The 216,977-nt window shown below is 44.6% G+C and overlaps 3 protein-coding genes and 1 pseudogene across 9 annotated transcripts; 2 read left to right on the top strand and 2 right to left on the bottom strand.

Annotated features, from left to right (window-relative positions):
- Positions 1-10,268: 10,268 nt before the first annotated feature.
- Positions 10,269-70,739, bottom strand: ASPG (asparaginase). 3 transcript variants are annotated; one of them, XM_028750382.2, is made up of 16 exons: positions 70,597-70,739; positions 59,883-60,012; positions 58,190-58,301; positions 51,493-51,618; positions 49,293-49,376; positions 48,026-48,152; positions 38,709-38,824; positions 37,504-37,689; positions 33,692-33,802; positions 31,779-31,898; positions 31,006-31,101; positions 29,425-29,588; positions 22,565-22,651; positions 15,623-15,722; positions 13,183-13,243; positions 10,269-11,799 (listed from the first exon to the last, which is right to left on the bottom strand). In XM_028750382.2, the coding sequence occupies exons 1-15, from the start codon at positions 70,640-70,642 to the stop codon at positions 13,187-13,189; spliced, it is 1,662 nt and encodes a 553-aa protein (XP_028606215.2). In that variant the 5' UTR covers positions 70,643-70,739; the 3' UTR covers positions 10,269-11,799; positions 13,183-13,186. The 3 variants fall into 3 exon arrangements, with proteins under 3 accessions (XP_028606215.2, XP_028606122.2, XP_077779745.1); XM_028750289.2 differs by having other exon boundaries at positions 70,402-70,676; XM_077923619.1 differs by lacking the exon at positions 51,493-51,618 and having other exon boundaries at positions 70,402-70,678.
- A 20,295-nt stretch (positions 70,740-91,034) lies between these two features.
- TDRD9 (tudor domain containing 9) lies at positions 91,035-191,825 on the bottom strand. 3 transcript variants are annotated; one of them, XM_077923581.1, is made up of 36 exons: positions 191,463-191,823; positions 168,514-168,614; positions 160,812-160,912; positions 158,140-158,361; positions 157,517-157,639; positions 156,044-156,124; positions 152,537-152,704; positions 143,913-144,016; positions 138,289-138,359; positions 137,120-137,174; positions 135,446-135,530; positions 134,606-134,663; positions 126,166-126,270; positions 124,560-124,657; positions 121,953-122,084; positions 120,033-120,192; positions 119,515-119,578; positions 118,824-118,887; positions 117,637-117,681; positions 115,586-115,639; positions 111,701-111,817; positions 111,027-111,134; positions 107,093-107,193; positions 106,189-106,362; positions 104,819-104,930; positions 103,943-104,155; positions 102,914-103,003; positions 102,470-102,730; positions 101,017-101,172; positions 100,123-100,193; positions 97,094-97,203; positions 96,828-96,924; positions 95,438-95,576; positions 94,821-94,939; positions 93,123-93,195; positions 91,035-92,407 (listed from the first exon to the last, which is right to left on the bottom strand). In XM_077923581.1, exons 1-36 carry the CDS (start codon positions 191,615-191,617, stop codon positions 92,306-92,308), a joined length of 4,089 nt encoding a protein of 1,362 aa, XP_077779707.1. In that variant the 5' UTR covers positions 191,618-191,823; the 3' UTR covers positions 91,035-92,305. The 3 variants fall into 3 exon arrangements, with proteins under 3 accessions (XP_077779707.1, XP_077779714.1, XP_077779721.1); XM_077923588.1 differs by lacking the exon at positions 191,463-191,823 and adding an exon at positions 173,615-173,773; XM_077923595.1 differs by lacking the exon at positions 115,586-115,639 and having other exon boundaries at positions 191,463-191,825.
- RD3L (RD3 like) lies at positions 182,900-186,717 on the top strand. 3 transcript variants are annotated; one of them, XM_077923636.1, is made up of 4 exons: positions 182,900-183,428; positions 183,552-183,668; positions 184,298-184,604; positions 185,743-186,717. In XM_077923636.1, the coding sequence occupies exons 3-4, from the start codon at positions 184,306-184,308 to the stop codon at positions 186,038-186,040; spliced, it is 597 nt and encodes a 198-aa protein (XP_077779762.1). In that variant the 5' UTR covers positions 182,900-183,428; positions 183,552-183,668; positions 184,298-184,305; the 3' UTR covers positions 186,041-186,717. The 3 variants fall into 3 exon arrangements, with proteins under 3 accessions (XP_077779762.1, XP_028606329.1, XP_077779768.1); XM_077923642.1 differs by having other exon boundaries at positions 183,297-183,428; positions 183,552-183,660; XM_028750496.2 differs by having other exon boundaries at positions 182,900-183,668.
- Positions 191,826-215,125: 23,300 nt separating the features above from the next.
- LOC114584835 (multifunctional methyltransferase subunit TRM112-like protein pseudogene) lies at positions 215,126-215,740 on the top strand (annotated as a pseudogene).
- Positions 215,741-216,977: the final 1,237 nt, after the last annotated feature.

Raw genomic sequence — 216,977 nt, forward strand, 5'->3', positions numbered from 1 at the left:
TACCTTGAAATGACTGTTCCTTCCTTCCTTCCTTCCTTCCTTCCTTCCTTCCTTCCTTCCTTCCTTCCTTCCTTCATTTTAATGTATATGGTTAGTTGCTGGCATCTGTCTGTCTCAGGAGAACATGGAGGAATGCACCTTTGGGGGTGAGGTCAAGCTGTTGCAGAATTGCAGCATCTGCTGTGGCTGTAGAGGCCAACACAGAAGAGACATGTTTTGTTGCAGCTGGGGCAGGTGAAGGTGTCTGGTTGTGCTGCTGCAGACTCACCATAGCGTTTCTCCTCTCTGGCATCCTCACAGCGGTCATTCCTCCTCTGGTCACTGCTGCGGATGCACAACATGATTGTCTGTCTCCATTCACTGCGGTCACCTGCAAAGGATTCCCATGTGGCGGGCTTGACGTTGCCAGCCTTCATGTCACATAGAGCATGTCTTTGGGGATCCTGCCATCTTCCGTTCTGTGGACATGGCCAAGCCAGCACAGTCACTGAGACAGGAATCTGTATACCATGCTGTAAACACAACTTCTTGGGCAGTTAACCTAAAGATTACACAGGATGGCCTGTTGTGATCTTTAGCAAATCTTTCAGCAGAGTTTCAGACACCCTGCAGCATATTTTCTGGGCCTTGGAACAGTTGCTACAGAGATCTGTGTGCTGCAGATAGGCAGTAGCAAGAAAAACGCATGACATGTCCCAGGGAATTGCCCCTGTAGGAAATTCTCTGTAGGGAAACAGTATCGGGTGATGAGTAATGGCTTTTCCCAAAGCCTTTGCTAATCCCGTAAGCAAGCATACCTTGACTAACTGGCCTGTTTCCTAAACCCTGAGCAATGAGACTACTTTGACTATTTCCCCCACCCACCCACCCGCTGGCCTCCTTCCAGTTCTGAGGAGACTCTGCCTATCATAGCTCTCAAACCTAAACAAGACTCCTAGTCAAATGACATCTGCATAGATACATAGGGAGGGAGAAGCATGTTCCCATTCTAGACGAATTCCTGTGGACCTGTGAGGAGGGACTGTAGCTCATTCGCATCTTTCACATGCAAAAAGTCCCAGATTCGGTCACTGGCATCTCCAGTCAAAACGCACAGCTAGAAGGTGGTGGGGAAAGACCTTTTTCTCCCTGAGATCCTACAAAGTTGACGTTAGTCACAGTCAACAACACTGGGCATCAATGGGCAAAAGTCACAAGGCAGGTTTCCATGTTTCTAAGTTCTACTCAAGTCAAGAGCCTGGCAAGATTGTGCAAAGATGACCTACATGTATATAAAATTTTCATGTTAGCTCACCATATAAAACCCTTTGGTCCTGCTGGATCAGGCCAAAAGCCCATCTAGTCTAGCATCCTCTTCCCACAGTGGCCAACCAGTTGCCTATGGGAGGTCTTGTGCTCCACAGCAACTGGTATTCAAAGGCACACTGCCTTTGAAAGTAGAGGCAGATCATGGCCATTGTGAGTAGTAGCCACCGAGCTACACACACACATACACACACACACACACACACACACACACACACACACACACGGTCTTGTTCCCGCTCAGTTACCTACAGCTCAAACCCCATGAGCATACAAGTGAAAGATCTTTTCCTGTTATTGGTACAGCGAAAGAAAAAGGAAATATTAACGGCGGCTTTTTCTTGTAACAATGCATCTCAATAGAGGCTCCTATAGTGAAGCTTTAGGAAATATGCACGTTGTGTCAAATTTAAAAACTACTTGATTAATTATGTTAAAAAAGCAGTGGTTTACTCAATCCAAAGTTCTTTTAATCAGTCAATTGTCCTACTGTTAGTCCTGATCTGGATGGATGTGTGTATTTGTCAACCAATAGGCCAGAAGTGTCTGCCCTGAAAGCACCAATTACCTGTTGAGTTGGGAAGAACAGTCAAGTTATCAGTCCTAGCCAGTATTAGCCTATAAAAGGAAAAATGGATTACTCTATGATTATTGATTTTGCCTAAATAATATTGATTTATATTGATAATTTGATATTTTAAGCGCTATATTGTTCTTATTTTAATGGAATTTAGAAACTTACGGTTTGAGATGTAATTGATTTAAACGTAATTTAATTTATTAATTTTTATCTTGTTATACCTGCTTTACTGTATGATGTACTGAATATGGGCCTATGGCCGTAATAAACTATCTATCTTATCAGTCCTAGCAAAGAAAAGACACTAACTTTCTGTTTCATCCCTGACTGCCAGGGACTTGTGGACTCGGCCACTGCAATCCAGCTATCTTATTGGAGGAAAGAACTGCTGATCTGCTCTCTGCTATGCCGCAGTGCCACCACTGCAGATGGACAGTGGTGGTGTTGCAGCTGCCAAGCTACCCTTAGGGTTCCAACTGGCCCCAAGATGCTGCTGACTGTGGCATGGACATGTATAATCACAACATGCTGGGCTGCCCTGTCTCCAGACCACTAACAAAACCTCAACAGGTTGTTTACATCTGGATTTGCTATAGGCTGCCATTGTGGTGCTAAACGCGTCTAACCGATCGTGATGCAAACATGTCATGCTTACTTTTGCCAGTATAATCCTTTTTGACAAGAGAGCAATTATTGCTGCTGAACATTGGCATTGTCAGTAACCTATTTTTGTGCTCTTAAATCCCTTTATTATAGCCTCCAACTTAGTTACAAAGTTGAGCTTCAACAATAACTTCAGCAGCCCCAGTGGAGTACTGTATATATTGTAAATTGATGTAAATTGGTACCATGGAAAGAGCTAGATGCCTGAAATCTATTTTTCCTAGTGCTGTGAACCTGCCCTAGTATTGGTTAGACAGGCTTTTTAGCAAAGGTATTGATTTGATTTTTGTTGAGAGTAAGACTGTCCAGCAATTAAAAGATATTAAAAAGTTTTCATATACATTCATCTTCTCTGAAGCCTTATTAGGCAGATGGTACCAATGCCTCCTGTCTCCCTTCTGTTTGCCATCCTTTTATAGTGAGTTGTGTACATTTTCTTCTGCTATATGCAGTAAAATCTAGTAAAGTAGAGCACTTGAGAGAGTCAGATTTCGCACAGCAGTGGACATTGAGTCTTTTCACCCTCCCTTCCTTCCCCCCAAATAGGCACAGGAATTGAGTTGGCGTTGGAACTTCAACCAAACAATTGTGACAGTCCTGTACATACCAAGTTTTATTATAAGATCCCAACAGTTAAAGAAGGTATCACAACACATTGTGTTTCACCTCTTGATTGCTCCTTTGGAAAATGCTCAAGGGTGTCAAGTATTCCGAAGATCAATGCTCCTAATTTAGCAATGGCCCCAGCTATTAGGAAGATGCTAGGAGGAACATCAACAGGAGCAGAAATGTGCCATCAAAGCTAGCCTACAGCTCTTAGACACAGTGGAGAACACTGCCTTGTTGCATTTGTCTAAATAAGAACCACTTGCCAGTTGAGTTGGCTCTTGTACATGGAATAGGAGGGAGGAATTCCTTGTCTTTTGACCCAGATGTCTTTTTCATTGTGATTTTAATTTTTTTAATAAAATAAATAAATTTCACAAAACATATATGCATCTCAAATTATAAAAGCATTGGAATAAACAGGCCCACTCCCCTGATCCACCAAACTCTTCTTATGTCTTTACATCCTTATTCCATGCAGAAAGATTGCAGGTAGAACAGACACATGTAGACTTTCAGGGCAATGTGCTTGATCCCAGTTCCCTTTATTCTTTTTGCCTCTATGTCTTCAGGCTCAATTCCTGAAAAGGGCTGTAAGGTAACAAACCAAGAAGTCTCCTCTTTAGTTGGGTGCACAAGAGGAGGAAGGGGTGGGCTCCATGGGCACGACGTAGGGCTCAAGCTGGCATGATTTTCAATACCTACATCTAAACCCAGCCACCGTGCTAGAAGCACACAGGGCAAACTAGTGAGCAGGCAAGAGTAAACCCAAGGCCTTACTTTTCTTGGCCAACTAAACCTTCCCCTAGAGATGGAGGAGAAATTCAATCCAATATGCCTTTAAAGTTGAATCTATCAAATGTTCACCTTCCAAAACAGTAAGGTAAAGGTAAAGGTAAAGGGACCCCTGACCATTAGGTCCAGTCGTGACTCTGGGGTTGCAGCGCTCATCTCACTTTATTGGCCGAGGGAGCGAGCGAACAGCATGTGGCCAGCATGACTAAGCCGCTTCTGGCGAACCAGAGCAGAGCACGGAAATGCCGTTTACCTTCCCGCTGGAGCAGTACCTATTTATCTACTTGCACTTTGCCGTGCTTTCGAACTGCTAGGTTGGCAGGAGCGGGGACCGAGCAACGGGATGAACCGCCGACCTTCTGATCAGCAAGTCCTAGGCTCTGTGGTTTAACCCACGGCGCCACCCACGTCCAAAACAGTATGTGAACCCAAATAGAGCTATCTTTCAGAATCTGTGCTTTGATTAATTCTGCAAAACAGTTCTCCAGCCAGTGTTTACAAAAATGTATAAATTTGGTGAAAGTGTGCATTAAAAATGAAGATATTGGTGAACATAACTTACAAAAATGCATATATTAGGAGGAATTGCTTGCAGACCTGCATATAAAAATGTGTTTTATGAGAAAGTTGCACCAAAATGCTGATTAACTTTCATGAGGGGGTTTTTTTAATGGCAAATTGCTGCAAAATGTGGGCAACTGAATTTAATATTGGAAAAATGAGTAACAGAGATTTTAAAAATGACAGCTTCTTCCATCCTTACCTTCCTGTGCCCGTGCCCCCCCCCCCCCGCCACTGCCCCAAATACCATTTACTACTGGCAACATTTTACAACAAAAATCAATTTATTGTGGGGACAGTGCCTCCAGTTTGAAATCTGGCATAGTCAAAAACCACAACTCAGAAGATTGTGTCTACGCAGCTTTTATTGGCATAGCTCTCCTTTCTCACTAATCCAGACTTTAACAAACCTGGTACCCTCTGAATGCCGTCAGTTCCAGACAAGCTGGTCTAATCTTTCCAAACCCTACACAGGTATCACTTTGCCATTTAAGTTCCAGTGCTCATGGCCAAGCAATCTTTAAATGCATCACAAAGGCAAAATGAAAATGAATCACTTGGCGATCTCCTGGATTGCTTCCTTTGCAAGTTGCAACTCACCCCAGAGTTTTCTGCGTAGGACGGATAGTGCATTTTGCAAGACGTGTTTTGCAGAATTATCACACCACGTCCACGGGCTTTGCCCATTGGTTGCAGCAGAAGACTCTTCATTTACCACACATTATCATTGGCAGAAGCTGTGCCAAGCCACGGGCGGGCAGTGCATCATGTAGCATCATCAGAGTCGCTCAAGTTCCGTGGCTTGAACAGGCTTACTCATCTTCTTGGAATCAATAATGCCTTTTAAAACAACATACTCAAGTTGGTATTCGGCTCATAAATATGCCTTGAAAGATCTTCAACAACCAGCCCAGGAAGAAGCTCTTTGACTATAACAACAGTCAGGAGAAACAGCAGTTCCCATCCCCAATTCTCTTATTCTAGGGCACGTATGATTCCTCAGAGGCACTTCTGTTTTTGTCCAGCTCACTTATTGTATGCACTGGCTATTGTTATAAGCAATTAAATGAACCTACATACCAAGTCCCTTTGATTTTTAAAAAATGGGGGGGGGGGGTGGATGACTGATCTAGGTTGGTAGCATTCTATAGTTGTTGCGAAACTTCAAGAAGGAACGATGAGAACTGTTTCCTGCATCGTATTCAGGCACAGCGAATTACCACATTTTTTGCTCTATAAGACTCACTTTTTCCCTCCTAAAAAGTAAGGGGAAATGTGTGTGCGTCTTACGGAGCGAATGCAGGCTGTGCAGCTATCCCAAAAGCCAGAACAGCAAGAAGGATTGCTGCTTTCACTGCACAGCGATCCCTCTTGCTGTTCTGGCTTCTGAGATTCAGAATATTTTTTTCCTTGTTTTCTAGGTGCGTCTTGTGGTCTGGTGCGTCTTATAGAGCGAAAAATACGGTAACTCTGCACTGTCTCCTTAAGGGCATCACAACCTCCAGACTTTCCCCTTCTCTCTCTGTTTCTCTCTAGTTTTGGAGATGCCCTGCCGAAGGCCTGTGTTTGGAACCCTGCCAGCAAAATTGTATATAAGCCTTGTGAAACAAACTGGTTAGCAGCCCTGAATCCAGTTGTCCCTCTTTTGAAACACGCTGGCTGTGATCCAGCTGCCTCCCAAAACAACCCTGCTGATCCTGTTGTTTGGAGGGAAAGCAGGTGAACCAAACCCAGCGGTCACCCTGCTTTACCTCTTTGAATAGCCAGTCAGCTAAATCCAAGCTTTTTAGAAACATATGCGCATTCCTGACTATTAGATTGGGCTATGGCTGTTAATGCCCATGTTCCACTGCCACCGTTGGAGGCAAAAATTGCTTCTGAATTTTCGGCTCTGCCCTCGCTGGTCATGGAAGGATCCTTTTAAAAAGTCCCATATGACCAGAGAATTTGCGCCTGTCCATTGGGGGATATAGGAAGCCCTGAACGCATATTTTTTAGATGTCCCTTTTACGATCAGACACGTAGAGAACCCCTTGACCCCCTGCTGGAGAGGCTTGCTGACCTCCCAGTAAAGCAAAAATTCGATCTTCTGTTAGGCAAAGACCACAAGATGACCCAGACTGTCGTCAGATTCTGTGCACAGATCTGTAGGCGCAGACCACCCCCCGATTCAACCTAGTTTGTTCAGAAAATTCCCAAACCCAGATCCACAGGCGACTTTGGGTCATTTCTCTGAGGTAGTCTATTTTAAAGTTTTTATGAGTTTATATGCGTATCACACTTTTAAACTTAAAATCCATTGTTGTACAGTGGTACCTCAGGTTACATACGCTTCAGGTTACATACGCTTCAGGTTACACACTCCACTAACCCAGAAATAGTGCTTCAGGTTAAGAACTTTGCTTCAGGATAAGAACAGAAATTGTGCTCTGGCGGCGCGGCAGCAGCAGGAGGCCCCATTAGCTAAAGTGGTGCTTCAGTTTAAGAACCATTTCAGGTTAAGTACGGACCTCCGGAACGAATTAACCTGAGGTACCACTGTATATTGTTTTAAATGTTTGTTTTGCTATTGGGATTGTAGTTCCATTTGTATTTCTCAGGCTGGTCTCTGACCGTAATAAATTTCATGCTCATGCTTCTGAATGTGAGTTGCTGGAAACTGCAGTGAGAGAGAGAGTGCTTTTGCTCTCAGGACCAGGTTGCAGGTTTCCTGCTGGCATCTGGTTGGCCACTGTGTAAACAGGATGCCTGACTAGATGGGGCCACTGGCCTGATCCAGCAGGTTTGTCTTTTGCTCTTAATGATACATACAGCTCCCGCTTATACGTGCAATTCCAGACCTAGCCAGGTTTGCGCAATTTAGTAGTGATTTCTTGCAATTCAGCAGGGAGGGCACCAAATCCTGTAGCCCCCAGATTTGGTGCTTGGTTTTATCTGTCCCATAACATTTATAAAAGGTAAAGGGAACCCTGGCCATTAGGTCCAGTCATGACCGACTCTGGGGTTGTGGCACTCATCTCGTTTACAGCTTCCAGGTCATGTGGCCAGCATGACTAAGCCACTTCTGGCGAACCAGAGCAGCGCACGGAAACACTGTTTACCTTCCTGCCAGAGCAGTACCTATTTATCTACTTGCACTTTGATGTGCTTTCGAACTGCTAGGTGGGCAGGAGCAGGGACCGAGCAATGGGAGCTCACCCCGTCGCAGGGATTCGAACCGCCGACCTTCTGATCGGCAAGTCCTAGGCTCTGTGGTTTAACCCACAGTGCCACCCGCGTCCCATAACATTTATACTTGGTGGTAAAAACAAAACAATAAACCCCACCAAATTTTAAAGCAGTTTACAAAAGATAAAACAGTAAAACCAAGAAAAATTCACAACCTGACTTTAAAAATTACAAAATACGAAAACAGATTAAAGATCACCTCAAATTTCTAAGCATCTGGGCAGGCATGTCTAAACAGGAATGATTTTAGCAGGTGCCAAAAACAAGTACAATGAAGGTACCTGATTGCTCTCAAAAGGCAAGCTCCACCGACTGAAGTAGATGATTTTGGAAGTCTGTTTAGGCAGTTTGATTTTTTCACTATACGGATATTGAGTTTGATTTACCATTAACTCAGCTTATAGGGAGATCTTATATAAAAAGCAGAAAAGGTAACAACCCAAAGGTATTGCAAGTCTGCAGTGTGTGGGGTGTTGGGGTCAGCACAGGTGCACATCTGCTGATAACCCAGGCATGTCCAACAACGGCATGGGACATTCATAGAATCACAGAACTGGAGGGCACCCCGAGGATCATCTAGTCCAACCCCCTGCAGTGCAGGAATCTTTCACCCAACGTGGAGCTCGAACCCACAACCTTGAGATTAAGAGTCTCATGCTCTACCACCTGAGCTATCTCATGCAGGCATTGTCTGCAGTCACTCGCCTGCACAAAGAGCAATGTGTTGAGAAACAAAATGTCGGAGATGATGAAGGCAAGCACATGGACACAGTTTAGGTCTCAGCAAGCGAACTTAAACACACACCCCATAATTAAGGCAGCACACATACGTTCTGTTTACGTTGTCATTTTCATTTATAAGCTGTCACCATCACAGCCAGCTTAAATTGGGTCCTGGAAGACACTTTCCGAGTTGGCTTCCTTTTGATGTTTATTTCTATCATTATTTTAGGGTCTCATTAGCTTAATCCACTGCGTAAACCACGGTTAACCTGCTTGCCTTTAATTTACTCTCTTTGCGCCAGGGCTAACTACTTTAATGGATGTTGAAAATGTGACCGATCAGGCTTGGGGCGAAGTTGCTCCTATAGCTGTCCGTCAGCTCATATCCTGGGCTGGATCAGCCATGTGTGGTTTGGAGGTCAAACTATATGTTCCAAACGTGTTTTTCCACAGTGCAACCCCAAACAGCCCAGGGGATGAGCCAAGCCTGTGCATAAGCAGAATTTAGGATAAAACCGGTTATGTAATTCTCACCTGTGGATGTGTTGCCAAGGGGCTTGAAGGGAAGCACATGGCCAATCCAGATTGCTGTTAGACTCTAGTTAATAGTTTCAGTCACCCAAAGCTCTTGGATCATCATTTCAGTTTAGGAGGAGGGTGGAGGAGACAGATGGAAGCAACATTCTCAGCAAGGTTTTAGCCTCTCTTTCCATACATGCAAGATTAAATTGCAAAGAGGAAAAGGAGGCAATACAAAACACTTTGAGAGCATCTGTTGCGGTGATTTTCTTCTTTATATCACATAATAACTACGGCAATGTTAACACAGGCCAGCCAATCTTTTTAAGCAAAAGGATTTGTGGCTTTGGCATGCCTCCTTCCCTACTGCTTAGGTCCAAGTTGATGCTTGTTAAGTATAACAACTCTGTATGTAGAAAGTTAGAAATAGGAGTGCTTTAGAGGAATTCTCTGCACTGGTGAACTGGCTTAAATCACTGTTTTTGTATACCCCACAAGTAAGGCACTTCAGACATCTGGGGACTCTGCTCTTAACACGGGGCAATTTCTAAACCCTCAGGATGACGGTGAAGTTGCCGTTTATATCCAAGATGCTCAAGAGTTCTGACAAAAGGACTGAGCATGCACTGACTTCAAAGTCATAGATCACCCCCCCCCCAACACTCACTGTTTTGCAAGAGGGATTCAAGGGCATACCAGAAATTAAAGTTTCTTCAATTAAAGGGTTCTCACACAACAAATCCGTTTTTAAAAATGGACCTTTTGCAGTTAGGAAAGTGATGAGGGGAGAAGTGTGAGGTAACAATTGACAGTAATGTAGTAGGCTCCCAGTTATCAGGGAAATTCACTTGGCACCAACTCTTGTCATTTTTTGAGGGACAGACCAAAACATTTTTATTTTCCCAGGCATTTGGGAAATATTAATAATCCAGCCAAGTTTTTAGTGGCTGCTTCTGGTGTGGATTCTTACGTAAGTTGGGGGGGGGATATTCTAGGTTATGCTTTTATGAGTATTTTATTATATAATTTTGTGTTTTCCTTTTCTTGGACTTGATTGTGGGCTCCTGGTCTTCCTGATCACTGTTGGAAACGGGATACTGGGCTAGATGAAGTCCATTCAATCAGGACTTGTCTTAAGTGTAATAAGCTGGCACCTGGGGTGATGGTATTGTTCACCAGCAGAATACCATTGATGGCTGCCATTCTTGTTAACTGACCAGATCAATAAATCATCCTCCTCCTCACTGCCCCACTAAAAAAAAACCACAAGCACTTAGTGCTGAGCTAATATATTTTAGAGATTTTATTGAAAGGCACAGCAAAGAGATCACGATTATTTCCACAGTAACTCCCCACTATTACACAGTGGTGGGGGAGGTCTAATGTGCTGGCAGCAGAAACAAGGATGCACGAAGTCACCCTGAAAAGTATCACAAATCTTATCAAAAGCGATTAAGCTGTTCTCAAAATACCTACATGTATTTTCTTCCCTGAAAGGTAATGGTAAAGGGACCCCTGACTATTAGGTCCAGTCGTGGCCGACTCTAGGGTTGCAGCGCTCATCTTGCTTTACTGGCCGAGGGAGCCGGCATACAGCTTCCGGGTCATGTGGCCAGCATGACTAAGCAGCTTCTGGCGAACCAGAGCAGATCACAGAAACGCCGTTTACCTTCCCGCCAGAGTGGTACCTATTTATCTACTTGCACTTGCTTTCAAACTGCTAGGTTGGCAGGAACTGGGACTGAGCAATGGGAGCTTACCCCGTCGCAGGGATTCAAACCACCGACCTTCTGATCAGAAAGTCTGATCAGTTGGAGTGTATTCTCATCTCCAAACAGGAGTCCTCAGGCTTAGGGGCCAGCTGGCCATACTCCCAGGTTTTCTGTTTTTCTCCTCCAACCAACACTCAATATCCTGTTGTGACTGAGCGCATTCTGGGGCTGTGCATTACATTCCTGCCTACTCTGCAACCTGTACACCCCCATCACTGGTGTCAGAGGCAGTATACCCATGGCATTAGCCACAATCCATATCTATCCTGTCATTTCTTGTGAAATACTATATTTTGAGAGGGCTGCCTCTCTAGATTTTAAAGACTTTCCCCCCTTCTGGAAGCCCCACAATTCTCTCAAGCAATCTGATGTGTGTATGCCCCCCCCCCCCCCACTTAATTTGAGAGGAAAGCTAATACCAGGTTTCTAATGCAGTATGCAGCAAATCAGAAGATTGGTTTTAAAAATGATGTTTCTTTCTGAAATTTCCGATTATCTCATCTTTTGAAAAACGGTAGCCCCCGCTGAAATGTGAAACTTGATTTCTGTGTCTAGATTTCTGCCGCTGAGCTATAGTGAGACACAGTAGCTCTGCAACAGAGCACTTTGCTTTGCTTGCAGAAGGTCTCAGGTCCAATAGTCAGCAACTGAAGTTAAAATAATATCTGATAGCAAGTCTGGGCAAGATTTCTGCCTGGTACCCTGCAAAGCTGTGTCTATTCATCGCAGACGATGCCACCACTGAATCCATGGCCTGACTTGCTATAAGGCAATTTCATATGTGGTTTGAGAACAGCATTTGTTTCATCATCACACATTCCTTCTTGAAAACACAAATTGATTCAATAGGCTAGTATGAGCACCGAGTCTGAAGTATTGCAATGTCCTTCGCTAAGCATTAGTTTATTCTTTTTTAAAAAAATAAAAAAATAGACTCTCTTTACTAAAAACAGTGAGCATAAGCTTGCATTCTTCAATTGTTATCTGTGTTGCTTGCAGCGATGTGTGCCTTTCCTCCCCATCTTGCCTCAGGGAAGCTCCAAGTATCTAAAGAAAATCAGGAAAATATATTAGATAAATAGGTAGGTAGGTAGGTAGGTAGATAACTGTCTGAATGAAGTGGTTGACATTTCCTCTTTACAATGACAGCCACCCAAAATTACCCATTGCGCTCCAGAGTTCTACCCTATCAATATCTTCTCAAACTGTATATAAAATCCTCTATTGCATTTGCAGTTCTTCCAAATTTTGTATCACATGCATATTTGACAAGTGTACTCTCCACTTTCTCACTGGCCAGTCATAAAAATAATTAAATAATGGTCAGAAGACATGAACCTCTGTGGGATTGACCTTTCTGTTTAATACTGCTCAACTGAATATTGTTATTCCTTTAAGATACATTTTATACATAAAATGTGGCTTTCTTGTTTTAAGCTTTTAAAAATGCAGCTATTAATTTGAAACACAAGCGATCTGCCCTTGTAACATGTGGGTGAGCAGGGAAGGGAGGCTGGGCTGCAGAATGACAGAAATCCAGTGCAAAAAATGAGCTGACAACTTTGTTGCTTCAGCAGACAGCCAACAGAATGATGTAATCCATTTATAAAGCACCATAGCGAGTCAGGATCATTGCCCATAGGTGTTTGCATACTGTTGAATATACAGAGATAAGTAGCAGAAATCATTTCAACATGCCCGTGAAGCAAGGAGAAACTTGCTTCACAGTATGGAGCCATGTTTCAAATAACTTAAGACATGGCCTGAAATTTCAAGGAGGAGGATTTCACAGCCTTCCTTGAGGAAAAGCCACCCTGGGGCGGTTTCATATACTCCAGAGCAGAACACCCCATTTGTCTCCAAGAGGGAGTCTTGGCCAATCCAGCCTCCATGGCAAGCTTACCAGCATGATACTCTTGAATCAAACCACCAGTCCCATTTGCACTTTACATAATCGGGTGGCTGGGGAAACTCAGCCAGATGGGCGGGGTATAAATAATAAATTATTATTATTATTATTATTATTATTATTATTATTATTATTATTATTATTATCGGGGGGTGTATACCACAACCTTAGGTGTACATGTGATGCAGCCTTTACAGACTAGTGCACATAAGGATTGTCCTCCCAAACGGGCAGTGCTGTTAGTTTTGATGGCAATGATCTATTTTCCAAATCCTGAGATCCCCCAAATTGGTGCTTTCAAAGTTGACTGTATTTAGCCATCTGCTTAGTGAGCATGCAAGACACCTTAGCCCACCAAGTAATGATAAAACAGATGGATATATGCTGCTATGAACTCAAACCAGACAACTGTGGTCCCAACTCAGTCCATTTCCCAAACCAAACATTCCTCATGGAGCGAATGACCCACATGCACACCGCCAAACATTGGTGGTGGTTGTTTCTCAAAGCGTAAGCCTTACCAAATTAGGCCTCCAGCTGACATAAAAACTCCATGACTTTCATACGATTTGCAGCTCTTGCCTACAAGAAAAGGTTGTGATAGTAGTAAGTGCTGCTATGCCATCTGCACATAGGTGCTCATACACATGCACAAATCACACAGAGGCACCTAAACATGCTGCTCCCATATGCATCGTCTATATGCTTCACACTTCAGTGAAAAGCCTCTGTTTCAGATCTCTTCAACACCTGAGGTCAAACTGGAATCTACTAACAGGGCCTTTTTAGGGGTGGCATATTCCAGTCCCAAGAAAAGTTCACCAGGATTGGCCAATTGGAAAGTTTAGGAAAATAATAGAAATCTTTTCCTTTCATCGGGTTTACAGTGATAGGTTGGATGATTTCCAGAGTGCTGAAGATGGCTTGAAAAAGAGATCAGTGGTTTAGAAGATGGATCGCTAGAAACAGGTCTCTTTCGTTTTGAGCCTAGAAATCAAGTGGTTTTAATTTCTGCTGTTTTCCTTGCTTTCTATTAACTTTTATGGTTGTTTATCCATTAAGAGACTTTATGTGTATTTTATTGCATACTATGTAATTTTTAAATGGTGTACTAGGGAGTTCTTTCAGCTGAGTTGGCAGACTAGAAGTTCAAAAAACAGATAGCTAAATAAATAACTATACTGTACCACACAAACTCAATTGAGATTTTTCATTCCATTAAAGCTATGAGTAGACAGTAGCTTTCTCCCTAGCCTACTGTCTATGTGATTTAGCACCAATCTAGAAGTATTAGAATCAGAGGGCTTTCCCCTGCGCACAAAAGCTGAGCAGGTACTTGCACAAAACCCTGAGCAATCACCCAATTGCACACTTTCTTTCTTGCTGGCCCTGTTATTTCCCTAGAGGCCCTGCCATTTCGAAACATCAGCATAGGCACTGGAGAATGCCCTTGTGGTTCTGTTTACACCAGGGATGAAGAACCTCTGGAATGCAGGCCAATCTTGGCCTGCCAGGGAGTCCATTTGGCACATGATATCATTTCCCCCAGACCACACTCACCCACCAACAGCAGCTGACATCAGCTGATGGGTGGGAGGGCAGGGTTTAATCCTGCCTTGGCTATGCAATCCTGTTCCCAAGGAAGCAGGATTTTATCCTCACTCATCTGCTCACCATTAAAAGGCTGTGCAAAAGCACCCTTTGAAGAAGCTTGCTCAGGGGAGCTACCTCAAAGAAGAAGAAGAAGAAGAAGAAGAAGAAGAGGAGGAGGAGGAGGAGTTTGGATTTGATACCCCGCCTTTCACTCCCTTTAAGGAGTCTCAAAGCGGCTAACATTCTCCTTTCCCTTCCTCCCCCACAACAAACACTCTGTGAGGTGAGTGGGGCTGAGAGACTTCAAAGAAGTGTGACTAGCCCAAGGTCACCCAGCAGCTGCCTGTGGAGGAGCGGAGACGCGAACCCGGTTCACCAGATTACGAGTCTACCGCTCTTAACCACTACACCACACTGACTCTCAGTCAGCAAAGCAACTGGAGAGCATCAGCCTAGAAAGCATGGGTCCAAGCAGTTTTCCCCCTTGCCTCGCTCTTTTCCAAGGGAGAACTCACTCTTTAGCAATGCATTGGAATAAATAGCAATTTGGTGAAAACCTGAATTGCCATTTGTTCCAAACAAGTGCTAAAGAGCATTTTCCCCCAGGGAAGAGCAGCAGGACAAGAGGAAGTGTTTATAAGCCCTTAGAGCAGTGCCTGGAATGAACTAGTTCAGATTAATTAATTCATTGAATTAGTTCAAAATCTTTGAGATACATCAGGAACTAGAGGAGGAAACTCATGAAGTCTTTTCCAGATCTTTCCCCTCCCCCTTCATCTCTGCTGTCAGGAACTTAATGGGGGAAGCAGGGAGACTTGGAAAAGGCTTTGAGCAAACAGGAGCTCATGAGCTGTCTTAAAGGTTTTGCAAAAGCCTCTGTGGTGTAGTGGTTAAGAGCGGTAGTCTCGTAATCTGGGGAACCGGGTTCGCGTCTCCGCTCCTCCACGTGCAGCTGCTGAGTGACCTTGGGCCAGTCACACTTCTTTGAAGTCTCTCAGCCCCACTCACCTCACAGAGTGTTTGTTGTGGGGGAGGAAGGGAAAGGAGAATGTTTGCCGCTTTGAGACTCCTTTGGGGGTAGTGATAAGGCGGGATATTAAATCCAAACTCTTCTTCTTCTTACTTTGGGCTGCAGCTGCCATGAGCCATGAGTGTTGTATTCAAAAGCACCTGTAGGACACTGGATTGGGGAAGGCTGACCTAGGCCTTCCAGACCCTCCTGCTCCTGCAGCTCCACTGAATCCTGTGCAAAGCCATTTCAGAAATGTTGTATTTGATGCAGGGCTCTTAGAACCGAAGAGGTGTTTGATTTAACATACATATTGAACAGGACGTCCATCTGACATATTACAGTAATCACACACTTACCATGGCATATGGAGTGCTCCCATCATAACCAGGATGGTTGAGATCCACACCAGCCAGATGCCAGGCCAGCAGTCCTTCAACATCTCCATTAAAAGCAAGACTGGCATGGGGAGAGGGAAGAATATATATTTTATCTTCCATGTTCAAAGCAGTACAATTTGCTTTCCAAATTTAAAACAGATTCAAACATGTGTTGCTGCCAAGGCTTTCAAACCAAACGACTTGTGAAGGAATGGGGACTGTTGTTCTGCAGACGGGCCTAGCGATCTCAAACACAGGATCCTCTCTATCCACAACTCCGTTGGAGGTAGCTTATCACCAAGGGGGCAAATAATATTTTTCAATAAGTTCAGCACCAGAAACAACAGTTAATTACAAATTTTAAATCTGAATTTAGACTGCAATTCTAAATATACTTTGCAGTCTAGTTTGACCCACAGGCAGGAGGTTCCTCACGCCTGCTTTTAAATCCATATCGTTTACATTTGAGAAAACATGCTTAGGACTGAGACATTAATGTGAAATGACAAAGATGTTTTGATTTGGAGAAGTATAAAAAGTATCTGCAATCTCACTCTTAGAACAAAAGTTTCCACGATGAATTTATGGCAACATCATCCAACATGATTCTGCCTGATAAACAGTTCTATATAGCTTGAAGTTACAAACATGAGTTTGACCAAACTGCAGGAGGCAGTGGAAGACAGGAGTGCCTGGCGTGCTCTGGTCCATGGGGTCACAAAGAGTTGGACACGACTAAACGACTAAACAACAACAATAGCTTGAAAGCTTGCCACTACCGGTATTTTGTGACTTTGAGGTCGGCTCCTTGTGAACCAACATGGCTACCTTTGCTTTACATAGCATCAGTTTCCCACTCCAAAATGGAGTAGGGAAACTGATTTGAGATCCAGCTTTCTGTTCCCAGGACCCATTAACAATTCTTAATACATTTAGCCCCAAAAATATTGACCTAGAAACTCATTCAAACCTCTACAGCAGGCCTGGGGAACCTGTGGCCCTCCAGATGTTGCTTAAATGCAACTACAATCCTCCCTAACCATTGGTCATGCTTGCTAGGGCTGATGGCATCCAATTCTGTGCACTGGCAACAATGTACCTCCAAAAAGGATGACAAACAAAAGGCTGGGAATGGCTGCCAGAAGAAGCAGGACAAGGTTACAAAAGCTCCAAACAGCTGAGCTAGCAACACTGTTGATGAATCAGGCGCATAAATGAATAGGAGTGTACAGGAAGAAGCTTTCAACAGGCCAGTTTCACCCAGTGGGTGTGCCCATGACCAAAGGGGAAAAGGCACAGGCAGTTTCATATTTCACAACAACACAAGATTCAGCTCATGACATGCTGTTTAAGTGGGATAGACAGCATTCAAATTGCTTCATTTTCATTTTTAAAAAGGACTTTAGAATTCACTGCCTGAACGCAGCATAACAGCAAATGTGCTACAAAAGCATGTTAACTTTAATTTCATGAAAGGTGGAAAGTAGGAGTTAGCAGCTCGAAGGCCTTTCTCTTCCGCAGACAAACCTGGCCTTTTGAGGGATGCCAGCCTAGAGGGCAAAAGAGGTGTCAATAAGACCAGCTGGATCAGGCCAAGGGCCAAAGACCAATCTAGTGCCCACATACACATTTTTAACAAATTCTATTTCAATTTTTTTTATTCTTTGTGTCATTTTTTTTAAATAAAGGCTTTTGCCCACTACAGAGATAGAGATACTGTACTTACATTTAAATGGGATATTGCCCTCCCTGATGTCTACCAAATGAAGACATCGCAATTAAAAAGAATGGAATTGATTGGCGCTGGCCATTTATTTAGCCAAACTACTCTCTTCGCGATTCATATATTGGGTTAATTATGCTCCTTGCATGGGAAAATTGCCTTTTAAGATTCCAGTCCTTTCCTTCATTATGAGTCAGGAGATTAAGCAAAACTCTTTCATCAGCTGCATCGCTAATCGTGTCTTTTCCACCATCTTAGATATACACAAGATTAGTAATACGTTGAAAGTTTCATAAGTGCGCCTAATGAATAAGTCTTCAGCTGGATTTCATGTATTAAAATAAAGACTTGTTACTAAAACAACGCTAAGTAAAACATTGAGAATGTAGTTTATGAAGCTGGGTTCATACATAAGCCTAAGATCCTCTTATAGCAAGGAGCAATATTTTTGGCAAAACAAAAACAATTCTTTTAGCTCTGGTTGAGTTCAGGGGGCATACCAGCAAACTGATAGTGGCATGAATGGTAAGCCCCTTTAAGATGCAACTTGATAAAAAGCTGTTGGGGGTTAGGAAGGCACTTTTTCTTGGCCACATTCAAAAGACAATTTGGTGTTCTTAACCTGCTTCCCATGCTTCCATTTGCGCCTGTAAGGAAAGCATGGGCACATCAGTTGCAAAGGGACAGAAAAAATACCAAAAATTGCAACCAAATACGGAAAAGTAATTTCGTTGTCCCCGAGAGGGGGCAATGACAATAAAGATATTATTATTATTATTATTATTATTATTATTATTATTATTATTATTATTATTATTAAAAGGGTGAGCCCCATCAGTGAAAGCCTGTGCAACGACTTCCACTTCCACAACAGAGCTTTCCCCTTTCCTCCGCTAGCACACCCCCCAAAAAAAAAATTGGTTCAGGGGAGTGTTGGGAGAACCCCCCAGAAGTGTGTGGAAAGAGGAGAGCAAGAATAATTCCTTCTGGCAAGTTGAAATGCTTGTCCTGATGGAACGATCAACAGAGCAGGATGTTGAAGTCCTCTCAAAAGCTTGGAGCTGTACTCAACTTAAGTTCTACTCAGCGTAGACCCACTGGAGTTAATTAACCTAAGTTAATCATATCCACTAACTTCAGTGGATTTTCACTGAGTATGGTTAGTCAGGGGTTGCCTCTGCTTGCCGTTGGCTCTGAACTTCTGCCTTCCACCCCACCAGTTCCCAATGAGCACCAGCCACCAGCACCACTGCTAGCATCTCTGCAGTGTAATTCATAAAGCTGAATGTTCAATAGACTCCTTAAAAACTTCATCCTTCTCCATTTCATTCTGATCACTATGATCAGCCTTGGCAAGGCAAGGCAAAGCAAGGCAGACAGGCATTGTCAGCAGTCACCCCCTCCAGTTGTGAAACTATCTCCCAAAACTGGAAAGGCTCTTGGGGCATAAGCTAAAGGGAGTCCCAGCTAACAAAACGTCAAGGCAAGTTAAGCAGATGTTCAAGGAGAGGGTAAGTGAAACCAATTTATTTAATTAAAACACTAATAAAGACATAGGAGCCAGATTTTGTAAGAAATTGTAGCTCAGTGGCTAAATTCTAGGGGTAGGAAGCCTGTAGAAGCCTAGTTAGTGTTCAGTACTACACCAAAGAGAAGGGGGCGACAGAGGACGAGATGGTTGGATAGTGTTTTCGAGGTTACCAGCATGAGTTTGACCAAACTGCGGGAGGTAGTGGAGGACAGAGGTGCCTGGCGTGCTCTGGTCCATGGGGTCACGAAGAGTCGGACACGACTAAACGACTAAACAACAACAACAACAACAACTACACCAAAAGCAAGAGTGAGTGATTTATATCATCAAGCCTCTTGGCGGTTGGAGGGATGGGAATCTCTCACATCTGTCTCTAGTCTAAGAATACCAAATGAATAAAAGTAATTCAAAAGGCCACACACAAATGACACAACCCAAATCGAGATTCAATATGACCTTAACAGATTGGAAAACTGGGCGCAAACTAACAAAATGTATTTCAATAGGGACAAATGCAAGGTTCTGCACTTAGGCAAGAAGAACCAGCTGCACAAATATAAGATGCAGGACACCTTGGCTTACTAGCAGTACATGTGAAAAGAATCTGGGGGTCTTGGAGGACCACAAGCTTAACATGAGTCAACAGTGCGATGCAGCAGCAAAAAAAAAAAAAAGTTTAATGCTATTCTAGGCTGCATCAACAGAAGTATAGTGTCCAGATCAAGGAAAGTCATAGTACCACTCTATTCTGCCTTCCTTAGATCACACCTGGAATACTGTGTCCAATTCTGGGCACCACAATTTAAGAAGCTGGAACGTGTGCAGAGGAGGGCAACCAAGACTGGAACCAACAGACTGGAAACCAAGCCTTATGAGGAACAGTAGAAGGAGCTGTGGATATTTAGCCTGGATAAGAAGAGACTAAGAGGAGGAGATATATAATAGCCATCTTCAAGAAGGGCCGTCACATGAATCAAGCTTGTTTTCTCATGATCTGGAGAGTAGGACTCAAACCAATGGTTTCAAGTTACAAGAAAGAAGATTCCAGTTAAACACCAGGAAGAGCTTTTTGATAGTAAGAGCAATTCGGCAGAGGAATGGACTACCTCAGGAAGTGGTAGACTTGGTGTTTCATTGTAAGTCTTTAAGCAGAGGTTGGATGGCCATCTGTCTTGAATGCTTTAGATAAGATTCCTATATTTCAGAGGGTTGGACTAGATGACTCCCTTCCAATTATGATTCTATGAAATATTGTGTTGGCATCCATCTTTCTCCAAAATGTACATCGTAAGACATGACTATGCAACTTGTGACCTGCAAAGCCTAACACAGCCTTCAACAAGAAGAAGAAGAAGAGGAGTTTGGATTTGATATCCCGCTTTATCACTATCCAAAGGAGTCTCAAAGTGGCTAACATTCTCCTTTCCCTTCCTCCCCCACAACAAACACTCTGTGAGGCGAGTGGGGCTGAGAGACTTCAAAGAAGTGTGACTAGCCCAAGGTCATCCAGCAGCTGCATGTGGAGGAGCGGAGACGCGAACCCGGTTCACCAGATTACGAGTCTACCGCTCTTAACCACTACACCACACTGGCTCTCAAGCCTAGTATGAGCATCAAGGGCTAAAAAAATTGGTGGGGGCAGGGGTTCTGCCCATCTAATAATGCAAAATTGAATGGGTTGTCAAGCACCTTGCAAACCACAATACATGACAGGTGATGTGGTAGGTTGCAAGCTGCACAAGCCCATCCTAAGAGGCAAAGGCGCCTCTTCTCATCTCCCCACCACCACTGCCGCCCTGAAACTGTTGTATATCCTTTTACCTGAACTCCTCACAAGGAGCATATTAAGCCTCTGTGGGAGATTGAGATGTTTATAGCTGAAAAGTGTCACCCAGATAGTGAAGAGATTATGCTTCTCTGTTGGTGAAGAGCCTTGATAAGCAGGGTAGTGATTTCGAGTGAGAGGAAGATAATTCTGCCTCAAGCACATTCAAGGATACGGTTCCTATTAGCTGGCCTGGCCATGCCTCTTTATGCAGTCTCCGTAACCGCTGGGACAGATGACAGATTAAGATCATAAAAACCCCACTCCATATTTTATTTCTCCAGAAGGATAATCAGGTATTAGAGGCATGGTCAAAGTTCTGTCAGAATCATAATTTTTCCCGACAGCTGTGATCAGAATTGAACAGCATTTTAGCCTGGAGATGGGCTATGATAACAGGCTTGAAGGAAAGCATCCTTGGATTTCATTAACTGGCATTTTGATATATAGGAGGGGGGAGCAGAGATAGAAAGAAAAGGGGAATTTGGTTGCTTCTTTCCCCCTCCCTCCAACAGCCCCTTGCATTTCCCCCCCTTTGGGGCAGCAAGCAAATATGAAAGGGTCAAGGCTCACCTCATTTTTTACCAGTTACAGTAACAGAGATGTCGATCAAACATAATCTCTGGTCAAATAAGAACTTTCAGAGTCATTTTTAGAATGGATTGGTATATTTGTGTTATATATTTTTCTGTGCTATGAAACCTGGTTAGTCAACAAAGAGCTCCAAAAATCCACTCCAATCTTTAAAAATAGTTAATTTTTAAAAGAAGCCGTGGAGAAACAACAAAATATATGAACTGAAAAACCAGTCAGGGCTAACAAAACACCTTGGTACAAAATTGCATCATACGTGGATTTTTTTTTCCTGGTTGTTCTTGAAAGTCTCAAAGCATTTTGCTGTTCTGTATGGCCAACCAGTTTAACAAGTCCTTCAGAGGGCAGAAGAAGCTAAGAGTAGGGTCAATTTATTTGTGAAAAAAACATAAGGGGAGTGGATTAACTGCCTCCTTTAATAATCCTGGCAGGTGTAAAATTTGGCATAGCAGATTCCAAGCCTGATTCTAATTAACTGTGGCTTATATACAATATTTTCACTCCCCCTTCCTCTCAATCTTTCAGTCAATCACAAAATGAGGAGAGTTTGGTTAACACTTACTTCCCTTTAATTGCCAGAATCCTAGAATGAACTTTTGACCCTCATGTGCACAACGTCTGGTACAAAATTTCCTAAACAAAACATCTACCCTTGAACTTTTAACTTTCCTGCGAACATTTGACACTCCAATGCTTGAGAGCCTTAAAAGTAAAACAGCAACCATTTTGCAAACCAAATTTTACGACAAATACCAAACTGGAAATGGTTGAAATTTGTATTCCCTTACAAAACAGTTTTAATAGTTATCCAACTATCCACTGCCACCTTTATACAATGGTGAACAAAGTCCTGGTTTACATACCTGTCATTCTCTTGATGACTACAGTAGTAAGCAATGACATGGCATGTATTGTGTGAATGGGCAATCACAGATATAAAATCTGTAGTGGTTAGAATGCAGGACTAGGACCTGCCAGACCAGAGTTTGAATCTCGAATCAGCCTTGACGCTCATGGGGTGACCTTGGGCCAGTCAGTGCCTCTCAACCTAGCCCTACCTCACAGGGTTGGTTGTGGGGATATAAATGTAATAAATAAAGAACTTTCAAATCACTTCATTCAGCTGCTGGCCATCAAATGTACAGTAAATGAGTGTGGACAAATCAAGTGATGTCATTCCATGTGTCAACTAGTTTATAGAGACAGTGCAATGTCACCTGAAGACATTTAAAAATGACTTTTTCATACCTGCAGAGTTCTGTTCCAACATTCACGAGCTCTTGGCTTGAAAGGTGAGCTCCTGTTGTGCGTAGCAAGCAGATCACATCATGGTGCCTTTAAGAAAGTGGACGAACTTATTTTTAACCACACCAGTACCTTAATAGAAATATCTGTAGCATGCTAACATGGAAACAACTCTTTGATAAACTGGATCTAAGAGCCATTTCCCATATTGATTTTTCTCTTCAGAAGGGGACCTGTAAGTCACACTGATGACAAATAACATGATGTAGGAAAGATTTGTATCAATGCCTACTTGTCAATCAAACTCAGTGCAACATGCCCATCATTCAGTCGTAAGTAAACACAAACTGTGCCAAATCTTCTCCAAGTGTAATATTTAGCTGTATCAAGTGTTAAATTCCAAACACTCTGTCTACAGCAGAGGGTGGCCCTGGAAAACTCATAGATCAAGATGGAGATAGCTATCCCTTCACGAAATTCTTCCCAGTCTGTGAGCCAAGTGGGCATTTTCAGGGAGTAAAAGAAGAAGAAAGGGAAACTCTCTTTGCTACAACACTCCTAGTTGGCATATGGCTGCACCAACACTCAGATTTGAGGGCCAGTGGTCTTAAACATGGGACACACAGAGTTGACCATAACTTAATTCCCTTTTTCATGGTTCCCTATCAATCAAAACAGCCCTTTGCTCAGTGGAGCAGCCATGTAGAGATTTGGTGGAGGCTGTGCTAGAACAGGATCATCGTCAGCAATGGCTGTGCCCAGTACACAAGATGGGCCCAACTCCCTGGGGAAAGAGAACAAGGGATCCTCTTGCACAATGACTGTGTTATATCCTATGCCTGTGTGTAAGCACATTACAATATCACATTCAGACTTTTCAAGAGGCAAAAAGGCTTTATACTACCCTGATGCCTAACCAAGCAATTCAGAAGTAGCATGTAGGATCTGTGAGCTGGTAACTGCTCCCTATTGTTTACTTCAAGGGAAATGACACATACAAACTTGCATAAGGGCTGGCAGATATGACCAAGATAGTACATTATCACATATGAAGAATAAGACTTTCCAAAAAGTCTTTTTCTTCTTCTTTTCTTTTTGCTTCTGTCGATAAGTGGAAAATAAATATTAAATCATACTACCAAGCAATTTCTCTTCTCTGAAAGAAATGATTTCGCAATACTTCATTCCATGAGATATATTATTAACTGCTACTGCAATTATAGACCTCATTCATTTGCTCGTTATCTTAAATATTTCATCACAAGGGTTCTTGAGACACAGCAACATCATCAAGTACATTTTTCTCCCTTTCAGGTAGCAACAAGTGCTGTGTTCCACAATGCAACATAACCCAAGCAGCTCTGAGCTGCAGGGTTATACATACATACATACATACATACATACATACATACATACATATTATTCCCCATCCAACTAAAAGATAAACACCGAAACAGACTAAAAATCACATAACTTTAAGAACAAAAAGTCAAAGAGAACAAAACTGTCCTAGTCTGGCATTGAAAAGCTAATAACATAAGCACTAGGCAGAACTCCTTGGGGAGATTATTAGAGGAGGTGGGGGCTACCACTAAAAAGACCTATCCCCTTGCTGGCACACTCTGCACTTCTCTTGGAGAAAGTAAGAAAGAAGTGTTTCAGATGACAATCATAAAGGCAAGGCAGGTTCTAATGTAAGGAGCTAACCTTGGTTGTATTGTGGTCCTGAGCTACATCAGGCTTCATAAGCCAAAATGAACACTATGAATTGAAACTGAAAACAAATGGCAGCCAATTAGCATTTATGACATAAATGCTAGGAGCCTTTTTAAAATTATGGGGCTTATTCTTTTCTTTTACTTAATCTTTTACAGCTGTAGTCCCCTTTTTTTCCTAAATTAAGATTAAGTAAAAGAAAAGAATAAGGGAAAAATTTGATAAAACCAAGTGTTAGGATTTGCTGAAATAATTTTGGAAAAGGGGAGGTATGGGGAAGTCGGCGAAGTAAGGTTTAAGAAAAAAGGGATATGAAATTATACATGTTTGTTCGTGTGCTTGTTTGTTTGTATTGTGTACTGTTTGTGTTTATAAAAACTGTGAAAAACCAATAAAAATTTTATAAAATTATGGGGCTTATTTAACCCACCCCACTGATTTAACTCAGACTTAAGCGCAGTTAGCTTGTTCTGGATCAAAATTTCCCAGCCTCAACTTTTCAGCTGTGATATGAGATTGCAAGTGACTGGTCTGGAAACTCCTAAGCTTATGCCAATGGCGAATACTCTGGCTTAGTGCCTGAATGGGAGGTTGGAGGAAACAACTCTGAGAAGAGTGAGAGATAATAAATAAAGACTGGGCTACCTATGCGCATATGGAACTGCTTTATACCAAATCAGACCATCGGCCTATCAAGCCCACTACTGTCGACTTTCAAGCAGCAGCTTTCCAAGGTTTCTGGCAGAGGTCTCTCTCAGTCTTACTATCTGTAATCAGAGGCAGTATGCTCCGGAATAACACTTTCTGAAAACTGGGGGGGAGAGTGCACACAGGTCTTGCTTGTGGGATTCCCATGGCCACTGTGAGAACAGGATGCTGAACTAGATGGACCACATACCTGGTGCTGCGGGCTCTACTTATGTTCTAACTGGAGATGCCAGGGATTGAACCAGGAACCACTCTACTAAATAATAATAATAATAATAATAATAATAATAATAATAATAATAATAAATTTTATTTATACCCTGCCCTCCCCAGCCAAGGCCAGGCTCAGGGCGGCTAACAACCAATAATAAAAAAAGTTGAATGAATACAACTTAAAAACAAGATTAAAATACAACATTAAAACATTAAAATGCAGCCTCATCACAGGAGGAGAAAGGAAAAAGAGGGGGAGGGAATCAAATTGGCTCCAAGCCAAAGGCCAGGTGGAACAACTCTGTCTTACAGGCCCTGCGGAAAGAAATCAGATCCTGCAGGGCCCTGGTCTCATGAGACAGAGCGTTCCACCAGGCCAGAGCCAGTGTTGAAAAGGCCCTGGCTCTGGTTGAGGCTAATCTGACTTCCTTAGGCCCCGGGACCTCTAGGGTGTTGCTATTTATGGACCTTAAGGTCCTCTGTGGGGCATACCGGGAGAGGCGGTCCCATAGGTATGAGGGTCCTAGGCCGTGAAGGGCTTTAAATGTCAAAAGCAGCACCTTGAACCTGACCCTGTACTCCACCGGGAGCCAGTGCAGCTGGAAAAGCACTGGGTGAATATGCTCCCATGGCAGAGACCCCGTGAGGAGCCTCGCTGCAGCATTCTGTACCCGCTGGAGTTTCTGGGACAGCTTCAAGGGCAGCCCCGCGTAGAGCGAATTACAGTAGTCAAGCCTGGAGGTGACCGTCGCATGGATCACTGTGGCCAGGTCGGGGCGGGAAAGTTAAGGGACCAACTGCTTGATGCGGCGAAGGTGGAAAGCACTCTATACTCGCTAAACATGATTCTAGTTATTGTGGTATGATCAGAATCGGAGGGCATAAGACTTCCTAAGACCAACATCTTTTAATCCAGCAAATGCTTTTAAATGGTTTTTCATGGCCCCACCTGCACTGGGCCTGAAGAATCTGAGTGACGCATTACAGAGATTGGGGGGGGGGGGTGTCACAAGCACATTTCCCACCTACCACTTAAAGAAATGCAGCTGCTATAACCCACTCCAAAACCTGAATGGCTTCATTCCTTTGGCTCCTTGGTTCTCCTGCAAAAGCATTGAACTGACCTATCACGCCCCAGACAGAACAAACTTCAAAAGGTGGACGCACCACATAACATATCAGAGTCTTTGAGGACTAGGATTGTAAAGAGCCAGGACAAGATAGGGCTCTCATTCCTCAGTTGGAAATCTGGAAAGATTGCAACACTGCATGTCCCATGCCTGTGCATGCTGCCTCTTACGCATAACCCCACACCCCATAATATGTATCAGGTATAAACTTAGTTCCCACAATCTTTCCACTTTTTTCATTTGTTGTGAGGAAATGGTTTGTGGAAAATTATATGTGTGTGTGTGTGTGTGTGTGTGTGTGTGTGTGTGTGTGTGTGTGTGATGCAATAGCACACATTTGCAAGCCTGCACTGTACCATGCATACATTGTTCCAACATTTCAAACTTTGTGAACTGGCCTTTGGCATTATATACTGTTAAATATCTTCTTCTGAATTGGTTTCACTGCCATGCTTCCAGTTGGATGCAGTTGTTCCTAAACTGCTGTCAGATCTCATCAGGACACTGGGAAATTGTTTGTGGGAAAATGCACTTACTTCATTCCACGGGACTGTTTATGTAAATACTTCAAGATATGCTTCAGAACTGATTGCTCTAGGGCTTCAGAGAGTAAATACTTTGAGAGCAACTTTGTAGTTATCACTACAGCTATATGGATGGTGTCATATTAGAGGCAAAGAATACCTACAGTGCCTTGGAGAAAAGCAGTATCTCGGACATTACAATATAGCCAGGGCTTATTTTTTTTTATCTAACTGGCTCCATATCATGTTTGGAATATTTACATATAAGCGGGTATTGCTTCAGGAGAGAGAGCTGGATTGCAATAACCACCAAGTTTCTTTCTCCAGTATTGCATACTGCACCTCCAGTTATATGTACTTGTATTGGTAAATGTTAAAATATTATGAAAGCTTGATTTCCCCTTTTTTGTACAATTAATTCCACAATCTATTTCCAACTGCAAAAGTAGCACCTAACTGATTCTATAGGTTTTCAACCATCCAATTCCACCTTAAGCTTAGCAGTAAAGTTTGCTGGCAGAGTAGGCCTGAAGTTATCATTACAGTCTCTGCAAACTGACAAATGATTCAGGTCCTTCTCCCAACCTGACAGCAGCATAAGCTTGAACTAAAACCCGGCTTCATTCTCTTCCAACCTGCCTTTCAGCAGCTTTAAAAAGATCAAGAGTCCCCAGTAGGAGTTTCTTATGGGAGTGGTAAAGCTTAAGAATTTGAATAACAAACTTATGTGAAATTCCTCAGGCAGTGACTGGGTGTGGTTTAACCACACACACACACACACACACACACAGAGAGAGAGAGAGAGAGAGAGAGAGAGAGAGAGAGAGAGAGAGAGCTGTTTGCAGGAATATTTTGTATGGACAAGGGCCATCTCTGTTCAGCAGTAAGTCTGTTTAACTTGCTCCTAGAGAATTTTAAGAGATTCTTGGCAAATTTTCCTGTATCTGAACAGCTTGGCTAGCTAACAAGATTGTCATAACACCTATTAAGAAAGCATGCCAACTGACTTTGGTTGCAATTCTATACATCCTATTACCTGGGTGTATAGGACTGAATTCAAAGGTACTTGCTTCATAGGTTGTATAGGTTTGCACTGTTAATGACCCATCTGCAATGCAAAATACATGTCAAGAGTGTGGAGACCTGGCCAGAAGAACTACTATGGCACCAAAGACTGCTTAAAGGACTCTTAAGGAGAAAAGTTTGCTTCCTATGAATGCTGTAGTTATGCAGAATATGCAACTGATAATAAATAGCTACATTTTAGGCTAGCAAGCTTATGAGTGAGTTTTTAGATTTCCTCCAAACACTTTGCATATCTGTGTAGCAAGTAAAGTTTGCAAATATGTAGTTATTTCTCATAACTGATTCTCATAGATGTGTGTATCTGCAGAATTTTAAACTTCTTGGCAAGAATTAGGAGAAGGAGAATAAAATGCATAGGATATACTAGAGAAAGGATTGGGGAACAGATTCTGGGGGACATGGAAAGGGACAGAAGATGAGCAGAGTGCAGCGAGCCACTCAAAGCCCCCAAGAGAGGTCCTATATTTAAAGATACTACTTGCATTTTTCTAAAATATTTCCAGGAAAGCCTGAAAGAGGCATCTTGAAAGAAGAGAATAACTGTAGTCTGCATATGATACTAAATAGTAAATACCACACATATAAACATTTTTATATACGTTCAACATATTTTCAGGAACATAGTAGTATTTTTAACCCTGACAGACGTTCAGCAAAAGAGATATTTAGCCTACTCAATGGTCAGAGGTTTTCCTCCAACCAAGAACAGATTTGGATGTTCCAAGGTTGTCAAGTGCAACAGGAAGTACTTCACACTTCCTGTTCGTTCACAACACTGTCCCATTGGACGTGCTTCTATCTTTATTTCCTGAGATATAAGCATGTTCCAGGTGCAAGGACACCCTATGCATCCCCAGGACAGGGCAGATACAAAAAATTATTCTGGAAAAGGCAGTGCTACAGAGGAAGGGGAAGTGTGAGGCACTTCTTCTTCCTGTTCACAACACCCACAGGTACAGGTCTACTCGGGCAAAGTAATCTAAACTGCTTGCTGCTGCAGCTGCAGCTGCTCAACAAAAGAGTTACTGCCACATCTGCAGCCTGACCAGCCACAGCAGCTGCAGAGGGAAGCAGATTGGGCCTGATGCCTGTGCCAACGTCAGCCTCCAATCCCAATGCCAGCCGCTGCCAGCTGTGAGGGCAGCTGGATCCCAGGCTGGCTCATCCCCAATCCACCCTTGGGATGGCCCATTTCTGGGCTTTGGGGGTTTTCTGATTGCCAGTGCTTTTTTTCTGGGGGGGTACGCAGGGGTGAATCTAATGGGAGAAGAAACTAAAATATTTTTTTAAAAAAATTGCTTCTTTTCTAGCACGGTGAATCGTCAGTTCCACTGAATAGCATGGTGAATCGTCAGTTCCGTTGCTACCCCCGATGGCGGCCTCATTTCCTGTCATGGTGTTTCCTAAATCTCAGATGGAATGAGAGTACCCCTAAACATTTTTTTAAGAAAAAAAGCACTGTAAATTGCACTTAAGAAATAAATACCTGAACTTTATGGCATTCAGCAGTGGAGTAGCTCCAAATCGGTCTTTAGCGTAGACAGTTGCCCCAGACTTCAGCAGATGTTTGACTATCTCCAAATTACCTTCACAAGATGCAACGTGAAGAGGTGTGCGACCATCATAATCCTCGGAGCTCAAGTTGCCACCCTGTGACAAGTTTATTTAAAGGAGTGTATTTAAATAATAATAATTCATCCATCTAACGAAGGTCTCAGCAACATGCCCAGTTTATCATTTCCCAGTTTCCCAGTTTCTCAGCCAAGAAACTGGCTTTCTTACTATTTTTAATATGAACTCTTGAATTAATGGAGAACACTCTCTTGAGGCTTCTTTCTGTGGGCCAATCCAGGACAGCTGAGGCACACAGCCATGATCAGGTTGAAAAGCCCCCATCAGGGACCTTATAACGGGGATGGCTAACCTTTTCAGTATGAGAGCCACATTGACCCATCATCAACCCTTCAGAGGCTGCAGTGTAAAAATGGCTGTGGCTGCATTTTGAGGGTCTTGGGAGAATCACAAAAGCTTTCGGCATCACAGAGTTATGGCAGGTGACCCACAGGAATGGCAAAAAAACCCTATTTTTTAATTAATTGTTTTTAACAGGCAAATTTGGGCAGGGAGTGGTAGCCACACACAAAAACCATTGGCACCACAGTACTTATTGGAGAAGTCAGTAAAGGGGGGGGGCAGGATTCAACTAAATAGTCTCATCAGTAGAAGCCCTGCACAAGGAATTCCATTCACCCAACAGGGCAACAGCCCCTTCCTCTCCCTGTGCTTCCCACCCCCCATTGGCTTGGGGAGATCAAGAGAAGCCACTGAACAGCAGCAGGGGAAGAGGAAATCATTCCATCTTGCAACTCAAAATGCTTGCCCAATCAGAAGTATGTGATGTTGAATTCCTTCCAGTTAGTTAAAAAAACTGGGATGGTATTCAACTACCTTTTACTCAGAACAGATCCAATGAAATCAATGGATCTAACTTTAATTTCAATGGACTTCCTTTAAGTAAAAGTTGAATACCACCCTTACGTTATTATTAAAAATAAATAAATGGACAAATTTTGGGAGGCACGAAAACATATAGCACCACAGTATCAGACCTACAGGAGCAGTCAGTATAAGAATATAATTCATTTGTCATGTTTAGTGAAGAAGGTATTATGCAGGCTTAGGCTGCACACCTAAGGGCATGTAAGCCTCATTGATTGGTACAGGACCTGCTTCTGAACAAATAAACAAAGGACTAGACTTTTTTTTAAAAAAAAAAACAAACCACAATCCTGATATCATAAGCGATGGTTGCTTCCCCTCTGGAAATACAAAGGCCAGCAGTCATTCTGTTCTGACTCTAGCTCTAATCTACAGTAATTGTTTTTCCCTGCTGAAAGACTACCCTGGGTTTTTAATTTTCCCCTCGTAACTACAGAGCCTGAATGCCATAGAGTTATATACGCACCCACAACAAAAATGCATTTGAGATGACCATCGCCTGTGAGGCTTTCTCCTGTTCAGGGTGCAAATGATCATATGAAATACACTATAAAAAAGAGGGTCTTACCATATTCTGTAAGGCTTTTAGGGCATCGATGTCACCATTTTTTGCCGCTGCGCAAGCCAAAGGAGGAGTCAAAGCATCTCTAACAGCTGCTAGCTCCTGAGAAATTAAAATAGCCTAGTTTAACACACATCCACACATTTCCCATAATCCCATCCCACCGTGCCTGGATATAATAGCATGGCTTGCTTGTGTGAAGTTATCTACAGATGCTTGTTCTGCATGGACCTTGTGAAGCGCGTCTGCTCTTCAGTTCTGATACAAAACAATCCAGGGTTTATGAATTGTTGAGGGAAGGGGGCTGAAGTTGCTTTAAAGTGCTTTGTGCTCCCAGGAAATTTATCGTACAAACTGCATAAATGTCCAGCATTCTATACTCAACAATCCCCTTTGCTGTCTTTTTTTAAAATAAAGAACATAAGAAGAGTCATGCTGGAGCAGGTCAAAGGCTCTCTAGCCCAGCATCTTGCCCAAATGCCTATGGGAAGCCTGCAAGCCGGACATACGGGCAATAGTATTCTTCCCACTTGTGATTCCCCAAAACACTATTTAGAACCACCCTGCATCCAACAATGAAGGCAGAGCACAGTCATCATGACAAGTAGCCAATGACAGCCTTAACATCCTCCATTACTTGGTCAAAACCTCTTTTAAAGAAGTATTTCTTTCTTCTGTCTGTCCTGTAGCTGGCAACAATCAGCTTTATTAGATGGTCCCAGGTGCTACTTATTATGCAATGGGTTTTTTGCTTTAACAGGTGTCATTTGAGCAAGTACCTCCTTGCAGCTGATAAACAGGTATTTTGCAATCTCTTGAATAAACTTGCTATCTTTGAGGGTGATCTGGGTTCCAATGGGCACAACAGTCATCTCTCCTCTCAGATTCTCCTTCACCATCTTAAGGGGGGAAAAGAAGGAAGTGAGCAGGTTGGGAACCAAGTCAGAGGTGAATGCGTGTGCGTCTTTGGTTTGGAGGGGAAGGACTGTAGCAGCAGGTCCTGCTCCCAACCTCTACACCTTTGGTTGTCCATCTGCATAACTGACAGTCTTCACCTTAAATAATTTTCCAGTGTAGAAGACAGGCTGGTAATTAAAAAGATCTCAGATATAGTAAAAGTGAAACAAAGACATAATGTATGCAACTTTAACCGTGAGCCCGGTTTAATGTGACATGAGAACCAGGTCCTTGGATCATGTAAAAATAACTTCAAAATGCTGGATTCTTTTCTAAAATGTTTGAAGTGGGATTGGAAAACCTCTAGAAAGTACAGTGGTACCTCGGGTTAAGTACTTAATTTGTTCCGGAGGTCCGTTCTTAACCTGAAACTGTGCTTAACCTGAAGCACCACTTTAGCTAATGGGGCCTGCTGCTGCCGCCGTGCCGCTGGAGCCCGATTTCTGTTCTTATCCTGAAGCAAAGTTCTTAACCTGAAGCACTATTTCTGGGTTAGCGGAGTGTGTAACCTGAAGCGTATGTAACCCGAGGTACCACTGTAAGTCCTTCCTGCTGCCTTAGGAGGTCTCTACATATATATACTAGCATGTGATATGTAAGTCCCTTCAGCCAAACCAACACTATGCACACAAAAACACAGAGGTTTTGTTACAATACCCCATAAGGCCGTGGGACTTCAATTACCCAGCCTAGAAGTCATATTAGAGATTGGATACTGTGAAGTTGGGAAAGGGTATGAGCAGTTGTTGAAGATCCCCAAAGAATCCATGTATTTGATTAGGCTGCTGAGGATGAACTGTTTGAGACCCCCTAGTCCTCCCCTCACAGAACTACAATTTTCTGGGATATTTGGGAGAGGAGAGGGCAGAAAAAAGTTCTGATGCTATGCAAGAGAAGAGCTTCCAGAAATTAAAAAAATAATTGAAGAACTGTAGCACTTGTGTGCACATAAATGATTTCATTGAATTGTGGCCTAGCTCTTCTGCAATGTAGAATTGCTTCATAATTACAGAGAAAAAGAGAGAGTCTGGGAATATAGATGACTGTGATAACTATCTGGAAACATGGCTGTGCAAAGTTAAAGAAAGGAGTGTTGTGGGAAGGAAGGCTGCCCTCAACTTTAGCATTGTTTAGGCATGTCTTAAAAAGAAAAGTAGTGAAAGAAAACACTGTAGGTGTGGGAGCGTTCCACTGATCTTTTCCATGGGAGGTGAGACTCTGATTTGCTGTACAGGGGCATTCCCCCATATGGCAGAACAACAAGCAGTTTCTCTCCCTCCCCTCGCCATGAACCAGATGTGATGGTTCTTCAGCTGCAGTTCGGTCCCCGGTTATTGTGACGTATAAAAATAAGCAAGCAGGGCACAAACTATTTATATATGTTTAATTTTTGCAGTTTCATCTTTTGCAGTTTCATGTAGACAGCAGTCCTTTGAACCTAGTTGGGATGGAGTGGGAAGTTTGTGGGCTCTGACCAAAAGAAACACCCCTCTTAACCAGAGGTTGGATGGCCATCTGTCAGGGATGCTCTAGCTGAGATTCCTGCATTGCAGAGAGTTGGACTACATGATCCTTGAGGTCCCTTTCCAACTCAACAATACTAGGATTAACCAGACCAAAGGCCCACCTAATCCAGGCCTATGTGTGTCAAGGGGAAGGAAAGCTCAGAAAGCCACAACTTGAGAAAAGGACTACTAGACTTTTTTAAAAAAATCAGAAGTCAAAGATATTTTACCTCTCTCTTCTCGGCCAAGGTACCAGGTTTGCTCAGGACATAGGCCAGCTTGGTAAGAGCAGCTTCGGGTGTCATATCTCCTCCTGGAATTACACCTGCGTCCATAAGGGTCTGTAGTCAATGAAGAAAAGGTGGTTTGATGAGTGTGCTGTTTTGTAAGGTATGCATATTGAAAAATGGTATCCACTAGTACAGGGAAGGGTACCCAGTTTCCCTTTACTCTCTATACCTCTGCATCATATCCCATAATTCTGATGTGTCCAGTTTCACCACCGGAAGCAGAATGGGAACATGAAATGGCAACCTGCTGCTGCTGCTGCTGCCGCCGCCACCGCTGCCTCCCTTACCTGGGTTGCGTGGCAGTGCCCGGTGAGATATTGCAATTTTCTGCTTAGGGTTGGGGGGACCAGGAGCAGAGGGTCGCAGTGGTATGCGCAAAGCAAGTCACCAGAGTCTTGTCTGAGTAGAAGTGCTTTCTGCTGGTGTAAAACCACAACTGCATACATCCCGTAATTATTCTAATAATTATCTGTTATTATTTACAAAGTGCTGAGTGCTGCAAGTATATGAGGTTCTCAGAGGTAAAATCTGTTACTGCAAGTCAGATAATTTAATCTTTTTGTTCCTTTTATATTAGATTGTAATGCTGCCTTGGTGGATAATAAAGTGCTTTGTTTGTGGTCACTGATACTATCTTGCTCCCATAAGAATAAATGAAAGCTTGTTGGATCCAGCAGCTGGTATTCAGAAATCATTAACTGCCTCCAACTGTGAACGTAGACCCTCCAGATGTTTTGGGACTACAACTCCCATCATCCCTCGTTAACAGGACCAGTGGTCAGGGATGATGGGAATTGTAGTCCCAAAAACATCTGGAGGGCCGAGTTTGGCCATGCCTGAGGTAGAGCATAGGCATCATGGCCATTAACGGTCCTCTCCTCCCTGAATTTGTCTAATCTTCTTTTAAAGCCATCCAAGTTAGCTCACAGAATCACATGTTTATTGTTTTCAGTGCTAAATGTACAAGAGTTCTTACATTCATCAAATAAGGGGATCCAAGTTAATTCTAATTCTTTCTTGAACGGTTACCTGTCTTAGCCACAAACCTAGTATGTTTTAAATTAAAAACATACCTAAAAATAGTGGGAATGTGAAAAATGTTTATATCGCACAGGTGTAATTGTCAGGTAGCTCACATTGGCTGTTGCTCTTTGTTTAATGTAAACCCAATGGTAAAACTGGGCTGACTGCTGTAATGTGTGAACTGGTCCTCTGCATGTTCCTCAGTAGTTGATACCCGTATCTGGAACAGGCATGCTCTGGTACAGAGTCCAGAACTGAGTTTCTTGAGCTGCCACAGACATCCTGGGGAGCTCTGAAAGCAAGCCTCTTCACCTGTAATCTCCAGAGTACACATATTAGATTAGATCAGTGTGTTTGCAGTTGCTCCCATAGGCCAGTTTCACATTTCCAGAGGGAACGACTTCAAACTGCACTGAAGACATCTCTTTAACAGTTCTTACATTATTTCTTTTTTCATTATTGCAGTGGCAGATTCAACAATTTTCCTAGAGCAAACCTCTTAGCTAAAACATTTCTAGGAAAGCCAAGCCAGTTTAAAAAATATCAAGCAGTTCAGCAGTATAATATGATGAAATAATAATTACCAATATGTGCACATTAACCAGGCCTTTTAATTAAGTGGGAAAGGGAAACAACAGGTCTAGCTTTGTACTTGGCACTGAAAGCGGTAGATTGCAAGCCTAACTTACAAGTAGTAGACTGGGGGAAGGGCTTGGTTAACTTTGGGGCAAAACAGAAAACAAAACAGCATTAAAAATAGCAATAAAAAACTCCAATGCCAGACATGACCCAGCCCACTTGGCACCACCACTTAAAATTTGATTTATCTCTAACTCATCTAATCATATCAAGGTGGGGCTTTTAATTCTGCCACCCACTTTGAACCTTTGGGAAATATCCCATCGAGATTTGCTCAGTTTACTATCAAGTCCTTGGGAGGGGCAAGTATCTAAAGATGTGTGTGGGGATTTCTTAGCCATCTTCATATTGAAAACCTCTGATTCATTCATCACTCTGGTGGTCCCCAGTTCCAGGCACACACACCCTTCAAAATGACACAACCATAATCAGATAGAGACACCATCATCTTGTATATGCTAGGCATATAACTACCAAATGTATCCAGAAGTTGTCAACATAGAAAAAGCTGGGAAATATCCATTACAACTGATCTTGCATCTAGGAGTGACACAGGAATGAAAAGTCTTGATGAGGGCTTGGACAGATAAAAAATTTAAAAATAAAAATAAAAAGTAAAGGTTTTGAGTCTAGCCAGTACTCTGCCATTCCATACTGGAAAAGCAGCAGATTTTCTGAATCAATGATCCCCACGGGTTTTACTAAAGGGAACCTTCCTACTTTCCTGCGCAGTCTTGTCCTTGTTTGGGATTTCAAGGCAGGGTGGACACACCAGAGCATCTAGTGAGAAACTATCAAAGTAACCACAATATATCATATAAGTGTGATCACTGGGAGGAAGTATGGAGAGAGTGAAGGCAGGGGGATGAATGAATATCCGACAAGGCTCAAAAGTTCTTTTATCTATGATATATTATGGTATGGAAAGTGGTTTGTCTGTTTGTTTTTCCATCTGTTCTCTATAGGTTTCTTCACCTCTCGGTGTATCATTGCCAAACCCTGAGGTGGGGAAGTAGTCATCATCAACATTTTGAGGCAGGCCGCCATTTTGAATCAAAATGGCAGAGTGAAACATGACTTTGGTGTGACTTTGTCCATTTTGGGACATAGGTTTGGCCACGTCTTGAGTTATCATTGCCAAAACTCAGCACAAGGGTTCCTGAGTTAGGGGCAGTAGACTTCATCACTGTTTGGACACCGTGTGCCATTTTGAATCAAGATGGCAGTCCAAAACATCACTTTTGCAGGACTTTGCCCATTTGGAGGCATAGGTTTGGTTGCCTCTTAAGATATTGTTGCCAAACTCGGCATGAGGGTTCCCAAGGTGGCAGCAGCAACCTCTGCCAATGCTTGGTTGCCAGGTGCCACTTTGAATCAAGATGACAAATCAAAACAGGACTGAGGTAGGGGAGCTTTGCAAAAGTCCACCAAGGAAATTCATGTGAGAGACAGTTTGATCCAAGATGTCTACACCAGCTTTTGAGTTCTGCCCTAGAACCTATTCGGTTCTTTCCAGTAACATTGGCTGCTCTAGTGGTGGTGACATGGACTGCTGGCGCAAGTCTTCTTTTGGGTGGGGATTGGGAGAGACTAATTGACCAATGGTGTCTCCTGACCAAAGTTCTTTAGTTCCTACTAATTCTATCAATATATCTCATACCTTTATGTCACAGTACTGAGATCTAAAGGCCAACACACAAACACCACAATATAAAGGCCACCCACCAGCCTCCATACAGATTGCTCTGCATAACCCAGAGGACAAAATGCCACAAGTAAGACAACAGGTGCACTGAAGAAAGCCAAATGGTATAAAAAAATACCACAAACAGCAGCCACTGCCTCCACCCCCTCTCACCTGCCAAAAACTTCATTTTTAATCTTACCTGGATGAACATTCCTTCCCAACCCAAAATTGAGCTACCCTGAATGCAATGGCATAGCTCAAAACAGCCTTCCCCAAGTTGGATCACAACTCCCATCAGTCACAGTGAGCAAGCCAATGGTCAGGGATGATGGGAGTTGCAGTCCGAGCATTTGGAGGGCACCAGTTTGGGGAAAGCTGATTTAAAGAATAGAATATGTCTCACCTTTCCTGTTTCATAGACTAAAGAAACACTTCCTCGCAGACACTGGGTGCAATTCAGAATCACCACACCACGCTCGGTTGCTTTCTGCAACTCTTCCAGCAAAGCAGGGCAATTATTGGGGGCATTCCCACTCCCATAGGTCTCAAGCACAATCCCTTTTATTGGGCTTTGAAGAAACCCCTTCACCTGCACGAAAGAAAAATATATATACAGCTCAAAAGTATTTACCTAGATTGAAATATGGTCTTTTCTACACAATACTATCTTTTTTAATGCAAGGAAAGATTGATCAAATGTTTTAAATATGGAGTTCAGATTCTTATTAGGTTGACTGCTGGCATGCTGTACAAACTTTGATTATTTTCATGGCCCATCCAAAATGTATGGATAATCACAAGTCCTCATAAGCAAAAGTGCTATATAAATAGGTTTGAGAGTGAGGTGTTCAAAACATTTACAAAACAGCTTCGCTGTATACATAGACATAACTGTAGGGGGTACAGGGTGGGGACAAGTAATGTCAGTATATACTATAGGCAGTACAACAGCAAGATGGATAGACAGTGGTTGGTTATACAGGGGATGGACAACTTGATTAGCACAGGGAGCCAAAATGGGGGGGGGGGGGGCAGAAGGATGCAAGTAACCTGTCCATTCTAATTATGCAGAATCATAGCACTTCATCCAGCTTTCAACTTTCCCTCTACAATTCTTCTCCAACGAACTCTGCCTCCTCTCACATTTGGATCTCACACCCACATTTCTAAGATAAAGACAGGTTTGGAACTCCACAAATGAACCGCCTCTGCTACTTCTCCCCTGCAAATTGCCCCTTCCCGATCTCAACAGCCTGAAAATGATCAAAATGATGCACGCCCCCACTTCTCAAACATGCAACATTCAAAAGCATAACAAGAGATTGGGTTTTTTAAAATCTTTGATTGCATTCTCCAAAGGCGCCATAGAATACTTTTGGACATGACAGTATTCTATGATGCTTCTTTCTCACATCCGAACACGTATTGTGGGATTGTTGACTACATGCAACCAGCTCTGAGAAAAGCAGTGGCACAGCGGCCTTGTGGGAGTGGCTCAGCAATGCCATCGCCTTTTCTTATTGCTCATTATATGCAATCAACACTCCTACACATGAGTGTCATCATAGCTTTTCTTCTCATTATGCTCTCAGACGGAGGAAAGCTGACCGCTTCAGCAGTGATCCCCGGGAAGATTCTCAGTAGGCCAACATGTTGATCAAAGTTCATTTTGTGGATTACAAATTTCTTGGTAGTGTTGGCCCTCCAAACGGTCTCCCAGTTAACTGTGAAAAGAAAAACAAATATATTATTTGAGAGAGAGAGAAAGTGTTTGTTCTTTCCAATCCCAGTTCAAAATCTACCCCTTATAGGAAGCCTTTCGCATAATCTTCTTACAGTTCAATCCAATGGAGAATTAAGGGTCATATCTAATGCTGTGATTCTGCTAGTGTGGCAGACCTCAACTTCAGCAACAGAACTTCCCCTCCTCTTTTCTCCCCTGCAGCCCCCTGGCACACCCTCAAAATCTGCTCTAGAGGATTGGGAGATCTGAACAAGACAACACATTTCCTGCACAGGCCCTGCTTATCACAACCCAATCTACAAAACAAGTAAGCCAAATGTAAGAACGGCCTTGCTGGATGCACAGGCAAGGGAGGCGCCTTCTCAAAGCCCACTAAGCACTTCCCCAACTTTGGGAAGGAAGCATGAGGGCTCTGACAGGGTCTGAGATTCCTCCTTCCCAAAGACAGGCAAACACTGACCAGGCTTTGGGAAGCAGGTGGAAGGGCTCTAGAACCCAGCCAGAGCCTCACACCTCCTTCCCAAAGCCTGGCTTAAGCCAGCACCACAAGAGCTGGGGGGAGGGTGACAAATGTTGGCCTTGTACAGGGTGGTATATTACCAAGGTCTGTCCCTGAGACCAGAGACCCATCGCGTCTAACATCCTGTTCTCGCAGTGGCCATCCAGGACGTGGGTACAACAGTAGTCTCCTCATTTGTGATTCCCAGCAATTGGTATACAGAGGCGCAATGCCGCCAAATAACCCCCTACCTGTACAGTGGTGCCTCGCAAGACGAAAAGAATCCGTTCCGCGATTCTCTTCGTCTTGCAGTTTTTTCGTCTTGCGAAGCAAGCCCATTAGCGGATTAGCGGATTAGCGCTATTAGCGGCTTAGCGGGCCAAGCGGATCAGCTGATTAGCGGTTTAGCGGATCAGCTGATAAGCGGCTTAGCGATCAGCTGTTAAGCGGCATAGCGGATCAGCTGATAAGCGGCTTAGCGATCAGCTGTTAAGCGGCTTAGCGGATCAGCTGTTAAGCGGCTTAGCGGCTTAGCGGATCAGCTGATAAGCGGCTTAGCGGCTTGGGGAAAAGGGGGGGGGAACCCTGCAGGAACACGCAAGACAGTTTCGTCTTGAAAAGCAAGCCCATAGGAAATTCGTTTTGCGAAGCACCTCCAAAACGGAAAACCCTTTCGTCTAGCGGGTTTTCCATCTTGCGAGGCATTCGTCTTGCGGGGCACCACTGTACTATAATTCCCCAAAGTACTCCAAACTATCAGGATTGAAGTTTCTTAACACTTTGTAGCAGCACAACATGAAGAAGTTCTTGTTTAGAAGAAGCATTCCAATATTGTAATTCAAGATTCTTTTAATGTGTACCTTGGGGGGACTCTGCAAAGCCACTTTGCTAGGCATCAGCAACATGACACATATTTCACATGTCTTTTTAAAAGACAGATGTTGTTACTCTTACCACTAATCATCTCCAGAGTTTATAATGCAGTTACTAGTGATTAAATAAAATGGCAATGATTCAATTAAGTGTGATTATACATTGGAAGCCAGATGCCAGCTGCTTAACTAATAGTCACTCTTGAGTTCCCATTACTAAATGCCAAACAGTCATTATTAATTCTGGAAAAGCTCACCATCTCTGCCTAGCAGACAATGGTGTGTGTAAATAATCTCAAAAGACTGGCAGAGAGTTGCATTGGATAATATGTATAAACACACCCAACCCACACATGGTATCCATATCTATTTTCCAAACTTTTTTTGTAAGAAGCAAAATTCCTGGCTAAAGAAGAGTCTGGGCAAACAGGAGTTTGCATGACAACCTACACCTACGGAAACACACTCTTCTACTTGGTAATTAAAGGTGCAAGAAAGCTCTGTCCTCTTTTGGATCTGACTCCCATGACAAGTATTGAAAATGCCAAGCAGACCTTGAGGCCTTACATATTGTGCTCCCCATCAGCACAAAATGGACTTTGGCTGTGCCATAGTTTTTGAAACAGTGAACTGAAGTAGACACAACTTGTGTGATGGTATCAAAAGGGAAAGAAAAGAACCTCTGTGTTGATCAAACTGGGTTAGATGAAACTTCCACCAAAAAACAAAAGGAGAATATAGAGGAAGCTCTATACTCCTAAATATTGATTTTTGCATGCCACTCTGAGAGCCTTTTCAGCTACTAGGAGGGGTATTAATATCATCCATAAACAACCAAACAAAACTAGGACCCTCTCAAGTACGCATATTCCATCACATACACAATTGGATAGCAGCTATGATTATAAGAATCCATTGAAAGAATGATAATATCACAAAGATTTCGTCAGGAAGCTTCAACAGACACACTTCTTCTAGTCCTTTTGCCTCTGCAAACCTCACTCCTCTGCTCTTCCCATCACGTGTCCAGACTGAGCTGCACAACCAGCAGCCACCGCAAAACTCTTCTTTCCCTACACAATAAGCACCACACAGCAGAACACCACTTTTTGTCAGATAAGAGTTCAGCAGGGTGTTGTTGTTTTTAAGCCAAAAGATAAGCAATCTTATGTCATAAAAATGTCACAGCACCCAAGTCATCTTTTTTGCAGCAACTGAAGATTAGTTTGTTTTCAACCCCAATCAATTTCCCCCTCGCAGTCTGGCATCAGCTACCCCAGAAGGACTTATTTTCTGAGTGGATGTTGTTGCAGAAGAGTTATTGCCAAGTTTTCCTTCAAAATATGTCCTACCTAGTTTGGAAGTTGTATGTGTTTTTTAATACAGCGTCTGAGATGATGTACGTTGGCACTGATCCTCACAGAGAGGCAGCCAAGATTAAAAGAGATCATTCAAAGAGGGCAATCGGTTATCTTATTAGAATTCAGTCTGTCCACTGAATCCAAAGCTGGTGGATAGGAGTCTAATGAAGCAGATGCCATAGCACCAGGGCAGCCGTGGAAATGGAAACAGTGGGATCCTTCCCCTGGGTCTGAACAGCCAAGTTCCACAGTACCTTGCCAGTACAATTGCATGGGCAGCATACCAGTCTGAAGCCCATGAAATGCTCTTATTCAGGTCAGAGGGTTGGCTGTTTGAGGGACTCTAATCTTCCAAAAAGGGTCAGTACCTAGGAGAGGTGGACTGCAGACAAAAAGGCTCAAAAGGCCTCAGTTCACTTTCAACACTTGTGGAGAAAGTTGCTCACTTGGAGCTCTCTGTGGTTTTGCAACAACTGAACTGCCTTCCTCCATGGGCTCCTGTACATGAGTAGAACAGATCACCAGAAGGAGAGGGAGGAAGAGAGGGGGGTGGCTGGTCCTGCTGTAGCCTTCTGAAGAAGTATATGTAGGATTAAACGACAAGCTTACACACTGTGAGCTATGAATGAGATTAAATAAACTCAGGTTACTTCCAGGGAAACATACATAAAGTAGGGGATGCAAGTCTCAGTATAAAAATGTTTTGATGTATAGGTAGCCAAACTTACCATCCAGTCTTCCACAATCTAGTGCCCTCCAGAAGTTTTGGACTACAGGTCCAATCAGCCACAATCAGCATGGCCAATGGGAGATGAAGTCCCAGACATTTGGAGGGCACCAAATTAGAAAAGGCTGACTTACACAATGCTGAGCTGGACCAGCCTGACTTGGCGTAAGGCAGTTTCCTATGTTCCAACTAAAACCAACAGGTTAGGCATCCTTAAAAGGTAAAGGTAAAGGTACCCCTGCCCGTACGGGCCAGTCTTGCCAGACTCTAGGGTTGTGCGCCCATCTCACTCAAGAGGCCGGGGGCCAGCGCTGTCCGGAGACACTTCCGGGTCACGTGGCCAGCATGACGAAGCTGATCTGGCGAGCCAGAGCCGCACACGGAAACGCCGTTTACCTTCCCGCCAGTAAGCGGTCCCTATTTATCTACTTGCACCCGGGGGTGCTTTCGAACTGCTAGGTTGGCAGGCGCTGGGACCGAACAACGGGAGCGCACCCCGCCGCGGGGATTCGAACTGCCGACCTTTCGATCAGCAAGCCCTAGGCTCTGAGGCTTTTACCCACAGCGCCACCTGCGTCCCTAGGCATCCTTAGAATAACACTAAAAGACATATTGACAGAATTTACCATATTTTTCGCCCCATAGGGCGCACCGGCCCATAGGGTGCACCTAGTTTTTTTTTGGGGGGGGAATAAAGAAAAAAAATTATTTTCCCCCCCCAGGCGCGGGGCTGGGGCGGGGGAAGCCCGAGCTTCCCCAGCCCCCAGAACAGGCTGCTCTCCGCAAGCCGTGGGAGCCCTCCCGCGGCTTGCGGAGAGCTACCCGAAGCCCGGGCACGACTGCTCAGTGCGCCCAGGCTTCGGGATGCAGGCAGCTCTCTGCAAGCCATGGGAGCCCGGCGGGAACTCCCGCGGACTCCCAAGGCTTGTGGATAGCTTCCTGAAGCCTGGAGAGCGAGAGGGGTCGGTGCACACCGACCCCTCTCGCTCTCCAGGCTTCAGCGAAAGCCTGCATTTGCCCCATAGGTTGCACACACATTTCCCCTTCATTTTTGGAGGGGGAAAAGTGCGTCCTATAGGGCAAAAAATACGGTAGCTTCTCTGTCAACCTCATCTGTATCCCATCAAGCCTCCCTCTCTTCTCTTTCTGCCATAGTATTGCAAAGAAACTGAAGGCTAGGGTACTGATAGTCACAAAAAACAACAGGTGCAAAATATTGGCAGTGATGCTAGAAAGCATTTTTTAAATTTAATTTTTTGGAGGGGGGTTGTCACCTTTTGCCAGTGGTGCTGTGCCTCAAACAGCACAGGCTGACATGCAATAATTAAGTTGGCACTGATCTGATCTAGAAACAGGGAAAGCTTAGTCAATTTCATTTCTTCATGCCGGGCTGACATTAAATGCACAGACAAACCTATTTGGCTGAGGAGATGTAAGGAAGAAAAGTTACCCAACTGATTTCAGAATTGTTAAAACGCTTTAGAGAATCACAATGTGAGCACATTAGGAAACTGTCTCCTGGGACAAAGAAGAGTTCCGAGATATTCTAAAAAGTGGAAACATGTGTTGTAAGGATTCCATAGGAGCAGCACCAATGGTCGTCCTCTTCCACCGAGCACGCAGCTTTGGGAGGGACGCACATGGAGCGGTGAGGGAGGAAGGGGACACCCGCCTAGCCAGCCAGATCAACCGAACCAACCCTGGCGATCAATGGGGTGACAGATGTCGCAGCCAAATTGCCCTCACATCCTGGATGAGGCCAATGGCCCATCTACTCCAGTATCCTGTTCTCACAGTGGTCAACCAGATCTCCATGGGAAGCCTAAAATCAATATCTGAATGTGATTGCATTTTCCCCACTTGTGATTCCCAGGAAAATGGTATTCAAAACTACAATGTCCCTGAAAGTGAAGATAGAACATAACCATGATGTCTAGTGGCTGCTGATGGCCTTTATTGCCTTATTGTTATCCAGGAAAGCTAATTGTTTCAAAACCATCAGCAGTGAGGAACAAGCCTATCTGTTGATGTCATAGATACCATATACCCATTTAGCATGTGAAATGCCACTCAGAATATTGCAAACAAGCCCTGCTCTCTTTGTTGCACATAGTAAAGACAACACTGTTGAAATGTAGGGGAGATTTAACTAATCCAAGCACATTATGGAGAGCAGTAGAACTCTGGTTAGGCAACTTGCAGGAGTCACGCTACAATACAGGTTTGAACTCATTCACTTCACGGAGTGCAGTAGCTCTGAGAAGAGACACCTCCCTAAGGAGTGAGGGGGGTGCCTGGATTCAGTGTTATGAAATCAAACCAGAAATGCAACTTTCAATGAGTTCCGACCTCCAGACAGATGCTTTCTTCTCACCTCTTCTTTTCTAGGCTAAAAGTAAGCCAGACCCCATTACATAGATTGGTGAAGTATTCATTTTGAATACAGGGAGGTGGCCAAGAAGTGGAGAGCCACAAAGAGTCTATGGGTGGATGTTCTTGAAGCAAAGAAAGGCACAGTTCAGGCGCGCGAGCGCGCACACACACACACACACTGCCCTCTTCTCATGGCACTAATTTTCTGCAAGATAATTGATTCAATTTTTGTAAAAGAGAGATATGTAAAACTCTGCCACCTAGATACTCATGACAAGAATAAACATGCCTGCATTTATAGCGAGTGGGGTAGTAATGCAAATAGCCTTCATCTAAACATACCAAGAAGGGACGTGAGTGGTGCTGTGGGTTAAACCACAGAGCCTAGGACTTGCCAATCGGAAGGTCGGCGGTTCGAATCCCCGCGACGGGGTGAGCTCCCGTTGCTCGGTCCCTGCTCCTGCCAACCTAGCAGTTCGAAAGCACGTCAAAGTGCAAGTAGATAAATAGGGACCGCTCCGGCGGGAAGGTAAACAGCGTTTCCATGTGCTGCTCTGGTTCACCAGAAGCGACTTAGTCATGCTGGCCACGTGACCCGGAAGCTGCCTGCAGACAAACGGCGGCTCCCTCGGCCTATAGAGCAAGATGAGCGCACAACCCCAGAGTCGGTCACGACTGGACCTAATGGTCAGGGGTCCCTTTACCTTTACCTAAACATACCAAAGAGTGGCTTGATCTTTCTGGAAATGCATGGCTTGCTTAGGACCACTTCACACATTTTTTAAGTGTGGCCCTAAGTTGTTTTATGTATACTTTTAAAAGTTAACGTTGCAATTGAAAGGAACATGTGTTATCATTGAAATGGAATTCCAATGGCAAACCCAGGTTTGCTGTCATGTGGAAAATAAAATTTAGCATTGCCAGATAATCACAGTGATAGCATTGGTCCCTCCTTACACAGAATTCTATAGCTAGAGACAGGGCTTCTAGGCCAGACTTCACCAACTTGCTCTTGTTGTTTGGGTCTTGTTCCTCACTCTCTCTCAGCCTTAGTTCCCTCTCAGTGAAACAGGAACAGTCCGGCTGCCATACACCCATATTTTCCTGGATAAAACAGGGATTTAAAAGGCGGAATTGATGTCCTGGTTTTTGAAATACAGCAACCCTGGGAACAGGAGCGTTGGAAGCTGCTTTATACAGAGTCAGGTGACTGGTCCTCCCAGTCAGTTCTTAAGCAAGGGCCTTTCATGCACCTTGCTCCCTGATCCTTTCAACTGAAGATAGCAGGGACTAAACTTGTGACCTTCTGCATGTGAAACATGTGGCCTTTCACTGAGTTATAGACCCTCCCAGTGGCCAGTCGTACAGAGTGAGGATTAATTCCATGAAGGCAGTAAAGAATTCTGCAAGAGTCCAATTTTAAAGAAAAGCCACTCATATATTATGAATCAAAATAACATTTAAATATAGTGGGTTGTATCCAACAAAACGTTGCATCCATGCAAAGATTTCTGCTTATGCACTGGAACTTCCCTTCCCTCTTCTCCTCTTGTGCTTCCCCCCCCCCAAAAAAAAAACCAGAAATCTGTTCTGGGCATTCCCCCAACCCTCTAGAGCAGATTTGGAGGGGAGTGCAGGAAAAAGGAAGGAAAATCCATTTTCCAGAAGAAGACCTTGCACGAATGTGATGCAACCCAGTACTAGTCTGCTCAGTGGAGGCTGAGCTCTGTCACAAATGATGCAGATCAAGCAGTTCCACTAACTGTAAGGCAGAATTCTACACTGACTGGCAGCAGCTCCCCAGGGTTTGCAGCTAGGCTCTCTCCCAGTTGCATCTGGGATTTAACATGGGACCTTCTGCATGGAAAGCAGATACCCTAGCACTGAGCTACAGCCCTTACCCATCATTCAGCCAGACGTTGACAGACTGAGCAGAACTCGCCTCCATAAATTCCAACAACATATTCCTATTTGTTTTTACCCAGCAGTCTTCACAGTCTGCAATACTGGCCTCATTGTACATCTCCACTTCCTCTTCATCTTATAATTGCTGGAAGTGAAACAGCACCACCCTCACCTATCTGTCTGTCTGGCACCTGCCATCCTAGACTGACTGTGGGAACAGAAAGTTAGACTTTTGGAAACAAGTGTATGTATGTAGCATGCCTAGTTCAGCAACAACTCTCCCAGGAGGATCACAGCACCAAAGTATTTGTGCTTGATAACTTCTCCTGAAACAACATTTACCTTGTCACCTGGGGCAGCAATTTTCTATCTAGGGCCATTCATTCTTTGCACTAATCCCTGACTAAATTCAGTTCCAACAGAAATAGAGCTTGTAATAACCTACCCCACACCCACCCTAATTATTATTCAAATTTACTTATTTTGACTAAGTGAGCTCAAATGCCATATTTTAAGCCTGAATTTGAAATCTGTTTTTTTTTTTTATTAAATATTGACAGTTTTGCAGAAGTCAGAATTGTGTGGCAGTAAAGAAGTGTGGATAACAGAGAGGAGAAATAAAAAAGGTAGTAACAAAGAGATACAAATAAAATGCTACCCCCTAAGCCCACTGCAGAGAGTTTGAGGGCTAAAAACTTGTTTTCTTTTTTAACATTCATTCATTCATTCGTCACACAAATTTGTATACCATGTATCAGCCTGAAGTCATCAAAGCAATGTGCATGTTAAAAATTCAATAAAATTCAAAACGTAGAAATCCTAAAATTAAAATAAAACCATTCCTACAAAGTCTAAAAACAATAAAACAATTTATATAGATGTAGGGGAAACCTCAGGGAAAGTCTTCTTAAACAAAAACGTCTTCAGTAGGCACCTAAACATCACAGTGCTGGAGTCCTGCTTAATTTCAGCTGGTAATTGTTCCAGAGGGCTGGAGCTGCATCACCAAAACCCTGGTTTCTAGTACAAACTAAGTGCACCTATAGAGCATGTATTATTTTCAGCATCTGAGCAGCACAGGTGCCAGGTAGAGATATATGGGGCATGGCAGTCCCTTGGGTAAATTGGTTCCAAGTTGTCAAACGCTTTAGGTTTTAAAAAATAAAGCTAAAATCCTCAGAAATAAAGCTGGCCAGAATCAAGCTGATCCAGAAAAACAGCAACATGACTCCACATGATTTTGTGTGATAGTATCCAAAGAAGAAGTGGTATGGAACCTATCATTAAAGTATACAAGCAATGGTGCGGCCAGAGTCCATGAACAAAAATGGCCACATGTATAAAGATGCTTAAACGTCTTGACCTAGTACTGCAACAGGTCAGGAAAGGGTTACAGATGGGATAATTATACAGCTGGAAGGACTGAAATCACAGCATGGCTTACTTATAATATCCACCTCAGCAGTTGCAAGTGAAGGCAGGTTAGGTGAGGAAAAGGCATTGAAGCTCTCTGCATCCACCTTAGTAACCCGGTTTCCCCTGTACAGTTTATTATGAAAGTACAGGCACACCTACAAGGACGAGGAAAGGAACATGTCAGTATACAAACCTTGTAATTAAAAGATCCAACAGATTTTTATTTTTTTTTAATGCCTGACTCTTTCTTTAAATATAATGAGAATGACTTAGGAGAGAGTTATAAATACAATGAAAATTATGTAGGAGAGGTTTATATCTCTTGTGCTTTCAAAAAGTGCCACCTCTTGTCACTTAAGTGTTTGGGGTTTCAGACTATTGGAACTAAATATAAGCTAACAGCTTGTGGCATTTCCATCCAAGAGCAGGTTTGGCAGCTCTCACGGTTTGCCAAGAACCTCTCAAGTTGAGACCCAGTGACTAGGATGTTAAAAAGTGAGGGTTGAAAGGGACTCTTACCATAAGACGTGCGCTGCTCTTGAGTACACTGTGGGTATATAAATAGCTTCAGAAGCTTTAGAATGGTTGGGAAAGCACGTATTATTTCTAGAGAGGCAGACAGGAGCGTAGGCCCCCTTGCAGTTTGTACCACTGGGGGCATCCAGCATAGCACACACACACTCCAATGAAAAAGCACTTTCCCCTAAGCAACACTTTCCTCTAGCAAGTTGGTTGCTGCCGATTTTATGCTTCTGTGATGGTGGTTCTCTATATTACTAATGCTTTTGGGGGGGGGAATTAGTAAGCAATATTTCTTTAATAACTGATGTCAAATCGAAATAGGATGCTATTTCCTTTTTAAAAATAATTGCGAGGTATATAATCATTTTTTAAAAATCAGTTGGGCACCTGCTAATTTCAAGTTAATGGAATGGTATATGTACAAAACAGAATATGTAAAGAGGAGAATGTATTACTATAATAGGGACCTTCTGGGTTGTGCAAAAAAACCACAACCCTATCTTTAGTATCCTAAATTAAAGGAGGTGTTATTTTATGTTTGGGAATGTATGATTTTATAACCTCAAATACCATTTGTTGTTGTTTTATAAAGTTCCCCTATCAAGAAGATAAACTGAAAATTACACTTCTCTTTCAGTTTGTACACTGACTGCAATATCTGAATTTCTGCAAAATCTGAAATGTCAGTGAAAGGACTGGGCTGATAATCATCAAGGATAGAGAGGCATGCAGGACAAGCAGAGGTAAGGCTAGCAGCAAGAAGGTGACCGGACCTCAGGGATTACAAATTGTCCAGCAAAGAGCAGTGACCCCAGCAGATTGGCTCTACCGTCATTTCTCAGTTCGTATATGGGTACCTAGAAAGAAAGAGAGAGAATAAGAAATGACTGCTGTTGAAAACACACACAGCGGCAGCAGCAAGATAGGGGGTTGGAGGAGACTCCGGATATGTAATACAAGCAAGTGTAAATCCATGAATAATTAATGCAACGTTCTCTTATCAGATGATTTATTGGAACGTGGACGTATTTCTCCATCATTCTAAACTATGGCAGATGGTGGAATTTCTCCAGTTGAATTTAAAATATATTCTCCCCAACCCTCATAAAGTTATCCTTTAATTTTGCATATTCTTTATGCTGGCAGGGAGAGGAGGGAGAGTGGAGATTTCAACTTGGAAGAAATATCACTTGCCAATTACGACACACCCTCCCTCCCCCAGTAGACAACCTACGGCCTTGCATATTATTTGGAAACCTCAGCTAGTGCAAAATGTGGCAGCCAGCTGCCCGATGGGGCTGGTTCACCGACAGCCCATTATCCTGGGACAACCGTGGATTCTCCTTTGGCAGGTGACTAAGGGCAAAACTGCCAGTGGCAAGAGAGATCTATAATCAGACCTTCCTTTGCTTTGGTTCCCCCCCCCCCCGGCCTTTACTGTACTTCAAAACATGCACAGTAGACTGCTAATGTCACCACGCCACTAATGCTGATGTAAGAGGAGCCTAATTGTTCCCTTCAACACCCCATTTCCCCACCCAAAATCACCCCCTCCAAAACTGCTATTAGCCCCACTGAAGGAAAGACGCTTGCTATCTATACTGTATTTCTCTTCCCCCACCCCCCAAAGCAAGGCTACTAAATAGTGATGATGATAATAATAATAATAATAATAATAATAATAATAATAATAATAATAATAATAATTTATTATTTATACCCCGCCCATCTGGCTGGGTTTCCCCAGCCACTCTGGGTGGCTTCCAATAAAACACTAAAATACAATAACCTATTAAACATTAAAAGCTTCCCTAAACAGGGCTGCCTTCCGATGTCTTCTAAAAGTTTGGTAGTTATTTTTCTCTTTGACATCTGGTGGGAGGGCGTTCCACAGGGCGGGTGCCACTACCAAGAAGGCCCTCTGCCTGGTTCCCTGTAACTTGGCTTCTCGCAGTGAGGGAACCGCCAGAAGGCCCTCGGTGCTGGACCTCAGTGTCCGGGCAGAATGATGGAGGTGGAGACGCTCCTTCAGGTATACTGGACTGAGGCTGTTTAGGGCTTTAAAGGTCAACACCAACACTTTGAATTGTGCTCGGAAACGTACTGGGAGCCACTGTAGTTCTTTCAAGACCGGTGTTATATGGTCTCGGCGGCCGCTCCCAGTCTAGCTGCTGCTTTCTGGATTAGTTGTAGTTTCCGGGTCACCTTCAAAGGTAACCCCACATAGAGCGCATTGCAGTAGTCCATGCGAGAAATAACTAAAGCATGCACCACTCTGGCGAGACAGTCTGCGGGCAGGTAGGGTCTCAGCCTGCGTACCAGATGGAGCTGGTAAACAGCTGCCCTGGACACAGAATTGACCTGCGCCTCCATGGACAGCTGTGAGTCCAGAATGACTCCCAGGCTGCGCACCTGGTCCTTCAGGGGCACAGTTACCCCATTCAGGACCAGGGAGTCCTCCACACCTGCCCGTCTCCTGTCCCCAAAAAACAGTACTTCTGTCTTGTCAGGATTAAACCTCAATCTGTTAGCTGCCATCCATCCTCCAACCACCTCCAGACACTCCAGACCCTAGTGGTTTTAGGGTAGGACAGCGGTGGATTATGTCCAGTGGACCTGGAGCCAGTGCTAATGACTGGCTAACCTAACTAATTCCAGTTTTCTCCCCATCCTCCTCTACAAAGGCAACACTGAGACCCTGGAGGAGGAAGCTGACAGCCAGTGCCCTGGACAGGTTGTAGGGAAGGAGGCAGGCAGGTGGGGGCTGACTGAGGGCAGAATAAGGTTGGTGGGGCTGTGCCCCATTTCCCCCAGTGGAACAGCCTTGTGTCCCCTATCTGTGAAATAAGACACATTAAGCACATACCTCCCAAGGCTGCTATGTGTAAAATGAGACACCCACCTTGTACATGTCAGCTTAACTTTGACACAAGACAGAGCCCACCCTGCTCAGTTTTCAAGGAAGCAGCTTACCTGAGATCCCGTCAGAACAATGGTTTTACCCAGGTTCTCACACATGAAAGACAATGCTGAGGCTGTATAGGCCATTGTGTCTGTGCCGTGAAGGATCACAAAGCCATCATACTTTTCATAGTATATCTGTTGATAGAGAACAAATTTCTCACATTAAGAAGATAAATTTTAAAAATGGGCAGGAATGATAGTCTGGGGAGAGTACAACAACGTGAATTTTTAAAGGGGAAAAAACTACACCAAATAAGTTGATTTTTTAGTATAGTACTATTTTCCTCTAACATGCTGTTAAATAATTTTCAAATGACCAAATGCATTCTAGGTGCCAGCATTCAAATATTGAAGCAACATACAGCGGAGGCAGGGGGAACAACTATTACTTACATTTTAATTTTTATTTGGAAAGCTGTTTTAATATTATTGTATAAGTGTATATACTGTATTTTTCTGTGTATCAGATGCCCCCATGTATAAGACACCCCCTATTTTGGGGGACTCCAGAATAAGAAAATGGGTGAGATTGGCCAGAGTTGCTCAGCTTTTTTTAGGGGGGATTGCCAAAAAACGCTGATCTGCCTAACCTACCACTCTGCCACTCACACGCATAGCAAAAGCCACCTATCGTCTCTCCCCTCACCTATCATCTGTCCCCTTGCCCAGTTGCCGCAGCGAAAGCCAATCAACACCAGCCCTTGCCGCAGCCACCAATAACACGCACAATAGCCGCTGACCGTTGGCTCGCGGCAGCAACCAATCCCACTCCCCCCCCCCAATGCACTATCCGTGTATAAGACGACCCCCATTTTTAAACATATTTTTAAAATAAAATAACCTTGTCTTGTACATGGAAAAGTACGGTATATGTGTGTGGGCACATGAAATGTTTTGTAAATCACCTTTAAAAAGGTAAAGGTACCCCTGCCCGTACGGGCCAGTCGTGTCCGACTCTAGGGTTGTGCGCTCATCTCACTTAAGAGGTCGGGAGCCAGCGCTGTCCGGAGACACTTCCGGGTCACGTGGCCAGCGTGACGAAGCTGCTCTGGCGAGCCAGCACCAGCGCAGCACACGGAAACGCTGTTTACCTTCCCGCTATAAAGCGGTACATATTTATCTACTTGCACTTAGGGGTGCTTTCGAACTGCTAGGTGGGCAGGAGCTGGGACCGAAAGACGGGAGCTCACCCCGCCACGGGGATTCGAACCGCCGACCATACGATCGGCAAGTCCTAGGCACTGAGGTTTTACCCACAGCGCCACCCGCGTCCCTTTAAAGGTGGTATAAAAATAATCACCTTTAAAGGTGGTATAAAAATAAATTTCCTCTCATCATGATAAACCATGGTTTGTTGTGACATACAAACACTGCCATTGTGAGACAATTCTGCTTTGGTTTTTTAAGTGTACATTTAGCCAGAAGAACAAACCAGACTTATTAAGATTTATGTATATATACCACCTCTCCTCGGAGATACTCAAGGTGACGTGCCTAGGGAGGGATTCAACATTGCACTAAGCTAATCTATTCCATCAGGGCAAGCATTTCTGTTTGCCAGATGGAACAATCACCCCTCTCTTCCCTCCACATGCCGTTTTGGGGGTTATCTTGGACCTCTCCTGAGCCAATTTCTGGACGCGCAGGGTAGAAAGAAGTCCCATTGCTCAAGCAGAATGCCTTGTGCTGGGGTTCCACTGCTGGGACTCATTAGTAGAATCCCACCCGTAATTCTGTCCTCCCCATTTCATTCTCACAACAACCTTGCAAGGTAGGTTAGGCTGGGAGACAGTGACTGGCCCAAGGTTACCCAGTGAACTTCATGGTCTCACAGGTCCTAGTCCAACAATCTAAGCACTACACTACACGGTCTTATATTACCGAGGAGGCAGGCTGTGTGCCTAACAACACACAAAACAAAACAAAACACTGTACCAATGGAGCCATATTTATTTGTTTATTCCTATCTCGCATTTGAATGTTTCCTTCCAGAGAAGCTCTGACTTGAACATAATTAATTGTTAAAGAATACAGCCAACAGAAAATGAAGTTCTTTCAGTAGCTAATTATGAGAAAATTCAAAGACCTGTTCTTCAGTGTATACATATTAATGATGTGTCCTTAACCAGAGGAAGACTGCTAATTAAGAAAAGCTTAGCAGTTGCTTTAAAACAGGAATGTTAACATATGCAAATGAGTCATATGGTCTGATTTCTTTGTCGCCTCTTTTAGTTGGGGATTATACCATTTACGGGAACAGATTAAGCAAACTGGGGCCATTGTAATAGTACATATGAGAAGGAAGCCCCAGCATCCAGTCTCAAGAGAGGCAAATCACTAATGTAAGGCTGCCCTCTTCTGTCCAAAAGATGGCAAGGAGCTGTATACAGTGGTACCTCAGTTTAAGAACAGTCCGGTGTAAGAATGATTTGGTTTACAACTCCACAAAAGCGGAAATAGTGTCTTGGTTTGAGAATGGTCATAAATCTGACATCAGGAATCGCAAGACAGAGAAGCCAGTAGGAGATCACTTCCACCTCCCAGGACATTCAATACAGGACCTCAAAGCAGCTGTCTTATTACAAAAGAATTTCAGAAATAGACTTGAAAGAAAAGTTGTTGAATTACAACTTATCACTAAACTGAAAACTATGGAGAGACCTGGTCTTAATGGAGATATTGGATTCCTGTCTCATTACATATGCTAATAATCTGCATACTATCCCTTGCTTTTTCCTTAGGACTAATTGCAGTCGTTAACAGTCCTCAACAGGTTTACCATACTCATTTAGTCAATCACCCATCGCCTACTACCCTCCTGAGAAAAACCCCACCCTCCCACTATATATAAGGGTCTGGTGACTTCTGTTTCAGTGTATCTGAAGAAGTGTGTATGCACACGAAAGCTTATACCCAAACTTAGTTGGTCTCTAAGGCAGTGTTTCCCAACCGGTGTTCCGCGGCACACTAGTGTGCCGCGAGACGTTGCCTGGTGTGCCGCGGGAAAAATTAAAAAATTTGAAAGATATCCAGAGAGGCGGCCTTCAGGCAAGTTTTAATTTTAATTTTCCTTCTCCCACTTAATGCCCCACGCTCGCCCGAGCAGCTTGCAGTCCTCGGTAACCACGGCGACCCGAGGGAGGGGAGGGAACAGGGAAGTCGAGGGCGGCGGCGAGCCGCGATGACGTCAGTGGGCCGCGCCGCCTCGCCCTGGCACGGTGTGAGAGCCCCGGCTAGTGGCGCGAGCTTCGGAATAAGTGGGATCCGCGTGCGCGAGACCGAGATCGCGGGTAAGGAGCTCAGCCCTGGGCAGGAGGAAGCGGGGCTGCGCGTGCGGGCCACATCCCCACAGAGAGCGAGCCTCCCCCGGCCCACCACTCCGGGCAGGTCCACTCGCATGAGGGGGCGGCGATGGCGACGGCTGGCAGCTTGCCTGCAATGCCATCCCTCGAGCAGGCGAGGAGCCCGGAGGCTACCAGATGTGAGTCCTCTTTCCCACCCTGCTCGGGAGTCCAGAGCACTTGGTCGCATTCAGGATCTAGAGTGGGGAAGCGGGGCTTCTGTCTGGGCTGGACACATTGGGCTGCCTGTGCCGCTCGACCTGCGGGGAGAAATCAGGGTGGGAGTCACGACCGTGAGGCAGGGCTGCCAAGTGTGGCAGAAGAGGACACGGCCGTCGCACCTGTCCTTAGGTAGGAGCTTCTTCCGTGTCGACCTGCTGCCCTAAAGTCTTGGCTTTTTTCTTGGCTTTTTGGCGGTTGGCACAGAAGGAAGGCAAGGGGGAGGGGAAAAAATTGAAACTTACACTTTCGTGCGTCCCTCCCGGCGTGACGCTGCGCGCTGACGTCACGGGGCTGTAATGGTGGTGTGCCTCGAGATTTTTTTCATGAAACAAGTGTGCCTTTGCCCAAAAAAGGTTGGGAAACACTGCTCTAAGGTGCTACTGGACAATTTTTTAAATATTTATATACATATATGGTTTGGCGGGTGGCGGGTGGCGCTGTGGGTTAAACCACAGAGCCTAGGGCTTGCCGATCAGAAGGTCGGCGGTTTGAATCCCCGTGACGGAGTGAGCTCCCGTTGCTCGGTCCCTGCTCCTGCCAACCTAGCAGTTTGAAAGCACGTCAAAGTGCAAGTAGATAAATAGGTACCGCTCTGGCGGGAAGGTAAATGGCATTTCCGTGCACTGCTCTGGTTCGCCAGAAGTGGCTTAGTCATGCTGGCCACATGACCCGGAAGCTGCACGCCGGCTCCCTCAGCCAATAAAGCGAGATGAGCGCCGCAACCCCAGAGTCAGCCATGACTGGACCTAATGGTCAGGGGTCCCTTTACCTTTACCTAAGAACAGAATCCAAAAAGCAGAAGGGCTCCAGTGGCCGGAGGCCTCATTAGGGAAAGTGCGCCTCGGTTTAAGAGCGGTTTTGGTTTAAAAACAGACTTCCGGAATGGATTAAGTTCATAAACCGAGGTACCACTGTATATTCATTCTTATATAAACGGCCTCAGTCCTGTATACCTGAAGGAGCGTCTCCACCCCCATCATTCAGCCCAGACACTGAGATCCAGCGCCGAGGGCCTTCTGGCAGTTCCCTCATTGCGAGAAGTGAGGTTACAGGGAACCAGACAGAGGGCCTTCTCGGTAGTGGTGCCCGCCCTGTGGAACGCCCTCCCTTCAGATGTCAAAGAGATAAACAACTACCTGACATTCAGAAGACATCTTAAGGCAGCCCTGTTCAGGGAGGTTTTTAATGTGTGACATTTTAGTGTATTTTTGGTCTCTGTGGAAGCCGCCCAGAATGGCTGGGGAAACCCAGCCAGATGGGTGGGGTACAAATAATAAATTATTATTATTATTATTATTATTATTATTATGATGATGAAATGTATAGACTCTCATCATTCGTGACCATTGTCCCTGACCTTAAGCCATGCTTGCTAGGGCGGAGCACAGTTGTGGTGCAGTAATATCTGGAAGACATTATGTTCACTTTCCCCGATTTAGCAGATTGAAAATTCCAGGGCAGTTTCCCCCAGACTTATGAAGAATATATGAAGTTGCCTTATACCTAGTCAGGTACATGGCTTATCTAGCCCAGAACTGCCCACTCATCGCAGAGCTTTTAGGCATAATCACAAAAATGCAATGCAAGTCAATACTTCTGTATATAGAGAGCTGCCATATACCATTGAGTCAGACCACTAGATGCATCTCACCCAATACTGTCTACTCTAACAAACAGCAACTCGTTATAGATAGGTGGCTGTGTTGGTCTGCCATAGTCAAAACAAAACAAAACAAAAATTCCTTCCAGTAGCACCTTAAAGACCAACTAAGTTAGTTCTTGGTATGAGCTTTCGTGTGCATGCACACTTCTTCAGATAGCAACTCTTGAAGGTCTTCAGCATAAAGCTGTCTTGCTGCTACAGGTCCTTTGATTAGAGATGTCAGGAACTGAACCCTAGACTTTATGCATGGGAAGCCTGTGCTTTACCAATGAGCTATGAGTCCTCCATTTCTCATCCCACTGAAGTGCTTAAAAAAATCAATTATGTTCCTTAATAACTCAAGGCCAAAATATGTTGTGCTCCAGAAAAGTCTAACTGGCATTACCATGCATAAACCTTGCAGTGCTCAAAGCTGCATTATGCCTCCACCTTGTGGTCAATCGGATTTTAACTGGAAGTTGAAATGGCAAGATAAAGAACGGTGATGTGCTGCAAGAAACACAAACCAGAACTATGCAAAAGAAAACTGATTGCATTAAAGTTACATCAGACTTTTCCATGGACAATCCTGTGAGCAGGATCCTAGATTCCAGTTAGATCCTGTTTACAGATTAATCCTGGAAACTTTGGGTAAAAACAAAACTCTGGATTATGTAGGGACTTTTGCTGTTGCTCTAGCAACGTGGTCATGACATTGCTTCAGAAAGCCATCCCTTGAGGAGCAAATCTTATGTTGCAATAAGCTTTAAAGGTATGCATATACAGTGGTACCTCGGGTTAAGTACTTAATTCGTTCCGGAGGTCCGTACTTAACCTGAAACTGTTCTTAACCTGAAGCACCACTTTAGCTAATGGGGCCTCCTGCTGCTGCCGCGCCGCCGGAGCACAATTTCTGTTCTCATCCTGAAGCAAAGATCTTAACCTGAAGCACTATTTCTGGGTTAGCGGAGTCTGTAACCTGAAGCGTATGTAACCCGAGGTACCACTGCATTTTTAAAGAGGGGTGAAATGGAAACAGCATGTTATTGTGAATATTAAAAAAAAACTATTCATGTGCTTCATTTGCTGGTCAGCGATGAAGATTGGTAAAGAACAGCATGTGTTGAAACATCCTGCCAGTTACCCTATGGATACTGAAAGTGGTTTCGTTTTGTCAGCATGTAAACTATTCTAGGCTGTTGGAATCACAATGTGAAAGACAATGGTTGTTTCCAAATAGTGCTAAGTAACTCCCTGCATGAGGACTTCTGCATATGGCATGTGACTCCCCTCCCACTCTCCCCATGTGCTCCCCTAGATATGTTCTGAGGGTTCTCCCAACCCTTCGGATCAGATCTGGAGATAATGTGGGATGAACCCAGGGGAGGGGAGAAGACCCGTTATGAAAGCGAAAGTTGTTCTGCTTACAAAATTTATTTAGTTGGCTATGGCTCAATATTTTTTCTGTGACCAACAGCATTACAAGATTAATCCAAAATACCTCCAGGAGACTGCCAATCTTGTCCCATTCAGCTGGCGTCATGTTTGAAGAATCAAGCAGTGGAGAAAGTTCCAGGATGGTGTAGATAATTCTTTTATTTTGTCTAGAAATGCTGTCAAAGAAAAAAAAACTTTTTATGAAATGAACTATTTTAGTTGCAGCCCCTTTTCCACTGGAAACCTGAACATTGGGCTGTGCATGGTAAGAAAGCCTACAAGGGGATATTGTTGCTATCTGAGGAAGTTCACTCTGTGACACAACTTGAACTTCATAAACTTCTCTTCCTATCTCATCTGCTATTCTATTGAAGAAATCTTAGCCAGTTGAAATACAGTGGTGCCTCGCAAGACGAAAAGAATCCGTTCCGCGATTCTCTTCGTCTAGCGGTTTTTCGTCTTACGAAGCAACCCCATTAGTGGCTAAGAGGATTAGCGCTATTAGCGATTTAGCGGCTTAGCGGCTAAGCTGTTAAAAGGCTATTAATGGCTTAGCGGCTTTGAAAAAGGGGGGGGAGCGGGGGGGAAATGGCGAGACTCGCAAGACATTTTCGTCTTGCGAAGCAAGCCCATAGGGAAATTTGTCTTGCGAAGCGCCTCCGAAACGGAAAACCCTTTCGTCTAGCTGGTTTTTTGTCTTGCTAGGCATTCGTCTTGCAGGGCACCACTGTATTGGACAATTAAATCTGCATCCAGTTACATGGACCTTCTTTTGTTCTTATGCATGTAAAAAAAAACAAGAGTTTTAAAATCAAAAGTAACCTTTGTTCAAGATGATATACGCACAATACAGCAGGTACCATCTTAGAAAAAGTATTCCTTCATGAGGAAGACAGAAAAAGGAATACCTCTTCTAACACAATCTGCCAACCACTTTTTTCTTCTTTTTTTGTAAATACAGTGGTACCTCGGGTTACATACGCTTCAGGTTAGAGACTCCGCTAACCCAGAAATATTACCTTGGGTTAAGAACTTTGCTTCAGGATGAGAACAAAAATTGTGCTCTGGCGGCGCAGCGGTAGCAGGAGGCCCCATTAGCTAAAGTGGTGCTTCAGATTAAGAACAGTTTCAGGTTAAGAACGGACCTCTGGAATGAATTAATTACTTAACCCGAGGTATCACTGTAATTGTATTAATTACTACTCCTCTCAGAGGTATGCTGTTATAAAAAAGATAATCATATTCCCAAGGTACTTCTCTAATGAACAGCAAATCTGCTGTCCGTTAGAGAAAGTTACCTGCTGAACTGAAGGTTGGTTAGTAAACTTTCTTTGAATTTTCTGAATGTCTGATATGAGCCAATGCAGCGAGTAAGATCGGATTTTTGTAAGCCACAGCTGCAGATTAATGAGAAAAGCTCTCGGATCCAGGAGAATTAATCAGTACACAGTACAATCAAAATATGGACCAAGTAAAAGTGTGGATGAGCCTCAGTCAACCCACTGGCTTCTTAGATTTCATCACCCAAACAGTTTCAAACATACAGTATCTCCAACCATGAAGGTTTGAAATTTGCCTTGAAAAGAAATGAAATCTGAGGTGTTCAGGAATCTGATTTCTGGCGCATGTCACATCCTATGCTACTTCTGTGCAGCGGCTTATACAAAGCCCTAACAATCAGGTAAAAAGCTAAAAGCACATGCTACTACACAGGAAGATTCAGAATTCTAAGGAAACTCTTCTTTCCTAATACTCACGGAAGCACCAAGGTGTCATCTCCGAGGTGAAGGCGGGAATACAGATTAGTTTCCTCGGCATATGCTGCATCGTGAAGAATTGGGATCTTCTTCAGGGCCCCTGCTAGCATGTTAGCCTCAGGAGCAAGGCCTGAGAAAACAGGAGGAAGAAAAGAAAAATGTGAATAAAACAAAATGTTCGTTAATTTCTTATCTGACAGTTGAACCTCCTTATCATCTGCTCAAGGTATATAAGAAAACTGGTTTAAATTCTACAAATACAGCATAGGCTTCTGATATTTATTTATTTATTTGCTTTCTTATTTATTTAATGGCATTTTACACCATCTCTCCAAAACATGTATGAAACTATTTTGGGGGGGGGGGGGATATACGATGAATTAAAAAAGATGATGGGGATAACTTTTACTAAAAAACCAGAGGCATTTCTATTAAGTATTTTAGATAAAGAGATCCCAAAAAATCTAAGAGAGGTATTTTTGTATGCAACCACAGCGGCTCGTATACTTGGGGCCAAGGGATGGAAAGATGACGAGGCTCCAAAAAGAACAGATTGGCAAATCAAATTACAGGAATTGGTGGAGACGGCTCAACTGACTAGGAAACTCAGAGGAAACTCAAAGCAGAAATTAGCGAGGAAATGGGATGTTTATAAAAAAATATGTTCAAAAATACAATAATAGTTTTGACTCCGTGCTAGTGAAGGAAGGTGAGGACAGGTGAGCCCACCTAGGCCCAAAGTCACCCCCACCAAAGCAGGCTCAAAGCTTCTCAAAGCTTTTCAAAATCATTTTCTCAGCAGCTAAGCATCAGAAACATTCCGCTCTGCTGTAACAAAGGTAGAGAACAGTCCGTTGTTTTTCAGGCCTTTCTCATGCCTTCTGGCCTTGCTAAAGAACCACATTGCAACTTGCTTTCTGTCCGGGAACCATGCCAAAGCACAAGAATGAAACAACTGGAACACACTGAAACCCCCTCACCCCCTTTCCTGCCAAGAGTCCACCATAGTCCCAAGACAGCTTTCTGTACATGCTCAGGGGAACACATCATGGGGCAGGACTCCTGAGGGAGGAGAAAGGAGGAGGGAACTAGAAAGGGGTATATATGTTTGTGCACATCACTGTGAACTCGTGCATGCTTTTTGTGACTTATCACACTTGCTCCTTCTACCAGTTCATGGATGGTAGAAATAAAAGCCTTTTCTCCGAAACTATTCCTTGAGTGTCTGTTGACTCCCACTTCCCTTTCCCAGGCGCAATATTTTTCCCACCCGAGGGCAAAGCCTCATAAGGCTACACTAGCATTCGAGTGATAAAGGAGGTGGACTACAATTAAGGAATTATTATGTTTTCAGAATGTACTAGAAAAATTATATAGAAAGGTTTATTGTTTTGTGTACATTCGAATGTAAGATAAAACATATGCAAAGGGACTTGAGAAGAAGTCAAAGTTGAAGCAAAGATTTTGGAAGATAAAAGGGGGGAAATATTTACTTTCATTATTATCATTTTCTGTGCGGGTGTGGGTATGTGGGTGTCTGCACATATGTGTGTTGTTGTATGCAATGTTTGGGAGGAAATAAGATGGTAAATAACAAATAACAAACTAAATATCGATGTATGTAATTTTTTATTTCTTAATTATATTTAGTGGTAGTATGGCTGTACAGTGGTGCCTCGCAAGACGAAAATAATCCGTTCCCCGAGTCTCTTCGTCTAGCGGTTTTTTCGTCTTGCAAAGCAACCCTATTAGTGGCTTAGCGGATTAGCGCTATTGGCGGTTTAGCGGCTATTAAAGGCTTAGCGGCTTAGCGGCTAAAAGGCTATTAGCGGCTTAGCAGCTTAGAAAAAGGGGGGGAGCGGGGGGAAATTGCAAGACTCGCAAGACGTTTTCGTCTTGCGAAGCAAGCCCATAGGGAAAATCGTCTTGCGAAGCAACTCAAAAACGGAAAACCCTTCCGTCTAGCGGGTTTTTCGTCTTGTGAGGCATTCGTCTTGCGGGGCACCACTGTATTTTTTTTGTAACATAAAACCATTCAATAAAAATTATTTTAAAAAAACATGTATGAAACAGCTTACACATATACAAATATTAAATAAATGACATAAAATAATAAGAGCATGGCAGCAGCAAAAAAACAACAACCCCAAAACCTCTGGATAAATGCCTGCAATTTTTATTTATTTTATTTTATACAATTTAAAAAGATTGAATAATAAATAACAAGATGACAAAAAATAGCAGCAATCTCAAGACACCATAAAGGCTCTTCCAGTCAAGAGAGGACAAAGGGACTGTTTCCTTATGGGATAGTTTCCAGGAGTATATTACTTTTCTAAGCTAAGTCTGCCTTCTGGGATCCAATTGTGAACAGAATGTGTGAGTAAATTCTTTTTTATACTTTTATAAAAAGAGTGGTGCATGCTCTAGTGATCTCTCGCTTGGACTATTGCAATGCGCTCTATGTGGGGCTACCTTTGAAGAGGACCCAGAAACTACAACTAATCCAGAATGCGGCAGCTAGACTGGTGCCTGGGAGCGGCCGCCGAGACCATATAACACCAGTCTTGAAAGAACTACAGTGGCTCCCAGAACGTTTCCGAGCACAATTCAAAGTGTTGGTGCTGATCTTTAAAGCCATAAACGGCCTCGGTCCAGTATACCTGAAGGAGCGTCTCCACCCCCATCGTTCTGCCCGGACGCTGAGGTCCAGCGCCGAGGGCCTTCTGGCGGTTCCATCATTGCGAGAAGCAAAGCTACAGGGAACCAGGCAGAGGGCCTTCTCGGTAGTGGCGCCCGCCCTGTGGAATGCCCTCCCATCAGATGTCAAAGAGAAAAATAACTACCAAACTTTTAGAAGACATCTGAAGGCAGCCCTGTTTAGGGAAGCTTTTAATGTTTAATAGGTTATTGTATCTTAGCGTTTTGTTGGAAGCCGCCCAGAGTGGCTGGGGAAACCCAGCCAAATGGGCGGGGTATAAATATATTATTATTATTATTACTATTATTACTATTATTATTATTATTAATTATGCCCTACCTGGGTGGATGGAGCAGCCAAGTAATTTCGTTGTCCCCGAGAAGGGGCAATGACAATAAAGATTTATTATTATTATTATTATTATTATTATTATTATTACTGACTGTGTCGTGTCTTTTTATGAGGGACTAAATGGGGAATTACCAACAAAACTTATTATAGAGGCTTTAGCGAGCCTGAGCAAACGTATCTGCTGTGTAAGTTTAAAAGGGGGGGTGTTACTCTGCTAAACTGTGGAACTTGTTAACACAAGTTGGAAAGGATATACAGTGGTACCTCAGGTTACATATGCTTCAGGTTACATACGCTTCAGGTTACAGACTCCACTAACCCAGAAATATTACCTCGGGTTAAGAACTTTGCTTCAGGATGAGAACAGAAATTGTGCGGCGGCGGCGCAGCAGCAGCAGCAGCAGCAGGAGGCCCCATTAGCTAAAGTGGTGCTTCAGGTTAAGAACAGTTTCAGGTTAAGAACAGACCTCCAGAACAAATTAAGTTCTTAACCCGAGGTACCACTGTAATCAAACAATATATGCTCTCCTGCATCCCTGAACATTCCCACACGCTGCCTTTTCTGTTTGAACACAGCTTATAATAGTGGTTTATAAGCATGCTATCATTTAGATATGGACTGCCTATATTAATTTGTGGCTTCAAGCGTTTCCCTGACACCCCCAAAAGATCCAATTTTTGGGGTGCACAGGATGCAAAGGCCCCATTTCACAAGCAGATACTGTTGCACAGAGCTTCCACAAGACAGGTCATATTAGGTCAATCCTACACTATTATGTTTAAATTAGGATGGAATATTGTTAATGGGATGCGAGTGGCGCTGTGGGTAAAAGCCTCAGTGCCTAGGGCTTGCAGATCGAAAGGTCAGTGGTTCGAATCCCTGCGGCAGGGTGCGCTCCCGTTGCTCGGTCCCAGCGCCTGCCAACCTAGCAGTTCGAAAGCACCCCCGGGTGCAAGTAGATAAATAGGGACCGCTTACCAGCGGGAAGGTAAACGGCGTTCCGTGAGCTGCGCTGGCTCGCCAGATGCAGCTTGTCACGCTGGCCACGTGACCCGGAAGTGTCTCCGGACAGCGCTGGCCCCTGGCCTCTTGAGTGAGATGGGCGCACAACCCTAGAGTCTGTCAAGACTGGCCCGTACGGGCAGGGGTACCTTTACCTTTATTGTTAATGTTGTTGTTAATGTCAGCTGGCAGTTTATTTTATTTTTATTTGCTTTTGTTTATGTTATGTTTGGGGGGGAAATATTTTTTTAAAATAAGATTAGACATAGCTAGCCCATATGCCCAGGATGCAGGTATTCATGTAGGACAGAAGCTAAAGTCAAGGTTAGAGGTTTCTAAGAGAACACTCCCTAAAAGGGATGGGCTTGAGCTGCAGGGAAACCCAACTTCACCCACTTTGCCACATTTCACTAACATCTGAAGTGTTTGCTTAGGGCAGTGCTCACAATAAACATGACACACGCAGCTGTTGCAATCCTCTGCCTAAATTAGAACGGAAACAAGGAGAGTGAAGAGGCTTGAAAACCTCCAGAGGCAAATATCAAGCTTTTTGTGGGGGACAGGTTACTGTCTGTAAACAGAAATAAACAATCCGAATGGTAAACTGGGAAATATGTGTGTTTCAAATCTGAAATAACTAAAATCTACCTGCAGTCTTAACTTCCATAGAACTCATACACGGAAAATGAAAGTTGGATCAAGAAGCTAACTGTTTATTAATGATTGACACATAAGCCCTTGGGCAAAGACACATAAACATCCAGTTCCACTGCAGATAAAATAGCTGTTACCTTAATGTATTACAGATCGAGTCATCTGTGATGAAAAATGCAGATAAGAAAAACAGTGTAATGGCAAATGAATGTTTATACTCTACATTGGATCCCATTTCCTTGCAGGACTTACTTCCAAGTAAAGACACAGAATTTTGCTACATGCATAATTTAGGACAGTTGCCATAAGCAGTGATTTTGAGCACATTCATGTGCTAGAATTTCAAGAGCCGAGATCGGTACATACTATTTGCAACTGAAAATAACCTGGAAAATATTGGAGAGAGAAAATGCATTCTGTTTTTGTTTTTCCACTATTAAAAAGTGGGAAATTTTGACAACATGGCTTAACTTGTTACATCCAGAGATACATCTAGAAATGAATGAAAATTGTACAGTACATTCTTTAATGCAAAATGAATTCAGTGGGAAAGTATATTACAGAGCATTCAATGATTCACATCTCAAGTACTACCTCCTTACAAGAAGTGCAAGTTCTGAGAATGTGGAGGTGGGGAAGGAAGTGGCCAACTGACAGAAACTCTGCACTTTTGTTTTCAATAGATGCAGCAGATGAGGGTTCGGTTTCCAGCTGACTTGCTACACATATGCTTTGTTCCCAACTGATGAAATACATAATGTAAATTGCACAGCTAAGACCAAAGAAACCTTTCCCATGATGTACAGGATCCAGATGGTGCTATACATTTAGAGTCCATCTGAATGATCTCAGTCTGCCTATACCTAGAGGCTTCAGAATTATTATTATTATTATTATTATTATTATTATTATTATTATTATTATTACCCCACCCATCGGGCTGGGTTTCCTCAGCCACTCTGGACGGCTTCCATTCATATACAGTGGTACCTCGGGATGCAAACGGGATCTGTTCCAGAGTCCCGTTCGCATCCTGAACAGAACGTAAGCCGCATTTCGCCGCTTTCGCGCATGACGTCATTTTGACCGTCTGCGCATGCGCGAGCGGTGAAACCCGGAAGTAACGCGCTCTGTTACTTCTGGGTCGCCAAGGAGCGCAGCCCGAAAATACTTATCCTGAAGAGTATTTAACCTGAGGTATGACTGTATATAGGGACGCGGGTGGCGCTGTGGGTTAAACCACAGAGCCTAGGACTTGCTGATCAGAAGGTCAGCAGTTCGAATCCCCGCGACGGGGTGAGCTCCTGTTGTTCGGTCCCTGCTCCTGCCAACCTAGCAGTTCTAAAGCACGTCAAAGTGCAAGTAGATAAATAGGTACCACTGCGGCGGGAAGGTAAACGGCATTTCCGTGCGCTGCTCTGGTTCGCCAGAAGCGGCTTAGTCGGCCAATAAAGCGAGATGAGCACCGCAACCCCAGAGTCGGCCACGACTGGACCTAATGGTCAGGGGTCCCTTTACCTTTATGACTGTATATAACATACATAACAGAGGTGGGCAATCTGTGGCACCTTGGCCTTCTTCCAAGCGGTCCCAGATTAGCCTCCCACATTTCACCATTCCTTGGAATCAGCACTTCATTGGGTGCCTCTGGGCCATAGCAATCCTGCAATCCAGAATGAAACCTGGAGGCAGACAGGCACATGCACATTTTAAATTGCCCATCTATGGCACATGCACAAGCTCAGAAGCCCAACCATGCAGTACAGCTGCTTCTCCAATAGATGAGAAGAGCTTTCCAATGCAGCAGATAAGACGGACTAAAATGAGGTTGGAGTTGGGAAGCCCTCTTTTTTTGGAATTGCTGGAGGCATGCCATGCCTGCCCGTCCTCCCACTGCATTTCTGGTGGGGCTTAGGTCCCCCTCTTCCGGGAGTGGTTTTGTGAACTTCCTGCCAAGGAAGATTGTTGCTTACTTATCTAAATTCCCTCTGATTCTTAGGGGGGGGGGTGTGAAAGAGGAGGGGAGGAGTTCCATTGTGCAGGCATAAATCCTTGCCCTGTGACAAGCACATTGAATCCCACCCAATGCTTTCCATGTCACCCAGGTGAAAACTCTCTCCTAACAAAGTCTATTACAGAGACAGGACTACCAGGTAAAGAGGGCAAAAAAGCTATTTTTCACTCATTTTGCTTTTATTTTCTCCTTGCCTGTGCTTTTAAATCCCTCTGTACTTCTATACATTTTTAAAATTGTCCATCTGCGCATTTATCTCTTAACTTAAGTTCATCACTGCCCCCTCTTGCATCCTTTCTCTCTCCCTCCCAAGGCCAGCCCAAGATATTTTGCCACTTGAGCTGAACCACAGAATAAAGCTACTGACAAATGTAATAAATAAATAATGTAATGTAATATACCGGTAATAGTAACTTTTCCCTTCTGTTAGTTTTCCTTATCTTGATTGCACCAACCCACACCTACCCCCTGTTGCTGCTATTTGTTTTTGGTTTGCTTTTGCTGAGGAAGGAATGCAATCAATCAATTCAGATGAGGAAAATGGAACCATCCTAGGTTGATTCAGAACTATACATGGTTCACAAGCTTTCATTATGAATCCTGTATTTTCAAAGTAACAAGTGTGATTGAGACTAATCAAAGGGTGAGTTGTCTGTTGCATACCCTTCTTAAAATTAATGAACGTTATCCTTAAAAACTATAACAAATTAATGACCTCTGGCAGATCTCTACAATGGAAAGGTATAACGGATTTATGAAATGAAATCAGCACAAGCACAGTATGGTCCACTTCAGCACAAGTAATGTCATACTAAGGAATCTTGACTTTCTCTAAACTTGTAGGATCTCAATCTGTCTCATACATTGCATGTAAACAGTTGAGTTTATCCTTCCTGAAGCAAAATATGAAATAAGATGATTTGTCCCTGTCCTGTTGCACAAAACTGCCCTGTTTTACAAAGAAATGGAGGCTACATACACACCATACATTTAAATTACCCCTAAATCCTGACAACTGTAGTTTACTTCTCCCAGAGCTACATTTCCCAGCACCCTTAACAAACTATAATTCCCAAGATTCAGAGGTGTGTGTGCTTTAAATGTACGGTGTGGACTTAGCCTGACTGAAGCATGAGCTAATGTAATAAATAAAGTTGTCATCTTGCAACCAATGCTTTCCAACGGCTAATAACAAGTAAACAGCACTGGTAGCAACTGTGAAAAGGAAAATGTAATGAGTTTGCCATAGTGGAAGGGAAAAAGAAAGGAAATGGAGATGGCTCCTTTTACCTAACGGCAAAATATGTAGGAGATCTTCTCACAGAACTCCTAATGTCACTTCTATTTGATACCTCATTTCTGAATTAACTAATGTAGCTAAGCATACATCAAAGGGATGAAGAATTATCACCTTTTGCCACATTCTAGCTACCCTGATTTTGAAAACCACAGGTCTTGAACAAACTCCACTTTCAAAACCACATTACTGCACACAGATTGATCAGAATGGTTAAAGAGTGGCAGAAGGGTAAACATCCCACTTTTTCAGTCCCTGCATTAGTGAAATTGCTGCTCTACATTAATGGTGATCTGGAGAAAGCTGTGACCTTGTAGGTGGAGTTGCAGTAGCCATGCTCTCACATTCTGTGTTTACTAAACTATGTTCCATGGTTTCAAACTCACTAATGCAGATTAGCATCTCAACTTTGGCTATAAACACACACTGAAAGGTAATGAAAATATCCTTTCTCCCAACCAGTATTAACTTGGGTGGGGATACGTTTTTCAACCGAAGGGTCACATTTCCACACAGACGACATTATGGGGGCCACATGTCAGTGGTGGTCAAAGCCAGGGGAAAATGGGTAGAGCAATGAATGTGAATTTTACCTTTGTGCAGGAGGCTAGTATCTACACATATACTCTATCCCTCTCCATTCAGACACACAAGAAGGATTATCAAACTTCAAAGACACATACCAGCCAGCCAAAAACACTGGAGGACTAGTGAGGGGAGGGCTTGGGGAGAGTTTTGTGGGCCAGACAAAGAGGCTTGAGATGATACATTTCACACCCCACACTCCTGCCTCCACCTGAATTTCCTTATCCTCACTTTAACTGCTGGGGTTGCAAGTTCAGCAGGATGTGAAACAGAGATGCCTGGGCTTTTTTCAGCTGGAACTCATCGGGACTTAGTTCCGGCACCTCTCAGGTGGCAGGTGGGCACCACTGCCATTCTAAGAGAACAAGGGAGGTATTCATGGTGAGTTCCGGCACCTCTTTTTCTAGAAAAATAGCACTGGGTGATGCTTTGTGACTTTTGAGCATGTCGTTCTTGGATAAAAGGTCATTAAGAGGTCTACAAATTCTGTTATATAAAGTGTCTCTTTAGCCCAGGGGTTGAAAACATGGCCGTCTCCCGATGTTGCTGGACTCCAGCTCCCATCAACCTCTGTCAGTTTAGCTTGCTCAGTAGTTAAGGATTGTGGGTAATGGAATCCAGCAAAATATAGAAGGCACCACATTGCCTACCCCTGGCTCTACCATTTAACAGCTGGAATTTCCGCAACTTTGAATGCACAAACTGCACATCACCTAATTACTAAACAGTACATGAGCCTTCGTGGGCATAGCCAGAGGGGTAGGGAGGGGCAGCTGCCCCCTCAAATTAATAAAAATCAATAAAAATATATAGCTGAGGTTCTGCCCCCAGCCCTAACAAAAATCCTGGCTATGCCCATGGGAGCCTTGTTCTCTTCTGCATGTAGTCACTGAAACAAAAGAACACTCTGAGCCATTCTACAAGTCCAAATACTTGCTTGGAGGAAGGAATAAGTAGCCCAATACCCTGAGCTAGAAGAGAAACCCCACACATAGGGCTTCCTCTAGCCAGCTGCGTGTTCACAATCCCCACCTCCCGTGTACTACCTGCAATTCTGCACATAACATCAGGTGGAGTGTTCTGCCATCCCCCCAAAGCCAGGCTAAGAGCAAATCCTACTCATGAACAAGTTTGGTTTGTAATGTTAGAATCACAGAATTGTAGAGTTGGAAGGTACCACAAGGGCCATCTAGTCCAACCCCTTGCAATGCACTTTTTTTTTTTTTTTTGCCCAATGGGGTACTCGAACCCACCACCCCGAGATCAAGAGTCTCATGCTCCACCAGCTGAGCTATAGAAAATTATTTACTCCCAGGTAAAGTGGGTGAGGGATGCAGGTGGCGCTGCGGGTTAAACCACAGCGCCTAGGGCTTGCCGATCAGAAAGTCGGCGGTTCGAATCCCTGCGACGGGGTGAGCTCCCGTTGTTTGGTCCCTAGCAGTTCGAAAGCACGTTGAGGTGCAAGTAGATAAATAGGTACCGCTCCAGTGGGAAGGTAAACAGCATTTCTGTGCGCTGCTCTGGTTCACCAGAAGCGGCTCAGTCATGCTGGCCACATGACCCGGAAGCTGTACACCGGCTTCCTTTGGCCAATAAAGCGAGATGAGCGCCGCAACCCCAGAGTCGATCACGACTGGACCTAATGGTCAGGGGTCCCTTTACCTTTTAAAGTGGGTGAGGTGAGCATTGCTCTTTGAGGTACTATAAAACTCTGTCGCTTTTGATGCAACAGGCGACTGGGTTAACCCCTCTGGAAACTATCAGGCTGAAGTTCAACAGGTGATGGGGAAAGCTTCACCTGCCGAATTCCCACCTGCCAGGACCTCTGCCTGAAGGTGGCGCGGGGTGTTTATTCCCACAGGAGACACGCACAGACCCAACCCTCCATGCTGCCCAGCAAGCTCACTCGCTCACCCTCCGGCTGAGGCACCATCCCGATGGTCCCTCCCGTGTTGATCACCAGCACCCGCGCCTCGGCCACGGCCCCGCAGCCGCCGCCGATCTCGAGGGCCGGAGCGGGCTCGGTGGACGAGAGGGCTCGGCCCAGAAAGCCGCCCGCCTGCGCTGCCTCCGCTGCCATCATGGTCTCCCCTCAAGAGATGCCGTTACCTGGCCGAAAGGGCGAGCGGGTGTCAGAGACGGGCAACGTGCGCATCCATATACCGGCTCAGAAGCGCCGCCCCCTTCCCGGGCTCGCCCGCCCTCATTGGCCGGAGCCTGGACCTGCCTCCGCCTGCGGAGGGGAGTGGGAGGGGGGGAAAGTGTGAGACGAAAGAGAGAGACACACAGCCCCCACCCCCCATCCCGCGCCCGCGCCAAAAAAGGAGGCCGCGTTAGGCCATTGGGGCGCGCTGAGGGCAGGCGGTTGGGCATGCGAGGGGTTTCCTTAGGGAACCTAAAGGGGCTTCACTCTTAGCCCCTGAAAGCCGCTGGCCCGAATGGCTGCCCAAGTGTTTTGCCTCCACTACACTAGGCTATCTCCTCAGCAGGGAGGGAAAAACAAAAGGCTGAAAGCGAGAAGTGGTTTATATGAAGAGAGAGTGTGTGTGTGTGTGTGTGTGTGTGTGTGTGTGTGTACATACACACTTCGTGGGGGAGCAAAAAAAGTAGACGCAGTTTTCCTCCGCTTCCTAATAAGCTCTCTTTGGTATAGAACACAAAAAAAAACCCTTTCTTTAAGCTCAGCCTGTCCTGAGACAGCATCTTAAAAAGCAGAGACATCACCTTGCCAACAAAGGTCCATATAGTTCAAGCTATGGTGTTCCCAGTAGTGATGTAGGGAAGTGAGAGCTGGACCATAAAGAAGGCTGATGGCCGAAGAATTGATGCTTTTGAATTATGGTGCTGGAGGAGACTCTTGAGAGTCCCATGGACTGCAAGAAGAACAAACCTACCCATTCTTAAGGAAATCAACCCTGAGTGCTCACTGGAAGGACAGATCCTGAAGCTGAGGCTCCAATACTTTGGCCACCTCATGAGAAGAGAAGACTCCTTGGAAAAGACCCTGATGTTGGGAAAGATGGAGGGCACAAGGAGAAGGGGACGACAGAGGATGAGATGGTTGGACAGTGTTCTCGAAGCTACCAGCATGAGTTTGACCAAACTGCGGGAGGCAGTGGAAGACAGGAGTGCCTGGCGTGCTCTGGTCCATGGGGTCATGAAGAGTCGGACATGGCTAAATGACTAAACAACAACAACAACGTCCTGAGAGAGAAATGAATGGACACAGTTTCCAGTTAGGACTGACTGTGGGAAGAAAAATGTCTTCAGTTGTTTCTAGAGATAGTGGGGCACCTGTATTATCGCAGCAGGGATGCTATTCAACAGAACAGGGCTGTCTGTTTTACAGAAATCTAAAGGAACAGTGACCTTTCAGTTTTGACAGCCTATTATGGAATGATAACTTGGCTCAATCATTTCAACTGTGTCAAACGTTAACTCACACATACGTACGCATGCCCACACGCACGCTACAGATACAGCTATTTATCCGTCATCATGCAGCCCCCATTGATTTGTAGAGGCACATCACAATCCTGGATTCCACTATGGATGAGGTAGGGGGACAAAAGAGAAGGCAGGTTGCACAACCACAGTGCCATAGAAGGGAAGGACCCTGAGAGTGGGACAAGATGGGAGAGATCTCAATAGAGTTGGAAAGGAGTCAAACGGAATCTGTTCAGGAAGTCCATTCAACTTCCAAAACGTTCGGAAACCAAAGCATGGCTTCTGATTGGCTGCAGGAAGCTCCTGTAGCCAATCGGAAGCCACGGAAGCCCCGTCGGATGTTCGGCTTCCAAAAATAGTTCACAAACCGGAACAGTCACTTCCGGGTTTGCTGCGTTCAGAACCCAAAACATCCAAGGCATTTGGGATCCAACCAAGGCATTTGGGATCCAAGTTACGACTCTACAAAAGAACCTTTCCCAACTCCCCACTTGCTATATTAAAACCTTGTTTTAAATCACCATTTTTTCCTAAGTTTCCCCAACACACAAACGCAGGTCCAAGCTATCTGAAAGATCATATGCCCTCATATGAACCTGCCTAGGTTTTGAGATCTTCAGGGGAGGCCCTTCTCCCAGTCCTGTCACCCTCACAGGCACACTTGGTGGGGACACAGGAGAGGGCCTTTTTGGTGGCTGCTGCCGGACTTTGGAACTGCCTTCCTAGAGAAGCCAAACTGGCTCCCTCCTAGCTGTCTTTCTGCCTGCAGGTGAAGACTTTATTTGTTCCAATATGCTTTGGAGAATCGAATGCCTTTAATCAAAGAGCCGGTGCCATGCTGTTTTCATGGTAATTATTGGTAAGTTTTAAACAGATTTTATATATGTATCTAGTATTAATTCTATCAATGTTCAATTGTATTTTAATGATCGGTTTTTCTATATTTTTAGCAGTGTTTTTTTTATCCGTAAACCCCCTTGAGTCCCATCAGGGAAAAGGATGAGGTATAAATAAATAAATAAATCTCAAACTTTTGCTATTGTTTAAAATCACAATTTTCCTGTCAATTATTCTCCATCCTGGCTTCCTCTACTCAAGCCTCTGTCATTCCAAAGACTTTTTCAGACCATAATCCAATTATTATGACTTACGAAAGGAAGAATGACTTTTTCATTTGGAGACTTAAGAAAGTGTTATGGCAACAATAAAAGGTTGCACAAGATTGCAAACAAAGATTGCAAAAGAATATTGCAAAAATTACGAAATAATTATTTGATAACAATTTAAAGGCACAGAGATACATATGGTTTGAGATGCAACAAAGCTTTCCACAGAGGTTCTTTAATATCACATAATTCCTTACTTAAAAGAAAGAGACAGGCGAAATTACAAAAAATCTTGTTCTAGTTACAGGTAGGTAGCTGTGCTGGTCTGCCGTAGTCGAAACAAAATAAAAAAATTCCTTCCAGTATGAGCTTTCATGTGCAAGCACACTTCTTCAGATACTTCAGATATTTCTCATACCAATAACAAACTTAGTTGGTCTCTAAGGTGCTACTGGAAAAAAAATCTTGTCTGAGATTAAGCAAAAAGAAAAATAATTGGAACAATCTCCAACCGTTTGGCAAATTAAGATGTTGCAGAGACAATTGTCTATGTTAACAGTGCAGGAGATAGGAACAAAACTGGATTATGCTAAACAAATTTAAATTTTAAAAAATTGCTCACAAACCTGGGAAATGGTTAGCATATAAACTGCAGAAGGAGAAAGAAAGGAAGTTGATATTGAAGTTGCAAGAAGAAAATGCTGTAATAACAGGTAAGACAAATAGGAAAAGGATTTCACCAATATTATTCTAAGTTGTATAAAGATCAAGTAATATATTCAAAAAAAATATAGAAAAATAGACAACATCTACCAAAGATTTCAGACTTTCAAAGACAAATAATGATTGGCCCTATAACTACTCAAGAATTATGTGGTGCTATAAAAAAAATAAAAGAAAGGAAAAGTACCAGGCCCAGATGGACTATTGGCTTCTTACTATAAGTCTTTTGAAGACTTTTTGAAGAACTTTTACAACCCTTGCAACAGACAATGAATAATATTCTACAGTGGTAAAGTAGCAGATGTCTGGAAAGAAGCCAATTACACATATACCTAATTGTCTCCGCTACTTTTCATTCTAGTCTTGGAAGTTTTACTTAGATACATTAGACAATATGAGAGAATTGTGGGAATAAAGATTTAAAAAGAAATGTTTAAGTTAAGGGCATTTACTGATGACCAGATGTTAATTCTAGAAAACCCACTGCAGGGAGTGGGGATTCTTATGGAGAAACTAAATGATGTTGGTATGTTAGCAGGGTCTAAGGTTAGTAACCAAAAAGCAAAAATGTTAACAGAGAATATGACAACAGAAGATGAGAAGGTTTTGAAACAGGGTTTCAATTTGGAAAAAGTAAAATATTTGGATATTATTGTGGCAAATGTGAATTGTATGTTGCTCCACAATAATTATGTTAAGATATGAGCTGAAATTTAAAAATATATGTCAAGATGGGAGGTGCTAAAATTGTCAATGCTGGGTAGAATTTCAGTGACAAAGATGAATGTACGTATTTGCCTAGAATTATGTCTTTATTTTAAACGATGCCTATTTTGACTAATAACTTAACACTTAAACAATGGCAAAAATATTTATCTATGTTTCTATGGCAGGGAGAGGAAAAAACAGAAGTCAAAATGAAAGTATTGCAAGACATATGTGTATGTTCCAGACGTTTTCATTGCTACATTTTCACAGAAATGTCAAGTGCAATCATTTATTTTTTCAACCTTCAAAATCCAGTCAGCAGAAAAGTCATGAATTCAAACATATTTCCACCGGTATAGATTTTGTTCAGAATGCTCATTCTCACAGAACTGTAAGGAAAAATCATAAAAAGGATGGTTAATTTTAGTTCTATAAACTAGCGCAGGCATTGACAGCCTTCTTGTGCCCATTTGCAAACCAGAGAAACTTATAGGTAGCACACACCTATGCACACATCACAACCTATTTTACTGGCTACTTACCGTATTTTCCCGTGTGTAAGACAATGTTTTTTCTTATAAAATAATGTTACAAATTGGGGGTCATCTTATATATGGATAGTGCAGAGGGGGGACAGGCGATTGGTTGCAGCCGCGAGCAGGAGATTTTCAGGGGGGGGGGGTAATTGGTGGCTGCATCAAGGGCTGCTGTCATTTGGCTGTTGCTGTGGCAATTGGGCGGGTGATTGGTGGCTGTGTCAAGGCTTGCTGTTGATTGGGTGCTGCTGTGGCAATTGGGCAGGCGATTGGCGGCTGCTGGCGGCGAGCGGGCATACGATTGGTTCGCTGATGCGTGCGATTGTCAGCGTCAATCAGACGTGTAGTGATTTCCAGCAATACCCACCCCCATTTTCTTAATTTGGAGTCCCCAAAAATAGGGGTCGTCTTATACACAGGGGCATGTTATACACGGAAAAATATGGTATATTTATTCCTACTCTCTGCTTCCTGTTATTTAACTTCCTGATCCACAAGCAGACCTCTCCCCTTATTCCATGCATAGAAAAGTAAGAAACAAGAAATACCTATGCAGTGGTACCTCTGGTTAATAACTTAATTCATTCCGGAGGTCCGTTCTTAACCTGAAACAAGCTGACTTTACTCAAAAAAGGAGTTGGCTTCTGCTTCACTTCCCAGCACTGAAGCAGACTAACATTACGAAAAAACTATTTTAGCTATTGCTGGGAATTTGCTACACTTTCCCCTGTATCTTGGCTTCTGACATCTGAAGTCTGCCCTGTTTAGGGAAGTTTTTGATGACTGATGTTTTAATGTACTTTTAATCTTTGTTAGAAGCCGCCCAGAGTGGCCGGGGAAACCCAGCCAGATGGGCAGGGTATAAATAATAAATTGTTATTATTGTTATATCCTTATCATACTTTGCATCAGCTGTGACCTCCCTGCCATAGCAAATATGCTCAGATCAGTCCTGTATAACAAGAGCATGGAACTTCAGGGCCAGAGGCCAAAAGTGGCCCTCCAGGGCTTTCTATTTGGCCCTCGGAAATATCTCTAAGTCTCCCCCTCACCAGGCCACACCCCTCATTGCCTCTCACCCCACTAACCACTGTCATGTGGCCCTTAGAAAGTTGACCAAAAGGGAATGGGGCCCTCAGAATGAAAAATGTTCCTCACCCTGCTGTGTATTGATACCACTTGGAAAGGTCTCTTGCCACTATAATCAGTGTGTTCCATGTCTATGCCTGATAAATGCCAAATATCAATCCATCCACATCTCCATTCACAGCAAGGCTGGGAGTGGGGATTTAAAAAATAAAAAAAGAACTATTGTCATATGGAGAGGAAATCGATGTTGTGCTAAGGAAATTGTTACATCAGGGAAAGCATTTCGGCTTGCCAGATGGAATGATCCGCCTTCTCTACTCCTCTCACTGTTCTGGGGGTTCTCCTGACCCCCAAAGAGCCAATACCTGAAGGAGCGTCTCCACCCCCATCGTTCAGCCTGAGATCCAGCGCTGAGGGCCTTCTGGTAGTTCCCTCATTGTGAGAAGTGAGGTTACAGGGAACCAGACAGAGGGCCTGCTCGGTAGCAGCGCCCGCCCTGTGGAATGCCCTCCCTTCAGATATCCGAAGCCATATGAATGGAGTCAGGTAAGATTTGCTCCCCAAATTTAGACCTCAATAACACCAGTCCCAAGCCTTCTAGTCTCAGGTATGGTGACTCTCCCCAGTCTCTAGCAGATCACATACTACCTCATTGCATAGAACACCCTCCCTTCAGATGTGAAGGAAATAAGCAGCTATCCTATCTTTAAAAGACATCTGAAGGCAGCTCTGTTTAGGGAAGTTTAGGGAAGTTGTTAATATTTAATGCTGTATTGTTTTAACACTTGATTGGAAGCCGCCCAGAGTGGCTGGGGAGACTCAGCCAGATGGGTGGGGTATAAATAATATATTATTATTATTATTATTATTATTATTATTATTATTATTATTATTATTTCCAAGAGTGACAGGAAGCAGAGAACAGAAAGTCACATCTCAGGGCTTCTGCTGATGGGATTCTTTAGTTGATTCCTGCTCATGTGTTTCTCTTAACTAGCTTATCAACACCTTTTTGCGCTAGCTAACCTTGCAAAACCTCTCCAGAACGGTTGGGTGCAATGGAGAGGAAACGGCTCTCACCAGCTGTTTTGCTAAAATAGGGTGCTGCAAAACTTACTTTGCTTCTTTGGGAGAAAAGCGATGACAAACCTAGACAGCATCTTAAAAAGCAGAGACATCACCTTGCCAACAAAGGTCCGTATAGTTAAAGCTGTGGTTTTCCCAGTAGTGATGTATGGAAGTGAGAGCTGGACCATAAAGAAGGCTGATTGCCGAAGCATTGATGCTTTTGAATTATGGTGCTGGAGGAGATTCTTGAGAAGTCCCATGGACTGCAAGAAGATCAAACCTATCCATTCTTGTTGGAGTGTATGGTACCCTGAGAGACCTGGAGATGCCAGATTGGGCTCCTGGCCTGAGGTTTCCAACCCCTTCTCTAAATAGATATTATACCTCCAACTCCCTGTACATCATCACTTTGCAGCCAGTTAGATTAGCTGCACCAACATTTCGGCAGTTGGTTATATCTAGTTAAAGCTATGGTTTGCCCAGTAGTGATGTGTGGAAGTAAGAGCTGGACCACAAAGAAGGCTGATCGCCGAAGAATTGATGCTTTTGAATTACGGTCCTGGAGGAGACTCTTGAGAGTCCCATGGACAGCAAGAAGATCAAACCTATCCATTCTTAAGGAAATCAGCCCTGAGTGCTCACTGGAAGGACAGATCCTGAAGCTGAGGCTCCAGTACTTCGGCCACCTCATGAGAAGAGAAGACTCCCTGGAAAAGACCCTGATGTTGGAAAAGATGGAGGGCACAAGGAGAAGGGGACGACAAGGACGAGATGGTTGGACAGTGTTCTCGAAACTACTAACATGAGTTTGACCAAACTGCGGGAGGCAGTGGAAGACAGGAGTGCCTGGCGTGCTCTGGTCTATGGGGTCACTAAGAGTTGGACACAACTAAATGACTAAACAACAACAAAAAACTTACTTCCCCAGAATTGAGTGCAAGTAAAGGCACAGAACAGTATATACACTAAGCCAGACCTCTCTCAGGTTATTCAGAACTATGTGGGATCTAGCAACCCACCAGATGGATAGAATGGATAGCATTGTAGAATTGCAAAATGCTGCATATCTAAGAACACAATTCTTAAATTAAATCCTGCCTGGGTGAACAGTTCTTATACTACGGTACTTTCTTTAGATTTGTTGTCTCGAAACACCCTAACCCTCCAATTTACACTACACTGGTACATCCAGCTTATGGGCAGGGAAGACATTATAACCCACTTCTTACATATGTTCCCAGGAGTCTATCTAGGGGATTCATCAGACTCATAGCACCATAGCCAGTGGACTTTCCAGAGGTATCTGACTGGTCACTATGGGAATCAGGATGCTGAAGTAGAGAAGACCTTTCAGATGATCTAGCAGGTCTCTTCTAATGACCTTAGGTTTAATTTTAGAGCTGGGGGCAGGGTGGTCTCCTTAGAGGCATTCCCCAGCTCTTCACTGGAAAGGTGAGCTCCAGTTTCCCCAAGTAGGCAAATTATTTCCATGTCCCTTTATAGAAAAAAGAAAGAAACGCCAGTGTAATTATTGACAAATTCATAGTTAATCAGTTCCTTCAACAGTCCTTAGTGGAACTACCAGGGATGATGTGCCAAGACAAAGCCAGTGTGAGCACTCACTTGCTTTCTCTCTGTGACTGGCTTGGCAGCTACCCAGAAGGGGGAACTCAGAGGTGATCAAGTGAGATGATAAATTGGCTGCTCCTTCAATGATCAACCCCATCTGATGTGCCACACAGAGGGAGGGAGGGAGAGCATAAACACTTGCTCCGCTTTTCAGCAAGTACTCAGCAACCTTTGCGTGCCCTTTGCTTTTTGCAACATGAAGTTGAGTGCGGCCATCATAATCTTCACAGCTTAAGTTTCCACCCTGCAAAAAAGAAATATATCTCCCATCTGCAATAACAAATGCAATGCTATAATGAACTTTTCAATAAGCTGAATTCACCTCATCAAGCCAGCAAAGCCAAAACTGAAATGTTGTAAAAGAGATTGTAGCTCAAAAGGTTACAGGTTCAGTATCTGGCATCTTCAGGAATAAAACAACCTGGAGCCTTAGAGACCAGGGCAGGTGGGTAGATTTCAGCCTTGTAGGTCGTATTTTGTGTTTTTTTCCAGTCACCCAAAAAACCACCAGCCAGAGTCAGGTGCGAAATACAGTGGTACCTCAGGTTACATATGCTTCAGGTTACATACGCTTCAGGTTACAGACTCTGCTAACCCAGAAATAGTGCTTCAGGTTAAGAACTTTGCTTCAGGATGAGAACAGAAATCGTGCTCCGGTGGTGCAGCAGCAGCAGGAGGCCCCATTAGCTAAAGTGATGCTTCAGGTTAAGAACAGTTTCAGGTTAAGAACGGACCTCCGGAACGAATTAAGTACTTAACCCGAGGTACCACTGTAGTGGCTCAGCCTGCTGACCTACATTAAATGCACTTCCAGATTACCTGTTCATTGAACATTCATCCTGATTCATTTGCAGGATGAATAATTGGCATAGGCTATTTAATGTGCTTGTTCTGATTAGTTTGAAGGAAGATTAGACAACATTGCCTATTTCACGAGCATCCAAGCTGTTTAGTTTGCAGGGAGATTAGACAATGTTGGCTATTTAATAAGCATTCATCCTGGTTTGTTTGCAGAGTGGTTAGAAGATTTTGGATTTTTAATTAGCATTTATTCCACTTTTCAGGGAAGCTAAATGATGTTGCATCAAAGTGAGTGTTGTCCCACACTCCCCACAGAATTTGCCTGCCACTCCCATTAACAAGAAAAGTTTGGTATTCGGGGAAAGTTGAGTATGTTGTGCAAGATATTCCGGTCAACAGCAATTATGCAATCTGAATTTGCTGGACTGTGATTGAATCACACCACAAAATAGCAATGGTTTGTAAACGCATGTAGAGGAAGTCACAATTACAAATTGAGTATTTATCATGCTTTTGAGCAGACTTCTGCTATTTTAATTTCCCACTTCTTCTATTGCTTTCAATATATTCAGGTTACCAGTATTAGCAGCAGCACAAGCCATAGGTGGAATTCAAGCTTCTAGCTCCTAAAGAACGACAAGAAAAAATTAAAAGAAAGATTATGTATACATTCCATAACATTAAGCAGTAACTGTATGGTATTTATATTTATTTATTAAATTTCTGTAGCACCCTTCATTCGAGAATCACAGAGCAGTTTACAATATAAAAACACAAATATAACATAGTAAGAAATGAAAACAATAATCCCTCCACACAGTTTTAAAAGTCATAGATTAATACATTTTATCTGTGAGTACAGCAGATATTTATATAAATATGGCAACACAGATATGTTAAGGTATTGTTGTTTTAACTGACACATTTGTTATGATTTATGTTATTGTTGCGAGACACTGAGACATTCTTTTAGCAAAAAGCAACACACAAATAGAATGAACAATAAATAATATTAGTGAGATTCCGAAATGAGCGAGAGTGTGAGCAAAACAGGAAAAAGAAATACAGGGTTTTCAAGTTAATGTCATTACCATTTGAACTACCCAATACTACCAAGTTTTTCTGTCTAATTCAGGCATGAGTCTGAATTATTTATTATTATTTATTAAATTTGTATACCACCCTTCATCCGAAGATCTCAGGGCAGCATAAAAATCAAAATTTAAAAAACGATTTTATATTCTCAGGTTTTAATCAACACATTGTGGCTGGTTTTTTGAGCTGCTTTTGAACTGCTATTGTTATACTATATGTAATAATAATAAGAAGAAGAAGAAGAAGAAGAAGAAGAAGAAGAAGAAGAAGAAGAAGAAGAATTTATTATTTATACCCCACCCATCTGGCTGGGCTTCCCCAGCCACTCTGGGCGGCTTCCAAAAAAATATTAAAATACTGTAATACATCAAACATTAAAAGCTTCCCTAAACAGGGCTGCCTTCAGATGTCTTCTAAAAGTCTGGTAGTTGTTCTTCTCTTTGACATCTGATGGGAGGTCATTCCACAGGGAGGGTGCCACTACCGAGAAGGCCCTCTGTCTGGTTCCCTGTAACTTGGCTTCTCGCAGTGAGGGAACTGCCAGAAGGCCCTCGGCGCTGGACCTCAGCGTCCAGGTAGAACGATGGGGGTGGAGACACTCCTTTAGATATACTGGACTGAGGCCGTTTAGGGCTGTTTATGTGCTGCTCCTTAGCAAGCTGTGGGTTCCAGTGAGCATTGATGCATATGTCTGAGCTGCCTGCTGGCCCAGGAACGCTCTCCCCGCAACAAGTGGAGAGAGTCCAAATCTGGCAGTCATTGTCAACAGGAGTGGTCTCAGGGATCACTTTAAACCTCTTGTTAATTACCTGAATCTGCATAAATAAATTAAATAAATGCACTTAGGATCTGGGGGATGAGTCCCGCCTGCTTCCGCCCCACCATGCGGACACCCATGTTTTTTCAGACACCTAATTTAAAGGGAGAAAGCAGTTTAGCCATTGCTCTTGTGAGACAACAACAGGGAGCCGTTCTTGCCCACCTAATGCAGATCGCCCAGAGATCCATCAACAGATCCACGAGCCATTCCACGACTTGCTTTACAGCAGCTTCATATGTAAATGAAAAGTAATACAAGTTCAAAAGTGACAACTTTCCATGTAACACATTCTTTACCTGCTTCTTCTCCTTCCAAGAAAGTTGCCTTTTGCCCAGCACATATGAAAGCTTTGCCAAAGACACCTCAAGTGTCATATCGCCAGCTGAAATCACTCCAACGTGAGCAAGATCCTGTTGTTGTTTAGTCGTTTAGTCGTGTCTGACTCTTCGTGACCCCATGGACCAGAGCACGCCAGGCACTCCTGTCTTCCACTGCCTCCCGCAGTTTGGTCAAACTCATGTTCGTAGCTTCGAGAACACTGTCCAACCATCTCGTCCTCTGCCGTCCCCTTCTCCTTGTGCCCTCCATCTTTCCCAACATCAGGGTCTTTTCCAGGGAGTCTTCTCTTCTCATGAGGTGGCCAAAGTATTGGAGCCTCAGCTTCAGGATCTGTCCTTCCAGTCAGTGAGCACTCCGGGCTGATTTCCTTTAGAATGGATAGGTTTGTTCTTCTTGCAGTCCATGGGACTCTCAAGAGTCTCCTCCAGCACCATAATTCAAAGGCATCAATTCTTCGGCGATCAGCCTTCTTTATGGCCCAGCTCTCACTTCCATACATCACTACTGGGAAAACCATAGCTTTAACTAGATATAACCAAATGCCGAAATGTTGGTGCAGCTAATCTAACTGGCTGCAAAGTGATGATGTACAGGGAGTTGGAGGTATAATATCTATTTAGAGAAGGGGTTGGAAACCTCAGGCCAGGAGCCCAATCTGTCCCCTCCAGGTCTCTCAGGGTACCATACCTTCCAACATTTATCCGGGATCAAATCAGACACTGGGACGGCTTCTGTAAATCCGGAACTGTCCCTGGGAAATAGGGACACATGAAGGGTCTGTGACAGTTTTGAGTGTTAGTGTTCTTAAAACTTAATCCTTTATATTCCCATTTTTTGTGCTTTTTTTCTGCTTATAAGTTGCTACATAAAACAAAAATCCACAAATTTTTCATAATTTCCCACTTAAAACTATCATCACAGAACCCAGCACAGTCTACTTTATTATAATTTTAAGAAATTCTGCACCATGCACTTGTCCTATTCATCACCCGTCTGGTTCCATAGGTTGAAGCCACAGACCCTCGCAAACACATTCTGCTCCATCACTTGCTGAAACTCTTCCGGCAAATCAGGGCGGTTGTTTCCAGCAAATTGGGGAGGTTGTTTGCTGCATTGCCTCATCCTTAAGTTTCCAGTACGATCCCCTCCATGGGAGGCTGAAGGAAAGCCTTCATCTGACACCAGGAATGTAGAGATTAGATAAGACTTCTCATTAAAATTATGTTTCTCTTGATCACCTCCCACACCAGTTCTATGTATCTGCTCCCCTCCTGTTCCCCTCCCTCAGATGCTCAGAGACAGCCTTAGAGGAGAAATGTCATCAATGGAACTCACAGCTTGCTAGGGAGCAGCAAATTTATTAAAGTGATGACCAAATTATAAACCTGGATGTGAAGACAGGTTCTGGCAGATTGAGTGGATGAGACTAGTAATGGAATGCAGATTCTGCACATTCTGTGGAGGGAAGTGAGGGACAGATGGCTTATCAGCCTAGGAAGGTAGCCCATCTAGGAGATGGAAAGCTCTGATCCTATACCTCTGCTGCCTTGCTGGATATCTGCCGGGTGGCTAAGGAGTAAACCCTACAAAAATCCCGATTGGAGTCCCTAAGACAATAGGCTGGCGCCTTGGAGCCTCCTTCCAGCAATTCCTGCAGCCAAGTTGGTGCCATACGTATGCCGTATTCCATTTGACTTCATACCAGAGGCGCACTCCACTGTCTCTCGAGACAGATGCCAACCACAAAGTAAGGCTCATTGCTTTCCTGAAGCTCATTCCTTTCTGGAAGCAGTGAACTACTGAAATAGGAATGCTGAATCTAAGTCCCCAACTAGTGCAGCCCCAACCACTTCCACAGGCTGCATGCAAATGAAGTGGCACTGAGACAACCTGGTGCCATAGAGATGTTTCCAACCACATCTTCTGTTATGTACTGAGTTGAATAGGAGACAAACTGCAGCAGTCTGGTCCTGGAACAATAGGATCCAAAATGCAGCAGTCTGATTGGTCCTAGAACAATAGGATTCAGAATGCAGCAGTCTGATTGGTCCTAGAACAATGCAGCAATATGATTGGTCCGCAGGAGCCACCCAATCCATCTCCAGGTGGAAGTGAATCCACAACCTGATTGGCCTACAGGAGAATCCCGGAATTAGCCAATCACGTGCAGCCCATTGTGTAAATAATGTATATAAAGCAGACATTCTGGGGGAACTTCCATTCCTCCTCACCACTATGAGCTGAATAAAGAGCATGAAATCTATTCTCGACTCCGAGTATATTTCATCTTCCATCACTTCTGACCATTGTCCTCTCAGGTTGGGGCTGGTGGGAGCTATAGTCAGAAGCACTGAGAGGAGGAGGAGGAGGAGGAGGAGGAGGAGGAGGAGGAGGAGGAGGAGGAGTTTGGATTTGATATCCCGCTTTATCACTACCCAAAGGAGTCTCAAAGCAGCTAACATTCTCCTATCCCTTCCTCCCCCACAACAAACACTCAGTGGGGTGAGTGGGGCTGAGAGACTTCAGAGAAGTGTGACTAGCCCAAGGTCACCCAGCAGCTGCATGTGGAGGAGCGGAGAAGCGAACCCGGTTCCCCAGATTACGAGTCTACCGCTCTCAACCACTACACCACACTGGCTCTCCAGGGTTTGGAGAAGGCAGATCCACACTAAGTGGCAGCAGGGCTCTCCAGGGTTTCATAGGAACAGGTTTCCCCAGCCTTACCTGGAGATGTTAGGGATCGAACCGGCACACAAAGCATGAACTATGAACTCTCCCCCACAAGATCAAAAGTGCTTTCTTACTCAGGGACAAGTAGCATCATGCACCATTAAAGTTCCCCATCCTCTGTCTCCCCACTGTGGGCTGTCACCTCGCCCACCCACCTCCATCACACTCGGCGTCCCCAATGCCAATGGTGCCCCCAGTGTTGAGCACCGGCACCCAGGCCCTAGCCTCCTCCCTGGCAGGGCAGGCCTCTGGTGAGCCCCACAAGCTCTCATAGCTCAGGGGAAGAGCTTCTCAGCCACTGGAGCCGTTGGGCGTCAATGCCATGCTCTCCAGGCAATTCCAGGTTTGCCACTGTGGTCAGTGCTGCTGCTGATCTTCCCAAAGCCTCAACCGGAGTCTCAGTGCACTTGCTATTTTTATCCAAAGCACGTGCACCTCCCATCTGACATTTATCCCTTCTGCAGTCACTACATCCTTAGATTTGCTGGTGTCGCTGCAGAAGGCTGAACAGATACAGCCACTCGCAAACTCTCAGGCTGCAAAGCCTATGCAATCAATCAATCAATCAATCAATCAATCAATCAAGCCTTCATCATTCATCTCATGAGAGAAAGCTTTAAAGGTACCCAGTGATTTTTAAACAGAAAGGGTAGTTTATTTGTCACTGTGTTTTTAAAAAAGATTTAAACAATTTCCCAGAGCTAAGAATTCACATAAACACACACATAAAGGTAAAGGGACCCCTGACCATTAGGTCCAGTCGTGACCGACTCTGGGGTTGCGGCGCTCATCTCGCTTTATTGGCCGAGGGAGCCGGCGTTTGTCCGCAGACAGCTTCCGGGTCATGTGGCCAGCATGACTAAGCTGCTTCTGGCGAACCAGAGCAGCACACGGAAACACCGTTTACCTTCCCGCCAGAGCGGTACCTATTTATCTACTTGCACTTTGATGTGCTTTAGAACTGCTAGGTTGGCAGGAGCAGGGACCGAGCAATGGGAGCTCACCCCGTCGCGGGGATTCGAACCGCCAACCTTCTGATCGGCAAGTCCTAGGCTCTGTGGTTTAACCCACAGCGCCACACACATACCCACATACAAAACACAATGCACCAGGCAGTGTATAGGTATAGGCAGATTTTTGTACCTTGCTATACTAACGCAATACGAAAACACTCAATTTTGGAACAAAGTGGTTATAAAGCTGTTTTACACCTCTCTAGCTCTGACTACATTAATCCATTTCTCCCTATTTACCATTGTTATCCCGTCTCCAAGTGTAGTTTTCCAGTTATGACAAATTAGTTCCTTTTATTTGTTTTTAAGGCCTCAAAGAGACTTGTGCAGTAGAAAAAATCCTAAACCACAATTCAAGAACATACAATATAAACATCAATGAATAGTAAAAGGTAAAGGTAAAGGTACCCCTGCCCGTACGGGCCAGTCTTGACAGACTCTAGGGTTGTGCGCCCATCTCACTCAAGAGGCCGGGGGCCAGCGCTGTCCGGAGACACTTCCGGGTCACGTGGCCAGCGTGACATCGCTGCTCTGGCGAGCCAGAGCCGCACACGGAAACGCCGTTTACCTTCCCGCTAGTAAGCGGTCCCTATTTATCTACTTGCACCCGGGGGTGCTTTCGAACTGCTAGGTTGGCAGGCGCTGGGACCGAACAACGGGAGCGCACCCCGCCGCGGGGATTCAAACCGCCAACCTTTCGATCGGCAAGCCCTAGGCGCTGAGGCTTTTACCCACAGGGCCACCCGCGTCCCTCAATGAATAGTACACTGTACAATTACTACACAGGTGGTATTGCACTCCTTTGCAAATGTCAAAATTATGTTTTCTTTCCACAGAAAACATTGTTGGAGTTGCAATAAACTTGGTACATATTATCATTTATGGTTGGGAATGTCAGTTGGTGCAGGATTTTTGGGATTCAACTTTGACAGAAATGGTAAATATTACTAAAGAAACGGTTGTTTGTTGTCCAGAATTAATGTTACTGGAATTTTTTGAGGATACCGATGTAAATATATTGTCAAAAGAATTGGTCTTATTTATATATGGTCTTGGCAGCAGGAATAATAATTGCAACTCAATGGAAAATAACCCAAAATCTTACACTGGATGCTTGGTACCCCTCACTCTGGAATATAGCTATAATGGAGGAAATTGTTCATGATTTTAGATTTCAACAAGGACTGGAACCTCCAGACACCTTTAATATGATTTGGCATTCTTTTTATGAAATATTTGCCTGGCAAATCTGGAACTATACTTGATGATCCAATCAAACTGATAAGGTAAAGGTAAAGGTACCCCTGCCCGTACGGGCCTGTCGTGTCCGACTCTAGGGTTGTGTGCCCATCTCACTTAAGAGGCTGGGGGCCAGCGCTGTCCGGAGACACTTCCGGGTCATGTGGCCAGCGTGACGAAGCTGCTCTGGCGAGCCAGCACCAGCGCAGCACACGGAAACGCCGTTTACCTTCCCGCTATAAAGCGGTACCTATTTATCTACTTGCACTTAGGGGTGCTTTCGAACTGCTAGGTGGGCAGGAGCTGGGACCGAAAGACGGGAGCTCACCCCACCGCGGGGATTCGAACCACCGACCATACGATCGGCAAGTCCTAGGCACTGAGGTTGTGGGTAGCGCTGTGGGTAAAAGCCTCAGCGCCTAGGGCTTACTTATCGAAAGGTCGGCGGTTCGAATCCCCGCAGTGGGGTGCGCTCCCGCTGCTCGGTCCCAGCGCCTGCCAACCTAGCAGTTCGAAAGCACCCCCGGGTGCAAGTAGATAAATAGGGACCGCTTACCAGAGGGAAGGTGAACGGCGTTCCGTGTGCTGCGCTGGCTCGCCAGATGCAGCTTTGTCACGCTGGCCACGTGACCCGGAAGTGTCTCCGGACAGCGCTGGCCCCCAGCCTCTTGAGTGAGATGGGCGCACAACCCCAGAGTCTGTCAAGACTGGCCCGTACGGGCAGGGGTACCTTTACCTAATCAAACTGATAGTTTTTATTTAAACTTTCTTTTAACTCACGTGCAGCAACTCATTCTATGTGCCCATTTTATCCACTTCTTCCCCTCAAAGTGCTACAATTACTAGAGTGCCCTGGTGAGACTGACTGACTGTCAAACCGCTCTTGAGACTGTTAGCTCTGTGACTCTCAGTACCCTTAACTAACTTCAGTTCCTAGGATTCTTAGGTGGGAGCCATGACTGTTTAGAGTGATACGATATTGCTTTCAAAGCAAAGTGCAGATGAGGCCTAACTCTTGCATTCTGCCTGTTGGCAGTTGATGAACTGAATATATATTCCATGTTTTGGAAGGAGCTGCAAACCTGCAAATAAATTTCAAATACAAAGTAAATCCATACTGTCCACTGGGTGGCAGCAGATTCCCAGCAGAATAGAAAATTGTATTTCCCATGAATTTGTGTTTGGTCATGCTGCTGGGAGAATCAGGCTGCGAGAGATTGCAGTCAAACCTAACTATGCAGAACTGCTAGTTATTGCATGAAGAGGTTAAGGACCACAGAGTTGTAGAGAGACTCAAGTTACATCCAAGCCTTTCTATTCACCCCCCGCCCCCTGTGCATCATGTAACCATTGAAGAAGGATGTGTGTAAACTTGCTCCTGAGCTCACAGCATTTGTTTAGAACTATATTCTGCATTTTCTACTCAACAGTATGTTGCCTGTATTATCATTGCTGCAGCATGGAACAATGCATGACTGAGAACTTGAATCTGTAAGTAAAACATTTTAAACTTACTTAACTGTGTGTGGTCTGCTCATTGCAAGAGGGGTAGAAAGAGATCAGCTGCTGTATGTAGCTGGATGAGAAAAGGTTTAACAACCTGTATTCCTAAAACTTTAATGGGCTGCTTATTTTGTGATTTTAACTGGGGCTACTGGGGCTCTCTTGTGTGTTAGCCCCCGCATTTGAATCCAGACACTCAACCATTTCTATTTGTTGTTCACACACAAACACATATATTTCATTTTCCCAAATACAGGCAAGGTCTTCTGAACCCTCTGCTTCCCCTCCAGGGAGAGGAGTCATCCCTCTCTCCAGACTGACTGGCAAGGCAGATAACTCCTCAACTACTAAAATATCATCCAACTGGAACTGCATCAGGGACTGGAACCTAACTGTTACAACTCTACAGAAACCATGAAGGAAAAACAGGGAGCGAAGAAAGAAGACAAGATAACTTCCCCTGCAAGAAAAGGCAGAACCTCCAGTTAAGGAACATCTGCCTAAGACAGGGAAAGGAAGCTCTAACAGTATGTGAGGTGGCAGCAGAATTCATTACCCACGCACCCAGATATTGTCAACAGAGAAAAGAGAGGTGAGCAGAATGTTCCAAAGGACCATTAAAAAAAAAAATCAAAGAAAGACAAACTTCCATATCTGCAAAATGCTGCTGGAAGACATTCCCAATAGAGATATACAAGAGCAGTATCCAGATCCTGGGCAGGCTTCCTTCGCCTTTCTCCCTAGTTTGGGGTTTGCATGTTCCCTCTCAACCCCATCTGTGCCCTCCTTGTGTCCAAATTGGGAAGAAGCTTTTGGCAGAAGACCTCCTCTTGAAGGGGTGCTGGATAGCCCTGAGAGACTTGGCGAGTTCAGTAGAAATAAACACTTTAACCAAGGACTTGTAAATTGTTAGACAAGGCATGGCTAGGTCACGCCCCCCCCTCCCCTTCTGCAAGGAAGTATTGTCTGTTTCTTGTTCCTCCCCCCCTCCCCTTTTGTTCCAACCATGTAGCTGAGCACATCAGAGGCTGGGGCTCCAGACTCAGACCGCATGTTGGAGACTAACACCTGCATTTTGCAACCAAAAAGACCTTGCCCTTATGATTTTTGCTGTTGCATTGAACAGTGTGTGAGTGAAATCTGTGGTTACTGTAAGTAAAGCACTTAAACATACCAAAGTTTGTGGTCTATTCACTCTAAGAGGGGTAGAGGCTTTGCAAACGCTGCACAGGCCTGTGCTTTAAACTCTGCTGGGGGCTGTTTTGGCGTAAGAGTGAGTCAAGCCCTGCTTGCGCTTTTTTGAATTCAGCCATTTTTCCTTGGTAGTCCCACACACGTGGGACTTGCAGGATTAACTGGTGTTCCCAGTTCTTTCCCAGAAGTAACAGTGTACCGCTCGTTTCTTTCGGAAACAAGGTTCTATTACATCAGGCAGTTGGTCTTCACCACACAGAAAACTGACAGGATATTCATGTTGTTATGTACTGAGTTGAATAGGATCCAAAATGCAGCAGTCTGGTTGGTCCTAGAACAATAGGATTAAAAATGCAGCAGTCTGATTGGTCCTAGAACAATAGGATTCAGAATGCAGCAGTCTGATTGGTCCTAGAACAATGAAACAGTATGATTGGTCTGCAGGAGCCACCCAATCCGGCTCCAGATGGAAGTGAATCCACAACCTGATTGGCCTACAGGAGAATCCCGGAATTAGCCAATCACGTGCAGCCCATTGTGTAAATAATGTATATAAAGCAGATACTGTGAGGGGACTTCCATTCCTCCTCACCACTATGAGCTGAATAAGGAGCATGAAATCCACACTCGGCTCTGAGAATATTTCACATGTTTTAATAGATCGAACAGTATCTTGGATCTAGAGGTGTCCTTCTACTTTAAGACTTGTTCCAGACTTTATATGCAATGCATTGAGTCAAGGGCACCACATCAACCTAATCCAGGCCTCTTTTCTTGTGCAAGACAAGGAGGATATCTTGCTCTGGAGTACAATTTCTGGAACATCGGGATTAAATGACAAATGGGTCAGTGAAATATTGCAAAAACAAGTAGCTGGCAACAGGGTTGGGGTTTTTTCTTGTTACTTCTGGGATTTGCCTCAGAAAAAGTAAATCCAGATTTTGGGGTGGGGGTGAGAGTTACAGGCTGGCATTTGGATGCCAATGATGCCAAGCTGATGTTGTTCCTCCAGTCTGCCAAAGCCCTGCCCCACACGTAGACCTTCATTGGCCGATTTAGATTTAAAATTTAGGCAGCCTATCCTGTCACCCTCCGTGGCTGCAGCCTTCACCCACCTTAAAAGGTAAGTGGTCTTTCTTGCACTGGTGGGAGAGAACTGAGCAGATTGACTGCAGTATTTTTCCTTTGGTTGCCAAACCACATTCTGTGGTCTGTACTAAGATTATGATCTGGTTAATTAGTTCTAACCAATTCTATAAAATTGCCCTTTGTGTTTCTTGCTTTAGTGTTGCTATTTGTTTTAGTTGTATTTCCACTGCTAACTTCTATAAAGGCATGTCTGTCCATCCCCCCCCCCCCCCACTTCAAGCTAGGAAGAAACAAATGGCAATTTCCATCATGCTGCGTGAATGTAAAAAGGAACGACAGATTTGATTTAATCTACGCTGTTCCTTTTGCCCAATATGTATTTTAAAAGACACAAAAATCACAGTGTATAATCACTCATTGGCTTTATTTTTTCAAAGCAAACTAGCAATTGCAGATATAGCTAATAACAGAAAGCAAATGTTAAATGGAACACTTAAAACTTGAAATGCACTTTAATCCAAAGGCAAAACCAAAACGTTATCTTCCTATTTGGCTGCTGTGAATGCTAACTACGAGCTAAACTGAAGCGGCTTAATTATATGCATTTCACACTCTTTAAAGAATCTGTCGCAGCTAAGCCCTGCTGTCAAAACTATCAATTCCAAGAATCTTAGCCATAGCAACTTGTATGCATCTTTAAAGCACGGATAGGGGACTTTTGTCCCTCCAGAACCGGTAAGACCAATTGTCATGGATGATGGGAGCTGTAGATCAACAACATCTGGAAGGCCAAAGGTTCCCCCCCACCCCAGCCCTGCTTTGAACTCAAGAAGAGAAACATCATAGGCAGGGTTAAATGGAGGTGGCGAAGGACTTCTCTTCCTGGCACTGCCCACCACGGCAACATCCCACTGTGCTCCCACTCGTCCTACAGCTGCCTGGCTCCATCCCGTCAACTTCTGTACATCAGGCAGAAACAGCTTGCTTTGTGGGGCAGAGTCATTACATTAGCTCCCCAGTGACAGATGGGTCACTGCTGCTTACTGGGAGGGAAAGTGGCAAGGGAGGTTGGCATGGTGCAAACATGCAAGCAGGAGCACCAGATTGGCTCTGCCTGTGCGTCTGCACTGCACCAGACCCCTTGTCATCTTGCCCCTCTCACAGTAAGCAACATTGATCTACCTGCCAGGAAGATGGCACAGCAGTTTCATTCATTCTGCCGTTCCAGACACCAAACCCTCCCCTCTGCCAATGCCAGGAGCCAAGTGTGATCAGGGCTCTCGGGTGTATGAAAAAGCCTAAGGGTGTGCCGTCCCCCTACAAACCCTGGCATTCAGAACTTTACTGAATGCATATAATTTGGAGGGGTGAAGCCAGGTAGTCTAATGTTAGGGATAAGCAGCTCTTAGTGCCTCATGTGGTTAGTAAGTGAGCAGCACTAAAGTTCTTCCAATTTCAAATACTGTGTCATTTTCTGGGGGCTTCTCGTTTGTTAGGAAAACAAGGCAAACAGTTAAACTGGTAACATCACATTTTTAAACACATCTTTTATATTTTTCTATAACAGAACAATAGGGTGTTTTTTTAAAACAACAACAATATTCTGATCCTAAACACACTTATTTGGAAGCAGATTGCACCAGGTCTAATGGGACTTTCTTCCAGCGAAGGACGATGAGCGCTGAAGCCTTAGGCATTTAACAAAATCAACTTATGCAGCTGGTACAAGGAATCAGTCCTCGCTCGTGCATCTTGTGGTTCAGACTGGTCAATGACAATGTTTGACTGTGGCTAAATGAGAAAGAAAAACATGGGAACAATGTCCAAACAACATAACTTAGTACATGCAAGTAATGAACATTTTATTGTTTGTTCTTTTAAAGTGAAGGTTTAATGCTCTGAATGGAAGGGAAGGTTTTCTGGTGAGATTGAAGTGGTGTCTGTTCCAGTAACATTTTCTCCTGGGCAGAGCTTATAACTCACAGAGAAGGGTGGGTGGGTGGGTGGGTGGATGGATGGGTAGGTAGGTAGATGTGGTAAAGAATGTTAAAATTATCTCTAGCACTTGATGTTCATGTTTGAAGACAAGCATTTCTTGACTAGAGAACTGCATCGCAAAATCTGGGAAAGTGTGTGAATTTTGAATGATGGCTGCAGTTCGGTTTACATATTTTTTTCAGGAAGTGTTTAGCTTCATTTTGGGGGGCATTTTTAAGCTGGTCACTATGTCTCAAAATTTAGAGAAGAGTGGAATGCAAAGGATAAATGTGCTCCAATCCACTCTGTAGTCTAGGTGCTGTGGATCAGGGCAGGTCATACTGAAATTCACTGAAACAAATTCGTTAAGTATCCCCAACCAGAACACCCCAGATTCAAACCCTGGCTTCTTCAGTAAAACAGTCAGGTAGTATGTGATCTGCTAGAGACTGGGGAGAGTCACCATACCTGAGGCTAGAAGGCTTGGGATTGGTGTTATTGAGGTCTAAATTTGGGGAGCAAATCTTACCTGACTCCATTCATATGGCTTCGGATAGAATTTGGGAGGAACAACTTCACGAGGTTTCGATTTACAAATCAGGCTGAGAGAGCGGGGAGAAAGAAACTCATTGTGAGTAAAGAAAAATCGTATTAGTAGGACAGACATTTAAAGCAGTCTTATACCACTTGAACAGTCATGGAGAATCTGTTGGGATTTCATTCTCTCCACTGAGGTGTGATTGTTTTCATCACATGTCTGTGTTGACATTCCATACTACTGGAATCATGGGAACGGAAGTTCAGTTACACTGTTCCGTTACTGTTGTATTTTTGCATTTGCTGTTCTCTCTCGGAGAAGAAGTGGAGAGGAGACATGTTTCCTTTGTTTTGTAACACCCGATCGTGTACATAATAAATCAGCTTAGATTCCACACCCTCTATGCCTAGTTTCTGCTACCGTATTGTGTGCACATATCTTTGGATATGTGTCGCAGAAGCGCATCGGGACAGAGGAGTGATGGATCATCCCGAGAGGTGCTTGAGGGGGAAGAACGCAGCTGCCTGGCGTTTTCCCAAGTTGGTTACAAAGCCCAGTGCGGTACACCAACAGAATCCTGGGAACTGTAGTTCTACAGTACAAAACTACTGTTCCCAAGATTCTGTGTGGGGAAAGTCAAAACTACTAAAGTGGTGTAAGACCGCTTTATATGTATGGTGTGAATGAAGCTCAACAGGCCTCTAATGGTGTTTTTGCCTTGCAAGGGGAGGGGTAGTAGCTGAGGTCCCCAGCAGGGGGGCAGGCAGAGGCTACACGGAGGGTTGGATGGAGATTCCAAGGCCCACCAGTTGCCAACCTTACTTTGTTGGGAAGCCGCTCAGGAAAAAAATTCAGCATCACACAGAATCTGGTGCCCTAATTATTGGAAGGGGAGGCGTTAAAGGGATCCTTAATGAAAGCCAGAAAGCCCACTTCCAACATTCCCCAATTGTAGCCAAATCCTGCCCCCCTCCTAACCTTCATTAGGAGGACAAGCTAAGAACGCCAGCAGCTCCTCCTGCCCCTTTCTAATTCGAGCCCTGGCTGAGCTAATTTATTAAGAGTATTTTGACAAGGCAAGCATTTAAAACATCATAATTTAAGTTGATCTCCCAGTGCCAATGTTTGCATCAGCCGAGTGCATACACGTGCATGTGCCTGAATTTGTCTATGCAGATCTAATCCTAGCTATTTTGGGAATGTTTTGTCGTGTGTGACAACTCGATTACTACAGACTCCCCGCCTGCCATCTCCTGTCTCCCTGAGCTGTGCAAAGTACGGCAATGATACGTTTTAATTCATTCTGTCTAGACATGTTTTTCAAACGCAGAGTTTCCCGTTAAGTAGTGATGACATATGGTAAATACAATTAACTTAAAACTGCAGATGCACGAGTGTCCCGAATACATAATGATACATTTAGGTTCTTTGGCTTCTCCAGGACTGTTACATTTGTGCCTGGCCTTCTCTAACCTGGTGCCCACCAGATGTTTGAAACCACAGCTCCCATCATCCCTGATCCATGGACATGCTGGGTGGGGCTGGTGGGAGTTCTAAACATCTGGAAGGCACCAGGCTAGGGAAAGCTGAGCTAGTGCTTCTTCAGATTTGCAATGCACTCTCTCTCTTGCTGTGTGCTATAAAAATGAATGCAACTTCTTATGGCAAGAAAAAAAGGAGGTAATTTACCCTAAAAGCTTCTGGCGAGTGGCATCCTGCAACTGGGCAATTCTCTCCTGACCAAAATGCATCAGGCCGTTTGGACCATCCGAGACGAGCTTGTTAATGGCGATCCTTATAATGTTTATCTGTGAATAAAAGACGGTCGTTTTTTGAAAGCAGCAGAGATGGCGACTGGTTGAATACAGTGGTACCTCGGGTTAAGTACTTAATTCGTTCCGGAGGTCCGTACATAACCTGAAACTGTTCATAACCTGAAGCACCACTTTAGCCAATGGGGCCTCCCGCTGCCGGAGCACGATTTCTGTTCTCATCCTGAAGCAAAGTTCTTAACCCGAAGTACTATTTCTGGGTTAGCGGAGTCTGTAACCTGAAGCGTCTGTAACCCAAAGTACCACTGTAGTTGAGCTTTTGATGAAACTACTTTTCTGATTCAAACTGAAACACTTTTAAACCAGATCCGTTAAAAGAATTTGTTAGCTTAATCGTCTACCCAAATACAGGATTATTTCCCAAGATGTGGATCAATCTCATCGCAAATAAACCAGCCAAGGCAGTTGGGTTCACTTCCAAGAAACCTGGGGGGGGGGGGTAGCATGAATGGGATGAACTGGTGCGGAATTTACCTGGGTTATGTCATCTGCATCAATTTTCACATCAAACATAAACTCCATGTCGTGGTCGGAGAGGATGGGGACTCCCAGCGAGTAGTTCCATCCCAATCCACAGAGGACACCAATGTATCTGTTCCTGCTTTCATCAACCCTAATGAGAGCAACAAGCTTTTTAATGACCAAGTCATTTATACAATAAAGAATTCACATAAGCACACACATACCCACATACAAAACACAATGCACCTAGCAGTGTATAAAAACGTAAAGGGACCCCTGACCATTAGGTCCAGTCATGACCGACTCTGGGGTTGCGGCGCTCATCTTGCTTTATTGGCTGAGGGAACCGGCGTACAGCTTTGGGGTCATGTGGCCAGCATGACTAAGCCGCTTCTGGCGCACCAGAGCAGCGCACGGAAACGCCGTTTACCTTCCCGCTGGAGCAGTACCTATCTATCTACTTGCACTTTGACGTGCTTTCAAACTGCTAGGTTGGCAGGAGCTGGGACCGAGCAACGGGAGCTCACCCCGTCGCAGGGATTCGAACCGCCGACCGTCTGATCGGCAAGCCCTAGGCTCTGTGGTTTAACCCACAGTGCCACCCACGTCCCTTCACAGTAAGCACACTTGTGGTTTATTGCCTGAAACTCAAGGAAAGGAGGACCTAGACAAGAACGATTCAGCAGCATGCTCATTCACAGTAAGCCATGCTCTAGGGATTACTGTGATCAGATTTCTTGAAATCCTGTCCCTCCTGATCCCTTTGCCCCTGAGCTTCTGTGATTTGGGCAAACCCTACCCACAGACTCTTTTCACATCTTTCTTTACAGAAATATGATTCTCAGGATAGCAAATTTTCAGTATCACCTTCTGAACTTCAAATCTGGCAGGTTACAAGCTTTTAAATTCGGCAACATTTGAAATTAATTAACTTATTTTTTGCTCTATAAGACTCACTTTTTCCCTCCTAAAAGGTAAGGGGAAATGTGTGTGCGTCTTACAGAGCAAATGCAGGCTGTGCAGCTGTCCCAGAAGCCAGAACAGCAAGAGGGATTGCTACTTTCACTGCACAGCGATCCCTCTTGCTGTTCTGGCTTCTGAGATTCAGAATATTTTTTTTCTTGTTTTCCTCCTCCAAATACTAGGTGCGTCTGGTGGTCTGGTGCGTCTTATAGAGTGAAAAATACGGTACTTTAAATATGCACAGGCCTGGCAGTAAGCATAGCCCTGGATTTGAAAAAAAGATCAATGTTTACTATCGGTGTGGGGGACTGCATTTTATGTCACACAACATGAAGCCTTTGGAAAGAGTGTTATACATTCTGTCAGGGAACTATAAAGGAAGCCGCACAAGCATTTGTTAAGTTGACTGCGATGCTCTTGTTTAGAAATGTGCACATACCTGAGATCTATCACAGGAGCAAACAGCATGGCCAGCAGTGCTGGAAGTCCTGGAATATGAGGCATCAGAGATGTCTCCCTGAGCAACATTGTGGAACCTGTTATCAGAAAACAATAGTAGTAATGATAATACTATTTGGTCATTTTAAAGAATGCAATAATTTTGCAAATGTAAGATCCAGTGGTAACAGAACTACAGTGCAGGCACAAGTGATCGATCAGCTCTTTATCAATGCTCTATTCACCCAGGAATAGTACACTGTTTACCTGTTGCATTTACTGTCACAGAGGCAGCAACCAGCATCTGTTGAAACGAGTCTTCAGGGGCATCAACCACCACCACTGAGTTCACACTCTCCTTCTCCACTAAGACTGCTCTAGAGGGGAGGGAGAGAGAGAGAAAAGAAATTCAGTTCGTTTAAATACCAGCCTTGCACAGAATTCCTAATATGCAGCAGAAGAAATCCAATGCCGTGAAATTGTCACTGACTAATTAGCGAAATTATTCTCCTCAACACCTTTCCTACTAAAATGGTTCTATCAAACATCTTTTCTTTTCTCTTCTTTTGCATGGACAAGTATAATGCAATTTGAAACTCATTATACAAAATATAGTAGGTCAAAAATTGCAATCGTCAATTGATAATGATTGTTATGGCAATGTACTATATCCTTTGGGGTTTTATTGCTTTCGTTTTTCTCTCTCCTCTCTCTCTCTCTTTGAAGCAGCCATAGGCAGATGTTTTGAGACTACAAGTCCCATCATCCCTGACCACTGGTCCTGTTAGCTAGGGATGATGGGAGTTGTAGTCCCAAAACATCCGGAGGGCCGAGTTTGCCTATGCCTGCTTTAAAGCCACTTTTGTATGTGTTGTAAATCATCATCATCTTTTATGCACAAGCATTTACATAGAACTACTGTTGCCAGGGGGCGTCATTCTTCAGTCTTCCCCATGGAGGAAAGGGCTTCTCTTCAAGACAGTTCCGACTGTGGCATCTGTGCACCATCCCTTGCTAGAAAAGGCACATCTGGGCACAGCTATATGTGCCTGGGTGACCTATGATTAGATCACCACAATGCGTTCTACCTGCGGCTACCCTACAGAAGTGTTTGGAACCTCCAGCTGGTGGCAAAATGCTAGGGCTATTTAATGTCACGCTAGTCTCTTAACAGCTTAGGGCTGCAATATGGTGTTGCCATCAGTTAAGGCTGCTCAGCTGGCGTTTCCCCATAACAGGACCTTCTTGGTGGCATTTCTCCATTTGTGGGATACCTTCCCTGGTGAGATGCACCCATTTCCTTCATTATTCATTTTTAGGGGAAACTTAAAAACATTCCTGTTTCCCAGGCATTTGATGGCTGAAAGATACTGGTCATGCCAACCTTGAAATAGGCTGAATGAGATGGCTTTTCAAAAAAATATTTTTAGTTATTTTAAACGTGTTTTATGTCCGTTTCAATTGTCCTTTTTAAACATGTTGGTGTTTGCTGCTCCCTGAGCATTTTTGGGAAGATGGATGGAACAGAAATTTAATAAATAATAGTAATTATTGTCTGAAAGACCACCGCGTGAATCTGCCTGGACAGAAGAGATCATCTTCGTTGGCCCTATCGTAGTAACCTTAGCTGGTAGGAATGTGCGACAAAGCCTTCTTTGCAGCTACAGTGGTACCTCGGGTTACATATGCTTCAGATTACATACGCTTCAGGTTACAGACTCCGCTAACCCAGAAATAGTACCTCAGGTTAAGAACTTTGCTTCAGGATGAGAACAGAAATCGTGCTCCAACGGCGCGGCGGCAGCAGGAGGCCCCATTAGCTAAAGTGGTGCTTCAAGTTAAGAACAGTTTCAGGTTAAGAACAGACCTCCGGAACGAATTAAGTACTTAACCCGAGGTACCACTGTACAATGTTAGGAGAATTTTACACTAAGCAGATATGGTAATTCCTTCTGCCCATGTGTTCAGAACAGTGTGTTGCTGTTGTTTTTAAAAAAAGTTAGCAGATTATACGTGCTTAATGTCGTATTTTCTGACATGTTGCTTTGTGCTTTGTTTAATGTTTCCTGGCTGTTGTCATGAAGCTCAGGGTTTAGAACCTTGCAGGGGGCAGGTAATCTATTTGCTTTGGAAGAGGGAAGTGTCAAGGTGTGAGAAAACCCTCAGGAAAACCTTTGCACTTCCTACTTAGTTGGTTTACTTAGAAAAATAGAGGGAGTGTGTTCTTAGACCGGAGTTTATTCACTTACACACAAACCCACCCACCCTGTGAAGAAGCAAAAATCCAGAAACACAAAATACCTGCACACCTTGAAAAAATGAATGTAAATTACAAGCTCAGACCTGTAAACTGCTACTCAGGTTGGGACCAAGTAAATAATAATTTAATCTCATGAGCCCTTAACACATTGCAGTTGTCTAAATGAGATTAGGTGCTTGAGTGAGGAGGGGCTTTTGGGGGGGAGGGTCAGTGAGATGCAGGGAATGGCTGTCCACTGTTAACATTTAAATACTTAAATATTGTGAAATCAGGTACAATTGGGCTCTGGGTCTTAATTAACCGCAACAAAGAACTACATCAGGAAATGCAAATACGGAACACATGAAATAACTGGTGTGAAATCACATAATGGAACATGGCAATAGTACGACCAAAAAAATGTGTAAAATTCTGGCTGTAAGTAGAAGGTGAGATGATAATGTCACAGCTGGAAGAAGCCAAAACGCGGAAAAACTGAATTGGCTCTGGTTATGACAAATACATGTCAGAATGGACACTGGTTTTGGGATTTTCTCCCAAAGGAAGGTGAGACTAGCCCCATCCCCAATGCTGTTTTAGGTGAGCACTGAAAACATTATTATTATGCATGGATTTTAATGAATTATTGAAGCTTTTAACTCTGCTTCGTTGGATTTTAAAGTTTTAGTTTTACCTTATTTTGTTACTTAATAATCATTTTTGGTTTGGTTCTTTTCGTAAAACTGCTGGGTTGGGGCTTATTAGGACAGGAATGCAGAATTAAATAACCTAAATACAAAAGCAAGTATGCCTTTTTCTCCAGAAATACTAATTCAATGAAGGTCAGGCTTATGCAGATTGGCAAACTAATCCATTGAAATTAATTTCAATTAATTGATTATACTTTCTTCAAATTTGCAGGCAGCCCTAATGAAAAATATGAAAGCCAGGGGGACACAATTTTGTACATGACCTGGAAGGACATCAATGAGAAGTCCAGTTCAGCCAGAATGCCACGGAGTGACCTTGAACAAAGCACAGTAACATGCCATCCTACCTAAATCTGGAGATTCTGGTCATGCTGCTGAATTTCAGGCAGTAGGGGTTGTATGGGCCAATAAGCCTTGCCTTAGGAGGAAAAAAATTAAAGCAGAACATAAAACACCCAAATTAGTCCATTTTGGATTTTCTTCTTATGGTAGTAAAGTGTGGCTCATGTTTTGGGGTAGGAAGGGTAAATATGGAGGCGTCAAAATAACCCCCTCACCCCAAGCTCTTAAAATCAGTTCATGAGTAACATGAAACCATGGGTTAGTGGTGCAAGGATGAGCCACTGAGCCTGGGGCTCACACTCCCCCCTTCTTCCAGCACAGCCACCAAAAGACTGAAAGACTCTGCTTGAGATTAACCACAGTTAAGTGTGCCATCCATTCCTTAAACGTAGTTAAATTTAACTAAGGTTTATTGAATCTATCCAGCTTCTTAAAACTATGACTTGACGTTCGCTTGGTTTCAACAAGCAAACAGTGAAGACTAACCACACTTTGTCAAGTGTGGATGGCATACAAGATGTCACTGAAACAAAATCCTCTTTGCGTGAAACTTGCTCCAGTTCCTTCTCATACACACTAAACCATGGTTTGGCAGTACCGTCAATCCAGCTTCTTAAGAGCTCCAGAAAACCCAAAGCATAAAAACGGCTTGCCCAAAATCGCAAGTTTACATGAACATTGTGCGTTTTGTTATTTCGCTCAGTTGCTCTCACGTTTCTGTCGAGATGGAGCGATCTCCCACCCCCAAAGTAACCTTCACCGGCCACGTGGTTTCAGTGATGAAGAAACCTGGTATTAATAGATACTTGGACGGAAAGGCTGCATTACGTCCTTCAGGGCCCCCACAGCACGCCACTCTGAAAGCAGGGGAAAGTAATGACCGTGCCTCTTAAGCTTACCTTGCAGTTTGGCGCACTAAACCTATTGGCAGAGGCGTTTTCCAAGAGCATTTCAATCAAGCGATTCTCCTCTTCACTTGAGCTCCTCTGGAGAGAAGCATCCCTCTTCCTTTCTTCTGGCTTTGAAAACAGCTCTTTAAGATTTTCGTGGCTGAGCTAAGGGAAATTCAAAAGAAAACATTTTGAGAGTTATTGGGCGGGGGCAGAGGGAGGAAAGAGACTTAGTTATACTACACGGGGCATAAGAACTATACTTAAGCTATGCATCCCCAACCTTTGGCCTTCCAGATGTTTTGGACTACAGTTCCCTTCATCCCTGACCACTGGTCCTGTTAGCTAGGGATCATGGGAGTTGTAGGCCAAAACATCTGGAGGGCCGCAGGTTGGGGGTGCCTGACTTAAGCTTTGATTTGTTGGGAGATGAGCCTGGGGCCAGACTCTCCTTCTTCAGGGTATAACACTGAGTGGATAGCCCTCAGAACCAGTCCCAGAAGCACCACAAAATGTGTCTGCAGTCCCTGTCAACCCATGGCCTGAGGCAGTGGACTCCAGAAGCCGTAACACAACCATAACATCCCCTGCTGCACTGGAGTCAATAAGTGCTAAAAAGGAGGGTGGGGCTTCTTTCAGCGAAGGTGAAGCCAGTTGCTAGGACAGAATAACAAAATCAAGAGTTGCAAGGGGCCGCCATGGTGACCATCTATCTGCTTCAACCCCCTGTGATGCAGGAGGTGCAACTTGTATTTAATGCGGCAGCTAGACTAGTGACTGGGAGTGTCCGCCGGGACCACATAACACCGGTCCTGAGAGATCTGCATTGGCTCCCAGTACGTTTCCGAGCACAATTCAAAGTGTTGGTGCTGACCTTTAAAGCCCTAAAAGGCCTCGGCCCAGTATACCTGAAAGAGAGTCTCCACCCCCATCGTTCAGCCCAGACACAGAGATCCAGCGCCAAGGGCTTTCTGTCGGTTCCCTCATTGGGAACCAGGCAGAGGGCCTTCTCGGTAGTGGCGCCCGCCCTGTGGAACAGCCTCCCTTCAGATGTGAAGGAAATAAGTAGCTATCTTATCTTTAAAAAACATCTGAAGACAGCCCTGTTTTTAATATTTAATGCTGTATTGTTTTTAACACTCGATTGGAAGCCGCCCAGAGTGGCTGGGGAAACTCAGCCAGATGGGCGGGGTATAAATAATAAATTATTATTATTAAGGCTTCGTCTGAGGGACTGCTGGTGCTGAAGCGACATCCGAGTTCTGCTCTCCAGCCTGAGCCCTGTGCAGAGCTGTCCAGGGAAACCGTTCCCCTGCGGCTCCGCCAACATCAGAACTCACAGCACGACAGAGGTTAAGGCTGCAATGCCTTGCCTTCAATCCTCTCCCCCCTGCTCTCACAGCTTCAAAAAACCCTAAAATGCCAAGACTTCCTATACTCAAGAAGGAACAAGAGAACACACTTTGGATTCATAGGAGTCTTCCGCCAGTTCGGCGTGGCCTTCCTGAATGAGTATATCGCGGACGTTCACAATGTCCAAAAGCCCAGAGTACCGAAGCACATCGACAAGCAGGATGCTGTGCACGATCGAGAAGACCTTCACCAGCAGAGCACAGCCGCTGACCAAGGAAGCAAAGCTCTGGCTTGCAGCGTGACTCCACTGCTCTCCACATACAAGGGACTGGGCAGAAGGCCGCATTCTGCGCAGCTTGAATTCCAGAGCCTACACCAAAACAAAAACAAAAAACCCCGCCAAACATGAATATATGCACTTTTGGCCCTGGTAAAGTTTGAACTGATTAATTACAATAAGAATAGCAATAATAATAGTTATATAACACACACACTCCTCCCTCCAAAACACATAGCACGGTTCCGTGATTCTTGGAAGAAAAAGGAACGTTACCTGGAACGGAAGCTCTCGGAGATGGCTTGGAATCTCTCGCAAGTGTCCCAAAGCCACTTTTGATCTGTTGCCATAATCTACATAGAAAACCTGGACGGTAAAACAACAGTAATGAATAGAAGGACGGGCAATTATTTCCAAAGCACAGAAGAAAATTGGTTTACAAATTCAGAGGAGCCTCCTGGTGCAAAAATTAGGCCCGTTATTGCATCACGTGAAATTTTATGATTAGGCAGCCATTTCAGCTGGTGCCCCCTTTGCTTAAAATGACCGTGGGGAAGCTGCCTTGAATAGCTTCTCATGCAGCTGCAGCTGATCCAAGGGTTAAGTAATTTGTGTGCAACAACGAGGCTGGGCGCCATTTCCCCCCACTATGAAACAACGGCAGGAGTGTTTTGAACTGGCCAGGGAGCGCAGAGCAGAGGTGAGGTGCCAATCTGCATATTGTGAGCACCCGGCACACCAATGGCTCGCTGAGCAAGTGCAGCTGTCACCAGGGCAGACAAAGGACCGTGGAGAACAACTTGGTGAGACAGCGAAACCTTTGTAGGCGAAAGATACCGGGTTCAATCCCTAACTTCTCTAGGCAGACATGGGAAGCACTCATGCCTGAAACTCTGAAGACAGAACAATGGTCCAACTCCATATGACAAGGGCAGTCATCACGGTGCCCTCCAGATCCCTGACCACCGGGCCATGATGGCTGGGGCTGATGGGAGTTGGGAGTCCAGCAACAACTGGACAGCCCCATGTTGACTACTGCAGCTTAAGAAAGCTTACTAGATTCCCAAGGATGCAATTTCTTAAAACGGCCATGCGAACTCAGCCCAATTTGCCAACATGAAAGAGTCTGCCCTACTATTTAATATATTTTAGCCTTTTCTAACCCCTCCGATCGCTCTCTCCCAGCATTTGCCAATCCTGCCCTTCCCCCGTTTTCTAGAACCCTCAGAGTTGATTCAGAGCTGTGTGTGCTTCCTTGGGTTTGAATTAAGCTGCAAACACAAGCACGCTTTAAAAAATATGTACCTCTGCATTCTCTCCGGATACATACAGGACTTGGGCTCTGTAGTATCTCTCGTCTTCCCACTCAGTAAAGGGTGCCAAGCACACCAAATCTGGATAGGGACGGACTAGCAGAGGGGTCAGCTGTAGCTGGTTGATCTCAGCAGACACGTTGTTGAGCACAGCCATATTTTTCTCGTCAATTCTGTAACCCCAAAAGTGCCCAACTTCTACCACCTGAAGAGAGGGAAGGGAATAGATAAATAAACAGATAGATAGATGACAGACAGATATTGACTGTGTGGTCAAATTCTTAATCATCCAGGATATCCAGCCAGCTGTGTTGCCACTCCCTTTGCAGAAACAGGAAAGCCAGCAAAGAGGCAACAGTTAACTGCAGCTTCTCATTACGTGAGAAATGGGAAGCCACTATTAATGGCTTTTAAAGGTAGGGATGGGTGAAGAAATTTGGCTGAGTCCGCTTTTTAATGTAAACCTGCCCAGCAGCAGCAGCTGACAGGGCAGCGTTCCTTGCCAGGCTTTCCAACAACTGCACATGGCTGGCAAGGCAATGGGTAGCTTGGCAGTGTGAGCACAGCTAATCCCATGCTCATGATGCTAAGCTTGCACTGAGCTCCCTGCTGCCTTGCCCATTCCATAACAAGGAGCATAAAACAGCTCACACAAAAAAAATGTGTGTATTAGGACAGCTGCACACTGAAATGCTTTCATGAGCACTTACACTTGCCAGCTGATGCAGAAATGAGGAGACCTCAACCAATGAATGAGAAAGGGAATGAGAAGTGCAAAGAGGACATGGGAGTGGTTCTGGCAGCAATAATATGATCTAGACTCTGAATGTGCACTAACTGCTGCAGTATAGTTTTATGGCATTTGTACCTCTGTGACATTGATAGATAAATCAAGGCTGCTGATGGTCTGCAGTTTTTCCAAAGGGCTACTGAACTTCTCCATGGGAGACACTGTGTGCTTCTGAAAGTCCACATTCACTCTAAAAAGAAATGCGAAGCACAAGGCAAACAGAACAGAAATAACTCACTGCTACCTTCTGCAGACTGCTCCCTCAATTAAAATGTTTATAGCAACTGGCCTAGCCAGAGCGGGAGACTACAACTCCCATCATCCCTCTCCACAGGTCATGCTGGTTGGGCTGATGGGAGCTGTAGTCCAACAACATCTGCAGAGCCACAGGTTCCCCATCACTGGTTTAAGTAACCAGCAAACCTGAAACGATCTCTTCTCCTCTCATGGGCAAGGCCAGATTAGCCCTCAACGTAACAAAAGCACATGCTCCCCTCAAGCAAAACACTTGGCTTTTTAAGGCTAGAGCATCTACTGGAGTTGAACAAAGCTGACGCTTTTTAAATACATTGAAAATGTTGTTCATACACTTGGCCAATCACCTAATAATAATAATAATAATAATAATAATGCCTCTGTTCCATTTTCAGAGCTAACCATGGTGCAGTGTGGCATCTAGGCTGATTTCAAATGTCAACCATGGTTAGTTCTAAACCAGAGCTTGAAACCAAGTTCGAAACAGCTGGTTTGCAAAGCCTGGCTAGGTTAGCATTACCAGCTGCAATCACAACTTGCGGAAATTTGCAAGTGCTATGTTTACACAGACGTGAATGATTACGCCGAATCTTTCATTTTCATAGGTTTCTCTTCAATATTTTGTAAATCTAAATTTTAAAAAGCTAATATTTTTTAAAAAGAAATACAGTGGTACCTCAGGTTACATACACTTCAAGTTACATACGCTTCAGGTTACAGACTCTGCTAACCCAGAAATAGTGCTTCAGGTTAAGAACTTTGCTTCAGGATGAGAACAGAAATCGTGCTTCGGCGGCGCAGCAGCAGCAGGAGGCCCCATTAGCTAAAGTGATGCTTCAGGTTAAGAACAGTTTCAGGTTAAGAACGGACCTCCGGAATGAATTAAGTACTTAACCTGAAGTACCACTGTAGAGCATGTTTTAGAAAATGTAAACCACTCTCCCCTACTTCCTCGACACTTTAAGCACCCAGAACAACTTGTTCTTTTCTTTACTGTTGAGATTTCGGGATTATGCTTGTTTTGTCTCACGAAGTTTCCAAACCCAAAGAATGAGCTGAGCAGAATTCACACCGTGCAGCGTGGCTTTAACTCACTGCTCCCGTCCCTGTTTATTTGCCAACAGAATAAATTTATGCAAAAAAGGCACATGAGAATTTGCATTAATTTGAAAACTAATGAATCTGCATCATACTGTGAACCCCGCGCCAGCATGTTTGGTCCTCCATCCATTTTCCCTTCAATCTCCTCTGGGGAATGTATATTCAGCTCCAATGGAGTTCGCAGCTGTGACATCTTAAGGGCCATATATACGGCAGAAAGTGTTTTAAAGCATTCGGTTGGATTCCGGGAAAATTCTACAAAGGCTCTACAGGGAGAAAATGCAAAGTAAGAATAAAGTATGTTCTCTAGGTTAGAACGAAGAAAATACTAAGGTGGTAGGGCATGTTGAATTTTTCAACGTTCAAATTCCAAAAATGAGGGCTGCCAGAAAGTTGTAATGTGACTTAGAGATTCAAAAGATATTTTGGTTAAATTAATATAATTTAGTTTTGCTTGGCAAGTAAAATGTGTGTAAAATCGGACAGAAATCATTCAGACAGGCATATATATATATATGACAGGCACACAAACCCAGAACATTTCAAACCCTTACGACTGCGAAGATACCTTTGAAAATGTGCAGGCAATCTTTTTACGCTAGGTATTTATATACAGCCCTTTTGAAATATTTATCCCAGGGTAGTGATTGCAATATTAAAAATGAACAAAAGAGAAAACGTTCTGCCCTGCCTATGATTAGCAAAACCAGAATGAATTATAGTTACAGGTAGGTAGCCGTGTTGGTCTGCCGTAGCCGAAACAAAACAAAATAAATAAAATAAAATAAAATAAATCCTTCCAGTAGCACCTTAGAGACCAACTAAGTTAGTTATTGGTATGAGATTTTGTATCTGAAGAAGTGTGCATGCACACGAAAGCTCATACCAATAACTAACTTAGTTGGTCTCTAAGGGGCTACTGGAAGGAATTTTTTTATTTTATTTTTTTGTTTCGAGAATGAATTATGCCCATGTTAAAAATGGAAGTTCCCTTACTTGGTCCCATGATAGGAAATGGATTTCACTTGGCCACACTGTCTGAACAGGGACTGCAGTTGCTTATGGTAGAGGAAGCCGTACGGGGGAATGTTCTTCAACTGTTAAGAAGAAGAAGAAGAGTTTGGATTTGATATCCCGCCTTTCACTCCCCTTCAGGAGTCTCAAAGCGGCTAACAATCTCCTTTCCCTTCCTCCCCCACAACAAACACTCTGTGAGGTGAGTGAGGCTGAGAGACTTCAGAGAAGTGTGACTGGCCCAAGGTCACCCAGCAGCTGCATGTGGAGGAGCGGAGACGCGAACCCGGTTCCCCAGATTACGTGACTACCGCTCTTAACCACTACACCACACTGGTGTACATTTAAGAAAAATGTATGCCTTCAGATAGGTCAAAAACAACAACGGTGTGTGATATATATATATATATATATATATATGCTTTCGTAGATTTTCACGGGTACAGGAATGCAGGTTTTGGTGTCCTCGGGTATCTTCCCGTGTAAAAGTTGGGGTGTCTAGGCGACGTTTCGACGAGGTCTCACTCGTCATCTTCAGGCAGGTGCTTTCGGCTTCTTGTTACTGGAACAGAGCAGGATCTCAGTGTTTGAGTTCCTATAAATACTGTTGAGGAGGTGTGGCCTCCAATGTTTTGGGCAGAGAGGAAGTTCCTAGGCTAGTGTGCCTTTTCTTCTTTTGTTCCTTAATTGCTTGAGGGATATCTTGAGTGATTTCTTGAGTGATATCCTGAGTACCACTTAGGTGGGTCATTAGGTGTGGATTAGTTGCTAAAGCCTTTGTGTCTTGACCTCTTGAACTTTGTGAAGAGTTTTTCTGAGAAGATGGGTGTACTACATTTAGTTGTGCTCTGGCTTGGCTTCGTGTATAGGGGCGAGCTGTGGTTTTGTGGCCTGTGCCAGCCAGATCTGTGTAGGGATTGCAGGGGGGTGCAGCATCCGGAGGTGCCACCATGGTTTGGCTACTGGATGGTGTCTGTAATTTATCTGTGGAGAGGGTCTGGGTTTGGGTCTGGTGTGGTTGATTGGTGATGGCGTTCTGTGTGCCTCTGGATCTGGTGTCAGTTTTTGTGGGGAGGGCTAATTTCCAGATGTCTGGCAAGCGGGATGTGTCGTCACGCTTGTTCATGTTGTGAGGGTGTTTCTCTATCTCGATGGCTTCCATGATTATTCTCTTGTGGTGATGTTCCATGTTAGAGAGCAATTTGGAATCTGCAAAATTAATTTCGTGTCCTGTTTCTTTCATGTGTTGGAAGAGAGAGGAAGTTTTTTCTTCTTTTTTGACGGCATTCTTGTGTTCTGCGATACGTGCATTTATTCGTCTGTTTGTTTGTCCAATGTACGTGGCTGGGCAGAGGCACAGCCACGTACATTGGACAAACAAACAGACGAATAAATGCACATATCGCAGAACACAAGAATGCCGTCAAAAAAGAAGAAAAAACTTCCTCTCTCTTCCAACACATGAAAGAAACAGGACACGAAATTAATTTTGCAGATTCCAAATTGCTCTCTAACATGGAACATCACCACAAGAGAATAATCATGGAAGCCATCGAGATAGAGAAACACCCTCACAACATGAACAAGCGTGACGACACATCCCGCTTGCCAGACATCTGGAAATTAGCCCTCCCCACAAAAACTGACACCAGATCCAGAGGCACACAGAACGCCATCACCAATCAACCACACCAGACCCAAACCCAGACCCTCTCCACAGATAAATTACAGACACCATCCAGTAGCCAAACCATGGTGGCACCTCCGGATGCTGCACCCCCCTGCAATCCCTACACAGATCTGGCTGGCACAGGCCACAAAACCACAGCTCGCCCCTATACACGAAGCCAAGCCAGAGCACAACTAAATGTAGTACACCCATCTTCTCAGAAAAACTCTTCACAAAGTTCAAGAGGTCAAGACACAAAGGCTTTAGCAACTAATCCACACCTAATGACCCACCTAAGTGGTACTCAGGATATCACTCAAGAAATCACTCAAGATATCCCTCAAGCAATTAAGGAACAAAAGAAGAAAAGGCACACTAGCCTAGGAACTTCCTCTCTGCCCAAAACATTGGAGGCCACACCTCCTCAACAGTATTTATAGGAACTCAAACACTGAGATCCTGCTCTGTTCCAGTAACAAGAAGCCGAAAGCACCTGCCTGAAGATGACGAGTGAGACCTCGTCGAAACGTCGCCTAGACACCCCAACTTTTACACGGGAAGATACCCGAGGACACCAAAACCTGCATATATATATATATATATATATGCTTTCGTAGATTTTCACGGGTACAGGAATGCAGGTTTTGGTGTCCTCGGGTATCTTCCCGTGTAAAAGTTGGGGTGTCTAGGCGACGTTTCGACGAGGTCTCACTCGTCATCTTCAGGCTGGTGCTTTCGGCTTCTTGTTACTGGAACAGAGCAGGATCTCAGTGTTTGAGTTCCTATAAATACACTATCTACCGGAAAAAAACACACACCAACCGCTACTTACATGCACAATCACACCACCACCCTGCACAAATAAACTCCGTAGCCAAGACTCTCATCTCCAGAACCAAACGCCTGGCTGACAAAGACCACTTGACAACTGAGTTACAGAATCTCTCAAATGTGTTAATTGCCAATGGATACCAGCAAAACAGGGTTACGAAGCTAATCCAAAAAGAAACACCCCCCAAAAACCAAGACACAGAAGAAAACAATGGCATGGCCCTCCTTCCTTATATCAAGGGCACTACAGATAAAATTAGCAAAATCCTCCATAAACACAATATCAAAACAGCCTTTTGCGCCAACCAAAAAATAGCCAATATCCTCAGAAACCCCAAGGATAAAATCCAGTTGGAAAACCAAGGGGTCTATGAAATACCCTGCAAAGTCTGCCCAGCCACGTACATTGGACAAACAAACAGACGAATAAATGCACGTATCGCAGAACACAAGAATGCCGTCAAAAAAGAAGAAAAAACTTCCTCTCTCTTCCAACACATGAAAGAAACAGGACACGAAATTAATTTTGCAGATTCCAAATTGCTCTCTAACATGGAACATCACCACAAGAGAATAATCATGGAAGCCATCGAGATAGAGAAACACCCTCACAACATGAACAAGCGTGACGACACATCCCGCTTGCCAGACATCTGGAAATTAGCCCTCCCCACAAAAACTGACACCAGATCCAGAGGCACACAGAACGCCATCACCAATCAACCACACCAGACCCAAACCCAGACCCTCTCCACAGATAAATTACAGACTCCATCCAGTAGCCAAACCATGGTGGCACCTCCGGATGCTGCACCCCCCTGCAATCCCTACACAGATCTGGCTGGCACAGGCCACAAAACCACAGCTCGCCCCTATACACGAAGCCAAGCCAGAGCACAACTAAATGTAGTACACCCATCTTCTCAGAAAAACTCTTCACAAAGTTCAAGAGGTCAAGACACAAAGGCTTTAGCAACTAATCCACACCTAATGACCCACCTAAGTGGTACTCAGGATATCACTCAAGAAATCACTCAAGATATCCCTCAAGCAATTAAGGAACAAAAGAAGAAAAGGCACACTAGCCTGGGAACTTCCTCTCTGCCCAGAACCTCCTCAACAGTATTTATAGGAACTCAAACACTGAGATCCTGCTCTGTTCCAGTAACAAGAAGCCGAAAGCACCAGCCTGAAGATGACGAGTGAGACCTCGTCGAAACGTCGCCTAGACACCCCAACTTTTACACGGGGAGATACCCGAGGACACCAAAACCTGCATATATATATATATATATATATATATATATATATATATATATATGAAATGTGATTATTAAAACAACAGTATCGGGGAAGAGGGACAGGACACTTCAACATGGCTTCACAAGGCAGAGTCAAAACTTAGTTAAGCTGTACCATTATAGTTGTTTTGGGATCTTTGCCCGACATCTCTCGAACGGCGATTTCTTCATCATGTTCCGCCAAAGTAAAATAATTCGGATAAAAAGCCCCAGCCATTACAACCTAAGGAAGAAGGAAAAGTTAACTGCCTCAGGAGAGGTGGCAGTTCTCTTGCAGTAAGCCATTCGTCACACTGCAATGACACGTGAGCCAAACTCTCTGATTTCGTGGGGCTTGCAAATGTGTTTGTAGTTGCGTAAATGCAATTTGCAGTAAGAGTAAAAGAGGTTCCACTTTGAAACCAAGGATTTATTTTTAAGTCTCACAGATTTTCATTGGGACTCAGGTGTGTGGGGCTCTGATTGACTCCAGCTACAAAAGCTGAAGCTGCTGAAGAGTCCTGGAAGACCTGCTGCCTGCCTTGCAGGCATTTTTCCAATTGGCCTGACTGACTCCAGCTACAAAAGCTGAGGCTGCTAAACAGAATCTTGGGCTGGGGTGCTTTGGAAGGGTTTGTTGGTGGAGGGTTGTTGCTGGTGGTTTTTTGTATATTTATTTTCGATTTTGTTGTGATTTATGTGGAAATGGTTGAGTTTTGTTGTGTAATTTTTTAAAAAAGTTTTATTTGACGTATGTATATTGCGTATGTATATCTAGAAAAACATCTCTCATACATCCTGACATCTCACCTGCAAAATGAATCGCTGCTTATACACATGGTCCTGATCCATAGCAGGGGGGTGAGGGTTGACCTCCATGTTGAACACGCCCATTCTCTTTTTCAGCTCCTCATACAACTCAGCCACCTAAAAAAATTACATCTGAATATTAAGCACAATACATCCCAAGACCATCAAAAGGAAATTTTATTAAGGTAAAACATCTCCCTCTCTTCTGCACTCTGAAAAACAAACAAACCCTTATTTTATTTTATTTTTAAAATTATGAACAGCTCACAGATAAGGCAAGCATAAAATATACGCCAAACGTAATACAGTGGTGCCTCGCAAGACGAAAAGAATCCGTTCCGCGAGTCTCTTCCTCTTGCGGTTTTTTCGTCTTGCGAAGCAAGCCCATTAGCGCCTTAGCGGATTAGCGCTATTAGCGGCTTAGTGGATTAGCGCTATTAGCGGCTTAGCGGATCAGCTGCTAAGCGGCTTAGCGGATCAGCTGTTAAGCGGCTTAGCGGATCAGCTGTTAAGCGGCTTAGCGGATCAGCTGATAAGCGGCTTAGCGGCTTGGGAAAAAGGGGGGGAGGGGAAAAAACCTGCAGGAACTCGCAATACATTTTCTCCTTGCGAAGCAAGCCCATAGGAAATTCGTTTTGCGAAGCACCTCCAAAACGGAAAACCCTTTCGTCTAGCGGGTTTTCCGTCTTGCGAAGCATTCGTCTTGCGGGGCACCACTGTACAATGAATGTAACAGCACAACACTAGAAGAGGATTTCTTATCTATTTATGCCATAGGCACCAAGGGCCTAGGCCAAAAGCTAAATTAATATTTGTAGGAAAAAACCATTGTGGTTTATCTCCACAGAGTTCCAGTCAGCCACAACCCAATTTAGAGGTCATTCCCACCACCTTGACCAGTTTGCCATTTTTCTTCCTCAATTGGTACTATGTGGCTTCCAAACATGCTCAGTCCCTCACTGGACCCCAAAGGTGGACCTTAATGGTTTTTTAAAAGATTATGTTTTTGCTTCTACAAGCCTTAGGGTTTCCCCAAACATGCCGATACCTCAGTGGCCTTATTTTTCTGGCACCATTTTTATTGGCTTTCACCATTTGAGTTTGCTGTAAGATGGAAGGATAGCAGCATCATATGAACGAGGGAATCCTAGAAGTTGAAGGAGGGAGGAGCCCTTTGCTAGGAACCTATGTCCTTAATAGGGTGGCACCAAAATGGCCCACGACTATTGCAGCCCTGTTTGCGGACCATGCGCTTCTCAAGGGAGGAACTGAACCGGAATTGCCCTCTTGCCTTAAGCAGCAGCGGCTGCAACAGCTCCATACAGCTTTTATTTTGAGCTTCACTTTGCTGTCGCACAACTCCTCTCTCAGCCGCCATGCTTATTACCTGTCCCAGAAAAATGCTGCACCCAAGTGTTAAAAACAGTGCCTTCTCCCACCAACAGGAGAGTTGCGTTGCTGCTGCTGCCAGCACGGGGAGCAGTGAAATTATTTTAAAATATCTTTTTACAAATTATTTGCAGTTTTGGAGTAGCACGTGGGTCTAAAAACTGCGGCAGGCCAAGACACAAAACTGCTTTGCCACAAGAACAATTCATCCTGAGAGGGTACGCTCCGAGTCCCACATTAAACGCTGCGACTTTTCTCTGCAAAGCTGCACTGAGAAGTTCCACAGCGTTCCTGTGTGTTGGATCAAAGGGCTTGTTTGCTTGGAGCAATGTTCCCAATTAAACTCGGAGCGGAGGAAAGGCATATCCCTGCCAATGAAGGTTCCCCATTATTTACTCTTTCAGGGTGCAACCCGTTACGTTCAAGAGGGGATAAACAATTTCCGTTAAGTGCGGGGTAACCTTAGTAACCGAGCACCGCGATTCAAGCACACTCATTAGCGGCCTTTGTCCGTTGTTTGCAGCAGGAAATCTAAACAGTTTTTGCTAAGTTACGCATTGGCTTCTGTGGTCCTACATGAAACGAGCTACATCCGATCACGCTTCTTTAAAAGCAGAGCACTGTGGGGAGCAGGGAATGGCAGGGCAGGAAATGTTATAGCTAGCTTAGTTTTTTAGTTTTTTAAGAAAAAAAAGTGAAGGTACTCACCATGGAGTTGTTACACGAAGTGCCATACTTTTAACATTTGGGGGTGGGAAAGGGGCCAGTGGTGCGTACCCTTAAGTACTTCCAGGAAAAAAAGCACTGGGCTCTAGGAAATTAAACTTTCCATTACATTATCTTCCTTACTGAAAATACCCTCGCCTGTTGAGGGGGCCTGGTAGGAATTTTTCCACTTGGCAAACTGGCACTGGCCATTTGGTTTTTGCCTACCTCGTAGGAATCGTCACAACTTTTGTAAGGTTTGGTGTTTAGGCATTGGTAAAGCCTGGTTTGGGGGAGGGGAGGTGTGGCCATCACCTGCCCCTCCATGTTATAGGGTGTTCCGTTCAAGCAGCAGTTCTCAACCTGTGGGTCCCCAGATGTTGTTGGACTACAACTCCCATCACCCCTAGCTAGCAAGGCCAGAGCTCAGGGATGATGGGAGTTGTAGTCCAACAACATATGGGGACCCACAGGTTGAGAACAGCTGCATTAAAGGGATCCAGGGGTGTGGATCTTTGTCCAAAGCCCAGGTAGGGCTAGGGCTATGCCACGACCCCATCGGGGACCCTGGGGGAGCTCTAGTTGATGTACATCAGCAGGGCTCCCCCTATTGGTGGTTGACCTTTACTAGACTCCCAGCATGGCAGGCAGGAGTCAGACATAGTTGGTTCAAATCGAATGCCTAAGCCAGTGATGGCCAAACTTGGCCCTCCAGTTGTTTTTGGACTACAACTCCCATCACTCCTAGCTAGCAGGACCAGTGGTCAGGGATGATAGGAACTGTAGTCCAAAAATAGCTGGAGGGACAAGTTTGGCCATCACTGGCCTAAGCCAATACCACTCACATTCTGTAACCAATGAAGTTGTCGCCTAAATTTGCCCCATTAACCTAAAATACTATGTCTTTGTGTTATTATTCAACATAAGGGGGAGGCCTCGGGGTCTTGACAAGCAACAACAACAACCAATAAAATTTATATACCACCCTTGATCCAAAGATCTCAGGGCAGTTCGCAAGATAAAAATGCAACATGAAAGCACAAACAGTTAGAACAAAAACACAAAATAGAGTGTTGGGCTAGGAATGGGGAGACTCTTGGGCCCAGGTGATGGCTCTCTCAGCACAACCTACCTTAAAAGGTTGTTGGGAAGATAAAACGAGGAAAAGTGGGGTAGCTGCGTGTGAAACCTTGAGCTCCCTCTGGAGGAAAGCTGAGGTATAAATGTAATGGTGAGACAAATTAAAAAATGAAGCAAAAAAGCTTATCGGGTTGTGGTTATCATGGGAACCCAATAGTCGGGTCTCACTCTGGAATTGTAAAATGTGATGTTTGTCTGAGGGGAGCTGCTTAAGAGCTCCTGGCATTGAAATGAGTAAGCGAACAACATCCCACAAACAATGAGGGTGCTTGTATGGTTTTCATGTGGATTATGTATGAAGGAACTTACACATGTTTGTGTGTGATACACACACATGCACAGATACAGCTGTTGGGCTCATGTCTCGCTTGCAGGCTTCCTGCAGGCATCTGATCAGCCAGATTGTTGGGCTAGATCAGGCTTCCTCAAACTTGGCTCTCCAGATGTTTTTTGAGACTACAATTCCCAGCATCCCTGACCACTGGTCCTGCTAGCTAGGGATCATGGGAGTTGTAGGCCAAAAACATCTGGAGGGCCAAGTTTGAGGAAGCCTGGGCTAGATGGACCTTTGGTCTGATCCAGCAGGCCTCTTCTTGCCCAGGTACTTTGTATTATTGGGGAAAAGAAAACAAAGAGGCACATCCAACTCACCTCTCTAATTCTCTTAATGTGAATGTAGTTGGAACGACCCCAGTCGAGCTCATCCTGCGGGAGAAAGCCAGGAAGCTAAGAGGCTAAAAAGCATGCAAAACCTCTTTGCTCTCCACCACCTTCAGCAAAAAGGAGGGTAGTTAATTCCAGTCCAAGGGGTCCATAGAAAGTTTCTTCAACCCCTTAAGCCCATCTCTGCTCATAAAGCATCCCGTGGAGGTAATCTGGGATGGCTCAGTAGGTAGAGCATGAGACTCTTCATCTATGGGTCGTGAGTTCGAGCCCCACATTGGGCAAAAAAAGATTCCTTGCAGGGAGTTGGAGTCATGACCCCTAGGGTCCCTTGCAACTCTACTATTCCATGATTCTATGAGCTCATGTCAGCACCCAAACTTCCAGGATGTTGCCGGTAGGGACAGGTGGATATGTCAATTTGTCCCTGCCTACTGAGATCAAGCAGGCACTTTCACTGTACAGTGGTGCCTCGCAAGACGAAATCAATTCGTTCCGCGAGTTTTGTCGTCTTGCGATTTTTTTCGTCTTGCGAAGCACGGTGTCAGAAAAGTTTTGGAAAAGCTTCAAAAATCACCAAAGTCTTCAAAAACCTCAAAAAAGGCTACCACACCGGGTGCTATGAGTTGCTCCTCGAAGTCAAGTCGCAACTGTATTAACGGTGTTAAGAAAAAGGAAACAAACTTGCAAGACGTTTCCGTCTTGCGAAGCAAGCCCATAGGGAAAATCGTCTTGTGAAGCAGCTCAAAAAACAAAAAACCCTTTCGTCTTGCGAGTTTTCCGTCTTGCGAGGCATTCGTCTTGCGAGGTACCACTGTTCTTTTTTTGGCCCCTGCTGAACACATTCTTGCTTCAACAAACCTAACCAGATGCTTAGAAAGTTGAGGCAATTTGAATCTGTTGCAGTATTTTAACAGCTGTAAGGTTGTGGATTTTTATTGACGTTATTGTTTTATCTTTTTGTGAACCACTTTGAGGTTCTTGGTTTTCCCCCCACAATCAAGCAGTGTATTCAATTTTATGAACTAAATAATAAATATGAATTTTTGGTTTCTCGTTTTTCCAATCCTCCACATCGCCGCATCGTTTTGATTTATTCCCTCCCCCAAGTCCTCATGCAAATTCATCAGCATTTTAGGACAAATCTCTCCTAATTATACAAACTTTTGCTAAGCAATTTCTTCTGATATAATAATGCTTTTTCGTATGGAGGTAGCGGTGGCTCCTATATAATCGGGAGAAATGTATCTGTTCACTAGGGATGAAGTAGAAATTCGGTTCAGTTTCAGAAATGCATTTCAAAAGTGTGTGTTAAGAGAAAGGCACACTAAAATGCTTTTGGTGACTTTGGATGGCTTTATTTTATTTACTTTTAATGCAAACTGATGTGGCTATATGGAGAAATAAGGAGAGCTGAGTTTGGGGAAATGAGAGGGGGGAGAGAGAAACCAGAATTGACAGATTTGGCCATGCCTGCTGTTCACCCAGGTGTTTGGAGGAATCTGATTGATGTTGAACTGAATTTTCCATTACTACAGATATTACAAGTCAAAATGACATAACTGCAAAGGAAAAACAGAAGAGAGTGCAGAATGAATGCAGGAAGAAAACAATGTTACATCATAAACAAGCTTCTTTAGAGAAGGCACAGAGAGCGAAAAAATGTACGAGGAAAATAATGTATTGTAAAGTCAAAGGATCAGTCTGGTGTTAGGATCTAGCCATAAGGAGTATGATAGTTCGAGGTCTTAGCATAATTTCTGGTTGCTGCGAGCTTTTTAAGGTGTTGTTTTATTTTAACTTTCTGCTACTTACATAGTGTTAGTGTTTTATTCGTGTTCTTATCGGTTGGGTATGGCAATGGCTCAGGTTTTAAACTCCTTCCTGGGATCCTGAATGTGGACCTAAAAGCTCAATAAATAAACCAACCACAGATCTGAAAGCCAGGCCTGGTACTACTTGAAAGGCTAAGTCTGGGTGCCCAGCAATTAAATAGTCCAGACCGGTGCCTAAACACCCGACTGACAAGTGAAACTAACCTTAGGGTGTCTCAGTTTTCCTTTCTTCTTGCTTTCCTGCCATTCCTAAAAAAGAGGGGGGAAAGGGAATAGGTTTAAACAAAAAACCAAAAACCAACACAACAATAATTTGGCAATTTGCACTTCAACACAGCCTGGACACAAAATACTCCACATGCACCAAGAGCGAGACCTGGGCTTTGTATACACCACACACATTAAGCCCCCAACTTCCCCCAAGGAATCCTGGGTGCTGGGAATTCCCTAGGAAGAGGGACTGAGTGTTAACCTGCTCTGGGAATTGTAGTTCTGCGAGGGGAATTGGGGGGGGGTGTCTCCTAACCACATTCAACATCTGGGTCCATAGTCTCCACGATTCCTTTGGGGGGGGGAGCCATGCCTATTTGAAATGGCAGGTGGTAAGTGGGTGGCGCTGTGGTCTAAACCACAGAGCCTAGGGCTTGCTGATCAGAAGGTCGGCGGTTCAAATCCCCGCGACAGGGTGAGCTCCCGTTGCTCGGTCCCTGCTCCTGCCAACCTTGCAGTTTGAAAGCACAAAAGTGCAAGTAGATAAATAGGTACCGCTCCGGCGGGAAGGTAAACGGCATTTCCGTGCGCTGCTCTGGTTCACCAGAAGCGGCTTAGTCATGCTAGCCACATGACCCGGAAGCTGTACGCCGGCTCCCTCGGCCAATAAAGCGAGATGTGCGCCGCAACCCCCAAGTCGTCCGCGACTGGACCTAACAGTCAGGGGTCCCTTTACCTTTAAATGAACAATAAACCCACCACTCTCCATTTTCTTTTCCACCCAGCATGTTTTCCTTACTTACTGGGCTTTGGAAAGGGGACAGGAGAGCTCTGAGAGCATCCCAGAGCCCTTGCACCACCTTCCCAAAGCCTGGAAAGTAAGGCGTTGCCTTCCTTACCCCAGCGTCTGGGAAGGAGGTGAGAGGACTCTGGGAACATCCCAAAGGCCAATAAGGAAGGCGCCTACTCGCTTACTGGGAAGGGGCCTTCCTAGATTCCAGTAAGGAGCCCTCTGCCTTATGGGGGGCGGGGAACCGTTCCAGAGGTTCCTGATTTCGCCTTTGTGTGACCCCTGGAAGCAAGCCCCCCAGCTAAGTGGTGGTCCCCCCCCCTTAATGGTGACACCAGTTGTTAGTAGCAAATGGGAACATAATTTGCGGGTAGTGGGGGAAAACAGTTACCTTAAAGGCATCCAGAAGTGCAATACAGTCACTCTTGCTATTCCCAGAAAAATGCCGTTTATTCCTGTAAACAATTCACCGCAAATTGTTATAAAGTTAAAGAGCAGTTGTCACGATTTACAGTTTTACAACACCGTTACTTTTTTAAATACGTTTTTGGCTACTGCCTCTGAAACACCAAAGGAACACCTGTATGCAAGTACCGGTTCTGATAAAATAAAACAGCAAATTAAGTAACGTCCGTTCAGAAAGAAGATCCACTGCAACAGACTTAGCTGCAAGGAAATTATGTTCAGGGTTGCAGCCTCGACTGCCAAGTTTTAAATGTTTTTCTTCAGCCAAAATGGAAAATAGGTGAAGACACACAAGATGGCGGATCAAAATATAACCTTGGTGAGACTTCATCTGGTTTTTTTTGGCATAACAGGTCCAAACACATCAATTTCCTAGCACTCCCCCCGCCCCCTTAGTTCATATAATAGACATTCTGTTCCCCTGCCCACCAACCTTCAAACAGAAGGAATTCATCCACCTCATGCAATGCTAACATACATCATCTGGAAAAAAAGTGTGCCATTTTCTTCCAACTATTTTTGTATTTATATGCAAGCTTATGTAGATTTCACTGGCTAACTGACCCACTGAAATATTCTTTTTTAAAAAAATCAAATGACAGCCCATGGAAAAATACCTGTATCCGTCAAGATGCTGCCTAAAAGGTATTACAAAGAAGTTGTTCAAAGAGAGGGCAGCAGCTGCAAGAGAGAGAAAGAAATGGGTTTAATTCTAAAAATTGTACCCCACCTCTCCTTCACAAAAAGAGGTCTAGGATCCAAATTTTACTTCCGCATCATTCCTGACCACTGATTCTACTAGTTAGGAATGATGGGAGTTGTAATAATAATATTGATAATAATTATTATTTATTATTTATACCCCGCCCATCTGGCTGGGTTTCCCCAGCCACTCTGGGCGGCTTCCAACAGAACACTAAAATGCAACAACGAACACCAAAAACAGCTGGCGACCCAAGTTTGGGAAACCCTTCTGTAAGCTCCTTTGGACAACTACCTTACTTAAAATTTTTAAAAAGCACCATGATTTTTAAAGCACCATGAATATTGAGGTTACCAGGAAAACCTTTAGTAACCTAGGTATGCAACTTCCAGCTTAAGGCATTAACTATACTTACTCTGTTGTCCAACTTACCTATTATAATGCATTCTTCCAGGCACCCAAAAACGTGGCCAAGAACCATTAGTTTGCCAAGGTGCTGGTTCACGGGTAGCTGTGCCAACACCCTGCCTAGGAAGGTCAGCTCACCATCGTAAGGGTTTTTTGCTTCTGAATGGACAGCAAGTGCTCCTATCTATACCAAATCGTAAGCAAAGATAGATGTTAATGGGAAACTGATTTGCCAACAATCACAAAGCTCAAGGCTAAAATTAAGAATCCCCTAAAATATATATTCCAAACCTGCAAATAATTATTAATGTCAGGCCTGCGCTATTGTATCCGTCAAAACCCACGCACAACTGATGAACTAAGAGGGAACATGACCTCTTCCAGGACATGTTGGCCTCGTCTTCTGATAACTTCAATACTTATTGAGTGCTTCATCCATTTTACAATGGGGTGGTGCATGTGGTTGTGTTCCTCCCTGAGGTCTCAGAGTGGCACACGGCGTACTTTTTTTAAAAGAACCACCATTACTGTGATCTTTTTATGTGAACTGCCCTGAGACCTCTGGGTATAGGGCGGTATATGAATTCAATAAATTAATAACAATAACAACAACAACAACAACCATTAGTTTTAAAAATCTAAAAGATAATGCAACAATACTGTAAAATTCAGTAACAGTCAGAAACAAAAGTTTTCCGTCAGAAGAAAATAAAAGCGCTCTGCTCACCATGTTCTTCTTCCTTATGCCTGCTTTTGCAGTTGTCAATGTTAAAAACAATACAGTGGTACCTCGGTTTACGAACTTAGTCTGTTCCGGAAGTCCGCTCTTAAACCGAAACCATTCTTAAACTGAGGTGTGCTTTCCCTAATGAGGCCTCCCGCCGCTGGTGCCCTTCCACCATTTGGATTCCGTTCATAGACCGAGGTAAAGGTTTGCAAACCGGGACACTACTTCTGGTTTTGTGGAGTTCGTAAACCGAATTGTTCGTAAACAGGGCTGTTCTTAAACCAAGGTACCACTGTACTATTTGAGCATGTACAACCAAAAAAAGGAGTTTTTTCAACCGATTAGCACACAGGTGGGAAAGTGTTCTCAGACTGAGGGCCATATTGCCTTCTGGGGGGCCACATGCCGGAGGAAAAAGTGGGCACTGCAGCTAATATAAATTTCACCTTTGTACAGCAGACTACATTCTACATACTGACACCCTTGATCCTAAATCCAAACAAGCAAGAAGCGTTTGGTTCATGGAGACATGGGGTGCCATTCAACATCATGGTGTTGTGACCTTCCCACCGGAACAATCCTCCCCCACATGCTGCTCCGGGGGTTATTCTTGTTAGGATATTTCCGTTCCACCTTAAAAGGGAGCAGGCTTTGTGAGTCACAGAGTCTGCGTATTTCCTGTTCACAGGATGTTTATGTTTTCTATTGCTTTCGTTTCTCTCTCTCGGTGCCTGAACACTGAAGCAGGCGGTCATGTTTTTTCGCTGTTCTGACTAACGCAGAATAAACTTATAAATAATGCTCTCCTGCGTGCATCTTTCGCTGTGCATTATCTGCTGATAAGAGCGTGCATCAGCTCTGGAATGTGGCAAGCTATTTCTGGAGCTCGTGTCACTAATTGCTGATACTGCGTGTCTACGGGAGATCGATGGACGTCCGGAGGCGACATGGGGCCATGATGGACTTTGTCTCCCTGGCAGTATCCCAACAATTCCAACCCCCACCCCAGAGCCAATTCCGGGGGGAGCGTGGGGAGATGATGCCCTGTTGCACAAGGGAAGTCCTTGCAGAGAGCTTCTGCTGGAGAGGCATATTAGATCAATCTTACCCGCTGAAGCCAGGCAAAAACACTTGGGCCCAGAGAAGGGCGTGGCTGAGGGATAGCGGATGCCTTCCCTGTTTCTGAGATTTAATATATCAAAATAGAAGGGCCCAACCTCCTTGAGATGCAGAACGGTGCGCTCAATATCGCTTATACTGGGAGGAGACAGAGCGGTTGCTAGCAAGGCCCTCGGTTCGCCCATGTCAAGCAGCTTCACCTTCAGCACGGTACTTTCCAGTGGGCGCCGCTGAAAGGAAGAATAAGAGCACAGTGGCGACAAATGTGATTCTGTGTTGCAAATCTCTTCGCGGGCGGCTGGAAAGATGTTCGCCTTTACTTTCTGGGCTGAGCAAATCATATTGGGGGGGGGGGGAGGCGCAGTAATAATCTCCTGACAGTGGCCATGTTCACACATCACTTTAAGCCGTAACTAAGTGTGAATGCGCAGCATGCAAGCGCATCTAAGGCCGTGGGTGCTTTGCTCCTCTTCTGCTCCTGCCACGCTGCGAGGAATAAGTCATGGCCTTGCTTAGCGTTACGGCAGAAACCTGGGCTTGTGGTCCCTTTTCTCCAGGTAACCAATAAACAGTAAGCCATGAAAGCACCTTTCGTTTCGTATACCGTATTTTTCGCTCCAAAAGACGAACCTAGTTTTGGGAGGAGGAAAACAAGAAAAAATTATTCTGAATCCCAGAAGCCAGAACAGCAAGAGGGATCTGGCTTCTGGGATACCATGTGGCTGTTCTGGCTTCTGGGATAACCGCGCCAAGCCTCTTCAGGGCAGCGAGATGAAGGCTCCCCCTGCCAGAGGCTGCGTACGGCTAAGGCTGAAGCCAGGACAGGCACGTTGCTGAAGGGGCGCTGTGCAGTTCTCCCTCTCTGAGAGGGAGAACTGCGCAGCGCCCCTTCAGCGAAGCTGGAGAAGGAACAGAAGGAGTCCCTTCTGTTCCTAATCCGGCTTCCAGGACAGGCTCTGCACAGAGAGGGAGAGCTGCGCAGCGCCCCTTCAGCGAAGCGGGAGGGGGAACAGAAGGGGCTCCGTTCCTCCTCCCGCTTCGCTGAAGGAGCGCTGCGCAGCTCTACCTCTCTGCACAGCGCCATTCGCTCCATAAGATGCACACACATTTCCCCTTACTTTTTAGGAGGAAAAAAGTGCGTCTTATGGAGCGAAAAATAGGGTATATTTATTAAATTTTTATACTGGCCCTTCATCTGGGCAGTTCACCACATAAAAAAAAAGGTAAGAAACACAAAATACATAATAAAAACAAGAACAAACCTTGGCTACTTGTTTGTGGTTTGCTTGGAGAGAAAACACATGCAAGTTCTGGTTTGGACAATACATTAAGCCAGACCATGACTTGGTTTTCTGGAAGCAGCAGCAGCAGCAGCAGCAGAGAAAAAGTGAAGCACCCATGATGTCAGATCTAGATGTGAACCATAGTTTTAAGCTAAACTACAGTTTGAGGCGATGTACAAACCAGGCCATCAATCTCCTGACAGACATAGCAAGCAGGAGAGACAGGTTGCTCACCTGTAACTGTGGCTCCTTGGACATCTGCATGGTCCCCCACTGGGGTTCGGTGCTTCCTCAGAAGATTGAAACCTTCTCAAGCTAAGTGAGGAATTGTTTTGTCAGGAAGCCCACCCGCAAGACCCAGGGCACATACTCAAAGGGGCACGTCTAGAAAATTGATTTTGCTTGCATTTTAATTGGACAGCACCCAGTTCACACTTCTCAACCCAATATGCATACCAAAACACAGCTACCCCTCAAAATTTGCGCTTCTCCAAACAACATGCACAAAAATGCATTATATCTGAGTAAAGTGTGTATAAGTATGCAAATACCCAAATGCACTACAGTGGTACCTCAGGTTAAGTATTGTATTTTTCTCCCCATACGGCGCACCGGCCCATAGGGCGCACCTAGTTTTTGGGGGGGGAGAAATAAAGGGGGGGAAATTATTTTTCCCCCAGACGCAGGGCTGGGGCGGGGAAAGCCTGAGCTTCCCCCGACCCCAGCCCCCAGAACAGGCTGCTATCCGCAAGTCTAGGGAGCCCGGCAAAGCCTGGAGCGCGCTGAGCTCAGCATGCCCCAGGCTTCAGGATGCAGGCAGCTCTCCGCAAGCCTTGGGAGAGCTGCGTGACTTCGCACCGGGCTCCCTAGGCTTGCGGATAGCCTCCTGAAGCCTGCATTCACCCCATAGGACGCACACACATTTCCCCTTCATTTTTGGAGAGGGGAAAGTGCATCCTATAGGGCGAAAAATACGGTACTTAATTTGTTCCGGAGGTCCGTTCTTAACCTGAAACGGTTCTTAACCTGAAGCACCACTTTAGCTAATGGGGCCTCCTGCTGCTGCAGCGCCGCTGGAGCGCGATTTCTGATCTCATCCTGAAGCAAAGTTCTTAACCTGAAGCACTATTTCTGGGTTAGCGGAGTCTGTAACCTGAAGCGTATGTAACCTGAAGCATATGTAACCTGAGGTACCACTGTATATTGGAGGAAACGGTTTGCAAAAATGTGTTTATTAGTCAAAACTGCATGCAAAAACGTGTTTATTGGGAAAGATGTGCAGCAAATTGCTGCCAGATTCTCGTGGGAAGAAATTCACAAATTGTTGCGGAAATGTGGAGAACTGAATTTAAGATCTGGAAAAACGAGGAACTGAGAGAAACCGAAATTGGCAGGTATACATATATTGTGTGTGATTCTTACCATCATCTCAGGCAAGGTGGTCTCAGGTATACAGTTTTCCCAGAAGTCCTTGTACACTAGCCTGTAGCAGTATCCTTTAGAAACACGTCCAGCACGACCTTCACAGAAAAGGCATAAGCTGCTTTGACTGGTTACGTTTGGGCTTAAAACTTCCTTGACAGTGGCTACTCCTGAGAGGAGAGCTTGCCGTATCCCACAAATGCTGCCTGCTTGCTTTCATTTAAGCCTTATGCTCAAAAATGGACTTAATAATAATAATAATAATAATAATAATAATAATAATAATAATAAAATTTTATTTATACCCCGCCCTCCCCAGCCAAGACCGGGCTCAGGGCGGCTAACAACCAATAATAAAAACAAGTTGATTAAAATACAATTTAAAAGATTAAGATACAACATTAAAACAATTAGGAAGCAATCTCTTCATAGGAGGAAAAAGGAAAAAGAAAGACGGGGAGGGAATCAAACTGATTCTAAGCCAAAGGCCAGGTGGAACAACTCTGTCTTACAGGCCCTGCGGAAAGAGATCAGATCCCGCAGGGCCCTGGTCTCATGAGGCAGAGCGTTCCACCAGGTCGGGGCCAGTGTTGAGAAGGCCCTGGCTCTGGTTGAGGCTAATCTAACTTCCTTAGGGTCCGGGACCTGTAGGGTGTTGCTATATATGGACCTTAAGGTCCTCCATGGGGCATACCAGGAGAGGCGGTCCCATAGGTATGAGGGTCCTAGGCCATGAAGGGCTTTAAAAGTCAAAACCAGCACCTTAAATCTGACCCTGTACTCCACCAGGAGCCAGTGCAGCTTGAAAAGCACTGGGTGAATATGCTCCCGTGGAAGAGATCCTGTGAGGACCCTCGCTGCAGCATTCTGCACCCGCTGGAGTTTCTGGGACAGCTTCAAGGGCAGCCTTGCGTAGAGCAAATTACAGTAGTCCAGCCTGGAGGTGACCATCGCATGGATCACTGGGGCCAGGTCGGGGCGGGAAAGGTAAGGGACCAACTGCTTGATGCGGCGAAGGTGGAAAAATGTCGCCTTGGCTGTTGTTGTAACCTGTGCCTCCATGGAAAGGGAGGCGTCAAGGATTACACCCAAACTCTTAACGGAAGGCAATGGCACTAACTGGGCCCCCGCAAGAGAAGGGAGTTGATCCCTCATCCCCATACCATCCCGACCCAGCCAGAGGACCTCCATATTCTGTGGAATCAATCATCCACAGAGGCACCAGCAATAGGGAGACACTGGGGGCCTTTTGGATCTTTCCTGAATTTTGCAGCCTTTGGAAGCGCAAAAAAAAAGAAAAAGAAAAAAGGAATAGAGCCCTTCCAAACCCATCAGACAAATCCGCCCCATGCAAACTTCATTATAGAACAAGCCTCTTTGCGCCCTGGTCTGTAGTTCTGCATCCTCCTTGAAGCTAGGATTTGTTTTATTCTGGATTGTTTTACTTGATGGTTTAATGTGTTGTAAACCACTTTCAGATTTTGTCTTTAAAATATAAAGCGATATAGAAATGAAAATAATAATAATAATAATAATAATAATAATGTAATAACTTTACATCAGCACCATCCTTGCTGCAGCATTTTATACCCTGAGAACAACTTACCCCTCCTCTGATTACTGCTGCTTTTAGAAGCCCAGCACAACCTCAAGCTTTGATAGTTGGTCTCTTCATCACAGACAAGATTTTTGGTCAAACAGAAATCAATGACTACAAAAATAAATAAATAAGAACGAACAAAGTTTAGGGAATAAAACTGTGCTTCTGCAATGCAAATGTTGGTTTGATGCAAGATAACACACACAAAAGAGAGGAAAAGACTATGCAAAACAGAGGAGGGATGCTCTGAAACGGCATGTTGCATTACAAGAAACTGTGTTCAACCTGGCTCAATTGGAGGCAGTCATAACTTTTCATGGTCGAAATTTGGGGGGAAAGTGTGGCTTATATTCGGGCCAATACGGTATGATAAGCATCTTCAAATATCTAAGGGCTGTCACATGGAAGACAGAGCAAGCTTGTTTTCTCCTGCTCCAAAGGATAAGACCCAAAATGATTCAAGTTACATGAAAAGAGATTCCGACTAAGCATCAGAAAGAACTGTATGAAGGCAAGAGCTGTTCAGCAGTGGAACAGACTCCCCCAAGATGTGGTGGACTCTCCTTCTTTGGAGGTTTTTAAGCAGAGCTTGGATGGTCATCTGACATGGATGATCTAGCTGAGATTCCTGCATTGCAGGGCATTGGACTAGATGACCCTTGGAATCCCTTCCAACTCTAGAATTCTAAAATTCTATGGTTCTAGGAGTCTGCAGCCCCCAACATCCCCGATCATTGGGGCCAGACTGGCTGGGGATGAAGGGAGTGAGAGTCCAACAACTTCTGGAGGTCCACAGGTGCCCAATCCCTGGGTTAGAAAATGTTTGATGGTAACTTGGGGGGGGGGAGGGGACGACCCAGGTTCAAATCCCACGCAGACATGAAGCTCACGCCAGCCACTGGCCCAGAATGCAAGCAAGGCTATGCCAAACCATGACTTAGAACTTGGGTCGGCAAACTAAGGCCCAGGGGCCGCATCTGGCCCAATTGCCTTCTGGATCCAGCCTGCGGACGGTCCGGGAATCGCCAGGCGGATAGGCGTGCATCTGATTCTGATTGTTCGGGTTGCACCATTTCCTACACATACATACGCAGCCGCAGCGGCGCCTCCTCCCTCCCTCCTCCTGGCTTCTCCCCGCCCTGCCTAGAGGAGGAAGGGGGCTGGGCTTTGTTGCTGCCAGCCCCTCTTCAGAGCCCTTTCATGCGTTGCTCATCGTCCCCCCACCGCCACCAGCCCCTGCCGCTCACAAGACACAGGAGCCGCTGTTGGCTGAGCACCCCTCTCAAGCGGTCGCCATTTAAAGCAGCCCCTCTCCGGAGCCCTTTTGCATGCCGCTCATCATCCCGCCGCTGTGGCGTTTGCCTCCTAGGTGGGTCATAAGGAAAGGGTTAAAATGAGTGTGATGTGATTGGCCAGTGGAAACTGATAGGAGGAGTTAGGGTTAGAGGGGGAGTTGTGTGAAAGTTAGTTGAGAGTTGGGAGTTGGGAGTTGAAGGAGGAGGAGGGAGGAACAGTCTGTGGGTTGGTCGAGTTGTGTTGTGAGAGGAATTGTTAGGTGGAGTCAAATAGATAATTAGTTGGGATAATCAGTTTGTAGTTGTTAGGAACGAATAGGACAGTTAAGGAACTAAGATTAAGAAACTGCCAAGAAGAATTAACTGAAACCATAAGCTTGTTCATGCCTAGAAATAAACTTGATTATTTGTTAACGTTAACAACTGACTGGACTCCGTATGTACCCGTGAGGAGAAACGGGTTGGTGGCAGCGAAGAAAGCAATCACAATGGTGGCACAGGGTCAATAGACTGTCAAACATCCGGGGGCCCTGTGTGATCGCCACAGCCGCCTCCAGCCCCTGCTGCTCGCAAGACACAAGAGCCGCTGTTGGCTAAGCGCCCCTCTCGAGCGACCGCCATTTAAAGGAGTCCCTCTACGGAGCCCTTTTCCACGCCGCTCATCATCCCTCATTCATTTCCCCCCCAAAATATAGTCTGGCCCCCCACAAGGTCTGAGGGACAGTGGACCGGCCCCCTGCTGAAAAAATTTGCCAACCCCTGACTTAGAATGAACCCGCAAAAAGATGCGGGTAACTCTCTAATTCATCTCACGGGGCTGTTCTGAGAGGATTGTAAGAGGAGACAGAGAATAAGAAGCACGTATGCCTCACTGAAGAGTAAAGATGGAGAATTTCAACAGAAACAGGAGCAGAAATTGCCAATGTTCGCTTATTCGTCCCACCTCCAGAACGAAAATCACTCCACTGAATACAATCTGCATTCACTGCTGTTGCTTTCAGTCTGCAAACAGTATTTAATTAATTAGATTTCCCCTTATTTGCATTGTGATTCCTTTGCACTCAAGTGAACGAAGTGGAAGAACATTAGGACAACATAATTTCGCCACAGCGGAGAATGAGTAATGCGCTTTTTGCAGAAGATGAACTGAAGCGGAACTGAAGCAGTGTTGCATGGGATAAATGTAGGGCGGAACAGAAAATGATGACTTCTTACATCCCTGCTGAAGGATCATAAGAGTGGGATAAACATGTGATTAATTAAAATATGTAGCAGCTGTCTGAATCTGATGCAAACTTTACACACACACACACACACACACACCCAAAGAAAGATATTGTTGTTTGGTTTTGCTTGCATTTTAAAGAGGTAATTTCCATTGCAGAAGTTATACCTTTTTTAGCCGCTAAACTCAAGACCAGATTTAAAATGGAGGGAGCTATCGTTTCTAAAAGACACGCTTTTCAGCAGGCAGAAGATTCTGACTACCCACTGAAAAAGCCTGTCTTCCTTTTAAAAAATCAAGCAACTATGAATAGATTAAGACAAGGGCACAGACATTCTCCTCCTTACCTCATGGCTGCTGCTGCTGCTACCACCAGAGGTCATGAGAATATTGTCAGCTAAGCTTGGGGCTGCTGCCAGCGCAAAGGTCAAAAACAGCAATACCAAACCACCAGGCAAAATCAAGGAAGTGCCTGCGAGGAGGTGGGGGTAGGATGGAGAGCGGGATGTGAAAACAAGCCTCCTTCTCGGTCGGAGTGAAACAATACAAATTGAAAGCCTTTGCAGATGATCTAGTTTTGACATTGCAGGAGCCAGAATCCAGTACAAAAAGAGCTCTTGAACTTATATCTGAGTTTGGTCGGGTGGCGGGATTTAAGTTGAACAAGCAAAAAACCAAGGTTTTGACCAAGAATTTGACACTTACAGAAACAGAGGGGTTTCAGAGAGAAACAGAACTGAATGTGGTAAAAAAAGTGAAATACCTAGGGATCTATTTGTCTTCCAAAAATTTGAATTTATTTAAGGACAACTATGAAAAATGTTGGTCGGAAGTTAAAAAGGATTTAGAAATTTGGTCAAGATTGAAACTTTCCTTGTTGGGAAGGATTGCAGCAATAAAAATGAATGTGTTGCCGAAAATGTTATTTTTGTTTCAAACCCTACAGATCGTGGACAGAGTGGAATGTTTTGGAAAATGGCAGAAGGATATATCTAGGTTTGTCTGGCAGGGCAAAAAGCCCCGAATAAAGTATAAAATATTAACAGACTCAAAAGAAAGAGGGGGGTTTGCCCTGCCGGACATGAGATTGTATTATGAAGCTGCAGCCTTCTGCTGGCTGAAAGATTGGTTTTTGCTAGAAAACACTGATGTCCTAGATCTGGAAGGTTTTGATAATGCTTTTGGTTGGCACGCATACCTATGGTATGACAAGGTTAAAGTTCACAAATTGTTTAAAAGCCATATTGTCAGAAAAGCAATTTTTGCAGTCTGGACGAAATACAAAGACTTATTAGAGAGTAAAACACCGAGGTGGTTGTCACCGGTGGAGGCCAAGGCTGGAAAAAGACCCAATATGGAGGCCTACTGGCCGAAATATTGGGAATTAATTGAAAAAATTGGAGACAGTTGGAAGTTGCAGAGCCAGGATAAACTAAAAAACAAGGTGCGAGATTGGTTACATTATGCTCAAATGCAAGAGGTTTTTAAAATGGATAAAAAAGTTGGTTTCCAGGAGGAGAAATCGAAACTAGAGACAGAATTGTTAGAACCAAAGACCAAGATTTTATCTAGAATGTATAACTTGCTGCTTATGTGGAACACACAGGACGAGTTGGTTAAATCTGCTATGATAAAATGGGCACAGGATGTTGGACATAATATTATGTTTGAAGACTGGGAGAGGTTATGGAACACCGGAATGAAATTCACGGCATGCAGTGCCTTGAAGGAAAACATTATGAAAATGATATACCGGTGGTACATGACCCCAGTCAAGTTAGCTAAGATACATCACCTGTCTGACAATAAATGTTGGAAGTGTAAGGAAACAGAGGGGACTTTCTTCCATCTCTGGTGGACCTGCCCAAAAGTGAAGACCTTCTGGGAAATGATTTATAATGAATTGAAAAAGATATTTAGGTATACCTTTCCCAAGAAACCAGAGGCCTTCCTGCTGGGCATGGTGGACCAGAAATTGCCAAAGAAAGACAGAACCTTGTTTATGTACGCTAGCACAGCAGCAAGAATACTCATTGCTAAGAGCTGGAAGACACAAGATTTGCCCACGCTGGAGGAATGGCAGAAGCAGTTGATGGACTACATGGAGATAGCTGAACTGACCGGCAGAATCCGAGATTTGGATAAAGAAACAATTGAGGAGGACTGGAAAAAATTTAAAGACTATTTGCAAAAATACTACAAGCTGTATGAATCTTAAGATAGTGCATGATTAGGAAAAGTTATGCTTCTGCAATTATGATTAAGTAAATTGTAAAATAAGTGATAAAAGAGAAAAGGAGACAATTTGAATCGAACATGTTATGTTTATTTTAAAGGCATTGAATCTGAGATACAATATATCGAATTTGGGTACATAACATTGGAAAGCTACAATAAGGCATGAAATAAGGGAACAAAATGCTGACATTGTTAATTTAAATAACGCAGAATCGGAAGGGGTGGGGAAGTCCAAGTTGTTTTTGTTTGTTTTTGTTGTTAAAAAAAGGGAAAATTTGTTTCTTGCAATTATGTTATTTGTTTGTAACCTATAAAATTATGGAAAGAAACGCAATAAAAAATTTATAAAAAAAAAAAAAAAAAGAAAACAAGCCTCCTTCTCTCCTAGCAGGGACAGGGAGCTCCCTTTTGTCGAGAAGCTGCTAGTGCCAATCGGAAGGTCTTGATCTTGCGTTTGTGTCGCTCTGCATAATTGTTTAGATGCTTCATGTTGCTGCCAAGAGTCAGCTCACACTTTATGGGCCTCAAAGCAGGTTTCCTCTCTAGCGACACACACACACACTTTCATCACTGCAATACAGCATTCGAAAGAGTTGGTTTTTAAAAAAGCAATGCTCCTATCAGATTAGGCCACTTGATGCCTACCGCTCTTGAGCAAGGTCGCACATCGTGAGCACAAAGGCTTCTGCTACGTTAGAGCCCTTTCGTGCTGGTGTGATTGTATTTTTCTGCAACTGGCTGAAAGCAGACTTTAAAAAGATCACACAACGCTTCATATGGTGCTATGTCATCAGGCAACGCCTTCCCCATGGTGAAGATGCTTGTTGTAATGTTTACTGATGAGCATAGCTGTCAAGTGTCCCTTATCTGAAGGGACAGTCCCTTATTCCAGCGCCATGTCCCGCTGCTGTCCCTTCTTGATGGATGTCCCTTAAATGTCCCTTAAATGATGTCCCTTAAATTTCAAAGGAAGCAGCTCCTCTCCCTCCCTCCCTGCCGGCCAGGGAGGAGGAAGGCTCCAACTGTGTTGCTTGGCTGTGTTGCTCACCCAATAAGAAATCTAAGAACGACTGGGGGGTGGAGCTTGCATGCCTTGTGTGTGGCTATTTAATGCAAGCTGAGGGGGTTTTTGAATGCTGGACGCCATTTTACTGCACGTGCTGCTGCAAACTTTGCAATGCAAAGCCAGGCCGGGGAGCCATCTTAAGTTGAGGCTGCATAGGCCTTGTGGTGCATGTGATTCAGATTCTATTCAGTTGAACCTCTGGTTACAAAGTTGGTTGGACAGTGTTCTCGAAGCTACCAGCATGAGTTTGACCAGACTGCAGGAGGACAGGAAGACTGGAGTGCCTGCAACAGGTGAGGCTGCAGGTCCCTTATTTTCAAGGCTGCTGGTCCCTTATTTTCAAATCTGTAAGTTGACAGCTATGCTCATGATGCTTCTTATTCAACATAAGATCCCCTGCAAATTTAGTCAGAAGGTTCCTCTTCAAGGCTTCTTCCCCTTGCTTTCTTTTCTAAGGGAAAATGAGTGTCTCCACCCCCATCGCTCAGCCCAGACACTGAGGTCCAGCGCCGAGTGCCTTCTGGCGGTTTCCTCACTGTGAGAAGTGAGGTTACAGGGAACCAGGCAGAGGGCCTTCTTGGTGGTGGCGCCCGCCCTGTGGAACGCCCTCCCATCAGATGTCAAGGAAATAAACAACTACTTTACCTTTAAAAGACAACTGAAGGCGGCCCTGTTTGGGGAAGTTTTTAATGTCTGGCGCTGTATTGTTTTTAATATTCGGTTGGAAGCCGTCAGAGTGGCTGGGGAAACTCAGCCAAATAGGTGGGGTATAAATAATGTATTATTATTATTATTATTATTATTATTATTATTATTATTAGGGTACTAAAGCACTAAATTGCAACTTAATTAGTCTGCTCTTTTCTGAGCAGCCTGTGTGCTCTTCAATTCCTGGTTAAGTTTTCTTCGTTTTCCTTCAAAAAGAAAAGAAAACGCAATTCAAGTAAACCTATAATTAAGGCATGCATACTCATAGCCAATAAAACCAGAGTCCATGATGCCATATCTCCACTAGGCAGGAAGCAATGACATGGGAAGACGGCAAAGGGAGGAACCTTCAAGTGAACAGTACAGTAGCGCTGAAAAGTTCGGTAGTCTTCATCTGACAGGCTGGAGCGACAATTCCATTTGAAGTGGACAAAATCTCCGCAAATCAGATGTGAAAGAGAAATACAGATACAATATAGAACACACTAGAATGTACCGGGTTGCCAATGATATTGCCTGACTTCCCTATTTAAAGAAAAGCGAGCGAACCAAGGATGGCAGTTCCAGACTAAACAGCGAGTGTTGAAGCTACGAAAGTTAAAAAACACACACACTTTAACCTCACAGAAATCAAAAGCACTTAAGAACCCAACTTGGGTTGGCTTAGCATTCTTTGGTGTGAGCAATTTGTGTACAACCCAGAAGCTGGAAGAATCAAAGTGCTGCAGAACGCTGATACTTTAAAAACAATGCCTTATGAGGAACGGCTAAGGGAGCTGGGCATGTTTAGCCTGGAGAAGAGGAGGTTAAGGGGTGATATGATAGCCATGTTCAAATATATAAAAGGATGTCATAAAGAGGAGGGAGAAAGGTTGTTTTCTGCTGCTCCAGAGAAGCGGACACGGAGCAATGGATCCAAACTACAAGAAAGAAGATTCCACCTAAACATTAGGAAGAACTTCCTGACAGTAAGAACTGTTTGACAGTGGAATTTGCTGCCAAGGAGTGTGGTGGAGTCTCCTTCTTTGGAGGTCTTTAAGCAGAGGCTTGACAACCATGTCAGGAGTGCTCTGATGGTGTTTCCTGCTTGGCAGGGGGTTGGACTCGATGGCCCTTGTGGTCTCTTCCAACTCTATGATTCTATAGTGTTGTAAGTGTTACTGGTTTCTGCACAAGTTTGGTATGGCTAATGGCCTCTGCCTTGTGACCATTATACTCCATGCAACATTATAATATTTGGCTTGCCAAGAGCTGTCAATCTCTACTTTTAAAAGCTCAAGTTTCTAGCCCCTATGGTAAAAAAAATGCAAGCAACTTGTCTGCAAAAGACTCAAAAAGCCAGGCTTCTGTATACGTGAGGTGCTCCCTTACATCTACTCAACACATCCTAACCACTGCATGAATACAATAAACACTACTCCCCACTTCTCTGTCCTACAACCTCCCCCCTTCTTTACCTTTCTGGTGCCTACCAAACTAGCACCCGAAGCAAGTGCATTTGATTTTATGCAAATTGAATGAATCACAGTAAATTAAAATAATATACCTAATTTAATGTGAGTAGTTATTGCCAAAAGCCATAAATAACTCCCTCTTCCTGACTTTCCCTCTGAACAAAATAAAACTTTTCCTTGGGGCAGAATTTGAATTTTTGGCACAGAGAACACTCCATCCTAGTTTTAAATGTGCCTTTGAGAGAGCTCCGAGACAGGGAGAAAAATACTTTAGCAATTCTGCTTTACATAGTAAAACAGGGACCCAGGGACCTTATGCTCAGAAGTTACTCTGAAGCAAGCAGCTCAAAGGGTTTTAAATGTTGATTTATCAATAGTGCTAAAGGAAAAGAAAAGAAAAGCAGAACATACAAATATTTATTTTTATTCCTATGACCATAATGCATCAAAACATGCTTACCGTATTTGACATCTGGAACTGTTACAGAGCTCTCTGCAATGTTTGTAGACAGAATGATCTAAATGAAGGTTTTAAAAAGAGGAAATAAGAAATTATTTATTTAACGATTTACATGATTGATTTAATTAACGGCATTTAAAGGCTGCTCAACAACAATACAATTTACCAGCCTTAATATAAAAAAGCAAGCCTAAAAAAAACACAAGAAAGCAAATAATCACAGCAAAAATTATTACTGTTATTTATATACAGCATATATGACCAAGTAGAATCATAGAACTTTAGAGCTGGAAGGGATCCCAAAGGTCAACTAGTCCAACCCCCTTTCAATACAAGAATCTCAGCTAAAGCATCCATGACAGATATAAAGAGAGACAAAGACACCATCATCAAAAGCAAAATCATAAACAGCGCCAAAAGATTAATTTCAAACCCTGGGAGAAAATAAAAATGTGTTCACCAGGCACCCAAAGAACCATAATAATGTGGGCACCAGGCAAGCACATTTTCTAACCAGGAGCCACCACCAAGAAGTCCTCGTCTCCAGCAGCCATCTGGTGCTTCTTATTTGGATAAGGCACCTGGAGAAGGGGCTGAGAAACTGACCTCCTGTCCAGGTAGGCATCTATGGGAATAGATAATGTTTCAGGTATCCTAACCCCAAGCTATTTAGATGAGAAGACTATATGGGTTGCATGTGGATGGTCTGTAATAGCTACTTTAATTTTTTTTAAAAAAAACTGGGTATCTTAGCATGTTTGTAAATAAGCCTTGATATGCATGTAAAAAGAGATTTATGAGTTAACAAAAACTACTGAAGCCATGGTTCAAAAATCTCACCTTTCGGTAACCAGGAACTGGAGCCAAGAACACATTATTCTGTTCTTCTAAGGTGACGCTGGAATGCAGCGGATATACTTGCAACCTAAGGAAACACATTTGAGAAACTTGCGGCTCTTCCAAACCACCTGCTTATTGAGCATTCATCTCTATGTTGTTGTTGTTTAGTCGTTTAGTCGTGTCCGACTCTTTGTGACCCTATGGATCAGAGCACGGCAGGCACTCCTGTCTTCCACTGCCTCCCGCAGTGGAATTCATCTCTATATATTTTTATGTGGAATTCATCTCTATATATTTACACAAAGTTTGCCGGGAGGTAATCGGATGCCCGCTGTTTACCGAGCTATCGCTGTGATTTGTTTGCACTGGTATTATACCGCCTCAAGAACCCTTATCCCAGCGCACTTTGCTGCCACCTGCCTTAGTGCAGAAAGTCCTGCGGGGTGGAGATAAGTTTGTTGTACAAGAACACCAACCCCACTTTAACTGTGCAAGCTAAATTTGACCGCGTACAACTGAAACCCACTGGCAAAATAGTGACATTCTGGAAGTGGCCCCAGTAGCAATGGAAGGGCACAACCAGACACTGGCACTGCTGGTCCCATGGTCTGGAAACTTCCAGCAGAGATTTGGCAGGCATCCTTGCTTTTGACTTCCAGGCATCTCTCAAAGACTTTTTATTCCCACAAAAGGGCCCAAGCAGTTGTTTAAAATTTTCTTAAGTTGGTTTAATGATTGCTCTGTGTTGCTTTTGCAGTTTTTTATGTTGCTACACATCACCCTGATGTTTTGCAAGAGGGCAGTAAATAAAACTGGATCTTGTGAAGGGGTTATTTTGGGGGCGGGGGTAGCATGTAAAGCCGAAATCTCATATAGTCAGTCCCCTGGAACCACCCCTGCACAAGCAATCTTACCTTCCAGAGCCTGTGCAAGATCTCATGGGGCCATCTGAGATCTCACAAAGGCCTCCAGAACCATGCAATACCTCTCCAGAATTTACAAGGTCTCTGCCTTGCTTACTGGGCTCTGGGAAACTCTCGCACAGGCTCTGGAGGCCTTTGCAAGATCTTGGATGGTCACACAAGGTAAGGCAGGTGGATCGTAGGTGTGGAAAGAGCTTTTAAGCTTGCTGCCTTACATGCATTTAATTTGTGTGCTATCGGCCGGCCACCAAGCACATAAAGCTGCGTTCACACAAGTAAAGTGAGTGCAATTTGCGCGCCTACTGTGAATAAATAAACAAGGGGCCCGCAGTTGTAAAAGAGAACATGTAGGGTAATAGTTTCTGCTGCCCCAAACAGCATCTCTCAAGCTTTCTGTGCTATTACACCAAACTCTTATCTTCATCAAATGTGGCTGTGCAAATACCATGCACTTAAACCACATCCACACTCCCCCCCCCCCCACGGAATTGGGAACTGTAGTCTGTTAATGGTGCTGGGAATTATATTTCTGTGAGGGGTAAACTACAGTTTCCAGGACTCATTGGAGTCGTCACATGCTTTAAATATGTGTTAAATGTAGGGAGTGCATGTGGCCTTCATTTAATTTTGTCCTATCCATATAGCTTACTGCAGCTGAAGGCAATATATTGAGGGGTGGGGAGGGAGAATGACCTTATTCGACAGGACTAGCACCACAGTGCCTCTCACCATAAACAGATTTAAGACTCACCTCTTGTGAGCCATGATCGTGAGAAGCTCATGCATGCGATTTATTTCCGCCAAACCTGGAGGGTGAAAAATAACCGATAAATAGTGTGCTGCATGTTTACTCGGAGCTAAAGAAGTACAAAATCATTTATAGTCATCTGGAAGATTGTTTATTCAACTGCAAGCGGCTTTCGCCCCGAACAAACGTCTCCTATCTGGTTTGCGTTCACACTTTTTGATTCTCCAGCCAAGTGCTCAGATTGTGGCTTACATTCGCATTTCACACCCCTGCTATCACGCTGTGTCCTTGCATTCCCTGTGACCTTCACCTAAGTTGTTAACATTTACTGCCCAGGATGTTCCAGACTTGGCTGAGAGGCTGAGTGATGGTTGCCCTATCTTGGGAGGGTGTGTTTGGTTTCTAGAGCCTCAAATTAAGCAGGAAGGTGGTCTCAGTTGACCAGGTAACGGCCGAAAGCTAGTATTTGCACCAGGCCTGACCAATTCACAGGCTTCATACTCCTGGCCAATGGCAAAGGCCAATCTTGATGAAGCTGTTCCCTTTTGTTCCCGGTGAGGGAGCCACAGAATGAGAGCACATAATCCACTTTAGCTCATCTGGCTAGGCCCCTGTTTGAAACCAGGAGTTCAAAGGGAAAGCCTTTACGTAGGAGTGCCTAGATAAGGTCCCAGGTTTAATAATCCCCGGCATCTCCAGTTTAAATCTAAAAGAGTGGGGGGGAGATCAGGTAGCAGGAAATTTGAAATACAGTGGTACCTCAGGTTAAGTACTTAATTCGTTCTGGAGGTCTGTTCTTAACCTGAAACTGTTCTTAACCTGAAGCACCACTTTAGCTAATGGGGCCTCCTGCTACTGCCGCGCCGCCGGAGCACGACTTCTGTTCACATCCTGAAGAAAGTTCTTCACCTGAAGCACTATTTCTGGGTTAGCAGAGTATGTAACCTGAAGCGTACGTAACCTGAGGTACCACTGTACCTCTGCCCAAGTCCTTGGAAAACCACTGCCAGGCAACTGGGCCATAAAGAACCAATAGTCTGGCCATGCGTAAGGTTATCTGCCTAACTCTACACAAAGAAACTGCAGCCCAAACGACAAAGCTTTGGTGAAATTTCCTCATATGTTAACAAACAGTTTCTCCTCCATCCCAAAAAAGCAAAAACAAACCTCACCAGGTAAAAATGCCAGCACACTGCCACGCTCAGTCATGAAGTCCAAATTCTGGATTTCGGCATGCGGGTTTCTGGTTTTAGGGAAAGAGACAGTATGCATTAGTTTCATGTTAAAAGCAACAATGATCTACTTTTTAAAAAGGCCTAAGGAACAGATTCGCTCACAATGCCAACGAGGGAAGCTTCCCTTTGTGTTTAATGTTATTCGGCTAATTGAACAGATGTGTTTACAAAGTGTTACCTGGAGCTACAATTTCTGCAAAATACATGCATGAAGAAGCTAAGAGCAAGAAGCCTACAATAGCCTTAACAGAAAGAGAAGCGTTCTTATTCCCTATTATCTCTCAAAAACTTGTTGTGTAACAAGCCTTTACAAGCTCTCTCTTTACATCACAGCAGCTCACACTGGAATGCATCTCCCAGAGATGGCAATGTAACAAATAGAATAGTTTTGATGTTCTGGAGCAATTCTAGCAGCTGAAAAACAAAAGCATATGCTTTTGAACTGTGTATCTATGTTTTATTCACAATAGGAATCTGAGTGGCCTTCCCCATTTTCTAGCCAACCACCTCAGCCAGCATGGCCCATCGTCAGGGATGATGGGCGTTGCAGAACAACATTTCAAGGACACCAGATTAGGGAAATGGGTGCTCTGCAAAGTGGTACAGACTTTAACGTTACCTATCAGCTAACCATTGACTAGTGTGTGTGCCAGAAGCTCATTTTGTTGCTGCCATCCCCAGCACTCTCAGAATCTGAAATGTGACGGGCAGCAGATCTAGGGGTTTTGAGGCAGATTCCCCCCCCCCAATCACTTGCCACCTGGCCCCCTTTAACAATAATTTTAGGTAACTTTTAATAGAACTCAAAACGGCACCCCGCAAAAACTATGAACCTAAATCCATCTGACAAAAGTCACCCCCCGCCTCTCCAATTATGAGCTTTTCTGATCAATCGGGGGGGGGGGCACACACTGCAAGCCTCTTTATAAGGGAATACAAAAGAAGTCAGTTTTGCAAATCTCTTCCGCTTCATAGGAATAATTAGACCTCGATATGAAATGCTGCAGATATTCACTTCACTTACAGCATCCAGAGGATAGAATGCAACGTATTACATAAGCACCTGGTAGTGGGGGCCTTGCAATGCTGGAACACTCTTTTTAGCTTGTTAAATACCTCCTTTTAGAAGAAAAATACTAAGGGAGGGATAGAAGTAAGTCTAGGATAATAACGACTTCTTTTTTTAAATGAATATTTATTCGTTTACCATTCTTCAGTTCCCAAATAGCTTCCAGGACAGTGAACAAAATGAAAGCCAGTTATTTAAAACAGTCTTCTCCCAACCTTGATCCCTGCAGATGTTCCAGGACTCCAACTTCCATCAGCCCACATGACCACATGACCAATGCTCAGAGATGATGGGAGGTGGAGTCCAATAACACCTGGAGGGCCCTAAACTGACTACCGCTGACTCTCCTCACCTCCCACCCCACATCCTCCTCACCCACACCCTTCACTACATTGCCAGATTTAGGGTACTGCAGGCAGTTCCCCCATATAGGGCACCAAGCCGAGGGGGTGCAAAATATTATAATAACAACAACAATAATAATAATAATAATAATAATACCACCTATATTTATACAGGTAAAATACGAGTAAATATATGGGTAAACTGTACCAAAAGAAATTATTGTGAAAAGTAAGAAATTTCATTGCTCGGGGCCCCATATTACCAGTCTGCCCCTGCTTCCCTAGTCCGAAAATTTTTATACATCACTTGTGAAGACAGGCAACGAATGCCAGTGTACTGGAAGAAGCAAAGATCACCAGTGTCGAAGCAATGGTTCTTCAACATCAACTTTGTTGTACTGGTCATGTTGTGCAGATGCCTGATTCTCGTCTTCCAAAGAAACTACTCTATTCCGAACTTCAAAATGGAAAGCGTAATGCCGGTGGTCAACAAAAGAGGTTTAAAGACTGTCTCAAGGCAAATCTTTAAAAATGTAGTATAAACACCGACAACTGGGAAACACTGGCCTGTGAGCGCTCCAATTGGAGAACAGCTTTTACCAAAGGTGCCATGGACTTTGAAGATGCTCAAACTCAGGACGAAAGGGAGAAATGTGCTAAGAGGAAGGTATGTTTGGCAAACCTTCACCGTGATCAACTCCCACCTGGAAACCTATGTCCCCAGTGTGGAAGGACGTGTGGATCCAGAATTGGCCTTTTAAAACCATGTTTATGGAAGACAATCTTACTCGGCTACGAGTGATTGCCAAAGAAGAAGTCGTCCTATTTCATACCCTCTGCTCAAATGTTTTGCACAACTGGAATGTCTGTAGGCTGCCTTGATGAAGGAAACAGAGGGAGGTATCAGTGTGTGTGGAAACTACTGTATGGAGGTGAAATCTGAATTGTTGCTCTACCCATTTTGGCCTCTGGGGTTGCCCATCATTGGCCTGAGACCTCCAAAAGGTTCCCCGGAAGGGAATGTGACCCTCTGTTTGAGAAGGACGCCCCTTCTCTGTTTCAGAAGCTGCCAGGTCCAATTCTTAGCATCACCAGCTAGGGCCGAGAAAGAAACACACACCCCTGAAATAATGGAAGGCCAATCACAGTCAACAATCCTAAGCTAGGTGGAACAATCTTCCCAACCCTGCGTATGGCAATTTCCCATCTTCGCAGCTGCAATCTAAAATCTACTTGTTCTAGTGTAATTTGCCTTATCTCGATGAGATTATGACAGTTAAAAAAAGTATTAGGATTGACGTTAACAGCAGCTATTTTAAAAACAGCATTTTGTTCCGACTTAAAACTAGGTCAGATATCCAATGGAGGGGGGCAGTGCAGAGAAGCCATATTTCTCAAAAAAAAAAAAAAAAAGGAGAAAAGAAGGTCATACATTACCACGAAACAAAGCAATTATCTGTCCGTGAATGTTTTCCCCTCTGTTTGTTTTCATATTATGAAACTGCCCTCTGATAAATACAAGGCGACCCTGGAAGTCTTGCAAGAACAAGCTCTCTCCCAATTGTTAAAATTGCTAGACTGTAAAAAAAGATGATGATAGAGGACTCTGCTCTTTTATAATACCTCTTATCAACAAGACGGTACTAAAAATCTCAATAGAATGCAATTTTAAGTTAGGAGCCGGCCTTATGAGGCTTTCAGGTTTTTGCAGTCACTGCAAGCCAGGCTACTCAAAACGCTCCGGAGCACAGCAGATTACATTGCCTTAATCCGTTCTGCACTTTGAACTAACATGGACATTAAGTATCAAAATAAGATAAAATGAAAAGAAAGAGAAAGAGCGCTCAGGAGAAAGTGCATTGGGGGTTCCCCCATCCATATAAGAAGTTTTCGTTGCATTTTTCTCTCTCTCTGAAATGATTTCATCCATAAATTACACACATACACACACACAAACACAAACACAGATACAATCTTGCCCCGCAGCTATCAAAGCAAACTCTTCCATTTGACACAGGTGGCGCTGTGGGTTAAACCAGTGAGCCTAGGGCTTGCTGATCAGAAGGTCGGCGGTTCGAATCCCCGCAACGGGGTGAGCTCCCGTTGCTCGGTCCCTGCTCCTGCCAACCTAGAAGTTCAAAAGCACGTCAAAGTGCAAGTAGATAAATAGGTACCGCTCCAGCGGGAAGGTAAACGGCGTTTCCGTGCACTGCTCTGGTTCGCCAGAAGCGGCTTAGTCGTGCTGGCCACATGACCAGCTCCCTCAGCCAGTAAAGTGAGATGAGCACCGCAACCCCAGAGTTGGTCACAACTGGACCTAATGGTCAGGGGTCCCTTTACCTTTACCTAGAGAGACATTCATACACAGATGTCCTTTTAAATGCAAACACGGCATTAAACAAAATCTGTAAAGCCCAAACACGTATTAGTCTATGCAGAATTTGCATTAGCATACAAAAACAGGCAAGAAGAAGAAAGTATCGGGACATATTTTAGAATTTGGTGCCAAGACTTCTGATTTCCTAATCCATGTTTACATCCCTAATCTGGATCTGGGCAGAAAAAAATTGGGGGAGGGGGGAGAAGTGGTTGGCATATTTTATGCCCACTCAACATAGGAGGGACGAAACATACAACTGGAAAACGGCACCAAGAAAACAAAGAACAGACATGCCCTTGATAGGCTTGAAAGTACTGCCAAGTCCAGCCATTCATAGGCTGTGCTGGTGATGATGCCTGTTATGTACTGAGTTGAATAGGATCCAAAATGCAGCAGTCTGATTGGTCCTAGAATAGGATTCAGAATGCAGCAGTCTGATTGGTCCACATGAGCCACCCAATCCAGCTCCAGTTGGAAGTGAATCCGCAACCTGATTGGCGTACAGGAGAATCCCGGAATTAGCCAATCATGTGGGGCCCATTGTGTAAATAATGCATATAAAGCAGACATTCTGGGGGAACTTCCATTCCTCCTCACCACTATGAGCTGAATAAAGAGCATGAAATCCACTCTCGACTCCGAGTATATTTCAATGCCCATCCCAGTTCATGTATGGATTTCATGTATGGATGGAGGCAGGACTTCCGGTCTGATCTCCATTGCATTTGGCTGCTTTCCCAGGGCACCGGACTCCAGTCGTGCAATTTATCAGGGGTAACATGGGGGTAATTGTCCCCAGTGCAAAGAACTTAGGCTGGTGAGGCACACACACAACCCAGTGCACACCACTGCGGAACACACAAACCAATGCCACAGCGTGCACACACACATACATGCACACCTCCATCAGCCCAGTAACAACCTGGCTACTGCCTGGGCCCAGACACTTCTACATGAAGAGGTTAACACAGCCCGCACCACATCGCAACTCTTGCCAAGAGAAAAGGGACAAAAGACCTTCCCAGAGAGGGACAGATTCTTGTGAAGCACCCAAAATAACAGGGGGCAGGACACGTAGCAGGGGACTTGCAGAAAACACTGCCCCAGGGCTGTTCTGTCAGTGTAGTTTTCACTTGGTGTGTCTTGAGTACGGGAATTCATTTAGGAATTCTGCATTAAAGGGGCTCGATCACAGGAAAACTCGTGAGTGTTCCTCCAGAACTGACCCACAGCTGCAGGGAATGCTGGTTTTGCTATGGGGGAGCATTCAAGTCCCCACCTTCACAGTGCATTGAAGGCACTCTTTAAGGAGAAAGGGGAGAAAGTCCAGTAGAAGATAGTCCATTAGGCTGAATGGGGCACTGCGCCCCCAACCTCAGTCTGCCCTCAGCTGGGCAACACCTGCCTGATTTCTTACTCATAACAAGTCTGGGGATGGCACTGCCTATCAGCTTCTTTCTCCTCAGTGTTGCCCCTGTAGAACTCACCAGGAAGGAAGATGAGGACAACGCTGGAATTAGCTGGCTCTGTCATTGCTGAAGCCACCCGGAGCGGCTAGGGCAACCCAGTCAGTTGGGCGGCATAAAATAAGATTATCATCATCTCTGGCGCCACCTACTGTTGAACTCCCTGCCTTCTGCCCTACCAGACACCATCCACCGCTGACAAGCACCAATTTCCTGGTCAGAATGTTCAAAGGTCTCTTCTTCAGAGGCAAGGAGCCCACCTGTGCAACTCTGCACAGGGAGCAGGAAGAACAGAATCTCACCTGCTCTCTTTCATTTCCAACTCGTCAAACCACTGGATCAGAGAAACTGCAGCTCTGTACATCTCTTCAGGTATGACCGGGTCCTCAGTAACTTGTATAGGAATCTAGAAGAAGAATAATAATTTGGATTTGATATCCCACTTTATCACTACCCGAAGGAGTCTCAAAGTGGCTAATATTCTCCTTTCCCTTCCTCCCCCACAACAAACACTCTGTGGGGTGAGTGGGACTGAGAGACTTCAGAGAAGTGTGACTAGCCCAAGGTTACCCAGCAGCTGCATGTGGAGGAGCGGGGAAGCGAACCCGGTTCCCCAGATTATGAGTCCACCACTTTTAACCACTACACCACGCTGGCTCTCTAGAGGGTAGAGCAAAAGGGGAGGTTAGTATTACTCTTGCTATTTATAAAAAATTGCTGGCATAGGGAGGTGGGGTGGCACCGAAGGAATTATGACACCTTCCCTACCTGAAGGGTCTTGCAAACCATGGTAATTGGACAGGGGATGCAGAAAGGTCAAGGATGTTAAGAGGAAACTGTATGAAAATGTTGTATAGTAAAGGTAAAGGACCCCTGACAGTTAAGTCCAGTTGCGAACCACTATGGGGTTACGGCGCTCATCTTGCTTTAATGGCCAATGGAGCAGACGTTTGTCCGCAGACAGTTTTTCCGGGTCATGTGGCCAGCATGACTAAGCCGCTTCTGGCGAAACAGCGTACAGAAACGCCGTTTACCTTCCCGCCAGAGCGGTACCTATTTATCTACTTGCACTGGCATGCTTTCGAACTGTTAGGTTGGCAGGGACTGGGATCGAGCAATAGGAGCTCACCCCCCATTGCAGGGATTCGAACCGCTGACCTTCCAATCGGCAAGCCCAAGGCTCAGTGGTTTACACCAGTGCCACCCGTGTCCCTGAAAATGTTATACAGATGGTTTCAAACACTGAGTAAACTGGCAAAAATGTATAAATCAAAATCGAGTAAGTGTTGGGAATGCAAAGAGAAAGAAGGTACTTTCTATCGTATGTGGTGGTCTTGCAGAAAAGCTTACTGGGAAATGATATATAACGAATTGAAAATGATGTTTAAAATAACATTTGGGGGGAAAGCAGCAGCTTTCCTTCTGGGAATTATAAGGTTAGAACTACCTAAACAGTATAGAAATTTATTTATGTATGCAACTACAGCGGCAAGAATATTATTGTCCCCAAAATGGAAAGTAGTAGTAGTCCCAATGAAAGAAGACTTGATAAAAAACTCACGGACTATGCAGAAATGGAGAAACTTAACAGAAAAATAAGAAATCAAGACAACAAACTTTCTATAAAAGAATGGAAATGGTTTACTGAATATGCACAAATAAATTATAAACAGATAAGGACATTGGCAGGATTATTGTAATAACCTCAAGTTTCATAAAGGTAAATATAGAAGAATCAGTTAATTCAGTATATGCAGGAAATGATAAATATAAATTTAACCGCAGAAAGAGGAAGGAAGTAGAGTTTTGATATGTTAAAATAACTGTAAAACTACTGAAATGTATTTAACTGAAAATTACAAATGAAAATAAAAAAAAGAGAGGTCAGGGATGGGTTGTGAACGGCAGGGATGAGTGAAGGAAATCAGAAGAGACGTAGGACAGAAAGCAAGGTGAGGCAGGATGGTAGCTCAGCCGTAGAGCACCTGCATTGCATGCAAAAGGTCACAGGTTCAATTCCTAGGTAGAGTGGAGGGGCGCCCCATGTTATGAGAACCCTGGAGAGCTGCTGCCAGTCTGTGTAAGCAATGCAGAGCTAGACAGACCAAGAGGTCTGTCTCCGTATAAGGCTGGTATAGTTTAATTGTTGTTGGGAATTATAATTGGGTGATGGGTAAACTATGTCGCTCAAAATTCTGGAAGGAGGGGGAAATGCATAGTGTGTACACAGCCCTGGTGGCAGTGGGTTACCCCATCCCATCCCACCCCACCCCACCAAGATACTGAAGGCAGGCAACCAACAGGTAGAGAGAATATTTTATGATGAACTGAAGTCTTGATACATTTCAAGCACAGCTGCTTTTCCTGTGGAAGGACTTCTAGTATGATTTTATTCTCCTCCCAATTATGCCAAAGTTGACAGGCAGGAAGTACAAAAGGGCACATTCTGCTCCGGACTGCGGAACATAAAGAAGCTGCTTCCTTCAATCTTTGGTAAGATGTAGTCTATTTATGAGAAAGGAGCTTTTAGGCGAACATAAAAGAAACTTGCAATTCCCAGCCAACACAAATCTTCCATCACTACATTTTTCAAAGCCTAATTCACAATGTTAATTAACCAAAAGTCTTCTAAAAGGAGATGCAATTCCACCTGAGTGAACAGCCTTTGTTCCCCTTGGCTAAAGAAAGAATTATTTTCTAAGGTCAGAGAAACCTGGCTAATCAACATATTTAAAAATTGTGTGTAACAGAAGTAGACAGATAGTGAAACAATGCTTTTTAAAGAGTTTGCTGGTTTTTTCAAGTTCCATTTATGTACAGTTGTACCTTGGTTCCCAAACGCCTTGGTACTCATATGTTTTGGGTCCTGAATGCCGAAAACCCAGAAGTGAGTGTTCCCGTTTTCGAATGTTCTTTAGAAGCCGAACGTCCAACGCAGCTTCCGACTGAGTGGAGGAAGGTCCGGCAGCCATGCCTTGGTTTTCAAACGGTTCCAGGAGTCGAATGGACTCCCAGAATGGATTAAGTTTGACAACCAAGGTAAGGTAAAGGTAAAGGGACCCCTGACCGTTAGGTCCAGTCGCGGACGACTCTGACTCTTGCTTTACTGGCTGCGACGTTGGTCTGCAGATAGTTTTTCCAGGTCATGTGGCCAGCATGACTAAACCGCTTCTGGCGAAACCAGAGCAGCGCACGGAAACGCTGTTTACCTTCCCGCCGGAGCAGTACCTATTTATCTACTTGCACCTTGACGTGCTTTCGAGCTGCTAGATTGGCAGGAGCAGGGACCGAGCAACGGGAGCTCACACCGTCGCAGGGATTTGAACCGCCGACCTTCCGATCGCCAAGCCCAAGAGGCTCAGTGGTACCACTGTACTAAACTTGGCAGTCCTGAGATAGAAAAGCAGTGAACAATTTTTTTGGCGCACGTAGCACACGCTATGCATGGTTTCCTACAGAGATGTGGACACAGAATTGCAGAGTTGGAAGAGACCCCCCAAGGGTCATCCAACCCCCTGCAATGTTGGAAACAAACAATCACAATATAAAGTGTGCTAGACTGTTAGCAAACAAAGAAAAAAAACCATGTTGCACAGCAGAGATGGGGTACCTGCAGCCCTCCCAATGACATTGGACCCCAACTGCCACCAGCCCGTGAGAATGGCTAATGGTCAGGGATGGTGAGAATTGAGATCCACAACATCTGGAGAGGTTCCCTGACCCTGTTGCTCAGTGACCATTAACCCAAATCCTTGTGTGAAGATGTTAGTTTCATTTGAACAGCTGCATATATTTCACCTAAGGCAGTGAGACTGGATGGTCGGGATGGGTTGGTGAACCATTTTATGAAGGCTACAGGCCGTTTCATCTTCTATCTTATCCTAGGATTATTCCCTTCTTACTTGTTAGAATGTAAAAGCCATCAGTTTGAGTTTCTCTGCTTCAGTAGCTTTCAGAGCTCGAGTTTTCACCTTTCTGAAGCTTCGGCACTTCTCCCCCTTTTCTGCTATCTCCGAAGACAAGAGCTGCCAGGGCGTTTTACCAGGCAAGTTTGCAGTTTGACAAATACAAGAGTCCACAAGTGGAACCCTGGCTGCCAGAAGTGACCCATTCAAACTGGAAGCAAATCTGATAGAGACAGCTTTACCCAACACAATGCAGGCTTCTCACGAGCCCAGCACAGAAATAAAAAATAAGAGAATAATTTTAAATAATTTATTTTGCCTTTAAAAACCAAAGTACTCCCAAGTTGCTCTACTCTTGAGGAAAAGCAGCTGTTGGGAGCCAACAACAATTCATGCAAGGAAGCCTGTTCACCCAGGCCCCCCCCCCCCACAAGGGCTGATCTAGTTATGTTGATGCATTCTAATCCGATCTACTGATTTGTGATGTGCTTTGCATTTGGTTTTACTGACGAAATTTTATTGTTGATTTTTGTGCTGCTCAACTCTACGACATTTTTTCTTAATGTTGACGGTACAGAACATTTTGCAAACAAGTAAGTAAATGTGGTGGGTTTTTTAAAGAAAGAAAATGACAAAACCCTCCTCAGACAAGAGAAATAAAACTTTTAACATGTTTTGTGATTACGTAAATCTTTTCATGTTGCAAGCCCCCTTGAGCATGGTTCTAACTACTACTACTTCTTTGGCGATCACTCGTAGCAGAGTACGATTGTCTTCCATAAACAAGGTTTTAACAATGAGTCCGTAAGTGACTGTGGAAGCCAATTCTGGATCCACATGTCCTTCCACAGTGGGGACATTGGTTTCCGGGCGGGATTTCATCACGGTATGTTTCTAACTATGGAAAGGTGGCATACAAATAGCAGGGCTTTTCTTAAAAGGGATTCTCTCCCCCCCCCCTCCCCACAGACCAGTGGCATTCCTGAGTGGTGACAGCTTACTGCTACTGGCAAAAGTAGTTGAGGGGGTTTCAAGCACCGGGATGTAGACACAAACTAAAAATGGAGCCTTGTACAGAGTAACCAATGACAAGCAGGTAGGTCTGCACCCTGTAAACATATGGAAAGGGTGTGGTGCAGTATTTTCATTGAAAACAAGAATTCCAAATTTGTGCATAACCTTACCTCTTCCGATCTACAACTCCCATAATACAGAAATTTAACAAATAATAATAATCATGCTATTCCTCCTCATATTCATAAAGTTATACTGGCACAGCTGCCTGGGGTAGGTGGGACTTATAAACCAAGGGCACGAGGTTGGGAAAGGCTGCTCTTAGCACTGGTGCTTTCTGCTCAAGCATCAGAACCGGCCTATGCACTGCAGCATCAGGCTCCAAGCCTTTGTGTATTTTTATGAAAACACAAAAAGAAGAAGCTGTAGCTGTTCTAACCCATCTGTGCCAGATTTCCACAGCAGCCAGCCAGGCTAGTAGTTGCAGCACCATGGATAGCTCCCATAGCTCTGACACAGGCCAGAGGTAAAGGGAGAGAGTGTGGTTCTTAAAGGGCCAACCAGCTGGTCCCTCCTTCTGTTCCCTGCATCACTGGGCAGAACAGGTAGCCGATTTGTGTGATGAGTCGGGCTCAGAGGACAAGCATCTGTGTAGGCTCCAGACCACCAGCGCTGAACTCTGTTGGTTCACATCAGGATGAGGAGCCTGATCCGATTCCCCAGTTGGAGGCTGAGTATCCTTGGACCCACCTCCTCTGACTGTGAGGCCACAACACCAGTTTCCAACTAGCATCCAACCCATTACATAGAATTGCATCCAGTGCAGCACTTAATCTCTTTCCAAAATGCTTCTACAGAGTTGTTGTTTTTTTAAACTTTATTTGCATTAGCCAACGGCCATAGCAACATAAAACAAGCAATATATACATTTAAAAAGACAACAATTCGTAAAAGGACAAATGGTCAAGATTATCGTTCAGATAAAAAGGTAAAGGGACCCCTGACCATTAGGTCCAGTCGTGGCCGACTCTGGGGTTGCGGCGCTCATCTCGCTTTATTGGCCGAGGGAGCCGGCGTACAGCTTCCGGATCATGTGACCAACATGACTAAGCCGCTTCTGGCAAAGCAGCGCAGCGCACGGAAACACCGTTTACCTTCCCGCCGGAGCAGTACCTATTTATCTACTTGCACTTTGATGTGCTTTCAAACTGCTAGGTGGGCAGGAGCAGGGACTGAGCAACGGGAGCTCACCCCGTCACGGGGATTCGAACCGTTGACCTTCTGATTGGCAAGTCCTAGGCTCTGTGGTTTAACCCACAGCGCCACCCGCGTCCCTTATTGTTCAGATAGTGGCCCTTAATCTCATTGCACCCTCGATAAACCTAGCAACCTTTGCTGTCGTCTGATCATTTTGATCTGATAACAGAAAGAACAATGTGGCCGCAGATGGGTGGCCTGGGATGGTAAGTAGGAGTGGGGTGATGATCTCATTCCTCAGATCTTTATAAAGGGGACAAGACAGGACATGAGCCACTGTTTCCAGATTGCCATCTCCACAGTGACAGAGTCGTTTCTCAGTTGGAATCTTTTGGTATCTGCCCAACCCTCTGGGGGCTGATTTTGAGGGTGGGCTGGAGGCCGCTAGCTCAAGTGTCCTGCATCAGCAGATCCAAAGTGTTCAATACCACCCATAGCTGTCAGCTTTTTCAAAATAAAATAAGAAAGCAAAAGCCTTCATAAAACAGCAAACGAAGCTTGGTGCCTTTTCTCCTAGGAAAACTCCATGAGGGCTCCACCGCTATTATCAAAGCTGCTCCAGAGCTGCCCTAAAGGTACAAAACACAACCGCCTGTACCATCCTATTTGTTCCTCCCTACTAAGCAAAGAAGAAGGGCCGTAAGCCAGGAAGGGCGGAAGGGGGAGTGAGAAGAGGGGGAGGAAATATAGTAGCAATAATGGGAGGATTACAGCTGTACAATCTTTTCAGAAGGTTGGGGTAGAGGAGCCAGGATCCTAAAGCAGCCCCTTTCCCATACACATGAAGGTGTCGGGCTTGAAATCAAATGGCTAGGAAACCTAATTGACAGAAGCAGTAACACGTCTGACAGATCCAATCCTGGATGTTTTTAAAAAGCAGATTTTCCAATTGCACAAATTCTCCATCAGACTTTTAAAAAAAGGGGGGGTGGAGATAGTCAGTGTATAGTCTACTATACACTGACTATCTGCCTTAGATCAGCAACTAACAGGTGTAAAACCAGAAGAAGTTTATGAACAAGAAGGTGACAAAGTGTTACCTGCTGAAAGGTGAATGTGAAGGAAGAGGTTCCAGCCAAAGAAAGAAAGAAAAAATGTTGTTGTTTAAATACGGTTTGGGCTGTTTCTTTTAAATATGGAAAACTGTGTGTTCTACCCTTATATAATTTTTGTGCATGCTGCCCCTGACATTGCTTGTCATTTAAGTGATTGATAAACATGTAACACCTAATGTGCCTAATCCCTCAGGTTTTTTTCCAAACTGCGCATTATCAGCTTCCCAGCTGCAAATCCCCCCCCCCAAAAAAAACACTACACACATTTTGTGTCCAACCACACACTAAAGAAACCTTGATCTGACCTGATAGGGAGAGACTTTCTAGTCAACTTTCCTGACTCTCTTACTTGCCACGCATCACCAGGAATCTTTCACAAACATCGAGAAAGATTATATAAGCCTCCTTCCCTGTTCTGTCCATGGGTGTTGCCAACACACTGCTGTCAAATACATGAATGCTGATGGGACATTGTTATAACAGGACAGATACTCTTTGTTCTGTGTATCGGGACTTTGATGACTGCAGGAGTCTATCAGTTTGCCTTTGATTGGCACTCTTGCTTGTTAACAGATACGCCTGCCTGGAGTGTACAGCCAATTAATTTTCTCCTCTCCCACTGGCCCCTTCCCCTCCCCACTGAATTAAGTCTGAAACCATTAAATCAATGCTTCGGCGGGATTCACTCGTTAGATCACATTACACTGACAATGCAGAATGTGAAACCTGGTTTAAAAGGAAGATGTTATGTTAGGGTGGGTGGGGGAGAATCTCTACTTTAAACCGCTTCCTTTCTTACCTCCTCAAGCTACTATGCATATGCCAGAAAGAGGAGCGGGGGAATTTCTTGGGGTTTTAAGCCCATCTCCTTACCCTTAGAATCATAGAATCATAGAGTTGGAAGAGACCACAAGGGCCATCAAGTCCAACCCCCTGCCAAGCAGGAAACACCATCAGAGCACTCCTGACATATGGTTGTCAAGCCTCTGCTTAAAGACCTCCAAAGAAGGAGACTCCACCACACTCCTTGGCAGCAAATTCCACTGTCCAACAGCTCTTACTGTCAGGAAGTTCTTCCTAATGTTTAGGTGGAATCTTCTTTCTTGTAGTTTGGATCCATTGCTCCGTGTCCGCTTCTCTGGAGCAGCAGAAAACAACCTTTCTCCCTCCTCTATATGACATCCTTTTATATATTTGAACATGGCTATCATATCACCCCTTAACCTCCTCTTCTCCAGGCTAAACATGCCCAGCTCCCTTAGCCGTTCCTCATAAGGCATCGTTTCCAGGCCTTTGACCATTTTGGTTGCCCTCCTCTGGACACGTTCCAGTTTGTCAGTGTCCTTCTTGAACTGTGGTGCCCAGAACTGGACACAGTACTCCAGATGAGGTCTGACCAGAGCAGAATACAGTGGCACTATTACTTCCCTTGATCTAGATGCTATACTCCTATTGATGCAGCCCAGAATTGCATTGGCTTTTTTAGCTGCCGCGTCACACTGTTGGCTCATGTCAAGTTTGTGGTCAACCAAGACTCCTAGATCCTTTTCACATGTACTGCTCTCAAGCCAGGTGTCACCCATCTTGTATTTGTGCCTCTCATTTTTTTTGCCCAATACCCCTCTCATTTTTTTTGCCCTTAATACCCCCAAAGTTATTCTAGACAGAGAGCCCAAAGCCAGTTGTTTTCCATACCCTGATATGACTGAGAATAGGCCTCAGGTCGTCGAGGTAATACTCTTCAATAGCGTGAGGCTTGCCTTCTACTTCAAACACATATGCCGGATACAGCCTGTTGCGGACTGGGATAGCAAAATAGTCGGCAAACTCTTGGCAGTTGATTGTCGCGGACATCAGAATTACCTGTGGAAAGGGGGAAGTATAAAAACGAGCTTCAGAAGCTTCACAGCTTGAATTCCTACTGTGTACTGAATTTTTTTGGGTGGTAATTGTTAAGTTGTGGGTGAACATATCAGACGACACATCGATTCTTCAAACAGCTCTTGTTTATTCACAGGCCAGAACAGAATTGAACTGAAGGGTTCAGTCCGCCTGCTTATATAGAGCTCCAGTACAACGTAACTATAACAATTTTCTAAAACTATCCAATCACTGAACGTCACTTTTGATCCCTTATTTGCATAACTATCTACAGTATCCCCCTGCTGGCCCAGGGTGAGAACTTCAGTACATAACAGTAATGGTATTGTTTTTGTTTGTTACTATGCTATGTATTTTTATGTTTTTATTTTGTAAACTGTCATGTGTTCCTCCGATAAAGGGTGCTATGGAAATTTAGTAATTAATAATAATAAAGCCGTTTGCATTTGACACTTTGTGTGTTTTAAGAAGAGATGTGGGTATAGTTTCAGACACTGACTACTTGGCAGGGGGTTGGACTCGATGGCCCTTGTGGTCTATTCCAACTCTATGATTCTATGATTCTACATTTGATCTTGTCCATACAAGAAAAAAGCACAACGTTTTTACTCAATGTGCACAATAGGAAGATTAAAAACCCTTGGGGCACAATATTGCTGCAAAACGCGTGTCTCTCGTTAATAGATACGAAGTGTCACAAAATCTGAGTCGGGAGGGGGTGCTGCTTCCAAATGTCATTCTGCTAGTGTCATGCGATCCCCTCTGTGTAAATGTCATTTCTAGGGTTCGTCATCAGCATGATCAGGCCTCAAAACATAAGAGCAGCCCAGCCAGTGGCCTCTCTAGTCCAGCATCCTGTTCCCAGAGGCATCTGGTTTGCCAGTGTGAGGAGCTCCCAAGCAGGACTGCTCAATTGCAACTCCCAGCAATTAGTATTTAGAGGCTTACTGCCAGTTAAGAAGGAGGTTTCTGCATGTGCTGTAGAAAGAAGGGAGGGGCAGATGGGGCTCATCAACCTGGGAAGGTAGCCCATCTAAGAGAAGGAAAACTCTGGTCCTAAACCCTATAAAGGAGATGAATTTATTTGACCCTATCTACATCAAGCTATATTCTATCTTTATCACCAAACTCCAAATATAATTACACATTGTATTAATTAACATTATTTTTTAATCTATTAATGGCCATGTGACGATTTTAGCTTATAAATTTTATTGTTTAATGTCTTAACCTGTATATTAAGGTACTTTTATAGTTCTGTTTAGAGTAGGTAATGTCTTGATAATATAAATGTTTTAAGTTTTTTGTATTAATCCAGCATATTTTCTTTTAATTGTTGAATGATTCTGTGTACATTGCCTTTGGCTATGTGCAATAAAACTGACTGACTGACTGACTGACTGGTCCTAAACCTCCACTGCCATGTGGTAGGTATATCTTCAGGAGAAGAAAAAGCTAAGGATTAAGCCCTACACAAATCCAGAGTGGAGTCCCTAAGGCGGTTGGATGGCGCCTTGTATGCCTCCTTCCGGCTACTCCTGCAGCCAAGCTGGTGCCAAATGTATTGCCCTGCTTTCCTTTGAACCACATCAAGGATAATAATAATAATAATTTTTAAATTTATATCCCGCCCATCTGACTGGTTTCCCCAGCCACTATGGGCGGCTTGCAACATAAATAAAAACAACAAAGCATCAAACATTAAAAAACAAAATATCCTATACGAGCAACAAACAAACCAATAAGTCAATAGAAACAAATAACAACAATAATAAACAATTTGCAGTTATACCCAAATTAAAATAACCGCCAACCACAACTAAACATTTAACCAACATCAACCCAACAAAAAACAAACCAGAAGAACCAAAAATTAGAACCGTTTAAAACATTTTAGCCAGTTGCCCCAACCCAAGAGTGCATGCCTGAGAAAGTAATGTGGGGGATTTCTAAATCTGAATAACGAAGGACCTGACTTCCAGCTTTGATGAGGTTGCGTCCTGACGGCACATGTTTTGGCGATCCTCTGATACCTACTTGGGGCATATATCTTCCCCCACTATAATATGCGCCTCCAATGCTATTTCCTTATTCTTTGCGAACGTTGCAAGCAGCAACAGAACATATCAATGCTGGTTAATGCAAGCACGATCCTGTACTGCCGCAGAGCGGGTAGAGGGGGTTGGAACGAGGCTGAGAGAGGGGGCTTGTTTTCTGGGCAGCCCAGGACCTCCTTATACACTGCCCAGGTTTGAACCTTGGAGAGGTCACTCCGGTGCTGCTAACACAGCAGTTTGACCACCTTCAGAGGCGCAATCCATCGTCTCTTGAGACAGACAGATGCCAACAACAACCTCAACCGTTTCCAACAGTGGAGATAGGATATAGCCTTATCCTCCTATAGCTGCCTTCGTTGTGCCTCTGTCTACTACAACAGCCTCTCCCAACCTCTGAATGTTTTGCAATGCAACTCCTATCAGCCCCAGTCAACACAGCTGTTGTATTTGTAGTCCAAAACTTCCAGAGGCCCCCAAGTCAGGGAAAGGCTGTCCTAGAGCATCAGCTAACCATCACTGTTGGGTGCCTGAAGCAGCCCTGGAAGCCTGCTAAACTTCTCAGAAGCGATGGCATGCTTTTCAATAGTTATTTACGCAGCACATCAATGCTTTCCACCACTTCATGGCCTTTTCATCCAACAGCGAAACTGTTGGGATCAGTTTTCATTATCGCTATTCTATGAACAGAGAGTTGAGCCGGAAAAGATTGCAAATGCACGAGGGGCACACTGAAGTCTGCAGATGCTCCCAGAGGAACATGATTCCAGAGGAAACAGAATGCCCAACCATGATGCACTCCAGCTGAAAACTCGCCAAGCCCCGACGTACAGGGATTGCTCCGGGGCATTCCCAGCTGCGTCTCCTGGCTTTGAACGGGCTGGATTCAGCTGTGATGCCCTTTTCAGCTGGAGAACGAGTGATAGCTGGCAGCAGATGGCATTGGTGAAAGGAGCAACAAGGGAACCTGGAAGGCGCAGGACTGGGTGGTGGGGGTGGAAAGAGAACGTGTGCAAGTGGCAGGGTGGGCCTTAATTGACTTTCAAAAGCAACCAGATAACTCAGGATAGAGCTGTTTGTGATGCAAGCCAGACATCCTTTGTCCCTATATGCTGATGTCTAAGTCCTACTCTGTCTGGTAGGCTGTTACACGACACCCCTAACACCAAAAAGCCAGCATCGCAGTATTAGATTATTTCCATGCCGCAGAATTATGATAAGCCGATCTTGCATTTTCAGAATGCATTAACTTGTAGTTTAAATTTACCTTCACAAATCGCGAATTGGTGCGCAACAGTTTACGGACCACCAGCAGTAAGAAATCCATCTCTTCAGTACGCTCGTGCACCTAAAGGGGGTCACAGCAGATGAGAGGGCTTAACACGAGTGAACTTGAGAGCTGCACTGCGCTCAGAGATCAGCGTTCTCCCTAGCTAATTCTCCCCACCACAGCCTAGGACCCTCGTACCTATGGGACCACCTCTCCCGGTATGCCCCACAGAGAGCCTCAAGGTCCATAAATAGCAACACCCTAGTGGTCCCAGGCTCTAAGGAAGTTAGATTAGCTTCAACCAGAGCCAGGGCCTTTTCAACACTGGCTCCAGCCTGGTGGAACGCTCTGCCTCATGAGACCAGGGCCCTGCAGGATCGGATTTCTTTCCGCAGGGCCTGTAAGACAGAGTTGTTCCGCCTGGCCTTTGGCTTGGAGCCAATTTGATTCCCTCCCCCTCTTTCTTTTTCCTTTCTCCTCCTGTGATGAGGCTGCATTTTAATATTTTACTGTTTCAATATTTTAATCTTGTATTTTAATCTTGTTTTTAAGTTGTATTCATTCAACTTGTTTTTATTATTGCTTGTTAGCCCAGCCTTGGCTGGGGAGGGCGGGGTATAAATAAAAATTATTATTATTATTATTATTATTAATTGTCAGGAGATCAGAAGGGTAACCCTGGCATGCACATTTCTCTTCCTCTCTCACCCCATCTTTCCTGATTGCAGCTAAAAAGGCGCAGAGTTATCATTTGACCGTGAACCGGTTCGAAGTATGAAAGGAAAATAAAACAGGCAAAAGGCTAAAAACGCAGCAGCCAGATTACCGGCTGGGATGCGATTTAGGACCCATTTCACCCCTAAAGAAACTGCATTGGCTGCCATTTCATTTCCTGGCCCAATTCAAGGTGCTCACATTAGTGTTTAAAGCCCCAAACAACTTAGGCCTGAAATCCTGACCTTACAGACCCTCCCAGGTGTTAAGAACAGCAGTGTGGCCCTATTGGTACCGTTCCACCACATTCGGAAGTTGAGAGTGGCAGCAGCAGCAGCCCAGGAAAGCGCAATCTCTGTGGCAGCTCCTAAGTTGTAAAATTCCCTCTACACAGGGGTGAGCCTTGCTTCTTCGCTATACAGCTTCGGTGTATGCTGAAGAAGCACCTCTTTAACCCAGGCCATTGGGTGTTTTCAGGGCCCACCCTATTTGTGTTGTTGTAGTATGTTTTACTCGTAATAAATTTGATGACAATGATCTGCATTTCCATGGGGAGTGCACTCCAAAGATATGGTGCCACCACAGAGAAGGCCCTGGCCCCTGGTACCACCAACCTGGCAGCTCTCAATGATGAACGCAGATATTACAAGCATCCGAGCGCTATTCTCATGCAGAAGGTGTGAGATTAAGAGCCCGAGGGAAACATTTCCTATGATAAGCAGCCTTGGTGCAATCTTTTATCTTCCCTCAACTTACTTCATCTATGAAGACGTGGGTGAACTCCGAAAGGCTTTTGGACCCCACTATTTTCTGAAGGAGAACTCCAGTCGTCATATAAATCAGCCTCGTGTCCTTGGATGCAACTTTTTCTAAACCAACCTAAAAACCATTGAAAAATATAAACACCACACATTTTGCTTCAAACACGTATCATGAAAACATTTGTGGCAGTCAACGAATTTTGGTTGAAATGGCTCCCACGCGCAGGAAGGGCTGGTATGAAAGGCGCTCTATAATGCACCCTTGTTTGTCCCAAGCGTCCCCTGAGCATAATGAAAAAGAAGATGTTCTGGAAGAGAAATGTCCTCAGAAGAACAAGCAGCAAGGTATTAAATTGCGGCCATTTCTGAAAACACCTAAAATTGGTGGTCATTCATTAGGGAAACTTGAGCCACAGACCTGCAGCAGGACGGCAAATGCCTTTTCTGTACAGAAGACTGGGATTAGACTAAACCTCTATTTCAGCGCACAACAAAGGCCGTCTAAGAATCAGATGATTTGGCCCATCCAATTCCAAGAGGGAAGAAAGTGAAAAGAGAGATTCAGGTGGGTTCTTTACACAACACGCGCTTTAATGTTGGGTTAACATGCCACTGTACCTGGTAGCCCACAAGTTCCCCCAGGGGCCACGCCCGCTGCTTACTAATCCACCTCGCAATACTGCTGGCACCAATTTTCCTAGGCTGCGTCACTACGATGTTGCAGTAGGTGGAGCGCTGCACGCAGTGGTCCAAAACAAACTGTGGAAGCTGAGTGCTTTTGCCGCTGCCGGTAGATCCACGCACGATTAGCACAGAGTTGCTTTCTATCAAGGAGATCATCTTAAAAAAAATAAATACAGAACCGTAACTTAAGACACGTCTGCAGGATGACAGGCCACAATCTTTAACAGCCTTCTCTGGATTTTGATCACCTTCTCAGTTCTTTCACTCTAAAAAAAGAGAAAAAGATCCACATTTGGTTCCTTCTGTTGCCCGCTGATGAATTTAAGAGGGTTGATCAAGAGAAGTTTCTCCTCCAGATGAAAATGATGGAATATATGAGCTGGCTGGCCTTACTGGAAGAATCCACGACCAAAAAGAAGAGGATTACCAAGAAGAGTGGGGAAAATTAAGGACTATTTGAATAAATACTGTGATATTAAAAATTAGAAATTACTTGAAAGTACCAGAATAGGCCTAGAATTAAATTAAGAGTTAATTAAATAAATAAGATTTAGAACCTAAAGGAAAGTTAAGAAATTTTATTTTAACTGGAATACTGTGTTTTAAAAAAAATGATACCAGAAAACTGCGACATTTTAATTACAAGGAAATTCAGATGGGAGGGCTCAGAGGAGGCCCAAAATATGTTTATGAGGTTAGAAGTTTAAATAATTAATTCATTTGTGTTGTTTAGGTGTTTAGGTTGTTTAGGTATTTAGGTACCTTGTTTTTATTTTCTTTTTTGTTTATATTTGTGATCTTGTCTTTTTTCTTTTGTTTTTTCTGTTTTTCTTTTGTTGTGATATGTGTTATACCTGTAAGAAACTTAATAAAAATTATTAATTTTTTTAAAAAAAGAGAAGCTTCTCCTCTGTCCCACTTGCGAACGTTATCCTCAACACAAAGTGCTTCCCCTCTCCTTTAAGGCAGGGGTGGGGAACCAGTGGTCCTCCAAATGTGGTTGGGCTCCAGCTCCCATCAGCATGGCCTCTGGCCAGAGGGGGCAGAAACTGCAGTCCAGTAAACACTGAGGCTAGCAAACCATCCGTTCTCCACTGCTGCTTCAAATCCTATGCATGGCCTTGCCTTACTCTTTCAGTCCATGTTCCCTTACACATGACCTTCCATGGCAAGGGGTTGGACCAGTGTTAGAAACTCAGCTATATAAGCTAGGCGCCAAATGGCTCCTTAAACCAGGGTTACAGTCACCAAAACGGAATGTCCAGCTGCCATTTTGCGGTCAGACAGCTCAAAAGTTGTATTTTTCCCTGAGGCATTTTTGTTGGGGATTGTAGGGAAAGACCTGCCAAAAAAGTTGAAAAACATCTTCATGTATGTGACAACGGTCGCGAGAGTTCTGGTAGCACAAGGATGGAAGACTGAAGAAACCCCAACTAAAGAATCGTGGCAAGAAAAATTGACGGACTATGCAGAACTGGCAAAACTGACATATAAGCCATGGGACAAGGATAACTGTGACTTTAAGGATGAATGGGAACCCTTTACAAAGTATTTGAAGATGCAACAAAGTGAACTGGACTCCTTGGCAGGTTTTGAATAAACATTCACAAACTTTTTATTGATAATAATCAGCTAAATAGTTTGAGGATCTATACAACTGTGTAACATGCAGAAAACAGCATTCTTAGAGAAACCAAAGACTGGAACTGAGGGAAGTTGGGGGGGGTGGGTTTTTTTTGGGGGGGAGGGAGGAAAAATGGGGGGGCAAGGATGATATGTTTTGGATAATATGTCTTGTTATAATTTTGAATAAAATTTTTTTTTAAAAAAAGTTGTATTTTTCCATTCCAGTTTTTGGTTCCTGAAATTGGTTCCAATTGTGCAGATGAAATATCAAGGGTGGAATTCTACAGGATGCGTTGTTGAGTGTGTGAAAACAGGCGAGATCCAAGGATTCAACCTGGCACCCAGGCATCTTCACTTGGTCACAAGTGGCCGAATTCTGCCTGGCGAATTTCGAACGCTGAGTTGGGACTACATGACCTTCCACACTTCCAACTCTACTGTAGGGTTCTGCGATTCAATCCCAGCATCTTCAGTTGCCATAACTTCTTCCCTGACACTGTCCAAAATGAAAATAAAGCTCTGGGGACACTGCCACCCCATGTCCTTGCTGAATATTACCAAAGCATAGATGACTACAGTGAGATCCTCTTTACCCAAGAAAGGATGCAGCCAGCACACTAAGATTTAATGGATGAAAAGGACTTGATGCAATGGCAGAAACTATCTGGGCATCCAAAGTAAGGGGGGGTTAATAGTGCTCAAGTTGTGCACCTGTTCCTTAAGTGGCATTGTGATGCTCATTCGGAACAGGCCAAAAAACTAGCTCCCTGGTCCATTAATCTAGTCCACATGCATCAACAGAGAAGCTTGAGACAGATATACATGGGAGGAAGCTATTGATGAATTACAAATATCAAAGGCAAGAAAACCCTTTCCAATACCTGTTTTAGCACAAGTGAAAACCAAGCAGACAGTAGCTTGGGGGTGGGAGAAAGAAAACACAACGTAACTTTATAAAACCAAGATGCAACATCATTTACCTCTTCTCTGTATCTTGATACAGGCAGATCAGGATATTTGTAATTGCTGACTGGCATGCAAGTTGCAGGACTGGATTCACGCTGGGGTGGTTGGAGTGGAGCTGGAGACACAGTCAAAAAGGTTAAGAAAACACGTGTCAAGTCAAAATGTTAACCAAGTCGGATGGGCGAATTTGTCAGTTTCTCATTTTTTCCAATCTTAAATTCAGTTCTCCACATCAGTTTGGAATAAATAAAAGTCCTTTTGAAAATCTATCAGCTTTTAAAGCAAATTTCTCCCAATATACACAGGCTTATATGCAATTTTACCTAAAATACAATTATTATTTTTTGCAAAGCAGATGCTACTGAAATAATGCATTTTGGTATGCTGTTTCATATGCCAAGACCTGGCTTAGTTACATGAACTATGTTGCCTCTGCATTTATTAAAAAGATGCTCTTGCATGTGAAGCAACTTTTTTGAAAAAAAGCACATTGCTTACTCCTGTTTATAGCTGGCTATAAATAATCTGGATTCATTTCTGTTCTATACATCTTCTGAATAGTTCCCCTCCTCTGCCCCCGCCCCCACAAAGAGTATTCTTCCCAAAAAAATCCACGCTTTGAATTGAGGATTAACTGGATTTCCTCATATTTGCAGAGCTTGCATTATTCATGGCTTCTTGAAAGATCTGTTTTTTCTGGTGGCAAAAATCTGGACTTTTTGAAAGCACACAGACAGGCACACAAGCAATATCCTTTGCCCTTGCTGATACAGTGTGTAAATTATTAGAGAATACAAACAAGATTTGGCAGCTGAATCAGCTGCAGACTTGTACCAAGTATTTTTTACAGCACCTCTCGCAATCCTATTTCCCAAAATTACATGGGGGAGAAAAAAAGATCCACTTGATTTAGGTGAACTTAAAAAAGATCCTGTTTAGCCAGGTTTTTGATGGCCAAATGTTCTTATTTTGCATTTTTATATAGTGAACCACCCTGTGATCTTTGGATGAAGGGAAGCATACAAATTTAATTTATATATATATATAGAATCATAGAATCATAGAGTTGGAAGAGACCACAAGGGCCATCGAGTCCAACCCCCTGCCAAGCAGGAAACACCATCAGAGCACTCCTGACATATGGTTGTCAAGCCTCTGCTTAAAGACCTCCAAAGAAGGAGACTCCACCACACTCCTTGGCAGCAAATTCCACTGTCGAACAGCTCTTACTGTCAGGAAGTTCTTCCTAATGTTTAGGTGGAATCTTCTTTCTTGTAGTTTGGATCCATTGCTCCGTGTCCGCTTCTCTGGAGCAGCAGAAAACAGCCTTTCTTCCTCCTCTATGTGACATCCTTTTATATATTTGAACATGACTATCATATCACCCCTTAACCTCCTCTTCTCCAGGCTAAACATGCCCAGCTCCCTTAGCCGTTCCTCATAAGGCATCATTTCCAGGCCTTTGACCATTTTGGTTGCCCTCCTCTGGACACGTTCCAGTTTGTCAGTGTCCTTCTTGAACTGTGGTGCCCAGAACTGGACACAGTACTCCAGGTGAGGTCTGACCAGAGCAGAATACAGTGGCACTATTACTTCCCTTGATCTAGATGCTATACTCCTATTGATGAGGCCCAGAATTACATTGGCTTTTTTAGCTGCCGCGTCACACTGTTGGCTCATGTCAAGTTTGTGGTCAACCAAGACTCCTAGATCCTTTTCACATGTACTGCTCTCAAGCCAGGTGTCACCCATCTTGTATTTGTGCCTCTCATTTTTTTTGCCCAAGTGCAATACTTTACATTTCTCCCTGTTAAAATTCATCTTGTTTGTTTTGGCCCAGTTCTCTAATCTGTCAAGGTCGTTTTGAAGTGTGATCCTGTCCTCTGGGGTGTTAGCCACCCCTCCCAGTTTGGTGTCATCTGCAAATTTGATCAGGATGCCCTTGAGTCCATCATCCAAGTCGTTGATAAAGATGTTGAATAAGACCGGGCCCAAGACAGAACCCTGTGGCACCCCACTAGTCACTCTTCTCCAGGATGAAGAGGAACCATTGATGAGCACCCTTTGGGTTCGGTCAGTCAGCCAGTTACAAATCCACTGAGTGGTAGCATAGTCAAGACCGCATTTTACCAGCTTCTTTACAAGAATATCATGGGGCACCTTGTCAAATGCCTTGCTGAAATCAAGGTAGACTACATCCACTGCGTTCCCTTCATCTACCAGGCTTGTAATTCTGTCAAAAAACGAGATCAGGTTAGTCTGACATGACTTATTTTTCAGAAATCCATGCTGACTATTGGTGATCACAGCATTCCTTTCTAGGTGCTCACAGACTGTTTGCTTAATGATCTGCTCCAGAATCTTCCCTGGTATTGATGTCAGACTGACTGGGCGGTAATTATTTGGGTCCTCTCTTTTCCCCTTTTTGAAAATAGGGACAACATTTGCCCTCCTCCAGTCTGCCGGGACTTCGCCTGTTCTCCAGGAATTCTCAAAGATGACTGCCAGTGGTTCTGAAATCACATCTGCCAGTTCTTTTAATACTCTTGGATGCAGTTCATCTGGCCCTGGAGACTTGAATACATCTAGACTAGCCAAGTATTCTTGTACTATCTCCTTAGTTATTCTGGGCTGTGTTTCCTCTGCTGAATCATTTGCTCCAAATTCTTCAGGTCGGGCATTGTTTTCTTTATCGGAGAAGACTGAGGCAAAGAAGGCATTGAGGAGTTCAGCCCTTTCTGTGTCCCCTGTTTGCATTTCACCATCTTCTCCTCTGAGTGACCCCACGGTTTCTTTGTTCTTCCTTTTGCTACGAACATACCCATAAAAGCCTTTTTTGTTGCTTTTAACCTCTCTAGCAAGCCTGAGTTCATTTTGTGCTTTAGCTTTTCTGACTTTGTGTCTACACGTGCTGGCTATTTGTTTGAATTCCTCTTTGGTGGTTTCCCCGCTTTTCCATTTTTTGTACACATCCTTTTTTAATCTTAACTCAGTTAAAAGTTCTTTAGATAGCCACCCTGGCTTCTTTAGGCACCTTCCATGTTTCCGTCTCATTGGTATTGCCTGAAGTTGTGCTTTTACTATCTCCCTCTTAACAAACTCCCAGCCATCTTGAACTCCCTTTCCTTTTAGTATTACTGTCCATGGGATCTCACCCAGCACTTCCCTAAGCTTTATGAAGTCGGCTTTCTTAAAGTCGAGAAATTGAGTCCTAGTATGCTTGGCTGCTCCTTTCCGCTGTATAGTAAACTTCAGAAGAGCATGATCACTCGCGCCTAATGATCCTTCCACTTCTACCCCACTAACCAGGTCATCAACATTGGTTAGGACCAGATCTAAAATGGCTGTTCCTCTTGTTGCTTCTCCCACTTTCTGGACAATGAAGTTGTCTGCAAGGGCAGTGAGGAATCTGTTTGACCTTATGCTCTTGGCTGAGTTTGACATCCAACAAATATCCGGGTAATTGAAGTCCCCCATTACTACTATCTCCCTTCCTTTTGCATGCTTGGCCATCTGTTCCAGGAAGGCATCATCTATGTCCTCCGTTTGGCTTGGGGATCTATAGTAAACTCCCACAATGAGGTCACTGTTATTCTTCTCTCCCTTAATTTTGACCCAAATGCTCTCACTTTGGCTTTGAGGTTCTAAATCTTGGATCTCTTCACAGGTATACACATCCCTGACATATAACGCCACTCCTCCTCCTTTCTTGTCTGGTCTGTTTCAGTGATTCCTATTATGTCATATTTAGTTTGCTGTACCAGGAGCTCAAGCTCATCTTGTTTATTTCCCATGCTTTGCGCATTAGTGTACAGACATTGAAGTCCATTAATCATTCCCCCGTGTCTCTTATTTAAGGATTTTCTCCTCCCACCACTAGGTCTGCATGCTCTTTGCTCCATTCGGTCTATGACATTTGGATGATCATCTTCATCAATTGATAGACTCCTACCTTCAGGAGCACTGTCTCCCTCCCCCACATTAGTCAGTTTAAAGCCCTCCTGATGAGGTTTCTGAGATTTTTTGCAAAAACATTCCTCCCAACCGTTGTGAGGTGCAGCCCATCGCTTGCCAGAAGTCCATCTTCAAGAAACTGCATTCCGTGATCTAAGAATCCAAACCGTTCCTGTTTGCACCATTTGCGAAGCCAGTTGTTCACTTCCACTATTTTTCCCTCTCTCCCTGGGCCACGTCGTTCAACTGGGAGGACAGATGAGATGACAATTTGTGCATTTAATTGCTTCAATTTCCTGCCCAGAGCCTCGTAATCTCTTTTGATCTTCTGGAGGCTATTGCTTGCAGTGTCATTGGTTCCCACATGAACCAAGAGGAAGGGGTATTTGTCAGTGGGTTTTATGATTCCTTGCAGTCGTTCAGTTACATCTTGGATCTTAGCCCCGGGGAGACAGCACACTTCCCGAGACATCTTGTCAGGCCATATTGTTCTTGGCAACTTGAAACTATTATCTGTGAGGGTAGGTGACTAACTGTTTAAAATGTTTTCACTTGTTCTCATGTTCTTAGGTGGTTTCATTGTTTTTAAAAGTTTGAAACATGTTTTTATTTTTAAATATTATTGATTTAACGTTTTGGCTGCCCTGGGCTCCTCTGGGAGGAAGCGCAAGAATAGAAATGTAAATAACAACAACAACAATAGTAATATTTAAAAAACCCAAAAACTGAGTCCTAAAATGGCTATCCTCCGCAAGTATTATAATGAATATTTGCTGAGCCTCAAATAGCCCCACCCACAGATGCTACATGACACCCTGGTGTGGATGAAACGATGTAAAATATCGATCGTGTACAAACTGAACTGAAATTCCGCTTGCAGTTTACAACAGAAGAGCCACTGTCTGGAATCAGCCGGAATGCAGCAGTCTGGTCCCTAACTTAGAAGAGGGCAACAGCCCAGCTTGGACAACCACACTTCAGTTTAATACTTCAACCATACATCCATCAGATTCGGCTGGTGGCCCAGCAGTGCCCTTATCTGGACAGGGATAGCCTAACTTTTTTCTTTTGTCCATGCTGTGGTAACCTCTCTCTTGTGAAACACAGCAAAGGAAGAATAAAACTCAAAGAATCAGAGAGTGGTCATGTTTACACCATTCAGCTATTGTCCATGCAGCTAAGCTTCTAAGGAGGCCCAGAGCAAGTCCTTGTTTATGGGAAGACCTGAAGGCTTACTAAAAAAAATATCTCTCCCTCAACCAGTCATGGTCCCATGTCTGAGATTCTCCATAGCTTCAAAGACAGAAAGAGAAATTGGGAGTTGGCAACAATTCACTCGGAAGTAAACCACTTCCTAACCTCTTCTCTGCTGAGATGAGAAAGCTGAGGGCACACACCAGACTGTTACAGGATGTTAACAGGAAATACTGAGCCTAAGGCTTGCCGATCAGAAGGTCGGCGGTTCGAATCCCCGCAACGGGGTGAGCTCCTGTGGCTCGGTCCCTGCTCCTGCCAACCTAGCAGTTCGAAAGCATGTCAAAGTGCAAGTAGATAAATAGGTACTGCTCCGGCGGGAAGGTAAACAGTGTTTTCGTGCGCTGCTCTGGTTCTCCAGAAGCGGCTTAGTCATGCTGGTCACATGACCCGGAAAAACTGTCTGTGCACAAACGTCACCTCCCTCGGCCAGTAAAGCGAGATGAGAGCCGCAACCCCAGAGTAGTTCGTGACTGGACTTAACTGTCAGGGGTCCTTTACCTTTAAAGACTTCCTGTATTTCACTGCTGACATGAATGTGCAACTTGGGCCACTGTGCTGTTGCCCAGATTGGGCGGCCATCTGCCATGTAGGCTTTGAGATTCCTGCATTGCAGAGGGTTGGACTAGATAACCCTTAGGGTCCCTCCCAATGCTACAATTTTATGATTCTGTGATTCCAAAGCTTTATATAAATGCAACTAGTCTTAACAATCAGCCCCCTTCCACCGAGGTCAATGCCATTTAAAGGTGATTTACTTCAGCTAGATTGTGCCCCTAATGAGCAGTAATACACTTCTCCTCCTTGTAATAAGGTTTTCTGGCCAGGATTCTTCTAAATATAATCCTTGGGAAAACTCATGTACACTACAGCATTCTGTCACAACAGTACAATGCTTGCTGGCTACCCACCCTCTGGCAAATTCAGAGATGTCAGTATGGAAACATCAACAGCTCTGCATGATTTGACCAATGCTGGAAGATATTTTAAGCTGCTAGGAGAAAATGGTTCTGGCAGCATTGGAAAAATCCAAAGAGATTCACTGCCAGGTGCCTAGAAGTTTGTTGGTGACACCCAGGATCATGGATTTCATGTTGTTTCCAAGCTCTAAGTAGGATCTATAGAGGATATGTTGACACTGGGCCTTTACGGGCTTAATACTGGCGTCCAGTACGAATTTCTCCACAGCACAAATGGTTGCCATGGAACACATTTTTTTTCTTCACACAGAAGTGCAACACTCACCCTCTTGTGAACTGTGACACAGCAAAGTGGGTAGCATTATAAGAAGGTGGGGGGGTTAAGCCGGTGGGCCCCCAAACCTTTGCTCAGGGTAGGGGCTGAGACCTCTTGTCAAGTTCTGCTAAGTTTGCCGCTGTGAGTGAAGTTATTATGGGTGAAGTTGAGGGTTCAGGAAGGGAAGGGGCGTTTCTAACATAGAATCCTCTTGCCTTTGCAGAAAGACAAAAGGGGAGACCAAACCAACTGCCCTCAAGATTCTGTGGACTGAACCAACTGTCCCAAAGGTTCTGTGGGCCATGGAAAGCATATAAGTTCCTCCTCCATGCCAAAGATAAGCAACTGTGATTGCTTCAGGAGCGGGATCAGGAGAATTCCAATGGACTTGGGATGAAGGGAGAATCATTCCTCCTACGCTTCCAAAACTGTTGCTACATCCCTTCCTTTGGCCCAAGGAAAACCCTCATAACAGTTTCAATGGTGATGGGTCAGCTGGTGGCGAAGCGTGGTCCAGAGAAAACTGGCCTTCTGCAGACGTGATGCTTGGACAGAATGCAAGATAGTTCATCTGTTGGGTGGCAAATGATGAAGGAGCACTGCACTCTGCCTGCCCCCAAATTACTGTTGAAGACACTTAACCAGGCACCCCCAAACCCAGCCCTCCAGATGTTTTGTGACTACAATTCCCATCATCCCTGATCACTGGTCCTGTTAGATAGGGATGATGGGAGTTGTAGTCCCAAAACATCTGGAGGGCCGAGTTTGGGGGTGCCTGCACTTAACAGTAGGGAAGGGATAGCCAATCTGATGTGCTCCAGGTGTTGTTGGGACCAGACTATCACAGAATCATAGCGTTTGAAGGGACCCCGAGGATCATCTAGTCCAACCCCCTGCAATGCAGGAATATGCATCTGTCCTAGACAGAGATTGAACCTGCAACCTTGGCGTTATCAGCACCATGCTCTAACTAACTGAGCTATCAAGCCCCAGCTAACATGGTTAATAGCCAGGGACAATGCAGAATGCAATCCAGCAACTCTGAGAACATTGCGCATTTTCAGTCTAGGAAAATATGCACTCAGTTCCTCCTGTTGACTCTTGTGCACAAGTGTTGCGCATATACACAAACACACTCCAGCTAGGCACCACTTCAAGTTCACATACGTGATCTTAATCCAGCCTCTACCAAATGCAGCATCTCACAATCCCTTCTCACAATTTACGCATGGCTGCCTAAGGTGCCTTTAAAGTTAAGATTTATTTTTTTACCTGGTTCACAGGGAGGCCAACTGCTGTCTGAGGCATCGAGTTCATCGGACTCCAGTTGTCTGTATCTTTCAACATATTCAACTCCAGCACTCTGTCGAGCTCTGTCAGGTGGGAAGACAAAATACAGTCTCACTCTTATTTCATAAACTCAAAGAAACCTTTATTTTTAAAAAAGTTTTACAAGTTGTGTGTCTTTTGTCTCGCAATTTGATCCTTCTACATGGTTTTGTATGTACTGTGGCATCTTATGTGTTGTGACTTGCAGTTGTTTTTATCGATCGTTTAGTAGTTACTCATTGTAATTGTAAAGAGTGATTTCTGTTTAATTATTTGCCGATGCTTTGAGAGGACACTTGTACCTTGGTTCTCAATTTTAATCCATTCCAGGAGTCCGTTCGACTCCCAAAAATGGTTCGAAAACCAAGGCACGGCTTCCAATTGGCCGCAGGAGCTTCCTGCAGCCAATTGGAAGCCATGGAAGCTGCGTCGGATGTTTGGCTGCCAAAAAATGTTCACAAACCGTAACACTCACTTGCGACTTTCGGGTGCCAATTTGTTCAACAACTAAGGCATTCAACTACCAAGTTACCACTGTAGATGGTACTATTATATTCTAATACTATTATATTCTAATAGATTATTAAAGATTGCTTTGTTTGATATAAGTGGTTACATTTTAAAGTTATGTTTTATGGTGACTTTTTATATTGGGTCAAATTATTATAAGATGTGTGTTCTTTGTTGCTGTAAACTGCCTTGTGCATAGTAATGAATGAATGAATTTATTATTTCGGTCCCAGACCAGTTCCAGCCTGTGCATAGTAATATAGAAAGGTGGCATACAAATTAGAAGTGATATGAAATGAGGCACTCCTGTTAAGTGATGGAGAAGGATGCAGCAAGTTGTAAATGGCAACTGGGGATGCTCACTGGACCAAGTTTGGTCCCTCAGTCACACACTGAGCTCCAAGGTGCACCACAGGGCCGGTCCTACCATTAGGCAGACTGAGGTGATTTTCAACTGTCATAAAAGGACGATGAAATTACATGCAATCAATCATTATTACAGTGGTAGCTCGGGTTACATACACTTCAGGTTACATACGCTTCAGGTTACAGACTCCGCTAACCCAGAAATAGTGCTTCAGGTTAAGAACTTTGCTTCAGGATGAGAACAGAAATCGTGCTCCGGCAGCGCAGCAGCAGCAGGAGGCCCCATTAGCTAAAGTGGTGCTTCAGGTTAAGAACAGTTTCAGGTTAAGTACGGACCTCCGGAACGAATTAAGTACTTAACCCGAGGTACCACTGTATAATAAACATCATCATATTTTTAAAGTCATGATACCTCAGGTATCATAATAACCTGAACAGTCTTGGACATATTTTGCCTTTCTGCCTCAGACAGCATGATGCCTTAGGCCAACCCTATGTGAAGATAAAAGTAAGTTTTCAATTCTTTTCTATCCTGGCGTAAATGATACAATAGTAAGGAAGCATTTGTTTAACCCAATGAGTTTTGCTGAGTGGGCTGGGCTTTTTCAAAAATCCAAGGGCTTTAAAACTATTTCCAAGCAACTCTTCAGGCTATTTTTTTCCCCATGCCTGCTTGCTTGCTGGTATCAAGAAATAGCTATTAAGCACTAACCACAAAAATAACATCAAATTAACAAAAGGAATGCCAGCTTGTCCCTTCAGAGGAATTACTGGGAGGGAAACACCATTTAACACTAAAAATAATTGGCACATTTGTACTAAATATACTCCCACAATAACACGTTAGGCTTTAAATTAATTCAGGGATTTCAAAAGGTCTTCCCTGACTTAAAGCTATGAAATGACCTCAGAAAAGGTTGTGAGCCAATGCCAGCAAAATGGGGGGGGGGGGGGGAGAAAACTGAACCCATACAAAGGAAATCACAGAGACACATAAATATGTACATATTTCACATATATACATCACACATATCTCAAAAGTGAAGAGAGGGATATTAGAAATGACATAGCTATAACGCTCATGTTTCTTAAACATCTGTGTTACAATTTTTATTATGCTATACAAGAAGAAGAAGAAGAGGAGGAGTTTGGATTTGATATCCCGCCTTTCACTCCCTTTAAGGAGTCTCAAAACGGCTAACATTCTCCTTTCCCTTCCTCCCCCACAACAAACACTCTGTGAGGTGAGTGGGGCTGAGAGACTTCAAAGAAGTGTGACTAGCGCAAGGTCACCCAGCAGCTGCATGTGGAGGAGCAGGGAAGCGAACCCGGTTCCCCAGATTACGAGACTACCGCTCTTAACCACTACACCACTGCACACAATGAAAAACAGGGAGCATCCCAGTATATGAAGCATTTCTATTATCTTTAACGATTTCCCATCCAAAAGCTGGAAGACTTTGCGGCTCTGAAACAACCTCACTGCAAGAAGTTGTTGTGGAAGAAGTTGGAGAGCCAATCAACGAAAGCTTAATCCAGACAAGACTGGCGTGCTGGTTGTTCCCTAGACCAGATGGATGGGAGGCAGCCTGCTCAAGATGGGGTTACACTCCTCCCGAAGGAGCAGGTACGTAGCTTGTAGGATCCAGATTCAAGTGAGCTCAGTGGCTCCCACTTGTGGCTCCAGCTGTGCCCCTACGTCATGGGTAGGCAAACTAAGGCGCGGGGGCCGGATCTGGCCCAATCGCCTTCTCAATCTGGCCCGCGGACAGTCTGTGAATCAGGGCGTTTTTACATGAGTAGAATGTGTCCTTTTATTTAAAATGCATCTCTGGGTTATTTGTGGGGCCTGCCTGGTGTTTTTACATGAGTAGAATGTGTCCTTTTATTTAAAATGAATCTCTGGGTTATTTGTGGGGCACAGGAATGCATTCATTTTTTTCTCAAAATATAGTCCAGCACCCCACAAGGTCTGAGGGACAGTGGACCGGCCCCCCGCTGGAAAAGTTTGCTGACCCCTGCCCTACGTGGACAGAAGAAGCCTAACCTCTGCTGTCCATGCTCTGGTAATGTCTAGGCTGGACTACTGCAAGGCATTTACATGTTGAGCTGCCTTTGAAGACAGTATGGAAACTGCAGCTGACATATTATGGAGGCAGGATAGTTGGAACATATTAACACCAATTCTGGCACTAGTTTTTACCTATAAAGCCTTATCTGCAAGGACAGTGTCTCCCCACATGAACCAACCTAGACCCTGTGGAGGCCCCTCTTCATGTTCCCCCTTCATGTGAGGTTTGGAGGATGGCAACAAAAAAGGGGGGGTTTCAGTGGTGGTCTCCTGCTTGTGAAAACTCTCCATGGGGAGGCACACCTGGAGCCATCTTTGTCCAGTCTCAGGCACCAGGCAAAGGCTTTTCTTTTCGCCCAGACTCTTAGCCCTTAATTTGAAGGATGGCATTGTGGCCTCTTTTAGCAGGGCAAGACTTGTAGCCCTGCCTTTTGGTTTAACTGTGTTTTCAGTCCTTCGTTTTTATTTTTTTTAAAGTTTTCATTGTTGCTTTTAACTGATTTTAATGTAGGTCACTTTGAGTTAGCTTTTAAGAAAAGCAACTAACATAGTAAAAAGTAGCTGTCTTATTACAAAAGAATTTCAGAAATGGACTGGAAAGAGAAGTTGCTGAATTAAAACCATGGAGAGACCTGGTCTGAATAGAGACATTGGAGTCTTATCTCATTATACAGTACATGGTCCCCCCCACCAAATGAAGACTGAACGAAAACCTACACCAAATCCATTAATCGCCAGAAGTTAAAATATAAAAACATGTCGTGGGACTAGCTATTCTAACACGGAATTTTCAACATACAAGATGGCTGGTCTTGACCTATAATGCTCTCGATAATACCAAGTGACAGGGTGCTAAGGCAGCACATGAACAATGGGAATTTAAGTGGAAGTAGTAAGATGTACCAAAGCCACTGGAAATCGTAACTCTGAACGCAAGCACTTGTGACAGCATCCCATCTTCCACAAGCCTGGATATTTCTGAGGCCCTTATTTTTCCACTTTAATACCCAATTCTCCATCCCTACATCAATGTTTTTGTTAGCAAGAGACTAGGGGTTTTACTTAATACTGATGCCAGCATCAATCAACCCAGAGGTTGTGCTTTCATCTGTATGGATGCTCTTACAAACACTGCCCCCATTCCAGCACCAGTGTCTTCCTCATCCCTCACAGCTGCTTCAGTTATAGCTGGCGAAGGGCTGAACGACAATGTTATGCGCAGTGTGAGGTCACTGCTGAAAGTGGATGCCCCGTGTCAAATTTGCCCTTCCCCAAGCTTACACTGAGGTGCACTTACCTGCCATGGAAGCAGGTGCCTATTGAGACTGATTGGGCGGAAGTTCAACAGTAGGGGGAGCCAGAGACAAAGAGGCAAAATGTCGTTTTCCTTTTAATTTACTTTGGTGTTGGGGGGTGACTGAGGTGCCTCAGGGTTCTGACCTCTCCTCCATGCTTTTTAACATCTACATGCAGCCGCTGGGTGAGATCATCAGGAGGTTTGGGCTGGGTGTTCATCAGTATGCGGATGATACCCAGCTCTACCTCTCTTTCAAATCGGAACCAGTGAAGGCCCTGTGTGAGTGCCTGGAGGCAGTTGGAGGATGGATGGCATCTAACAGATTGAGGTTGAATCCTGACAAGACAGAAGTACTGTTTTGGGGGGATGGGGGCGGGGGGGGTGTGGAAGACTCCCTGATCCTGAGCGGGGCAACTGTACCCCTGAAGGAGCAGGTATGCAGCCTGGAGTCATTTTGGACTCACAGCTGTCCATGGAGGCACAGGTCGATTCTGTGTCCAGGGCAGCTGTTTATCAGCTCCATCTGGTGCGCAGGCTGAGGGCCTTCTCGGTCATGGCGCCTGCCCTGTGGAACGCCCCCCCCCATCAGATGTCAAGGAAATAAACAACTATCTGACTTTTATAATGTTTTATGAAGTCATTTTTTACATGCTGTAAGCCACGCAGAGTAGCTGGGGAAACTCAACCAGGTGGGTGGGGCATAAATATTATATTATTATTATTATCATCATCATCACTACTACTACTACTTTAAATGTGTACTAGTAACGTTTTCCAGAAAAAGAAGTGCCAGAGCTCACCGCCATAGGCGCCAACGTCGCCGCCATCTTGAAACCAAAATCACATGACTAGATGCTGGGCTATACCATCTTATAGGGAGATTCAGATTGTTTCGCCCCTCAAATCGGCGCATCGCGAAAAGGATGATCAACACAGTACGCTGAAATGGTGTTGCCCACGCTTGCCTTACTTTAGCCTACTAGCCACCAGCTTCCTTTCTTGATTGGCTCCTGATGCTCTTCCTGAAAGAGCCCCCACCCACCCCAAACGCCCGCCTCTCACTGTTTCTGATTGGTAAAACATTCACTCTTTCAGCATCGATTATTCTGCAACTGCATCTTGTTGCCTTCTTCGGTAAAGAACACCTGGTGGTGCTACACAGGGTTGCAGCAGCCTAGGAACATCAGATCTCCCACTGGGATCACCATAACTCCCCATGCTCCGGGGCGCGAACGCTCAAGGCAGGGAGGATGGCGAAGGTGGCGGCAGCGCAAGGCAGGGGCCAAGAAAAGATGCCGGAACTGGGTTCCACCAGAAGAAGAAGAAAACACCATGTACCAGACATGGCAATGGCAGCAGGTCTCTGAACCATCCGCCACTGGAGAACACAGGAGAATGCTCTTGTGCTCCTAAATGAAGAAGACTCCTGCTGGATCAGGCCAAGGTCCTATCCAGTTCAGATTCCTGTCCTCACGGTGACCAACCAGATGCCCCAACAGGAAACCTGAAAGGAACAGCATTCTCCCCAACAACCTTCCCTAAAAACTGATATTCAGTGACAAATGCCACCTCTGACATTGGCAGAAGTACACACCTGTCTTAGCTATTGGCCACTGAAAACCTTATCATCCATGAAATTAATCTAGGCCTCCGTTAAAGCATTCAAAGTCTGTTGCCTTCCCAAGTCTTCTGGCTGGTCACTGTGGGAAATAGTATGTATTAGTACAGGGGTCAGCAAACTTTTTCAGCAGGGGGCCGGTCCACTGTCCCTCAGACCTTGTGGAGGGGCTGGACTATATTGGGGGGGGGGGGGTGAACGAATTCCTATGCCCCACAAATAACCCAGAGATGCATTTTAAACAAAAGGACACATTCTACTCATGTAAAAACACGCTGATTCCCGGACCGTCCGCGGGCTGGACTGAGAAGGCGATTGGGCCGCATCCAGCCCCCGGGCCTTAGGTTGCCTACCCCTGCTTTAGTGTGATCCAACAGGCCTGCTATTACATTATTATTATTAATTATTATTATTAATAATAATACTCGCTAAAAAGAGTTTTCATCCGATGTAAACGGCAGCGACATTCACAGGGGCTGTGGCCTTTCCTTTAGTAGACAAGGTGGCATTCAAAACTGGAAGACGCTTGAATTCAGCTACCGAAATAGGCTGATTCGGGAAAGGAAAGGGGGGAATGGAAAACTCATTAATTCAAAAACCTTAATGCGCCACTGCATTAACTAGCATGACGCGTACCTTTTCAGAATTTCAAAGCTTCGGGCTTAACAGTTATAAATATTGAAGACTATGTAGAACCGCAGAATAAAATCTAAATTCTTAACCCAAAAGGGGAGGGGTGTTCAGTGCTAACTATACAAGCTACGTACAAAAGGTGTACAGCTTACAGGCCTTGCATTCAACCTGCTCAGTCACTTCTTCTAGGCCCAGAATAACTTTCGGTATTCCCTGATCTCACAGCCATCTTATTTCACAAAATTCTGACCTTAGTTCAGTGTTTCCCAACCTTTTTTGGGCAAAGGCACACTTGTTTCATGAAAAAAATCTCGAGGCACACCACCATTAGAAAATGTTAAAAAATTTAACTCTGTGCCTATATTGACTACCGTATTTTTCGCCCCATAGGACGCACCGCCCCATAAGACGCACCTAATTTTTTGGGGGGAGAATAAAGAAAAAAAAATTTTTCCCTCCCCAGGCACGGGGCAGGCGCGGGGGAAGCCCAAGCTTCCCCCGACCCCAGCCCCCAGAACAGCCTGATATCCGCAAGCCTAGGGAGCCACACTGGTCTCCCCAGGCTTGCGGAGAGGTGCGTGAAGCCCGGGGGCGCTCTTCAGCGCGCACCAGGCTTCGGGATGCAGGCAGCTCTGCGCTACCCTCCAGAGCCCCGTGCGGCTTCGCGCTCGGATCCGGGGGGTGGCGCGGAGCTGCAAGAAGCCCTGGAGCGCAGGCAGCTCCGCACCACCCTCCGGAGCCCTGCGCAGCTTCGCGCCAGGATCCAGAGGGTGGTGCAGAGCTGCAGGAAGCCCTGGAGCCCAGGTAGCTCCGCGCCACCCTCCGGAGCCCCGCGCGGCTTCGCACCGGGATCCGGGGGGTGGCGCAGAGCTGCAAGAAGCCCTGGAGCGCAGGCAGCTCCGCACCACCCTCCGCAGCCCCGCGCGGCTTCGCGCCGGGATCCGGGGGGTGGCGCGGAGCTGCAAGAAGCCCTGGAGCGCAGGCAGCTCCGTGCCACCCTCCGCAGCCCCGCGCGGCTTCGAGCCGGGATCCGGGGGTGGCGCGGAGCTGCAAGAAGCCCTGGAGCGCGGGCAGCTCCGCGCCACCCTCCGCAGCCTCCTACGGAGGGCGCCCCGTGCTCCGCGCTGCTGGCTGCCGCCCGCAAGCCGTGCACGCGGGGGGGGGGAGTTCCCCTGGGCGCGCAAGGCTTGCGGACAGCTGCGCGAAGAACGGGGCGTCCTCCGAAGGACGCCCCGCGCTCCGCGCTGCAGGCTGCCGCCGCAAGCCTTGCGCGCCGGGGGGGGGGAGTTCCCCCAGGCGCCCAAGGCTTGCGGACAGCTGCGCGAAGCACGGGGCGTCCTCCAAAGGGCGCCCTGCGCTCCAGGCTGCCGCCCGCAAGCCTTGCGCGCCGGGGGGGGAGTTCCCCCAGGCGCCCAAGGCTTGCGGACAGCTGCGCGAAGCACGGGGCGTCCTCCAAAGGGCGCCCCGCGCTGCAGGCTGCCGCCCGCAAGCCTTGCGCGCCGGGGGGGGTTCCCCCAGGCGCCCAAGGCTTGCGGACAGCTGCACGAAGCACGGGGCGTCCTCCAAAGGGCGCCCCGCGCTGCAGGCTGCCGCCCGCAAGCCTTGCGCGCCAGGGGGGGGGGTTCCCCCAGGCGCCCAAGGCTTGCGGACAGCTGCGCGAAGCACGGGGCGTCCTCCAAAGGGCGCCCCGCGCTCCAGGCTGCCGCCCGCAAGCCTTGCGCGCCGGGGGGGGGAGTTCCCCCAGGCGCCCAAGGCTTGCGGACAGCTGCGCGAAGCACGGGGCGTCCTCCAAAGGGCGCCCCGCGCTCCGCGCTGCAGGCTGCCGCCCGCAAGCCTTGCGCGCCGGGGGGGGGTTCCCCCAGGCGCCCAAGGCTTGCGGACAGCTGCGCGAAGCACGGGGCGTCCTCCAAAGGGCGCCCCGCGCTCCAGGCTGCCGCCCGCAAGCCTTGCGCGCCGGGGGGGTTCCCCCAGGCGCCCAAGGCTTGCGGACAGCTGCGCGAAGCACGGGGCGTCCTCCAAAGGGCGCCCCGCGCTCCGCGCTGCAGGTTGCCGCCCCCCCGCCCCGCTTCGGAGCACCGGGAGAAGCGATCTCCCCGCAAACCCTTGCTTCAAAAGAGGTCCGGGGGCAGCGCGAAGCGCTTCCCGCTGTCCCCGGACCTCTTTTGAAGCAAGGGGCGGTGGGGAGAAGCGATCTCGGGCGCCGCGGCGCGCAGGCGCACTGCTCGCTCCTCTTTCCGCGCAGGCGCCTTCTCTCGCTCTTTCGCCTCCTTTTCTTTCTCTCTCGATGGTCCGCCTACAAAGGAGCGAGGGAGGCGCCCGCCATGTTTGGATTTGCATCCAGCAGGAGATGCCGCCGCCGCCCCGCCTCTCCCGCCTCCCTCCCACGGCACACCAGGCAAGGTCTCACGGCACACTGGTGTGCCGCGGAACACCGGTTGGGAAACACTGCCTTAGTTTATCGGTTGAGTCTTGCCTACCATTCTCATTTTTTCCTTGGAAAAGACCACAGCATCATTTAAGTGAAGGTTTGTTTTGAGGAGGGAGGGGGAAGAGAGAAATCCATCACAACTCAGGTGCACACCCCTTGCTTCGCTTCTGAATGTGAAAAATATATAGAAAGAGTACCCCTTGGCAGTTAAAGAGTTCTCTTGAAGGGCAAGCTCACATTTGTACATTATAAAGCCTGCAACCCACCCCCACCCCCTACAAATGAGATGGCCATCAACTTAACCTTGTCAGTCAGCTGTCATGTCCAGGCTTTCAGCTGGGTGCCCAAAGCAGCTCCAGCACATAGCCAAGACATGTCAATCATAAGCCCTAAATATGACTACTAGGGGTCATTCTGACATAGGAATTGTACTGAAGAGTTTTAATGCCTCCATTAATAATTAGTCCAGTGAGTCTTAAAATTCACAGGCCACCGACCACCAGTGGTTTAGATCGCACCTAGAAAGACCACAGAAGAAACTGCTGATGGTTTCTCTTGAGTAAAAAACGCTGGTGACTGTATAATAAAAACTTAACGACTTCACCCCTCTGTTGCAGTTGTACGTAACACCAGACCTATAAAAGGTTACGGGATTTCAGCAAGAAGATACGGGATACACACTGATTGGAAATGAAGCAGTGTGACTGCCCTAAAACTCTTCCAGGAACAAACAGCACTAAAAGTGGGATCATGTATGACCACCCTGATACCATCACGATCACAAATAGTCACAAAAGCCTGATAAATAGGACACTGGGAAACACCCTTCTTAACAATGCAATCTGAGCGTTGTGCTATTGCAGCAGTACAGTGCCAATTTAGCTCTGAGCCTGTGCTTTTGGGGTTTCATACACTGTACTATTTTGACCAGGCATAGGCAAACTCGGCCCTCTAGATGTTTTTGGGATTACAACTCCCATCATTCCTAACTAACAGGACCAGTGGTCAGGGATGATGGGAGTTGTAGTCCCAAAACATCTGGAAGGCCAAGTTTGCCTATGCCTGATTTTGACTGACAGATTGCTTTATTGATTGCTTTGTAAACCGCTGGGACCACGCATGATGAAAACGGCTCTCTACACTGGAAATAAATAAAACTGCAGCCCAATTTTTAAAGTGGTTTTGTGTTTTTTTTACTGCCCAGGAAGGACAATTTCTGCCTCCAGTGCAAAGCCTATTATGCACTTTAACTTGGGGGAGCAATCGATGCCCTGTCGCAGACAGCAACACATCTCAGGCCAGCCTTGCCCAAAATCCAGGCAAGAGTCCCTTTTTTTATCCTGTGCCCCCATCCCCTTCAAATCGAACCACAATTTTCTGTGACTTTCCCCAGCTTCCAAAGCTATTTAAAATTGCTTAAGAAGGCACATCTGGTCCATAGAACTTTATGTCCAACTTCTACCTAGTGCCACCACCCTAGTGCCTCACAACACTGGAAGTTGTCTTATAGCCCAGGATGCTTCTTTTCAAAACAGTCCAATACAGCCTACTCTGACTGGCAGCAGCTCTCCAGGAACCTAGGCCAGGGGTTGCCAACACAGCAGACACAGGGGCCCGTATCCCTGCAATCACCTCCCATGTGTGCCTGCTAAAGGTCTCAGCAAATAATTCCCTCCAAAATACGATGTATGTGAGAGCCTGTTTGCTCTGGCCTCTCCTAGCGGTTCCCTCATTGCGAGAAGCAAAGCTACAGGGAACCAGGCAGAGGGCCTTCTCGGTAGTGGCACCCGCCCTGTGGAACGCCCTTCCAGCAGATGTCAAAGCAATAAACAACTACCTGACATTCAGAAGACATCTTAAGGCAGCCCTGTTCAGGGAAGTTTTTAACGTGTGATATTTTACTGTATTTTTGGTTTCTATGGAAGCCGCCCAGAGTGGCTGGGGAGGCCCAGCCAGATGGGCGGGGTATAAATAATAAATTTATTATTATTATTATTATTATTATTATTATTATTATTATTATTATTATTATTATCCTACGCATGCTCCCATTTCAAAGGGATGCCAGAATGGGGAACGCACCATCCCTCCCTTTTTGAACAAAGAGATACAAAGAGCTTCTCTCGGGGAATGAATTGGGTGGTGGCTGATGTAGGTGCCTTTTTGCCTACCGATTTAGAATTACGCAACACCCACCACGGCGGCCATTTTGTGGCATTTTCCCAGAAAAACATTCATTAGTCTGTGGGGGGGGGGGTCTCTTTTGCGTTCTTATTATGCCTTTTGTGTTTTTATCTGCCTTGCTTCTGTTTTGAGCCACCCTGAGCTCTACAAATCAAGGGTGCTATTCAAATGTAATACAGACAACTCTCAATTTACCAGGGGGTTATGTTCCAAGGCATTGCGTGTTTAAGTAGAATTGCATATATTCCAAACGCCATTGAAAAAGCCTGCAAACACCCAGTTCCACCCATCCACCCCCTTTTTGTGATTTTTCAGGTACAGAGCAATGCGCTTGTGCACGGTCACAACATATATCGGACGTACCTAGAACGGTCGCTGCCTATAAATAAAAAATTGAAATATGCCCGCTGGCCTGAGAAGGAACAAAAGCCAGCAACAGTTGCAGGCCTTGTCTTAAGCAGACAAGGTCTGACTCTGCAGCCTGCTCCTTTCCACAAAGAAATAAAGAACTTTTAGATGACATCTGAATGCAGAGGGAGATCTTTAATGTTAGATGTTTTATTGTGTTTTTACTATTCTGTTGGGGGCCACCCAGTGAGGCTGGAGCAATCCAGTCAGATGCGTGGCATAAAAATAAAATTTATTATTATTATTATTATTATTATTAATAACAATTGATGCTGCCAACTGAATATGGGACCTTCTGAATACTTCTATTTAATGGCTACTATTATTTAATGGCTGCTTTTATCTCTCACTTTCTCCTCCAAGGAGAAATTAGATTCCTACACAACAACTCAGTGAGGTAGGTTAGCCTGAGAGACAAGTGACTGGCCCAAGGTCACCCTGTGAGCTTCACTGCTGAGTGCAGAGTTGAACCCCAGCCTCCCAGGTCCTAGTCCAACGCTCTAACCACTAGACCACAATGGCTTTCTAGGCGCAGATTCTACCACCAAGTGATGGTGCCTCCGCAACTATAATGAATACTAATTAAAAGCCTCCAACTAGTACAGTTAATATAGCATATATGTCTTTAAAAAGCAACAAAGAGAGAAAAGGAAGCCTTATGTAAGTAAGGAGGCCAGCTCTACTTACTGCTCCAGATAAAAAAAATAAAGAAATCTTAAGTTAATACTTCAGGCCATGAGTCATTTGCCAGCTGAGATCAAGCAGAGCTGTTTTCTTCATAACGTGCTACAAGAGAGCATCACTTTATCTGAAACAAGGAAGGGACAACAAAATCGTAGGAGGTTTAAATCTGCCTGCTCTGCAGATTTCAGAACTTTTTGTCTGTTCGCTTCGGGACCAAGTAGCACAAGCAAACTTAGCAGAGTATCGTTGCACAGCAGAGAGTCACTTTCAGTAACGTCCTCCTGGTTGTGACCGCATGGCAACAGGGCCATTACAAAAAGAGATTACAGCTATTTTACCCACCCCTCCCCACAAAAAAAGGGTGCTAAATCACCCAAAAGCCAGTATGGTATAACAGTCTGGGTGTCACACCAGGATCACTTTTGGGAACGTGAGGTGCAAAGGGAGTATCCAGCCCTTTGAATTCACACAACTATATTATTTCATTATTAGTTATTAATATTATTAATTATTTCATTATTAGTTAGCACATTAGTTAGCACAAATAAACTACCTACCTATGAAAATGCATAGGGGTGTGTGGAGAAGAGAATCCAGTTTTTCCATGGAAGCATTAGCACTTATGCCAACACAGCAGGTCTGTCAAACTAAATTCCTACCTGAGCTTTGCTTTGCTGCATCCAGCCATCGGTGGGGGGAGGAATGCCAGACATTTACAATTTCTACCCACACTATAGACATTTTAAGCAAGCCTAATATCTCCAGCAGATTGCTCACCAAACGTACAGGTTACAGAATTTACTCAGTCCTTTTACAGAAGAATCGCATTCTCCAAGGGAATGTGTAACAAGGTGGGTTTGTTGTGTTGTTGTTTTTTTAAAGAACTTTGTAGCTGCAGTACGGTTTTTTTTTTGTTTTTTGTTTTTTGTTTTTACAAAAATAAAAATAAAAAATAGTGCAGGGACCTGACAAATCCGCTGGAGAAAAGTTGCCAGGGAACATTTTAATTCCGTCGGAAATTTTGCAAAGGCGGCTGTGCCACTGCAAGTCCAGTCTCTTCCCCGTTTTTTGTGGGTTTTATTTTTTGTACTGCCCCAAACACAATGCAATGTGAAAGCCTCCCTATTGAGGATGATTAATACTGACACCTGAATTTTTCCAACATATAAGTAACATCGGCTTTAATAACAGCCACACACGTCACCCTTTATATTGCATGACATCCAGGCCAGATCTGCATGGCCGTTCTACCACACGAAGCAGTTCAATACAACACAACGGAGGGGGAAGGGGGCTGGCTGGGAGAGACCAACACTTATAAAAGAGAATATTGTCACTGGAAATTACAGCAGCGGGAGGGAAAAACAGAACAGACTTGTATTCTACACTTTCTGTTCAGGTTTATGGTAGGAAATGAAATAAAAGGTTTGGCAAAACGGCCGTTTAAGACTTTTTGCACGAACACCACATATAATGAATCTTGAAAGGGGGTATTTCTCCCCTCCCCAATCAGCCAGTCAGCAAAGGCAGACTAAGGAAGAAGTCATATTCACATAATGGAGGAGAAAAGTCTGCAGTAAGACCTGGGTATTGTTTCTTAAAAGAGCCAGGGATCTAGGTTTCTTGGAGGGGGCCATTGTTCAACAGTTAAGATCGTGTTTTGGACGCAGAAGGCTCACAGGTTTCCGGGCATCCCCTTTTGAACAAAACAGGTAAGCCAAGGATAAGATAGATCTCTCTATGCTTGAGATCTGGAAGACCACTGCCAAGCAGAGAAGACAACACTGAGATAGGTGGAGATACTGAAGACTGCCTTATCCTAGGCCAGGATACCTGCATTTTCTTCCAAATCCTAGCCAGGATTTTTATTTTTCAAAACCAAGTTTCTCATGGCTTATTGGAGGTGCTAGCAAAGCAAGCTGCTTCTTTAAATACCTTCATCATGTTAAAAAAAAAAAAACCCCACAAAACCGTTAACAGCTGCGGACTATAAATAAGAACTACGCAAATACTAAGAGATTAATTTAATCAGGGGAAGTATAGACTAGGAATCTCTCTCTGTATGCGGCCGTGCAAGTAGCCCTCAACTGGCACATATCCAGTTGAGATGAGCTATCGCAAGGCTGTATTGGTTTGTTATATATGTGTGTTAACTGTGGATAGGTAAAACAGAGCAGCTGCTCTGACCTGTCCTCCTCTTCCTCTACCACAAGTCTAACAGGAGGGGACAAAAGAGGGGGGGGGGGGGAATCCAGCATCAAAATGGCCTGAAAGTTTAGTTCGACAACGAAAGCAACGTGGTTATTTTTAGAGCACTACAGGCATAGAAATAGAGCGCCAAACTGTGACCTACAGCTATGCACATCCAAGCATCGCATCATCCGACCGACAGTCTTAACTTTAGCTAGAAGCACATCTGGCATGACTTCAGACCATCGTTGTTCATCCAGCTACCGACAATAACTTTGGATGCATATCACAGCTGTAACAAGCTTCTGAAATCCTCGTCCTTGCCTTTATTTTTTAAAACAAAACAAAGCTCACACAACAGATCAACTACTGCTCAAGACAAAACTGTCTAAAAGGCAGAAGCCCTGAATGGACTTTGGGAGAAGAATTTTGGAAGGATCCACATCCAAGTGCACAGGCTCTCTCTAATGTAAGAAGAAGCAAATTAAGCAACCTCAGAAGCTGGAAAAGGATGCAAAAAGATGAATGTGCCATCTTCAGTGCTCCTTTCTCAAGTGGGTAGAGTGAGGAATGCTTGTCTGCTTTTTTACAGAATGTGCAACTGCCTGTAAAAGGGAACGATGCTGGAATAAACAGCCTTCACGTCGAGCAAAACTCACACACAGCCACATCGGGGGAAGATACGCCTTTCAATAAGAACAGTAAGTAGGTGAGTCATTTCACTCAAAACTTACAAAATGAAAATTAAAAGCACAGTACTGTAGTTGTATTGACTTTAGAAATTGTATTGACTAAAAACGAAACAAACAAGGATATAGAAACGCCCAATGTCTTGCAAGGGAAGGGTAGTGATCTGGACTTCCAGATTTCTAAGAGTTTAGTAAACTGTAGGCATCCACATGTGTGTATGTATTCATGTTATGTACATGCATATCTTAGTGACTGGAACCATTAAATTCAGTGGAAAAACTTTTCTATCTCTGTGTTTTAAAAGATCACATTTGTGAAGTTTTTTGGGCTTTGCTTAGTTCATATAGTGCAAAAAGCTTACACATAAACACACACACACAGCATAATCTGACCCAATCCAAACATGTCTGAGTCCAATTGGTTTTAAAGGGGGAGCAAGCTTATATGTCCAGATTGTTACCAAATAGTGTGATCCTATAGATGTCTACTCAGGTACAAGGCCCACTGAGTTCAATGGGCCTTGCTCCCAGGTAAAGTGTGTATAGGACTGCCACCTCTATGTGTCAGATTGTGTGGTAATTTACGAATGTTGTAACTGCACTGAACAAACCTGAAGGAAGAACCTTCTCTCTCATCTTTTTAAATCAGCTGCCAAAATGCCATTCTTTGGCTGGATGAAATGGCCAAAAAACTATTCCTATAAGACCGGACAGTATCCTGGCTCAGAAGTTGTGACCAAGACCCTCCTGAGGGAACTGAAATGGCACCTCAAGGAACGCGAGCGCCTGATACAGGAGATAGAAAATGAACAAAAAGTTCAGAAAACTAGTGTGGATTACAACTGGCTGAAGAGCCAGCAAACTCCTCAGATAACTATCCCAGCAACTGAACAAAGACAGCTTGAAGTCCTTTGCTCCCAAATCCAACCGTGCCAAACTGGAATCATTCTCAGCAGGTAACACCGTTTTATTGACCTAGCGTCACATAAACGTCTGCAAAAAATCAAGTACTGTAAAGACCTTTCCTTGCAGTTTCATCTTAATAATGCTTCTGGAAAGTAAACCCCAGGTAGATAGTCCTCAGTGTGGTTACATGGTTCACTGCAAGTATGCTCTGGACTCTAGCTTTAGCTTATTCCGAAGTCCCTCCAAGTTCAATGGGTCACCTCAAGCTAAGTGCACATAGGAGCGATTTTGGCAAATTTAACTGTACAAGTTAAATGCAGGTTGATGTAGCTTTCAATGTTTATCTGCTCCCTGAATGTGATGAATAAAAAGTCAATGCTAAAGCCTTCTAGAAACAAAACTTTAGCTTCGCTATGCAAATTCAATGGCTATTAAAAGGTCTTTATTATTTAAAAATCAGGTGCATGCACTATTTTTGCGAGACATGATATGTATGAACTACCCTTTTCCCCAGTGTGTATAGCTTAAAATTTGCTTGCTATCGTTGTGGTTGTGAAACTAGTGAGTCGCAATCCAAATTCATGCGCATGTTGGTAAAGCTAACATGTGCGACTCACAAAAGCAGCCTATTAAAAGCTCTCGATTAAAACATTCCTAATTCTATACATACAACTTTCCACCCACAGGCAGTGTATAGGAATTCAAAAAAGAAAATCAGAACAATCCTATGCTCTCTTTTTGAGCCCAGTAAAAGACTGGAGGGCAACGTCAGTTTGAATCAACTTGCTCAGACGGCTTAATATGGGAAGGGGGAGCAGAATAGCTTCCACTGTTGTATGACATCAATATGTATTACTCTGTTTCTTGATGGTGTCTTTAGAAAGCAACCACAAAAAGGACAGAACACCTTTCTCTGCTGCCACCAAAAACAAAAGAGATAGAAGCAATAGGCACATACCAGCAAATTCAGGTTGTTCCTGTATAGGTATCAGGCAACAAAACCACTTCCCCGAAACATCAGACTTTTGCAATAAGTGATAGGGAAAATCTACTGGAAATTCCTTTCCATGCAATACCCAGCAAAGGAATCAAAATGAATGCTCAATTTAATTTTTTTTTTTTTTTAAGTTGTCTGGAAGCAACCTTAGATTTCAGGTTGTTTGGGTCCCCCCCCCCTCTTCTTTCTAGATTCCGTGAGGTTCTGGCAGAAAATGACGTTTTACCTTGGGAAATTGTGTACATATTCAAGCAAGTTTTAAAGGAGTTCCTAACCAATCTGGAGAGAGAGGCTCAACAGGAGCAGCTGGCCGACGTTTGGAATACAAATTGCTCCATGCACTTTGCAGCACCTGGCGACAACTCAGGCAAAACAGACAAAGAGGAGATCCCGACTGTATCTAGTTACGTTGACAAGAACACACAGGGCATGTTTCCAACTTTCTCCCACAGAATTTGGAATCTTCCCTATTACTACCCATCAAGTTAAATTTCCCTCTCTTCCCAAGGTTGCCTCCGATGTCCCTCGGTTACCAGCTTTCAGCAAGATTCAACAACTCTGAAGAAATCACAGAATTTTACACCACTCCAGCCCCATTGCTGCAAATTCAGAATGTTAAACCTGTTACAACTTGCATATAATTTACAGTCCTTAGAATTAATTAGAATGTCAGCCTCTTTCTACTGTTTTGCTAGCTAACCATGTTGTGTAAAAGAACCTTCCTAACCCAATCCATACTGTAGAGTAGACCTTTTTAATGAGATGTCCGAAGTATGCTGTTCATAATGTTCCTATAAGCATGTATGGTAGCAAACTTCAGTTTGCAATATTTTTAAAATGAAATCGCTGTATAAATAATAAATTATTATGTTAGGGAACAACAACCAGACTTTTAGAAGACATCTGAAGGCAGCCCTGTTTAGGGAAGCTTTTAATGTTTGATGGACTACTGTATTTTAATATTTTGTTGGAAGCCACCCAGAGTGGCTGGGGAAACCCAGCCAGATGGGCAGGGTATAAATAATAAATTATTATTATTATTGTGAAAAGCAATAGCAAAGGGGAAGGGGAGATTGTTCTGTGGTCAGCAGACATGCAATCTTTTCCAAAGTAAGTCATTTACTCTCTGAAATGAAAACTCAACAGTAAAAAAGGGAAAAATTAAACAGCCTTTCCTGCACTCTTATTTATAACATTGGTCTTCAGCACATAGGATGCACTCTGGTCTAAGGCAAATCACAAAACAATGGACACCACTATTTGCTTTTTCAATGAGAGGCAGGGAAAGAAAAATCAAGGACAGCACTCACTACTGTTAATAGTTGTGTAAGAACGATGCAGCACTTCCACCGTGTAACAAATTTAAGAGCTCTGATCTTCTCTGCTTTTAGTCATCCTAAAGTAAAAAATACCTAAAGGGGGGGGCATGAGGTGGAAATTAACCACAAGTCCTATGCTGCAGTGTGGGGTTAAAAAGTGGATTGCAGATTTGATAAGTCTGATTACCACAGCACATGGCAGCCTACAGAATTTTTGTGAACAAACAAAAAGGTTCCCTATATAGTAAAATTCCTGGTTAGATCTAAAAACAAACCAACTTGGGAAACATACATATAAACACTCCAATCTTGCTTGCTTTTATATACATGTTGTTAGTCTGTGTTTTTAAACAGTTCAATATATGCTTTTCCCCTCAAGCATTTGTTGTGGGGGGTCATGCAGAAGGGTGGTCCCCCCCCCCATAGCTTGAAACTGACATGTGGGAACTGTGGCCACAACTGACATAAGTAGAGCAGAAAATCAATGAAAATAGTTGCCAGAATTGACTTTTCCGCAAACATATCCAAGCTAAATTTAACTCCCACCATTACGGAACAGCAACTGACACGCTTGCAGTTTTAGGGTTATGCCACCAGATAGCAAAGGCAGAGTCGAGAGGCAAACGCTGCAATCCTAACCCCACTTCGCATGAAAAGAAGTCCCACTGAATTCAATAGGACTTGCTTTTGAGTAAAAACGGAACTTTAGTTTCCTATTGCATACAAACATTTCTTTTGCCCCTGATGCTTAGGATATAATAAATTGTGCAGGTTTTCAAGGCTGCATCTTGAATCCAACACACTCCTAGGTAAAGGTAAAGGTACCCCTGCCTGTTCGGGCCAGTCTTGACAGACTCTAGGGTTGTGCGCTCATCTCACTCTATAGGCCGGGAGCCAGCGCTGTCCGCCGACACTTCCGGGTCACGTGGCCAGCGTGACAAGCTGCATCTGGCGAGCCAGCGCAGCACACGGAACGCCGTTTACCTTCCCGCTGGTAAGCGGTCCCTATTTATCTACTTGCACCCGGAGGTACTTTCGAACTGCTAGGTTGGCAGGCGCTGGGACCGAGCAGCGGGAGCGCACCCCGCCGCGGGGATTCGAACCGCCGACCATGCGATTGGCAAGTCCTAGGCGCTGAGGTTTTACCCACAGCGCCACCCGCGTCCCTAACGTACTCCTAGCATGAGGTAAAAAAACAATTGTTTGTGCAAAGCTGATCTCCGAGTTCCGTCAATTCCCCTTTGCAGCCCGATCTTGATTTTCTGCCTTTTACGCACCTATCCTTTTTATTTAAATAAAGCCCTCCCAAAGCCTTATTCCCCAAAATTCATCTTCCAGACACCGCCTCCCCCCAAAAAAACCCCTGCAACAACCAACAGTTCCACAGCAGGATATGCAGAGACCTCCACACAAAGCGGTGAATGTGCAGTCTGCATTTATGGTGTTGGGAGGGCCAGGGAATCGATGGCCCTGTGGTTGGTATTGGACTACAAATCGCATCAGCACCTTGTCATCACTGCCAGTGGTCAGAGATACTGGGACCTAGTCCAATACTCTAACCACTACATGCAACCGACTCTGACCTGTTGCATAGCTGTCAAGTGTCCCTTATTTGAAGGGAGTCCCTTATTCCAGCGCCATGTCCTGCTGCTGTCCCTTATTGATGGATGTCCCTTAAATGTCCCTTAAATGATGTCCCTTAAATTTCAAAGGAAGCAGCTCCTCTCCCTCCCTCCCTGCCAGCCAGGGAGGAGGGAGGCTCCAACTGTGTTGCTTGGCTGTGTTGCTCACCCAATAAGAAGTCTAAGAACGACTGGGGGGTGGAGCTTGCATGCCTTGTGTGGCTAGTTAATGCAAGCTGAGGGGGGTTTTGAATGCTGGACGCCATTTTGTTGCACGTACTGCTGCAAACTTTGCAGTGCAAAGCCAGGCCGGGGAGCCATCTTAAGTTGAGGCTGCATAGGCCTTGTGGTGCATGTGATTCAGATTCTATTCAGTTGAACCTCTGGTTACAAAGTTGGTTGGACAGTGTTCTTGAAGCTACCAGCATGAGTTTGACCAGACTGCAGGAGGACAGGAAGACTGGAGTGCCTGGAACAGGTGAGGCTGCAGGTCCCTTATTTTGGCTGATGGTCCCTTATTTTCAAGGCTGCTGGTCCCTTATTTTCAAATCTGTAAGTTGACAGCTATGCCTGTTGACTGAATGGAGGCGGGGGGAGAGAATCTCTCAGCTGCTATCATATTGTTAATCCTCGGAAGAGAAGAATGTAAGCAGAGCCCTGCTGGGTCAGGCCAAAGGCCCAACGAACCCCACCTTGGGCAAAAAAATCCTGCATTTCTGGGGGTTGGTCTAGATGACCCACATGCCCCTTCCAACACTATAATTCTATGATCCTATTCTCAGAGTGGCCAGCCAGAAAATGCTTGCCTGTCAGGAAACCCAAAAAAATATCATTTTCCCTTCCCATTCCTACATGCTTCTCTAAGTATTTTTTTTACCCCCCTCTTGTAATTTCTTCTCCCTTTCTCCTTTCACACTCAGCTTGTACCTTATTCCCTGCCTTCAAAACTCCCATTTATTCCATCATCCCTCATCCATGATCCTATTACATTTCTGCTATATCCCCTCCCTTTTGGTTTCCAGTCTATTGTTATTATTAATAAATATGAAACCTTTTCTCTCACAGTCTAATTTCCTTCACTTCCTCCTCTAGCTTTTTCCCCCCTTGGGAGAGAGACCTTCCTTCCTTCCTTTTCCCCTGAACATCTCCCAGCCATCTTGACTCTGAAGGCAAGGAGTTGTTGGTGCAGGCACCAGCCTAACCAAAAAAGCTATGACATAATTAAGGGGCTGTGCAGGCAAGAGAGAAGGAACTGTGGCGCTGAGGCCTGCCTGTAAGTGGCCCAAGGCCCATCGTTTGAATAACATGGTTCTAGATTTTGCACAGATATGCAGCCATTCTGATTACTGCAAAGCCGTGCCTGTCCAGTCCTGTCCCAAAGAACTTATCCCTCCCGCAGAGGAGTCAACCATCAATACATAAAGGAAAAGTGGCTTTATAAATCAGTCTTGTGACTTTTGAGAGAGAGCGCACACCTGTCAGGTTTTACTTGACCAAGACATACCTTACCCACTGATATTTTTAAATATATGCCGCTTAAAGATTCCTGGTTTCAAAGTTTTGAATTTTAATTCTAATTTATACAGCTTAGATTTTAATTGTATCAACTCCTGTGTTGTTGCTGCTGATTTTAGATTATTGTACGTTAGCTTTTGCTATCATTCCAAAAACTGCCTGCAGGGCCAAAGTGGGAAGTGTTAACCACCTGGTGGTAACATGATTAGCTTGGAAATCAAACAATCCATCAAATCAATACCTAAGAGATCATATCAAAAGCTCATCTAGTCCACCATCCTCTCTCACAGGGGCCAAAGAGATGCCTTCAAGAAGTTCACAAACAGTAGTTAACACATTACAGTGGTACCTTGGGTTAAGTACTTAATTCGTTCCGGAGGTCTGTTCTTAACCTGAAACTGTTCTTAACCTGAAGCATCACTTTAGTTAATGGGGCCTCCTGCTGCTGCCACGCCGCTGGAACACAATTTCTGTTCTCATCCTTAAGCAAAGTTCTTAACCCGAGGTAATATTTCTGGCTTAGCAGAGTCTGCAACCTGAAGCATATGTAACCTGAAGCGTATGTAACCCGAGGTACCACTGTACCAGGTAGCATGGGCATAGTGGGAGTGGGGCAGGAAGGGGCAGCTGCCCCATGAATAAAAATCAAAAATATATAGCTGAGGTTCTGCCCCCCCCCCTCACAAAAGGCCTACTTGAGTAAGAACATACAGGATTGTGGTCCAGCCTATTTTTCATTACAAAGCAGTCCCAAAGAGACCACTTCATCAGCTGCATGGAATGTTTTATTGGGGGGAAAACAGATTTTTCCTTTGGACAAATTAAATAATCTATGGCATTTTAACCTTGGGGTGGGTATTGTTTTCACTAGGTTACACATTTCTGTGTTTTTATATTGTAAACTGCCCTGTGATACTGTAAGCAATAAATATAGATTGTGCAGGTTAGCCTGCAAGGCCCCAACTCTTCTCAGGGATTAATGCACTCTACTAATTAGGTTTGGGGTGAGTGCATTATGCAGCTCTATTTCTTCCCAAGATTACCATTTCCACCATTCAACAGAACAGCAATCTACAAATCCTATTTATTAAATTTGTATACCGCCCTTCACCAAAAATACCTCAGGGCAGTTCACAGCATAAAAACACAGAATAAAACCACAAAAAAAACAGTACATAATAAAGACAAGAACAAAACAAACCAGTAACCCCCCCCTCCCCATATATATATCCCTGGGATTTTTTGGAGAAAGTTTTTGAGCTTTTTAAAATAAATAACAGTAAATTAGATTACGGTTTGGTTAACTACAATAACAAGTCCCCCCCTTTTTTTTTGAAATGTACACAATGCTATTTTTTTGTTTTCTATGTGGGTGCTGTTTCTTGTGTCTTATCTTACTCTGTGCACGTCTCATTTTGTGCTTTTCCCATTTTTCAGTAAAGCAGAAATACATACGCATTGGCAGAAGGGGCCTGCTCTTTCGCAGACCCTCCCGGGCTGTGAGCCGGTCCCCCAGCCTGGGGCTGGCCCCCCAAGAACTCTACTCCGCTGACGGCCTTGCCGATGGTGAACCAGTCGCTGATCTGGTCCAAGGTGAGCTTTCGCAACATCTCTGCCCTCTCGCCCAGCCAAGACACCCCAGCAGGGCCAGCGCCCAAGTGGCCACGCAGCGCCCCCTAAGAACCCAGGTTAATGGCTAGGCGCCGCCCACAGCCACGTGCTAAACATTCCGCAGGCAGAATTCTGCGACTCCTCTTGAATGGGCGTGGCTTCCGGTGCAGAGCTCTCCTACGCATCTACTCAGGAGTAACTGCCGCCGCGTTCAAACGGGGCTTGCGCGCAGTTTAGGCGCGCGCGGCGCACGTGCGTAAGGACCGCACAATCCCGTTTGTATCCGAAGTCCAGCTTAAACTCAGGCGCGTTTAGGCCTGCAGTGCAATCTGCTTTCCGCACCTTTACTCGAATTGTAAGCCTTGCAGTGTGAAATGGGATGTGTGTATTAGAGAAACACCTGCATCCTTTACTCGCACTTGCTTAAAACCATCCGGTGAATTTTCGTGTTTTTGTTACCGGCTGCTCTTTCCTCCCTAAATTGGAAACTGCGCTGCAAAGAGCTAAGGGTGTGTTTGTTGGACTACAACTCCCATCAATGCCTAGCTAGCAGGAGCAGTGGTCAGGGATGATGGGAATTGTAGTCCAACAACTTCGAGGGGGGGGCGCAAGGTTGATGAGAAAGGCTGACAGGTAAAACCCAGAATATACGGTTTATCTAAACTTCTGTGGTCGATCGCGCAAAATGCAGTTATCTCGTCGGTTTTTCTTCCACCCACGAGTAAACGTGCCTAGAGGACGGGGTCGGCTCGCTTTTACTCTTTTCTTTCGCAATTCTAAATAAAAACGTAATCTACCTTCCTGCAGGGTAAAGGGGGCGACTAGTCTTTGGAGGTGGAGGTTGCCGCACACAGCAATGCAGCGGCGACCACTTTGCACTCTTGCACAGCTGATCTCCAAGGATCTGTTTCATTCTTCCAGCTAATTAAATGAAAATCTGATCATCCGAGAGGAGACGATTTGCATCCTGTCAGGTTGCTTGGGCTGCACCGAGGAGTTTCTACCCAAATATTTGTACATTTGTATTGTTTATTTTTTTGCTGCTGCGCCAGTATTTTTATTAAATTTCTATACTGCCCTTCTTCCAAATATCACAGGACGGTTTGCAGTATAAAAACACAAAAGTGCATACCATAATAAGCCACTCTGCTGGAGGGAAAACATGCACTTCGTGCGCACTTTTTTAGTTACAATGAGGTTAGCCATTGTTCTACGGCAGGCAGGCGGTAGCGCCATCCTGTGCAGTGTGGTACAGCGGTTACAGCATCGGACTACAGATGGGGAAGACCCACCCAGGTTCAAGGAAACCCGCCGCCCCCCCCCCAAAAAAAAATCAGCAATGATGCTCGTTGGGTGGTCTTAGGCCAGCCACTTATTTCTCGCAGGGCTGTCGCGAATATAAAACGGCAGGAGGGAAATATACACCTGCTTGAGGATATACATGTAAAAATAAAGAAATACAGGTGTATGTTTGCTCAGAAGTAGGTCCCACTGTGCCCAATGACTCCTACTAATGCAGCTGCCTGCTATGTACTTCAGATCCATTCTCAACAACCTGGATTTGCGATCATCCTCAAAGAACTTCAGCAAAATAATTACTGAGCGGCTGTAAGAGTAGAATTTCAGCAGCTGTGCCTGTTTACAGTACACGTGTCAAGCTCACTGGATCACGTGGGGCCAGCCACTGCCTCTCAGCCTAACCTACCTCGCAAGGTTGGTGTGAGGGATTAAAATTAAAACTACGTGCGCCACCTTGAGCTCCTTGGAGAACCTGCCGCACCGGTAACCTATGCTGCTTTTGTTATTGGGAGGAGACAAGCGCTTGCGGTGAAAAATAAAAAAATGACAGCCTGGGCAAGCAGGTTTAAGACGCTTAAATTAAGAAGCATGTGGATCGCACGTCGAACTGCCCCAGTCCATGCAACCCTATTCCGAGGGACGTTTTGCTGAATTCAGTGGGACTTATTGCACAGTGATGTCTCCAAAGATGCGAGCCTTAATGGTTCAAACAGATGAGGCGTTGTTGTTGTTGTTTTAAAGAGGTTTTATTGCAGCCCGATCTTATGCATTATCAGAAGAAAAACCCCGCGGAATTTAATAGGCTTCATCCTCACCCTGAGTCAGATAGCAGTCTTACTTAGGAGCAAGCCCCACTGGACTTATTTCCCAGTAACCACGCACATGGATCTGGCTCTAATTTGAAAGCGAACACAATTTGAGACCGTTCGAGCTGAATCCTGAGCGACCGGGGAAAGCTCGAGCGGCGCAGGAATTAATTCCTATCCTAGGAACTCTTGTCCAGGCGATTTTTTTTAATGCTACTCCTAGTCTTGCTCAATGCAATGGGCTCTGCTCGCAAATCCGGCTCGCGTAAAAACGCAGCTTTTAATATCTGGATGCAGTGGACTGAAATCGGTGGGAGCGGCAGCTTCGAAGCAAAACTTTCTGCAATCGTGTTTGTAATTTATGGCTGTAAATTTGCCTTGCGCAACCGCTTCGAGGTTTTTTCCCCCCACAGTCAAGCGACATATAAAATAAAATAAAAGCTTGGGCCACGCGAATCATCCCTATTACAACGTGCAGTCCACCACCGGGTAGGGCAGGCGAAAGCGGCGGCTGTCGTGCGAGCTCCTCCAGGGTAGGGGGCGCTGCGAGCGGAAGGAAGCGGGCGAAGAGGCGCTCTAGGCAGGCGCTCGTTCTTCTCCCGGCAGGCCTTGCGACGGTCGGCGGTGGCGGTCCCGGTGGCGGCAGCTTTGTGACCTTCGCCTTCGCCGTTCTCCTTTGTCGCGTCACAGGCTTCGAGGTAGGCCCGGCCTTTTGCTCCGAGCCTTCGGAAGGCTTTGCCCTGTTCTCCCGGCGGCGTCGAGGGCCTTCGTCCCCGCGCCTTGGCGGCCGCCCGGCGGCCTTGCGGAAGGGCGAACGGGGTTGCCTTGGCTACGGGACCGTGAGGGAGTAGAGAGGGAGACCGAGGCTTAAACTCAGGAGCCAAGCCCAAGGGGGCAGCAGAAACTGGCTTGGCGGGTGAGGCCGATCTGAGAATCAATCCCGGAATCGTGGAGATGGGAGGGACACCCGAGGGTCATCCAGTCCAACCCCCGCTGCGGTGCAGGAATCGCAGCTGAAGGATCCCTGACAGATGGCTATTCAACCCACTGTGTAAAAAATCAAAAATCCCCGGTGAACGAGAGTCCACTCCCCACCTTGCACTGCTGAACAGCTCTTGTCATTGTAGATTTGGGAGGGACCCCCAAGGGTCAACTAGCCCAACCCCCTTTCAAAGCAGGAATCTCAAACAGACATGACAGATGACCACCCAACCTCTGCTTAAAAACTTCCAAGGAAGGAGAGGCCACCACCTCCTGAGGGAGTCTGATCCACTGTGAGGCATTCTTCCTAAAGGAGGTGCGCAACATAAGGCTTGCTTCTTTTACAGTGAGTGAGTGAGTGTGTTTTATATATACAGTGGACGCTCGGGTTGCGAACATGATCCATGCGGGATGCACATTCGCAACCCACAGCAGCACGTCTGTGCACGCACGGGTTGCAATTCAGCGCTTCTGTGCACTCACAGTTTCGGAGTGTCCATAACCTGAAAAAACGCAACCTGAAGCGTCTAACCCGAGGTATGACTGTATTCTCAACATTGGGTCCCCAGATGTTCTTGAACTACAGCTCCCATGATCCCTGGTCATGATGGCTTGGAATGATGGGCGTTGTAGTCCCAACATATGAGGCCCCAATATTGAGAAAAGCTGCCTAGCCCTAACGTGGCTTACGCCCGAAGTATCTGAAAACCTCCTCCTCCCCACTCAACTCAGAAGTCCTACGTCAAGGTCGGCTCAGATACCATAAATCAAGTGGTGGATGGGTCCTCCTCCAGAGATGGCCCAGCATTTCACTTTTCCTGCAGAGACAGCAGCAGCAATTTGCAGAGCAGGAAGATGGTAGAAGTTGTTCCCGCTGCCCAGAAGTTAGAAAGTCAAGTCAGGGGGGCTTACTCTCATGATAGTGCATATAGGATTGCATCCATCAACAGTTGCCACCTGTCTCATCTCTTGGTGCTCTGACCTCAGAGAAGGGCGTCCAACAATGATCTTAGTGTGCAGTTTGTCCAGCACTCCTTCAGTTATCTAGGGCTCAAGTTGTGTGAGGGCTTTAAAGGTAAACAAAAGCAATTATGCCTAGAAATGGACTGGCAAAGAGCTTTCAGAATCAGTGAGAGATATTCCCACTAGGCCAATTAACAACACGGCAAATTTATTTTGACATTTCAGGTGTGCATGATATCTGCATATTAGACCATTTTCTTCATGTTGACTTTTCCTGTCTAAAAAGATGACACCTCAGAATATGTCAGATGAGCAAACAGCATTGAAGAGGCATTTGACAGCCATTGGTAGAATTCCTGCATTATCATCTGTGGTCAAAATCATATGACCATGTTCACTGGCATAATCTGGTCTTGAGAATCATTCCACATTTTGATTAAAGCTATCTCACACCTCTAAATGTTGTAGTGACTGAACTCTTAAGCAAAAGTTTTTAAGCCTGCCCTGTGGTGGTTGGGGCTGCCCATTAGTTGGGAGGTTGTACTCCAAAACATCTAGAGGGCACCAGGTTGGGGAATTTTGTCATACACCTCGGAGTTAAAAAGACCATATTGAAGGTAACACATTACCAAAAAAATGCAATTAAACATTGATTGGAGTTGGGCATGTTGCTAAGCATTCTCTTGATTTTAAGTATAGGGGTACTTCGGGTTACAAACTTAATTTGTTCCGGAGGTCAGTTCTTAACCAGAACCTTTTCTTAACCCAAGGTGCACTTTCGCTAATGGCGACTCCCGCTGTCGCTGCGCCACCAGCACACAATTTCCGTTCTCATCCTGGGGCAAAGTTTGCAACCTGGAGCAACTACTTCCGGGTTGTTGCTGTTTAGTCGTGTCCGACTCTTCGTGACCCCATGGACCAGAGCACACCAGGCACTCCTGTCTTCCACTGCCTCCCGCAGCTTGGTCAAACTCATGTTCGTAGCATCGGGAACACTGTCCAACCATCTCGTCCTCTGTCGTCCCCTTCTCCTTGTGCCCTCAGTCTTTCCCAACTTCAGGGTCTTTTCCAGGGAGTCTTCTCTTCTCATGAGGTGGCCAAAGTATTGGAGCTCCAATACTTACAGGTACAGTGGTACCTCGGGTTACAAATGCTTCAGGTTATAAACTCCGCTAACCTGGAAGTATTGCATTGTATATAATACTTCCAGGTTAGTGGAGTTTATAACCTGAAGCGTTTGCAACCCGAGGTACCACTGTACCTGTAATGAGACCTATGCCTGTAACTCAGGGATGGGGAACCTGTGGCCCTCCAGGTATTGTTGGAACCTAACTCCCATTAGTCCCAGCCAGCATAACCAATGGTGAGGAATGGTAGGAGTTGGTAGCAACATATGGACGGCCACAGGTTCCCCACTCCTTTTTTTTCAAAAACAACAACTATATCCTTAATGTTAGACATTTGCTAACTTCAAAATACTAAGACTGCCATTCTGTTCCAACTTACAGATGTTTAAGAGTGCTTTGACAAGATGGTGGGACATGCAAAAGATTTACCATACTCAAGTTCACCAAGAACTATGGGTTGGTGCCCTCTTAACCAGCTTCGTCTTTTACAAAATCTCCTATGGTGGTAAGTTTTGTGTGTTTCTCTTCTAAAGTTGCAGTTATAGGTGTCAGCTAAAATTGGCTTGGGGAGGATATTAGCCCAACAGAACTATAATGATACTGAATCAAAACAAAAAATGGATTATGTTTATGGTTATATGTAAAAAAAATATACAGAAGTAGCTTTCATTCATTTGAATGCAAAATAGCAAGCTACAACTTGTATAAACTATAATATTAATAGCAAAATTCTCAATATTCTGAGAGGGGCCATCCTTAACTAGGGCCTAACTTCAAATAAGAAATTCTATGTGAATTTTTTTATTATTATTATTATTATTATTCTTTTTTGAGTTCTTTTTTTTTTTTTAAAAAAAAAGCTTGATTTAATCAAAACAGCTTCAATGAAAGGTGCACATTCCATTTGGTCTGTGGAACACTATGGTAGGCACAGGATAAATCTTGGATTCGTCTTGTAAAAGATTAACAGATTCCCACACTTCTGTCTTGGATTACTTTCATGATTTATTCAGGTACATGTGCCATTACAAGATAGTATGACTAGTCCCTTATTGTATGGCCCGTATTTACCAAGTTGCACAGCAGTATTTTCTTACTATCTCTTTCCAATAAGTAGTGTAAATGTTGTGCATCTCAATCCTATCCATGTTTACTGTGAAGACTATCCCAAACTCATGGAGATTTATCCCCAGGCCACTGCATAGGACTTCAGCCTTAATAAAAACCTCAGGTGTAGAATTGCCTCACTTAAGAATGATTAGAAACTGGTAAACTGGGAAGTCTTGAATTTTGACCTCTGATGTAGATGTAGTAGTGATGTTTAAAACATGGCTTAAATCTGGCTTTTTCATTGTGCCTAAATTTGACGAGAACTGTTAATTAGAAGTTTTCTAATTAATTTCTTCATTTTCTTAGGTAAAAAAAAGTCACTGGAAAATAGTAAGTACTGACAGCTTTTCTTTTGCAAAATGTTTAATTAGTCAAGACAGAGTTTGAAATAGCTCAAAAAAAATGTAAAATAGTTCCCAATCATTGATGCTGAGGGTGTGTACAAAACTCTGAAAATGCTGCTGCCACTTCTGAAATGTTCTGAATAAAAATCATTTATAACCAACTACTGTATATTGCAGGCATTTGCCCATAATATTTTAAAACCAAACCTACATGCTGTTATATTTCATCATCCAGCCAGCTAGAACCTAATTGGTATTAAAATAAATAAATAGTCACTGTCTGCTGCGCCAGATCAACAAAACTGATGGCCCTTACATACTTCAGGTATATCTGTGCTCTTGAGTGCTGCAGAGGGCATAGCTTGTGCAACAGCTGCCCAACTGCTATGGGCATCAGCAGGATCTCCTTGCTAGAAAGCTACTGAACTGCGGCATCCCATTTCTTCTCTGAGAAGTGTTGCAACTACTTTAGTTAGTGTTTGCTTGTTGTCACTAGGGTGGAGATTGCATCAGCACAGCAAAGGGGCTCTCAGACTAATCTTAAAGACACTTGCTAGAAAGTAAGGCTCCTTGTACGCAGTAGTGCTGCTGTCTACCTAGATTTTAGCGTACTGCATGTTTTGATTTTAAAAATAGATGAACTTAAGTATCCTTTTACCAATATGGTCATTAAAAGCACTGGTTTCTCATAAACATAACTAGCAAAGGGGGAAAGTTGTTGGAGAAAACTCACTAACACATTTTCTAAAGGTGTTGCCAGGTTTCATATGTGTTCACACCAAGTTGATGGGGACGGTAGAATGTGTTCCACTAGCTGATCTGCAATATTTTTCAGTCCTTATAAAGTGGCTAAACATGACAGTGTAGAAGTTGAATGCAAATGGCTTCCTGAAAACTGTTCAATCAATTGAGTTTGTCTGTGTGTATTCTTTCAGAAAAATCTTCTGGCCACCATTAAATGTTCTTCAGTATGAATTTGAACCGCCATCCTGACTGTAGATGAAGCAAGCTGCCACCATGGAAAATTAATTGTGTACAGCATTAGCACAGTGGTAATCTGCCATGGACTGAATAAATGTGCTGCTCAATAAATGTGCTGTCTATTATTAGTGCAACTTGTATTACCTTAATCACGTGCCACTTCAAAATATGATCAAAATCTCTTATTATGTGTCACTTTTATTTATTTCTACTTATTATATTCTGCATTTCAACTCTGCAGTACAACACAATAGCAGAGTAGGGCATTAGTATGTTGACATAACATATAATAATATGCCTGGCATCTATTATATGGGTTTAAACCACAGCCTTCAGTCAGATTCCCAGGGTAGCTTACAGAATTTCAGAATATAAGAAGGCTGACAGCCAACAAAAACGCTAAAAAAAGCAGAATCTGTAAAAACGGCATAAAAAACTGCCAGCCAAGAAAAAACAAATTAAAGGGTCTGAGAAAATAAAAGACGTTTGCTTGGTGCTGAAATGTCATCAGTTTAGGTGCCAGGTAAATCTCACCAGGGGACAGCATTCCACAACTATTACTTTTGCAATACCTCAGAAGGTAGGGGAACCTGGAGAGAGGCCTCTGAACATCTTAGGACATGAGTGGAGAAGCTGTGGCCCTCCTGCTGCTGTGGACTAGAACTCTCATCTCTCACCATTGGCTATGCTGGCTGGATCGGATGGGAGTTGGGAGTCTGACAGGTTCCCTACTACTAGTATACAGAGTGGCAAGTGGTTTTTAAGGTATGCTGGTCCAAAACTTGTGCTATCCCAAATGTGAATTTGCCAATTTTTCAAGTGGTTGCACACTTCTGTTACTTTATACTCTTAATCAGAGGTCGGCAACCTAAGGCCCATGGGGCTTCCTGGAACCAGCCCACAGCCGTTCTGTGGATCGGTGTGCGGATTCCATGCTTTCCCCCCCCCCCTGCAGCGCCATTTTTTTTCTGCTGTAGGGACTGACTTCCTGGTCAGAAGAGCGCCAGAAATAGTGTGCACTCCAGGGATCCCTGAGATTTGCAGAGGTACGAATACCTGAAACGCCGCCCCCCCCCCCAAAAAAAAGAATAAAAGTCAGGTGAGAGCAAATCGCCAAAAACAGCCCAATGAGGACTGAGTATGGACTGGTTGTTTGGGAAAACATCAGAATATTGAATTAGAACATGAATGGACTGGAGTGACTTGATTTTAATGCAACTGCGATTGGGCACTACGGTGGTACCTCAGGTTAAGTACTTAATTCGTTCCGGAGGTCCGTACTTAACCTGAAACTGTTCTTAACCTGAAGCAACACTTTAGCTAATGGGGCCTCCCGCTGCCGCCATGCTGCTGGAGCACGATTTCTGTTCTCATCCTGAAGCAAAGTTCTTAACCCGAGATACTATTTCTGAGTTAGCAGAGTCTGTAACCTGAAGCGTAAGTAACCCGAGGTACCACTGTACTGTGTTTATCTCACCTCACAAACCTGCCAAAGAGAGCAGAAAATGTTTGCTGCTACTTCTTGGTGCATATTTACTGTGATTTAAAAACAACCACCACCACCCTGCTAATACAAATTCCAAAGCAAATGTAGTTCATTGTCCCCATAGAGGTTGTGGCTGGAGAGAATGGTTTATGCAGCCTTAGACTGGTTAAGACTGCATACTGCAGGTCAGGGTCTTCAGTTAGTGGTATTAAATCCTTATTGCACATTGGGAATTGGGCCGAAGCTGAGAGTGTACAACAACCCTGCAGTATTAAGCATTGCTTTTATTTCCAAATTGCAGGTTGGGCTGAGATTAGTATACAACAAGCTGGGATAGCCAGTTGTTAGGGCATCGGACTCTTAATCTCAGAGTTGTGGGTTCAAACCTCATTCATTGCAGGGGGTTGGACTACATGACCCTTGTCCCAACTATGATTCTAAGCATGTGGTGTAGTTAACTTGTTTTATCCCTTTTGCAGTGTGGAGGGGCTGTGCTGAAAGAATATCTTACAGCAGCCCTGCAATGTAAGTCCACTTAATATTGCAGGTCAGAGGTGAGGCTGAGGCCAGCTGGGATTCTCAATTTGAAAAAACAACACCATACCTATCAGGTTGCAACAAAGGTCAAATTTATTTTAATTTCTGCCTTAGACCTCCAATGCCCAATCAAGCGCTTGGATGCGTGCAGAAACCTCATGCTCTCTTGACCTGTGTGCATTTTTAAATGCCTGAAAACTAAGCAGGCTCTCTTGCCTTTAGTGCTAATTTATTTTAACTGGCTTATTGCTAGCACGTGCTTGGGTATCTATTACCATGACACATCTATGATAAAAGGCAACTAGAATAATTGGAGATCTATGATTGAATCCGTGGCTTCAGTTGTCCCATGAAACAAAATATTGCTGCCACTATGGAATCTGCTAGGGACGCGGGTGGCGCTGTGGGTAAAACCTCAGCGCCTAGGGCTTGCCGATCGCATGGTCGGCAGTTCGAATCCCCACGGCGGGGTGAGCTCCCGTCTTTCGGTCCCAGCTCCTGCCCACCTAGCAGTTCGAAAGCACCCCTAAAGTGCAAGTAGATAAAGGTAAACGGCGTTTCCGTGTGCTGCGCAGGTGCCGGCCACCAGAGCAGCTTCGTCACGCTGGCCACGTGACCCGGAAATGTCTCCGGACAGCGCTGGCCCCCAGCCTCTAGAGTGAGATGGGCGCACAACCCTAGAGTCGGACACGACTGGCCTGTACGGGCAGGGGTACCTTTACTTTTACCTATGGAATCTGCTAAATTCTATAAATCCTGGTGAATAGATGTTATTGGAACACTTTCCATAAAATGTATGTATTTAGCTGAGGGACCATTTCAGATTAATCCAAAGACTTGTACCCAAGTTGACTGTTCCTCCATTTCATGAGGCAAACTTCTCTTAGTTTCAAAGGTGTTTTGCAATGAAATGTAAGGAAAATAGAGGAAGGATGCTATTTAAAGGAGAGAACCAAAACATCAGTGGTTCCTTGGAACTGATTAAATACTGGCAGAATCCAGGTTTGACTCTGTGCCATGTAAACTAGGATATGACGATGAATTCTGGATTGTTTCCATTCCTGTTCGCTGGAATTTTGCGGTGCTGGTTTAGTCACAAAGCAACAAATACTGAACGTCAGACCCAGGTGTCGCCTCTGTATGATCTCATATCAGCTGGTGCCTGAAGTGAAATTCAGTGAATAAGAGGAAGCCTGCCTGTAACAGCTGTGTTGCTGTAGTCCTGAAAGTTTGGGAATCTGTTCAAACGGAAGCCAGCAAGATTGGAGATTTCCCCTGAGCTTTGATTTGCTGATTACAAAGTTGGCAGATGGGAGAAATTAAATATTAGTAGTTAATCCTCAAGAAACCTCTTCATCGTGTAGCAGAAAGCTCTAGCAATTAACAGGAAGTTTAAAACAAAAACAAAAACAGTGAGGCAGTGAGGCTTTACAAGCAGCTTCTGAGAACTAGAAATTCAGGAATTCTAATTGTGGCAAATTGAGACCTTTCTAACTTCTAGTCATTAAGTGGATTGGCCTTCCCTGTTTGCTTTCCGTCTATCATTTTTGACACAAATGAATTCTACACATAGGTAGTCATTATTTGGCCCCATGTTACATAACTGGGCTTCGTTTATCTCACTGTAGGTTCCAGTTTGCTGCTGCTAAACTTTTTCTAGGTACTCTGCTCAGAGAAAGGGCTGTTTCCTGATTCAGGTAAAAGTAGGATAATTCAGAGAGACAAACCCACATTCAAATAAATTTCTGAAAGAGCCACACAATGATAGCAACATTACTCTAGTGACTTGAGGGATTCACATGTGTTGGGCTATTAAACGTGTTCATACCTTTATTGGATTTACTCCTCAACTTGTGTCTACAAGTGCTACAACTTCTACTACTTGAGTGTGTCCCGTAGTCCTGAATACTTCTGAAATTTTAATTGCAGGGAGGCTGCATCCTTATGTTCCAACAGAGCCAAAAAGAACAGCACTCCCAGCTTAAAAATGCCACTGCAACCTTTGCAACTAATCATTTTAAATATTTTATGTACAGTGGCAGCTTAGAAAATACCATAAAATCAGATGAACATAGCCAATATAACAGCTAAAAAATAAGAACTAAACAATAAAAAAATCACCATGAAAACCCTTTTGGGAATCAAGTCTTGAGGGTCTGCAAAGTTAAGAACACAAGTCATAGGTCTTGCTGGGTCAGACTAAAGATGTGTCTCATTCAGCATCTTGTTTTGAACAGTGGTGGGTCAGATTCCTATGGGAAGCCTGGCAAGCAAAATATGAAGCCAATAGCCCTCTTCCACACTTGTTTCCTAGCAAATTGGTATTCTGATGAATGCTGCCTCTGATTCTGGAGGTAGTACAGTCGCTTGAGAGGAAGCCACCTGCCACCATCAGATCTTGGGCCAGCAACTTCCTTAAATTGTGTGTCAAGCATGCTCTAGTTATCTCACTTGGATTAGTGCGCTCTATGTGGGGCTACCTTTGAAGGTGACCCAGAAACTACAACTAATCCAGAATGCGGCAGCTAGACTGGTGACTGGGAGCGGCCGCCGAGACCACATAACACCGGTCTTGAAAGACCTACATTGGCTCCCAGTACGTTTCCGAGCACAATTCAAAGTGTTGGTGCTGACCTTTAAAGCCCTAAATGGCCTCCGCCCAGTATACCTGAAGGAGCGTCTCCACCCCCATCGTTCTGTCAAAATGCAAGTAAATAGGTATATACCTCCAGCGGGAAGGTAAACGGCATTTCCGTGTGCTGCTCTAGTTCGCCAGAAGTGGCTTAGTCATGCTGACCACATGACCCGGAAGCTGTACGCCGGCTCCCTCGGCCAATAAAGCGAAATGAGCGCCGCAACCCCAGAGTCGGTCACGACTGGATCTAATAGTCAGGGGTCCCTTTACCTTTTATCAGTAGAGAGAGGAGAGGGAGCACAGAAGGGACAGCCAAAATTATTTTCAGGGTGTTGAGGCCCCAACAGCTCCAGCACTGGTTAGGATGACTCCCCCAGTGGAGATGGAGCCTTAGGGTGCAATCTTATACACCAGGGGTGGGGCACCTGTGGCCATGCAGTGTGGCTGAACTACACTTCTTAGCGACCACTGTGGTTAAGTGGTATACAAATAGTTGTCTTTCTTTTTACTATCACCTCATGCTGGCTGAGGCTGACAGGAGTGCTACGACATCTGAAGGACCACAAGTAGTTCTCACACCAGTTATGGACGCTTAACTGGGAGAAAATTTCATACAACTTAATGGTCCTTACTTCTGAGCAGACTTTTCTCTGGACTCTGCATCTTTTATGTTACTTCACTAACGTAAAGGAACACACAGATATTAGGGCTGCCAGATCACCCTGAAAGTTGTTGAGCTCCCAGTACGTTTCTGAGCACAATTCAAAGTGTTGGTGCTGACCTTTAAAGCTCTAAATGGCCTCGGTCCAGTATACCTGAAGGAGCGTCTCCACCTCCATTGTTCAGCCCAGACACTGAGGTCCAGCGCCGAGGGCCTTCTGGCGGTTCCCTCGCTGCAAGAAGCCAAGTTACAGGGAACCAGGCAGAGGGCCTTCTCGGTAGTGGCACCCGCCCTGTGGAACGCCCTCCCACCAGATGTCAAAGAGAAAAATAACTATCTAACTTAATGTTTAATAGGTTCTTGTATTTTAGTGTTTTGTTGGAAGCCACCTAGAGTGGCTGGGGAAACCCAGCCAGATGGGCAGGGTATAAATAAATTATTATTATTATTATTATTATTATTATTATTATTATTATTATTATTTTATTGACTTGCCTAAGATCCAGGACAAAGTGCCGCGTTTTGGAAATCCCCCCCCCCAAGTCAATTCCACCCTTGATATCCCAGACATATGGCAGCCCTAGCATATACGGTATACAGTCCTTGAATGATACATGAGTGGCTCAGTCAAGAGTCACAGTGTGCTGCAACAAAGACCGGGTTTCTAAGAAGGGGAATTAGCAATGAAAGAAAAATGAAACAGAACTTGGAACAGCTGTAGGGAATTGTTTCAACCCCTGAGGCCTGCATTCCCTTGTAGACAACTCTCTGGGGCCACATTCCAATGGTGGGTGGGGACAGAGGGAAAAGTAGTCAGAGTCATGGATGTAGTTCTTACCTATCTAGAGTCGGCTAGACCTTATAGCTCAGACGGTAGAGCATGAGATTTTTAATCTCAGGGCTGTGGGTTTGAGCCGCACATTGGGTGAAAGGTTCCTGCATTGCAAGGGGTTGGACTAGATGACCCTCAGGGTGTGGAAGTGAGAGGAACCGACCCAGACCCTGCGTTTGTCATCTGAGGCCCTTCTCTATGTTCCTCCATCCCAGAGAAGTTCAGAAGGTGGCAACAGGAGAACGGGCCTTTTCTGCAGTGGCTCCCCGATTGCGGAATGCTCTCTCCAGAGAGGCTCGCCTGGCGCCATCGTTACATGTCTTTAGGTGCCAGGCAAAAACATTCCTCTTTACCCAGGCCTATGGCTATTAAATAATCTATGGCCTGGGAAAGTGTGGTGGAGAGGGCTGTTATTATGATGACTATTTTATTATTAGACTGTCATATGCTTGTTACTAGGTTTTTATCACTGATGTTCCGTAATGTGTTTTTAACATTGTACACCACCCTGGGATCTTTTGATAAAGGGCGGTACAGTGGTACCTCAGGTTAAGAACTTAATTCGTTCTGGAGGTCTGTTCTTAACCTGAAACTGTTCTTAACCTGAGGTACCACTTTAGCTAATGGGGCCTCGGGCTGCAGCTGCGCTATTTCTGTTCTCATCCTGAAGCAAAGTTCTTAACCCGAGGCATTACTTCTGGGTTAGTGGAGTCTGTAACCTGAAGCGTCTGTAACCCAAGGTACCACTGCATATAAATTGAAATAATGATGATGATGATGATGATGATGATGATGATGAGCTGGGTAAGAATCTTGGAGGCCACATAGGCCTGCAGGGCCACAGTCAGCCACCTTGCTTGAAGCTCCCCACTTTTAATTTAATATAGTAAGTTTATGCCTGGATAGCTCAGTTGGTTAGAGCATGGTGCTGATAGCGCCAAGGCGGCAGGTTCGATCCCTGTATGGGACAGCTGCAGGAGGCTGGGCTACTAGATGATCCTCAGGGTCCCTTCCAATTCTCTGATTCTCCATTATTACATAGCCACGGCAGAGGAGGGGAGGGGGAGTATAGGAGCCCGGGAAAGCTAGGAGTTCCCATAATAATAAACCGTCCTTTATTGTGACATCCAAGCATAGCCAACAAGTTCATAAAGCTCCCCGCACCCGCTAGGGAGACTTTACCTGCTATTTGGGAGTTGCTGGCTTAAGGTAACATAACAGTCTAGCAACATTTGAGAGTCCCCGCAGGCCCAAAGTTTGCTCTCGTTCCATGAGCATATTGTCTCAGAACAGATGCTCCTTGTTCCCTGAAACAAAATATTCAGCTTGAAAAATGTTGCTGAGTGGAGGATCGGTAGAAAACATGGCTTTGGTATTCTGTTAATCATTCCCTAAGGTCTCCACGAGCAATAAAGTTATTATGCACGTTTGGCTTTGCAAACAGGTTTGACCTTCAGCTGTTTGGCACTTAATGGCACCAGGTAAACCTTCACGCGAAAGAAATACCGGTATATTTAACAAACCTCAGGTTCAAGCCTTGCGTAATTATGGTGCGTGGAAGAAAATTAAATTGTTTATTTGCTTTGTTAGTTCCCTCCCCCTCCCTTCATCAAGCGCTTGAAGTGCTGCTGCTGTGGTTGTGTAAGATGCTGAGCCAATGCACATTTTTGGTTTTCCTGGTGAAGTATACAAGAAAAAAAACTCCTGATCTTTCAGCATTTTGTTAAAATGTTTTTGGACTGTTCTAACTGGGAGCTTTCCAATCTTCTGAGTTCCCCTCTCCGCTAAAGTCAAGTGGATAAGGTAGTCTTAATTTTCTTTCCTAAGCTTCTGGGAGCATTTTGTGTGGCTGTTAAGAACTCCTCATTCCCGCAGGATGTAAAGCCATTATGTAAACAGATTGTGAAAAGGCTGTCTAATGAGCACTGATGAAGCCCCTCTCCTGTTCAGTGTGCTGTTAACCCCCGCATAGCTTTGGGGATAATAACTCTGCCACATGGCAGCTGGTGTGCTGGGTTACGTGGGGTTCCACTTTGTCACTGGTATTAATGGTTGAATTTTTGTTGTTGTTCAGTCGTTTAGTCGTGTCCGACTCTTCGTGACCCCATGGACCAGAGCACGCCAGGCACTCCTGTCTTCCACTGCCTCCCACAGTTTGGTCAAACTCATGCTGGTAGCTTTGAGAACACTATCCATCCATCTCGTCCTCTGTCGTCCCCTTCTCCTTGTGCCCTCCCTCTTTCCCAACATCAGGGTCTTTTCCAGGGAGTCTTCTCTTCTCATGAGGTGGCCAAAGTATTGGAGTCTCAGCTTCAGGATCTGTCCTTCCAGTGAGCACTCAGGGCTGATTTCCTTATGAATGGATAGGTTTGAGCTTCTTGCAGTCCATGGGACTCTCAAGAGTCTCCTCCAGCACCATAATCCAAAAGCATCAATTCTTTGGCGATCAGCCTTCTTTATGGTCCAGCTTTCACTTCCATACATCACTACTGGGAAAAATGGTTGAATAGTGTTGTTTAATATCAGGGGTGGAGAACCTGTGGCTTTCCAAATGAATCCAGCTCTCGCCTGCCCTACCCAGAATGGTCAGTGGTCAGGAGGAATGATAAAACTTGCAGCCCAAAAACATCTAATATTCAGGAAGAGATGACCTGGCCCTTTGTAGCATAGCATTGCAAGTATTCGGATAACACCCATAGCTAGATTTCTGCGACCAAACTGTCAAAAGCTGCTGTTTCACTGCTGGACTAGTAGTGTTTGGAACTGGAAACCACGATCAAGTGGATACAAGATGGTCAGCATAAGCTAAAGTTAGTCACAAAGGAGGCAGTGCCCATCCCTAACCATTGGGGTGTGAGTTAATGATGAGTCAGTAATTGCTTGATCAATCCAGGGCTTCCTCTCAATCAGCATGTCATAAGTTTCATTTTCCAATTGCAACAGGGCATGGCAACTGTAGAGTGTGGCTCTTGTCATTGTTGTTCATCCCCTCGTAATCTTTATGACTATTTTAAGATGTCTCAAAACATAAGGATTTCCTGTCCAGGCCTAGAGCTGGGAGATAAGAGCATCGACAACCTTGTGTTGGTTTTAATCTTTAAAGCTCTTCACAGACTAGGATTAGCATACCTCATACAGTGTCAATATCATTCCTTCTCACTCTCTGAGATTTGATGGACGAGGAGCCCTGCTCCAGGGCTCTACTGGAGAAGCTGCATCAGCAAGACCCAAGAGGAAGTTGCCCCAAAATTCTGCAATCAATTTTTGGAAGAAGTACACCAGCCCACCTTCCTTTTAACCTGCTCCAAAGCATACATTCTGCATGTAAGAAGCCCCAGCACGATCCTTGGTGCCTCCTATTAAAGGATCATGGCCAAGACAGCTAGGAAAGGTCTCTGCTTATGAGAACTGCTGCCACATAGGCAATCCTAGGCTGACAAGCCAATGATCTAACCTCGTAACTTCATATGTTGATATATGTTCACACGTGGAATGGAGTAGCCTCAAGCAGTTTGCAGAGGTTTCATAGGAAGCTGTCTTATAGGAAGTCATTGGTCCCTATTTCTCAGCACTGTGTACAGCAGAGGTGAGGCATTTTTGGCCTTACAGCTGATGCTGAACTATAGCTCCCCGCATCTCCGGACATTGCCATACTTGCTGTGGCTGATGGGAGCTGTAGTTTAGCAATGTCTGGAGAGCCTAAAGTTCCCCAACTGTGGCCTACAGTGACAAGCAGTGGCTTTCCGGGATTTCAAGAAGCCATCTTTCTTAGCCCTACCTGGGATTGAGCCCTGGACTTTTTGCATGCAAAGCAGATCCTCTGATAAAGGTAAAGGTAAAGGTACCCCTTGCCCGTACCAGCCAGTCTTGACAGACTCTGGGGTTGTGCGCCCATCTCACTCAAGAGGCCGGGGGCCAGCGCTGTCCGGAGACACTTCCGGGTCACGTGGCCAGCGCGACAAAGCTGCATCTGGCGAGCCAGCGCAGCACACGGAACGCCGTTTACCTTCCCGCTGGTAAGCGGTCCCTATTTATCTACTTGCACCCGGAGGTGCTTTCGAACTGCTAGGTTGGCAGGCGCTGGGACCGAGCAGCGGGAGCGCACCCTGCCGCGGGGATTCGAACCGCTGACCTTTCGATCGGCAAGCCCTAGGCGCTGAGGCTTTTACCCACAGCGCCACCCGCGTCCCTAGATCCTCTGATACTGGGCCCTATATAGCCCTTTCCCTTGCAAATACCTTCTAGGATTTGTATTTCACAGCTGTACAGAAGTTACGGTTTCAAATAATTATTTCCAGTCCTTTCCCCACCTCCAAGCTCCTTTTGCTGAACTAAATTTCGGCCCTATGCAAGCACTGTCTTCTGCGCAGTAGAACATGGAAATGTGTTTTTTCCTTTAAAACTCCCAACTCCGCTGATTTAAAGAAAAGCAGAATGGTACGCAATCTCTTTAGCAAGCTTCCAATCAGTCCGGCCCAGCTGTATAATCCGGCAGAAGGAGTTTATCTAAATTAAAGTCAAGTGGCGCTCTCTAAATTACATATTCTTTCAGGCTAACCAGTCATATCCTTCTTGAACACAAGCTGGTACTTTAAGCAGTTGTTCATTTAGGGCCCAGAAGACAAAAATAGAAAATGAGGATAAACACATCTATGGAAAGAGGGCCTATGTGCCAATTTTGATTAAATATTTTTCTCTGTTTGTCTGGTTCCGACAATTACAGGAAACTGCCTTCTAGTGCAGAAGTGACACACCTGTGGTCTTCAGATGTTGTGGGACTTCCACCAGTCCAGCCATCATTGTCAATAGTTAGGGAGGATGTAGGAACTGCAGTCCATCAATGTCCAGAAGATCACAGGTTAGCCACCTCTGGTTGAAATGTTTGCTTGAAAAATAGTCCCAGGTGAAGTAAAAAATGGATGCCATGTGGTGAAGGTTTCAAAAGACAGGGAGCAGTAAGGAGGGGGGGGGAAAGGATGCAGCCAGCCAACTTAAGAGACAGATTTGGCTTGATGGAGAAGTGCAACAGAGGAACGAATAGACCAAGAAAGGGAGGAGGGGGATTGAAGAGTAGCCAGGCAAATGGAAGCAATAAAAACAATGACATTTGAAAGGATATAAAATCAAGACCTGCTGTTCTTCTCTGTTCCCTGCTGCACCTTAAAGAATTTTGTGTGGCTCCCAAGCCCTGAATTCCACCTTGCAGAACAAGTTGTGCAGAATGCTTGTTTCTCTACATCCATGCAGTGGAAGATAGTCTTGGTTGGTTGGCTGGCTTTTATTGTCCGTAAGTGCACAGTCCCCTGGATGGAGTCCAATTATTTTATGTGGTGCTTAACTGATTAATTCATCTCTTCTAAAGTGGGATTAGCCTATTTGTATTCCGTGCACCTGCTGAGATTTATATTGAATGAGTACCTTTTTCCCCTAGATTCCTAACTCAGTTAGGCTTGTTTTGGAAAATTCTTTTCAATTGCAACAGTGTTTTTGGCTTGCAGCCTAGGCCTGAAATCTTGCCTCCTTTTAAAATCAGCAAGAGTTTGCCAATTAACCGTAACAGGGGCAAGATTTTGCATTCAGTTTGCAGAGTTTGCTCTCTCCCTTATTCACTTGTTAACTATTTTGAGGGTTGTGATGTGCCTTTTCGCTCCCATTATTTCACATAAAAGGGGAGGAAAAAGGGGAAAAAATGTGTTTATGTAACACCCCGTGATAACTCTTTGGCACACAGATCACCTACTACTGCGCATGTTGAACATTTCCAGGCTAAGGATCTTACAAGTCTGTAAATCTAACATAGGCATTCCCTTTGTTCTACGTTCATGCTTTCAACATCGCATGCCCAGGCCTACGCACACAATTGATGGTATTCATAAGAATTACATCCCATCACCAGTTAATCCAGGATGTTTAAAGTAGGGCAGTAGTTATAAGAAAGAGTTGTGGTTGCTGCATTGGTCTACGGAAATAGATGTTGTAAGGCAGGGGAAAACAGTTGCCCAGTTACACTTCAGTATTTTATATTTGCACGCTTTCTCCCAGGAGAACACAATAGACCTGCAGATGTTGAGTCATTATGAAAATAATAATAATAATAATAATAATAATAATAATAATAATAATATACTATGCTTCATCTGAAGTTCTCAGGGCTGTTTGCAGCATAAAACTACAGAGTAAAACAACAGTATTTAATAAAAACATTAACAAAAACAGAACAAACCCTTAATAACTCCAGCTCCACCTCATATATCTTCCATATATCTCCCTGGGCTCTTATGGTGAAACACAAGCAACAGCTGAAGATCATTCTCTCTCACCAACTAGTAGTCATCATGCTCTGCCTTTACAGGCAGTAATGCTTCTGAAGACCAGTTGTCTGAAACTGCAGAAGGGGAAGATGTTCCTGTGTTTTGGTTCCACTTGCAAGCTTCCCATAGGCACCTGGTTGGCCTCTGGACCAGATGGGCCTTTGGCCTGATCCAGCATGGCTCATCTTACGTTCTTATTTTCTCCCTGCCCTACCAGACAACATGGCTCCTTCATTCTTCCTTCCAGCGGAGACTCATCAAGTAAGACTTAGTAAGGAGGCTTAGTAAGCACAAACCTTGGCCAGTTTCTCCCTCCCCTTTAGGCATGGTGAGTCCTACCAGCACTGGCTGGTGCCCATTGGGGATGGTAGGATGGAAAGCAGAGAGACCATCAGCAGCTGCAGCCAGAGCCAATGACAGGCAAAGCCAACTAATTATAATTTTGTCCTCCCTGCTGAGTTTTACCAGAGGCAACACGTCCACACCATACATTTGAATGGCTCCCTCCAAAGAACCCTGGGAACTGTAGCTTGCTAAGGGTGCTGGGAATTGTGAGAAGTAAAGTACAGTTCTTGTGATTAAATGGGGGAGCCATACACTTTAAATGACCCATGGCAGAGGAAGCGGACAGGAAGTGAAGTCCTTGGACGGGTTGTCCAAGATAAACGAGGCAGGCAAGCGAGAGCAAACTGAGGTTGATGAGGACAATGTTCCATTTGTCCAATGGGCCAGCCTCCACCGGCTCATTCCACACTTCATCAGGAGTCTGACTCTGTTCCCTGCTGCCGTTCTACGTCAGAATGCATGACCTAACGGCAGCGACACAGAAACTATTATGATACCTGTGGGTGGCACCCATCTCTTTGGGCTTACTCAAGATACAGCTTTTGCAACACACTTTTTAAGGGAGATGCCAAGAACCAAAACTTACCTGTTGCTGGCCCATGGATGAGTCGGGGCGGCAGCGGGGGAGAAGGAGGAGGAATACAGATGTATCAACAATCACTATCCCAGGGTGGACAGCATATTGAGGCTGCAAATCCTCCCCCCCCCCCACCACTGAGGCATATCTGGTTTCTTCCCTCATTTGGAATGCAAATGACAGACATACTAATAGGTGAAATGCCAAAAGTCTTCCCATCCTTTTTTCTAAGGCACTGCATGAACACTGATTAAATGTGCATTCGTCTATTGCTACTTGTGGGCTGCAGTCCGATATGCATTCACCTGGAAGTAAACCCCACTCAGGTGAACGGAGCCAATTTCTGTGGACAGGACTGCACTTTTTAAAGGATAATGGTATTTAAAACAATTGAAAACAATGCCTGTTTTAAGACATTGGTGATCTCTTCTACGAAACATGCCATCTCCTTCTGTGCCTTAGTTTAAACTTAATTTCTTTTTTGTTCTCTCGCTAGAAAGCCATGGAATAGAAAACAAAACGCTTCCTTTTATGAGTTTGTGGGGTGCGAGACACCCTAAATTCCTGGGTCCGATAACAGTTAGAATTAATCAAGGTTTGGGGAGTTGAACTGCAAGCAATGATCTCCCAGATCCAGTAGGGACTCAGGTTAGAAACAGCAAAGGCCAGTTTCTTGATGAGGTTCACCTGATGATGGCTGGCCCTTAATCTAATAAAAGATGAGCCATCAGGGCATTCAGTACCAGGGTGACAATTCACAGGGTTAGCAGTGAGACGGAAGAAGGAGAGGGGCAAGGAGCATAGGCGCCGACTCCATGGGGCTTGAGGGGGCCCGAGCCCCCTCAAAAATTCGTTTGGGGGGGCTCCGCCCCCCCAATAATCTCCGGCGCCCCTCCAGCAGAGCGCCATCGCCGCCCCTCCCCCAGCCCAAAATGCACAGGGAGGGGCGGGCTGCATGCCTCCTGCCCTCCCTCCCGAGCAAAAGCTCCACCCAATTTCCTTTGGAGCTGATTAATAGGCGCAGCACGCTCTCCCCTATTCGCTCACGAGGAGGCGGCGCCACTTTATTTGCATATTCATGAGCTTATTTATTATTCATGAGCTTTCCCGGGCCCCCCCAATATTTTTTATAAGTCCGCGTCCCTGGCAAGGAGAACTATGTCGGCAGGCTGTGACAGGCTATAACAAAGAGACAGAGAGCATGGCTGATTTCTCTGTTCTGAGAGCCAATCCTGCTGCACCTATAGGAGAAGTCAGAGACCTTCTTGGAAAGACAATGCTCTGAACTCCCTCCATCTAGGCTCAGGTTGTATTTTTGTATAAATAAACCATACATCATAAAGACACCACAGTTTCTGCTCTTGGGAGTTGCAGATCCAAAATCTGGGAGGAACCAGATAAGGTATGTTTTCTTACAAACCAGTAATGCACTTAATTCCATGGGCACTTTAACTTTTCAATAAATCTAAACTTGTGTTTAGCATCCTATCTTATCCTTTCCCAGGCTTTTATTCTAGGTGTACCGGGACCATAACATTTTGGTCAGCAGCACACATAACATATTGGATGGGTTCCAAATAATGACTTTCAGGTGCACCAGGGTTTTGGGTGTGACTAGCTGCTTTTTTTTTTACATGTTTCATTTGAGTGGTGATACTCAAAAACATATTACATAATATAGTTTCCTGTTTGCAGATTACAAGGTGAGGGGAATTTTCAGCAGAAAAACAAACCATAGGGGAAGCTAGGAAGGTGCATTAAAACAGTCAGTCCATTGGTCCTTCAGCTCAGTTCTGTCCACACCAGGGTCTTCAAAAGTGGTTGATATTGATCTCCTGGGGGTGAATGAAGACTTAGGGATCAAAATGGCTTGGGGGGGGGGGGAAGAACTTGGTGAGGGGTTGCTCCTCACCTTTGTTGTTGTTGTTTAGTCGTTTAGTCGTGTCCGACTCTTTGTGACCCCATGGACCAGAGCACGCCAAACACTCCTGTCTTCCGCTGCCTGCCGCAGTTTGGTCAAACTCATGCTGGTAGCTTCGAGAACACTATCCAACCATCTCGTCCTCTCTTGTCCCCTTATCCTTGTGCCCTCAATCTTTCCCAGCATCAGAGTCTTTTCCAGGGAGTCCTCTTCTCATGAGGTGGCTAAAGTATTGGAGCCTCAGCTTCAGGATCTGTCCTTCCAGTGAGCACTCAGGGCTGATTTCCTTAAGAATGGAGAGGTTTGATCTTCTTGCAGTCTATGGGACTCTCAAGAGTCTCCTCCAGCACCATAATTCGAAAGCATCAATTCTTCGGCGATCAGCCTTTTTTATGGTCCAGCTCTCACTTCCATACATCACTACTGGGAAAACCATAGCTTTAACTATACGGACCTTTGTTGGCAAGGTGATGTCTCTGCTTTTTAAGATGCTGCCTAGGTTTGTCATTGGCTCCTCACCTAAGGTAGTTCAAATATCTCAAGGGCTGACATCTTACCTTCGCTTGCTTTGGTGGCCGCTGTCCTGAAAATATGAAGCTCCTGACGCACAACATGTTCACCTCCCACGTGTGAAGAGTGAGGCCTGGTGGATTCCCCCTTCGTATCCAGGCCACAGAGATGAAGGTGAACAATGTAGATTTCAACCCGGAGCTCACAGCGCGGATGGTACCCAAAGTGAAACAAGCAGCTTTGGTAGAGGCAGCAGAGAGTTTGGGTCACCGATCAGATCTGTCCCGAGCCCATCCCTGACTTTGAGAGCAATGAGGATTTCCTTCGAAAAGTCCATCATGTGCTGATGGAGGTGGAAGTGGTGGAAGGTGTGCTGAAATGCCCAGATACTGGGTGTGAGTTTCCCATAACTAAAGGGATACATAACATGTTGCTGAGCGAAGAGGAGACATGAGCTGGTTTGTGTCAACGGAGCTTTGAGAAGCAAGCCTTGCGGGTGAGGGGGGTGGGTGGGATATGTTCCTGTGGAAAGCCCAGCAGCCTTATTTTTCTGTTGGGGGAAGGAGATGCTCTGAATATAATATTGGGTTGCTTTTTCTGTGCATGTAAATAAATGCAAGTTCTTGGGGAAAAAATATCTCAAGGGCTATCACATGGAAGATGGAGCAAGCTTGTTTTCTGCTCCTCTGGAGGGTAGGACACAAACCAAAGGCTTCAAGTTACAAGAAAGAGGATCCTGACGAAACATCAGGAAGAACTTTCTGACAGTAAGGGTTGTTTGACAGTGGAATGGACTCCCTTGGGAGGTTATGGACTCTCCTCCATTGGAGGTTTTGAAGCAGAGGTTGGGTGGCCATCCGTCATGGATGCTTTAGTTGAGATTCCTGCATTGCAGGGAGTTGGACTAGATGGCTCTTGGGGTGCCTTCCAATTCTGCAATTTTGTGATTCTATGTTGGGAAAAACTTTTCCTCTTAAAACTCCAGCAATGCAAGGAAGTGATTAAAACTGCTGGAAGATACACGCAGCATGAAAATGGGAGCCAGAACAGTACAATGTTTGTTTCCAGCACATTCTTTCCTCCAAAGAATCCCAGGAACTGCAGTTTGTGAATTGTGTTAGGAACTGGAGCTCTGTGGGGGGCAGGGGTGCCAACCTGAATAAAATACGGGGGGGGGGGAGAGAAGGTAAGTTTCACCCCACAAAACCGATGTGTTTGAATGGCAATGCCCATCAACTTTGGAGGGACCGGTCTCCTCAGATATTTTATTGGGTCCCTAGGAGTTGGCTTCTACGTTGAGGGGTGAAAACTACAGTTCCTGGGATTCTCTGGGAGAAGCCACTTGCTTTAAATGTATGGTGTGTACGCAGCCTAAGTGTGTCACAGAACCACAAAATTGTAGAGCTGGAAGGGACCCTGAGGATCATCTAGTCCGGGGTCTGCAACCCGCGGCTCCAGAGCCGCATGTGGCTCTTTTACATCTTTGCCGCGGCTCTGGGGCGGATACTAGCGAGGGGAGGAGGCCCATTGTGCGCCCCGACACTCCCCACTGTGGCGGGCGCTGTACTGGCTGTGACGTCGCATGGGGGCGGTGCGTGCATTAGTCACGCACCGTCCCGACGTCACCTTCCCGCCCACTGTCAGATTGCGGCTCCGGAGATATATTTGTTTTAAATGTCGCAATGGTTTTGCGGCTCCCAGTTGTTGTTTTTTCTTCGGAAACGGGTCCAAGTGGCTCTTTTTGTCTTAAAGGTTGCAGACCCCTGATCTAGTCCAACCCCCTGAAATATGCAGCTGTCCCATACGGGGATCGAACCGGCAACCTTGGTGTTATCAGCACCATGCTCTTACCGACTGAGCTTTCAATCCTTTTAAAGTTACCCTACACGATGTCCGCTTATTGTCACAGAAAAACATTTCAGATTGGTTATTA

Source organism: Podarcis muralis, chromosome 1 (assembly GCF_964188315.1).
Source record: "Podarcis muralis chromosome 1, rPodMur119.hap1.1, whole genome shotgun sequence".
Taxonomy (NCBI): Eukaryota; Metazoa; Chordata; class Lepidosauria; order Squamata; family Lacertidae; genus Podarcis; species Podarcis muralis.

Bases quoted from the DNA above. Each gene is read 5' to 3' on its own strand.
- ASPG (XM_028750289.2), bottom strand. From the start codon at position 70,570: ATGATGGCAGCGGAGGCAGCGCAGGCGGGCGGCTTTCTGGGCCGAGCC. The intron at 37,690-38,708 runs GTCAGCTTTCCT...TCTTTCGTGCAG, and splicing joins CGGGGATCACTGCTGAAGCG to GTGAAGGGGTTTCTTCAAAG. The intron at 13,244-15,622 runs GTAAGTGTGTGA...CTTTTCTTGTAG, and splicing joins GGAGCACTCCATATGCCATG to GCAAGAGCTGCAAATCGTAT.
- RD3L (XM_028750496.2), top strand. From the start codon at position 184,306: ATGCCATTCTTTGGCTGGATGAAATGGCCAAAAAACTATTCCTATAAG. The intron at 184,605-185,742 runs GTAACACCGTTT...TCTTCTTTCTAG, and splicing joins ACTGGAATCATTCTCAGCAG to ATTCCGTGAGGTTCTGGCAG.
- TDRD9 (XM_077923581.1), bottom strand. From the start codon at position 191,617: ATGTTGCGAAAGCTCACCTTGGACCAGATCAGCGACTGGTTCACCATC. The intron at 138,360-143,912 runs GTGAGATTCTGT...CCCTAAAACCAG, and splicing joins TTGGAAATGAAAGAGAGCAG to AAACCCGCATGCCGAAATCC. The intron at 135,531-137,119 runs GTGAGTCTTAAA...GTGTTTCCTTAG, and splicing joins ACGATCATGGCTCACAAGAG to GTTGCAAGTATATCCGCTGC.